Genomic DNA, 255,808 nt, shown 5'->3' on the forward strand with positions numbered 1-255,808 from the left:
TTGGTAACAAGATCTGCATTCGTGTGATACAAGGGGAGTGAAAAGTAGGCATGAATGTGAAATGTTCAGTAGAAAATTAATTATATATGTCAGGATTGAAAATCCAGAGTTTAGAGTCGAGGTGATATTTGAAATCATGAGTGGGCCAAGGGAGAGAGGAGAGGGCCCCCCTCAAGCTCTGCTGCTGCCCCTTGGCAAGTCGGGGCTGTTGGAGAGAGAGACCTCAGCTTCCTCAAGGGAGGTGAGTTTTGAGAAGGCAAGGTTCAGATGTGGCATTCTGTCTTTCTGAAAAAGTCTTATGCAACCTTGGGATGAAAAATAAAGGGACCAACAATAAAAGTCAAGATTTTTATTCCTGTATAACTTGGGGCTTTTTGTATTTTCCAATTTACCGAAAATGAAGATCTATTATCTTTGTAATAAGATTATAAAGTAATGTTCTGGTTTTAAAAAGAAGAAAAGAAACGTCAAACGAAAAGCAAGTTTTCTTCTCCATCAACTGTAAAACCAACAATTTCCCCCCGCAAAATTGTAAGCATTCTAGTCCTGTGTCTCCCATCCTCACACACATTTCCTGAGAACCCAACACCCATGGGAGCTGGACGTGAGGGTTTTGTACAGGTGGCTACACCACGGCACACAGACAAACGTAAACACACGCACCGTTAAGGGCAACTCAGAGATTCTCTGTCAGTTTTTATCAGGTCATTCTCTGATGCAGAAATTGATGCGTTAGACTTACTGTTTGGAATGGAGAGTCAGGGGTGGCATGATAAATTGTCCTTTTCTAGTTTTTCTAAATGCTTGGGCCACCCACCTCCAATCTTTATTTCATGGGGCTACTCTTTAAATGCCAGATATTGCAAACTGGGAGCTGCAGGGTGCAAAACAAAGGGAACCCATTCAGAATATAGAGGAATAAGCAGAATTCTCCTACTGCTATTTTTAAAAAAAATATTAAAGTGTGTGCTGTACTGGCAGAATTAAGAGATTTTTTTGTCTCTGAGTAGAAAGGATGACACCCTATTGAAAACACCAAGTGTTCTGACTTCACGTTTGACAGCCTCAATCCATGGATCACCGTAGTCTCCTATATCAGCACCCGCCATAAACGTAAGTGAGGAAAGACGACGGAGCACGGCATTGTGGTTAAGAACACTGGCTTTGGGTTTAATCAGAGGAGGGTGCAGAACTGGGCTCGGCCATTCACTCATGAGCGACTCTGGGCAAGTCACTGAGCTCCCAGTGCCTCTGTTCTTCACCTGCAAAATGTCAATAATGACTCCGGCCACACAGGGCTGCTGCAATGACTATAAGACATCAGCACGTGAAGTGCTGAGCCCCTGCCTCGCACATGATCAGTCCTCCACAGAGAAGGAGGCCTCCTCAAAAAAACACCTTATAGACGAGAACCTGAAACTTAAATGTTTCAGCAAGGTACAGCCACCTGCATACAGCCCCGATCCCCTGAAGTGTGGTGGCCGATAAGCTCTTTCATGCCGAGAGGAGCACGACACACTCAGGTTACCTTAGTCTCGGCAGTTTGGGGTGGGGACACGTGGGGAACCTGGACAGAGCAAGGCGTGGTCAGTAGCAGCCCAGCCAGACTTCACCGAGCCCTGGCAGAGAGGTCAGGGAGCAAGGCACTTCTAAAGATGCCATCATCGGTACCCTGGATGGGTCACCTCTTGTTACCGATGCTGGGGCTCTGCCATTTTGGAGATTCTATTAGTTCAAGGCCATGGCTGAAAGCCAACTCTCCCTCCAAGGATTCCACAGCCAACAGGGTCTGCTCCCGGCCTTTGCTCTACCCCACAGAACCCCGCAGAAAGAGCTGCAGGCAGCAAAGGCAGCTCAAACGTGTGTAAAGCACAGTCATCCTCGGAGAATTGCAGTAAAATGCCTCTTTAGGGTGGGGGAGGGTGGCGCTTGTCTAAAAGGTTTCTGAGGCTGTTGACCCCTAGTGAAAGTCTGAAATATTCAGGTTCTTGCATATTTCTCTGCTTGAGAACATTAGCTTGGAATATTCTGGAGTTGACCATTGATTTCTCTTAGCTCATAGTAATAACTCTACATGCAGTTGATCAGAAAAGTGACAACTAACCTATTTCAAATTCTGTCTAAAGTGCACCATTCAATGATTTTTTTTCACAGTAGGAAATGTGATGGACTAGAAATTTTTCTGTAATATAAACTGAGAGTAATTATATGATTCCATGACATGAGCAATACCACTTCTGGATTTGGGGGACTGTTTTCTGTTCTACCAGTCTTTGTTGGGCTCTGTTTTCCTTTGGATAGCTCCAGAAGAAAAATGTGATATTTTTCAGTTTCAAAGGTATGTACAAGCCATGTGAAGTGTCATTCAATAAACTAAGTTTGAAAATGTCTCTAATCCAATTAAAATCAATGTGGGCAGGGAAGGCAGGGACTAGGATGTGATTTAATAAAGGGACATGTAATTAATTTCCTGGCACCTTGATTAGAGAAAGACTGAGAACCAAAGCCTGGCAGCAAGTTATGTGCATGACTTAGTGGATGCGTGAACACAGTCCAGAGCTAAGGCCGAATAACCAGGGATTGGCAAGATTGACGGGCATGACCCACACAGAGAGACAGGGACCAGGACGGATGGCCGCTAATCTAGTCGGGGGAGGTTCGAGGCTGGGGTCTGCAGAGACAAGCAGATCCCCCTCCCCCTATATGCAGCTTCTCCTAAAACAATTCACTCCCCTGAGTGCTGAATTCTTTGCTCACCAAGAAATCTACTGACTGCTTATTTAAATTCTCAGGTGAAATTCCAACTGGAAAAGGGAAGGGGGCATGAGGATTCTGATCCCTGGAAATGGATAACTATTTGGGAAGCACCAAAAAATGTTAACCCTGAAACATCTGCAGAATCAGTGCCCGGAAATCACCATGTCCCCATTCTTGTTTCTTCTCACACCCCGTCTAGAACTCCTGCTGACTTTAAACCAGCTGGGAGCCTTGGGAAGCAATTTGTAGGGAGATGAACAACAACAACAACAACAACAACAAAATCTGACTCTAAGCTCCAAACTGATCTCCTTTAAACACTTTGCACATCTGATTCCCCCATAACATAATCTCTCTTCATTAGATTTGGAATCATGGTTTTCCATTCACTTTTCATAAATTGTGTAAAAGAAACACTGCCGCAAACATGACTGCATATTCACTTTGGCCACCCTGCTTCTGGAGAGAACAGCCTTCCATGGCATGGCTCTCTACCCACAGTGTCGTTTGTGGTGCCGCATTAGACAAATCGCAAGTAGCACATTCATCATCTCCATGTACGTGAAGTGTAACATTTAGAAAGTCACTAGTCTGGCCCTGCAGCGAGAGAGCAAATTAATCACCTTGTTCCTAGCACGGAAAATGACTAAAATGACCTGCACAATGAGGATGTCAAACTGTCTTTCTTAATCTGACACCTGAACTGGAAATGCTAGGCATGTGTGACACGTACAATTAAATACCTAAGATTATCAAACACAAGTTCAGACAGAGCTAATTTAGAAATTATTGTCAAGACTCACCGAGGAACATTCATAATTTGGGAGGAAAAAAAGTTTAAAAATCGCAAAAAGGCCCACAGAGGGACCAAGTACATGGTTTCCTCATTTAGAATCTGAACTGAAAGTCAAAGACTTTTGCTTTATTTAGCATAAAAGTCACAGAGATTAAAAGACATGTGTGATTAAGAAGAATCTTCGGTATGGAACTGTTTCCACAGAAGAGCTGCTATTTCAATGGAGAAAAAGGAGAAAAGTTTAAATTCCGGATCTCCCGTCTCCCCCTACGTTTTGGTAAAGAACAAAGCGGTCACCTCTAATGTTTTGCATTAAAGTCAACTTTCTGCTTGATGCCATGTTGACATTTTTTCCCACACAGAATAAAACTGAGACAAGGAAGTAGCAAAAGATAAAAGTGCCAGACTGTAAGTAACCGGGATCTATCTGAAGACATTCTCAATCCCTCCAGAAGCCTCAAGTGTATCCCAGGTCATCCTTTAAAAAACGAAAAAAAACAAAAAAACAAAAAAAAAACAGAGAAGCATTTTTTATATCTTACAAATTACAGGAAGATATTTTCTCTTGGTCAAGTGAAAATCTCCAACACATTTCAAAAAAAAAAAAACTGCCCATATCTATTTGAAATATTAGCATTGAGAATATGAATAACGAAGGTATTTGTGAACAGGGCATGACTGATGTAAACCAAAGCTAAGGGAGTGAGAAGGAAAATTAATATAAGAACATTACAAGCAAGCATAATGACAAACTAAAACCTGGCCAAAATCAGATAAGTTTTCTGAGAAAAAAGAAAAAAAAACACACCCCGTGCATTAGATCATAAAGTTGAGCTTTCAGTTCAGTAGCTCGTGTTTGGACAATGGCAAGTTCGGGCCCATCAGCAAGGCGGGTGCGCGGCTGCTGGGGAAGCTGGCAGCAGGAGCATTAGAACATGAGACCACTTGGCATCCGTGAGCCAATGACAGAGCCACAAAGGCCCAGCAAAGCTCACAAACAGACTGAAGGAGCAGGTGTGCAAGGCCGGCCTTGCTCTGGAGAGTGTGCACCAGCAATCCCAACAAGGAAACACAGAACCCGACCCACCTGCTCGCCAGGGAGGGCGCTTCCCTTCCCAGGAGGGGAACCTGACTCAGCTACGGGGACACACAGAGCTTGGGGTGCTAAGGAAAAACCATTAAAACGGGGTTGTTGCTTGTTTTCGAGCTGCCTGTGACCACTTTAAAGACACAGCCGCTCAGTTTCCGTCCTCAGGTCAGCAGCTCAGTGATCACAAATCCGCAGGATGCCTGGGGCAGAACTGCAAAGGAGGCAACCTTTAGTTTCTTGGGTCACCCCAGCTTTCTCCACCTGAGATTTTTGCATGATGTTTCTTTCCTCTCTGCCTCCAAATTTGTTGTGGTCTGCATGTGATACCTGGAATTGTCGAGGATAACCCTGTTATGGGTGTATGTGACATGCACCTCTTGTCGTACGCTGCCATTCTGGTCCTGTGGTACAGCTGTGTACCTCCTGTGCTGGGCTCAGGGCCCCTCCCTGCGAATGGGGGGTGCCTCAACTGGAGAAAGTCACTTGGGAGAGGTCAGTCACCAGGACAAGAAGCCCCCTTCTCAAATTTGAACCTGGAATTTGGAGGAAGAGCCCCAGATAGGACAGAGAAGGAGACTCTGGTTCTCTGGCCTTGACCTTGCATGAGCATGCCTTCCAAGGATGAGCCAAGACCAGAATCGAGAACCCAGACGGTGATCTTGTCTGTGTCGGGTCTGTGGAGCTGGAGGGTAGTTAGCCGAGCCTGTGACAGCAGGGCTGTTTAATGCTCACACAGGTTGTGCTTTATTTTCCACCTGCCCCACCTCTTACAGCAGTGTTTGAAGGGCCCCGTCCTGGCTACCTGAAAGAGGATGTGACGACAACGGCGTCCAGGCTTGAGCAAGAACCCTCAAGTGTGTTCAGCACAACTCTGGGCCCAGGAACGACAGCAGAGCCAAATGAGGTAGAAGAAGCCTCGCAGAAGTTGAAACCCTGGGAACAGAGCTCAGCTGACTCTCTCAGCAAAGAGGTTCTTTCTCTTCCTGCTTCTTAACCCTTGACTCTGGATTTGGCATGCTGATTCTTGGTTCCAGATTTTGTTTTAATAGGAAAGTGGTGATTTTTACATACCAGGCTCTTGCCCTCTACTTCCTTGCAAAACTTGCTCCTAAGGAAAAACAAACAAACAAACAACAAATAAACAAAAAAAAACCACGTACCTATTTACTCAGCGAAAGTGTATTAAAGGTGTGCCGGTACCAGGCTCCAGGGGATGCTTTGGAGGCTGCAGGTGTGCCTCACTCCGTCCCGCAGGGAGCTGAGATCCTATTGGTCAGTGCTCCCCCCCCCCCAGCTGTTTCCATTCTAAGCCTTCTCTCTGTGAATGAGAATGTTTTATCCTCTATTGAAAGAATATCTGATGTCACCAGCAGTTGGGGGCCAGTGTTCTGGGCCCGCAGATCCGTGAAAGGCCAATGTGGGGCCCGGATCTCAGCTGACCAGATTCTCTTTCATCACTCTACAACCCTGGTGGCACCAAGGGATTTAGCACATTACCAGGTGACTCGTCTGTTTACCTGCCAGTAATTAACAGGCAGAAACTTGCTGCCTCCCCGGCTGCCAGCCCTGCAACTACACTAAGTCAAATCTCCTGACAACTGTTTGAACAATATCTTGCCCTCTAACAAATTTAAATGGATGCAGAGTACACACCAGATTCGGGGTAATGAGCTATATTAAATTACAGTGACTTTGCTAATCTTTGGTAAGATAAATACACTGATAAACCCTGATGCTGAAAGGAGTGGAGTTAAAAAGTCAACGTTTCCCAGCACTCTCTCTGAAAGGCTATGCTCAGACAGGAAGAAGGAAAAGGCAGAACGGGAAAATAAAGAAAACACAAAGGTATCATCACTACAGAGGCACATTGAAAAACAGGACATTCCATCCTCACGTGAGGGAAGTCCAACTTCCAAGCCTTCTGTTGGCGCCTTCGATAGCTTTGTCCAACCCTCAGTGTCATTTCAGCTGCTGGCTCAGGGCCTGGGCCGAGTGTATCCCAGTGCTCACAAAATGCTGAGAGGTTAAAGGGAAAACTAACTGCCCTCAAAATACCAAAGTAAAACTACATAATTGACATGAATGCAGGTGCAATTATGTATCTATCATACTCGTTGGGTTGGGCCCCCATCACACAGTGCCACAGACTGGGTGCCTTAAACAACAGGAATTTATTTCCGCACAGCTCTGGAGCCGGAAGTCCAAATCCCAGGGTTGACGTTCCCCGAGGCCTCTCTTCCTGGCTTGTGGATGGATGGACGTCTTCTCCCTGCGTGTGTCTGTGTCCTAATCGCCTCTTCTAAGGACACCAGTCCTATGGGATTAGGGCCACCCATATAACCTCATTTTACCTTAATTACCTCCCTAAAGGCCCTATCTCCAAATACAGCCCCATTCTGAGGGACAGGGTGTTAGGACAGCAATGTATACATTTTGGAGGAGGGACACAATTCAGTCCATGGCATCTATACATTATATTATGTAAATATGTTTGTGAAATTTCGAATTCACAAATATTTACTTAAAACAATGTGTGGTTAAAGGTTCTCACTTTATTAAGAACTCCTGGATGTTCTTGACAATTATGATAAAACTATACCCAGCTGTAAATTAAATAAATTAAGACAGACACACATTCACAGATATAACTGACATTTCTAGCCTACACTTCTCTGCCAGACTCTGCCCTGTACGCTCTACCTGCTGGTTTGGCACTTGGGTATCTAACTGCCACCACGGCCTCAACAGGAGGTGCTCGGACGGCGGCCTCGGCTCCCACACCCGGCCCGCAGCTCACGCATTCTATTTATATGACTGAACCAGCTACAAAGATTATGATTCCACTCTCTTCGGTATGTAGCGTGCCAGGCCAGGCTCACAAAGGGCCATAATGAACATGTCCACAGCCCGACCGTGATATCGCTCTCCAGGTGCCCCTGATACTCGTGCAGGTAGAGGGGAAGGCTCAGAACAGGGAGGTGGTGCTCACAGTCTTGAGTGCCAAGGCCAGCCTACTCGAGCAAAAGCCGTCTGTTCTCAACTTTTACTTGGGAAATAATTTGAGAAAGATCAACTCCAGCATGGCCCAGGTGGATTAAGGCCCAAGAGCACTAAAAGAGACAGCGCTGCAGTTAAAAAAGCGTGTCCTAAACTCCATAGCTACAGGAAGACCCACGGCTTCTCTCTTTCCCATCCATGTTCTTCCCCCACGTTGGGAAGAGGTCATGGTGATAGCCCGAAGTCAACCGTGGTGGAAGCACTTGCTACCAGCATGCCCCTGCACACATGCCTCCGAGTCGGATTTGGATCTGTCGCTGGGCTCACCGTCTTGTCGCTCTGCACCATGAGTAGGGACCGTGTGCTCTCATGAATCTTAGGCCCCTCATCTATGAAATCATGGTGATGAATTCATCTTGAAGGTCATTATCCCTAATCTATGAAAAGTGCCTAGCACAGTACTGGAGAAATAAGGGAGGTTCAATTATTACTAAGGTCACTTTCCCTAGGACAGCTGGAGACTTTCAGGAATTTTCTAGGGAGCTCTGTTAGCTTTCCCTACGATTTTAAGGCAAGGAGGAAGAAAGCAGGTAGGAAGCAACTAACCACAGCTCTTGTCTCCCAAGTGGAATTGCAGGAGGCAGGCCAGAGGTGACCAGCAGGCCCCTGTCCGAGGTGCCACTCCTGCCGCAGTGCCCCCCGCATTCCCCTGGGATGTCCAAGTTTGCAACATCTGGGGTATTTCCAACCAACCAAAAGTCTTTTAGCACCAATTTGTAGTTACTGAAATGTGGGGCAAGTTTTTCCATAAAGGGAGGTTATTAGTCAACCTTCAAACCCTCAGTATCCTTTAGAAAGAAAGAAAAAGATGGGAGAAAGAGACAGAGACAGAGGGGGGCGGGTGAGGAGAGAGAGGGGGGAGAGGAAGAAAGCGCTCAAGCCCTTGCCGTTGGTTTCCCTGATGTAATCTATTATGTCTGGGAATGACAGCCTTGAAGAAACATCTGGGACTCATCATGTGCCTTCTGCTACACCAGAGAAGAGATGATTTCGGGATATTAATCTAACATGGGGGCACTCTATAAGCCTACCAAAGGGAACAGCAGGCTTTTCTAATTTATCGTGCCAGATGAGAGAATTAGAGATCGGAGGGAAAGTTTTCATTGCACCGTCAAGGTGGGAGTCCTCAGGACTCTGCCCATCCCGATAAACACAAGCCCCGTCTGTTCTAGGACGATTCAGACTGTGAAAAACAAGCTCACTCTCTTTGTTTTGAGCACATACTGCAACGAATAGATGAAATTTCAAGGACTTTTGAGCCATTATTCAGCTAGGGTAAGAACAAGGTTGCATCAGCTAGACTCCATCAAGCCACTTACAACCAAAATAGATATTGACGATTGCTGATAGTCTGAAGAGTCCCCTATAGGAAAGACAGACAGTCAATTAACCTCTGGTGGAACCAAGTTCTTCAAGTAGAAAATCACAGCCTAGAACTGACAATGAACTTACTACCACGGTCTGATCGTTTAGAATTCACCTCAGTCTCAACAGGTCTTGGGGAAATTCTAAAATTATTTCTGTGATGTCTTGATTTCCTTTTATAAGGAAGGGGAGCTGGAGTTCCCCTTGAGGGAATGGCCAATATCATGTATAAACAGATGATTAACAGTCAGAAAAGACATCAGTATAATCACCAAGAACAATATTTGTTCACTGTGTATACAGAAAAGATGGTTTTGTGTCAAAAGACAGCTGAAAGAAGTGATTTTTTTTTCTTTTTGATGACTTAAAAAATGAAATATTTATAGGATTTTTTAAAAGCAGTCATTTGCTTATTGCCAAGAAATTCATTTGGCTGTTATTTTAAATTAGGGAAAAAGGTCTCCAGCTTTTATGTGTTAAAAATTGTGACTGTTTATTGGGGGCAAGAGACTAAAAATTCTCATTTTATTGCAGCCTATGACATATACTCAGCTATTAACCTTTAACAGTGAAACCAGAACATTCCTTCTAAGTTCTAGAATTCAATGAGAATCTAAACATTTCTCCCCAATATTCTTTTATTACAGACAATTTCTGGTTCAGTGAAAGTGCACTGCATTACAAGACAACATTTAAAACATTGGGGAGAAATATGTTTTAAACTATTTATCATCCTATGGGGTTTGAATTTTCTGCTGACTGTTATAACCAGAGAATAGAGGGTCTTTTTGAGAGGAGGGGGGAAGCTATTTATGAATAGTTTGTGTTTGGGACCTGCTGCTCTTCATTATATATTACCTTTTCTTTGATAACCACATTTTCACTCAAAGCTATTGCTAATAAGCTGGTGTATATTATGAAAACTGCAGCAGAACTGTTACCTTGAAAGAAAGATGTCAAATAAAAAGCTCTTTCAGGTTTTCGTATCCTTGAGTTTCTTCATTTTGGAAGAATAATAAATCTGAAAGCCTGTTGCATCTTGGGAATCTACTGTTACCAACAGAGAAGAATACAGCGAAGTAGTTTCCATGCAGCTTTCACTTGGGGTTAAAATGAAAAATACCTTATACGAGAGGTTGGATCTTCATGGGAATTAGAGATGCTTTTCATACAAACAGGATGAAAGTATCTGGGCTGTACTGCAAATGTTTCTCTACCAAGCTGGAGACCAAATCAGACTTGCATGATGCTCAAATACCTGAGAACAAAAAAAATAGAAACAATTTTGAATTTGAATATGCTGTTCTTGGCCATCCAGGTGAAAAAGTTATTAGAAGTTACTTTCTCTCAAAATATTTCTGATTAGAAATGACTAATTCAGTTTCCTACGGTGTACTTTTAGAGATCCAAATGTTAAAGAAATCCTTTATCATAATCCTGTTTTATTGAAACTTAATTAGGAGACGTGACACCTTATCTGGGAAAGACTCAATCAACAGGCAGAATAATTTTGCAGATTATACACCAAATCCAACCCTTGAATGTGAGTAATAGAGGAATGGATACAGCTGCAAAAGTTCCAACTGTGACCTTTAGCTATGGTGGAAAATAAGTTTTATAATAACTAGACAAAACAAGTCATGAACGGTAATTTGACAATATATTACAAAAGCCTTAAACATGCCTATAGCTTTTGACATAGAAATTCCAATTCCAGGACTTGTCCAGGTTTCTTCAAGAAGTTTGTTGTAGCCTAAAGATTCCCATCAGGAAAATGTTTAAAGAAATATCCAACAATGAGAAACAGAAGGAAAATGATTTAAGGAAGGGACCACTATGCAGCCATTTGGAGTAATGTGGAAGAAGATTTAAAATCATGAGAAATATTAAGGATAACTATGGGGAAAAAGCAGGTTACAAAATATTTTGGACTGTATGGTCCTGGTTTTGGTCAAAAAATATGCAAAATTGTTCAAAGAAAATACAGCATATCAAAATATTACTTGTGATCATCTTTGGTTGAAATAATAATGTGTTAATTCATTTGCTTCTTTTCTGCTTCCCTGTAATTTTCAGACTTCCTATAATAAACATATATTCATTTTTAATAAAAATAATAATAAATGTTAATATCAGTGAGTTTTAACAAACAGACCAGATATCTCGAATGTTTATCTGTTTCCCCCCAACGAACAGCTCCCTGTTTACTTCCCCTGTTTGTCTAATGCTGCTCCTGTATTGCTTGTATATTGGGAAACATATATGCATATTCCAAAACCTATGTCTGGGTTTTGGAATCTCTCAGGCCATGCAGAATTCAGAGGTAAGGTGGCACAAAGGGTCAGGGGTTCAAAGACAAAGCTAGAGACATTTCAGGATACATCTGAACAGTCATTCCTTGGTGTCTGAGGGGGACTGCTTCCAGGAACCCCACAGATGCCAAAATCTGGATGCTCAAGTCCTTGACATAACCTAGTACAGTATTTGCACATAACCTACGCACATCCTCACATATACTTTATTTCATCTCTAAATTACTCAGAACATCTGATACAACATAATATTAGGTAAATAGGTGTTATATTTTTTAATTTGTATTATTTTTTATTGTTGTACTGTTGTTTTGGTTTTCTTTCTAAATATTCTCAGTTCACACTTGGTTGAGTCTGTGGATGTGGAACTGAAAGATACGGAGGGCTGACTATATTATAAGCCTGATATTATCAAAATTTTAATTTTATTCAAGTTATTTTTCAAGTACACAAATATATTCTATCTCAAATACTGTTCAATCAATTATTTTGCTTAAAAAATACCAATAATAATGCCTCCTTAGAAATACCCTAGGGATTTAAGAATGCCCTCCCACAAAGTATACCAGTACCACAGCCATGAGATTCTGCTTCTTGAAAAATGGTTCAGAAATGCTTCTTGAAAGAACGTACGTCTATTTCATAGGCTGTTCATTTAACCATTCAAATGTGAAAATAAAATCAGGGCCAGGCAACTATATGGGTCTGTGATTTTGCCGCAGGTCACCCTACCCCCAGTGCCTACAATCCCTGTGCTGCTCTCAGGCACACGTGAATCCATTCATTCATTCGTTCATTCAGTTATTCAGTAAACGCTCTGCCTGGGTCGGCACAGAAAGTACAAAGATGAGCAAGGCACCGCCCCGCTCCTCACAAAGTTTGTTCCACACTAATGGGGCAGACAGACACATAAATGGACCATTGTGCAACTATGTGGAAGGTCATGTTCACGAGCACCCTCCTACCAAAGATTCTTTTATAATAGGAATACCCTGGAAAGGAGAACATTTTGAGATACTTACCGGCTTTGCTCCGGCACACAACAGACAGGGCTCATGGGCAGAGAACAGAATACTGGTTGGAGATACATTTCCCTGCTCCCCGCATTTGCCCAGGGGGTGTGCTTGGGTATGGCTTCCTTTCCCTACAGAAGGCCTATTGCAAAGGGTGTGCGTGACATTGAATCCAAAAGCCGCCATTCCAGGGGTCTGTGTTGGTGCCATGGGCCAGCAAGTTATTCCTGTGTAGTACAAACCTTGACATCTCCAGGGAGTCTCTACAATTACCCAAGGATGAAATTGTCAGTTTAAATAGGTTTCTTGTAATTGTAGGAAGGAATTTTTTTTAAAAGAAGGATTTCAGGTCCTTGGAAAATGTTAGTTGCTGTACAGAATGTCTCCACAGAATTGTCTTTAATCTGAGACCTCCCAGCTTGGCAAGGACACAACTTCACGTTCGGCTTTTTTGAACTATGTCTGAGGACGTGGAAAAAAACGTGAAAAGTGTCCTCTGATTCCTGCAGACCATTTTCAGAAATCACCACCGAACTTCAAGCTACTTCTTTTTGAGGGAAGGGGCGGGGAGTAGAGGAAACAGGCTCAGTGTTAGGGAGCTTTTTCTAGATATGCATGCCTGGGCCCCACCCTGCACATACTGAGTCAGAGTCTTGAGAGAATGAGGGTCTCCTTGGAGGCCAACCATGTACACCTGGAGAAAGATTCTCCAGTAACAGAGTCATGCCACCCCCAATCCACTGATGAGAACTACCGCTCTAGACATTCTGGACGATGTGCTAACAGTCCACAGGAAATCAGCTGCCAACTGGAGAGAAAAGGATTCACCCAAAGGCTAGAAGTAAAACACTGAGTCAAGTGGAATATCGAGACCACATGACACGCAGCTCATTAACTTATTTAGCAAATATTAATGGAGAACCAACTAAGGGCCAGGTATTGTGTTAGGCTTTGAGGGTACCATGAAGATCAAGAGAGGCTCTGTAACTGGTCTTTTGCAGAGTTCATTGTCAAAGAGAGAACACAGAAAGGTCAAGAGGTGGAGTGGTGGCTCAGACGTCCCCCAAGCCCTCTGGAATGAAGGACCTGACCCCTGGGCATGTTGCTGTCCGACAGCTCTCAGCTCTCACCCTCTTCAGGAACTGCCTGGGCTCAGAAGAGCCACCTTGTCCAAGGAAGTCCTTCCTTCCCAGGGCAGCCTGCTTCCAGTGATTGACAGATGGAGAGGGTAGGAAGGTCTGACTCCCTCGCCTGCGGGGGTGGGGGGTGGGGGGGTGGAATACTTCTGCAGGATTGCCCCAGTTTGGGAGCTCCCTCAGGGGTCAGCTGAGGGCTTTGATGAGTCTGCACCACGGCTGGGAAGGAAAAACAAAGCAGCTCCTGGTATTCAGAAGCTGGCCAGCCACCTTACTCTCCCATTGGACATAAACAACTTCACAGAATACCAGCCTCAATTCAGGGTATGCTGAGACCATGATGAACATGAAACAAAGCAAGACTTCATAATTTTGTCTAAACACAGGCAGAAACAAGGTCACTGTGTTACACAAAAAGATAACAAATTCTCCCTCCCAACCCTTTCTTGGCTAAAACGAGTGACTGCTACTTTTTTTTTTAAACCAATTACAACTTTTTCCTTGTTCTATTCTCTTCTCCCTATAAAATATATCAAGATATCCAATCACAGAAGTGCTTCCAATTTCTGCAAGCATCCTATCTAAAGTGAGCCTTAGATCTTCTCCCAGATCACTCAGGAAATATAAATCCTGGAAGAGGTTCCTTCTAACAATATTTTACTGAGACACCCGAGGGCTGCCCAGGGTGTGTGTTCTCCTTTGCCGCAATGAGTAATAAATTCAGCTAAACTTCAGGTGTTCTCCTGGTGGTCTTCAGCAGAAGGGTGCTGACACAGCCCACCCTCTCCTCGGCCAGCCCTGTTTCTTTCCCTTGTCTTCTCCACGGGAACTGATCCCAAGAGCATTTCCTCCTGCATAAATCTTTGTCGCAGTATCTGTGTCCTGGGACCCTGAGCTGTGACAGGAAATCCCCAACTCTGAGCTGTAAGGGACAAGGGCGCCTACAAGAGCCCTGTCTCCAGGCTCTGCAAGCTGGAGCCCAGGTCAATGACACCTAAAGATTGAATAGCGAATGGGTGCCCTGATGGGGACGATGAGAGTGGGCAAGGCTGTTCCAGGTCACATACTGGTCTTTGAAATGACCTGGAAGCACCAAAGACCCTGAGCCGAGGTGCCGGCGGAAGCACCAGAAGGCCAGCCGTGGGAGAGAGGCAGAGAGACAGGTGGGGGCCGGGCCAGGGGGGCCTGACAAGCCCTAGGAAAGAGGTGGATCCAATTTACCTAATTTTGCCCATTGAAAGGATTTAAGCAGGAGAGAGATATAATTAGAGCTGTATTTTAGAAAGATGCCTCCAGCTACAGTGTGGTAAAAACAGGAGGCAGGACATCAATAAACAGGCCACTGAGATAACTCAGGTGAGTTTTCAGGGTGAGCTGAACCAGCCTGGGGATGGTGGAGCTGGAGGTAGGTGGACTGGCTCAAGAGCTATTTTGGGGTAGAGGAAGGCAGCCTGGTGCTGGATTCCACGTGGGCTGTAACTGGGTGGCACTCGGAGACCCTTCAGAGAGACAGGGACACAGAAAGGAGGATCACGTTCTGATGGGAAAGATGAAAGCTTAGCTGGAAATGTTGGTTTTGAAGAAATGGAGATGCCCAATCTGAAACTCAGGGAGGAAGTTTGGGCTGGAGATTAAGATGCCAAGTCTCTGACATGAAAATTAAAGCAAGCGTGCCAGGGACAAGAGGAAAGAGGCCCTAAGATACTCAAGGCACAGCCACAATTCAAGGGGTGGGCAGAGGACCTTAGAAGGCAGAGCCAAAATAGTAAGAGAAAAATCAGATATGTGTGGTTTTGGGTTCAGAATCTAACATTGCTACTTAACCATATCAAATCAAACAAAATATAGTAAGATCCTGGCATGTAAAATTCATGACTGTGGTGTTTTAGAAGTCTTAAAAATATATTTGGCTTTTTCTCTACCCAAGTGCAAGTACATTACTCTACACGTGATCCCCTGAAACCCATCAGTGGAACTGCAAGTAGATCTGACTGCAGGATTAGTGACCGTGTTGACATTAAGGAGGAAGAAAGTTTGTCAGCATCAGACCAACAACACCAACCTGGAGCCAGCCACTCTGTCAGGCTCTGTGAGATGACGTCACTGAAAAACATTCCCAACTTCAAGGATGTCATCCACCAACTGGGGACACGTGACACGCCCACGGGGAAAAGTAAAGAGCACAGGAGCATTACGATGGTTGGAGGGCGACACGTCAAGACAAGGGCTTCCCACTAAAACTCAGACTTAAGGCAGTGATTGGAAGCTGGGGGTGAGGGGGTGGCCCATCCGCAGACAAGGCACAAAGCACTCACATGTGACAACCTTCCAATGTGTCACATTCCAATGCTCATTTTTAACGTTCTGTAGCAAAATTGTGTTGGAAAAATTATTTGTGACATTAATCCCCCTCCCCCTATAAATATACACACAGCATTTACAATGCAGAACATTGTGTCTGGAGGAAGAGGAGTCCTTTTATATCCTGTCTTGCAAACGTTATCTTTGCTGCTCCTGCTCTTAAGCCGTCTTATCTATGCCTGGAATACTCTTCAGACCTCTCCGTCCTTACCAATATCTCACCCCTCCTTAAAGGCCCAGCTTAGATCCCAATTGTCTGTAAGAATACCCCTGCTGTGACAGCACAAAGTGAGCTCTGTGTCCCCTGAACATGCACAATAGCGATTTTGTACCTTACCTGGTATGTACAGCTTTCCTGGCTTTCACTTGATCCTCACAGAAGTCACTGTGAGGGAGGGAAGGCAGGATCCATCCCCGTTTTGGTAACAGGCCGTAACCCTGAGCCTTGGAAGTCAGATGAGTGGTGTTGGCTGCCAATTCCCACAGTTGGTGAGCAGGTGGGACAGTTCTGGAACCTGGACATGCTTCCAGCAGGTGCGTGTTCCCATGGTATCCGGAGCATTTCGGAGCCCAGTTGCACCGCTGCTTTTCCATGTGTTGGGGTGACCTTCCCTCTGAATCCCCTAGAAGGCAATGATCATGTCTTTTACTTTGTGTCCCTAGAACCTGCCAGGATGCCCCACCGTCAGGAGGAGAGCACTGAATATTTGCTACTTAAAATACCCATTATATCCATTAAAATAGCCATTGTGTCTTGTAGGCATACTTGTGTATGCCTACACATGTCTTTCTATTGACTTGGGTTCCTTCCTCAAATGTGTATTATTAATTTCAGAATTTTGGAAAAGCAGCATTCAAGGTAATATCAAATTTAAACCACATTTATTCATCTAGTATTCATCTAGCTTTGTAAAAACCTAGTCTGCAACAGGAAGACCCTAAATTTTAAGAAAATGCATCCCACATACAAAGTGCACTGCTTCTTGGGGGTGATACTTTTAAAGTCTGTGATTGAGATATATTTTTTACAAATTATAGTAAGGATTAATTAAGCACAACATTAATTGACAAGCACTAGATTTCTGGGTCTGTACGAAGTGTCTGCAGCTTCTCACTTGATTCTGAGGGGAAGTGAGTTGGCTGCGACAAACCATTTGGGAAGAATGTTTAAGCTCTGAAGTAAGGAGTAAGGAGAACAAATCTAGCCCCAGCTTATATGGCTACGAACGATCCACTTGTCTTCCTTACTGTTGGCTTTTACTCTGTGCCTAAAGGAAGAAATGACACAATCTTTAGTTCTGTCCCCGCCCCCTTAATCCTACCTCATATAAAGGAATTCTGGACTGTGCTTTACAGACACCAGCAGAGCGTTTTTGCTCTGGGTAGCAGGACACACATCCATTTGCAACTTGAAAAAAATTAATAAGGCTCTTTATACTCACGAGAAATCTGTAAGCTTCAAAATTCAGCCTCAGTTGGAGGTGAGCAAAGTGTCCAGAGGATGCTGTGGAGAGAGAAGGACTTAGCTCACCAGAAGGCTGCTGAGCTCGAGCGTCAAAAGAGAATGCATACAGATCGCAATTTATGAGCTTTCTTTTGTTTATTGTATGCTTAAAGATTTTATTTTCCCATAAACAGTTTTCTGACTTTAAAATAACATATGCTTATTGTAGAAAAACTGGAACATGCAGACAACTAAAATTAAAGGAGGTGTATTCTCATAGAGGCAAGACTTTCAAGTGTGGATCAGGAAGCCCTGTGCAATTTACCCGTAAGGTCACATCTCCCGGTGGGAACTTGACCTTGTGGCCATTCAGTTCACCCTGACTGCAGCCCAGCCCCAGTTGTGTCTGAATCCTGGTGCTACAGGAATAACTTCGTTCTAGCAATCCCTCTGGCTACTCCAATTCTCAACCCCTCAGATAAATAAGAGCTTTGGGAGATTTCTGGTATCATGCCAACCAGAGCAAGACTTCAAGCAGAGATGCTGGCTTTTTTTTTTTTTTTTTTTAAACTAACCTGAGTATTTGGGAGTAATAGCACGCAGTTCATTCGCAGTAGACCTGCCTGGTTAAGCTTTAAAAATAGCCACATTAGGGCTTCAAAATGAGTTAGTAATAGTTGGGGAAACTACCTCAGGAAGATAAGAAAGAGGTTATCAAGAAACCAAATTCAAGGACTTGTTTTAGAAGCGTGGGGCAGTGGGGAGAAGAATGAGAACAATTAAAATGAAAAATTAGCTGCAGGCAAAATCCCACAGATGCAAAAAGAGAAAGAGCAAGAGGTTGGGGGAAGAAATGACAAGAAACAAAGAAAAACATGTGGCCAAATGCAGGAGGCAGGGAGAAAACTTAAATCAAGAGAGAGAAAATAAATTTTTTGTTATACTTTTATGGAAAGTTTGCATAAACAATAGTCAGATGTCTTTAGATTTTAAGATATGGTTAAAAGGAAACACATTGTGACCGTGTCATAAATACTCCACCCGCTTTGGGGAGGACTGTCCCGTCCCTGTCTGCAGCCCTGTGGAGCGCACAGCCTCGGGCATTAAGGGCCTGCGTGCTGCGGGGCAGGGCTTGGCTGCTCCTGGCCTGTGGCGCGGTGGCTTCTCCACCCCTTGCAACTGCCCCCCACCTGCTGCAGCACACGCACAGGTCAAGGAGTGCTGTGTAGAGACACGACTGCTCCTCAGAGTCCCGGCCAAGAGCAAAGGGTGGGGGGCTCTGCAGCATGTGCACTTGTGATAGAAGGTGCCGGAAGCTTCCTGGTCAGCTTCCAATCTTTTAACAACTTCTTGACATTTCAAAGGCCACAGCTTAGTTTCTGGTTTTCTTTGGTGACAAGGAAGACACATAGAGGCAAAAGGGGAGCAGCAGCTAGAGAGCACCTCCCCCAACTCCTTAGGTGAGAAGCACCCAACCACACCACAGTCCTCAACGCTTCCAGAACCCTGCTGGAAGCCACCCTGCTGGAAGTCATGGTCACTAGCATGTCCTCTTGATATCATATCATGAGAGCAGCATTTTGTCTCTGTGGTCCTGCTCCCTAAAACACGTAACTCCAGCCTAATCGTGAGCAAAGCATGAGACACACTCAAACTGAGGGACATGGCACAAAATGCCTGACCGGCTCTCCTCAAAGCTGCAAGGTCATCAAAAACAAAGAAAGTTTAAGAAACCGTCTCAGATCCCGGAGACTAAGTAGATAGGACAACTAAATGCAATATGGTACCCTGGATGGGCTCCTTGAACAGAATGACAGTACGGACAAACTTAAACCTCAGGAAAATGTGGACTTTAGTTAATAATAATGTATCAGTATTGGTTCATTAATTATGACCAATGTAAGACGTTAGTAATAGAGGAAAGTGGATGTAGAGTACACAAGAACTCTTAGTCCTATCTTCGCAATAATTCTGTACATCTAAAATGTTATAAAAGGTTTGCTTTTAAAATGCAACGGAAGTGCTTTACTGTCAAAAATTCTCTATGAAACATGCTGGCTGCTGAAATTCCTAGGAAAGTCTCTCTAAAGTATTGGTCCTTCTACCAATTGGCTAGCGCAAAAGTCAATTTATGTAAAAGATATCGTGTGTTATGCTCATTTGTCTGACTTCTTATGGGGCCATCTGGAGCCCCCTCACCCACCTAATTAGGCCCCCTTTAAAGACAGAAGAAGACACAGAAGGGAAATAACTGTGGAAATGACATCTTCTGTTTCCGAGGTCATCGCTCTATCCCAGAGGATCTTGAAACTTTCCCAATCTGAATATTGATCCTTTGATGTTCAACACAGATATCTTCTCATGAACTGCCTTCAAATAATATATGAAGGACAAAAGAGGGGCAAAAAACTGTCTTCTCCAATCCATTTGAGATTTGTTAGTTATTTGTCACACTTACCTTAGCAACAATGATGAACAATGTGAAGCTGCTCTGTGTCAGACAGACGTCCTGATCCCTAAATGCCAGAGCCACTGAGGTGTTGCCAGCTTTACAGGAGGTGCCTTGCAGGGGGGAAGCTGCTCCCACAACACGGCATAGAGTAAAGAACGCCAGGCACTGGCTTGAAGCACACATGTAAGAAGGTTCCAAAATAATTTCCCAAGATAAATTCTCAACCCATCCTTAAAAGGGAGTCACACGGAAGTCACACAAGTTACCAGTTACTTATCAGGCCTCTAATGAATCAGCTGGTGACAGATGTCCACAGAAGCCTTGGAGTATAAAAGGATCTTAGCGCACAGGTGAGTGGAAACAAGATTGCAGCGATCCGTGGACCCAAGGAGGGCAAGACAACAGAAACATGAAATTTAAAATGCCAGCGATCAATTGTGGTTATCAATAACTGAGATCAAGAATGAGTCCAAGTATTAAGAGCATAACAACAAACAAACAAAAATCCTTGAAGGAAAGTAAGATAAACCCAAGGTAATAGAAAAGAAAAATAATGCATGGAACTTTACAATAAAAGAAGAGAAACAAAGGGAACGTGAAAGAAGGTGACCTAGGAGAAATTTATTTGATGGGATTTGGAAGCTGCTTAAATAACCCACCTAAGTGGTTACCCAGATAAGCACATGCCAGCTCAGGACATAGGACATTCATTCCATCTGGGCGATAGACACCAGCCCCAAAGTCCTACATCTGACCGAGAAGGAAAGAATTTGCTCTTTACTGAACGTGAGTAATTTGTTTTTGCCCTTTAGATTCCAAACTAACTTCTCTGTCCTCACTTCTCTTACCTAACACATTGTATCTCCCTCCATCATACTTCCAGTGCCATTCTTATAAGCAGATTCACCAAAAAACTCTACTCAGCCTCTCTTGAGTACAGGGGCCTCGATTTTTCTTGAAATTCCTGTGGGGAGCAATGTGCTGTGTGGTTATATTCATCACACACAGGATTAACTGTTTGCTTGACAGGAAAAATCTGGAGCCACTGAGCCTGAAGAGAGAGAATATCCCTAAATCCAAGTATTCCCACAGTAGGGATAAGATCTTACAGTTAAAGAAATTATTAAAGTCAGGTGCATAACTTCTTTTTATTATTCAGTGGTTCTTGATATCACAGCTGCCAACGGGATAGGAAACAAGGATTGAGTACACTGCTTGGATCTTTTTTATGAAGGGGAGGAGGGGGAACCCACCACTCTAAATACTTGAAAGTAAGTGAAAACCATCTCCTTCGGAAAGACAAGATTTTTATGAACTGTGACCATTCTCTCCCAGGAGTCGGAATCCTGCTTTCCGTCTTCTTAAGTCCCGTGTTCCCGCCACACGTCTAGTTCAATGGATCCTTCTGAGACGGACATGCAATTACCATCCCTCAACCACAACGGCTTTGGGTTCTAGAGTAAAACTCACATATGCTCCCAGTATCGTTGTTCGTCCTAACTTCATGCCTGAAAAAGGAAACGTCGGTATTGAGAGAGTTTAAAATATATAGACAAACATGTACAACCAAAACAAGACGTGTTCTTCAAAGTAATCACCTTGGGGTCTCCAGACACTTATCCAAAAGACACTGTCATCATTTTAAAAACAATTTTCGGAAGTCTGCTCTGGGTATTGCTTTCACGAGAAAATCGGGCTCAACTTTATGGCTCCATATTGCTTTTGACTAAAAATGCAGTTTCCTAGCTTAATCATTAACTTGACAGCAAATCACTTTGGTTTGAAGAAAATGAAGTCTATTCTCCAAGGACAAAGATTTGCCACAGTGAAGAGAATCAAAAGAATGTATAATAGGTTCTGAAGGCATTGAAACATGGAGGCATTCCAAACCTGTACAGATGATTCACTGGAATATGTGAACAGCCTCCTGGAGTTTGCTGGGGAGAGCATCACATTCACTTGGGGACAAAAGCTGTGATATGAGCGCTAATGAAAAGGAAACCCCTGAATTAACCACATTACTTTATAATTTCATACCGAAAACTATATGCATCTCTAACTGTCACTGTTTTAAATTCAAACAGTTAGCTAAAAATGTGATTTTTTTTTCAACAGTGCTGGAAAAAGAATTTTGATCAGAAACTTCCATTTTCAGTTGGTTTAACTCAGAAGCTCCAATAATAAAGATTGTGCAATAAAAATTTGTTATGAAATCGTATTAACTGAAGACAGAAACAAATTGACCTCACCTAAAATGGTTTCTCTCAAGTACCAAAGAAAATCCACTTAGACATATAACCAAATGTTATTTAATATCTTAAAAAGTAACACAATCCAAAATGGATATTTCACACAACACTACATAAACAACATGAACACAATATTACCATATGGAGGGACTTTCAAATATAGACTTACAAAAATCCCTGTCCTTTTTTTCCTTTTAAGTTATTATACTAAGCATGACAAGTAATCATCATTTACAATATGGTACACTGACACGATAAAAACCATGTTACAAATGTGCTGTTATAAATCAGTAACATTAGGGAAGACATTTCATGAACTGTAATTATTTCATATGAAATACTATACAATATAAACAGAACATCCATCTTGGATGACCTTTACAGCAACCAGAGACCAAGTAATTTAAATTTTTTTTTTTTTCAGTGCAAACACATTTTATTCAAGGCAGTCTTGGCTGCAAAACTCCTTTCTAACATACAGTAAATCCCACTTGCACTTCTTAATTCATTTACCCTAATGCAATAGTCACATTCAGTCACTCAGAGAAAGATACCTGCAGAATTATGATCCCTTTAAACTTGATGTTTAAATTTAATTCTTTTCTAGAACGTAGTATCTATGTCAACTGCTCTAAGGACTTGAATTTGTAGCTGTCAATACTTACATGAAGGTGACTCGAGGGCAGCCCTATTCCTAACCCAGCACGTGTGCACAATGCTGCAGTGTTCTGCCCTTCCAATGTGGAAAGTGTGCCGGTATCTGGGCGGGGGAACGGGACGGAGGGCCTTGCAGGAAAGGAAGGGGAGGTGCTGCTGAGTGTGTACTTCATGATTGATTTCCTGGAACTGCAGAGCACTGATGTTGGAAGAGATCTCAAGTCTCAGATTTGGTACCTCTTTTTGGTGGGAGCAAGGGCACGGGGGTACCAAGGTCAGCCTTTGGACAGGGAGGTAGGCAGCTGTACATGGACCAGCCACGCCTCTCATCTTACACTTCCAACCTTCCAGAATCATCCCTGCCTTATTTGGAAACATCTTTCTCTTGTTGGCACAGGCTGTGTGTGTGTTCACATTTAAAGCCAACAATTAGCAATCAAAGCCCTGTTACTGATAATATACAATCATAAGAAAGTTTAGTCCCCTTTGAGCCTTGCAGAATTCTAAATCTTGTAGATCATCACCTGTAAGTCATAGAACAACAGTAAAGACACGTGTTAGGGGAGCCGTCACTGGGAATCTCTTTCTGGGATGCTGCAGGAGAGGCAGAGATTGACTCGATCAGGGAGGTGCCGATGTCTGTTTGAAACACACACGGAAACCTAATCATGAATTTTTTTCACTCATGTAACTTATGAAATGTCTCCTAAATAAAACTCTATGGGGGAAAATATTGGATGTATCCTTATTACTATAAAACCTTCTGGGAGAGGGACGGGGTGACAGCTGATTCTTTTATCTCACTTGGCAAAGCTCAGATGGATAGTAATCTCTTTCCTGCCCGTATTTTACTAACCCAAAGCAAAACAAGGTTTTCCATGTTTTTTCCATTCATTTTTCCTGTGTTATAGCTTCCCCAGGCCCTAAACATGTGCAGGAGAGTCACTCAGTAGCAGAAGAGTCCTGGACGACCTTGACAATGGGCAGGACAGTCCTGGGGGCAGCGGGGAGAAGTGGTCCCTCCTGCGTGGGCCCACTGGAGTCTGACTGCCCACTGCTAGTGGGCTCTGTGACTGGTCTGTGCAAGGCAGAAGATCCCTGCCAAGGACCTTATGTCTCCCGATTTGAGAAGACTTAGAACTGGATCAGCTCCCTCAGAAATCTAGATCCTCCTGAGTAGGACTCAATATATTCTAGTGAATTTCTATTGTGCTCAGGAGCACTGTGGAGAGTACTTGATAAAGTTTTTAATTAAAATTTCTGTTTCAGCACCTTCCACTGCCAGGAGCAGTCATGTTCCTGAAAGATGGTATTTTAGCACAGGAATTATAGAAACCCAATAGGAAACTGTAAACAGGGTGTATGTCCAGGTCTGCCTCTGACTGCAATGGCATTTGGGCAGATTTATTAACCTCCCACTTCATAAATCGATACCAGTAAGGTGTGCTAAGGTGTAAAATTCCAAACACCCTGAAATTTTTGAATGAACATGGACAAAGGTGTAAAGTTGTATTTGTTTTCTTTGACTTTATTTAGCACACATCAGAAAAATAGCATTGTATTTAGTGATTTCTCATGATCTACCAAACAGATAGAAAATAGGTCATTGATAGCTGCCACTGTGTTTCTAGGTAATCGTAAGTCACTCCTTCTGTTTATTCTTTTCAAGTATGGATATCACAAGTAGGACTTGCTTTGTTAATTGTTTGTGAATCCGAATGCTTTGGAAGCACTTTGAGATCCCAAAATGAACTATGCAAAGTCATCACTGGTTGTTGGGGTTTTTAAATCAAGCTCCGAATACTGCCCATGTTATAAATGGCAAGACTTTCAAAAAATGATCCCTAGTGTATGGTGAGTGATATGCCTACAATTTAAGCTAAAAACTTTATTTTCAAGTACACTTGGGGGTAAGTGGTTTATCCTGGGTCGAATTTTACAAAGCTGTGCCAACCTAAAAAAAGGAACAGTGCTTCCGCCTCCACTCAACAGGTTTCTTCTCCCCAGGGTGACTGCGATATAATTTAAATTTACATTTTAGAAATGCTGGTTGGGTTATGAAAAAGAGAGATTTTGGAACAGCTGGTGTTCAGATCGTTGTTAGTCCAGATTAACTTTCAATGTATGCTTCCTGAACTTGAGCGTCACAACATCAGAGAAGCAGAACTTTGTTATTTTTACCCAGCTAGTTCCTTTCCACCTCTTCTATTTGTTCTCTCTATTTGATGGCACCCCTCCCCCCCAGATGCTCATTATGGTCCCCTGAGATGTGCAAAAATATATATAATGGAATACAAATTATTTAACAGAAGTTGTGGGATTCACAGCACAGCTCTTTTAATTAAAGTGAAGTCTGGGCTCGATACGGTAGCATGCGAGCGAAGGCAGAGAGGCCCAAAGTGCTTCAAGGTTGGCAGTCCACATTTCTCATGTGTCTTCTGTTACCGAAAACCTAGAATTCCAATCAGACTTCCATAGGAGTAAATAGCTTGCTACATCGTATTTACCAATTGGCTCTTCGCCAGAGAACTTTTAGCAGGGATGGGCAAGGGGGACACAAGAATTTTTGAACTTCTGTTCATTCATAACAAAATCAAGTGCTCTTTTGTGGGGAAGAGAGGAGAAGACAGGATGACATCTGAAAGCCAAATGCAGCAAGAGCAAGCCACGGCAATGGGAAAGTCATGAGTCCACACGGGCAATCACCGACACACACACACAGAACGCCATGGCCTAACGTTTCAGAAAGTTTTAAACTCTGCTTTTCTGAACAATACACTTTTAACACACTGCTGCCATTTCATCAAATTTATGGAGGTAGTTATATGTAAAAATAAAATTACCATAAAGTAATATGCTGTATCATAATAATACATAAGTGTGCAAAATGCCGACAGATGTGTTGACCCTTTAAAGTTGAACGCTACACAGAGATTCAACCGGATTCAGTTTTGTAAACCTTTCAGTTGATAAACTCTAAGACTGGATAAGCAGGCATGGAACACAAAGCCATGCATTTGCTGGAGGAAAAGGAGATTGGCGAAGCTTGGGGAGGGCCCCAGGGTTTGGGCACTGAGAACCTCACTGTCTTGGTGAGAACCACCTTGGGTCACACTGGTAACGGGCTTCCCGCCGCCGCGCCTCCCCCGCTCAGGAATCCTCACGAGACACAAATGGGAATCTCTCTAGGTGGAACGTCTGCTTACAGGTACCATCCTTAAAGTCCATCACTTCTATGCTAATGGCTGCTGGTCTATGGGAGTTTTTTGTTTGTCTGTTTGTTTTCTAAATCATGTACCCCATAGCATCAGGCAAAGAGTGTACACATTTTATTTGAATAATGTCTTCTGTAAACCTATTTTTTGTAAATATCAATAAATTCCTATCTTAAAGCTTCTCTTAAAGGTAATGCTTTCCATTCCTGTTCACACAGCATTTGATTATTTCAATGGCTACTTGCAGAGGATCAACTAGAGGCTGATGTATTGTTTCAATGGTTACATTATTTATGAACTGATAGTATGATAAAAATTTGAGAGTAGGTTTTCGGAAAAAATGAATTGAGAGAAAAACTTAGTCACCGTATGGTATACAGCTCCCCAAGGAAACAGACTATGCAGTCTATCAGATACACCATCGTTGTTCTGGACATATTGAAGCAATGAGACAAACAAAGCATTTCTGATCAGCCCAGGCATGCCTTGGGGGAAGCAAGGCCTGAGTGCAAAAGCCAACTGGCTTACACATTTCAATGGTGTGGGAGTTTACTCAGAAACGTGCTGGAAGTTTCACTGTAATAAGCACAAAAAAGAAAGTCCAGTTTGGCCCAATGCAACTTTCAAATAACAGAAAAAGCATGAGGGAGTATTCAAATGTTTCAAGAATTAGTCCAACTATGTATATGACTGCATTCTTTAAACAGATGGCTAGGGATTAAGCCTAATACAGAACCAGAAGTGTCTAACAAATTTTATGCCAGTTACTGAAATCTGAGGTGAAAATATTTTAGATTTATTTTTGGATATATATATATTTTTTATGGTATATGGCTCCAAATAGCACATACCGCTAACCTAAAAAAAAACTTCATGTCAGACCACTTAACTTCCGTCATCTACAGATCTATTCCATTGTTCTCGGAAAATAAAACAAGGGAACTTTGAAACGTGTCTTTCCCATAAGATTGAAGCTGAATTAGTTGTAATCCCTTCGCTGCTGAGTCTGAGTCTTTGTATTCGACATGAATTGTAAACCAAAGCAAAAAGGTTAACAAACCATTTTGAAATAAGTTGGGCGAATAACTATACATCCACCTAAAAATGCCTCCTGAAATTGGTTACAAAGTATCTGTAAACATTACTCTGGCATAGTTCATGTATGCATAATTGTTATTTTCATAAATTTTAGGGGAGTACAAATTATGATTATAGCAGAATGAGCACATTCTGTTTTTCATTACATGGGCACATGTATATTTCTAATCAAAAATTATTTTAAAAGTTTTCTCTATAGATATCTTCCCAGGAATAAAAGGCCTGAAGTTCAACTCTCCCTAAATTTGCTCTTTCCTATAACCACTAAAAATTATCTCCCACAGCCTAATTTAGGCATTCTATTTAAAACTACATAAAATAGATTTATGTCCTTCCATTAGAAAGAATAACATCCTCAGGCCATACTCTTCATTTGTATCACAAAGAACATTTTGCTTTTAAACAAACTAATTATTGTATCTATTATAGTAAGATAGGATCACCATAAGTATCACAAGGAGGAAATTACCTTCCTTCGATATTTGATTAACACCTTTTAAAAGTCCACATTACCTCTTCCATCACTTAGTGCTGTGCCCCAGCCAGAATTGGAATTCCCTTCCTTTGTCCACTTCAGATTCATAGGCCTATATTCCTGTTTGTGATTATGGAAGGTTAAAAATCAGACAAGCATCTGTTACACTTGAAAACAAAATTCTGACAGCAAACACTCCCAGTATTTCCATCACGACCCCTTCTCACACACTTCCATGGGCTCTTGCGGAACAGGTCACGAAACTCACAGTGAAAAATGACTGGTGCATAAACAACTCACACACAAAGGGCTGGGGTCCCTTCTAGTCAGTTTGGCATTGGTTTCGCTCAAGGTAGACCCTTGCATCTGACATTTTGTGGTGGCTTAGTTTTTTGTGTAGTTTTTTTTTTTTTTTTGGAAGTGTCAAGGATCAGTTCTGCGGCATCATTTAGCCACAGACTGGGAGCAACACGCATCTGTGGCATTTTAAAATGGAATTGGCAACTGTATGACATTGAAAATGCATATTACACTTACAGTGTCTAGACTTTCCTATGTGTGCTCAGATACAATTAGTGAAGCAAAAGTATACATATCACCCCTACTGCTATTCAGTTGCTACAGAGCCAAAAATGTGAAAAGCAATACTTTGAAATAAAGATTTTTGTTGTTTTTTTTTTTTTTTCTTTTTTGCCCTAGCCTACTTAGCAGCACAGTTTAAGTAAACACAAAAACTGTGGTTGAGATGCTTGTCTTTCCAAAGATGTAAACATCAGTCCCAGTGTCGTAAACTTTGCTGTATCGAATGAGACAGAAGGTCTGAGGCAGAATGACGATCACACACTAGTCACAGAAGCTTGCAAGCAGTTGGAAGGTTTCTGTAATTTCTCAGCTTCGTTTGTCGGGGGGTCCGTGCTTGCTCGGAAGTTGAAGGCTGGAGCAGCTCCGCCATGGGCCGGGCTCAGTGCAGGGTTCTGACGGCGGTTACTTTCAACAATGCTTGACGTGTTGGAAGCCAGGCTCTCCCGAGTACTAAAAGAGTAAAGAGGGTTTGTTTTGTTTTGTTGTGAACATAAATAATTATATATCGAGCCCCAGAGGAAGAGCAAATGATGTCGTTAATGGATTTCCTCTGTTGGGTCATAATGTCATATCAATACACATCTCGACTGATTATGCACATATGCGCCTCCAACGTGGGCTCCAGAAGCTTCCACAGACATGCTATCATCGTCAGCTCACTAAGTGAATAAAGGGTTTTGAAACAGCTAAATATGCTTGGAAACGTCTCCCCCTGCTTTTCACATTCAAGGAAATGACTTCGAATTTGAGGTAATGGCTATTGCATTCGTTTGAAAAATGAATACTCATAAATATGCCTAAGTAATGACTTCACTTTGGGCTGGAAATTCATTGGCTTGACTGCTCCTGAATAAACTCAATAATTTTACCCTAATGATTCATTTTCATTCTGGATTAGCAGAGTTGGACTTCGGTGGACTCAGAGTAAGCAGGCCACTCTCTGATGTGCCTCGCTGAAAATTTGTTTTAAACACTCTGTACCTCTGTTTCCTATTTTCACACTTTAGTTAAAATACATTATAGTTTCAGGTAAAGGACCTTAGATTTTTTCTTCCATTTACTTGTGAAGTTTACATTCATGTCTGCCCTCCTTTGGTAGAAATATTTTCCTTTTTTCAAGGAATTCTTATGGAATAGAGATGTTTAAAAGCTTTATTGTTTTGATTTCTCTTTTAATTTTTTGGAGTTAGGAACATTTGAAACTGTCTGCTTTAAGAGATTTAGAATATCTAACATTTCAAATGCATTTCAAATGCATAGTGCAATAGCAGAAATAAGATTACTGGGCCTGATTGAGGGGAACTGAATAGGTTTCACCTTCAAGGTCCTCAAAATGGCTATAAGAAAGTTATCAGCTTACACAGAGATTGCTAAGCCATAATCATTCTCAAAACATTCACCCCAGGGGGTAGAGTCAATGTTTAGAAAATATTCTATGAGAGTTGGTCTCCGTGAATGAGTTAACCCTGCTAAAGCTAGCCAACAGGTCAACCCAGTCCAGTGGACATAGACGCTCTGCCTCTCTCCTTCCCATCCTAAGCTGACAGCAGTTTTGTCTGAAGCCTCTACCCTGTCACCCCTTTCTAACGGGTTATTTCAGCCTGACCCCTCATGACCTTGAGTTTGCTTCTCACCAAGAAGCCAAGAGTTAATTGTTTCGAAGGTAGTTTGTTGATCGACTACCAAAAAAGACAACTAGACCTTTCTTGAATGGAGAGGGCACTTCCAGAAGTTAATATGAATACATTCACAGAGATACGTCAAGTTCTTTGGTAATTATGGTAAATCTGGGCACACAGAAATCCTCCAAACTGTCTTCACTAAAAGGACGGAAAACGCTAGACTTACCTACTTACCTGCCTGACACCTTCCCCAAGAACATTCATCAGTGGCTTTTCAGAGCTACACTGAGGCATGGGGTGAGGTGGAGGACGGAGGGAGGGCAATGATCATGGAGGACCTCAGAGACCTCGAGACACACACCTTCAGGTTCATTCTGAATCACCATAGTAACTTTTTACAGTATGTGACTTCCTCATCTCTAAAATGAGTAGGGTTAGGATGTGATTTACCTACTCACAGGGTGACTGTGAAGAAGAAATAAGCATCAATGAAGAATCTATACACTAAAAAGCTAGAACAACATGAATAATATGTTACACATTTAGCATATAATGAATTAAATAGTGACTGTGGGTTGGCGTGGGAACCGATACATTACTAATGACATCTTTTCTATGGGAAAGTGCATTTTAAAGTCCAAAGGACCTACTTTTAAACCAGCTCTTAAGGAATGGGCTTAACATTTATTAAGTACCTGCTGAATGCCAGGCACTGTAAACACATGTCATTACAACAGATCATCTAAGTTGGGGTCTGTCTCTACTGTAAGATGCCTTTGACCATCTTTGACCACAATCAACACGTTTATAGTGATAACTACATAAAGTATTCTAGTTGTAATAGTGATGACAGGCTGAGACATTCATACTGAGGGCTTTGGATATGATGATGAAAAAGTTATTGGAGATGGAATGATAGCAGTGAAAATATTACTCAAATTTAAAAGCTTTTTTTAAGAGAGCTAATAGAGTGCAACCTTAAATATAAGATTGCAGGATTTTATAGGCAAGAAAAATGAACCAAGTAGCTCTGTTTCCATCCTTCTGCGTGCACGTGTTTCCTGGGCCCCAGGCCCCTGCAGCACATGTTCACGCAGTACATTAAGCAGACACATCCCTTGCAGCCTTTGGTCTCTCTGATTTTGTGTCTATCAAAGTAGCACTTGTCTATCAAGTAGTTTTTGGCCTCAGATTTGAAAAAGCAGGCTTTTCATGTCAAGACCTTTTCATTTGCAATATTAGACCTCATAGCATAGTTCCATCTCTACCCTTTTTCCTTCTCAATTTAGTTCCCAAAAAAGGGATTAAAGAATTTTGGAAATGTGGGCTGGATGTGACTTTTGGGGAGCATTCAAACCTTGGAGTATGGAGAAAAATTACTTTTTGAGGTCTTTTGGTTGGTTGGGTCTTAGCTGCTCAATGAATTATTTACTAAAAGATTCTAATAAGTGGGCTGCTTAAGACTGCCACATCCCACAGCAGTGGACAAAACATTCCTCATGCCGGAAGTCAAATATTCTCCTTTGCAGAACATCCTCACGCATCAGTAAGAAACTTAGTGACTTTATTAAGGTGTATAGAAAATAAGCTTGTCACCTTGCTTCTAATCAAAGGATATTAAATATGAAAGGGATAAAATTAAAAACTGTTCTGTAGATTCTCTAACTGCATGAAATTTGCGGGTGGTATATGTATATGGACATACACGTACTCACGTAGAGAAAATCTTACCTAATATTAGTGGACAGACATGGGGCTAATGTGTGAAGGTTAGGATGTCAGAATGACCATGACCTTCTACCATCACATAGCATTTAACTTTAAGTACATAATTAAACAGATAAAAATAAACTTACTTTAAGAAATAATCCCGGTCATAAATTCTACATTCTGCACCCCAAATTTAGAGATAATAAAATATATGCTGTGGCAATACTGGTTCAACCATATCATGACTATTTTTGTTTACCCCCAAACAAACAAACAAAACTTTCCACATCATGCAGTGGTAGATTTTTAGAACCCATTAAGCGACTCCTAATGTCCCCTTAGCAACTATCCCTGGTGCACTGCAGCTTTCTGTCTGTGGAAGTCCAGGGGCTGACAGGGCAATGTGAAGGGTCTGAAATTGGCTGTGCGAGAAGCAAGCAGGCAGGTCGAGTCCCCACGACAAGGAACAGTGGAACATAAAGATACAGGCAAAGAAGCTGCACCTTCCCTCAGTGATGCTTCTGAACTTCTACCATGGATTGCACCTGGTATCTACCACTAGGAATTCAAGAGAAAAAAAAAAGAATAGAATAGGAAAATAGGGGAAAAAAGGATAGATAACATAAATTGGAAGATAACGTAAGATTTGATTTGGGATAAAAAATTATTTAGCAAAAATGATTTTGTAGAAAAGTCACTTGGCGGCCCAGTGGTTTTCAGGGTGAGTGCCTGGCTCCCCACTGCCTCCTAGGGCTTCTACAGGGGTGGGCGGGGAATCCGGAATCCGGAGTTGGTTTCCGCACTTTCTCCAGGGTCACCGCTGAGCTGTGTTCAGACATTAGACTCCCACACGTGTTCACTTGGAAAAAAGGCTCCATGACCAAAATAATAATACTAATAGTCAAGAACTAGCTCTTTAAGAAATAACAAAGGCCTAAAACGGAATAAGCTGATTAATTTGATTCCCAATTCTTATTTTGGGATGCTCTGACCACAGATTATCCAGAGATATGGTAAAATGATCACAACAGAATTAATTTGAATTCTTAATAATGAAAATAAATGTACGCAGTACATAATGCTGAGTACTTGTTAAAATTTTAAGTCCTGTAAAATCTTGGGAATCGCAGCTGATAAGAAATACCAATCTCTTAGTAGTATTTCTGCATCTCAGAGTCACCAATCTGGAGTAGAATTTAGAAGGAGAAAGAATTAAGTCCCCTGTTGCTCTCTGAGGAGAAGGAAGAGTTAAGGAGAAAAAAGGAAGTTGCACAGACTCTCGTTTCTTTCTTTACTCCCGAAATTCATCAGTGCTTTGGACACGACCATGGGGCAATACAAACTCTCAACCATCAACCCTTTGCTGGATTACCAACATCTACTACAAAGAAAGAACTACGCTTAGACAGCCTAAATGGGTTGTATCAGTTCTGCAGGAGAAGAACTACACGTGCTGGCACATGCTTTGATCTAGCAGGGCACAGGCCCCCGACCTTTCTTTAAAGGGAGCAAGTTTCCATTTCTCTGTGGACACAAGAACAGTGAAAGGCAGGTGTGGGCGCAAGGGGGCAGCCGCACAGAAAACAGGGCTCAAAACAGCAACAAGCTTCTAGATCTGCTGGAAAGGTTTTAAAGTCTGCTATTATATTCTCACTAGAGGGACCTCCCTGCCCCCCGCCACCATCAATCAATTTACTGCCAACCCCTACTCCCACTAACTATTCATTCTACTCAGAAAGTTACAATTTTTGAACAACTTGAAAAAAAAACTTTCCCTTAGCATGGTGGCAATATGAACATACAAAAAAAAAAAAAAAAAACCACTGGGAAATGTTGATCTTAGTTAGATTGGACTGATGCAGGTTTGAGGGAAGGAGCCAACCCACCAGTCCAGATTGGTGATCTCTACAGCTGCAGAAACATTTTTTTCAATTCCTGAAAAAGAAGTTGGAAACAGGTTGTTAACAATACAACTCATACAACCCTTAACCCTCATTCACAGCACTGAGACTGTGAAATCAGAAACGTTTCAAGTTATCTGCATAAAGCCCCAGGCCCTGATAGGTGTATTTGTGTGCAGAGGGACACCTCTCCCTACCGTGGGGAGTTGAATCCACTGTCCACAGTGATGCTGCTGCTGTCCATGCTGTCGAGCCGGGCTGAATGGGTGGCTCTCTGGTTGCTGCTGCTGTCGGTTTCTTTTGGGGCAAGAAGGGTGAGGTTCTTCTCAAATTTCCTCTGCAAGTCTCTTTCCTTTTCCCTCTCGAGGAGCCACTGCATGGTGCCTACATCATCTCTGTTTTTCTCCTCCTCCGTGTTTTTGTTTGCCCCTTCCTCAGAGTCATCATCATCAGAGACGTTGTAATAGTCAAAGGATGCCTCCTGGGTCCCTCCCGACTCCTGCTGACGCTGGGAAGCAGGCATGGCTTGTGCTGCCGAGGTCCCCAGGGAAGGTTCCAGTTTCTCGCATCGGCCTGGCAGTGTGTCAGTAGGTGTCTTCGGGTGAGATCGGAGGAGGGACAGGCTCGATTTGTGATAGCTGTTTACAGACAAGGTGCTGTGAAGAGGTTTGAACAGTGTGTCTTTGCTGAATATCTCTTTCCTCTTGTCCAAGCTGCTGGGCTCGGCACCATGGTGCTGGACAAGGCGTCCGTTGGCGATCCCTTCGGCCACTCCACCCGAAGTGGCCGGGCCCCCACCGGGCCCTTTTGGGGACTCCTCCTTGTGCCCTACAGGCTCCCTGGAGGAATGGGGGGCCTGCCTATCAGATGGAGACAGCTTTTTCACCCCTTCTGTGAGGGTCAGAGTGTCATGGTCCTCCTTATTTTTTCCCAGAGGCGATGGTGCGGTGAGCAGCGTCTCACTAGAGGTGTTGCACTGGAAATAGTCGTCGGTGGCTGTTTTTGTTGGACATGAGTTGAGTTCACCATAGGACGGCAAACTCTCGGGTGGTTTGCCTGGTTCCAAAAGGCTACAAGCGCTGGAAGGTTCCTTGCCGCCACTGACTATTTCTGGAATACACACGTCTTTATAGCTTGTGGACGAAAGGTGAGCCCTTTGATGACCGACGGTCTGTGCAGGCCTTAAAGTACTGTCGTCAATGTAGGACTGGCTGGGGGTCTGGTCGTCTTGGCTACAGCCTTCAGCAAGGTCCTCGGGCGTCCCTAGAGAAGAAGCACCCAGGGGGCCTTTGGAGTTATCCATGGATCTGGACCTCTCCTTGGCTTTGTTGGATCTCTCGTTCCTGGACCTTCGGTCCTGGGTATGGCTGTGGCTTCGGTGCACTTTTGAGTGGGAGCTTCCCCTGGAAGGTTCAGGAAAAGGCATCTCAGTTCTCCTTTTGGCCAATTCACCAGACACGTCCCATTCCGGTGTCATGGGGAAATGCGACTCAATCACGTTCGTGTTGCTGTGCATGATAAAGTTATCTCCTTTGTGTTCGATGATGAAGCAGCCCTCCCTGGGTGCCCTGGTGAGAGGATCGCAAAAGTCATACTCTCTGTCCCCCGTGATATCCAGGTGTGAGCCATCCGAAGGGTCTCCCTTAGACACCCGCGTCTTGCTGTGGGACCGAGATTTTCCGTGGGACTTTCGATGAGTCCTGCTCTTTTTACTTCTTCCGCTGTGATGGGCAGAGGACCCAGCTTTACTCCTCTGTGCTTTTTCTTCTTCAAGCTTCTTCATGAGCGCCGTGTGCCTCATGACGTTTTCCACGGTCAAGTCCGGGTTAATCCGCCTGATGATTTCCATTTCCACCTCCCGAGGGATGGTGGTCGGCGTGTCCTCATCTCGCAGGGGCCACTCTTCGGGGGGAAACTGGGCGGAGAAATTGGCCAGCTGTTTGGTCTTGTCTTTTTTAAAACTTAGCCGGAATAACTTGAGCCCGAATTTTTTGGACTGCTTTTCACTGTCTTTAGGTTTTGAGAGAGTTTCTGTCTTATACGAAAAGTTTACAGTACTTTTGCTCTTTTCAGTGGGTGGCACCTGGCACAGAGGAGGAGGGCAGTAAGGGTCTTTGCAGTCCTTGGCAGGTTTCCTCTGCAGAGTGGACGCGTGCATGCTGTGCATGTCCTCTCGGCAGCAGTGGCAGGAGTCGCAGTGGTTTCTGGGCAATGTCCTTTCCCTGACGCAGCCTGAGGCAGAGGGCGTTATGGTTCCGGGCTGTGGAGAGGTGCACTGAGACCTGTCAGGTATCCTCTCATCCAAATGGTACCATTTACTGTTAGTTCTTATGAGGGAGGGAGTGATGAAGTAAGTCTGTGGGGTGACGATGAAATAGCCATCTGGGGTCGGATAGATTTTCCTCTCCCGCACCAGCGTGTTCAGCGTGTGCCGCAGAATCTCTTGGCTTGGGGTCGGGACACCTAAGACCAAAAGGACACACTTGTGAGAAGGGAGAGGGAACGTGTGTAGAACAGTGCCTGGCACACACTGCGTGCTCAGTAAACACCAGCTATTCGTGCTTCTTAACTTTGCCTCCCTACCTTCAAAGGACAGTTTGCAGCAACCCAGAAGAGCTGGGTAAGCTGAGAAGTTGAGGCTCCCCCAATCCTTCCAAAATGACAAAAGTGGGAAATAAAGGCATTAAAAATAGCTGGGAATTCTCAAGAGAAAGAGTATGAGGTGACATACACACACCCATTTGTGTTACCGTCTTCAGGAGGCAGCCTTAGTGACCAAGGCAGAAAAGTTAACATTGTTCACAGATCATGTATTGTTTAATTATTTAGCTTTTGAGTCACATAGTTGCCTTTTTAGTCTCATGCTCCACTTTTGATGAGCGTACCCTGGTTTTTATACAAATAATTTAAGACTGGTATAGCAACAAAATTTGTTCGTTTTTTTTCAAATTTTATGATTCTTTCTATACAAAATAGAAATGAATTTTATTTAAATTAACGATCTAAGCCAAATCAAGCACATGTAATTCTTAGGTGCCATCATAAAACAAAAAATGCTTGCACAAAAGATAAGCAGCTTAAAAGAGCTTCTGCACCCTACTAATAACCAGGACTTTCTGCAGAATAACTTCGGGGGACACCGTGACACACAATACAACTCCTGAGATGAGGACACGCCATCTATATGGTAGTCTCGCGAATAATGCCCACTGTGGTCCTGTGGCACAGCAATCAAGACAGCAAATCCACATTTAAAACTCACTTTATCTTAAATGGCAGCATACTTTCAGTAACATAACAAAGTTTTTCCCAAAATCATAAGGTTCGTTTATAAGAATTCATGATGGGCTATTAATAGTTTGCCATAGCTGCTAATGAAGGAAAGCTGAGGTATAATTCATAAAACAGCTATTACTCTAAAGTAAACATTTAATTGTATTATACAACTTACTGACTGTAGGTCCTCCAAACAGTGACCTTAGAAATCTCACGGAGCTATACGGAATCATGACTATAACGTAGTCATCTTTACTTATCATTAAGAACAAGTTCTCTGGTGGTTTTCAAAGGAAAGAATAAAAAAGTTTCCATAGGGAATCTGTACTTAAGCGTGTTTATGTCTTGGATTTTCAGGTATATCAATCAAACAATGTTCAGTTTGAAAAAACAAACTAGAAACATTATTTGCTCTCTGTCCAATGTGTTTTCCATGCTTCTATACTTGAGAGTTTTCAAAGATTTAACCCGAGAGTTGCTGGTGTTTATGACTATCATTGTATTATCAGGCCCTAGTATAATGACTGATATTTTTAATTGTCTGTGAAACCCAAGGTTCTACCGGAAATCTGCAGGGCTGGCTTGATAAAGTGCAGGTTGTGATGGGTGTTGAATGTTTGCACATTCCATCACTTCCAGATTCTAATCCTGAAAGTCCACCAGGCATTCGGAGTTTGAGGGCTTAAAGAACAAACACAAGCTTCACGTCTAACAGGGCTGAACCTGACCTCTCTCCTTTTTCCCACCTTTACATCTTCCAAAGTAAAGAATAGCTATTTAAAAATACTGCATACAATGTGTTGTTACTTAGACTGACACATTGCTTTAATCCTGCAAACCAGACAAACTGTCAGAACAGAGATCACATGTACATGTTTGTATGTTAAGCATTTTAGATTGAAAACTTTTAATGGGCATCTTTAGGTCATTCTTCTAGTCTGTGAAGAAAGCTGGCTGAGGGAGAATTCAGCAAGAACCAACATAAGGGGAAGAGCTGGAGAGTGAACACAGTGTAGGTAACATTGACATTCTGCAGCCATCTCCAAACTCAGTTTCAATGCCACCCCCAGCCCTGTAGGTCTCACTCCAAGTCCCTGAAGGCCAGCCTTCCTCCCAGGAAGATCCAATCATGACAACTTAACAAGTCCTGGCCCAATTTAAATGATCATTCATTCTGGATGAATGGATGGGTAGCAATTTAGAAATCTGAGAGGCAAGTATTAATTTTTTTAAACCTTTTAAAAAACAGACTTGATTCTGTAACGGTAACTGGTATATAAAAATTGAGTTGGCTTTCAAAAATTCAACCCATATAGAAAAGTGATGAAAAGATTTAAGTTTCAGCATATCAGACATTTTTACTCAAAGACTTTTCACTAAGAACTTTCTGTGGATGTCCAAAACACGTACAGAGGCCAAGTCTTAGACTATTCCTTTTATTTCTAAAATATGCATTAGATATGAGAATTCAAATATTTTAATGTTTAGTTTAGACTTCAAAACTTTATTTTCAAATCGTAAGATATAAAAAAATGAAATAATTTACTCTTACCTTTAAAAAACAAAAAAATATAAATGATATTTAAATCCCTCTAGAGTTTTAGCATTACCATTTTCTAAAGTGTTTTGTTGTGCTGTAGGTTAAGTGATAGCAAAAGAAAGGCAAGAAATCAAAGGAAGGAAAGCAAAGAAAAAAGGGAGGGAGATAAGAAAAGAAAGAAGGCAGGCAGGAAACAAGACCTCATTTTTTATGAAATACCAGTTTAAAATCTGAAGCTACTGCTGAACAAAATTTTTAATAATTACCACCATGCCCTTGACCAGAGGTCCATAAACTGTTTCTGTAAAGAGCCAGACAGTAAATATTTTAAGCTTTGTCAGCCATATGATCTCCACTGTACTCTCTGCCACCGTAGCATAAGGAGCCAAAGGTGATACATAAACAAACAGGCATGACTGTGTTCTAATAAAACTTTATTTACAAAGATGGGGGTGGGCCGCTCTAGGCCTGCAGGCCATAGTTTGCAACCCCCCGCCCTAGACTCAGGTTTGTGCAGTGTCCTTGCAAACTCCTGGAGCTGGCCAATAAGTCATCAGTGCCACAAAGATGAGAAAGGTTTAGTCAGCCCCTCTCAGTCCATCTGAAAACCTTGGGAAAGTTCACTTCCCATAAAAGCTAGAAAAGCAGTTATTCTCTTAAGTGCAAATGACCTACGGATTTCTCTACAAAGTATTCCTACTTAGTGATATTGTTATCAGCTGCTTGGCAGGGATGAACATTTTACTATCACATACTGACTCTGTGTTCTTTCCACTCTTTATTTTATAGCCCAATAATGGGAGGCATGTAACCAATTCAAAAAAGCTATGTGACCTCTCATGAAGCTATATTAAATATATAAGGATTTAAAAAGCTGCTGGGTTGTTTGATGCCAGAAGTGGCTACCCACTTATAAGGCTGCAAGAAGGGCCTTCGTCCACAAGAGCATTGTGTTTGCATCTGTTCCCCACTTAGAGAGCTCTCACCCGGTATTCTGTTTATATTACTACTGAAAGGAAAGGTTTGCCTGGAAGTTAACAAAAAGAGACAAACAATCAGACAGTGAAGACTATTCAGATAATAAGAGGATACAAAATTTAAGATAAGTTACAGGTTGCAAGGGTAGGTTCATTTTAGAGTGTTTGAACTATATATATTACATCAAAACATTAATTAGAAAATTTTAAAAGGAGCACAAAATCATTAGGAGAGAAAAATAAAATTTCTTTGGGGCAAAAGAAAAAGTGAGGAGAGCCAATATGGTAGATTAGATCACTATTTAGCTTAAAATTAGTCCTTCCATCCCCTCCCCATGTGCAGGGTGCACTTTCCCACACCTCAACTTTTGGGTTTGGCCTGGTTTGCCTTGGCCGGTGCAATGTTAGTGGGTGTGGTGTGTCCAAAGGGTTGAAGGGCCCTTGTGCAATGGGCTTGTGCTCTTGTGCCTCTGTCCTCCCCATGTACAAAACAGGCCTCCACCTGCCCCCCGTTCCAAAGAGGACGGGGCACAGCTGCAGCAGAGCTACCCCACTTGCCCCGCCTGGATCAGCTGCCTCCTGGGGAGCCCATAGACACAGGAGCTACATAAACGCTTATTGTCCCATGCCCTGATGTTCTGAGGCTGTTTGGTACCCAGTGTTTTTGTAGCAAAAGCTAACTGACACAGTCAACAGCTTATATTTACTAAGGTCTTTCTCTCTCTTTTTTTTTAAATACAAAACGGTGGGGGATTGTGAGGAGGGGTGTTCAGCTGCCTTGTTTGTTTAGGTTGAGGCAGAGTCTCCTTCTGTCGCCCTAGGTAGAGTGCAGTGGCGTCATTGTAGTTCACTGCAACCAACCTCCCACTTCTGGGCTCAAAGGGATCCTCCTGCCTCAGTCTCCCGGGTAGCTGGGACTACACAGGCATGTGCTGCAACGCCCAGCTGGTTTTTCTTTTTCCTTTCTTTTTGGTAGAGATGCCGTCTCGCTCTTGCTCAGGCTGATCTCGAACTCCTGAGCTCAAGCGATCCTCCCACCTTGGCCTCCCAGAGTGCTAGGATTACAGGCCTGAGTCCCCACGCCCACCCACTAAGGTCTCTTTTAAGTTGAATGAAAAATATATCAAGCATTTGTTTTTAATATACTGTCTACTTCAATCTAGGAATAGGTTGAGTCCACACTGAGGTGGCAAACTGGTGACCCCATGATGTGTTTGACCTGTATGGTGCTGGCATGCACGTTATACGTACACACACACACACACACACACACACACACACACACTGGCCAACATTTAAGGGAATCTAGAGATTTGACATAAAACTTAATTTCCAAATTCTCTTGAAAAATGAGATTTGGCCACTCTGGCAGTATTCTACATTTGGACTCAGGGTGACAAAACTCTGGAGCTGAGGGGTGGGCTGCCTCTCGTGAGACAGGAATGCGTTATTTAGCCTGTCACTATCCCTGACACCTTCTAGCACTGGGAACATCAAATATCATCCACAAAGCAGCTGGGCTGTTGGCTTCTTTTTATAATATTTAAGAGAAAACCAAATATTTATTTTTTAAAATGAAATCTAAACTAATTTATCTAATATTATTTACTTCAAACTCATCAAGCCATGACACAAACATGCAAAATATGTTTATTTTGGACATTATTTTTTCTGTAGTTTAACCGTGTAGGACTAAAATTTTCAGTTGTCTCTGGCCAGCCCTTTGAACTACCATATTCACGTATTTAAAGAAGGTTGGATTGCAAAAATCCAATGCAATCCTGGTCATCTTTGCCAGATTTCTTCATGGATTCTGATTTAATTTCTTTCTCTCAGTGCCAATTAAAAACTATTACAGCTAAAGCAGTAAAATTATTTTTGATGTAACACAGGTGCCTTGATTTTTAATTACAGAAGAAAGAAAAATTTCTGGTCAGTTTTGGCGAAGTATTTTTTCCTATTATATTTAAACAGGGGAAGGACAGTGCACTTGAGGTCCTAGAGCAACCAGAGCACACACCCATTTGGAAAGTGCTATGTTTTTCTCTCCTTACCTGGGAAACACGTTGTCAGGTGCTCCATGAGTGCTTCTTGGGTGACAGGTTTTCTCGCCGAGTTCATTGCTGAGATGGCCAAGCAAAGGATTTCCCCGAGTGGAATAAACTGAGACTGACTGATGGGAGACATACTGATTGGTGACACATCACCTGCAGAAAGACAATTTTCAAGTGAGTGGTTCATTAAAAGACCCAGTCATTTGTCATACACACGCCTCCCCACGCCCCTCCCATGACCACCTCCCGCCCCTTGTATGATGAATACAACCAACTCTGAACACGGAAGCTGATCATAGCCACAGCCGATTCCACTCGGGTGGAAAGACGTCCACACATGGTGGAAGGTCCTACTGCCTCGACAAATGAAACCTTCCTCCACCACCTGAGAGCTCATTTAAATAGACAGAGTACTGAAAGTCTTTCAGCAACGAGGCTTTGAAAAATGATTTCTGTTTTTATTAACTTGGAGTTGATTTATTTAATAACTGCCATTCACATCTCAACAAATGCACTTGTGGTAAGTTGATGGTTCATTCATTCAAACGTGGCGTGCCTTTATGTGTCAGCCATCTGCTGGGGGCCTGGGGGCCACAGAGAGTGACTCCACTGCTCTCGCCCCTAAGCATCTCTGCCCTTGAAGAGTTTCTATTTAAGTGGAGGAGACAGACAAGTAGGTCAAAGGTCACAGTGTTGTGTGACAGGTGCCCAAGAGAAAACTGAACAAGCTGGGAGCGGGGAGAGGAGGGGGTGGGACAACACCACCTGGGGGGGAGGGGGGGCCCGAGAAGTAGGACGTTGTACAGTGTCACCAAGGAGGCGCAACCTGAGTCCAGCACTAGGGGGCAGGAGTGTGCAGGGCAGCTGGGGGCAGGATCAGTAAGCAGGTGTTTTGGGGGGCAAAGCAGAGAAAGGGACAGGTATGTAGGTACAACATGAGGAAAAAGATGAGTGCCCAAGCCCTTCATGCTATGAGGGCAGTGAGCCCTGGAAGAAATTTAAGGAAGGTGGCCGTGGGGATGACGGCCTGGGAGGAGCAGAAGGTAGCAGAACATTCCGAGACTCCTGCGCACCTCTGCACACTAGAAGGACCAATGGAGGAAGGGGAGGCTGAGACCCAGCATCGAAGGTGACGGATGGTGACGCCTGAGGAGGTGTCAACCTGCAATGCAAACATCCGTCTTCATTTCTGAAACCTTTACACCACAGTGCGGTGATTTTCAAGTTATGCTCCAAGGATCCCTAGAATTTCCTTGGGGATTTCTGGGGCAGGGCTGGCCTCAGCAGATGGAGAGGCTGGGAGAGTGGGAAAGTCACCTCCTGACACCTGAGTGCCACCTGTTTTATCCTTTGGGATTCTGTAAGATCTCACTGGAAAGGCGGGTCCTACAGAAAGAGGGTACAAACTCTCAACAGAGCAGAATATCTGTGAGCTTCTATTCTTTCCCATGTGACCTACACAATCTCTCCTTTTTTGTTTCTTAAGCATGCTTTCTCTCTTGTCATCAGATCCCATGGCTGCCAGACCGCAGCTCGGGCTTGTGGCATTAAGCATTAAGCAATACCCTCCCCAGGAGATGCCTGGCTGCTCTGGGGTAGACCGGCCTCCTCACTGCCGGGACACCTGGAGCTGTGTCCAGCCACAGCCCTGGTTTGCAGGAGGAGTGCAGAGGCCCTCTGGGAAAGGACTTGAACCCCGCATTGATGGATGGGATGGGAAGTGGTTTGGTGGATGGGAATGAAGACCACCACGCGTGGGGTTAAGTCCAGCAGGACGAAGCAGCGGGAATTCAGCATCCAAGGTTGAAGCCTGAATCCCTCTCCATGCCCAGCTCAGTCCAGTGCTCCCCTTCCCCTCATATCACGTGGGCTCCAAGCAGCTCTGCCGTGGCTCCACTCTCTTCAAGATGGACAAGAGGAAGGCACTGGCCCAACGCCCGTGGGAAGGAGGGAGAACTCAAATCCAGAAAGGGAGGCCAGACGAGATAAAAATTAGCAGAAGCCAGGAACTGACCTAACGTGGAACCCAGAAACCTCTGGGGCCTCTGGGACGTAAGCGTCCTAACAAGAAGCCCTCTGAGGAATTCCTGTGTCGGCAGGGTCGCAGCAGGTGGAGGCTAGCACATGGAATCTGGGGCCACTATTGATGATGTGAGTTTCACTCGTTGGCGGGTGAAGTTCAGTTCACATCGGTGACTCAAAAGAGACAGAATCAGGCCCAGATGTGGTGGCTCACACCTGTAATCCCAGAACTTCGGGAGGCCGAAGCAGGAGGATTACTTGAGGACAGGAGTTCAAGACCAGCCTGGGCAACACAGTGAGACCCTGTCTCTACAAAAATATTAGCCAGGTGTGGTGCTGCACATCTATGGTCCCAGCTACTTGGGAGGCCGAAGTAGGAGGATTGCCCGAACCCAGGAGTTCGAGGCTGCAGAGCTATGGTTACACCACTGCACTCCAGCCTGGGTGACAGAGTGAGACATCTCTAAAATAATAATGGTAATAATAATCATTATAAAATGACAGAATTTTATATGGGCTGAGGCCATCTCAGTGGGCAAGTTTGTAACTGCCTAGGAACTGTATATTTAAAACTTAAACAACAACAAAAAAAACCTGTCCTACCCTTTATTCAAACAAAATCTCATTCTCAAACCTAATGTGTAAAAACAGACCTAGTGCTGGGGGTGAGCTGCAGCAGGGGTCGGAGCTGGGAGCTTCCCCTGACCAAGTCTGCCCTCCCCATGCTGGGCCTTGCAGCTCAGCCACAGACCCCCCTAGACTCCCCTGTGGTCCTTCTCTCTCCACAGTGCAGGGCGAGGGGCTTGGAGGTCGGCTGTCTGGCTGAGTTGCTAGGTTGGCCACACGGACTTCAAAGTTACCTGGGATGATTTTAAAATAAATGAGAAGGAAGATGGGGTCAGCTGGTAACAGGGCGAGGACCAAAGCAGACTCCAGTATCTTTTGACTTGTGTATCATTTAGGAGGTCAAAACCTTCTAAAATTTGCCTATCATAACTAAGAACGTCTCGGAATAAGAAAAATACAAAAATATTAAATATGATCCAAAAAATGCAGTAGGACTATTCCTTGATTTTTCTATAGGTTACAAGAAGAAACTAGAGCCCACTGTAAAAAAAAAAAAAAAAATGACTACTAGCAAAACTACCTGCTTTAGTTTAGGTCACGCTTTTAGCAGAAATGATTTGTTCAGTTTCACTGCCATCTACTCAGGTAATTTCTTTGCATTCTTGGCAGCCAAGTGTAAGAGGCAGCATGCTTTACATGTGTCTGAATTGCATTTGCTTTGAAAAAGCTCAGTTTCACTATAATAATGAATATGTGCAATAACTTTTAATGCAGGATATAGAACAAAATGGAACTTGGATGCTCTAAATAACTATTTCCATGTCATCTTGTTTTTATACTGCGTTAAGATACATTTTTGTCCACGCTCTTCCCATCCTTAAGCCCATCAGCAATACTGTCTACTCCCCACCCAGATGTTTCTTGGGTCTGTTCCCTTGACTTCATCTCCAGAGCTGCCCCACACACCCTCCCCTGTCCCTGGCCTCCCCTCCTGCCTCGACTCTGCCTTCTTCACAGAGCAGCCAGAGTTCTCTTAGGAAAACGTGAAACACACCACGTCCCTGCATACAATCCTACAGGGACTGCCTACTGTCCTTAGAAGAAACTCTGAACCTTGTAGGCATACAAGGGCATGCAGGGTCCGAGCCCCTACCCCGTTCCTGGGACCGCCCCCCACCAGCCCTGCCCACTCCCCACTTCCCTCCCTACTCCACACTCAGAACCTCTTCCATTCTCTGAACATGCCTGGCTCTTTCTCAGCGCAGGGCCTCTGTATTTTGGGGGCCCGTAGCCTGGGATGCTCCTTGGGTGGACCTTTTTGGGACTGGCTTCTCATCCTGTAGGTCTCAATGTCGCCTACTCAGGGAGCCCTACCCTGATCGCCTGGTCTAATGCTGCTCCAAAGTGACTCACGGTTACCATCCTTACCACCTGAATGTGTGTGTGCCTGTGTGTTTGTTTACCAGGGCGTGTCTGTCTCACCCACTAGAATACAAGCTCTGTGACAGAAGGCAACATGAACGCTACATTCCTAGGACGTAAAACAAGGCAGTGCTTACACGGGACACCCAATAAATGTTTGTTGAATGAATGAACATCCATTTATAACATTATAATCCAAGGAATCGCTCAGGGTACTTTAAAGAATTGTGATTTTCTTCATATTTTCGCTAAATAATTGCAAAACAAACACACAAGAAAAGACCAAATATACTTAACCATGCAATTTCTAAGACTCCCTTCCTGATTAATTTTATGAACAATATCCCCCAAAACACAGCAGTTACCATAGAAAAATAATTATATAGTACTATTATGTATTAATTAAAAAATAAAAATAAATAAATTTTCAAAAGAATAATTATGTATTAAGTGAGGTTTAGAACATGCATTTAAGACTTGCATTAAAGGAATCACAGGTATCTCGCAACATGGCATAAACATTATTCAGGTTTACCATAATTTTTTGTGGATCTTATATCAACCTGCTTAATGAGCCAACTAGTCATTCTTAAAATATGCTATTAGAAGATTCTTACAACTACTAGACCATATTTATTTCTTCAAAGAAGAAAACAAGAGAATGCAAGTGCTTCTATAATACTGTTGGTCACCATAATCTACATAATCTACAGAAACTACCACATTCTGCATAAACTATGAACTGTAACTTACTTGTGTATAATTTACAGGACGGATTTTTCTACTGTCAACATTAGTCCTGAACATATTCATAAAGACAACTCATCTAAAAGCTCATTGGTGCTTTGTGGGCTAATGAAGTCTTTCTAAACTGCTATAATTCTGTCCTATTGTCCTAAAAAAGAAGGAATAAATAGGTTTTAGTTCAGCTTTATTTTCTTACAAACATCCATTTAAGTGCAGTCCTCAGGGGACATTTGTCAAATCTAGGCTAATTCAGACAAAACCAAGCACAGTGCCTTGGACAGAAGCAGCATTCAATAAACGTAAAATGTGAAAAGACATGAAACTATTATAATTTTAAGGAAACTTTGGCTGTAGGAGTGCTTCGCATTTAAAACACGTCGTGACAATTTGGACACTGCTTTCCTGTAAGGTTAGCTGACCGACAGGAAGAGAGAGATCTCGTGGCGGGTGGAGGATGAGGGGAGTGGACGGTGGGGCCTGCACTGCAGCACGCAATTCCCCATGCTGATGCACAACACCCAGGTCCTTATGCAGGGGAGTCATGTGACGTCTGGGTTAGAAGATCACTCTTGTGCGTCTGTGGAAGATGAGCTGGTGGTTACAACACCAACTTGCTCTGTCTTCTACTGTCTACAGCTAGTCACTTCTACCTCAGGAAATGTCATTCTCCAGCCTGTACATTCTTACTGTTTCAATCCCTATCTATTTTCCTTTCCAACTTTCGGCCAGTTACTTTAGTTGGAATTATTTCAAAACATGCTCTCACATAATTCATCCTTTCAAGAAATATTTGAATGCCTATTACATATCAAATAGCTTTAGGCACTCGAGTTCCAAAATTGTTCCTCTCTTGGTTGTATTTGTGGACCAAAAAAAGTACTGTAATAAGGCCCCATCCTGTATAAACCCCATCTTCATGTTTTGCAGTCAATTCAGATTCAACCTTTGCAGATGAGGGAGGACAGCACAACTCTTATGATGTGACTTTCATGACAACTTGCATTCTTCCTTTTATGCATGATAGCCATAGCTTTCTACAGGGTATGTACTAAAAAAGCAAACATGAGCCTATTTTATAATATTTCATCTTCAAGTACCCACCCTTATACAACTGTGTAGGGAAGGGGAGCCATTATTTTTCCAAGTGAACCGCATAATAAACAACAACCCTGGAAGTACCAACACCCACCCTCTATCTTAGTCTTCTTTAAATAATCTCTTTTTTTTTTCAAGCACCAGCATTCTGTATGAATTATCCTGTTTGTTTCTTTGTTTTTCATTTTTTAAGAGACAGAGTCTCGTTCTGTCACCCAGGCTGGAGTACAGTGGAGCGATCATAGCTCACTGTAACCTCGGACTCATGGGCTCAAATGATCTTTCTGCCTTAGCCTCTTGAGTAGCTAGGACTATTACAGGCATGTGCCACCATGCCCGGCTAATTTTTTTATAGAGACTGGGTCTTGCTATATTGCTCAGGCTGGTCTCAAACTCCTGGCCTCAAGCAATCCTCCTGCCTCAGCCTCCCAAAGTGCTGAGATTATAGGCATGAGCCACTGCACCTGGGCCCTGCTTATTTTTAAGCACTATTTTTCATCATAAATCTTAATTTAATTTATTATCTGGGTTGAAGAGTTATCTTTGACCCTGATGAAGATTATGTACCAAAACAACCTACTTACAAATGCAGTTCTGAAACTGTACTAGTTTGTAATTGGGAAATTCCCAATAGAAAAGAGCATTCAGGGTATATTTTAATAAGTACCCAGTCTCTTAAAGCAAAATACAATTACCTACTCTGCGCCTGTTTCCTCATCTGTAAAATGAGGGTTTGGATGAAATGATTTCAGAGATTCCTTCAGGCTCCAAAATTCTATGATCCTATCAATGCAGCAGAATTGTGGCATCAAAGCATAATATAGTATCAGCATCTAGCTATTTTCATCATGCTGGTGAAAATTATGTTAATGCTCACCTGATCTGAAAAAGTAGGCTTTAATTTTCAAAGAAATGACTACATATATTGGCTATTAATTTTTTTCCCTTGCAGTAAAGCTTTCATAATTTTCTCTTTCTAATTCAAAGTCTTGCTCTGCTTTGTTCTTCAAGACTGAAGTGTGCCTTTTTTGTTCTTCGTGCTGCCAAAATTAACACTACAGTTAGAATTATGGATGCCAATAAAATTACCACATGTAGTAGATACTATGACTCCTCATAAAAACAGTCAAACACGTCTGTAAAAGGCACAGTGGGCACAGGGACAATACAACTCTATTCCTTTCAACACACTATTCACAGAACTACTAATTTGCCAAGTTTTATCTTAAATGGCCTTGGGCTTGGGGAAATCATAAGTTCTCTGAGGTTACAGTTAAGCGAACAACTTCTCTGATGCAGAGCTTCAGACAAATCTTGTGTTTTACAATTTAATTCAATTTATTAACCCCAATTTTATGTATACATGCTGTTTGGTGCTTTTAACAGAAGGTCTGCTACAGTACTTTTTTTAAAAAAGCTGTTCTGAAAGCGCACGAGTTCCTTCCCTACACCCGTCTTGCAGACCACAACACCCTCGCGGTGGGGCAGCATCTGGCTCCCGTTAACTGCCCTGCCGCTGCGGGGTGAGCAGCTTTCCTTTGAAACCAGATTACTATACTGGACTTTCAAATGTTTGTATTTGAAATTTAAAAGAAAACTAGCATTGAAAAGGCACTTTTACCAGTTTATTGTAGGTTTGTTTGAAATGCCACTGATTTTTCAAAAGTTTAAGACTGAGCCCTATTGCAATAGTTGGAAGGAGATCTGGCATTTAAAAAAGGAATTTTAGAATATTTAGAAATTCTACAATAACTTTTCTAAAGTTTCCTGATGTTTTATTTCAACATTTGATGGGTCTCTTAAAGAAAGTCCAATTCCTAAGCTATTCTTTGAATAAATTGCTCTGATGCAGAAGAGAAGAATATACATAGAAGGCCGCCATGAATAATACTGAAATTAACAGTGTCCATTAGCTATGTCTTACTAAGAAACTTCCAATGAGAGTGGAGTTGCACAAGAATAATCACGGTGGCTAATGGCACCAAAAAAATGAGTTAACGTCACCCACATCACCTGAATCTTTATTCCTATCAGTCTGTCTAATGTAGAGAGATGCCACTAGGTGAAATGACACATCAATTGGCTCATTGGTTTACAGAAGAAACTCATCGTCTTCCCAACCTCCAAACTGTCATTAGTCTTATTAGCCATCGCTCTTGTTGCTGAGATTTGACTACTGATTTAAAAAAATTGTTATAGAATAAGCTGAGATAGACCAGGAAGGGCCACCAAAGCGCAATGCTGAGTGAGAACCCCCTGGCTGGGGAGCCTTTTCCCACCCCCAGGGCAGATTCCTGATGTCTTCTCTCATCTGAACATCTTGGACCATTCGCCCATTTGCAACAGATTTGTAGCTGAAAAGTCAGAATGAAAATATGAGCCATCAGTCCAATTTCAGGCTACAGTACTTCAAACCTTTGCTGAGGCTCCACGTTATAGCCCAATAGACACTCCACGCATGGTGTGTGTTCGGCACTACAGAATCAAACCTAGCGGAGTGCTGTCTACACAGCAGGCACTCAAATGTTTGTTGAGTAAAAAGGCCCTACACATAGACACAAGACGAGGCCACACCCTGCTACCTGCCAAGATGTTTTCCAACACCAGCTACCACTTGTTCTTCAGTCCCTTAACCGGAATGAAGTTAGAGCCATTTACCACCAGGGATAAAATCGTGATGAAATGCCCATCCTAGGTGGTGACACTAAGATCTCTCAGATGTGTGATTCTATAGGGCACCTGGCTAGCAAGAGTTACTATGTAATATGGTGTCTTCCTTTTCTAATAAGCACATCACAGAGGACAGAATCTAAATTCCTCTTTTAAGCCACCATGTACTTCCCTCTCCATCCGACAGCAGAACCTAGCCTGGCAACTGCAGACACATTACACGCCCCGATTTTCACGGATGGTATTTCCCAACTGTAGTTTAATGAATCAGTCTGACATCTCCAGGGCCATACGTTCTTTTCCCCTCTTTTTAAGTTAGACTCACCATAGCTGTTTCTCAACCTTTGTATTCTTTGCTTCAGCAGTTCAGATATCAAGACTATACTGTGACTGATTTCTGTAAAATACAACTGTAGTAGAAGGCCTAATTAAATACAGTCTAAATACATATAGGTTGAGAGTTTCCAAATTACAACAAAACTATGCTGACTGCCTGCTATGGACTCCCGGAAAACTGAACACCCTATCGCCCCTTCCAACAGCCCTGAGATTGTTCAGAGTAAGAATTCAAAGGGAAGAAAGAAAAGCACAGCAGGCCAGAACAATACAGAAAAAACTTCCAATTCGCTGTAACAGTAAGGAACTTTTCTCTATTAAAGTTGGCACTACAAGAAAGTGGAAAAGACCATGGGTTTTGTAGTCAAAACTTTAGATTGGGGGCATGGGCAATATACATAACCTGAACTTTTATACCCCCATAATAAGCTGAAATAAAAAAAAAAAAACTTTTAGGTTCAGAGCCCAGCTGTGTGATTTGGTGCAAATCATTTAATTTTTTGAGTTTCAATTTCTTCTTTTGTAAAGTATACATAATGATGTTCACCACGTAGAGCCATTGAGGAGATTAAATGAGATAATGAATGTTGAATGCTTACACTGCTCCTGAGACCCAATACATATTTAATACATAGTAGTTATTAAAAATATCTTCCCCAAGTCTATCTAAATTTATCCAATTTACTCTTTTTACAGTATTTGAATTTCTACCAATAGGGAATTCACTTGGTCCTAAAAGGAAGCCTTTTTTAAAAACTAAAACTTCTTTGGGAAGGTTAAGAAGGCAGTGGTCCTTCTTACACTAGTGTGAATTAGTTTAATCAGATTGCCTTCCTCCTGATTCTCAGCTGCAAGTGTCTGCACTGAGTGAATGGAACATTCTGGCTGGGACACAGAAAAGATACATAGAACATATAACATTTTGGATGTACCGCTGGGCTGGGAGAGAACAGTCTTAAAGCAAATGGGAAATGTGCATTACACAAGGGACTTTGTGGGCAGAAAGGTGCTAGAAGATGGGAAATAGTAAGGACAGAGAGTCACAAGGACATAAAGAAAGTTGGCCTATTTTAAAACTTGGATTGGGCCAATCCTTTACCTAAGAAAGGGAAGGGAAATTTAGCACCTAAGTACTCTTACTACTAAAGATCAAAGACACAGGAGTCAGATAATTTCTGAAGGCACCTGGGATGCTAACAGCCATAGCTCTCTCTCTCTTCTAAGGAAAATCTGTAGGATTCAAATAAGTGACTTTCACACGAACTTTCCAAATTTAGCATACTTCTTAAGAATGACTTGTCCAATAAAATTCAAGTAAACCATAATCAATGCCCATGTTTAAGGGCCTCCCATTCACATTTGTTCTGAATGATCGCAGACCTCTGCAAGCAGTGTAAGGCAGCTTTCCTGCTTAACTATATCTCAAGGTAAGAACAATCAAAACCTCTAGAGTGACGTGCATACTCCTGGGGTCTACCTCAGCATTAATCCACCCTCTGAAGACTCTTACAATTAGCAAACCAGATCATTCTAACGCTCTATGACAAATTCATGCTTTTTTAACCGCCTGTCTTATTCAACTATTTATTGAGCGGTTTCCACATGTAGGGAACTGCTAGGAGATGGAAACTGTAGGGAAAGGCATGACTGTTGATCCCTGCATTCAAGAGCTTACCATTAGGTGGGAAAACAAGACACAAGTGTGTGTAAATATAGGCAATCATAAAACAGTCACATGACTGTTCAAAACATCCTTAGAAGAGCTAAAGTTGAAAATACATGAATGACTAGAATATTAATTCTATAATAGGAGTTTCAAGGACTTAGAAATAACTTATTAGGGGTAATCAGGGAGAACTCTCCAGGGAAAGAGATTTTAAATAGGGTCTTTAAGGATCCGTAGAATTGATGGGTGTGAGGACATTATAGAATTATATTCACAACACATTATGCTTGTGGTTTTCCTTTTCCTTTAAAACTGACTCAACATTCTCAATTTTGCTCCGAAGATGCAAAGTGCTATGCATGAAGTAAAGACCTCCTTGACAATCAAGAAAGGAAACATGCTTTCTTTTCTTCCGTGAAAAGGTGAGCTACATAGGATGGATGTGATCACAAAGAGAAAGGAGATGTTCAAGGGGCCTACTGAATATAGTTTGCATTATTTTAAAATGTTCTGATTATTCTTACAAATTACATACGGGATTCAACACTCTCAGAAATATCTTTAATAAACACAGTGCTAAAACTATACATTTGATGAGGTGGTAAAACCATGCCTTCAGATGTGCCAAGTTTCACTTTGGAAATGAAGCATGTAATGCACTCTTGAGGACCAAAATTTACCACTTCACTATAATTTTTTTTTTTTAAAAAAAAAAAGCTTTTGTGTGAAAAGCCCATGGATGTTGTAAGAAAACAGCTCTGTCATACTCTGAATCCTGGAGCAGACTATGATGAAATATGCTCACTTCCGTAGTAGTTAATAGCAGCCTCAACACGATGTTAGTCTTGGACACCGTCCCTGGGCATATAAATCAGGCTTTCTTGGGTTTTAGTGCATTGCAAGTAGGTTAACAGGCCAAATAACACAAAAAATTTCAGGCACCATATATTCATCGAGAAGAAAAAATGTTGAATATTTACTGAGTGCCTCCCTCAGAAGAGTCAGAGAGAGATACAGCTGAGGGAAATCTGAGCAGTTTATTTCCTATTGGCAAATCCTACAGCTGTTGGCTTTTCGGTTCTGATGTGATGCCCTGAGACGACTCGTGCTGGCGAGGTTGCGTGGGGCAGGCAACCCACACGGAAGATCTGGACTACCTAAGATCCAGGCTGCGGGGGGATTACAAAGCAAGCCGCTTTTCAGAGTACCAACGCACCCTCATCACAGGTGGTGTAGACATTTTCCCGTATTTCTTTGCACACAACAACTCTTAAAATAAAAGCAGGGGAAACCTACCTGACCCTTTCTGGACTGGCTCCATCCCCCAGGTAGCTTTGACGCTAAAGCCTGGTGCATGCTAGGGGGTTGCATCCAAGCACAAGAAGGAGCCAGTGACAGAAACGGACGTCCTAGAATCTGTAATAAGAAGAAAGAGTAAACTTTCGAGCCACGGTGTCCTAAATGAACATTTCAGACTGGCGACTGCGGGCCGGTGCAACACAACAGTACTTTACCTTCGCAGATCTACTTTTTAAAAATGAGTTCCAGAACTCTCAGCTCTTCTTACAATTCAGGGCTTGAGATACGGGTACAAGTTCAGTTCAAAAGCTGGCAAAAAGCACCTTAAAAAGGCTCTGTGAATGTACTTTGCTGGTAACGTTTTTTTAGGAAGAAAAAAAGAAAAAGGCATCCTCTTTACCATCCTTCTATCCTACTTGCACGGAACGCTGGGATCCTGTCCCATGCCCATCCCACATATCACAGCCACTTGCACTGAGCCAGCGTCCCACTGCAGTGCCTCGGGAATCTGCAGTGTCACTCCTCTTCTGCTTGTTCTCTGCAAAGTGAAGTCATAGGGATGGATCAGCCAACCTGACTTCTCACTACCCTGCCCAGAATCCTTTGTGAACTGGAATGAGTCATCGCTCCAAGAAAAGCTACAGCCTCTGTCTGTCTGTGCAGCTCCTTTGTCTGTGCAGCGCGGAGACTCTAGGTCAGAATGTTCCCCAGGCACAGGGCTGCGAGGGGCATGTCCCCCTCTCCAGGGGGCCCGGGGCCCCTCACATGCATTAGCACCAACTCATATTTTTTAATCATTAAAACAGTAAAAAGGGCACATACCTCCAGATGCTTGAAGAAAGAACACTCACATTAAAATTGATCTAGCGTCATATACTCACCCGTCCGTAATTATAGACCTGACACATTTTCCTATTTTTTTTTTTTTAAGGCTGGCTTTTCGCTGTGATGAAGGATGAATCTCCCTCCCGTGTGTAACAGGCGGTTCTACTGAACACTGGATCAAAGTTTAGCTGCAGTGAGCTATTTGTCATAAATTCCAGTCGCCGTGCAAGTCTTTGCAAGCCTGGATCATTCCCGACACACAGCCGGCAGGCTCGCAGCCCGGGCAGCGGAGCAGCTCGCCCAGCGCCCGCCAGTAAAGCTTCTGCTGCTGCCGATAAAGGCGGCGTTGGGAATGAGGTCACTATGTCAGGAACTCGCTCGCAGCATGAGCTGCTCCCGAGCTTACAACACAACTCCAGCCGCACCGAGTGGGAGGACGAAGAGGGTTTTTTTTATGTCGCTGTTTTGTCTGCTTTTTCTTAAAAATGTCTAAGTGTAAGATCAGTATGGCAAAAAATCAATCACATATCTGTATAAAAACGTCCTTTTCATTCCACTATTTGTACCACACTCATTATTAACCCCACACTGGATCAATCGCGCATGCACATATATGTGTACATGTTGTATTTATGCACACACACACACACACAGAGGAACTTATTTCAGCAGAACCACGGAGCAAACATTTTGTCTTTATTTAGAGTACATGCAGCAACACATAAACATCTCAAGAGGAAGAGGAGGCGGGCGTTGAGAGAGAGAGGATAGAACGGAAGGAGGATTAGCAATCACATAAAAACCAGAGAAAAATGGAGTCAGAGAGGAAAAGAATAATTTAAAAAGAAATGAATTCTACTGTATTAGTAAATAAGACTGCCCAAACTCCCCCGAACTAAATAATACCAAAACAGGCACCTTTTGCTATCTCAACTCAGGAATCAAATAGATACCAATAAATGATCCCCTACTCAGGAACTGAGTAATAGATTTGGCTAGCAAGATGTTTGTACAGCAAATTCTCCACCATCCCTGTGAATACAGCAGCTGAGCTACAATGAGCACAAAGTATAGGGAGCAACCCAAGGTGGGAAGTGTAAGAATGTACCGAAGCTCTTAGTAAGTTTATCCCAAATCTCTGGGTTAGAAGGGTCCCTGTGTGGGCCCCGAGCTAAAATCCTGCCAGCATCATATCCTCGCTTAACTCCAGTGACTCAGCCTGTCCCCCAGCGCCCCTCCCACAGAGCTCAGGCCCCATCATATGCCCTCCTGTCACCGCCATACAATGATTCCCATCCTGTCCTCGGGAAGCTGAAAAACCTGCAGCCCTCTTCTGCCTGACAATTGTCCAACAGCTACAAACAATAACCTGGTCTCCATGTCCCGGCTCATCTCTTCTCTGGCCACCCACAGTTTTGGACGCTCAGCAAGCATGCAGACCGTACATTCATTTACTGATGGACTGATGCATCTGATTGGAACGTTATTAAATAAAACCTCTTCCACGCCTCCCAAACCATCTGATGCCTTCCAGATCCTCTGCCCTCCTGGGATCCCCCCTTGACTTGGTTCTGGCATCTCAACTTCACTCTGACAACGTGGCATCCTCCAGCTGTGCTCTCCTTGCAGCACTGTGCTCTCTCTGTCCCAGACTCTACAGTGCCACACTGCCACCCCCCGAGAATGTTTTCCATAATAACTGCCATTAAACCAGGTCTCATTTATGCACTTCTTAAAAACTTCATCAATTATACCTTTTAGCCTTGATCAGAAATGGTTTGGTCTTGATAGTCCTGTTCAGTGTACGATTCCTCTCCTGTCTGATATGCCACCGAGGGTCTCATCCATGCCCCAGGCTGAGCCTAGGGCCCAGCATCCCGCCACCCCCCCCCCCCCCCCCCCCCCCCGTCCACACAGCTCACCTTTAATCAACCTTTGAGCCTGGCTGTGTCGTCAGTTATAAAGCCACCAAGATCACTTAATTCAACCCATTCCTGTCGGGCATAGTCTAGTCGCCGTAAGGTCAGACAGTGTGCCTAATAAGCTTCCGCACCTTAGGAATGCAATGATGTAACTATGTAACCAACGTGTGAAAAATTCAGATCTAAATAGATATCTTTAGCCCTGGCAACGGAGGAGCCTCTGGGAAGCTCTAGGCTGTTGTACCACTTCTTCACAGTTAAAGATTCATGTTTCTTCTGTGGTGAATAAAAAGTTAAATAAGTGGATAAATTAAAAAAAAAACCAAATACTAGAAGAAAAGGGATGAAAAATTACAAATAAAAATTTATTCAAATCTTCTAATCTCCAGACGTGTATGTTTCCAACTCTATATGGGCTACAGTGTCCATGTTTAGAAACGCATTTAATCTTTACAAGGACCCCATAAGGTAAGTACTGTCATGATCCCCATTTGAAAAAGAGACAAGCTGCCTTCCAAAGGTCCCCAGCTGGTAAGACGCAGAGGTAGGAAGTGAGCCCGAGGCAGCTGGCTCCAGAGTCTATGGTTTTAACCACCATACATGCTGCCTCTCGATCATTATAATAAAATAACCACTGCAAACAAAATATTTTTAAAAACTTATACGTCAATTTTTAAATTTAAACTGTAGCCAATTTGCTTACTTGGCACACGGGCCAACGAGGTTAAGTGTGCAGGTTGAGTCTCTTCCTGCACACTTAGAAGCTGTTTCTAGAACACTCCTAGAAGCTGTTTCTGCCCTGTGAGCCTCGCCCGCCCGCCCTGCAGGCTCCCCCCCCCCGACACTGATCGAATGGCCATGCAGAAGGGTATAAATGATCAGGCAAAACCATAACCACAAGCTCCTCTTGCTGCCCTACTAACGGCAAGATGTGTTTTATGGTGGGTACCCATTAGCCTCAACTCAGAAATAAAGGCAAGAGAGACCCGCTGGCATTTAAGATGCCAGTGTCTGATGGAGAGAGACGCCCAAGAACCAAACACAGCCGTAATTAGCAGTCCTCCTCCTCCCCCGGTGCCTCTTGCTCCTTTTAATAACAGCTTCGGTGTTACATTAAAGATTTACAAACATCATATAGGGTATTGCAGAGGTGATTTGCTCAGTTGATGAGGTGTGGGCAGAGGTTGTGCTTGGCACTTGACTGGAACTGGCAGCGGATTAAATAGAAGCACCACATAGTGACATAGTCATGCAGGATCTTAATAAACGCTTTAATGACTAACGGGTCTTGCGCAGTCTTGGAGCTGCTGCACTTGAAAAAGCAAAAAGCAATAAATGCCCTTAAATCAATTAAAACCATTTATTGGGTGCCTAATTGCAAAGCCCTGTGGTCAGTTTGGGAAGGTAAACATGTTTAAGGGAGTCTACACAATGCAGGGTATATACCTTGGTACACAAACTTTTCATGAACAAATGACATGGTCTCTGCCCTCAGAAAGCTTAAAATGCACTTGAGGAGATGAAATATTCACATCAATAGTGCAAAGAATACAAGGCAGTGTCTGTCAGAGGGGAGGAACAGGGAACAGGCACTCCTAAGGATTCAGGAGAAAAGAATCTTGCTTGAAGCAGCCAGGAATGGCTTCCAGGGAAAGCAAACTTGTCCTAGAATCTGGACAGGTGACAGAAACGAGAAAGGGCAGCCCACATGCCAGAACAGAGGCTCTGTGAGGAGGGGGGTTTTGCATGTTTTGTGTTTACAGCTGTATTCCTGAAAAGTGCCTGACCAATAGCAGGCCCTAAATAAATATGTGCTGAAGGAATGAATGAATGCATGAATGAATGACCTGGAGAGAAGACGCATGAGCCCAGGCCTGGAGCAGTTGAGAGGAGAAGGTGCAGAGTCACAGGCAGGCCTGCCTGGGGCTGCGGGTTCATACCAGCAGTAGAAGGAGAGAGGAGGTGAGAAGGGGGGCCCTGGGATCGGACTGGGAACACCCTTTGATGGATAAGAAAATGACCCACCTTGTATTTGTAATGAACTTCACCTGCCATTTGTTATAGCCCTTTGTAAGTCTCCTCCCTAAGATGCATGACACCTCCACCCTCCAAAAACAATTATTTATAAGCTTATGGCAGCTTGCGGGAGGACAGGGACGCTGACAGTATGGCCAGACGTTGCTTCCCCGAGGACTTCACTTGGGAGTCAGTGATGCCGGGATTCTCTGCCCTTCGGTCCTAGTGCGTAACGATATTCCCCTACACCGACTTGCAAGTCAGCAGACACCTATTACATCAACGCGTAAGACACTATGCTTGTTGCTGAGGCCAGTGTGAAGAAGAAGTCGCAGCGCCCCTGCGCACACACAGCTCAGCATCTACATCGGTGTTGCTCAAGGCAAAGAGGTAGTGAGGACCAGGGGACAAGGAGATCGGCTGTTTCTGATACGAGAAAGAGAAGTCAAGGAAGGTGGTGGGAATCAGGAAATGCTTCAGCAAGGCAGAGGCGCCTGAGGTGGCCCCGCGGGATGGGTGGGTAAAGGTGTAGGGAGAGAAACGACGCGAATGTCTTCCCAGGCGGCAACGCAGTATGGACAGACACGACGCGGTTAGAAAGTCCAAGATGTTCCACAGAACGGCTGGTGGGCTATTCAGCGCGGCGGGGATGGGGGTATCTACGAAGGACATCGGTAGAAATAAAGCCAAAGAGTCAGTCAGGCTGGGATAAGATACTGGAGAACACTGAATATGTGAATAAAGACATTAAAGGTTTTTACAGGGAGTGATGTTACTGATGCTGAATGTTTAGGTTACTCTGGCAACAGGGTATGGGATGCATCCAAAGGGAGAAGATAATTATTAAGACAGGGAAAAAAGCCTGTTGTGAAAGGCTGTACAAGATGTAAAGAAAGAGAGAAAGAGAGAGGAGACACTTTTCTATTTCACAAAAGTACTATCCAAAATTTCCAGCATGAAATATTAGGGTACTATCAGAAATGCATTTCTAGGAGTATCACAATTCAACTAACACTACTTGCCCAGAGTCTACCCAAAAGACTATCTGTGCTACAGTAGTAGCCTGACATTTGGAGTAGTGCCCAGGGTAGAATATTAGTTCAAACTAAGAAATAAAGGGAAAAGGAGAAATTCTCTAAATAAAAATCCCTGGGCACCAATAACAGATCAGACTTTCCCGATTGCACAAAAACCGATTTAAAAAATACACAAATTAAAAATTCAATGAAAGCAATTTCAAAAACACAAAGTTCCAAAGTTTTCAGGGCCATTATAGCCCAGGATTTACTGAGTTAAGTGCATTTTTGCAATGGAAGAAACGGTTTCAATTAAAGTTGGCTAAGATGCAACACTGTATATGCAAGGAAACTAAATATTTAAAGAACAAAATACACTTGGTGTCCCTGTAAGTATGAGACAGCATCAGTATGAACATGAAGTGAAGAACATGGCTCTTCTGTTACTTACTATTAATAATTCTCAAAAGTCTTTGGATCTGTCCTAGTATCAGGAGCATAGAATAACTGCAGTTTAGAGCTAGGAGACAGTGAAAGTCACACAGTACGTTATCATTTCATCAAAGATAATCCTGGAGCCCAAAGAGGGGAGGTGACTTGCCCAAGGTTACAGAGTCAGCAGAGCCAGGACTAGCACCCAGGTCTCCCGATTCGCAGTGCAGACATCTCTCCCTTACTGCACCACACCTTGTAAAATATATTAATAGCAAAAGAAAAGTAAACTCTAAGTCTTCTCCAGATGTTCTTTGGACAAGAAATTGTTAATTAAGTGTACAGATACCAACTTTCCACACTACCCTACGGTACTGATATAAACTCTTTGTCTGCCCTCAGTTCTCCTAATCCACGTCCTAAGAAGACAAGGAAGGAAAAGAAGAAAGTAAAATGAGAAAAACTGAGAGCCCGTGAGTTTTTAGTTAAAAAGCCAGACTCTAAATTTGTTGTTTTAATATTAAACAGTAAGAAAACTATGGGAAAGCATGGAAAAATGAAATGTTACTCTTCTCCATTATAATTTTATTATAATAGCATTTGAATTTATGAACTGTTCATTTCCAACCTACTGAGTTAAAACACACCTGAGTATATCTCAGATGTTTCTACCCAGTATTTTCAACTGCAGAGGGTGGTGATGGGATGCCCAAAACCCACAGTACGCAGGGGAAAAAAATAAGACTCTATTGCTAAGACTCTCTGAAATTCATGCAAGCAATACACTCTATTCTGTAATAGATGCCTGAGTGTCCTAATAGTAAAATTTCAAACTTTTTTTTTTACATTGAACACCATTCAACATTACTTTCCAAAACTTACAAGTGAACTGACCCTTTAGAGAGACCCTCATGTTTATCCTGAGGTTGTATAAACCAGCCAGTGTTTGGCCCCAATCCCTGGGGGCAAATATGCCCCCAATTTGAGAAGCAGCAACTATATCTGAAAATATACCCCAAAATGGTATTTCCCAATTAGTTTTCAAAACTATCATCAGTATTTCTGTTGCTTTAAACATATACCACTATTGAATCCTAGAGCTCTTTTAGCTGGAATTAGTTATAAGGTCAAAGAGCTGAGAAACTGAATTACTTTATCACTGGCTTATTTAATTATGGCCAAGTTATCCTCTCTATGGGTTGCATTCCTCCTCTGCAAGACAGAATCAGGAAAAAAATATGAAGGTTGTGAAGGCTGCCTTATTTTTAAAAAGGAGACATAGCTATAGAACTAACCTCTGACCTCAAGGTGCTTCCAATTAACTGAGGAATGAAAAGTAAACACACATGAAAAGAAGGTATCACAATACTTCCAAAAAAAAAAAAAAAAACTATGAATAAGAGGGAAAAAATTACTCCAAACAAAGTCCAGACGGAGTGCGAAGTAAAGAAATACCGGCCAAACATTCTCATCCCAAAGCTGAACTCGGCATGACCAGGCTGAATCTGAACTTCTTACGGCCCTGGACAGCACCGGCCTGAAGGGGTAAGCCGCTGTCCAACACCCTCCAGGGAGTCTGCCGGGACCTCCAACGTGCTGCTTTCCTGACATCTCAACATACCCTGAAACCAACTCCTGATGTCTCTTGATTCCTCCTGACCAGAGTGAGAACTGGATCCAGACTGTTGTGTTCATCACTGTATTTTCAGCACCTAAAACAGCCTAGTATTTGCTGACTCAAAGAAAGAAAGAAACATTATTTGGGCATTGCTCTCCTCTCCACTGTCAGTGCCATAGTCACGAACTACTACTTATTCATTAACATCTTTAACTATGCTAAGTCGATCTTCAGTGACACCTCTACATATCGTCTCATGGCAGTCAGATCACGCACCTTTATTAATAAAGTGCTTATAAAACTAGAAAAAGTCATAAAATATTGATGTCAAAAAGCAAAAATCAGTTGTATTCTCTTTTATCTCTCTATAATGAATGAATAAAAATAATAGAATTTCTTTGCTGTTTGGCATCAGTGATTATGTAATCATCTATATTTGGACAGTCCAATAGAGGAGCTACTAGCCATATGTAGCTATTTAATTTTAAGTTAATCTAAATTAAATAAAATTAAAGTATTAGTTCCTCTATTCCATGTGCTCAACAGCTATGTGTGGTTAGTATTTATCATATTGGACAGAACAGACATATTTCTATCATCTCAGCAAGTTCTATTGGACAGTATTGATCTGAGTAATTAATAAGCAATCACAAGAAAACCAGGTACCATTCACTTTTACCATGAAAACGTCTATTTTTTAACATAATTCTAAAAGCTCACATATACAAAATAGAGAACTTTTTGAAGTCCAAGTTCTATGAATTTTAACACATATGTAGATTCATCTCATCACCATCACGATCAGGATATAGTCAGATATAGAACAGTTTCATCACCCCAGAAAACACCCTCATGCTGTGCCTTACACATTCTTAATCCCTGGAACCACTGGTATGTTCTGAACCATTTTGCTGTTTCAGAATGTCGTGGTTACATGTAGCTTGTAACCTTTTGAGACCAGCTTCCTTCACTGAGCATAATGTTGTTGAAATTCATCCCTGTTGTTGAACGTACCAGGAATGGGATTGCTGGGTCATATGGTAAGGCTAAATTTAACTTCCTAAGAAACCACTGACCTGGCTATACAATTTTGCAATCTGGCTGCCAATGCAGTTCTAGGAACTTTTTTTGTAAATTTCTTGGGATCTTCTACATGGCCAGTCAGGTTGTTTGCAAATAGGGACAGTTTTAATACAACTTTTAAGCCTTCCATTTCTTTTTCTTGCCTTATTCCAATGGCTAGAAATTCCAGGGTGATGAGAATAGCAATGGTGAAAGTGGGCATCCTTGCTCTCTTCCCAGTATTAAAGGGAGAGTATGCAGTCTTTCACCATTGAGTATCTCAGCTGCAGATTTTTGTGGGCATTCTTTATCAGGCCAAGGGAGTTGCCTTGTATTCCTAGATTGTTAAGAGCTTTTTATCATAAACGTATGTTGAAATTTGTTCATTGCTTTTTCTGAATCAGTTGTTATTATCATGTGTGTTTTCTTCTTTAATATGATAGATTACATCGACTGATTTTCAAATGCTGAATTGCCTTGTATTCTGAGGCTAACTCCACTTGGTCTTGGTTCGTTATTCTTTTTATATATTCCTGGATTCAATTGTCTAATATTCGTGGAGGATTTTGACATCTATGTCCATAAGAGACATTGGTCTGTAGTTTTCTTTTATTGTACTGCCTTTGGGCATCAGGATAATCCTGGCTTCATAAAATAAGTTGGGAAGTGTTGCCCCTTCTTCTGTTTTTTGAAAGAGATCATGTAGAATTGGTGGTGTTATTTCTTCCATAAACATTTGGTAGAATACTCCAGTGAAACCATCTGGACCTGAAGGTTTTTATTTTTTGTTTTTTGAGTTTTTTAAAATAAAGTTTTAACTATAAATTAAAATTACTGAAAAGATACAGAGCTGTTCAGGAAATCTATTCTTTTTGGGTGAGTTTGGTAGCCAATTATTTCTAGGAATTGGTCCATTTTATCTAAATTATTGAATTTATATGCATGGAGCTATTTGTGGTATTTACTTACTACATTTCTATGGGGACTGTAATGGTATAACTGCTTTCACTCCTTATATTGGTAATTTGTGTCTTATTTCCTTGTCAATCTGGCTAGAGGCTTATCAATTTTATTGATATTTTTAAAGAACCAGCTTTTTATTTCATTGGCTTTCTCCATTATTTTTGTTTTCAAATTCATTAATACCTATTCTTATCTTTATTATTTCCTTCCTTCTTGCTTTGGAATTATTTTGCTCTTGTTTTTCTAGTTCCTTTAGGTGAAAGCTTGGATTGTTCATTACAGATTTTTTCTTTTCTAATATGAGCATTTAATCTTATATATTTCCCTCTAAACCCTGGTTTAACTGCTTCATATGCAATATGGTATATTGTATTTTCAATTTTGTTCACTTCAAAATATTTTATACTTTCTGAGACTCTTTTTAATCCACGTATTATTTTGAAGCATGTTGTTTAATTTCCTAGTACTTGGAGACTTATCAATTAATTGTTGATTTCTAGTTAAATTTTCATTAAGGTAAGAGAACAACTTAGGATGACTTCAATTCTTTTAACAGTTTTTAGGCTTATTTTATGTCTCAGGCTATTATCTATCTTTGTGAATGTTCCCTGAGGATTTGAAAGGAATGTATATTCTGTTATTTGGGGTAGAAACATTTTATAAATGTCAATTAGATCAAGTTGTTGATGGTATTATTTAGTTTTTCCATATCCTTACTGGTTTGCTATCTACTTGTTCTTGCAATAATTGAGAGAGCTCTACTGAAGTCCCCAACTATAATCATCCATTTCTCCTTTCAGTTCTATTCTGTTTCATGTACTGTGAAACTCTGTTGTTAGGTACATACACTTTTTATGCTTGTTATGTCATCTTGGTGAACTCACCCATTTTTCTTTATGTAATGTTCCTCTTTATTCCTGGTAATGTTTCTGGCTTTGAAGTCTACTTTTTTCTGACACTAACATGGCCACTCTGGCTTTCTTCTGATTAGTGTTTGCATGGTATGTCTTTTTACCTTTTACTTTTAACATATTCATATTATTATATTTAAAATGTATTACATGTAGATAGCAGATCCTTAAGTCACTTTAAAAAATCCATTATGGCAATTTTTGTTATTCAGTTGTTATGTTTACACCATTTACATTTAATGTAATTATTTATATTTTGAGATTTAGCACTACCATTTATTATTTATTTTATATTTCTTCCCTCATTTTGTTCCTGTTTTTTCCTTTCCTACTATCATTTGGATTATTTAAATATTTGTAGTATTCTAGTTTATCTATTGAGTTTTTGTTTTATTTCTCTGTATAGTGTTTTTAGTTGATGCTCTGGGCATTGCAGTAAATATACTTAACTTCTCACAATCTACTTAGAATTAATATTTTACTACTTCTAGTAGTAAATCTTACAACCATATTGGTTCTTTTACCTTCCCCCCTTTGTGTTACAGTTACTATTTGTGTAGCTGTATATATACTGAAAACTATCATGCTATAATATTTGCTTTCCACCATTATACATATTTTTAAAGAACTTAAGAATAATTAATTGTATTTACCCAGATATTTAGCATTGTTGCTTCTCCTTTATTCTTGACGTTCCAGGTTTTCCTCCAGTATAATTTTCTGTCCATCTGTATTTCTTTTAGAGCAATTCTTCTGACAGTGAATTAATTTAGTTTTCTTTTATCTTAGAAGGTCATTATTTTAACTTCATACCTAAAGGATACTTCACTGGATACTTTAAAGATATTGTTCCACTTCATTCTGGCCTTTGTGGTTTCTAATGAAAAAATCTGCAGTCATTCAACTTGTTCTATTACATGCCATACATGCTATGTACCATTTTTCTTAATTTGCTTTCAAGACTTTTCTCTTTAGTTTTCAACAGTTTATGATGTGTCAGGGTATGGATTTCTTTGAATCTATCCTGTTTAGGTTTCTTCAGCGTCTTGAATCTGAAAGCTTATGTCTTTTACCAAATTTAGTTTTCAGTCATTATTTCTTCAAATATTTTTCCAAACCACATTCTTTCTGTAACTTTGATGAAACAAATATTGGATATTTTTGGTATTGTCCCACATATCCCTGAGACTCTGATTTTTTTTTTAATCTCTTTTTCTCTGTTGTTGAGATTAAATGACTTCTATTAATATATCTTTAAGTCAACTGCCTCTTATTATCTTCATTCTGTTATTGAGCTCATTCATGAATTTTAAATTTTGATTATTATATATTTCAGTTCTAAAATCCTTACTTACATCTTCTATTCCCACACTTTTGGGACCATGATTAGAACAGGTGATTTAAAGTCTTTGCTTGATAATTCCAACCCTGTGACACCGCAGTATTTGCAACTGTTAATTGTCCATTATCATACAAAATTGACATTATCCTCATTCTTAATATGCTGAATAATTTTGACTAATGTGGATTATAATAGTATGAGAGTCTGAGTCTTTAAATCCTAAGGACAATGTTGAATTTTTTTTAAAGTAAGTGATCAACATGGTTAAGTTCACGCTGCAATTTCCAAACTACCTCCTGTCAGTTGAATGCCAGTTCAGTGCTCAAAGCCTTTACAATGCTTTGTAGGACATCTGCCCCCACATGTATATCATTCAGTGGTCAGTCTGGGACCTGCATGGTGGTCTAGCTCATATTTCACCTCTCAAAGCATTTATAATGCTACTTAGAGTAGACCCAAACATGCACAGCTCAGAAGCAAGCCCAGGACTTCATACAATATTTTATGCAATAGCACTCTTGATCCTCTCTGTGATCTCCCCAATACTTTCCAGTTCCCTGGGGGCTCCTTTCATGGTCCTTCTGCCAGAATGCTGGGGCTTTAGTTGCCTTGCTCAGTCATGCACTTCTAGCAACTGCATCTCAGTCTGGTGCCAAGTGGTGGGAGGACAGAAAGACATGGGAAAAAGCAATGGGGATTCACCCCCTGCTCTTGGGACCACAGTTCCACTCATCAGAATAGATTCTCCTCCCCTCACAGTCTCGGATGCCTGCCTAGCCCCTGCTGCCACTGTGACTCTGCAGGACTGACTGTGGGTTGGGAAGGGAAAGAATGAAAACAGTGACTTCTCCTACTCACTCTAATGTTCGTAGTTCACTTTCTTGTTCCCTGGGTCATAAAATGAGGGCTTCTCTTGAAGATCTTTTGGTTCACACCAGTGTGACCCATTGGATTTTGGGCTACTTTTGTGTCTGTGCCAGGTGATACCGGATGTTGGCAGAACAGGATACTCATAACCAGTCTGGTAGTTCTTCAGATCCTGCTCTCCTTCCCCAATGTGCCTGCTACCATTTATTAGTACTTTTCAGCATCCTCAGATGCATTCTGTTTAGGGTCTACAGCTGCATGCAGGGGGAGAGCCAGAGTGGAGTGTGTTTGCTCCATCTTGCTTAGAAGCAGAATCCATAATTACTTTTTATTGTTTGAAATAGCACTATTAATAGGAGAAGCACATATGTTCACTTCGATCTGTGTTTTCCTTTTATAAAGACTTACTCTGAGGACTCATGCAATTAAGATTTTTTAAGTTTTATTTCAGCCTCAAAAAGATACCATTTCAGTTCCTCCATTTCCCACATACCAAACACTCCCCCTTTTCCCACCTCTGTGATAATGGTGGATAGACATGGTTAATTAAAAGTTATCTCCTTTTTTGTGGTTCTGGCCTTTTTGGCACAGTATTTCCTTTACAGTTACTAATGAGAAGCTAAACTGATTGACAAGAGTGCTGTTCTCTCTTTCCCCAAGTCCACCCTCTGGCATAGATAGTAATGAGCTTTGTCATCAGTGTTAGGTGGACCAGGAGAAATGAGGCACCCACACCACCCACAAATTGGATAATTAGCATCAAATGTAATTACTGAGGCCAATGCCTCCCTTTGGGACCCTCTCTATCCACACTTCACCTATAAGAGTGGTGAGTGCTTTCAAAGACTCCTTCCTTAGGCCTGGCTGAGGCCATTACAACTGAGACAAGAAACAAGTACGGCCTGAGGTTTTTTTCTCAAGAACGTTATCCTCCTACTTTTCTACAGTCTGTTGGTATTTGTGGTCCCCAGAGGAGTATCACTGAAATATGTTCACTATATGAGCACAATTGGCTTCTATATACTATCAACACAAAAAATTCCACCAAAAACAAAACCCTCAAACAGTTCATCTCAACAATTCTACTCCCATTCATAAATAACTTGACTCCCAAAATTCTAACAGCCTTCTCACTGGGGGATATGACCCAATGGTTATATTAATAACAGCTCCAAGAAGGCTATGTTCATATCGTATGCATCAGTATGTCGTGCTAGAGCCGCCTATTCACAATAGTACAGCAAAATGCCTGTTGAACAGAAATCTTGAGTAGACAGCATGATGAATGGGCAAGGTAGATTTATAATTCTACTCCATTAGAGAGTGAAATCTGAAGGTCACATATGCAGTAGGAGTAGATTTTCCAGAAAAGCATACTCTTTATTAAGTATAATGGATAAACTTTCCTACTCAACCCAAATGAGGGTTTTAATTTCTGACTACTGGTAGCAGCACTTTGGTGGGGGATGGAGTGGAGGCCGAGAAGAAGGCTGCTGAACCCAAACTGCTTCATGGAGGTGCCCTCCTGGTGTTAGTGGGAGTCACCCAAGTACTTTCCTTGCACATGTGTGGACTGCCCTTCCTTCTGAGGGATTCCCCCAGGACACTTAAGGATACACTTAGGCAAGGGTCTGGTGGGGAGAGCGATGCGACCTGGGCCAAGGAATGGGGTCCCCATGGCTGCTTCTCAGAGTGACAGACTGTGCTTGGTCTGCTTGGCACAGTGAGGCTGCCTGAGGTCGCCCTACCCAACTGGGAAAACACTGGGTTCACTGCCCACTCTGCGGCTGGGGAATCAGTGAGACTGAATTATCAGTTTGTACATCGCTGATAGATCTTCAGAGGACAAAAGCTACTGGAGATATCAGAAATACTACACTTAACACCACGGTTTGACTGAAGCCATGAGATATCATAAAGTCAGTAAAAGTGACTTCTAACTCAAACTCTGGACAGAAAATTTAGCTGAAACTACACACACACACACACACACACACACACACACACACACACACACACATGTACACATAGTTACAGACTGAGATTGAGAGAGCTGTAAGTGTGGTATAAAGTATTTTCTCATGTCTGGGCCAAGAGCAACGTGGCACAGTCTATATTGAGAGGGGAATGGGGCATTGATCAGCCCCTTTATACTTCGGCTTGTTCAGATCTATGATCCTAAATCAATAGTTTTCCCAACACCAAATACATAAATTTAATGTCTAGAACCCACAACCCTGCAAATTGTAAGACCAGAGTTAATATATTGGGAATAATTACAAATCAAACTAATTTTAAGAATTAAATATTTCTGAATATTAAGTTGATAATAGAAAATAATTCTAAATTTACACAAAATTTATCAACAAAAGTTTTTGTAAACCATTTATAATAAAGGAATACTGGTGCATTTTCTCCCTTCCACATTTTACCTTTTTATCCCTTTCCTTGCTGACAGGTCACTGCCACATCAAGTTTTTAGTGTCTGTTCAAACAACACACACACTGATGAAGCAGAGTGTGCTCTTAATGATCTGCTCGGATTAGTACATTTTTCTGTTAACTTCCCCAAATCAACATGTCTACCACATTCATACTTTGTAATAATGCAGTCAGTCCTCATAGGAATAGCAAAACTGGCCTCTGTAAAGTTCCACACCTCATAAAAGGCTTGTTTTAAGAACAAACAACTGATGAAGAAAGACATTATTCCCCATGTGATACCATATCCTATTACTTTATGCTAGAATCTAAAAGATTCTTGCCTATATAGCTTAAAGTCATATGTACTTAATCATTTTAAGGATTTAAAAACGTCACCTTCTTGTGTTATACTATTTACCTTTTATCCTTTCTATTCTCACCCCTCCCCAACCCAACCTACTTTCCAAAAAAAAAAAAAAAAGAAAAAAAATCCCCTGGCAACAAAGATCCTTTTGATACATAGGCTTGGGGCCACAAAGTGGTCCGGAAAAAGAGTTGGTCTTTTCAGCCTTGGGTTAGCTGCAGCGGAGGCGGCAGGATTTCTGTCTCCCAGGCTGTCCTGGGCTGGTCACCTGGTGCAGAGAGTACAACCGCTAGACCAATCCATTGCAAGCCCTGGACAGCAGATCTGTGCTGGTATGGAAAATTATTTCACCAGTCCACAATGAAAAGAGGGAAAAATAAGACAACATGGAGAAATTTTCATAAAGATAATTTGGCTTGATTAAAAAATTGTCTTTCATTATGCTCTTTTTGTGTGTGTGTGTGCATATATGTATATTAAATGTCTTTTAATGCAGTAATAGTGATAAGAGATGATAGTTTTTGTTTTTTTGAGACAGGGTCTCACTGTGTCACCCGGGATCAGTGTGCAGTGGCATCATCACAGCTCACTGCAACCTCAAACTCCTGGGTTCAAGGGACCCTCCTCTACCTCAGCCTCCTGAGTAGCTGGGACTACAGGTGTGCACTACCATGGCCAGCTAATTTTTCTCTCTCTCTCTCTTTTTCTTTTTTTGTAGAGCTGGAGTCTCACTCTTCCTCAGGCTGGTCTCAAACACCTGGCCTCAAGCAACCCTCCCTTCTCGGCCTCCCAAAGTGTCAGGATCACAGGTGTGAGCCACCACACCCGGCCAAGAAATGATAATTTTTAAAAAACTATCTTGCCAGAACTAAAAGTTGACAATCTTATGTTGGTCCACACTAGTTTTCTTGAATTGTTCTCGGTATGTTAAGTCAAAAAGCCTAAGGGCTCTTGGATGAGATTTCAGACAGGTGGGAGGAAAGGGGCATAGCCATTTACAGTCCTAACACACACCCTGAACCCATCTCCTCACCCTATCTGTGACCTCCACAGTTTGGAAAGCAAAGTGTTACCCACCCTGACATCTTTTTGATTAATAAAAAGTATTAAAATTCGCTTCTCAACTCACATGGTTTTCAGCAATTTCCCTAATATGTACCAATGAGTTTATTTTTTAACTGGATCCTTCACTGTTTGCCCTAAGCTTTGTCTTCCTGATTTCATCTCCTGCTCTTAAAAAAATGGATGTTCATATTCCTTTTTCAAGATTAGCAACTAAATCTTTGGTTTATAAATTTTAACATCTCCATACTTTCTTCACATTGTATTTTTCATAATCCAAAACTGATAATCTTTCTAAGCCAACACAGAGTTGTAACTGCTTTCCCTTCCTAGTATCACCATTTCCATGACACCCTGCAATCCAATGACGTCTGATTTCAGAAATCTAAAAACAAAACAAGTAATTAGAACACAGAGCACTCAACAAATGATCTAAGTTAGGGACACCTTGGGTCCCAAACACCCAACCGTCAGGTGTGTACACCACCCTCGGGTGGCCATTGTGTGTCCCAGCATCGTCTCACTCTTCTTTCATTCACCCTTAGAGACACGAAATGCTATCACGTTCCCCCTTTCTTCCTCTCGCACCATTCACTTTTCTGATCATAAACATTTTCACCTGTGTGCACACCCCACATCATCTTCAATCACTTTCCTCTCTCTTCTAATGCCTACCCAGTGCCTCAGAGTATTTCTCCCCTCCCGCCTCCTATTAATAACAGGAACAATACCCTACCGATTGACTGCACACTGACTGCCAGTGTGCACGAAGCATCATCCAAGGGGCTCTCCACATGCCATGTCACTTCGTTCTCACACGAACCTTATGACATAGATACTATCATCTCCACTTTATTAAGGAAATCCAACAGAGTTAGGGAACTCAAACAGCTGAGACATGGATAGAGTTATATCAAGGAAAAGAAGAAAAGTTTTGAAGCGGTATCTGACGAAGTAAAGAACAATTCGCTTGTTTTAATAGCCCTGAAAAGTACTCAGAAGATTAAGTCACAATTTCCACATATGTCCTAGGTCAGTCTCTCTAATTATAACTTATTTAAGTGCTCATGTGAAAGGTGGGTGAAAACTATTTTTAATTCTACGCCTCCATTTTGAGTGTTTAGCATCTTCTTCCATGTCCCACACCCACCTACGGCACTGGTGACTTCATGAAGCTTAGAGCGAGCGTGTGGCGTGGCCCGAGTCGTCACCGCCACTGGGACGGCTCTGGAGGAAGCGCTGCTGGAAGGGTCAGTGTGATGAATGGGGGGTCTCCACGGGCTCGGGAGGCCCATCCCTCTGTCCATCAAATGCAGAAGAGCCGAGTTAGGGGCCTGTGGTTCTCTCCGGTTCAGGCTATTCGGTTCCAGATGGTTAACTTAGCAATTTCTTTGGGGAACCTCATCATGCGTAAATCACTAAAATGAAATCCGGGTTCTAAATTCACATCTAGGGTTTGAGTTTCCTCTCCCTAAGGCTGGTTTCTCTTCTCGCCTCTAAAAGGAGCACTCACAAGGGCTCCACATAGCCCTCCTCCTTCTCCAGCTGCATGTCCCCAGAGGCACTGCCACGTCCACGGCTCAGCTGCAACCCCGCCACACAGAGCTGCGGGCCAAACCTCCCTTCTGTCCTGTAACTCTCCCTGACTGCCAGACCCACTCTCTCTCCCTCTCTCTCTCTGCTTACCAGACAACCCTGCCTAGATATCCCAGTGCCTCAACTCAACATGCCCAAAGCCGAATTTGTTGCCTATCCCATAAATCCTGCCACCCCTTCTATCTCCTAGTTTGGACTGTGGCACCACCAGCAAGGCAGTCACACGACCCGTGAATGCAGGATTCCTGTCTTTCCTTCACTAACCACCCCGCTTCCCTCTTAATCTAAATGGTCCACAGAGCCAGTCTGCTCGACGTATGAGTGGCTCTAAATCTCCCTTTTCTTCTGCTGCGCCGCTGGCCAGAGCTTGCCTCTTCGGTTTTCACCTAGACTGCGGGGAAAGCCTCCTAGACTGCTGGCTCCTCCCATCGACCCTATGCAGAACTGCCAGAATTAGCCTAACTGCAGAATTAGCTTCGTATCTGATGCTCTTTCCATCTCGTTGGCTTTCCTGTAACCAACCCCTAATGCTTTAAATCTGTTGCTATCAACTGCATCCCTATTTTTGAGCTGGTGGAACTGAGGGTATTACATAAGTACAGGTGATAACATTTTCTAATCATATCAGAAAGACGCTCCTCTAGAATAACTTAGCAGAGATGAACAACAAATCATTGTCTCCTGAACCATCAGGGAAGAGATCTCAATAAAGCTAAAGGAATTCGATCATTTTAGCAGTTAAATGCAAACAGGAGATAAAGAGTACCAACATTTATCGAGCACCTATGCGTGGCAGGTACCATGTGTCAGATACTTTATGTAGGTTACCTAAACTACTACACCTCTGTGATGTAGGTGTAATCCTCGTGTAAAGAGCTAAGACTAATTTGTTCTATGTCTTGCGGCAAGTAAATAGTACCTCAGGATTCAAATGTGGTTCTGTCTGATATCCCAAACCTATGCACGTGTCACCATTCCACAGCACCCTCACCAAGAAAATGCTGACATATTGTCACAATGAGTGGTTAAAAGATCCACCTACATGGTATAATTGCTTTGATTTAAATTCAACCATAATATTTCATTTTTTATTGCAATTTCAAATTTGAAGACTAAGATTTTTATGTTGATGGAAAGAGGAAATGGGTACAGATGAGAAACACTATGTGATGATAAGAAAATTCATCAGATAACATGTCTAAGGTTGCACAGAACTCTTCCATTTCCTGTTTCTAAGGTCAAGGGTAACTTTTCCACACAAAAACCTACCAATTTTTTTGCAACTAAATAAATGTATCAGTACTTATTTTAAACTTAGCACTGGACTAGGTACTATGACCACAACAAAGACACAGCACCATCTACCTACAAGTAACAAACTGTCAACTCAAGATAAACAAGTGTAAGTGGTAAAGACAGCATTTGCTACTCCAGCATTACGTATTATATACAGCCTCACCACATATCCAATCTCAGTAACATTAGCTCCAAATGCAAAAGGATTTGACATAATAAAACCACACAATGTGTAAAAATACACCATATTAGAGGGGATTCTAGGTCACAAAGATCTGAATATTAGTCCTTTCTAAGCATAACATTCGAATATTACTTAGCAGCCCCATCTGAAGACCTGAAGTGACCGGCAAGGTTTATTCTCTAAAGCAGACACTCTCCCCGGTGTATTTTCTAGTGCTGTTAAGTCAACTAGGAAATCCGCTCTCCATAAAGAGTTTTCAAGTTGAATTAAATGGAACAGGAGGGCATTTCAGACTAGTCCCTATTTCAATTCTTAAAATTCTGAATTAGCATCTTGTAAGGTTTATCATGTTAGAAATAATCTAACATTTTAAAAGAGATGAAATCAACATTTAGCATTGAGTTGCCTATTATAATAATTGTCACTTAAAAAATTATTTTAAGAGCAGCTTATTAATAAGCTTAAGGGCTATACAAATGCAATTTTTATGTCATAATAAAGGCCATAAGAATAGAGCCCATGTGTTTTTTTATTGGGGGTAACAAACTCTCTCTCTCTGGTCCTCACGTTTTCGTGTGAAGGAATGTCCTTAACGGTAAAGATCCAGGTGTGTACACTGGACCATCCCCACATCTGCACCTGGGGGGCACTGACTTTTGTGACCCACGAACTGGGAGAAGGATCAACCTAGAGTAAGTGACCAAAAGGTACATCAAATGAGTGTAGAACAATTAAGATTTTGTCTCATTACAAAGCTTCAATATACTTGATATTCTACTTTCCAGAGACCCTGATTTTATTCTTCTTTTAAAGTTTTGCTTTTCCCACAAAAACTTTTGCTTCTAGTGTTCAATAAACCCTCTTTTATAAGTGTAATGGGCTTGATATTTGTTTGTAAAGCATGTATTTTTAAAGAAAAGTACTTTTTAATTTCTTGAACCCATCAAGTTATCTAAAAGCACCTTGTTTTTCCCTAGACTTCCCCAAAGGGTCATATTTTTAAAAACTTTACAGACCATCGGTATCAATCAACCGCAATTATTTTTAAACAAAGTCCTTTGCTAAGCTACCAGCTTCACTGGATAATATTAGTGATGAAAGAGAAACACTACAATACCGCATCTGCCATTAATCTCTAAGCATCAGGCTTCACATCAATCACAAGTCATTTATTGTAGAACCTGTCACAGGATATAATGACTCATGCTAGTTGGAACTTGCAATTGCTCCTCTTCAAGGGGGCTTTCAAAATAATAAAAAGCTTGTGAAACATAGTAAATTAAACAGAACCTTTCTTTACCCTTTGTTTTATTTAATCTTTAACATATTAATTTTGCATGTGTTAAATGCTCTAACATGACTTCCTAATGAAGATTTTGCCATATCATAATCTGATCTGCAGAGACCTACTAAATTACCTAAATATAAAAGATTAGAATTGTGCTACCTGATTAAGCAAAACAAGTTAGCATATAGTTATATAAAATTAAAAATGCCTTCCTATGAGAATTAATAAATATGATTTCTAAATTTTAAAGTAAGGTACACTTTATAGCCTGCCAGGCAAAAAAGGTAACAAATCCTGCCCATAACAACTGGCCTGCATTACAGAGAATCCAATCTTATGCAAACTCTGAATCATTAATGAACCTAAAATTGTTTAAATTAGCAAAGCATACTTGAGATTTGAAATTACACAATTAACCTATCCCCCAGAGAAAGGAAGGTAACAGAACATTAAAATGTTTTAAGAGAAAAAGTGCCAGTCTTATCAACAGGTGGATTTTTCTTCACCAGGTCACTGCTTCCTGCTTTGTTTTAGACAAAGGACTCCAGCCTACCTTAAGGGCCTCTCCATTCGTGTCTAAGTACAGGCCGTTTGGTTCTGGCATTTGTGCCACTAGATGGAATCAACATGTTGGTGAAAGTCAAGACCCAAGATCCTATTCTTGCCACAAGTACTTTTAGCCAATTATTTAAAACCTAGATATACTATCACATTTATTTATCTTTGGTAAGGTCTTTCTTTACAAAGACATGCAAACCAACCATACTGATGACTGAAAATAAGCCACGCTTTAAATTCTTTAAAAGAATAAAGAAAGTGTGGTGCATAGCAAGACAGGCCACTAACTCCTGCTGTGTGGCCTTGTGTTTCGTGACTAGAGATAGTCGGGCTGGATGATCATCGAGTTTCAACCCATGCCCGTGGCCTGACCTCAAATAAAGCAAGGTAGCTGGCAGAGTTCACTGTGCTATGCGGCGGCAGCAGCAGAAGCATTCCCTGTCGTTCAAGGTGTTTTTATTCTTTGTTTATACATTTAAGGGCTTATAAATTTTTAAGAACTGTTTGCAAGGTAAATACAACAGGGTGGCAATATGACAGCTCGGCCAGCTCTGTCCAAAAGCTAGTTCACATGTTTCCCATTTGTGACACGATGAATCAGACTGTCCACAGCTCAGCCTCCCGCCACCCCCTCCCCCACAGTCACACACAGCATGGCTGGAGATGCTGCCCTACCCTCTCCAGGGCACTAGGTTACTATTTATGAATGTGGTAAAACATTCTCCAACCACCGATGAAACCCTGGAGAGAATCCAAGTCACTGTGTCCCAGAGAATCAGAGTTAGGGCTCAGGGGTTTAGCTCATGTGTCTCTGTGACATCAGCACCTTGATGTATTTGTCTCACAAACCACCCATAAACATTTCTACATCTTTGCATCTCGAAATACAGCTTCCCTTTATAGCTTTAAGTTTAAACTGTCAATGCATTATTCAGCAGATAATTTTGGAGGAGTCAGTTATTATGTTCAATTAATGAAAGACTATAAGATCAATATGAGGATATAAACCGGCCAATTTCAAGGAATCTAAAAATGAACTAAACCTACTGACCAAGCAAATCCGACACTCTACAACCCCCTTTATGCCTATTATAGAGACTTATCATAGATAAAAGACTTTAAAAAGTAATCAATGCCAAAATATTCTCTAGAAATGAACAAGTTTGCTTACCCAACGTAAATGCACTTTAATATATCATTTATCCACCAACAGATACTGTCACTGATGCCAGCAATCAAATGAAATGTTGACTCTGAGCAGAATGACTAATATGGAGGGTTAGCTCTTTTTTTAGAATACGCTTGAGATTCTATATGCAGCATACACACGTGTTAAGTTATCTATAATATACACATGCACATATAAAAGATTGAATAAAGGCAGCTGTAAAACTTCCTAACATGTTATAGTCAGTAATTAACGCAAATTGGAATGAAAACACTCTAGACTGCAGTCTTTTGGAGGCAGGAGCTCATAATCCCCAAAGATTCAGAAGCATTACCTCATTGCAGCCTTGAGACAAGCTGAGCATTCACTCTAGGTCTTACCCAGCATGCACCGGTTCACACAAAGACAACAGAGGCGTGACCAATCACATTGTGGCTAGCAGGCACTGTTTCAAAGCCCTCTCCCAATATTACCCATTGACATGCTCGCTGGCAGCCTGCTGAACTTGTCGTCATGGCAACACATCCCAGCTGCTCACCGAGGCTTGTTATATTACTTTTCCTTTTCACCACTCACTTAGCTAATTAAAAATTTAGAACTATGTTTTGCATGTTGGACGCACACTGAAACAATGCAGGGTCCTTTTTTTCTTTTCTATCCTCTTTTTTTCTTTCTTTTCCAATGGCGCTTTTAAAAATGCGGGGAAAAGCAAATTGAAGGACACTCCCCTGAAGTCCCAATATAACCAATCAATAGAGAGACTGCATGTAGCTCCAGCCAGATGGAATTTGTCGCTAAACCTAATCTGCAACAAAGCAAAACCAAACCATGAACATCACTAAAGATGTTCTTCCTGTTTTGAAATCTAGAAGCCAATTCAGCATAGATTATTTATGTTGAAATATGTGCATTATTGTCGGTCAAAATATTCTTTTAATATTTTTATTTAACATGATTCTGATTTAAAGCAGCTTTACCCATAATTCCACAATGCAAGCAGAGTAAATAAATAAATAAAGCACAGACAGAAGATCCTGTAAAAACTGCCAATATGGCAAGTGTTAAAAGAGGTTCCTGGCAAAAAGCACGCCTGTGAATCTGACACATGTTTTAGATTTGACCACCAAAATGCACCACTGCTGAGGAAGGGCAGAAACAAACGACAGCCTTGCAGTTGAAAACCCATGAAAAGAAAATGCCAGCTTTTGTTTACCAAAGCACAGAGAAATAAATTAAACCTCCCAAACTGTTTCAAAGATGATGGCTATCTCACATATATCACCTTTTTGAAAACTCCCTTAATACCTTGAGTTATACCTTTATAAATAGGAGTTGATACCCATGGCATTCTTAGAATTCTAAGGTAAAGATTTCTCTTGGTATTTCCTCTTTCCAGGTAACATATTTAGCAGAGTAGAAAGAAAATTGAAATTTGAAACAATGTTCATTGTAAATAAGCAGAGGTAAGAGACATCAAAGTGGTTTTGAAAGTCCAAACATTACAGCTAATGAGAGACGTCTGTACCAATTTCAATTAAAAGAGAACACCAAGATATCAAAAACAGGCCTGGAGAGGTGGGATGCCTTCTGCTTCCTCCCGGGTTGGTCTACTAATTTTTCTCAGTCTGAAATAATCCAGGACTGTCTGATTTGTAGCATTCAGTCCTCAAGCACAACGCAAATATATGATCAGACAGGCTGGTCCTGTTCTCTGCAAAACCGCCTGCATCCCTGAACTTTCAGGTCTACCGCTAAATACCACTGAAAAGAACTCTCATCCACTGAGAGAGTTAGAAACTTCAAGGAAGATGTTCAGAGTTCTAATTTGTCTGTGACGGGTGCAGAAGGAATGCAGGCTTGGGAAAGTGAGGCCAAGATGATGGGTAGAGCTATTTTGGGTACTAAAGGTAAATATTGTTTACTTCCTCCCTGTCTTCTGACATCAAGTAACCAACAGATGGAGATCTGGGATGCGGCTCTCGGTTAAACATGGCAGACTGCAAACAGCGCCTGGAACGCCCACTAAGATGACAGTAGGAGGAATAAAAATGAAGAGAATGAGAGGGAAGATGAAAACACATGAACAATCAAATAATCTTGGAAGCTGGAAAAGCAGATGGATGAGAGGTAGCTGAATTAAGAAAGTGAAGAAAGTTTAAATACATATACAAGAGGAAAAGCCAACCATGGACGGTGGTGTGGGTGTAGCAATTCTGAAATGATTTTGTGTACATGGTGTGAATGAGCAAATTGGTAATGGGGGAAGGAGAAGAGAGCCCAGTGATAGCACTATGAACGCCTGATTTTAAAAAACGAATATAGATATTTATGTCCTAGCTCTGTCCACCAAAAATTTCTAGAGGCAATGCTACCCCAGGAGCTAAGAGCCTCACAGCATTCAGAATCTTGGATTCTGAATACCATTCCCCACTAAAAGAAACCAGGATGTCTTAGAGAAATAATTGATTCTCACATATAGGTCCGAGGCACAAAAAGCACAGGTGAACCCGGAACATCTTTTTGTCCCAGAAAGTAAGAAAAAGCTCAAAAATGATGGGGACACCTCAAAAGACACAGGGAATAAGATTGAAGAGGTTACCATGGCCAAATTGGGAACAAGTGGAACACAAAATAGCATGTCTACAAAAGACTACAACCCACTGAATTAAAAAAAAAATCCATGAGACCACTGTGATACAAAAACAAGCAAAAAATTACAGAGTGTGCAGGAAAGGACAGGGCTTGTTTTTCTTTTTAAACAAATGAACACCAATTCATAACTTTAGAAGGAACTACAGAATTAGAATATCACGTTTGCAACTACCATTGTAATAACTGGCTAAAGCAAGAATTACTGATGCATGATAAAACCATAGGGTAAAAGGTTGATGGAAAACAAGCTATTCATATAGTCTCAAAACACCAACAAATAGATTATTTTTAATTACAAAAAGCAAAAAGAAAATGGAGAAACCAGGCTGATACCACCATAACCAAATGATCAAACTTAGTATCACCAATAAGACGAAGAGCCACCACGTGCCTCCTAACAGTGTGCATGAAAAGAACACAACACAACTTATGTATGAATAGTATTCTTGCCCCAAAAATGCCTAATCTAAATTTAATCATGAAGAAATAATCAGACTTCAAACTGAGGAACATTCTGCAAAACAACTGACCTGTAATGTTCAAAAAGGTCAACATCCTAAAAGACAAAAGGAGACTGGAAAACTGTTTTATATTAAAAGAAACTGAAGACATGCAACTAAATACAACATATGATCTTTGAGTTTAGAATTAAAAATAAGAATTAAAAAAACAGCTATAGAGGATGTTACTGGCACAACAGGAAAAATTTAAATATAAATTATATATTAGAAATAGTATTATATCTATGATCATCCTTCTGAATTTGGTAATTTTAGTTTTATTATGTAAGAGAATGTCCTGGCTCTTGGGAAATGTATCCCTAAAACATTTAGGAGTGAAGAATCATGATGTTTGCAACTACTCACAAATGATACAGAATATAGATATTAGATGATAGAATCCCAGCACTTTGGGAGGCTGAGGTGGGAGGATCTTGAGCCCAAGAGTTTGAGACCAGCCTGGGCAACATAGTGAGACCCTGCCTCTACAAAAAAATTAGCTAGGTGTGGTGGTGTGCGTCTGTAGTCTCAGCTACTTCAGAGGCTGAAGTGGGAGGATCACTTGAACCCAGGATTTCGAGGCTGCAGTGAGCTGTGATCATGCCACTGGCACTCCAGCCTGGGCAACAGAGTGAGACCCTGTCTCAAAAAAAAAAAAAAAAAGATGAAATATAGGATAGATAGATAGATCCAACAAATGTGGCAAAATGTTAACCATTAGTAAATATAGGTGATGAGTATGCTGGTGTTGATTTCATGTATTATGTAAGTTTTGTGTTGCAAGAAATAAATTAAGAGCTTGAAGGAGAAAAGAATGAGGGAAAGTCTCCAGAATTCAGGTGTTGTTAAAGGTGAGGTGCAGAACAAGACTGAAAACAGAACTATTATTTGAAAAACTTCATAAAAACACTCAGCCCTATTCCTTTATTGAAAACAGCTACTTCTTAACCCAGGCAAATGACAGAAATTTTACATTCTGGAGAGGTTCAACCAGACAGGTTGTCAACTTCAGGACATGAAGCATAGCTGAGGGGGAAATCAGGTACTGAATGAAATGGGATTATGTGAAAAATTGCACACCTTGCTCCTCTTCTAGAACGCTGGTGCAGTGGAGACTGGTAGACTCTTCTGGGGAAACCGACTGCTCCAAGAGGAAAGACTCCAGACACCCTCCACAGATCACTCTGCAGGAAGGTCCAACAGGGGTTAAGCCCCCCTCCCACAGGACTTCCAAACAGCACGTTAGTGCCTCTAGAGATCAAAACACAACAAAAACTAGAAAAGGCACTTTAAAGTGGAGACAAGGCACAGAGCAGAAGAATCCTCTCCCAAACCTTTAAAAATAATATTCCCAGGAAGCTACTAGAGATGTGTGCCCAGCAAAATAAAGAAGTAAACCAAGGAGCAGGGAGACACGGGCCTTAGAAAACAGTGAATCTAACACAACAGTAGTGAGAAGAAAACTCTCAGATAACAGCCAGCCTAGAAAGCAGTTTATCCAGACCAGAGGAGAACAAGGTGCTCTCAAATGAAAGTCTCCAAGAAAGGAGGGGAATGGACAGATTACTTGAGCTACTAGAGCACTCAGGGAAAAAAATACTCACAGGTATCTGGCACATACAATGGAGCACTGAGGAGAAAATTAAAGACATATTTTTTAAAAACTGTGCAATAAAAAAAAAGGCAATCACCAATCCCAGGTAAAACAAATGGTTGTATAAGGAAAGTAAATATCCTCATAGTACAACACTTGGTGCTTCAAAGAATAAAAATTACATAGTCATAATACGAACATTGATTATTGATTTATCTTCAAATTTTCGTATAACTACACTGGGAAGATAAGGGGAAGTGAAGCTAGTGTCTAAGGAAGCTAAATTTCATTTACCCTGATAGAAAGACAAAAGACAAAATCTCAAAGTAACATCAAGATAAAGCATTACAAGCACATGATTAAGAAATCAGATAAATACCAAAGAAACAACTAAAAGCACTGGAAGAGAAGGCCTCTGGGGAGTGGAAGTCAGGAATTGGGGTGGGGGGGTGTCAGGTGTCTTCCATTATACTTAATAGGGGTGAGTGTGTTGTATGTTGAATGTATTTACAATAGTAGTTGTATTATTTGACTTCTCATGCTATGTACATAATTACCTTTGTAAAAGTAAAAATTACGAAAACAAAACAAAAGCACAGGTTTGTGTAGGACAGAAATCAATCCACTAGTCAGACCTCAATCGAGTCCTCCCAGGGGCCCTGCACTGTGGCAAGAAGCACTCCACAGTGCTGTGGTGAATGTTTGTTTAGTTTCTATCTTTCTCGTGTTATTAAAAAAAAAATAAACATTAATCATGGAAATTAGTTTTTTAGCAAGAACTACCAAGAAATTTACCTTAATGGGCACAAAGGGATGTATCTGTCAACATGAAACTACCCTCAAATACCTCTTATGAAAATAAGAGGTCTAGAATCCTTGCTTTGCAAGAGTATAACAAATTTCAGTCATTCACTTAGCAAACATTTATGAGAACCACTCTTCTGGCTCCCTCAGACACTAGCTGTAGGACTTGGGACAAGTTTTTAACTTCCCAGTGTCTCAGTTTCCTCATCTGTAAAATGGGCATAACAATAATACATCCCTCATACACAGCAGGTGGCATAGAAAGAATGCTCAATCAAGTTGAGTGGGGCCCTGGGCTGGCCACGGGGGTACAACATGAACAGGAGACAGCCATTGCCCTCCAGGGCCTCTAGGGAGGGTGGGAGAAGGTGGCAAAGAGCAGGCCACACAATGCAGAGTCACAAAGGAGCAAGAGGGTAGGGGCTAGGAGATACGCTCCCAATACCCCACTTTCCTTCACCCCCACCCCCACCCCTGCACAAAGACTGACTTTCTAAAGTGAACTACATAAAACACTAGTCCCAGAAAATGCTTCTTTAAAAAACAAAGTTTTGTGGTCAAATCAGTTTGGGAAATACTATGCTTTATACCCGATTTGGGAGAATCACCACTCTCATTTGCATATTTAAGACTCTAAGCAGTCCTACAGTGAAGAAAATGGTTTAATTTTGTTTAATCCAGCACTTCTCAAACTAATTTGACATGGACCTCTTTTTTTTTTTTTCCCAAGAAGCCCACATGTCCTAACATTGCTGCTCCACAAACACATCCTGGGAGCCACCGTCGTAGGTTTCAAGAGTGTCAAGATGGACAAACTGTGATTCTGCTCCTCCTATTTCATAGCTTTTAAAGTCCTTTTTGGTTAACCCCAATTATTTTGACAATGTTTAAAGCTGTCAAATTTTTACAGAGGAAATATTATTTAATAGAAAACTCCCTTAACTAAATTACTCTTGCGAAAAGGAATCTAATATACATTGGTGAGATCTATATAGACTTTTGAAAGGGATCACATCATTGATTTCAAATAATTCAGAATCAAGAAAAAGCTGCAATAAAGTTTAAAACAGAGGTAAACTCACTAATAAATTGTTCACTCTTTTCTTTAGAAGAACACAATGATTCCTGGCCAATTTGTGAAATGAGATGTGTTATGGTTTTAACAGTATATACAACAATCTATATCAATCAGATCCCTGCACTCGTATGTGTATTGCAGCGCTATGCACAATAGCCAATAGATGGAATCAACCTAAGTGTCCATCGGCGGATGACTGGATAAAGAAAAGGTGGTATATGTACACCATAGACTACTACTCAGCCAGAAAAAAGAACAAAATCATGTCTTTTGCAGCAACATGGATGGAACTGGAGGCCATTATCTTAAGTGAGATAACTCAGAAACAAAGTCAAATACTGCATGTTCTCACTTATGGAAGCTAAATAGCATGTACTCATGGGCATACAGTGTGGAATAATAGACACTGGAGACTCGGATTATGGGAGGGTGGGAGGTGGTGAGGATGAGAAATTACTCAATGGATACAATGTACATTATTTGGGTGATAGTTACACTAAAGCCCAGACTTCACCACAATACAATATATCCATGTGTCAAAACCACACTTGTACCCACTAAAATTATACAAATATATTTTTTTAAATCTACATCATAAGAGCTCTTTTAGAACACCTCTTTTTAAAAAGTAGTATGTGGGTTCTGCAGCAGTGTTCCTGTTCTGAAATATGCATGACTTGGATTATTTTACATTCACTTGCTTCTCTTGCCTTTTGAGAAAACTCATAAATACATTCCTTCTGTACTGGAGTTTTCTGAGAAAGACAGTCTGGAAGTCCAATGTTGTTTATCTCACAGAAAACAAAACTGCTTTAATGTGTGAAAACTACAAAGGGTTACAGGGAAAGCGCTGGACAGTAAAGACAGTCGCTCATCTACTAAAATATTGGATAAGAGACTGTTTCCTCTGAATCATGGATGAAAAACAGCTGTGAAGAGGCAGCAACAGCGACTTCCTTTCTCCAGTCTGGCTCCTCTTCCCGCTGCTGTCACCCCAAATCCTTCCTGCAGGAAGAATGAGTTCCTAAAGTGCCTCAATTGGTGCCACCCCCGAAGGAATCCCCCCTCACCCTTCTTATGAAACTAACAGCTTTTTAACCCGGCTGGGGGTGCTTTATCTTTCTGCTCAGATCCCAGCAAACATCTCTAACCGCACCTCTGGGCAGGAGTTCCCTCCTCCTAGCCCACCTCCCACCCAACTCTGAGCTCCTGAAATCCATCCCTGGGAGGCTTTCTGCAGGCTGCTCGGCCACACGAGGCTGGAGCCCCCAGCCCACTGTCGCTTTCCTAGGGGTCCAGGTCTCATGCACTGTTGCATGCCTGACTGCCCACTCCATACCACCCCATCTGTGCCATGCAGAGCCACTTCCCCAAATGAGGCCTTCCAGGGGCTCCCTGGGGCACTAGAGTCTTCTCTGCTTCCTGCCTTCCAAGACCTCCCCAGGAGCTCCAGCCACCCTGGGCTCCCCGCTGCTTTCTGCTGCTGATCTGTGGCCTTCACACCGCGCCTGCCCGGGAGCGTCCTGCCCAGGCCATGAGCCTTTCTTCAGAACTTCCCAACAGCCCATTTCCTTTCCCTCATGTTTGATTCTTTCTCTCTCTCCCACTACATAGGGGCCCTTTCAAGTTTGCTCATCAGAGCACATACGTGCTCAAATAATCCCAAGACCTAGACCATCCCAGGCACACAATAAGCCTCCATGAACATGTGCTGAATGAATGAACAAAGTGTCTTAATCTACCTGGAGAAATAAAAACTAAAAGAATTTCAGCTTTAGCTACTCCTTCTCTGAAATAGCAATGTAATCTAGTAAGAGTACAATGCAGTTAGAACATTAATCAAATATAATAAAAATGCTATACAGTGGTGAGAAGAGCATGGCTAAAATGAAAACTTTATGACTTTTAATTCCAGGTATTAACTGTAAGGAGGAGACCTTAAACCTCAGAGGGACACTATGAGAGAAAAGTGGGGAGAGGTAACCGCAGCTAGAGGTGAGACATAAATGCTGAAAGGAATGACACATCTACATGTGAAAGCACAAAATTTAAAGTATGATTTGGCTAAATTTCTAAAGATATGAGCCTGCCAGCTTGAAACAAGTGCTCAATAAGAAATATGATTAAAAATATCTTGTGAAAATCTAAAATATATTGGTATTAAAATGAAGAAAGTATAGCAAATCACAAATCCAAACTATAAGGACTATAATGGCAGTTTCTTGAAATTTAAGGATCAAGAACAGAAGGAAAAGGATACCTTTGAATTTCCATGTTTGGAAAATTAATATTGTGCTTGCTTTAAAATTTGCCTATGTGAATATCTGTTTAGCAGTTTGGCTCCTGAGATTTTATGACATGAGATTACTTCTGGTATCTCCTTCTCTCCTTCCACTTTAAGTTTCTTCCACTTCCTTTCATGCTGGATCTCAGAGTCTGATTGGTGGCCGTGAATGCTCTTTCACCGCCCCCCATGACACCAATAACTTCAATGTCTCCGTAAGAACACTCCAAACAATGATCAAAACCAATACAATGCCACTACGGTGTGGAACTTTAGTTAGTGGATATCACTTATTACTTTTCTTATGCTCTCTAAGGTAAGAATTAGCATCTTTTTTTCAGGAATGAATAAATTAGGGGCAAGGAGAAGAAAAGATCCAGGATTTACTGAGCACCATCTAAGTTCCAGGGACAGTACTTAATATGTTCTCTCATTTAATCATAATAGTAACACAGTAAGTTAGGTCTCATTATTGCGATTTTAAAAATAAAGCATTAATAAGTTAACAATTTGTCCTGAGGCTACACAGTCTGAGCAACAGCCCCAAGAGCACCTGGACCCCTCCCTAGGGATTATTCCCCAAACTATGTGTTGAATTAACAGTCATGTGAAGCTGAAATTGGAAAACACCCCACCTGCCAATTCTGAAGTGCTACGTATCAGCTCAAGGACAAAGCATAAATGTGCAACCTAAAAATAGTCTGTTGGCTTCTCCTTTTTGAAAGGAAGTGAGGCTCCACATAATTGTCAAACATCTCTCTCTACTTACCCTTAAACACAAGTTTGCAAGAATGAAGCCTTGTGATAACAACTTAGGATAGCACAGAATCAAGTCAAAAGTCAATTTATAATCTGATACGCCAACCACCATAATATCGGTATATGTGAAACTGTACCGTGACACAGAGGAGGAACGTTCCAACTGTGCTTGAGAGAACCCTGACAGACACAACAGAAAGGTGACAGGAAGGAGTCCTCAGGAAGGAGGAAGGCGGATGTGTCTAAGCAGAGAAAAAGCGTAACAAAAAACAGAACGAACATTTATTGAGTACTGATCAATAAGGCAACCATTACTTAATCTTCGCAACAAGCCAAGGAGATAGTACTATTATAATTCGGTTCATACAGACAGAGAAACAGTAGCACAAAAAGAAATTAAATAATGTACACAACTAGTGGAAGGGTGGAAGTCTGTGTATAACCGGAGAGTTGACACAACACTGCATATTTGGGGACATGTATTGTATGAGAAGCAAAAGACAGCTCCGCCCCACAAACTACGCAACTAATAAACCAGTAAATGCCAAGGCCAACTATTAAGTGCTCCAGTCTGCAGATCAAATCAACCATGGATTGAAAATATTGGGGGAAAACCCCAAACAATAAAAAATAACAATACAACAATAAAAATAATAGAAATTTTAAAAATACAGTATAACAACTAATTACATAGCATTTACATTGTATTATGATTTTAACTGTATCTAGAGAGGATTTAAGGTTTACAGGAGGATGTGTGCAGGTTATATGCAAATACAGTCATCCCTCACTATCAGAGGAGGGTTGGTTCCAGGACCAAAATCCAGGGATGCTTAAGTCTCTGATATAAAATGGTGTAGTATTTCCATATAACCTACTCACATCCTCCTGTACTCTTTAAATCATCTCTAGATTATGTGTAATACCAAATGCAATGTAATGCTATGTAACAGCTATACTATATTGTTTAGGGAATAATGACAAGGAAAAAAGTCTGTACATGTTCACTATAGATGCAAATTTTTTTCCAAATATTTTCAATCCATGGTTGGTTGAGTCCACAGATGCAGAGCCCATGGATTACAAGGGCCTCCAATTCTGGTATCCGTGGAGTTCCTGGAACCAACCTCCTCTTGGACGCTGAGGGACGATGGAGGAAGTTAACTTTTATTAAGTTCTTGCTGTGTGCTTGGCACTTTTCATATACATAATCTCACTTAAGCTTCATCTCTAAAGCAATTATTATTACAATAGCCATTTCGCAAATGGGGAGGTCGAGGCTTAAAAAAGACATGTAATTTGCCCAAGGTCACACAACAAATGAACTCAGAACTTGGCATCAAGTCAGTCTGACTAGAAAGCCCACGATTTTAAACACTATGCTGTACTGTTATTTTCTTAAAGACAGAGAGGTCATCTGAAACAATTAAAAAGCATTTGTTACCTTGAATTCAGCCAGTACTTATATGTATTTGTTTTAGAACCAGACCAGCTAAACCTAGGAAACGTTACTGCTTTCTTTCCAAAATCATTTACCCTGAGTGCCCATTTACATAGAAAATATTTTAAATTGTTCCATTTAAAAAACTGTAGTCCTAAGGGAGCTGTGCACTACATTCGAAATGGTTTTATTCAGATTTAGACCATTAAGCATTTCATGACTGAAGTTTTTAAAAGAGCTTAAAGAAATACATTCTAAAGGAGGAGGAGATGACTACAGTTCTTAGCAAGGAGACAGGAAATGATGCACCCCAGCAAAACAAACCGAAGATAAAAGAACACACGGAATGAGGACAAGACAGCATTTCCAACAGTCTTAGTCAGAACCTAAATTACCAGCATCCTTTAGCCCTCACTCAAACGATGTGCTTTCATTTCAGGGAAGTAAAACAACTTTGCTGTACTATGCTAAATGGATTTCCTCAATGCCTCGCAACATTCATAATCCCCCAAGAAAATGGAACCTTCTTTGTTTTCACAAAACTTTTTCTCTGGAGAAATGCTATGGGCTCCGTTTTTAAATGCAGGCCTCCAGGCATTCATAGCAACTCATGCCATTCCAACCAACCTGAGAACAACTAACTTTGGCTCAAAGTACATATCCAACTTGAACTTGGAAATGATCTATAAAACCTAAAGGACAAAACTACTTACTGTTATAAAGCCCATTAAACAAATCATTCCAATCAATCAGTAATCAAGAAGTCACTTTGCCCACTTTTTAATGGGGTTGTGTTTGATTTTTTTCCTGCTGATTTTCCTGAGTTCTATATAGATTCTAGTTGTCAGCCCTTTATCGGATGTGTAGCATGTCAATATTTTCTCCCATTCTGTAGGTTTGCTCTTGTGATATTTTCCTTGCCTGTGCAGCTTTTTAATTTGATCAGGTCCCATTTATTTATTTTTGTTGTTGCAGTGATTGCCTTTGGGGTCTTCTTCATAAATTGTTTCCTTAGGCCAATGTCTATAGGAGTTTTTCCAACATTTTCTTCTAGAATTCTTACAGTTTCATGCCTTAGGTTTAACTCTCTTATCCACCATGAGTTGATTTTTGTGAGAGGTGAGAGGTGTGGATCCTGTTTCAGTCTTCTACATGTAGCTATTCAATTTTCCCAGCACCATTTATTGAATAAGGATTCTTTTTCCCCAGTGTATGTTTTTGTCTGCTTTGTCAAAGACTAAATGGCTATATGAGGATGGTTTTATATGTGGTTTCTCAGTTCTGTTCCATTGGTCTATGTCTCTGTTCTTGTGCCAGTACCATGCTGTTTTAGTTGCTATGGCCTTGTAGTATAGCTTGAAGTCTGGCAAATTGATGCCTCCGAATTTGTTCTTTCTGCTTAAGATTGCTTTTGCTATATGGGGTCTTCTCTGGTTCCACAAGAAACATAGAATTATTTCTTCTAGATCTGTGAAAAATGATGTTGGTATCTTAATAGGGATTGCATTGAATCTGTAGATCACTTTGGATAGTAGAGACATTTTAACAATGTTCATCCTGCCATGAGCATCGTATGGCTTCCCACCTGTTTATGTCCTCTCCTATTTCCATACTCAGCATTTCATAGTTCTCCCTGTAGAGGTCTTTCACCTACTTAGTTAAATATATTCCTAGATATTTTATTTTCTTTATTGCTATTGCAAAGGATATTAAGTCTTTCATTTAGTTCTCAGTTTGACTATTGTTGGTGTATAGGAATGCTACTGATTTCTGTACATTGATTTTATAAACTGAGACTTTGCTATATTTTTTTATCAATTCCAGTAGTCTCATGGCAGGATTTTTGGGGTTTTCTAGATATAAGATCATATCATCAGCAAAGAGTGATAGTTTGACCTCTTCTACCCCCATTCGGATGCCCTTGATTTCCTTCTCTTGTCTGATTTCTCTGGCTAGGACTTCCAGCACCATGTTGAATAGAAGTGGCGATAGAGGGCAACCCTATCTGGTTCCACTTCTAAGTGGGAATGCTTTCAATTTTTCCCCATTCAGTATGATGTTGGCTGTGGGTTTGTCATATATGACTTTAATCATTTTTAGGTAAATCCTGTCTATGTCTATTTTGTTAAGCATTCTTATCATAAAAGGATGCTAAATTTTGTCGAATGCTTTCTCTGTGTCTTTTGAGAGGATCACAGAACATGAACAGAAACTTTTCAAAAGAAGACAGAGTAATGGCCAACAAACATATGAAAAAGTAATCAATATCTCTTATCATCAGGGAAATGCAAATCAAAACCACAATGAGATATCACTTAACTCCAGTGAGAATGGCTTTTATCAAAAAGTCCCAAAGCTATAAATGTTGGCATGGATGCGGAGAGATAGGAACACTCATACACTGCTGGTGGGACTGCAAACTAGTGCAACCTCTATGGAAAGTAATATGGAGATACCTCCAAGAGCCAAAAGTAGAACTACCATTTGATCCAGCAATCCCATTACCTGCCATCTACCCAAAGGAACAAAAGGCATTCTATAAAAAAAGACACCTGCACTAGAATGTTTATAGCAGCACAATTCACAATTGCAAAGATGTGGAAACAACCCAAGTGCCCATCAATACACGAGTGGATTAATAAAATGTGGTATATGTATACCATGGAGTTCTACTCAGCCACAAAAAACAATGATGATCTAGCACCTCTTGTATTATCCTGGGTAGAGCTAGAGCCCATTCTACTAAGTGAAGTATCACAAGAATGGAAAAACAAGCACCACATGTACTCACCATCAAATTGGTATTAACTGATCAACACAAGTACACATACAGTAGTAACATTCATGGGGTGCGGGCAGGTGGGAGGGGGAAGGAAGGGATGGGTGTGGTGCATGTCGTCTGGGAGATGGACATGCTGGAAGCTCTGACTCAGGTGGCACAAAGGCAATATATGTAACCTAAACATTTTTACCTCTGTAATATGCTGAAATAAATAAATAAAATTTTTAAAAAAGAAGTTACTTTGATGAACTGATATGTAACAACTATTTTATCCTGATTTACTCTGTGAACTTTCCCCAATTTCCTAGGAAGAATTAGTCCTCTCCTCTCTATATATACATTCACAACATTTATGAAAATGTAATGTATTTTTTAGATTTACATGTCTGTCTTCTGCATGGGACACCTTTAAATCCATCACACTTAGCATAATGTTCACTAGTAGCTACAGTGAGGTGGTGTCCCTGGTTAGATTTTTTAAAAATCATAAAATTTAAAAATGATTATGCATTTCTAGTTCTCATAGGTTTTAAATTCTTGGCCACTTTATTTCTTTATATTTTTATTTTTAAAATATTTTTACCATGGAAAATCTCAAATACATTCAAAAGTTGGCATCATAGTATCCTACACTGCCAGGTACCTACCACTCAGCTTTAAAAATTTACTTGTTTTCATCCTTCTTTATAGAAACTGAACTGGAAATCATAAATGATACATAATAGGTATAATTTAGTTAAGAAAAACTATGAAAACTTATACACAAAGAAGAGTCTTTGGTTCTACATAAAAAAGGTGTTTTCAGATAAAATGAAATGTTTTAGAGTTTTGAACAATGTTTCCCTGCTTTAGCTGAGTTTATCAACTGAACAACCAGCTACTGGTCCTGCTCATGAAGAGGCTCATCAAGTATGCAAACACAGGGTCATTGTCCCATAATATCCTATACCTACAACCAACACCAGTTAAAAGATTAAATACATTTAATGACGAAAGATCAGGGTTCTCTTCCCACCTAAACTTTCATCTAGATTAATAAATCTTATTAAATTTGGAATCTCAGTTTCTTTCGTACTGCCACTCTGAAAGTTGACTGCATCCCAGATTCACACATTCTAGTCAAGTTGAAACTCACCACTGCCAGAACTGGAATTCAAAGTTCCAGCTATTGGATGAACTGATAAGTAATGCTTCTACAGCAACACAAAAACAAAGGCCTTTTTCTTTATAAAATGAAACTATTTAATGAGAATAGTAATAAAGACTTCTTATTTCAGGGTCATAAGAATTGATTTCAAACCATTAAAAAAAAAGAGGTGTTTTAAAACCACATGACAGAGAAAATCTTTATAAATGTGATCTCTGTGTTCTCCTATTTATTCTGGCTTTGCAGTTCTACAAAGATCCTGACTGCCATTTATTTTCTCAAACTGAAACAGTAGTTAGCCCACATTTTACCAATCAGAGCTCTTCTATCTCTTTTTGGAGTGCCTAAAAATATGTAAATTATGCAATATGGAATGACTTTTTTTAAGGAAGGGAAGAATATAATTGAAGGGGAGCTAGAGGACAAGATGTTTGTGTACAAAGGCTATAAAAATGAAAGGGGGAAGTGTAAGTATCTCACAGATACGAGCTCAGAAGAATCAGAAGATTCTCAGAGATCCTTCAGTACTGACGGAGCCCAGATCTAACAACCAGAAGTCTGGTTCCATGGGGCAAGTCATAAATGTTCTACAATGATCTAGGTTTTTTAAAATTTTTGTTTTGTTGCTTTTTAAAAACAAAAAGCTTTGCATGTATATATAGTACAAATGTATAAGATAACTGTTTTACAAATGCCTAAACTAAAAGGAAATGAGCTGGTTGATCAATCAATAGTAAATTGGATTGCACCTTTGTTGACATGTCTGCTCTCAGTGTCAAAGTTTATTTAACTGTTGGCTGCAGATCTCAGAGCTGTTAACATTAAAATTGCATTGAATGAGCCAAAATCAAAGATGCCTCTGCTGTTTACACATTAGGCATGAAGGCTAATTACTTACTAATCCTTGAGGGTTTTAAACGCCTTTGATGTATTAAATACCCCTGAGGACCATATGTATTTTTTAATGGGTTGAGGACAGACCCTTCAACACATGTGGAATCTACCAGCTGAAGAGCAATAGTAGGTTGCCAGGCACGGCGACGTGACAAATGTCAACAGGAGAACCATTGTTGTCTCCTGTCACAGAGAAATCTTGAATTCTCTCTCTAACCAATGTGTTCAATAAAAAATTCACAATCAATTCATTTATATTTCATCTCTGTGTTTCTTCCAGTGGCACTTTTTAATGCACAACACATAAACTTAATAATATTAGCACTAATCCCATCTGCCATGTGCTAATGACTTACTATGTGCCTGGCACTGTGCTAAGTACTTTGAGCACATAATGTGACATCCACCTTGCTCATCACCGTATGCCCAGTATACTTAGTAGGTATCTACACCTCCCACCCGTGCACAAATACTAGAAATATTTTTTCAATGAATGAAAGCACTGAAGAGTAGAAGAACCAGAAGAATGAGTACAAATGATTAGTATGAACAAATACCTATTAGTCAGAATCCATAAGCACAATTGAATCCATAATTCAGTATACTCATTTTGTAGACTAATTTGGTACATGAAAATATAAACTAAAGACTACCTAACTTTTTTTTTACTAACTCATCACCATTATCTCTGGCCTATGTAAAAGAAGCTAGATCTGAGCTTGTTTCATAAAAAGTGGTTGGTTAGCCATACCAGATCAAAAACACACGGCAAACTTTGTGTCTCCTGAATGCTTGCTTTATCAACAAATATTTATTGCACAATTATTTTATGCAGTAGGAACTGTAAAATAAAGTTTTAAACATTAAAATAAGTGAGTTTGGAAATTTATAAAGACCGGTAGGTTTAGAGTAAAATTTAATGTATAAACTATTTAGTGCAGTGAGGACTAGGAAAATTTTTGTTTGTTTGTTTGGAGACAGTCTTGCTCTGCTGCCCAGGCTGAAGTGCAGAGATCATAGCTCACTGCAGCCTTGAACTCAAGCAATTCTCCCACCTCAGCCTCCTAAATTGCTGGGATTACAAGCGTAAGCCGCCAGGCCAGGACTAAGAAATTTTTAAAGGAAGTCAGGCTTTCAAACACTGCTGATTAGGGGGTAAATTTAGTACAACCAAGTTAGAAAACAATACTTGACCTCTGTCAGACATCATGCAAACAACCAACCCAAGTTATCTTAGAGTTTCGGATTATTAATAGATCGTGCCACATTCCTTTTGATGAAAACCTCTGGTGAAGCTGGCTTTTGGGTGGTTGCTATGATAAAAAGCAGTATTGTGCAAAAATCAGTGTGAAGCAGGAATAAGGGTGGCTGTTCTGCATGTAATTCCCAGGTCTGAGTTTTGCAGCTCCCAGAGCGCCCAGTATGTGCATACCTCCCCTGAGTAAATGGACTTATTTAAGAATAAAATATTTTTCAAATTTGTTACTAAGTTGGTAGCACATAAATGTCTATTTAGTTGTTTGGGCATCATTAATGAGTAAACAGAACAACTAGATATTTCTTTTGTCCTAGTAATTCCATGAAAAAATTACTGAGGCTTGAAAGATACTATGAACCACAAAGCCAGGGAACCAGTGACTGATTTCAAGGGACACCTTGATTTCAGAAATGATAACAGTGTGCACCTTCAAATAAGGAAATACTGTAATTATGATCACTCCTGATGTATCTATCACACTGTTCAGAATTTTTAAGAATTTGACATCTCTTCACCACGATGAATTTTCCAGATAAGAAAACTGAGAAATGTGCCCCAGATCACAGGGCCAGGAGAACACCAGAGCCTGAATGTAGACCTAGGACTGTCCGCACCAACACTGACACTCCGCCCCTCCAGTAACTGCTACAGTACATTATGTATAATACTCAAGAAACAGCAATTCTAAAATATCTATCACCACTGCAGTGCATTGATTGGTGGCTCCCAAAAAGATACATCTAAATCCTCACCCCCTGAACCTGTGAATGTGGCTTATTAGGGAAAGGGTCTTGGCAGATGTGATTAAGTGAAGGATCTCAAGATGAGAAGATCATTCTGCACTACCCAGGTGGGCCCTAAATCCAATGAAGAGAAGAGGAGAAGACACAGAGGAAAATGCCATGTGAAGACAGAGGCAGAGGTTGGAGTGATGCAGCCACAAGCTTTAAGGAACACCTGGAACCACCAGAATTTGGAAGGGGGAGGGAAGGACTCTCTCCTACGTCCAACACCTTGACTTTGCACTTCTGGCCTCCAGAACTATGAAAGAATAAATTTCTGGTGGTTTCAGTTTATGATACTTTGTCTCAGCAGCCCTAGGAAACTAACATGCTACCCCTGGGTCCTAGGAAACTAAAATGCCACACTTGGGTCCAAGTCACTAAATGATCAAGTTTCTTACTAATCACTTAAAAACCCAAATCACCAGGTTAATTATTGATAGCTTTCACAAGTCCAAAATCTGAAAACAGTCTTCTACTCAGCATATACCAAGGAGCTGACTCTTTTGATCAATTTTATCACATGCCTTGCATTTTTTGAATCATTCACTTAAAGAAAAAAATTTTTTTTATTTCATAAAATTTTTAATTAGCAGCCTACAAAAAGACGGACATTTTAAGTCAGAACTAGTATAAATAGAACAACTGATGTTACATGTTCAAGGCTAGAAAAAAATTCTAAAATGCATTTCAAAACAATCATCCTAAAATTAGGCAGAATGTTGTCTCCAAGATAATGGTGAGTTTTGAAAACCAAAGTTAACACACAGAAGCCATAGCATTTGAAAAAGAAAACTTTAGGAATAAAATAGATTCTTACTATTAAAAAAACGATGAAAAAATAACTTAGAATAATCTACCTTTCTTTAAAAATAACAGGAAAAAATGGTGGACACCCTACATATTTCACAGAAACATCCACAAGACACATATATTCAATAAAAGCTCCTATGTGAAAGAATGTTTGTAAAATGTACTTATAAACCAATGGCTTCGTGTTTCATAAACTTCAGATGGATTGATTATACCACTGCTTCTCAAATTATCTATGGCAAAGGATACTGTTGTAAAATGTAACAAAAATGAATTATCAGAGAAAAATGAAAAACAAAAGCAAGCTCACATTTTTTCCAAATTTTGATTGATTATAAGCAGATATAAAATTACATTTCAATAAATATAATCAGAGCAAATAAAATAGGAAAAATTAAAGAAATATCGCACATTGTTCATTGAAAGTGTGTTCATAGGCCATTACTTTAAGGAAAGGCTATTATACTCGCAATTCTTTGCCTTTTTTTAACTGTAATGAAACAAAATTTATGGGAGAAATAGTATTCCTCATATTAAATGCCTATACACACAAGCTAAACAAACTAAGTATATCGATAAAGTTTTTAATGTGACAAACGAGCGTGCTTCTTGCTTGTTAATTTATTAATATAAACTGGATGATGAGAATGCCACTCTCAGAAGATAATGTGTCTCTAAAATGCCTCTGTGTTCTGTTTTAATAACAGTCACAGCAGAGAAACCAGTCTCACAAAATGTTAATGAGAATGGAAGAAGATTTTAAAGCAATTTCAGCAAGCTCAGGATTTTTGTTTAACTTCTACTCAAAATAAAGCCAGAAATACAGTATTTTAAAAATTCATCTTGAATCTTTCACCAGTAGTTAGTTTCAATAATTTATCCTATAAAGTTAGAGTTAAGTTTACATCATCTATTGATGAAATCAATGGTTCCCAAATTTCTGAGTTATAGAAATTAATCTTAAAATATTGCATGTTGTGACCAGCCTGAGCAACATAGTGAGACCCCATCTCTACAAAAAACAGAAAAACTAGCTGGGCATGGTGGTGAGCGCCTATAGTCCCAGCTACTCAGGAGGCTGAGGCAGGAAGGATCACTTGCGACCAGGAGTTTGAGGGTGCAGTGAGTTAGGATGATGGGCAACAGAGTGAGACCCTGTCTCAAACAAAAAAAAAAGAAAAATTAAAAACTATATTGTGTGTTATAACAGAGCATGACTATTCTGCAGCTCACATCACACCTAAACTCAATGAGACAAGTCCACTAATATATGCCTGCATGCTGCTGAAATGTCAAACTGCTGTCAGCTTTTAGATGCCTACTCTCAACCCTGTAATGCATGTCCTTATGGACCTATCCCCCTGCCCCATCTGAGTAGCTCTGAACAAATGCTGACATCCCTAAGCAAGTTCCACGGCCTCATCTAATAAAAGGAAGGTCAAATGGCTTCTTGAGTGTTGGAAATAAGAGAATAAGACACAGTCTTCTCTCCACTGGAAATTCTCTCCTTCAGGACAGATAAAGAATTGATTTTTAGCCTTCCAAGAAAGCTGTGTCTAAATTGGGGAATTGAAATTAACTGGGAGAATTCTGGATTAATAATTTTTTAAAAGACAGGTTATCTATCTCAGCTGAAGCATCATGTACATTAAATAGTTCTAATGTGTTCTGAATTTTTCTACATGTTACTAAGCTCTCTTCTAGGCAGGGCTTGACTCACAGGGAAGGAAAGGTTCAGCGAATGTCTTGTCCAGTGAAATGGAGAGCACCACTGTCCCTACCCAAGGGTGCTTTAACTATACATCAAAGACATGTATGCACCGCCCTGAGTACAAAAAAATAGATGCATGCATACATCCAAGATACTGTCATAATTATTTCCCTCCTTACTTACTATGGCCATTTCAAAGTTTGTTAAAATGAGTAAGATAATGCCTTTGCAAAGAAAGCTCATAATGTGCAAAAGTAACAATCCTCTGGCCACCAAATTACAACTCTAAATTGTTTATTCTTATAAATCCCTTTTCAATCATTAATTACAATGGAAATAAGGTGACACAGCATTTGCAGGACATAGAAGTGGTTATAACAGATAACACTGCATGAAGTGACGAAATATGACAATCTGTCATGCAGCACATAAATGTTCATGCTATACTTCTAAGAATACAAGCAGGCTGGCAATTCCAAATATTAAAGAATTCCATGCACTTACCCTTCCCCTTTAAATAAGCTTATTTGTAAGTGTACTCAAAAAAGCTCTTAGTCTCTTAAAATCTAGATTTTTCATTTATTTATTGTCTTCAGACACTGTTCTGCCTACCGAATAATCCTGTATAAGCAAAATTCAGTGTTTTAGTCAATCTTTTCCGTTTTAAGCAACTTTGTTATACAGCAAAAAAAAGACATTGTAAAATCTTGGAATAAAGTAAAAGACACTTTACTCAATAAACTCATGATCCACAGTGAAGGAAAAGAAAAACAGAGAAAAAATGCAGAAACCTTATAGGAGAAATATAAAGTGATATCCATTGATCACAGTCCTACGAAGAAATAGCTATGCTCAAGCAATTAGAATGAGCAGAATCAGATGGGCACCGTATGCTAGGACGGCTTTTTCAGGGCAGAGGAGAGGGAAGGTTTCACATGGACAGTGCAAAGGGACCCCAGATGGAAGAAGCAGCTCTTGCCAAGGCTTGGGGGAAGAGTACAGATGTACTTCAATTTAAATTCTACTAGTAGTTGGATTAGGGGTGGTGAGGGTTTCAAGTTTAAATTTATTTACATGTATATCGTTTGAAGTTCCTACAGGAAAGTATTTCCTTTGTCATTTTAAAAAGTAATCTTTTTTTTTTCTCCAAGGAATGTTCTGAAGGATAAAATCCAAATCTGAAATACAGAGGGTTCATTTCAACAAAAATTCAGGATGCTTCAGGATATATAACCTACTGTGTATCGGGTGTTCTACCTTAAAAATTAAGAAGAAAAAAATTTCACCTAATGATCACGCTTACATCCCCCCTTTTGAAATGCAAACACCATTACTATAAATCTGCACTACAGGAGAAGAGGCGAGCAGAGGAAACTAGCAGGTTTAAGTACATCCTTAGTTGCAGGCACAGTGTCAGGTACTGTAATACATTACTATCCCATTGATTCTCACAATAACCCTATAAATTAGGATTAGGTACTTGTATCTACCAATGAAGCAAGACTCAGGGAGTTTAAAAGGATATTTTTTCCAAAATCACACAGCTACAGACCAGACAGGGCTACAAGGCATACAGGGCTAGAATTCAAAGTCTGGTTCAACTTTCCCAGGCTACCAACTGCTCGGCCCCTGTCCCCTACCTCTGATCTCCGCCCTCACCTGTGTCCCTCTCGCTTCGGATTCCCTTCCACTTTTTCTGGAACAGGGAGACAAGACTTACTCACACTCATAATTCTCTAGGGACTGCCAATGGAAAAGCACCCAAAGTCCGTAAAACAATTTAGAGAGGTTCATTCTAAGCCAAATATGTGCGACCATGGCCCGGAGAGCCAGGCCCAAGAAGCCTTGAGCAAGTGGTCTTGCTGGGTGGGGTTGGGCTACATTTCAGGGAGACAGGAAGTACAGGTAAAGTCATAAATCAATCCTTTGGAGGCGTACATTGGTGTGGCCCCAAAAAGGCAGGACATCTCCAAGCGGGGGATTACAGGTTATGTAGGTGGGTTTAAAGATTCTTTGATTTGTGACTGATTAAAGAAATGAAGCCTTGCCTAAAGGCTTGGAATGTTTTAAGATAAGAAAGTCTGTTAATCAGAGACAAGCCCCCAACATATACCCAGACTCAAGAGATCCGTTAAGTAAATTGATGACCTGCAGGTGTGGTTTAAGCTTTGTCTTGCATAGCCTTAGGCTGTTAATGAGTTATTAATACAGAGGATATCTCCAAGAAGGGAAGGGGACATGAGGAGGCATGTCTGACCTCCCTTCTCATGGCCAGCAACTCAGCTTTAGGGTATTTCTGGGGTCCCCTTGACCAAGAGAGGGTCCATTCAGTCAGCTGAGGGACTTAAGATTTTTAGTTCCCAGCAGTTAGCCCCAAAATGCAATATTCTAGGTCTGAGAAAGACAGCTCTAAATATGAACTTCCAATTGCTTCCCCCCCCCCCCACCCTTCTTCGCCTTCTGGTCAACAGGGTGATATCCACTGGGGAGGTTTTGGGTATTTGTAAGGCAGTTTTGCTTGAGAAAGTGTCACTGGTAACTGAGGTTCCAGGGATGCCGCAGGTTCCGCGCAGTGCATGGGGCAGAGCCCCAGGTGTGTTCCTGTCCTGCCTGGGCTTTCCATTGCTTGCCGACCATCCGTGCCGGGAAATGTCTGTTTGTAATTATCTGCACTTAGAGCTCCATTTTGCATAGAAACACAAAACTGCCCGGTTTTAATAAAAGCTGAATTTTCCAGGATTACAACTGGACATGGAACAACTAAACTTTGTTTTGTTTGAAATGTTGCCGTGAGTTAGTTCTCATTTCAGAAAACTGGGTCACCAATGGCAATGTGGATTATTGTGTTTAAGGCGCCCATGCAACGCAGCTGGGGCAATCTGCATGTGCACTGATGTTGATTCCTGTAATAGGTGCAAGCATTTGACGACGTCTGTGTACATTCTACTGCAGCCCTATCCAAGCACGTACATAGTAAAACATACCTTATTTTATTAAAAGTTACATTCTTCCTATTTCTCGTTTATTTTACAATTAGGGAACATATTGATTCTTTGAAATTATGTGTGTAAATATTATATTTCAGGAGAAGATAAGAAGCATTACCAAAGTATTCGTTGTTTAAGAAAAGAAAAGGAGGTTTGTTGAGGGCCGAGAACTGCTGCTCTAAATCAAGGAATTGTTGAATAAAAGATTTTGGATATTTGTTTTAATTAACTATCACTAATTGCGTATAACTGGATAAGTCAGTAAAGGAGGCAAGAATAAAAGATAGACTATATAAAAATAAAGACAAAATAAAGACAATATCTAAAAATTTTAAAAGGCTATATACCTAAATCAGGGTGCTTGAATGTTCTCCTTTTCCTGATTTAATAGAAAGGAGGTGGGGCAGGGTATTCAGGAAAGAGGGCCTGAGATTGTTCAATTAAATATAATATTTACATTTTAATCTTTAAATAGGTTCGAATCAGGTTTGAATTTCTTATACCTTCCAACACATCTTAATTCTTACACACCCCACATTCAGCTTAGTTTACTTTTATTCTGTCCATTTTTTCCAGTTAGTTAATTTTTAAATCAAATTATATTTATGTATCTCCCTAAGACATCTCAAATCCTTTTGGAAGAGGGATGATAAGGTGGAGGATAAATAAGTAATAAATGCTCTTTCAAACATGAGCTATTACAATTTTAACTACCACATCGAAAGCTGAAATCATCAGTATAACAATACTCATATATTGGATACAATGTATTAGATCATAAAACTTTCCTGTTTTTTGGTATAGATTTTTTAGGCAAACACTTTTATTTCAATAAGAATTAGACATGCTTAAGAAAAGACATTCCCAATTATGTCTTTGGCTAAATCTACAGTATCAAACTTAAAGTCAACAGGTAACATTTAAAATACATTGGGGAAAGGCATATTTGTATCTGTCCACAAACACAAATAAATATTGGACATGAAGCAGATAATCTGCTTTTGAAATTACCCAGGAGCTTAAGGAGAAACTTTTCTATTGATGTACATTAAAAATGTAAACATTGGCTAATATAAACATTAGCTGATAAATCATTCAGAAAGCAATGTCAGGTTTGTATATTTTTCATTGTCATTTAGAATGTGAATCTGCCTCTTGCCAACTTCATATGCATATTCTAAGAATAAGTGGGAAAATATAGGCAAGTTCTTTAGACTAAGTGCTTTATAAATACTAGGTATTTCTGAAGGAGTGTTCTGCAAGAGGCTATAAATATCGTTCAAAACAAGAAGCTCTCATGTGGGACACTTCTTTGGTTCTAAAGCTGCAGAAACACCCACATCCCCTGCAGTTCTGACAGGGAGACAGGAAGCCCTGCTGCCGCAGGACGCTGGGTTCCCCATTCCACAGCCAAACTTAGACTCCTTCAAGAGGCGCAGCCATGCTACTTCTCACAAGGTTCAAAACGGTAAACTAATTATCCAGGACTGACAGGAGCCCTTGAGTGAGTCACGGCAAATCTATGCACTCAAGATATTTATAGGTATTAAAAGTCACAAGTAACAACATTGGCATGTACAGGCTGAGTTTCAGGTTAACACATAAAGGGAAAAATGCCTATCACCCATCTATACTTGCATATTTGCATGAATACGTCCAACTCAACACATCCAACTGGAGCTCTTCTCATGCATTTCCATCTCAGCAAATGGCACCGCTCCCTCACCCGGAAACCTCTACTCCTCCTTCCTCTCATCCGCGATAGGCTCTCAATCCCTCTGTCTGTCAGCCGGGTCTCCTAAGTACACCTCAACTCTGCCCACCGCTCTGCCTCTCCACTGGCATCTTCTGCTCCAGGCTGTCACCTTCTCGTGCCTGGATCCCTGGAGCAGCCCTAACCTGGTCTCCACGCCTCCCCTCTTGCCCTCGCCAACCCTTCCCTGCCTTTCACGAGCCAAGTTTTTATTACACCTCTCTTTAGATTAAAAACCTTCTCTGGTCTCCTTTTTAGTGCCTTTTGAGTAGCATGCAAATTCCTTAACCCTGTGAGTAGGATAAACGTATGTCTCAGTTTGTTTGGGATGTATGCAGCTTATGCCTGTTTTTCTGGTGTAATTATTAACAGTGTCCCCTTTCACTGGCCCACATGTTCTAGTTTGTAAGATCACGACTCACCTCTCTCTCCAGACTCAGTTCTGGCTTCTCCTTACCTTGCACAACACTATCTTCCAGGGACAGGGAACACTCTACGTGGATAGGAGATGTGGGTCTCTCGCTGTCCCTAGACACCCGGCACCTGATATACTGCTTGCATACAGACACTAGATATGGTTGAGTAAATCAACAGAAGAGATATGGTAGCTCCAAAATTAATATATTATAGTAGATGATAAATGAAGATCTTTAACAAATTAAAAGTTACTCACCAAGCTAGGGTTTAATACAATCATTTTAACAACAACACATTTTACAGTTTTTAGAGGAATATTTTTAAGAGCTATTCTGATACTAATAAAGATTTTTTTGATACTGATAAAGATAAATATTTTTAAGGGCTATATTTGATACTAACGAAGACACTTTCATTATTCCCCAATAGAAATTTCTATTCTAATTGGTATGGGCCAGGCATGGTGGCTTACGCCTGTAATCCTAGCACTCTGGGAGGCTGAGGCTGGAGGATTGGTTGGGGTGAGGAGGTCAAGACCAGCCTAAGCAAGAGCGAGACCCCGTCTCTACTAAAAATAGAAAAAATTAGCCATGCGACTAAAATTGGAAAAAATTAGCTGGACATGGTGGTGTGCACCTGTAGTCCCAGCTACTCAGGAGGCTGACGCAGGAGGATGACTTGAGCCCAGGAGTTTGAGGTTGCTGTGAGCTATGATGACGAGACTGCACTCTAGCCCAGGCAACACAGCGAGACTCTGTCTCAAAAATAATAATAATAATAACTGGTATGGCGCTCAGTCACTTTGATTTGAAAATATCTATAGAAGTCACATATGATTCTGGAAATATCATGCAAGAAAAAAAGGCAATATTGTATATCTGGATCAATATTTGAACTGATTTTGAAGCTATTCATAAATACTGACTTATAGCATCCAAAAAATATGACTTCTTTCTCCAAAAAAAAGGAAAGAAATATAGCTTCATATTATTCTACTAAGCTTTAAAACATAATACTGAAGACTAAATTCCTTCCTAAACACAAAAGTTATATAGCTAGGATAATGGTTATAATATTTCTTAGCTGTACAAAAATAATCACGGAGCAGTGACCACACCAACAGGATGGCTGTTGTGCCTCAGAAATCCATTTAGCTGAGAGCTCACCCATGCGGCGGCCCTTCAGCATACAGGGCTGCTAAATGGTCTTTTTCTGGTTATGTGTGGGGGTGCCGGTGCAAAGTGAGAGTTATGAATCCTGAGCAAGATCCTCTTTGTTCATTTGGTTTTAATGTTTACAAAAGGCTCAGAAGAACCTGGTGTGATCTATGGCCAGAAATTCAATCACGTTGTCGGTCTCACTTAAGATACTTGAAATATGCCCAGCAATCAATTGGTTATTGATATAAATTATGTCCCAAAATTGCACTCAAGTATGGCAATGACCCAACATATGACACTTAATGTAATATAAAGAGAAAATGCATGCTTCTCCCAAACCCACCAGACCTAGACCATTCTTTTCCTTGAATTCCTAAAACATTTAACTAAATCTGTATTGGATTATTCACGGGAAGGCAAACATAACAGAATAAAAACATAGCATAAAATGTTTGACTTCATTATAGCTACGGACTTGATATTCAGGGTACAGCTCTGAACTCTTTTGGTCTCATCCTTTCCGCTGCACAAAAGAAACGAATCATCAGTAACCGACAGGTCCCAAGACCTATCAGCAAATCTCCACGTTTTCAACTGTGACTATATTTCACAGAATTTTTCCAAGAACTAAAAATGTTAAGTTACCTCTTTCTATCTTTAAAGACTGTATAAAACGTAAGAAGCGAGTAAAATACATTCATCTGAGACATTCTCAGGTGACAGGAGCCCCCTTTTCTGGGTTTGGGTTCCAGCACAGACCCGAACCATCACCAAACTTTGTATTTCACACTTTATCCGAAGCTGCTTTCTCTATGGATAAGAACTACGGCTTTCTCAGATATCTCCATTTTCTCTTAATCCCTGTCACCAGCAGTAGTGGTTGGTGTTCTTTTCAGGACTATTTCCAAAAAGAAGCCAAGTTTTTAATCCCTCCTGTCTGGGCAATGTTGAGAACGGCCCGCAGCACCACGCCCGGCTGCAGGCTGAGTGCCAGGCACGGCGCACTCACCAGGACACGTGATTAAAACAGGCATCTCAGCAAAACTGCAAGTTTATCCAAGACCTCCTTCCTGATCACCCATTAATAACTGAAATTTCTAATAAATCCTTGAACACTAAGGCTCTCCTTTATTATTCTCCCCATAGCATTCTCCAACTACTACGTAGTTGTAAATTTCTCAAGACTCTTGAGGGGACAAAACCCAAACTCCTGCAGGCATTAAAGTCACCTTATGTGTATGTGTGTTTTTTTATTTTGTTTTGTTTTAACCCCAAGAGTTTACCTCCCGCACAGAAAGGCAGCCACTGGGGCCATAAGCATTGAGTGGACGTCTCGGGGAAGGTGCAGAGATGAACAGGAAGGCAACGCCAGATACGAAATGCCCACCATAAGAGCTGCTCCCCTTCCTCCCAGGGAAAAGAAAGAAATGCACTTAAGACAGATGACCTGAACTGAAAACCAATCTGTTGGAAAAAAGCTGCCACAAAGCCAATAAGCAAACAATGCAAAACAGAATCACTGACGTAACACGCTGTGGCTCTGTAGAACCTCTATTCACCTGGAAAGAATTCTGCAATTTTGTCCTCTCTGCAGAGGGCCCCGACTGCCATGCTGGTCCTATCGCAGCCTCTGCAAGACCATCGGTCAACAGCACGGAGAGGCACACGGCTAGGTCCGTGGGCAGCCTGTGCCCTGTGGAGGGGTGTGCTCACTTACCTGCAAATGCAAAGCAGGCTATCTCCCGAGGAAAATGAGAGAACAGACTGGTGGCACCTCACAGATGTAGAGCCCAGGAAGGGCACAACAAAGCAATAATTAGGATGTCACACCAGCACACATGCACACTCCTACCTCCTATCAAAAACATCAGTTGGCAACCTCATGACTATTAAGTCCTAATTGCTACTTCCAGATCAGTAACACGTGCACCAAAAAAGTTCCACGTCTATCCTGCAAAGCCAATCTATTTTAAATACACTACTTAAAATTGAGCCTATAGGTCGGGAGGCATTGTAATTACCAGCAGTTAAGCCTTTTCTACCTCTAAAAAAAAGAAAAAAGTTCTCAGAAATAAATCACCCCTTTTTTAAGACCCAAAGCTTCTTATTGCTAAACTGTTAACCGTTACTGAGCACATATCATGTGCCAGTTGCTATCCTTGAGCTTTTACTCATATGAAGGTATTTAATCCTTGGAACCACCCCATGAAGCAGGTGCTGTCGTTGTCCGATCTTACACACGGGACACGGGCAGGCCAGGCCGGGGGCCAGGCTACACGGCTGGTTATGTGCACAGCCTGCACCCAAACGCAGGCAGCCTTCTCCCACACCCGGCCCAAGCCACTATTCCGCACTGGCTCTACTTTCAGCAAACCAACTGAAAAGTCTACATGTGTGCAAAGAATCAATAACTGGCTAGAAAAGCAGAGTCAATGAAGAAATAACACTCACCATGATGTACTGTTTTGATCCTCACAGCACGCTGTCATTTTTGCACTAACACTTTTTTCTTTCTGTTAACAGTAGGTTGGTATTTTACTCTTTGCCCAGTTTCCATCTCCTAAATTCTCTTACAGACCTGGTTAAAAAATACTATTTGCTTTACTCTAATTCTAAATTGGAGGATGGAGTACTAAAGGTTTGTCCTAAGAAAACTTACCAGATCTGGATTCGAATCCTAGCTCTGCCATTCAACCATGAATTCCTTATCAGTGAACTGATATAACAATAGGACCAACCTCATAGAATTGGTTGTTGTGCTAAATGAAAGAATATAACCGGCATCTAATAGGCCCTCGACAAGTGGAGAAAATTATTGTAACAAATTCTAAAATATTACTTGGGGAAAACAACACGTTTATTATTTATTTCTTCTTGGATATTTATTTATCATTTTGAGTGTTTATCTTGAATGTTTTATTTATTTATTGTTTATTTGTATAATTTATTTACTTTATCTTGATATTTTATCTTCATTGTTCTGATTCTTACTTTTCAATTTATCTTGAATATTTTATTTATTTATCTTGAAGATTTAACTTATTAATATTTATGTATTATTTCCTCTTCAATTTTAAAAACACATCTATTCTCATATAGGTGGTAGAAATACATATTTCTTTTTAAAAAGAAAGAAAAAGACCCAATGTGTCTTTAAGGATGCAGAATTATTTTGTCCTCTCATGTTACAAAATTTCATTTTAATGTGAAGTCTACCAGTTTGGAGTTTGGAGATTATGGGATAGGGCCAGGTTAAAGGTCACCTTTCCTTTAGTTAGCACAAATAACTGGTATAAATAAGATTTCAGGGGAATGTGTCAATGACTAAAGAAGGAAAAAGTAACCTGTTTTCAAATACTAAAGGAGTGATCTCTTATATGGAACCATTGATATGCTAATTATAAATAATTTATCCATTCATTAGATAGCCTAAGGACATGAATGTAATAAGACTGCGTTTCATTAAACATTCTAGAAAATTTAAACCTTTCACTTATTTAGACAGGTCTTCCTCCTAATTATCCCAAATTAGTGCAATTCTAGCCCTAGTTATACGTATTTCATTGTCTGGTGGAACATTACATACACAGCGAGTCACATCTGACAAAGGCTTAATTAGGTGATCAATTTTTCTTGACGGGAAGAGCACCAATTGTCCTTCAGCAATAATTCTTCACAGTAATAGGCTCAGATCGGAATTATTCTTAAAGCAACTTTAAAAGTGAGTTTGGGGTGACTTAGTTTGAAAACAAGATTCACATCTTCACCCACCATTTTTTTCTAATTGAGATTCTTTAGATTTTCTAATTTAGACTTTTTCTAATTTAGTACTCAGAATACCACCATCCAAGACTGTTCAGAAGGTTAAGCAGAATGGCCAGGTCGCTTTCTCGCGTGCCACCCCTGTGCTTCACCAAGAGCAAGGCCCCAGAGGACACTTCCCATCAGCTCTGGCCTCACTCGAAGGCTTCGGCACAGGGAGGACAACGAACCCCGACTTCCTCATTACTCTTGATCCTTCTGCTGGCAAAGAGCCAATCCTAGAGAAATCCAAACGTCTGGTTTTTCCACTTCTGCACTCAGATTTAGAGCACTATTTATGAAAATCACTCAATCATGCAAATTGGATGCCAGGACATGGCATTGACCGCGGCTGGGCCATCTATGGGGCTCCCCAACCCACCCACACACCTCCCTCTGGCACCAGAACGACTATCGTGACTCTTGGCCATCTTGGCCATCATTGCTGCCACCTCTCCTGGCAGACGGCCGACATCCCGCCTCAGGGTGGGGACAGACCTAGGACTCCCGAACATGCTGGCCCTGTCACCCTCACAAGTGCATCTCTGACCACTCTCCGGCTATCAGTTCCTCCCTCTAGGTCCGCTCAGCCAGGGTGTTCTCCGTCTAAGGAGAATCCCAGCAAGTCACTCCCCTACTGAAAATGTGTCTGGGATGCATTATGCCCAGAATAAACTGACAGCTCCCAGGCTTGAAATATAAGGTCCTTCTAGATCCTGGCTTCTGCTCTCTCTTCCACCTTGTCTTTCACCACCCCAACCTGCCCCCCAGAGGGAGGGTGCTACCCATGCAAGCCTTCCCGTCCTTCCCCAACCTGAACCCCTAAGGGCCCACTCAGGGATCCTGTGCCTCCTCAAAGCCCCCTCCCATCTCTTCCCTCTCTGCAGCACTCCTGCTACGTGGTGCCCAGCAGTCCCCATCATCACCCTCATGCCACTGTCTCTCAGTGGTTTCCTATATATCCCCAGTGAATTTGGGGATTCTTGCAGGCCAGCATAGGTCTTAACTCTCTAAAACAAGCACGCGTGTCAAGGCCCTCCCACAAACACTCAGCGCCGGTTTGCGGGACGTGTGAGGAAGTGGGTGAGTGCAGGAATGCATTTGGAGGCTCGCTGTCCTGGGCATGCAATCAAAATCAGTGGCTACCAAGCCTAACTGTACAGCACAATCACCAAGAGAGCTTTTAAAAACATAAAGTTCTGGGCCTCATCCCAAACTACAAATACTTGGGGAATGAGGCCAAGATGTGTATCTGCTTAACAAGCTCCCTGGATGATTCTGCAGAAGGAACCAACTCAACACTGGTCCACAGATGGTGTTTGGGAACCACAGTCTACACAGAATGTTCCTGTCTTGGCTACCTCCTGGTGGGTATATCTAGAATACCAGGGCGGTTATGACTCAACACTGATCCTGCCAAATGCAACATGACAACTTCATGCCACACGTCTCATAACCCCTTGGTAAGGATTTGTGACTTTTCGCAAGTCCATCATCCTGCTTTCTGCAGCTCACCTCCAAGTATACATTTTAAGCAACTTGCTAAGGGCCCATATCTTACACCCACAGCACTACCTCATAGCATACTCTGCAAACAGGGATAAAACTTCAGTAATTAGACACTGACTTTGCACATATTTAAAGATTTGTCTCATTTGGGAAAAAAATAAGAACACAGTATTCAAATTAGAGCACAAGAAACTAGGAGCCCTGAAGAGAGACCATCCAAAACGCAGTGAAGCTGTATCACACGTCATAAAATACATGACTAAGACCACCTCACACCCATTAGGATGGCTACTATCAAAAAATTAAAATAAACAGAAAATAACAAGTGTTGTCGAGGATGTGGAGAAACTAGAACCCTTGCACACTGTTGGTGGGAATGTAAAATGGTGCGATGGCTGTGATAAACAGTTTGGTGGTTCCTCAAAAAAATTAAACATAGAATTACCATATGAGCAGTTCTACCTCTGGGTATGTATATGCCCAAACAAACTGAGAGCAGGGACTCTACAGGTATTTGTGCACCGATGTTCACAGCAACATTATTCACAAGAGCCAACTGGTGGGAACAACCCTAGTGTCCACTGACAGATGAGTGGATAAACTAAATGTGGTGTACAAGTGGAAGATTACTTGGCCTTAAAAAGAAAGAAATTTCTGACACATGCTACAACATGGATGAACCTTAATGATATCACGCTATGCAAAATAAGCCAGTCACAAAAAGATAACTACCATATGATTCCATTTATACGAGGTGTCTAGACTAGTCAATTTCACACAGAGGGAGGTAGAATGGTTTTTACAGGGGCTAGAAAGAGGGGGGAATGGCCTGTTATTGTTTAATGGGTACAGAGTGTCAGTCTGCAAGATGCAAACAGTTCTGGGATATATGGTGGTGTTGCCCGCTCCATGTGACTGTACTGAATACCACTGAACCGTACACTTAAAAATAGCTAAGTTGGTAACTTTTATTTTATGTGCATTTTACCTCAATTTTAAAAAATAAAAAAGTAAAAAAAAAAAATACATGACTAAGAATGGGTCAGAGTTAGATATATTTGCACCCGAGGAACAAACTATTAATCTTCTTAAAGCCTCAAGGAATACTGAATTTGTGAAAAGTCTTCTAGCTCACATGAATGCAATTTCTGTATATTTAATTTACTGTTTAGCATTAAAACCTTTTCTTTAAAGAAGGAATTTACTCATCAGATCTCTCTCAGCAAATCATTAGGAAAAAAAGGCAATAAGAAGTTAAAGCAATAGGCATGCAAATAATTAAGAAATTCCAATCTTAGGAAATTGAATGCAAGTGAATTTAACCATTTGATCTTTTTCATTTTGTGAGCTTATCTATATTGGTGTCTTAATTCTAAAGTTAAAAATATAGAAATATTATAAATCACATATTTTAGTTAAAAGCCAACAATTTGGTATTAAATTTATTTAGTATTTGTAGTCTAGTCTAGAGAATTTAAGTGTTAGGTAGGTAGAGTTAGCCATACAATGGGCAAGGGTTAATAGATTTTTTTTTTTTGAGGCAGAGTGTTGCTCTGCCACTCTGGCTAGAGTGCGGTGGCGTCAGCCTAGCTCACTGCAACCTCAATCTCCTGGACCCAAGCGATCCTCCTGCCTCAGCCTCCCAAGTAGTGCCATCACTCTATTTTTGGTAGACAAGGGGTCTAGCTCTTGGTCAGACTGGTCTTGAACTCCTGACCTCAAGCAATCCTCCCACCTAGGCCTCCCAGAGTGCTAGGATTACAGGCATGAGGCATGGAGCCCAGCCTAATTTTTAACAATTACATATTGTTTAAAAGCAATTTTTGGTTTTCTTAAAAAATATACTGTGAATCATAAAGCTTTGTGGCTGTTCTTAAATGTTCTGAAGAGCAGGAATTTGCTTCATTTGTGTTACTTTAAATGTTATATGCCCCAAGGATTATGTAGGTACTAGATTTTGCAAATCCTCCTACTAGCAGAGGAACCAAATGAAGGTTATGCTTTCACATGATTCACATTCCCTGTGTTGCCATGGGTTACTGCACTCATCCTCCTGGACCACTGACATACCGGGGGAAATTGTGACGGATTTTCTCAGATGGAGCGACTCTCCTATGAGGAGTCACAGGGACACTGTTTTCATTTTACCCCAAACTGAAGGTTTTATAATTTAACGTACTCTAAACCAGTGAACTGGCTCCTATCAAAGATATAGTCGACTTATCCAATTTTAACCACCTACACTTTTTTATCGTATTAAACACAATTCCTAGTTCATTAATTTCTTGATTACCTTATCTTACGCTATGCAGACCCATATAACCCCTCCTTCTCTGCCCCCAATACTGTCACCTTAAATTATCGTGCAAGTACTGTCCAATTGTTTTTATTATTTGGATCCTGCCCTATCGTTATCCTCAGAATAACATTCGGTCTAAATTCTCACAAACAACCGATGGCAAAGGTTAGACTGCACTAAACGTTTCTTCAGCAATTTCTCATAACTGAAAGAGTCAAGAAGAGCACAAGAGAAAATGAGAGAGCAGAAGAAAATGATTTGCAAATGAACGAAACGATGTTTACGTCTGAGACTTCTTCCCACTTGAAGCTTCACATTTTGTCGAAAGGTACCTCTGTGCTCAACCAGTTAAGACCGGGGAGTTGCACCATCCCGACTGCTTCCTCTGCTCTGAGAATCAGAGATGCTCACTGCGTGGGCGGCCCCTCAGTGACACTAAGCCAGCTAAGACAACTGAGGGGCTCACAGCCGCAGGAGGAAAGCCAGTCTCAGGTGCTGAGAAGGGAGGGAGAAACAGCAGCAGGGAATTCCTCCAGCAAGTCCCCTGCCCCATCCCTCACCAGAGTTCAGAAGGCTCTCTCTCCAGTGCTTCGGGCAAGACAATACTTAGAAGAACCTCAGCTGGTTCAGTAGAGATTATTTTCAAATCACATACACAAATATTTAAGGTCAGACTCATTAGACTACGCAGGGAACCCTAAGATCTGTCCTCTCAGTACGACACAGGCCTCTCAGGCTTCTGAAGTGGGGTCCCCCTCTTTAGGGTACATGCAAGATGAACCGCTGGAGGAATGAAAGAAAATATTAAATACTTTATACAAAAATGAGAAATTAATTTTACTAATATTTAACACATAAACTAATAGATGAACACATACATGATTAAGTATGTATGTGAGTGTGTGTGTATGACATCTGAGTTTTCTCATTTGGGCTGCTTAAAATACTAATCAGTGGCAGGCTCACAGGATTGCTGTGAGGACTAAACAAGGTGATGCATGTGTAGTGCCTGGTAATACGTACATGCTCAGTGAACAGTGGCTCCCGTCCTTGGAGGAAAAGTGAGTTGAGGGTAAAGAGAGTCCCTGTCAATCCCTGAATTTCAGGAGCACCCAGAACCCTGGGACCTTGCTGGGAAGGGAGCTCTCAGACTGAGACGGAAGCCTGTGCTTACACCGCCCCCTCCACTTCTGGCTTCCCGGAGCCAAGCGCAGCAGACCTTGCAGGGCCCTGCCTCCAGGCCCGTGGAACCGTCAGCCACCCCTGCTCACAACCTCGGACCAGAACTGCACTGGAGAGAAAGCCCTTCCCCATCCGGCCACCCCTGACATGGAAACCTCCACTTCCAGCCCTGAGGTCAGGATAGTAAACCCACTACCTATCCTGCCTTTGGCATCCCAAACAAACATTCTTTGTAACTCTCCACATATTTAACTCACCCACATCAAGCAGGGCACAGCATATGGAGAAACAAGATCTGCATTCTCCAGAAACCATACTTTTTACTGACAAAAGCTAACACCTACGGACTCAGAAGTAGAGGAGGCTTCCAAAGTTCAGTTCGTTGGCTATAATCATAGAAAGCAAGTTACTTAGTGCCCTTGAGCTTTTTCTTTAGGTATTTTCCCCTTGATGTGAAAGAAGCAAAGACTGGGGAGGGAGCGACGGGGTGAAAATGAATAGGTAAGATGGAAACTTAGGGGTGGATGCAGCACTGGTGGGCGGCTTGGAGCTCCCAGATCCTCTGGCACTGGGTTCCCAGGAGGTGTGTGGAAGAGGGGGAATCCTTTCTCCTCCTCCAGCTCAAGCTGTCATCCCAGAGCCCCAAGTCTGGCTGCCAAGCCATCTGCTCACAGGAACACAGCTGAGATATTAACACGTGTGAAAAGCGGACCCTAAGTTCTAGCATCTCCCTTTATTTTCTGCACAACCCAGGGGGCCACGCTGACCTGAGATTCCACTGGGACCCACACTACTTTTTCAAACTTGCCAAAGGAGGAAAATGCACTTGCTTTGCAGAAGAGAGTCTACTGGGCTTTACTTTCAAAATTGGCCTTGAAAGTTGTACCTTAGCTTCACAGCTTTCCTTTCTCATATTGTGTTTCTGTGAGACTCGTTGTTATTCCACATACAAACACACACACAAACACGCAGCTGAACACTCAGCACAGAAGAGGCTTTTTTTTTTCCTTTACTTTCAACTGAAAAGTCAAAATAAATATCTCAGATTAAACTGTGTCTGATTATACGGGAAACAATTTCTCTGAATTTAAGCGAAGCCAAGTTCTCTTAGATTTCTATTTCACAGGAATATTGAATACATAGTGATTCTCTACCATTTTTCCTAGGTTGGAAGTACAAGGACAAGCGAGCTCACTTAGATAAATGAATAATTCTGTGGATTTTCTTAGAAGATCACATACCACCAAAATCAATAAGAAACGGAATGTTTGATTTCTGATAAATGAGTACCAAGTATTAGGCTAAGAATCTGATTTAGAGCTGATTTTAACTCTATCTGACTCCAGACAAGTTGCCTGCTGGTTCTTCCCTTCTGCATCCTCAGGTATAAGACATTTGGGAACCAGTCAATCCTGCATAGTTATGTTCCAAAAGAAATAATAATAGAGTAGCAGAGATGTATGAGGCTCCTGCTGTGTGTCAGGCACTGTGCCAATTATTTTGCATGCCTTTGCTCACTTAATCTCCATTAACAACTGTAAGTTAGATATTATTTTATCCTCATCTTACAGATAACAAAACAGAAGATAGGCTGATAAAATAAACTGCCAAGATTGCACAGCCTGCAAGTGGTGCCAGGACACCAACGTGCAACTGATTTCGAAGCCCTAAACCACAGTGCTCTACTGCTATATATAAAGGCATTTTATGAACCGAAGACAGAAGCCACTACTACAAATGTGGAAAAATCCATCTGACATTATGACCATCCTCACTGTTTTGCTCTTCTGGGCTTGTTCACTCCCTAGCTAAAAAAGACTTTTTAAAACATTTTTAAAGAATTATCCACATCTGTCCATTGTCCACATTATAAACAGCCAGTTACCAAGTACAGAAAAAATATGCCCAAATACTTCTTTCAATTATTTAAAAATCAATTGAAATAAAAATCCAAAAGTGTTCCAGGAAACCCCATTATAATTACAAGCACAAGCATCTAATCTAAATGGATGTTTCATCTTAGGCATTTGGTGGATTCAAAAGATTTATGTTGTTTTATAGTTTCACCAAAGATCTATGCCAGAATTTTTTAAAATCCTGACTGAAGCTTGTATCTCTACAATCCAGTGGATGTCTAAACTGGCCCAGGTTCCTTCATTTTGATCCTGTGGCCCAGGCTGAGTGATCACAATTCCTGATATACCACAATACCCTGGAGGCTTCTTCTCATCAACCCCTGGGGCACCAGCTAAGCATACACTTAAAGAAAGAACTACAGAGATTTCCTGAAACTGCTGGAAATGTCGGCAAGGCCATGTGTCCCCATATATATACATTTAAACTCCTATTATGGACCCGAGACGTATCTGGCACTTGCTAGACACTGGAAGTATTAAGACAAGACCAAGTGAGACCTGAGCCATGTCCTCAAAGAGCTTCCAGTCTAGGAGGAGGGTCAGACAAGGAAACGAATACAGATGTGTCAGTTATTCCAGAGGTGTGCAGGAGGAGCAGAGAGAAGGTGCAGCTCATGCACACTCAATCAGGCTTCCACAAGGAACTGAGTTCTCAATGCTAGGAGGTAGCTAGATGGAAAGAAAGCATTTAATAGAAGGAGATTGGGTATTACTGGAAAGGGGAAAATATAAGGGCTCTGGAAACTTGTTACAAAATAAAGGCAGCAGGGTTGCAAAGTAAAACTCAACAGTACTTCTTTGTGTAGCTCACATGCAATTCACTCTTTATAACAATACTTGCAAGTGACAACTCCCAAGATCCTGTTGCAATTCTATATGTGTTTGTTAGGATTCTGTTTTATGCTACAGAAACCAATGCTCGCTCTTTTACTAATACTAATAACAAATAATAATTATATAATGCTTCCACTGTACCAAGCTTGGTACTAAGTGCTTTATGCATATTAATTCACATAATTCACCCAAAGCCTAATAGGCAATTCCCACTTTGTAGGTAAGGCCACTGAGGTCTTGAGACTCTCTGCTCTAAATCACCATGCTACACAGCCTCTCAGAAAAAGAATGTATTAAGATATATTGAGTAACTTCCAGGATTTCAGGGAGAACTGGAGACCCAAACTTGGACCTGACTCAGTGAGGACGCCTCAGCAGCCACCACCAAGCACAAACCTGCAGCTGTGCTGGCACTGCTAGCAAGGCCACACCGGACACCACCTGCTGGCTGCCACCACTGCCTCAGGAATGCCATTTTGCTGCAAAGCCACCTCCACCTCCACCTCCAGGGACTATGTCTCACAGCCACCTCTGTCCTTCCCTACTATTGCCAGATTCAGAGTCTGGAAGGTAGTATGCAATTGGTGAAACCTAGGTCACTGGCCCTGCATCGATGTACAGAAATCCAGGAAATTAATACACGACAACTGCAACGTCTACATAGAGAATGTGAGCTCTGCCTTCCACCAAGGTTCATAAGGTAGGTATATCAGTGTTCTGGGGCAGCCGTAACAGGTACCACCAACTAGGTGTCTGAAAACAACAGAGATCTATGCTAGAAGCTAAAAACCCAGCCATCAGTAGGACTGTTTCCTTCTGGGGGCTCTGGGAGTGGATCCATTCCCTGCCCCTCTCCCGGCTTCTGGTGGTTGCTGGCAGTCCTTGGCCTTCCTAGGCTTGAAGACACATCACTCCGATCTTTACCCCTATCATCACATGGTGTTCACCTCGTGTCTCTTTTCTTCTTATGAGAACACCAGTCATACTGAATTTAGGGAGCACCAGTATGACTGCACCTTAACTTGGTTACATCTGCAAAGACTTAATTTCTAAATAACGTCATATTCACAGCTAGCAGAAGTTAGGACTTGAATGCATTTTGGGGGGAAACATTCCACGTACAACAGTGGGGAATTATACAAACACAGGAAAGGGGTTCAGAAGCTGGGCAGCCACAGAAAAAAAGACAAATACCCAGTGCACCTCAATCACTATGAGGGACTTCATATTATCTAATAATGAAATGATTTCAAAGCAAAAGTTGGATATGCTGAAAGCAATAAGTGGTCTATTAGCTCTCCCAGGGGAACCCACTAGACAGGAATGTGTAGTAGGGGTAGGAGGGGGTGTTAATTGCAAGGCTAGATGGATCCTCCCTCTGAAACTATGGCCATGGGAGGGATGAGGCCAGGCATAAGTCCTGCTACCCCTGCTGCCCACAGGCATCTGCCAAATATCTCTCTTTTATCTTCAAAAAGAGAAAACTTGGCCTGGAGGGGCCATCATAGATTAAAGTGGAAAGATAAATGGAGATTTTAACTGTATATATGAGTTACCTAAGCCATAATTTTTCAGCTGAATAGGTATATGACAGATGTTAGAAATATACATTATTTACATGGCTGGCCCAGTCTTTTGTGCTGCTACTTGCATAGCTCTCTTTTCAAGCCTAGCTATAGATATCAAAAGCATATCCCTTTTATCAACAATACAATGGCTTCTGAATAAATATGAACACTAATAAAACAAATCCAAGAATTAAAAACCACTTTACTTTTAGGAACAGGAAAGCAATCCTAACCTCGATTCTGCAGGTTTTCCAAAACCCTCATGGAATCCAATTGACCCTCCATCTGCTGGGAATAAAAATAACTAAGTCATCTGCTCCCCTCCAAGAAGTGGAACATAAAGCACAAAAAGCTGAGCTATTCTGGTATTCGCAACTAACACTACTGCATAAATGACCTCCAACCTAGACCTCTCACCCTTATTGTTCACTTGGGTGCCTAAAAGTCCTCTCTGTGTGGACAACCAACCCGTTAGCCCAAAATGGAACTCACCTGCTCCACTTTCCCCAGCCTCCTGGTCATTTATTGCATTCTTCCAACAACAACAAAAAACTCTGATTCACCTCTTATTTTACTTCACCTCCTAAACCCAGTCAGTTACAAACTACAACCAGTCCCTCGGTTCTCCCAGGGCCCCATTCCTCCTCCCTGGGCCCACACAAGTTTCCCACTATGTGGCTTAAGTACCACTCAGGTGCGGGAGTTCACTGTGAGTTCAACTAGATAGGACCTAGTTCAATATTTTTTACTGAAATAATTATATATTAACTTTAATAGGGATTAGGAAAAATATAATTATCAAGGGAAACCCATAATTTCACAGAAAATAGAAAGTTTTCTTTTTAACTCATTCAAATACGAAGTGGATCAAGTTAAAGAAAAATATTAAGTAAATAACAACAAAAGTGATATGTGTGGACATGTTTAAAATAAAATTGGGGGGTGGTGTGCTAATGCTCAGCAGTCTGTCTGTGGGGTCCCTCAGCAACTCGCTGTTCAGGCCCCGCATCGCCCCCTTCACCGCCTCCCAGCTGGTCTCCCGGCTCTGGGTCCGCACAGCATCCACCTGTATCCTTCAAGCCTCTACCTGCCCCACTTTATGAAGTGTTCCTTTCATCCTTTTTCTCCCAAACTCACAAAGCTATTCATAAACTCCGAATCCGCCTAAATTTCAAGATCCCACCTGGCCCACCTATGTGTTATTTCTAGTTATGTACCAAACTTACAGGCTGACAAATTTCACATACCCATTTTCATTTCCAGCTTCACGCCTTGGCTCATACTGCTTCCACAGCCTTCCCCTAATCCTTCTCAATCTCCATCTCTCCAAATCCTACCCACCCCTTCAAGACCCAAGTAAGTCCTCCCTCCAGCAGCCTTTTCTAACTGACATCCTTCTCTTCCTCGAACTGTTCCACTTATACCAACCAACACACCTGACTCGACTATATCCTATGATTTCCTGCTTTCCAATGGTTAACTCGTGGCCAGCTGGTCCCATCTACCGATCACAACGGGAGATCCCTCAAGGGTAGGATCTTATGATATACACGTACAACTTCCAGTTATTAAAAAATGACTCACATTAGGACTTCAAGACATCTCTTCCTTCCAACTTTGTAAGAGAAGTAATGTTGTAGTTATTCATCCAATAAACATTTACGGCGTGCCTGATATGTGCGCCAAGCTCTGTGGTTGCTGGCAAAATAGAGAGGTGAATAAAACAGGTACCACCATGGAGGAACTCACCGTCAGGACGGGAGCTGCACAGGAAAACTCGTGATGCAGCACAACGTGACTGTGTTGCTATAACACAAGCACAAAACAAATGTCATGGAAGTGATTCACTTTCGAAAGGATCTGAAGGAAGACTGCAAGAGCAGCAGGCAAACGAGCTGGTTCTGGAAGGTTAAATGGGACTCTGTCAGACCTGTGAGGAGAGGGAGCATGTCCAGGCAGTGTCACATAAATTAAGAAAGGTGCACATGGCAAGAAGGCTCTGCAGGCAGAGTCCCCGGAGCCTGGAGCACAGTGTGGTGGAGGAAGGAACAGAAAAAGAGGTGGCAAGAGTGGGGGAGGTTATCCCAGGAAGAGTGTTGGTGAACCACCTCATCCATGGGCACGAGCAGACTGAAACGGGAGGCCGCGTGACCAATTTTGCTTTAGAGAGATTTAAAAATAACAAAACCAAAACAGAATAGTAAAAGCCCTCTGGGGACACATGGAGGACAGACAGGACTAGAAGAGAGGTCAGTCTGGAAGACACTATAACAGAACAGAACATTGAAACAACAGGGCTGAAGAGGAAGAGATAGATTTTAGAAATATTTAGGTGGTAGACATCAATGGGATTTTCTGACGAACTGGCTGTGCGTTCCAGTGTTTAACACACTGACTGCCATGTGAGTTGTATTTAACTCAGGCTAGTTTTGAGCCCAGGGCCACGAGAAGCAGAACCTTGCAGTTGGTTCGTGAAAATTTTACTTGTTGATGTTCTTATTGGTACAATTAATGTTGACAATTTAATTCTAAAAACGTGGATTATGTTGCATATAACTCACACACAGAAAACAATAAAAAAATAACAAATTAGAAAGGATCGTTTCATTTTAATAAAACTCCATGGCCCCAGGGAAGAATTTTTTTCTTCTAGTGTGGCAGTCAATGTATTAATAAAAATAGTCCAGGGATTTACTACTTAAGGAAAACTTTATTACCTACTTTAAAAATTACCCATGCCCTTTATTTCTTGTGTTACTGTGGCTAAGGTCAATTTAGAGTTGACTATAGTCTGAACTCTCGCAAATGACAAGAACCTCTACTTTATACCTAATAGATTATGCATCACAGACTCTCTACAACTGATTTACAAATGCATGTCCTAAATTCAAAAGTTACTGTATTATCCCACTAGCAAGGACCTAACCAGATTTTGCTGCTTAGTTTTATACCTGCAGTCCGCCTAAGCAATCTTATACCAAAGAACATACGATCGTCTGAAGTGTCCTGAGTCTCTGGGTGTAGGGAATTTAAGACCAGAATTGCTGTGGAGGTGTAAAAACACTAAGGTTTTTATACAATATACTCATATTCTTTTTTTCAAATAAAAACGTTTGAAAGAGTATAAAAGATATTGAAATACCAAGAGAGGTGACCTTTTGTAAGCCCATTCATGTTCTCCTGGGAAATAAAGAATAAAGTCATTCACTACCAAGTGCAATATTCCTCACTTCCACTAGCCTGATGAAAGGAGTCAACATAGGTAGTTTCAAATTAAAACACAGTTGGAGCAGCTAGGCTGAAAATGGATCTCTGCTAAGAGGGAAAAGGACGTGACAGGATGCTGTTTATTAAAACTTGCATATGATTATAACTTGCCAGGTCTTAATCTATCATCTGCCCCCCTTACTCTGGTCCCCGGGGCAAGCCCTAAGAAGCACACATTTAATGTAGCATGTGAGGATGACAGGAAATAGGATTCCACTGCAAAATGAGCACTCTGTCCACATATGGGAGCATGTGACTTCAATGAGTAGAGGAGGGCAGAGGTTCTCTCTAACGATTTATGTGAAAGTGCTCAGGAGTCCTGCACTCGCTCATTACAGAGCCACCGGGAAGCACAATTGTGTAAGGGAAGCATGGCACAGGAGGACTCATTACAGACAGGGAGGTCATGTTACCCGCCAGGGACACAGCTGGTTTGTGGCAGGCCCAGATTAGAACCTCCAGTATCCACCCTCCACTTTCAGAAAACTCTTAAAATAACATGAGGAACTGGAACACACAGGCAAATGTGCCCCAGAATTAGTTTCTATAAAATGAAAACTAATAAATGACTCAAGGTGAGGTGCTGGCCATTCCTCTCCACTGATTATATTCATCATATCAGCAGGCAAAACTGATGGCAATTTTCAGATGTCAGTGTAGGACTTTTGTTTTCTCTTTCTTTTCAAATCCTTTAAAGCCATAGCATTAAAAAATGTCTCCTTGATTTCTTTAAGATGCTATTTAAAACAAACAACAAACTAAATAAAATGCGTCATGACTTTGCTTTCTCATTCATAAGCAAAGCCTTTTATGAACGTGCTCTGGGGAATCTGTAGAGTGGAAAAAATCACTGTCCAATCTTGGTTAGTAAGAATGTCCCCAAAACATTGGTGGCATTATATATGGCATATGAAGAAGCACCCATCCCCAGGATTGGGGGAGGGGAGAGTGAAGTGAAATAAAAGTTAGTAGCATCATTTACGTGAAGAGGTCACAGTTCACACAGTTCTAACAGAGAAAGCTCCAACAGCTTCACCAACAAAAGGCTCAGGGCCTTGAAAATCAGTTCACGGAGGGATGTGAGCCTGTTTTCATACATAGAAGTACTAAGTAAGCATCACACAGATTTCCCTCTTCGTGGGGAGTTTTACTTTTATCGCCACTTAATGCATATCATAATTTCTAGTTTTAGAAAACGTAGAAGAATGATTCCACATCCATTTGGTCCAACCCCAACTCTTCTTCAGATAATGCTATGCATATTTTATTATTCATCTTGATTTGAACAAAAGGCAAGATTTTCCCCCCTTCTGCCCAGAAACCACCACTGGGAAATTAATATTCAAGATGAACAATGAACTCATCTCATGGCCTGTGAACTCAGTGGTTGCTAGGAAGCTTGTGAATTCTTAGTATTACTTTAGATTTGGTAGCAGGAATTGGGAGCTTAAGCAGTCATATAAGGCATGGTCTTTGAGATTTAAAGTTGCAAAATTCTCTAACTGTCCTTTTGCAAGACCTCGTTAGTTTTATGGGTGCCTGTTCTAACCTCTTGAGCTTAAGTGTAGTTTATCCTGAAGGTATAGGAAAAGCCAAGGCTAAATGTCAAGCCTATTGCTATAAATCACATTTCACAGTGGTAATTACTTATTAGTGGAGAAAAGACTTTGAAAGGCTGCTGTCTCATTAGAAAGCCATTATAGAAGCCTGCAATTTTGCTTGAAGTACCTACTGTGTGATAGGTATGCTAGACCAAAAGAACAGCTATTAATATCTATTTCTAAAAATTTCCAAAGATCTCTCATTTTCTAAAATTTTTTTAAAAAAATGATTGTTTCCCATAATTTTCAAGAATATTGCCGGGGGGGGGGGGGGGGCAGTTTCTAAAAACAGTCTCATAACTGAAGTAATTTTAAATTATTTAGTATATATCCGAAGAGGCTTATCTTGTCCTTTGAACCCTAGGAAATTTACCCACAACAAAAAACCCTTTTTACTAAAAATAAATTATGATAATATGAGTAGTTATTAAACCAAATGCCTGGACAAATAGAAGAAATGTGAAAAGTCTCGTGTGTTTCTAAGTGGCTTCATTTTCCACACCATTTTATGTGACAAAGCCTATTTATATCCAGTCACTAACTTGATACAAGTGGATTTCCTTTACATTTCCTAGGGGGAAGAGACCTTCTTACAAATGATCTCAAAGTGTGTCAATATACCATCTATTTTGGTCAATACTCATATTTTGAAAGGAGCCATATTTGAAAAGGAAACAGGTATGATTCACTCCCTCCAACACATCCCCCAAAAAGTTGTGCATGAGAAAGACTCCACCTACCCTCCCAATGTTCACTGCAGGTGTTTGTCTTAATATTTACTATTTCCTTCCATTAGCAGCAACACCTGTTTTTTATTCCATATATGAGCTAACGTTTAAAATAAAGAATAAATGATAGGCCTCCCTCCCTAGGCAGAAACTATATCACATCCAACCCTATAATCTCATGAAAATCTAGCAAGGCACTCACCTCTTGGGGACAGTCTATAAAATGCTGAATGAATGACATCACTCTTCTCCCCACTACCTTTTGATCTTCTGGTTCTTGGCAGTAATCTGGACAGAAAACTACCAACCTGAAAGGGGTTATCCTTCATTGTCGCCGTAAGACTATCTTACCATTTGCAAGTCAAGATAGGAAATAAGAGAATCAAATAAAACTAAAAGCTTCTTCCTCAAGTCCTCACAAATGCCTTGCAGCACCAGTAATAGCAGAGAAGTTATTTTGCAAAGAATGAAAATATGATCATAATGAAGCAATGTCAAGATAGATAAAAATAGGCTCCACAGAAATGTGCCTGAGATTATTAAGGAGTCTTGCAGGTCTGGTGAAACAATTATGGCCACCTGCCCTCCCATAGCCTCATGCCTGGTATTAGTACTGGTTCCCTAAGAGGTGCAAGAAAGGAGGGAACTGCTTGCTAAGTGTGGAATGAAGACATTCAAACCCTAAGTACGTGAAACCCAGGATTATCTGGACACTCAGTGCAGACATGGGTTTATGTACATATGTGTTTTGAGGTTAGGTTTGGATTTAGGTGTATTTCAAAATTTACCACCACAAGTCTAAAGAATATAGCAACTACAGCAGTGACTTAAATGACTGAAGTATAAACTTCAGTTGTGACTTCCTTTACAAATTTGGCTTTTCATGAAAGAGAGAATCAAGGGAGACTTATTGCCAAAACAGTACATCCTTATGTCGCCTGATTTTGCAATAAAAAAGATGGTTATTTTATTTAGGTCTTATATTCATGGAAATGTGGTCACAAGACATTTTTAAAGCATGAGATACTGACCCCAGTTAAAAAGGACCTGCTGTTTTAGGAGAAAGATAGTAAAGCCAGACTATTAGTACCAACCACAAGCTTAAAACAATCTTCCCAGTTAAGACAGGGCTTAGAATGACTTGGTATAGTTTGTGGTATAACATAAAATCTCGGTTCTCCCATTACATTGTGTTTAGAAGAAAATTAATTTTTTCCAGAATGAAAAATAAATACAAATCGATGCCTTACACATCATGACATACAAGTGGTTAACAACAAGTAAGGAGAAAGCAACGAAAGATTACCAGGATTTTCCTCCTTCAGCATTTCCTCGAGTATTTTATGCCTGGGTTCCCAAATCACAAACCAAAGCCATTCTGTTGTATCTCCAAAAATGACTGGCTCTTGGGGAAATGCTTTTAACAGCCCTGCATTTTAAGATGCAATGTTTTTTGAAGCCTTCACTTCCATTTACCGTTTTGTTTATCCTTCCTGTCTGACGTGCAAATACATGATACGGCCTCCATTCTTTCCATACAACCTAATTCAAAGCAACATATGTTAAATCCACACAGAATCATGTGAGCATTCAATCCGCATACACACCATTACCCCACAGAATGCATTCAATGAGCTCCAACACAGTTCTCTGCGTGCAAATCGGAGATGTATGCAGAGCCATCCGGAACTGTGCATGGAACCTGTTCCCTTTTAAGAAAAGGGGGCTGTTTAAATCCCCACGAAGGTAACTGGCCACGATGCAGGAGCGAGCAAGCCCGGCACCGCAGGCAACACTGCACGCAGGCTCGCCCACAAAGCCCAAGGAGGCTGCAGCGCGGAGCTTGCAGTCATTTATCTCCCTGCAGCCAAAACGCCCGGCTCGCCCCCTCCCTCGTTTTACCTAACTAATAGCTCTCAAACCCCATATTGAGAGGGCCTGCTGTGGATCTTGCGGAGGTACAAAATGGTGGATGTGAGCTAATTTTTTCCTGCTTTCCCCATAACTTATCGCATCCATCACCGCCCGTCCTCTCCCGCAGGCACCCGGCCGCGGCACCGAGCACGCCCCGCGGACCCGGCCCGGGGCCGAAACGCGGCTACCAACCTGACGTCATGTAGCCCCGCGAAGCCTGGGGCGCGAAGGCCGCGGGGAAGCGCTTGTGCAGGCGGTAGTCCTTCTCGCTGCGGGACCTCATGCGGTCCGAGGCCCGATCCGAGAAATCCGAGCTAGGCCAGGCTCGCCGCAAGGTTGTGCTCCGGGTCTTCTTCATGGTGGGGAGGGCGACCTGCTGCCCCGATCCTCCGGGCCTCAGCGCCGGGGCGCAGCGCGCTGCTTCATCAGTCTACGGCGGGCACGACCCGGGCGGGCTCTGCGCACATTTTCCCAGCCCCTCCTCGTCGGCGTCTACACCGCCAGCGGCGGGTCCGGCCCTCCCCACGCCCCCCCACACCCCCACGGCGAAGGCTCCGATTTTACACACGTCCCACAATGCATTACACTTCATTTGCAATCCGCCCGGCTTATAGCTTCCAGATTCCTGGGGGGAAAGGCACGTTAGGAGGCTCCCCGGCCAGGAGGAGGCGGGGAGGGGGCGGGCGGGGTGGGGGCGCCGAGACTTGCAGCGTGAAAGCAATGGGAGCGCAGACAATGGCCCGATTCAGCGCAGGAGTGCTTAGCCAACTGTGAGCCACCGCACAAAAGGCTCAAGCAAACGAGGACGCCGAGGCCTCCGGGGCTGACCCGGGATCGGGCGCCCAGGAAGCCAGAGGGGCGGCTGCGCACCCACCGCACCGGGTGGCTCAGTGCGAGGCGTGGGGATGACAGCGTCCGAGTCGTGTCCCCCCGGGCCTCTCCGCCGCGCGGCCCGCAGTCCCCGGCGCAGGCTGGCTCTGCCTCCCCTGCAGTCCTCGGGAGGCGGTCTTCATTCCAGAGGCTCGGGCCGGGGGCGCGTGTGCACAGGGGCCGGAGCAGGCTCTGCGGACCGCGGCTGCGGCAGGCGGGCTCCTGCGGAATCCGGGAAGAGCCCGAGTCGTCCCCGCGACTGCAGCGCCTCGTCAATCTTCCTCCTCGCGAGGCGCGGGGTGGGGTGCCGTGTGTAGGTGGGTGCGCCGACACACGTGTGCCCCCTACACATGCATGCTCCTACTTACTGGCCCAGGCGGCGACGCGAGCCATGGCTGCCAAGGATGCGGAGCCCGCCGCCCGCCCCGCGCACGGTGGCACGGCTGCTCCGTCTCCAGCGCGCAGAATGGCTAGTGAAGGGCAGGAAGCAGGACAGCCGCCCAGTCTCATGCTAATCACCGAGCAGCCTTCAGTCAGAGCGCGGATCGTGTCAGGCTTCTCATTTTCATGTAAAGCACCCTGCGGTGGCGGCGGCGCTGGGACCTTGGCTGGTGGCCCAGCGCGGAGTCGGCGCTCGGATATTTACATATTTTTAGGATGGCCCCTCCCCCTCGCAGAGACAGCGAGCTCGCCTCCGTGGGAACCGGAGACCCGCGGTGCCCTGCCTGGCCCACCTGCGCCGGCCCCGAAGTCAGCCGACCGGAGGGAGGGGGCGCCACCGCGAGCTCTCCGGCAGCCGCACACGCCGGGCGCCCTGTCCGCACCGCCGGGAAGACGCAGTGCCAGTGGTCTCCGGCTCTTCTCGCTGCCTCTCGATCCTCGGAGTAAGTCACCACCCGCCGGCTACACTGCATTCAAGTCCACAGCCCCTTACGCGGCACGGCTCCGCACAGCTGTTTCTGTTCCAACAACCAATCGCTAAAGGACAACAATGCGCGCGGCGAGCGAGAGGAGGAGGGGGGTGCGCCGCCCGGGCCAGGGCCGGGGACGCGGGGCCCGGACCCAGAGGTCATGCCAAGCTACAGGCACCCAGCCCCAGTGCCGCTAACCCCGACGACGCTCCGCCCCGGCCGTTTTTGCAAAAACGCTTATTTCGCCATTCGGGTTTCCAAAAATGCTTTGGTGCTGTAGACAACAACAAAAATAAATCTGATTTCCTTTTTTCAACATCGCATTTTGACGTGTTTGCGCATTTTTTTCGTCTGCCAAGATGCAAGATATTAAATCTTTATGGGGATATGCTCTAAGCAGGCTGACGCCACCAAAAAAAAAAAAAAAGCAACCCAGCACGGCCTAAACGGTTAGGTTTCAGGAGGTTCTAGCACAATCTGGTCCTATCCCAAGGCTCGAATTCTCTGGGAGGCAGGAAGGTTCTTGGAGAACCAGGCAGAAGGGGGCGGGGTTAAGCCACAGGCATTATAGAACCTAGAACTGGAGTTTCCATCATTCAGTATCTCAGACCTGCCCTCTGTAACCTGGGCCTGTGCAACTATCTCTTGGAACACCCAGGGTAAATTAAATAATCATTAAGTATCATATGGAACTTATATTTACATTCATCAAAATTTATTACTAACTGTAAACCAATTAGGTAATGTTCAGTGGCATTTTGGGGGATAGTCCCTCAAAAGGCACATTTTGTGAAATGCCTCCTTTCCTGGAAGAGAACTGCTAAGAACAGAAAGACTGTAGCTTTAGAAGCTATAGAAGGCTAACTGTGTAAAGGACCATAAAGGTAATAAAAATAATTATATTAATGAATGTAGAAGAACTGACATTTAGATATCTCAATTCCATTCAACAATTACTCGATACCTCTCATGAGCCAAAAGTGGTTATATGAATGATTATAATAGTTAAAACTTAAGGCTAATGATGATGGCTATGGTAACTGTGATATTCATTGAGCAAGTAATTATTGACCATCTAGTATATGCTAACATTTCGATGGATGCTGAGCAAACAGAACACCATACATGGCCCCATGCAGCTAATGGTCTAGTAGGGGAGTGATACAGTAAGCAAATAAATTCACAAGTAGTGTGAAGTTCTATGAAGAAAAATAATCTGTACAGGAAATGACGGGTGAGCTGAGACCTGCAGCATGAGGAGCCACCCAAGCAAAGAATGGGAGGCTACATTCTATTCCTAGGGCAGTGTGCACCACTGAAGGGTTTTAAGCAAAGAAGGGGTGCTAGTTTGAGAATTTCTACATAAAAAGATTTTAGAGGACGAATTCGTTTGAAGGGAGGGGTCAGCTAGGAATATTTCTGGAAAGTAAGTTTGAATCACACTTCACTAAAAACTAAGAAAATATTAATAGTTCATATGAAAGAACGGAGGTGAGCTGAAGGCTATTTGGGAGGAAGAGCTACAGCTGCACTCAGCCACCTCGGAATGCAGACACTGCAGGGAGGGGAATCATCCAGTGGCCATGGCCAAACAACCTGACACGGAAGAATCAGACAGCAAACAGTCTGGGTTAACAGAATAGGACTGGATGGTAAAGCAGGAGAGGGATGAGCTCCTAAGTAATTTATCCAAGTCAGGAGACAACAGGCAGGCTTAAATCTAGCAAACAGCATATTGTAAAACTAATTTGATCTGAAGAGAATGGATGTGGAGTTCCCTGTTATTATATCCACCATTAAACTCAGACTGAGTCTGTCCATCTGTGTTATGGAAAGATTCACTCTGGGCATTTGCAATACCTATGGCCCTAGTCCCAATTCAAATCTCTAAATCTACCTCAGACAATAGTGTATCTGGGTCATGAACTGTCCATCAAGTAAGCTCAATTTTGTAACCCCAGGATTCAATACTGGGAAAGTTAGAATTAAATTTTTAAAAGATAAAGGAAATTGATTTTTATAGTTTTGGTATTTTTAATCAGGTTTAAGAATGTGTATATTTAGTATTTATATCTCAGACAGATTAAAGACACTAAATTAGACAGATTTGCTTTGTGACTCTAATTCAAATGTGTAATTGATTTTAGACTTGTAATCTTAAAGGTAAAGGTGTGAGAATTTTGACTTTGAAATTCTCTCCATTGAAAACTTTAGTTTATTAGATTGACCTACAGTTATATGAATTTAAGAGTTGCAAGAATGTAAACTCCATGAGGGTAAAAGACATTTTCTATTTTATTCATTGTTGCTCATTGTTCTGTTCTGTTCATAATTGTATCCCCAGTGGCTAGCAATGCCTGGCACATATTTGATGACTAATGAAGGCCTAATTAAGAACTTGGGAAGATTTGGGTTGAAGCCTTCCCAATCAGATGTATAAACTGCTTTTTAGAAATTAAGTATACCAAGTATATGACACCAAAGGCACAGGCAACAACAACAGCAACAACAAAAAAAAAAAAATATGACAATGAAATTTTAAAAATTTGTACATGAAAAGACACTGTCAAATTGGAATTTTCAGGGTCATCACACTGAAACTGCCCCTGGCCTCTTTTATCTGCCAAAGTATGACTTTGGTTTGGTAAGATGCCATAAACAGGAAGGAAATAGGTGTGTATGTATTTACATATATATGCGATATGTGCATGAACTTTGTGATGACAACATTCACTAAATAAAAATCAGAATTCTAAATCTGACAGTAATTTATGTTTCTGTTTCTTCCTAAAACATGATTTGCCAAAAAATTAACAGTTTAATTTGACAAATGTGCTGAGTAGTTAAAAAAAAGTACACACATACACATACACACACACCCTGGTGTGGAGCCCAGGTTACGAAGCAGATGGAAAAGGGCACGTCCCTGGACGACTGGGGCTTTCAGGGGCTCGTGAGGTGGGAACTTGGAGGGATTTCTTGTGAAATTAATATCTATACTCATACATTCATATGCATATACATATGCACTGGAATATTTTTACCTCCAAAAACAGCTAACTGACCAAGGCTTTGTCCACAGGGCACATTTGCAAAATGTGTCTTTGTCTTCCTTACCCCAGGCTCCAAACTGCTAGTTACAACTTTATTTCTTCTCATCTCACCTCTGGCAACGTGTGAGCAGGAACAGTGAAGGAGTGGTACCTGCCCAGCACCCCTCTCCCCCACGCCCAGCAGAACGCTGATGGGGTGAACTTTTATCTCCACACTGGCTCCCCTGTTTAAAGGCATTAATTTAATCATATGAAATTATCTCTGTGGTCCTAAGTAAGCACGTTCACTTATTTATGAATAATTTGAAAAGGCAAGTAGAAATCTTTTACTGGACTACTTCAGAATATTTCCTAGTACCGGCAGACTTTGGAGATATTGTGGGTTCAGTTCCACACCACTCCAATAAATTGAATATTGCAATAAAGCAAGTCACACGAAATTTTTTGTTTCCCAGTGCATAAAAAAGTTATGTTTACACTACTGTAGTCTATTAAGTATGCAATAGCCTTATGTCTAAAAAATGCACATACCTTAATTTAAAAACGCTTTATTGCTAAAAATTGCTAATGACCATCTGGGCCTTTGTAATCTTTTTGCTGGTGAAGAGTCTTGCCTCAATGTCGATGGCTGCTCACTGATCAGGGTGGTGGTTGCTGAAGTTTGAGGTGGCTGTGGCAATTTCTTAAAATAAGACAACAGTGAAGTTTGACACATCGATTGACTCTTCCTTTTACAAAAGATTTCTTTGTAGCACGCGATGCTGTTGATAGCATCTTACCCACAGTAGACCTTCTTTCAGAATTAAAGTTAATCCTCTCAAACCCTGATGCCGCTTTGTCAAATAAGTTTATGTAATATTCTAAATCCTTGGTTGTCATTTCAACAATGTTCACAGCATCTTTACCAGGAGTAGATTCTATCTCAAGAAACCACTTTCTTTGTTCATCCACAAGAAGCAACTCTTTATCCATTCAAGTTTTATCATGAGATTGTAGCAATTCAGTTATATCTTCAGGATACACTTACAATTCTAGTTTTCTTGCTATTTCTGCCACATCTGCAGTTATTAATATTTCCTGCATGGAAGTCTTGAACCCCTCAAGGTCATCCATGAGAATTGGAATCAACTTCTTCCAAACTAATATTAATGTTGATATTCATGACCTCCTCTCATGAAACACGAATGTTCTTAATGGCACCTAGAATGGTGAATCCTTTCCAGGTTTCCAATTTACTTTCCCAGATCCATGAGAGGAATCATGTTCTATGGCAGCTACAGCCCCACAAAATATATTTCTTAAATAATAAGGCTTGAAAGTTGAAATTATTCCTCAATCCATGGGCTATGCAGAATGAATGCTGTGTTAGCAGGCATGAAAACATTAATATCCCTGTACGTCTCCATCAGAGGTCTTGGGTAGCCAGGTGCATTGTCAATAAGCAGTAATATTTTGAAAGAAATCTTTTTTTCCGAGCAGTAGGTCTCAACAATGGCCTTAAAATATTTAGCAAAGCATGCTGTAAACAGATGTGATGTCATCCAGGCTTTCTTGTTACCTTTATAGAGCCCAGGCAAAGTAGCTTTAGCATGATTCTTACGGGCCCTAGGATTTTTGGAATGATAAATGAGCGTTGGGTTCAACTTAAAGTCACCAGCTGCATTAGCTCCTAGCAAGAGTCAGCCTGTCTTTTGAAGCTTTGAAGCCAGGCATTGATTTCTCCCCTCTAGCTGTGAAAGTCCTAGCTGACTTCTGTTCTATAAACCTCGTTACTTGAAGCAAACCTCAGAATCTGTTTTCATTCCGCACATATCTACTGCTGCCTTGTTTGGGAAAATATCTATGAGGCTCTTTTATCAAGCGTTCAAGTCTGTCCCCAAAATGATTAAAATATTTTCATCAGAATCAGAAGAGTTCATAATCAGGTTGTTCTAACTAAAAGAAACTAGCTCACCATGACCTTGGTCTATAGGCCCTAAGTCCAGCTTTGCAATCACCTTTTTTAAGCTGTCTCAATTTTTAAGCTGTCTCATACCAAAATACTGTCTTTGCAAATTAGCATGTGCAGCAGCTATATTTGTTCATTTGAACAACTTAAATGTATATCCACAAGGCTTCAAGTAAACAAAGATGGCACCAAAATACCATTTACAAAGCCAGGAGCAAGCAGGTAAACTCTCACAGAGAACAGACTTCTTCTATAAAGACCTAAGGTTTTTCTGAAACCCAAACAGACAAATAACAGCCTTTCTCACATGGAATTTAACAAACTTCTGAATGAAACAGTAGTTGATTTGTGTCACGGAACCTCTTCACAAGTTGAGGGAAAAGAATAGAAGTTTAATTGCCTGATTTACATGATTGACAATTTTAACAATTCATGAAGTAAATCTTTAAATTTTCCCCATTCATCTCAGGGTTACCTTGTGTAAACAAATGTAACTTTCGCTGCTTCTTCCAAGCTCCAATAGGTAGAACAAGTTCTCTACTGGACCATCTAAGACTTTCTCTGTGACATCTTCGTAAACTTTTCTATGCAGCTCCTATCTGACTAACCCCAAAAGACTAGCTAAAAATCACAATATTGGTGGTTTGTTCAGATGATAGTGACTGGCACTAACCTTGTTGTCAAGCAAAAGTGTAATTCTCACCCTTTTATAAAGAAAAATGCATACCTTATTCTTTATGTTGAACAAGTCCTTGAAGTATTTTGCTATAAGATAAGCGGTGGACTTTTGTGCAGTTGAAAATATTGTCATGGTTACACCCCATCCCATTACAAACTTGGGAAGATCATGTGAGCTATAAACCCATTTAATGAGCACAGATAAACTGCAATGGAAGACCATACACTGAAAGGAAAAAGATGGCACAGGGCCGCCAGTCCTGGTATCAATTTTTAATACATCATTTCCTTTGTACTTTTACTTAAAAGTTCATGATAGGCCAGGCGAGGTGGCTCATGCCTATAATCCTAGCACTCTGGGATCGCTTGAGGTCAGGAGTTCAAGACCAGCCTGAGCAAGAGCGAGACCCTGTCTCTACTAAAAATAGAAAGAAATTATCTGGCCAACTAAAATATATATAGAAAAAATTAGCCAGGCATGGTGGCGCATGCCTGTAGTCCCAGCTACTCGGGAGGCTGAGGCAGTAGGATCGCTTAAGCCCAGGAGTTTGAGGTTGCTGTGAGCTAGGCTGACACCACGGCACTCTAGCCCAGGCAACAAAGCAAGACTCTGTCTCAAAAAAAAAACAAAAAAACAAAAACCAGTTCATGATAAATGCAAGAAAGTTCACATTTTCTCCTGATGCCCCAATGAATCACACTGGGCACTCATTGCAATGAGCATAATATATCCAACTAGGCACATTCCTCAGCAATGTTGTTTCCTGTCTCAGGCCCTCTTAGGAGCTGCCCTGTTGGCGTAGGATGCCTTGTCACCTCCTCTGCCTCCTAGAAAACTCCCATCCATCCTTCAAGATTCAAACTGAGGTCAGCTCTCTGAAAGACTTTCCATCTTCTTCCCCTCTCTGTCTTCCCATTTCCCTGCAGATTTAGAAGCCTTCATCCTGTTTATATAACAATAGGTCCCCTTCCTATTTTACAGTGCCCACCTCTTTGCAATACAACGTAATACCATGCAAAAATGCCTGCCTACTTCCCTCGCTTGGGTGCTCGAGACAACGACTGCTTTGTTCATTGAACCCCTGCTATGTGCTAATAAGGGTTCTAGGTACTGGGATACAAAGTTTAAAAACAAAACAACAACAGAAACAAAATCTTCTGTCATTAAGGATCTACATCCTAATGGGAGGAGATAACAATAAACACATAAATTAGTAAACCATATAGAATATAAAATAGTGATAAGTATAATGGAAGAAAATGACGCAGGGAAGGAAGACTGAGACAGAAGGTTTGCAGTTTAGGATGGAGTGGCCAGGGAAGACTTCACTTTATTAATCATTTACGCCTAGTGCCTTTCAAAAAGTAGGCCCTCAATAAAGTGTGCCACGACGTGCTAATTTTAGGCCCTCTTCAGTGCTGTGCTCCTAGCAGAGGTGAATCAAATGCCCATGGATTTAAGATCATAAAGAAACACTATTATGTCTACTTCATTTTCCCTCATATCCACTGATAGGTAAGAAATCTTGTAGCTAAGGAAAAATGATGACTGATGTTTGCATAGGACTTTACAGTCTATTCAGCCCTACAAGCAAGGCAGGAGAGGCAGAGTTGCTATCGTAAGTAAAGATGAAAAAAATGAAGGCTCAGAGACAGTAATTGATTGCCCAGGGTCACACGCATCTTGAAGAACTAGAATTCCATTTTTGAGATTCCCAGTCCAGGATCTTTTTTCCTGCCTCACCCCACTGCCTCTGTATCGCCTGAAGTGAGCAGTCACTAGATTTAGGGTTTTCTTAATTGTTGTTTGTGTAGTCTGAATGAAGTTTATATAAATCTTCATTTTGCCCGAATACCCCCCAAATTTTAAGGTTGTCTTATTCACAAGATTTTATGAATCTATGTGCACGTAAAATAAAAGACGCATTTTATCCAGATGACTCAAGTGACTTCCCTAGCTCGTTTATACAGATGGTGCATGAGATTTAGAGAGTTAAATCCACACGCCTCCTTCAGACTAATCAATCTGAAAAGTTTTCTTTTCTCAGTTCTGCTTTCAGGTCACCACAGAGCTGCTTCCCAAGCCAATGAAAAACCACACCATTACACAGATGGAGTTTAAGGGATGGATCCTTTTTCCAACATGTGGCTTCCTGTAATTTAAGGAAATGTTATACATGAACAATTAAAATCATATATCAAAAAAGAAGCAAAGCTCAAATAGTTTCCTGTTTTATCAAATTACAATAATTGTAAAAAAAAGGCCCCAGATATTTAAATTCCAGACTCTATTTAAGAACCACTTCTTTAACTCCAGCAAATTATAGGACTTTTATGTGATATCACTTAATAATTACTAATAACATTTCCAATATTAATATAGAATGAAAAATATAGAGATGCTATTACTTAATAATTTCTGCTAAATCCAGTTGAAAGATTTTTTTAAACTTCGTTTCAATATTTTTAGCAGTTTAAGTATTTAGGCTTATGGATAATCTTAAATCTCCCTATTATTATTCATATGATATGTTAAAGGTGCTGTGGAAGTTCTATTTCAAACATAGAGGGTTAACTATAACCTAACAATAGTTTGCAATAGCTTTCATTAGAGTTGATATATTACTTATTATTCACCTAGGATGCTTCTTAAAGTAGGAAGGATGCTATTAATTACACTAGGAAAAAATGCTTACACTAGTACCCTCCTGGGCAAAAGGGGATATATGGTCAGCCCACTTTTAGTGGCAGGAGACTAGTCAAAAAAAAAAAAAAAAGCAAATTTTGCTTTATAAGAAGAACAGATAAATCCAAGTGGGGAGATAAGAAAAATTACCTGTATGATCAGATATTTTTTAAATGTAAAATAGTACTGTTTGGGGTTATCTCTATCTGTTCTTTTCTCATCCCTGACCACAAGGGTGAAGACTCAAGATCTGCTACTAAAATTTAATTTTTGGCCAGACATATACTGAATTGGTTCTGTTATGACTCCGTTTATTTTTTTAAAAATTGGCTCAGGTTATTGCATATGACGGCGAATGCTTCCAGTAACAAGAACATGAAATCCAGCCTAACTTGCAAGACCTGGGCTTTTCTTCCCACTTGCTTTCCCATCCCCCAGAGAACAAGGGAGCACCATTCTGAAGAGGCCAACCAAGCTGAAGACACTGGCAAGGGAGGACAGGGACACGTCCTACCATTTTACACGTGGACCGTGCTTCAGGACACAAACGAGACTGGCTCCGACAGTCCACACCTATCTCACCTACAAATGGGTTCCCAGGGGGCCCTACTTCTGGGCCAGTGAGGGAACTACCTATCCCTGGGGCTTCCCAGTAGAAATGAGGGGAAATATTCCAGAAATGGGATTAGGCCTAATTTGAATTAGAAGTTATGATAAGAGCCAGAAGGTAATAAAAGAAAGAGAAAGTTGAACTCAGAGATATGGTTCCCAAATCTGAGAGTCTGATTTCCAAAGGATATCTGATCTGGCTTCCTGGCCCTAGATGCTCTGTTAAGACATCACCAAGTCCTTGGAGATGAACCTTCCACAGACTTTTCCAGAGCTATGATATATTTTTAAACCTAAATTGTTTTAAGTTCTAGGTATAATGGAATCTATCCCTGTTTGGTACCGACAAATCAATGTCTCCATGGAGTCATCACCTCCATGCTAATGAGCAGTAACAACTACACATGTGCCATCTTCAACTAAGGTTCTGTAATAAGCGACAAGTAACTGCCTTGGATGAGAGGGGAAGTATATCCTAAGTATCTATCGATTATAAGAGCATCCCATGTGCTTTTACATGTCACTACAGACTGTTGTCCACACCACCACAACCTCAGCAGCTAAAATACAAAAGCATAACAGAAAGTGATTTTATGCACTTGTCAGCGTCCACATGATCAGGGTTCAAAAATGCAGGGGTGTGTTATACCCACAGAAACAGGGCAAGAGGCTCCAGACTGTGCTGTGTGCACAGCTGCAGGGTCCCTAGAGGACTCAAAGGTCTAGGACAGGGACTAGCAGGGAGAATGGCCCTGAGCCGCCTCCGAGGGACACAGTTCTCTTGACTACCCCTTCAGAATTTTGCCAGGATAAAGATTTCCCTGCAAGGATTTTGCTAAAGCAATATGGCTTGATTCAACCCATATCAGGGTTGTTGAGAAGAATCCCTTCACGTCTTCAGACTCCTAAACCAAAGCCAGATTCACTAAGGAAAAAAAAATAAACCAAGCGAAAGACGGTCCAATCATGCATCAAGAACGTCTTTGGCAGTTTATCAAAGCAAAACTTCCCTTTTGGGTAAATTTGTGCTTCCCTTACACGGGAAGATGCCAACTTGTTTTCTGTGCTCCAGAGAAAGGCAGCATCTGCCCCCTTCCCTAGCACAAGGCCAAACGTGCCCAGAGAACAAGTGGTACATCAGCTCTGCCTCACGGCCACAGGCATAATTGCGTGGTTTGAGCACTATCCAAAGGAACGAAGCGGAGGAAAGGGGTGGGGAAAAAGTAGCACTTGACATGTTTAACTCTCGTTAACAGGAGCCAGCTTCTGTCTCCTCCCTGTGCAGACTGTGCGAGCCTCTGGCTTCTTCCTTGCCAAACCCCGGGGCCCAGAAATAAGCAAGTCAGAGTAAGAAGTAACCACAGGTTGGCAAGGAGCAGACAAGAGAACACGACCAGGTCCCAGCACAGCTGTGCTGCCTCGGCACCAGCCGTGGGCCCTCCCTCACGAAGGCCTCCTCCCCAGGCCCCCCAAGGCCAGGAGGAAACAGGACATGGGGTTCAGGGTAGCTGGGATCCAGGTGGCATGCCAGAGAGGCAGGGGGTGTAGAATTCAGGGTGTGAAATACACTGGGCCGCCGACTAGCTGTGTGATCGTGTCTGGGCGTCAATTTCCCCAACTGTAAAATGGGGCTAACAGAGCTCTCCAGGCTGCTGTAAGGCTCAGATAAGTTCATACATGTGAACCGCTCAGGACAATGCCCGGTAAGGAGCAAGCGCTGTAAACGGTAGCTACTGTCTGGGCAGCAGAGTCAAAGATGGCTCTTGCTCAGAGCCTTGCATCTTCATCCTTTGAAACATGAAGTTGTCTTAGATGAATAAAAAAAAAGTGGAGGTCCCCAACACCGTATTTTTCTCAAGAAACAGATGGGCCCAAGGCATGTGCCTACCATTCCACAGTATTAAAAAGAGCATTGGCTTTGGAGCATGGATGTTAAGTCCTGGATCTAGCACTTACTAGATGCATAACCTTGAGCAAAGTCCAAAATCTCTGCTAAGCCATCGTTCCCTTCACGGTAATGGGAGAAATCGCGCTCCCCTAAAGTTGTGGGAAGGAGTCAGTAAGAGCGCATGGAGCGTGCTCAGCAGGGTGCCTGCTGACCACTAGGAAAGTGTTCAGTCGTTAGTCACGTGTCTGATTATAAAGGGGAAAGGCAGGTAGATTCATGGCCTCCAGTAGTTCTTACGGTGCCTTTGGGACAACTGGGTGGAAAGTTTTTCCCTTCTAAGGACACATGACTTCATCTCTCCAAAAACTGCTGTAATAGCTGGCGTAAGTCGGTGATGTCTGTGACGTGAATGGTTTCTATTGGTTATGACATCTTCCCGCGGTGCTAGAGTGCACGCGGCAGCACTGAGCTGACCCACCATGGAAAGGGTTTCAGGATGGATAGGAACTCATTCTTCAAGAACCTGGCATTAGCCTAGCATGGAGAAGGCATGAAACGCGCATTTGTGGGAGGAAGGGAGGGAGAGACGGGGCTGTCACTGAGGACTGTCTGTTCTGCGTTCAGCTGATGAGACGCCGGTGCTTGGGAGGTGCTGTTCAGCGGGAAAAGGGTGCTGCAGAGACAGACGGGTGAAGAAAAAGACTTGGTCTCTCCTGTCTCTCACCTGCTACTTCTTGCCTCATTCCAGTCTGGTTCTCTCTTCATTCTGCACCTGGGCAGTGCTGTCAGCAGCGTCCTATAACAGGCCTGCGGATACACAGTAACAGTTCACACCTTAGCTCTCGATCCCCTTCTCTTGTGTCCCCAAGTACCCTCAGTGAACTCACGGACATGCAGGCAGGATTTATTCTCAAAGTTTGTACTACTGAAAAATCCAGGTGGCCCCCTGGTTAGAAACATTCAATTGACAAAGCATTTCTTAAGTACCAGACCCATCTCCAAGGATGCCCTTCCTTAGCTTTTATGCTGTGCCACAAGCAACCCTAAGGCCTCTTATCTTGCATCCATCTGCACCATCCAACAACCAGCCCTCCCAGAATCATCGGGGTCCACCTTGGCACTGGGCCCCCATCTCTGCAGACACATGGCCTGGAGCCAGGGAAGTGTTCCCTTCTCTGGCCAGCAGTTTCAGAGGACAGGCGTAGAGGAGATGCACGTTGACACTGGAACTCCTAAAGTACTTTTCCATGCAAGCATTGTTATAAACGGGGCCAAGGTTCTTCACTGGTTTTAGGCATGTGGCTATTGGCCAATTGTCATGAGTGAAATTTTAAAAACACATGCATATTTTAAAGGAAGAGTTCCTACAACCCCACAGAGCATTAAACACCAACGTATTGAAAGAGCAGGACCCTGGATAAATGGACTCTCAGCAAAGGCAGATACAGAAACGCACTCATCCATCAGGCTGGACGTCCACATTGTTTAGCTTCCAGAAGCCGAGGAGCTTCCTCTTCCTTCCTCAGCACCACTAACAAAGCAAATATGAGGCAGCCCGGCCCCCACGCAGCCCCCATCGATGGAGGGGCCTCATTTGTCTCCCTGCACAGAACTAGAATCACCATAACTCAAACACGGCGAGGAGGCCGCAGGCAAGAGGCAGTGACCACAGCAGCAGGCCTTTGGACAGCCGAGCCTTCAGCCCGGTCACGAAACAGCTGTTTCCACTCTAGGACCGATCGGCTGCGTAATTCCCCCCTCTCTCTCTTCTGAAATACTGTCCTTCTTAGACCAGCCAAAGCCAATGGCAGAGAGAAAAGGTAAAACAAACACACACACAGCAACAACAAACAGTACAAAAGGTGAAGGAGGACTTTTTCCAAACTCAGAAAGGTGAGGGGTGGGGGGGACAACTACGGCTGTGATGAGAAGGGGGAGGAAACATTTTAAGCAAATCACAAGGTACATCTGTGGCCCCAATTACCGCAGGACACGGGTTTTTGTCATGCCCTGGAAGTCAGTCTGACCCAGATAGAGCGAGCCTTAAACTAGTTTCGGCTCACGCTTGCCGGCGCTGCTGGCTTGGGACGCGGGTGACGGGAAGGCGGTGCCCGGGCCGCGTGCTCGGGGAGTCCACTCCACTGATCGCTGCTCTCGGGAAACCCTGCTTCCTGACTCTCACTCCCAGCACCCAACTCTCCCAACTCTTCTCTAAGAAAGGAAACGTCTCCGTGAACACTTCTGGTTTTAGCCGGCTTGACAAAATCCATGTCTTTCTCAGGACAGCAGAGAAGCAATGAGGACGTTTTTGTTTGGTAGCCTATATTCTGCGACACAAAATGCCACGCCAATCGAAAGGTACGAATGCGATGTGACAGTCACTCAAAACCTGCTGTTGGCTTCCACCCCTAAGGAAATGTAAAAGGAGCAGAAGAAACGAGAAACACTTTATCAACCATGCCCCACAAAAGGATCAACCAGTTTCCTCTAAAGTCCTTCCCTGGAATATAATTTTTTGTGAATAGAACATGTTTCTAATCATAAAATATTTTATATCTCGTGCCAGTAAACTGCACCCTAGGAGCCTAAGGTATTCACGTGTGCTCACACTGAGAGAAAATCAGAGACCTGTCGACAAAAGTGACCTGGACTTTCTCCTTTTCCATAGTGACAAGTTTCTCTAATATACTGATACACAAATGACTTAAAGGGATATGAAAAGAACGGCTGCAATGTCTTTGGAAAACATCATATTAAAATTTACTAGTTTAAGTAGAAAAGAGAATTAAGAAATTAAGACACTCAAAAATTAACTGATTATCCAGTAAATTCCTCAGTGGTTATAAAGTCATGATACGCTTTATCAGTGATATTGAAAGTCCTTTACAGAACCTCTCTCTTTCCGTGGACGTAAAACACCCACCATTCTTTTTTTGTTTTAGAGATAGGGTCTCACTATGTTGCCCAGGCTGGTCTCAAACTCCTGAGGTTGCCACAAAAACACTGAAAAGCCTGCTTCCATTTCCGACACCCTATCTTTTTGAAGCAGGGTTTCCTGCAGTGACAGCAACCAAAACGAGATTATAGAGTAGACTGGACATAGGTAACACACTTCAGGTGTCACTGCCTCTCATCACCCCTAGATGGGACCATCTACTTGCAGGAAAACAAGTTCAGGGCTCCCTGAGTCTACATTATGGTGAGTTGTATAATTATTTCATTATATAGTACAATGTAATAATAATAAAGTACATAATAAATGTGATGCACTTGAATCACCCCGACCCACCCCCCAGTCCAGCCCCACACCCGTCTGTGGAAAAACTGTCTTCCATGAAACTGGTTCCTGGTGTGAAAAAGGTTGGGGACCCCTGATGTAGATGAAACACAATGAGCCACAAATTGAAAATTGTTGAAGCTAGCCATTGGGTTTGTTTTCCTATTCTCTCTACTTTTAAATATGTTAGAAATTGTGCATAATAAAAAGAAAAAAGTAACAGTTATATAAAATGCCCTAAATTTTAGATCTCCAACAATAACATGCATTTCTTGGAAATTTTTACGCTAAGAATCTGGACAGAGGTGCAGAATGTCATTATATCCTATTCAGAAATATTAATATGTTGCCAAAAACACTGGAGCAGGAGTTAGGAAACTGGGGTTCTAGCTCTGCCACCTAACCAGCTTTGTGACTTTAAGCTTGTCTCTTAACCTCTGTGGGCTTCATCTATATAAAATGAGTGCATTGGACCCAAAGTTTTCCAAGGTCTATTCCAGCTATAAGATTCAATGAAATATGAAGCCCACTTAAAAATAAGCAGCAAAAGTGCAACCCAGGCATAGTAAATCCTAACAGCTGCTAAAACTCTATAGTGCATTTGTTCAACTACAAAAACTAAATCATTCACCCTAAATGTTGGAAGAAAGATATTTATCTGACATTGACCAAAGGCTTGGCTTTATTCCTCCTTACCCAGCCAGAGGTATACTCAGGAACTGGGGGAGAATGAAGTGATAGAAATTAATTGAATTAGGTTTCACTGAACTTTTGCAATATCCTAGGATTAACTGACCCACTGGGAAATGAGAAAGAGTTTTATGTCTGGGAAAATGCCCTGTTTTCTCTTTATAATTGCTTTAAAAAGTGGGAACCCAGCACTCAGGAACCCATAAAGATCAATGTGTATTCAGAGTAAAGGGTCAATTAGCAGAAAACTCCATATAAGAAAAACAGGGAAGGGTTGAGCTGGGATCAAGGGAATGGCATTTCATCTCAGGGATTCAGTTTCCCAAATTCCATTCTGGGAGCCCTCATAAAAAGAAAACAGGCTGGAATCTGTTTTAGGACAAACATGTTCACCGAGATTTTTCAGAACAGCAAGCTGGGTATTTATGTACATTAGACCTGAAGTCCTAATATCTGTCACATACCCGTACTTCTCACAGAACCCTGCTGGTAATAAAGCATATTACAGAATTGCACCTTGGCTGGGGCCCTCATTACATGTAATTAATTCAGTTCTAGGTCAGTTCAAGTTCAAACCAGTCGAAATAAGTTATTTTTAAAGTTGTTGGTTCAAATTAAGTTTCACCTCTAGATTGGAGAATAACCAAATAATTCTGTTCATTATCATGAACACAGAGAATGAAATCATATGAAAAACTGAAATCATGCTATGAAACAGGCTTTAGTGGGGATGAAAACAACATAATTAAACATAGAAAAAATTACTATTTCTGTGCACTTCTGCCTAAACATCATCTTAAACAGAGATTTCAATATTTTTATCAGGTTTTTCTATGTACGTTGGGTAATAATCCATGCTGAATTCTAGTTTTCAAAAAATAATTTTTTTATTTAGTCATTTAAAAAATACTTAAGAGCCTAAAATGTTCCATAGTGATGTCCTTTCAATCCATCCACCGAGTCTTTTCTTGTTCTCACAACTGGGCCTTTCCTTCCTTGGTTTTGAAGTTGTACTTCTTTCCTAAACAATCTCAGCTTGTGGGTAACTTCAGCAGCCCTTGCAGCTCAGAAAAAAACGATTTATTTTAGTTTCACTGAAGGCCCAAAGAATCTTGAAGAGGCCTGTACCACCCTACAATACTGTTGGTTATCTTTAGAGAATGTTTTCACTCATTCTTTCCATTGGCATCTGAAGTATGAATAACCCAACCAATGAGACAAAGTTAACAGCTCTGCACAACGTGCTCGATTTTAACTCTCCATCAATCACATGTACCCCTTGAATAAATTTCCTCCTAAGGGTCTATACATGGGTAAAAAAAAAAATCACAAATCCTATACAGAAATAAGTTATCAGTCAATATTATTGCCCCACAATATTCTTTGTTCAACTCAAGATGCTAAAATTTCACGTTGGTTGTTCAAATTTTAAAATGAGAGGAAAATAACTAACAGAGATATTCTCAAATCTTCCTGCTGTTACATTCTCAGTCTCTCCTGGATCCATCATTTTCTCTCCAATCTCGTTTTGTCAGGCATAGGCCCCAAGTTAATTCCAGCCTAAACATTTTAGTCCCATCTTTTCTGTTATCCTGGTCTCCAAATGCACTTTTTCTAGACATATTTAAAGTAGATGACAAAATTACCTTTGTCCCCGATCTGGCTATGACATTGTCTTTTTGAAATTCTAGCAGTCTCTTTCAATCCCTCTGTAAAATTAGCACAATGTTTTTTTTATCCTCCACTATAAGACTCTTGGCTTGTTTGATTGGTTGGTTGGTTACTTTGTTGATGGGTTTGCCTACATACTTTAGATTAGAATCAAATAGTCCAATAACTGAAAAAAGAAGATTTTTAAATTCATCTGCTCCAACACTCACACGGCGTGGATGGAGAAACTGGGGCACACAGTTACTCTGCCAAGGCCACATGGCTGGCTGGCAGCACAGAGTGGCACAGGCCTAGGTCTCTGACTTCTAATCCGGTGCAGCTTGCACCGTATCACCCACACCATCACCTTTCCATCCCCTCATTTCCATGCCCTCCCATCTTCTCAAGCATCCTTCATCCCTGTTCCTGTCCCCCAAGCCCCCTCTGAAACAGTCATACACCTAAGAGGCTCCCACTAACCCTTCCCTTGACTCAGCAGCAGCAAATCAACGCTGCCACCTGTGACTCCTAGAACCTGTGCTCCCGATTTCTCCAGGAAGATAATCTATGCAGTCGCCCTGAGAACGGCGAAAGCTGCCACACCAACTCAAGAGATCCAATGTCTCCAATGATCGATGAGTGTTGAGACGTATCTCACTTTAACTTACGGCTACTCAAGCTTAACTGACGTTAGTTGCCATTAGAAGAGACAATTACTAGCTGTATCCCTCTGCCCAGCCGCATTCTGAACTCGTGCGAGATGAGAAACCACCCATGGAGGGACTTCTGTGGTTTCCTCCACAGTGACGCTAGCACAGAGCCACTGTATGCGTCTGGGGAGTTTTTGTTCCCTGGGGACACTATAGAGATACATCCACATTTGATGCACTGGCTGAGAGGAAGGCAGGGTGTGAGTGGTGTGTGCAGGGTCCATGGAGGTGCAGAAGGATGAGATGCAAAAGGGAGAGGGTGGCCACCAGCCCGGGGAGGTGCCTCGGCAGAGGACGAGTGAGGCTGACCTGAGGCCGCCTGAGGTCACTACAGCTAATTTACCCAACCCCTTCATCCCATACACACATCTACTCTTTAAACACTAAAATAAACATACATAGAAGATAATTCGGGAGAGATTTATTGGCTCTTGATCTTTTATAGAAACAAGCTGTGAGCACAAGAAGTCCATCTGTAAGTGCCAAGTCCTTTCATTACTGCAGCAATTTTCTTTTTTAATGACAGACATCACTGTGCAGAATTCATCCTAGTTTAGATCTCAAAAAAAAAAAAATCTATCAATGAGTAAAGAACAATTCCAGAGAGTGGGGCTTTCACTGTAATTCTCTGGGGAAAAGAAAAACAAAACAAAACAGAAAAACTCAGCTTACCCCTTGCCGGCTATCCCTTTGTGCTCCTAATCTCAATACAAAGGTTAGGATTAAAAGCATTGGCATTAAAATAGCCTGCAGTTTCTGCTTTGAAGTCTAATAATGACAATAGCTAAAAATCTTTGGGGACTTTTGAGAAGGCAGAGTCCTTCGAAATCCTTTGAAATGTTAAATACAGGAAAATTTTTCATTAAAGGTGCACAATGAACATGCTTTTTAAATTCACACTCATTCAGTTTTCTTTCAACACCAAGACTGCATGTATGTTCCCAAGTTGCTATTGTCTGCAATGCTAATTCGAAATCAAAATCAGGAACCAACTTCCTGGATTAAATGAGTGAAACAACTGTTAAAACAGAATAATTGGTCCTTATGAAGTGACAAATATTTCTTATTTTGCAGCTGCTCTCACTTTTCATTGGCCAAACTCATCGCTGAAGACCTAAGAAATGGTCATTCCAAAAAAATAAAACAAAATGAGTAAGCTTGGAGCAGCATTATAAGGCCTGCATTTTAGTATTTTTTATTCCTGGAAATTCTATGAATGGCACCTTTACCAGGCAGGTTCTCCAAATTTAAAAACGTCTCCAGCAAGGCCAGGCGTGGTAAAGCTGAGTAAAGGAAGTCTGAACTAGACAGCTCTTTTTAGATCCAGCTCTCCTGGGTGCAAGTCACAGCTCTTTCCTCTCCGAGCAAGTGGCCTTAGGTGGTGAAGGCGCTCAGGAAATTTCACCCCAAAATATGGCTCCTTGGTATAAAGAGTATTTTGAATTAAAGGCCTTTAGAGATCAACAGGCCCCTGGAAGGGGCTTCCCCTCTATCTGCATAAACCAGACAGACACATCAAAGAACAATCGACTTCCCTTCCCTTCCCTGTTATCTCACTATATTGCAGGAAAGAAAGTCAAGAATGCAACCAGACCTGGCCCAACTCATTTTAAACATAATACCCATCTCTCGGGTTAATTTACAAGTCATCTGTTCCCCCCTCCATTCATCCTCCCTAGCAACCATTGATTGCCCCTAAATAGAATTACCTATATTCCCCATCCCCCTACCCTCTAAAAAGAGGATATAAAAATATCTGGATCCCACTGGGATATTCAGTAATCACTCTGTGATTCTCCCCACGCACACTGTAAATAAACCTCTTCCTCTTATTAATCTGCCTTAATTGTGAGTTGATCTTTCAGCGAACTTTCAGGCCAAGTTTCCCTCATCCCCACTGTGCTTACTTTACCTTTCTGCAACTCAGTTTCTTCATACTGCTGTCAGCGCTTGACAAGTAAGATAAATTATGTAAAACTGTGGCATCGGGAGGTGCCTAAAACTCTTAATAAAGTTAACAACCCTCTATCCTCAACCAGAATCTCACCTGGCTGCAGAGAATGCAAAAGGATATTGCAACAAAAGTCACAGACCTTATTCTATTCTCTCCCTTCATCAAAATTAATCTTCATATATTCTGACCCATTCATTCTTTTGGTCAGTGAATTAATCTGAAGACTGGATTCATGCTAACATACAGTGGGTGTTCATGTTTTCCCCTGCTCTGAAACATTTTAGCATGATCTTTCTGGAAGTAGTTGGGATCTTGTTAAAATGCAGATTCTGTAAGTCTGGGTGGGGTCCCAAGATTCTTCATTTCTCTTGAGCTCCAAGGAGACGCAACCACACTTTCAGCAGCACGGCTCTAGTTCAGGGTGTAGCAAGAATCAGAGACTCATAGAACTTGCAGCTAAAAAAGAGATTGTTTTTATCCCCGTGATGGAAAACTGGTCACATTCTGCCCACACATTAAGTTTTTCAGTTTTGGTCCTCATAGCAGCTTTAGAAATTAGGCAATTTTTACAGCTTTGCAGTGTCCCCCCATGCAACCCCCCAAAAATCCAAAGATATCATAACATGAGCCTTTTCTCCTGAAGCTGGGTGGTAGCCCCAAACCCCCGCCTGACACACGCGACATGGTCCTCCCCAACCCGAAGGCTAAATGGCCGTGGCCACATACCACGATGCATGCACCGCTGGAAACCTCTCTCACTCTAGAGACATACTTCTCAATTCCCACGTTGCAGTGGTATTCAGAGGGCCTCATGTGTCAAGGAACGATAGAAAAAAATGTCCTTTTGGCCCGTGTCACTTATTTAAAGGACCTCCCTGGCAACCCCTGATCTGCCCCAAGGGGGTGGGAGGCAGAGCAGGGAAGTGACCTGGCTCAGGCCACAGAGCAGGTCAGCAGCGACAGGGGCTCCGGGTCCCCTCCTGAGCGGGGAGAATTACAAACAGCTCACGGGCACCCAAGGGGGGGCTGCTCTGCACAGGTGGGGCCTTTCAGCACCTTTCAAAACGCTTGGAGTTGGCAAGCTCTCCTCCCCATCTCGGCTCAACATGACTAACTACTTTCATTTTTAAAAATCTCCTCTCTGGTGGAGCTCCGTTCCTGGTTATTAAGACTATAAACAAGGAATACCAAGAAGCCTATTAGTCATCCACTTACTGGGCAGAGCGAACCAGGACGCGGGGCCAAAGCTGGCATTCTCCCCAAAGGAAACGAAGCCCAGACTCCCCAGCCTGCCGCGCTATGCAAGGCTGGCACGCACGGCGCTGCAGTCTGGGAGGCTGCCAAGAGCAGGGGGCCTGACCAAGTCGGGGGGAATGCATCGGACCGCCTGGGAGTCCCCCCTTAAAGTTCAAGTTATAGACAAAAGGTTCTGTCAAGGACCTGTGTATGTCAGAGACAGGGCTCAGGTGTCCCCAGGAAACAGAGCCTGGGCCATCAAGAGATCTGCACCTCTTGGGGTTCAAGGTAAGCATCAGCAAGATGCTCCCGTAAAAATCCGAGCCGATGTGGGGCCTCTGGGTCAACAGTACCTACAGCCTGCACGCAAAACTACAACAAGAAAATTCCATCCTTCTCAAGAGCCAGGTTTTAAGTTCAACTGTCTCTTCATCCCTCTTTTGACAAAACATGTCGGCACGAAATTTTCTTATAAGGCTTTGCAATGAGACAGCAACTACTACAGGGTGAAAGGTGTGTGTGTGTGCGTGTGTGTGTGCATGTGTGTGCGTGTGTGTGTGTGTGTGCGCAAAGGGAGGCAGAGGCTGCAAAGCCGGGCTGTGCTGGGCCTCCGGCTCCCACGCAGTGATGGGAGCTCTCCAGGCGGCACAGCCCCTCCCAGGCACTCACAGGCTCCTCCCTGCAACTGAGGCTTGGCCTGGTGTAAGCTCACACACTACCTGGAAGAGCCAATAGGCCTCTGAAGAAATGCTCTCAATAAGGAGCAGAACACAGAACCAGGCTGGCGCGGTGGCTCACACCTGTATTCCCAGCACTCTGGGAGGCTGAGACAGGGGAATTGCTTGAGGCCAAGAGTTTGAAAGCAGCCTGGACAACATAGTAAGACCCCATTTCCCTAAAAGAAAAATTTTTTTTTTAATTAGCTGAGCTTGCTGGCATGCACCTGTAGTCCCAGCTACCAGGGAGGCTGAGGCAAGAGGATCGCTTGAGCCCAGGAATTCAAGGTTACGATGAGCTATGATGGCACCACTACACTCCAGCCTAGGCAGCAGAGCAAGACTCTGTCTCAACAAAAAGAACACAGGGCCACAACTGCCTCTGCCCTCTGCCCCATCTTCTAAAACCCCGGCCACAGCATTCACCACTACCCAGCATTAAAGCCAAGAGGAAGTGGAGGGACAAGACAGAAAGAAGGGAAGGAACTCCTGTGTTTTTAAGAAAGTAAGAACTAAAAGAAGAATTAGAACTTAGTTTCTCCACAATCCCTATCCCTTCCAGCCCCTAACAATAGGCTTTGCTGGCCACTGCTTGGGGCAGAAGGGTGACCAGTGACAGTGGCAGCCGAGAGCCACTCAGTCTGAGGACAGTGATGATGAATGGGAGCCCGTGGCATGTATGTGACTATTCCTGAGAAAGCACAGAAACCAAAGCTATGCCACAACATGCAAACTTAATTTATACTGTAAAAGTGTAACACATATGTATTTACAGTCTCTGTATACATATATGTGCACAGTTCTACAGATCAAGAAAAAATGCTATTAGAAAGAGTTCTGTACAATCACTTAGAATAATAAGTACATTTAAAAATACTCAACAAAGTGATAAAAGTTCATTAACTATCTCTAGTCTTCCTGAGATTCTTTGAGCTTTCCAGGAGTCAAACAAAGATTGCAGGTGCTTAAAGAGAATTCTGTAAATCTAAGCTCTGGCCACATGACTGTCCTTTTCTAAGAGACAGTAAATATTATACAAAAAGACTTTCTTATTCAGTTATGACTGCAGGGAGGCTGGGGTTGAAGACAATAGTAGAACCCCCTGGCACATCCAAAGAAAAATGACTTCCAAAGGCTCACTTTTACCAACGGATGAAGACCTTCCCCCCATGTCACTGATAAGAAAATATCCCAACCGGATGGAGTTGCAGCACCAAACTTGGCTTGGACAAATCCATGACAATTTTTTTTCTCTCCAAGTTTCTGCAATCTGTTTCTTGCCATCTGCTAGGATATTGGTCAACCACATCTGAGTCAGAACACCCCATCTCTTAGAAAGATAGAAAATCATTGTCTGCTCACCATTTACTTACTGGGAGCCACAAGCAAAACTGTCTCCGATATCCAGCCCACGTGGGAAGAAGGGTGGGCTCTCGTGCCACACAAGGCAAGGCCCTGGCCTTCAGCCGGAGGCAACAGCAAGTCTGGAGAAAGTTCATCCACGCCCTCCAATTTGTGAAGATGTCACTTCAAACTCACTACAGAGCACTGGAGTTACAACCCTGGAGAAACAGTGCCATTTACACACCGGGCAGCCTTTGCATTTGTACAACTCCAACACTGCCTTACTGTGGCGCTTCCCTGGGCAATTTTCAGGAGAAGCACATATAATAATGGTGATGAAATGAATTATATGCCTGATTTAGCTCTCTTCCAGAGAACTCAAACATGTTCACATTCACATGCATTGTCTCACTTATCCTTTCAACCCGCCCATGAGATGATAAAGGATGGTGCTATTACTCCCCCAGTCCCTGTGAAAACAATCCCCAAATCAGTGTCCCAGGAGGAAGGCTGCATGCTATGTGTTACTAACACAGTCACCATAAGAGTTGCCAAGGCAGTCTTCAACACCCTTCTAGAAACCTGGAACTCAACATGTAAAGAAATCAATCAATTCTCCAAATTTTTATACGTATACAACACAAAAATGCTCATCCACAGATCTGGACGTGCCAACAGGATGTAACATGTACATCCTGTATCATATAGGGAAGAGCCCTATATTATATGTAGGGCTCTTATATTAAAAATAAAAAGCCAGCTTCTGAAAAATAAGTAACAATTTAAAAATCTGAGAAGTAACATTCATAGCTTATACACAAGGCTCAGAACATGACTTTCTGAAAATGTTTATCATCGATTGCCTGGTTTTCACGGGTTTTCAAACTTTCACTGAAAAGCAAACAGCAGAACTGCAAAAATGACTGACTAATCTCATACAGCACATCTGAATTCCAAAGTGTCAGATACACAGATTTTGTAAGGTGAGAAAACACAGGATTAAAACATAATAATAATAAACAGATGGTCAATGAGTTATAAGTACCAAAGCCATCAATTTCTGTGGGTTTATCTTGTTTATTTACTCAACTACTGGCATAGAGCAGTACACTTACCCTAGCAACAGCTATATCATATGCTTCAGAGCTTGCCACATACCCAGCTTCTAATTATAAAACCACCACTTCACAATCTGCAAGAAGCCCCTTTTATTATCAGTGATAAATATGCTATTTCAAGTCTCTGACACATAGCCTTGACATTTCTCCCTTCTATTTAAATTTTTTAAACACATTGGTGATTTTTTAAAGTACATATAAAGTTTGTATATATTCTGGAATCTAGCTATAATTCTTCCTTTAGAGTCTACACTGCAATAGAATCTGAAACTGAAGGTATTTCTAATAAGTAAGTCATCTTGAACAAGGTCAAAATGTCTCCACTTGATGCCATGCTGTCTTGGTACAAGTTAAAGTTTATCCAGATGATAGGGTTTTTTAATCCTGTTACACTTCATAATAAATTATTGCATTAATATATGATGCACAAATGTTCATCCTTACAAAAGTAACTAACTCGGATACATGAGACCTACTATCTTTCTGTTATAAACTCATACTTCTGTAATGAATTATAGCTGCACTTTTTTTTGTATTGAATGTTTCATAAGAAGAGCTCATGGTCTGTCAGAAAAATTTTCCAAACGATAACTTATTACATAAGGAATTCATTTTTTTCCCCCTAAAAAGAACTGGGCCTGAGGTGGTAGTTACAAGGCAGACTAATCACAAGCAGATGTAAAAATACTTACACAAAGTAAAATAACAATAATAATAATAATAAAATAAATTTCATATGCTTTGCTCCTTTAAAAAAATGTCAGATGGAGTAAGCAGTAAGTCAGCCACTGATTGTCATTAATCGCCATTATTATGTGCTGCTGATGGCTCCAAATGGTACTATTTCTCTGAGCAGTGGTTTTATATTATTTTTCTGGCACAAAAGCCTGTTCACAAATACCACAACGTTCTCACACTGAAACTAAAGTGACGAGGAGATTAAAAGCAATTAGTGTAATTTTACTCACTGGCATTAGGACTGAAAGCAGATCAGGAGACATGCTTTTCCAGGTTCAAACACTTTTTCAAGTTTAGCAAGATTTGAAAACAGAGCAGGAAATGCCTATCGCAGGCACTACAAAAGGACATGCCTTCTGAAGGGTGGCCAAGGAGAGGACAAAGAATTCTTATTCCCTGGAGAGATTTTACAGCAGTTAAAGAGACAAAGACAGCTGAAAACCGAAAAAAAAAAAAAAAAAAAAAAAAAAAAAACTCACGGGCATACTTGGAGCAGCAGGTCTAACTTTAAGGTATGAAGACCATAATTCCCACAGAAGGATGGCATCTCCCTGTTAAGTCCAGCCAGGAATGGCGCCCGCACGCCAGAATCATACTCACTGCAGTCTCCCATACTAGTCAAAATAGACAAAGGAATCAAAGGAATATAAAGCTCCTAAATAATTTTAGGCAACCATCCGATAAGCCACGTACAAGGACTGTCCAGAAAGTATCCAGCCATTGTTAACACAATGAGAACAGCTGCAGGGCTGGATTCTTTCCTGATAGCCCTCACATAACCAGTATCTGTGTAATTTCTAGTGTCTTAAGTGTAATTTACAAGGTAGAATCATATAGGATTTCAAGCAAGAACATTTTCACATTCAGTAAACTTCATGAATGCGAGCTTGCTAAACTGAGATAAAAGAGTCCTCTTAGAAAGTACACATTTAAATTTTTAAGACAATAGGTCCATCAATAAACAAGATTCTTTTAATCAGCACTTCCACATTCGAAACAGTAGTAACAAAAATTCTTACTACCCTGTTCAGTGCAACAACTGAAATTCATAACTATGAGTTTGAAAGACCATATGAAGATGAAAATGCTATGAGAATCATCCAAAGAAAAAGTCTTAAATTTGAAGGTTTTTATTAGTAAATATATTTTACTCTCATTCTTGTAATTCAAATATGCACACAGGTGCTCTGACTTAAATTTATAAACCATGATCACTTGTAGCATGCATTGTCCCAAGAAACAATATTATGAATATTATGATCACAAAAAGCCAACATATACTACTGGTAGTTAAAATAGTTAAAAACAACAGTCAGGTAAACGGTATCTGATGATCTAGAAAGAAACAGTATTAGAATTGAACGATGCTTTTAGTTACTATAAATAGTCATTTACTCACAAATAAACTCTTAGGACACATACAATTTTTATACAGAAAAGACTCACCTGTGGAGTTACAAGTGTCATGCAAGTTCCCAAACCAGCCCACCAAAGCCATTTTAATCATACTATGGCTCTAGTATTTCAGTACTAGTCGACTACATGATAGCATTATAGTTTGGAGATATTAGTAAGAGAACATCACAACTGTATAAGGAATGAAATAGGTTTTGATGGGTTAGTCTAAAAATTTGCTATTTACCATGATTTTTGCCCCCCGGAAATACGAGTTCTGAGATGTTCCAAATGAACTCATAAACAAATTTTGGGAAAGATACAAGTGCTGCATTATGGATTTCTTGTTAATCAGAAGCCCATTCCTTAGTCCTGCCATAATAAAGCCTAGAATTAATACATGACAAAAAAAGAAGCAAGGAAAAGCAAACCATCCCCAGGATTCCATTAATGATTGAGAAGAATGATTTTAAAATAGTTTATCAATGTTTTCAAGTATATGGGAACTTCCAAAGATTGATCTATTAAATAACTTTGATCAGTCACTGATTATTTCTACTTATACAGTTATATAATCTAACAACCCTTTCCATAAATCTCACCAAGGTAAGCCTAGTCCAACTTTTGTCCAAATAATCACAAAACGTAGAATTACTGAAGCCAAAATGAATAAAGGTAAATTCTGAGTTGACAAGGTAAGCGTGTGATAAATGACCGTTCTGAGTATTCTGACAGTTGGGCTTAATTTCACCTTCATTGATTTAATCTAAGGAATGAAAACATTTCCTATTTTCAAAGCTGTGTAATCATGTGGTATACAGATATATTAATACACATTACATCAGATGATAAAAATATAACTTAGCAAGTTGGAAAGATAATACATTATAGCTTTTAACATTTCCTGGGATTCCTCTGGCTATAGTAAAAAAAAAGAAAGAGCTTAGAAATAACATAAAAACAGCTGTTTCTACCCATCAATTTATATGCACCACTGATACAGGCATGGATGCTGAACAGCTTTCAATGACAGTCAGTTTCCAGCTCCATCTAACAACTCTGACAGCATTATTAAGTGGTGGTTTGTATTTTATTGTCTATTTTCTTTCCTTTTGGCGGAAAATTGTGCTATAAGACAGCACAGCTTGTTTTCTTGTGTTCATCATGTATACTAAAAACAGCCAACATCATACTGTACTGGGAAGCTTTAATTTCACTAACCAAAACCTTCACATAGCAAATAAATACATAATCAGTGTTTATTTAGTTGTTTAAAGTTACAGAAAATAATCTGAGTCTCCCAGAGCTACATTCTCGTGTCTTACCATGAGGATTAATATCAAAGTCAAATGAACCTGGGGAAATCCTCAAAACACCACATAAGCCAAAAAGGTTCAAGGATATTCACTGTACTGTATTAAAGACATATTTTCATGGACAAGGGCAGAGAAGAAAAAAAGGACTTACTCTTTTTCTTTTTTAATAAAAGAGCTTACTCTTAACAAAAGGGTTTACTTTTAATAAACGAGAAAATTCCATTAAGCCAGGCACCTTATTTTCACTCATTGGAGGTTTTGCTGTGAGCAGCTGTATGCAACTTGGTGCATTCCATAAGCTTTTGAATTCAAGTAAGAGACTGGCATTGTTGCGTTCAGGAGAAAAACCGAGCCTGTGAATTCTTCTCACTATGCCTCTTCTAGTTTAATTAGCAGTTCCTGGTTCCCCAGGCTTTCCAAGTCCGCCTAAGCAACCTTCGCCTAGGTTACGACATCTGTCTTTGGAGTAGGTTGTGCCACCTCACCAGCATGCCCGGATGACCTGAGTAAGATCCAGATGACTTCCATCACCCAACCCACAGGTACAGAAACTATTTAAAGAACTGATTGTTCATGACTATCTGGGATTCTGGTGTCGTCTCTAAAAACGGCACTAAACTTTATTAGCAAAATAGTTTCTGTGACTCATTGACCTGACGTCTAAATGTTTTCCTAACATTTCACCCCCGTTGCCACTGAGAGGCTTCACTAATGGCGAAAATGCAAAAGAAGGGCGTTCGGGGGAATTATAGACTTACTGAGCGAGTCGCCAAATCCCGTATCTGAAATACACTTCAGTGTCTGGAAGGCACGGGTTGACAAAGCGTATTAATTTGCTTCCCTATCATGCACATTTCACCCTGCAGAAGTAAAAACTCACAGAGTCCTGGCTCTCCCAAGCAATCGGTTCTTCCTTCTGGGCCCCAGCACCCTGTGGGTGCTCTGCTTCATCAGTCAGAAGCCTTGCACCAACAAGGTGCAAACTGCCATAAAACCAAACATGTCTTTTTCCATGAAAATGATGTACTAATATTAGATTCCCATATCCATGAAAATGATGTACTAATATTAGATTCCCATATCCTTCGTGTACAGCAGCATGTTGCAATCCACAATGAGAGACCAAAGAGAAATCTTACAGATTGAATTTTACATTTAGAATGGGAATGACCATCCGACTCAATAGTTACAGCTACTCTAATATTACTGCCTCGAAGCACAGTGGTCACTGGTTAAACCTGAGATGTTGCCGAGGTGTTGGGCTTAAGTTAAATCCGACTCCTAAACAAAACTAACAGCTGAAGAGCACCGAACTCCTTTAGCCTTTGTTCCTTCTGTTAGTGACGACTATGCTTGTGCTGACAGGAAACGGTGACAAAATTCCAAATGGTAGTAATTCCTATTCTAGAAAAAAACATAATTCCATGGAAATGACATGCCAGAAAGCCAGGAAAAAATAAGACAACGGTACAAGCTGAGTCTTATCTGAAGGATATGTTTCTCCAGAGCCCCTCTGCCCCTGCTCTCCCTGGCTCTCGCCTGCCAGCCGAGTTCTGCGAGGTCTGCTCACCCTGAAAGGAACTAACCCTGACTTGCCGTCTCCACCAAAGGCAGCCGAAACCTTTCTCTCCACCGTTTTGTGTTCGGCTTCAGGGAACTTTAAAGCTGCAATGGTTTTACAAGTGAGAAAGAGATGCAGAACACTTAGGTAGCTGGTACTCAGCCACATGGCCCGTCCTAGTGGATGCTAAAACTGAAACTCACTTCTGACTTTCAAGTCACTCTGCTTACACCATCTCCTAAAAACCATCTTGCAACTTTTTAATGCCATTTGTATTTTCCACAAGAATTTCTGGAAAGGAAAGGGGTACACTTAGCAGCAAATACATGACTCCTATCTAGAACATTGCAGTATAGATTTTGTTTTCTATTAGAAAAATGGGCCTAGGAGCATCTTTGTAACACTGCAGAAAATGCAAAAGTTATCTGAGAAAAGGTAATCCCACCAAGTGCTCATATGCAGACCCAGGCTGCCTGGGTTCAACTCTCAGGTGTACCATTCCTGTTACCATTACCTTCCTCTCTTTCAGTTTCCTCACCTACACCATGGCAATAATAATAACAGGACCAAGCTCAGTTGGCAACTAGGAGAATTAGATGAATTTTTATATGACTGGCATGTAGAACAATTTCTGGAACACAGTTAAGTGCTATAAAGCTGTTAACTATTTTTGTCACGTAGGGAGGTGGTATACACATAAAATAAAGAAACAGTGGATGGAAGAGCCAGTGATTTTTATGTCAAAAAAAAAAGCCAAGTCTGGGAGTTCCAAAAACACAAACTTTTCAGAGGTTTAGAAATATTAACAAGGGGCTTTGAAACTTTAAGCTCAAGAGCAATTAAAGGAAAAACAACAATGATATCAAATAATGCAAATGCATCATTGCCTGGGCCTCTGGTGCTTGCACAATAATTCTGATCTAATTAGGAGAATATATTAATAGTATACACAAGCTCGCTCCCCCTCCATCATCCTCTTCTTCATAAAACAGGCAAAATGCCTGATTACAACAGATGGCTCTTAAATCAGATGCCCTGAAGCGCTGAAGGCTGAGGCGTCCTACTCATAATACCAGGGGAAACAGGATCTTAAGAATGTCAGAACAGGTTCTCCATGGAGAACATTCTTTCCTCACTCATGATAATACAGTATTCTCCAGGCTGCCAGTTAGAGAAACCTAGAGAGAAAGACCACTAGGAAAATCAGCAGTAAGGTTTCTAGGCAAGTAAACAACAGGCCCAGGGTTGGCTTACCTTCTTGCAATAAGCTGAGCACTTGGAAGAAGAGAAGGGGCAAAGCCGTGGCCACTTGAAGATAGACAACAAGAGCTTAAGGCACTTACATTATCTACTTCACCACAAGGAATCAAAACGCACCTTGAAAGCAAATCGTTTACCAGGATGTGCATCTTCTCTCCCCCAAGTAGGCTGTAAGTTTCCCTACTCCTTCTACCCAGCTCAGCTGGGAATAACCAAGACCACTGGAGCCATGGCCAACTCAGCTGAACCTTCCTTTCACTCACCTGTAGTCCACTCCCTCTTCCAGTTTCCCTAAAGCATAAATTTTATTAAATCACTCATCAGCTTAAATTTTGTTGCAATGGCCTCTCAATGCCTATGTAATAAAAGGCTTTCCACAATAGAACCCCTAAATAAAATTCTACCTTTGTGTCCACAATGCAACCTACACGCCAAGGCCTTCTTGCCTTCTACTCTTCACTCACGCGATTGCTTTTGTTTGAGACCTCCTTCACCTCCTCTCCCCTTCCAAACTCCTAATTCCATCTTATTCTTTTAGCCTAAATTACCATCTCCTCTTTGGTAGATCTTTTTTTGTATATCTCTTAAAGTCTTTATATCTGCCTTCCTGCAGCCCTCCTCACCTTAATCATCCTCGTTTCTGTATTCCCATAATGTTTTTTGATACTACTAGCATGGCCTTTTATTACAGTAGCAGAGACAGCATATATGTGATAAACCACAAGGCAGCAAAAATTCATAATACTGGTTAAAGGTGTGGTACAGATGATAACAGCTCTAAGAGATCCTTTGTGGATTGCCATGGTCAGGAAAGTCTTCCCAGAGGAACTGGGATTTGAAGAACTGTGACCTTTTGCACAGGTGGAGGAAAGAAATGCATTCTAGACTTGCTAGGGAAGAATGGGAGGGGAGAGAGAATGTCATGAGGAGAGAACAAAAGTGGAGCAATGTGAAGTTTTTCATATAACCACTAGTTTTGCTGGGACAGATAATTTAAGAGGTAATGGGACACAATGCTGGAGGAGTAGTTAGGGCAAATCCAATCTGAGAGGTTTTGGTTTGATCCTACAATAGCATTATCCACAGTAGGATTTTCAGAAGAATATTCCCTCTAAGTTGCTATGAAAGGGGTTGAGCTGGGCATTCAGTAGTTAAATCCATTTGAAAAATACTAACTATCTCCCTTCTGGAGAGTAACAATGCAATATTAGAATATTCAAGGTACTGAGAAGTCCTGCAATAAAGAGCCCCACTTACATGCGTGTTTCCTCATATCTCAAAACTTTTTCTTTTTGAGAACCCAATTTGAGAAATCTTGAATTCCAGGCAATACCAAGTATTAAAATAAAGTAACATTCACATTTTTAAAAGTATGTACCACAGAGTTAACAAAATGAAGAAGACAACACAGATGGAGCTGGAACCGGGAAATGAAGAGAAATAAAGGTGTTAAGAGACATAAAAATTCTGTGAGGAATGACAAAGTTGAAGTTAGAAGTGAATCAGGCACTCTTCCACAAAATTTGCCACAGTGGGGTTTCTGTGAACACCTATCAAAAACATTTTCTGCAAGTTCAGATATGGTTGTGTAAATCTCTCAGTGTAAGAGCAAGAAAAAAATGAAGAGTGAATGAATCTGTGTGGAAACGGTAATCTGTATGTGCAGATGATTGCAACCGGTCTATAAATGAACTCTTTTCTGTGCAAACATATATCCTTGTAGATAGTAACCCAAAATCAAAGCCATGCACGGGTTAGAACATTCATTTTTCAAACCAGCTAAGACCAGATCCCACTTTGAGATCCTAGAAACCCAAGTATAAGCCAATCATACCACCATACTAATGGAAATGCTGTGAGTTCAAAGGGCAAAGTAATTAACATTAGTGTTCAAAACAGGAGTGGATTTATGATTTTCAACACTTTGAATCTCCATTCATCCAGATTCTTCATTCTAAGCACATGGAAGTGTTTTGAAAATGTTGTTTCTAATCCTTTCGCACCGAGAAGAGTTTCAGGCTCAGAAAATACTTGAACTCTTTCAAGAGACCATTTAGTAAACACTACATAGCAGCTTTCTGGGCTGGTGTTTTCCAAATAGCATTCCTAGAACTTGCATTCCTTGAGATGTCAATGGGTGCCACATATGAAAGGGGTCCTATGGCCTGGGGTGGGAAATGGCAAGCTTAATCCCTTTCTTTACTGCAGAGCTTCTCAGAGCCTTTACAGCGTTTCGTACCGGGCACCTCTGGGGGTTGGGGAGAGGCATTGGACATTTACCCAGCCTGGGGCCCCTTCTTCCATGAGTACTGCATGTGACTGATGTTCCACAAATAACCTTTTGAAAGACACAAGACTACCTGTCCGCTGCAGGAGTTAATTCATTTCTTAGGTAGGAAGATTTTGAGCTATTCTGACATTAATAACCTAAATGTCCCCTGTGAGGACCGGTGGGCTCCTTGGTGTGGTAAAAAGAGTCCTGATGCCCTTCCAGTTCCAGTCGTCTCACCTCTGACCGGAAATAACCAGACCCTACTTTGTAGACCTCACAGGGGGTCCTGGGGGTCCACTGAGACCTTGCGTTTGAAAGGAAAGTGCACTGTCCAGTGAACTGCAGGACACTGTTAGGAAGAGGTGGAGTGGGAGCAACCTCTGCCTCTTCTGAATTTCCTCGGTGCTTTGTTTTTCTCATCACACTGATTATGGTTTATCTTAAAACCCGATTTTTTTCCCAAAGCCTGTCAGGCCCTCATGGTGTCAACCCTGTCCACTCGAGCACCACCTTCCTCATGCCACCCAGCCTCCTTCCTGTCCTTCAAACACGTCCCCAGCCCACCCCCACCCCCACCGCGGGGCCTTCGCTGCTCCCTGCGCGTGGGCTGTTGTCCAGGTCTTCCCAAATGTCCCATCCTCAGAAGGGCCTTCCCCGGCCACCCTGGCGGAAGGGCCTCTGAGAGCTGTTCTCTGGCCCATTAACAGGTTTTCTTTCTTCAGAACCCTTAGCATTATCGGAAAGTGTCTCCTTCACGTGTCTTTTTGTTGTCTAGCTTCTGCCTCTAGAACACAAGCTCTGTGGGGACAAGAACCCGGCTGCCTTGTCCTCTGTGGTCTAGTGCCTGGGATCCAGGGAGCCCTTACTAAGTATCTGTGGAGTGTTAGAGGTTTAGGAAAATGGCTAACTGTGGAAAGAAAGGGAGGGGAACTCACGTGGACGGAGCGGGCTGAGGAGGCTTCTGTGATCCTGATTGTGTTCTAGTTTTCACCTGGAGGGTGGCTACTTGGCCGTGTGCATGTTGTGATCACTTATCAAGCTCTAAATTAATACCTGGGCTCTCTTTCGGGTCCTCATTTAAACTAAAATGGTTGTCAGCCTATTAGTGTCTATGTAATCATGAAAATAATGATAACTGCTACTATTTTTGAGGACTCACTATGAGCCCAACACTCTGCTCGGCCCTTCATGTATGTTCTAGCATTACAGCCTCAAAACATCCCTACAAGTAGCCACCACAACCCATTTTACAGATGAAGAAACTCGGGCATCCAGAGAACAAGTAACATGGTCGTGGTCACACAGGTAGGAGGCGAAGCTGGGATCCCAGACCAGTGTGTTTCAACTCCAAAAGCCACACGAGTTCTTCTAAACCCTGTTTGACTTCTGAAGTTGGAACTGGTGTTCCAAGGTATCCTTATACTCTCCTCCACCCAAGGGGCTGTCGCAGGCTAAGAGTGCCTCAATGCTGCCCTCACTCTGCATCTTCCTGGAACCCATGGACACCACAGTTGCACGAACTTCACCGTTGCATCAAACACAGCAGAAATGGTTTCGTGTGACATAAAAACACTGGGCAGAAAGGACCCTGCTTGCTCCAAAGTAGCAGGGGTGAGCCCCTGCCAAGGTAATGGGACAGTCCACTCTCACCTGGGGCTTCTTTGGACTCCTCAAGGGTGGGAGCAGCTCCTTTTGTAACCTGGGGGGTCCTGTCTGCTCCTGAATTTGACATGTGACCAGGGCTGGTGTTTTCCTCCGTGTCATTTAGAACTTCTTTGGAAGAAACAGCACTTGTAGTTAGGAGAGATCTGGGGAGAAAGCAGTAGTTGGAAGAAAATACGCTTTGATATTTTTTCCCCAAAATAACTACTTGCATCGTGGGATTAGTGTACCGTAACAACAACTGAAAAGGATTTGTTTCCCCAAATAGAGGGTCACCTTGGAGTTATTAGCATGGCTGCCAAGATATAATCCCTTTGCAAACATCTAATGGTGGCCCTGACAAGTTTCTACAGGAAGAAGTTTGGCAGGCGAGTACTTTGGGAAAGGCCCTGTCTTACACCTACGGAAACTCACATGGAAACAAAATTGTCTGCCTTTCCTTCCATGTGTCTGTGAGATTCGCCCAATGTCTGCAGGGTTTTTTATAAAGGCGTCAGGCCCTATCTGAAATTTGATGGCAGCCACACATTATCAAATAAATAAAAAGAACACTCTTTTGTCCTACCTTTGAAGTTTTCTTAAGTTACTCTGAATAGCATCTCCCTCTGCCAAGTTTCCTGTGTCTCGCATAATGAGATACTTTCTAATTAGCATATCACAAATATTCCTGATTTTCTTTACAAGTCCTGATGCGTTTTTAAATGTTTCTTTTAAAGTACATCAGGGTTTTTCACACTCTATAAAGAGACAAGAGAATAAAGCAATGTGTCGGCTCAATTGTCCGATTCTTTTTCTTTCTTTTCTTTTAAACCAGCTGGCAGCATGGAAGAGTGGAAAGGTCACAGGACTGAAGACCAGAAGTCCTGGATTGGGTTGTGGCTGAGCCACTAATTAGCCGTGTCATTTTAGGCAAATTGCTTCACTTTGAGGGCCTCTGTTTCCGGTATGATGATGAGGTTAGACCAAATTAAAAGTCCCTCTCAGTTTAAAGCACGATGATTCTATTTGTGAAGCTTGAATAATTCCTTGTCTTGTTATTCAAAAACTGGAACAAGTTATTTTCTTTGATTTAAAAATTCACAGTGAACTACATCCAAAATAAGTACAGACATCAGTAACAAGGAATGTGATTTTAAAGGGACACAGATACTTAATCGCAGAATTACATATTACCTTTACACAGCAAAAAGGCTTTTTGACTATTTTAACACATTGACAAATACATAAACACACATATGCATATTTTCTAATGTGCCTTCAGATCAGTGGATATAACTGATAATAAACTAATCCTAATATAAAGAATACTGTGGGCCAGGGCTCATGCCTGTAATCCCCCAGCACTTTGGGAGGCAGAGGCAGGAGGATCACTTGAGGCCAAAAGTTCATGACCAGCCTGAGCAACATAGTGAGATCTTATCTCTATAAAAAATTTAAAAATTAGCCAGGCATGACAGTACACTCAGGAGGCTGAGGGAGGAGAATGGCTTGAGCTCAGGAGTTTGAGGCTGCAGTGAGCCGTGATCGCACCACTGTACTCCAGCCGGAGCAACAAAGCAAGACTCTGTTTTTTAAAAAAAAAAAAAAAGAATACTATGACAAGGAAAATAAAGCCCTAGATAGCAAAAGTCTTTCTAGTCTTTTGTATAACATAAAAAAAAATCCAGTCAGTTCAATAAATTAATTTGGATTGCCCCAGTGACATCTGGGTTTCAGGATTTGATTTGTAATATTGAAATCATAAAAACACAGAAATTTATCTTGGTTTTAATTATGAGCTCCCAGGGCACAAGGGCCATGCCAGCCTTAAGTGCTTCACCATTTAATTGGCCTAATCAAAACTGTCTGATGGGTGGGTGGAGACAGCCCTGCAAGGGCCTTTCACCCCCTGGCCCTGCCATCTCTTCCCTGCCGGCCACACCAGCACCCACCTGCTGGCCCACTGCACCCAGTGCCACATACGGCCAGGTATGGCTTCCCGCAGCACGGCTGCAATCCTGCCACCCTGTCCTGAAATGCCCACTCTCGTGCTCCGATCATCGCCTCCTGAACTCCTGAGTGCCTGTCACACAGCAAGACCGGCTCAAGTGTCACCCCGGGTCGACGCCCTTTCCTACCCCCAGCACCGTGGTCCTGCCGTACTGTACTGCCTGCTGACAGGGCTGTCTCTGCTCTCACTGGTAGGAGCCGGAGCTGGGAGGCACTTTAGTCACATCTGCAGTCCCAGGACCAAGCAAGCATGTGACACCCGATGATACTGGGGAGGGAGAGAGGATAGATCAAGGTGAGCAATGCCGGAGGTGCGTGAGATCCCAAGAGCTGCCCCTCCATATTCCAAGGTGCTAATTATGAAAACCACCAAGTTGTGGTCCAGATAAGATATGAGAGAAGGCATATAAGCCTGAGAAAGTTAGAAAGCCATTCCTGTGCTGGGCGGGTGGGGGGAGGCGGGCACAGAAAGCTGCCTACACGTTGCAGCAAAGAACAGCAAGAACACTTAAAATTGCCTAGCGGTCTCGTACAAAATGCATTGAAATGGTATAGAGATAAAAGGGCAAATTATTTCAAATTATTATGCAGCCATGAAAAATCATCACAATTAATTACATTTATAGATGTGAAAGAGCGATCATATAGGTTAAATACAAAAAAGTAGGCTGCAAAACAATATGAAAAACACAATCACAACTTGTAAGATATCTTTCCCATTTGTATATATGAGAATATTTAGATGGGTAAATGTCGTGGAGAAAAGACCAGAAGGATAAATATCAAGGCATTGACACGGTGTTATCTGAGTGGTAAAATAGGTGATTTTTTTCCTTCCTTCTTTCTTTCCTTCTCTTTATCTAGCTGTATTTTTTAATTATTTTCTACCATGAACATGAACCACTTGGATAATTTCTGAAAATCTCCTGTGAATAAGCCCATTTATAAACACGAACTAGAGCAGGAGTGAGGCGCTGGGGAGTTGGCCGTGGGCAGTGGCAAGGGGAAGGGAAGGTAGGCGGGGAGCTGCAGCAATCGCGGAGAACCGACAGGGTGGGCGGCCAAGAGTGGGGAATGGACGGGGAAGCCAGAAATCGAGCGAGACCCGAGACTCACAGGTTTTCAGCCTCAATCAGTGGGGGAAGCGTGGGCTACACTGCCAGAAACGGGGCGCAGGGAGGGCGGTTAGCCCGGAGGGAAAGATCATGAGGTTACCCTTGGGCATGGTTTGTTTGAAGGGGTGACAGTCAGCCAATGGCCTGAAGTGCAAGAGGCAGGTTGGGGCCCATGGTCTGTGGACTTAGGGTCAGGGCAGGTGTCCCCGTCCTCCCCACAGGCTCCCAGGGGTGCTGGCACTTCCCCAGGGGGCGCCCTTCCACAGGGAGCCCAGCCGAGAGCCGGTTTGACTGACCGTCTGGCTCATCGTTCCACCCCCAATGCCTGCTCAGTGCCTGGGACATAGTGGGCACTCAGTACGGGCTGGAGAATTGAACTACTGACTTCTCTAGGGAGATAGCTGAAGCAGTGAGAGTGGGCGAATTATCATTATCCCAGGGACAGAGAAGGAGATGGGCGGTTGGGCAGGACTTGAACTTGGGAAACACTGTCAGAAGCCTGGCAGGGAGCAGTGCCTCCGACAGCATGATGCAAACAAGGGCAGGGCGACTTCCCACAAACCAGGGAAGGGGAGCTGCAACACGGACAAGGACACCAGCAGCCGCCACTGTGGCCGAGAGCCAGAGCAGACAGAACCTGGGAAAAAACGTTCCTTAATCACAAGGTTGCCCAGGATTCGGGAGGTGGGAAGGATCCCCCCAGCTGGATTGCTGGAGGTGAGGGTAAGAACATAAAATGAATGAAAGCAGAAGAGTCGCATGGTGAACAGGTAAACTAAATAATGTAGCTCAAGAAGCTGAATGAGTGGAACTTCAAATTCAGAGAGGACCTGCACGTGTTAGAAAGCAGCGGCGGGCAGAGTCTAGAAGCAGCTGCAGTTGGCTTGCAGGAGATAACCAGGCACACCAGGCAGGATTACTCTTGAGAAGTCAGGGGAAGGCGTGTTTGATCTCCCGTCCTCTGAACCCCTGCGGCACGCCCAGCCTCTACCACACAATTTAGCTCTAATTACACACTCATCTCACTCACTGTTGCTTCATCTTGCCTCTCTCCTCTGGTAGATGCACAGACCAAATGTCCAGGACTTTGCATAGTAAACTCTCCATGAGATTTGGTAGTGACTGTTTAAATCCCATAGGATAAGTGCCAAAGAGAATAAAGCTACAGACATTAATACACATGCAATAATTATTACACAGACACTACTGCAAAAACAAAAAGATATTTTTAAAGTAGCACCTTGACATCTTCCTTTCCTTCCTCGCCAACAGCAAAACACCCCATTATTCTTGGGCAAGGGAGTTATCATCCCCCCAGGATCTGAGGCCACTAGCGGCAAAGTGACGTTCTCACGGCCACCCTACCCTGGCTGTGAGGCAGCCAGGGGCAGGTGGTTGAGAGCAGGGGCGGCTTTTAGTCCAGGCTTTTGCAGGCAGCTCCCTGGGCTGCCCTTCACCATGGTGGACATTGATACCCTGTGATGGGCCGATTCGCCGTCCCAGAGTGCACACTTGGAGCATTTCTGAGGGGTACACCCCTGCAGCAAGACCAAAACCTGTCCGGGAGCCCCCAGGGAGGCCAGGAAGGAAACCCTAGACTGGAAGCTGACTCAGAAGAGACCTGCCAAGGCAGCTGCCGGCTCCAGCTTGGCTTGCCCTGCTTCTGACCCAAACGAGAACAGCTGAGACCAAAGCATTCTCCAAATTTGTGCAATAGACTGAAGATTCCTATCAAAATGGCACCACTAGGCAGCTAAATGCCACATGTCACTTCAAAAAGAAGGCAAGATGGAAGTGGAGGGCCCGCATTTGCCCTCCATTCACACACTTCCAGACAAATCATTAACATTCCTCACTACAATTCCAACCATACCTTCTGTGGAATAAAACCGTCCCGCTTGCTCACATGTATTTTGCAAGAGGAGAAATCAACTGTGCCTAGTTAGCACTTTTTTCTTAAGCTTTACGATGCTTACATATACATTTTTTAAAGTATACTATAAACATATTCATAAAAACTTTACAAAAGATTTTCCCACACTGAGATAGTTTCAAAATGTATGCTAAACATATGCCCATTCGTTTTTCTTCAGTAACGAGCTTGGACTTCCAGGCTACTCTTGTCATAAGTTACACTTTCCAGCAAGAAAAAGCGAACATGTGGAAATGATATGAACATTTCTAGGACACTGGGGTCCATTTAATGTATTGAAGCAATAATTTATCAAATAGGACCCAAGTGTCCAGAAAGCCTTACAGCCCCTTTCACATAGCCCAAATTACTCCCCCAAGACTAGCCTATGAACTAAAAGAATCTGCATCGTTAATTAAATAAATGGAATGGGCTGCACTAACATTCGGACACTCTTCAGGAGGAGAGACTCAAACACACAATTTAATTGCAAAGTGAACAGTTGGGATGAGTAGTTTTCAGAATTAAATATTTAAACTAATGTGTGCGATTCAACTTACCTGCTAACCTAGTGTTTGACAGGTGCGGGAATTAACTGTTATTTTCACCATCCCTCACTTTAAGTTGGCCAAATACTCTGTCTTAGATCAGTCTCTGAATTTTAGATTACCAAAGAAAAATATTGGGGTGAAGCATTTCTTGCTTAAACATTAAGATTTCAGGGCTTACAAGGAAAGAACAAATCTTACCATGGAACATTTCATATCCAGGAAACTAGTCTAAGTATCAAAGATCTAGGATTTTAATGTTGCCAAACTAGGCAAGAATTGCCAAGTATTATACTAAATTCATATGCACATTAAAAAAATACTCCCTGTTTATAAACAATCTTCCATATGTGTTGGATAGAAAAGTACTAAGTGACAATTAATTGGCTGACTTCTGCAATCTGCCATTAATTGCTATTTTCAAGTTAAAATGATTCCATTAAATTTTATTTTCAGTGCTCTCTATCAAACTCATTTATGAGAAAGTTTTTATTTCTCAATGAGATGTCAAATAATTTACCTAATGGTCCCATTTACATAGGATGGAACTCTATTTTTATGTAAACACTTTAGATAAATGGGCCTCTCTTATTCACTGCTTGTTATTTTAAAACATACATTCACTTTTTATAAAAAATAACAAAGTTGTCATCCCTTTCCCCATTCCCTGCCATGAATCTAGTTTTACAAGGGCTAGAGTTTATAAGTCCAGGTCTAATATCTCTGAAGAAATATAAGCCCTGGTTAACACACACACGCACACGCACACGCACACACACACACGCACACACACATACGTGAGATCTGAAACTTTCCTGTTTTATGTGTATTCTCTATCTACAAGTCTCAATTGTAGGGACTCTAACTATTGGCCCAAGTTACAATGTCCAATAATCAAACACAGGGCAAAAAATGATATTTAATGCAGTCTCATCAGAAACTACCTTCTCTAGGATAATAAACAGAAAAGTCTGAGCTAAGTGATCTATGACAGTGATGAACCAATTCATTATTCAAGACACTTAAATGTGATGACCTTCCCACAAGTTTCTGGAAAGAACACAAAAACACATTGTATAAGACCAATCTGAAATTGCAGAGCAATTTACAAATAATTCTACATTTACAATGAAGGCCTAGTACAGTAAAGGTTTATAACAATGGGATACCCCACATGAGACATGCAAATAACTCCTCCGGATGTTCCAGATTTTAGACAAATGCCACCGTCACCGGAACAAAATAAACTGTCAGGTTTTATAAAGTATTGTACTTAAAAATTCAGACCAATTTCTGGGTTTTTTCCATCTCACAACACACCCCAGAGTTCAATATACTTACACTCCAGTCTGGGTCCTGGGTTTCTGGTTTTTGCAAGGGGTCTGTAAAATGTACAGCTGGTAATAATCTGTGGCTTGCTTCAAATCCTGACGACTGCTGCTTTTATTCTCTTGATTTCCTTTGGTGCCAAAGATGTCGTTCTGTTCCAGAGTTACCGCATGTTAAGTGAAACTGCTGTCAACATTTTATTACATTCAGCATTTCGGGTTTCCTGATCGCTAACTCAAACATTAAAGATAGCTGTGCTCTGTATATTTTTCAATCCTCATTTTCTTTTTCCCTCCAAGGAAAAGTGTGGGCTCTCCTTAAGCAGCCCAGAGATTTAAAGTTGTACTTTTCCAGACTGCATTAAAATAAATCCTAACGCAATTCATTTCTACCTTCAGACATTTTTTCCCTTCTCTGGTGGCTCTGGCAGCACTCATTTCCCACACTCTGCTGTAGTGGTGAGCGACTTGCCTGGGCAAGTGAGATAACACGGGCAGAGATTAAAAACCCACACTGAAGTCATTAAGGACCTGCAGGGCTGGGCCCTGAATCCACCCAGCACAGGCTCCGAACACCGTCACCTGGGCTTGAAAAGCAACCGGAAAAGCCTAACAATGAAGATGATCCCCTTTTGGCATTTCCAGGACCTTGAACCACTTGTATTTTATAGAACAAAACATTCCTTCAACTTACATGCCAAAACAAGGAGGAAACGCCTTACTTTCATTTCGTTTCACCTTGAATTACGTGAACTTCGAACCACTGCTGAGGTCTAGGGCTAGAGTGACCATAAGTTCCATTTTGACCAAAACAGTTCCAGTGAGTAATTATTCCTAATATTGCCTGTCACTCTCAAAAGTGTCCTGGTTTCATCAATAAATTACTTGGTGACCTTATCGATAGCTTTGACCTCAGTTCTGGAAAGTTCTTTACATTTGCTATATGTGTTTGAAAAGATAGTTGACACCCATATCCCAAAATCACAGGTTCAAATAACAATTTAACCGCTTTGACTGTCCAGAACTCACAGTTTTCTACTATCTATTACTCACACTTAGGTGGTGTTACACTAACTTACAAAGCATTCATTTTATTATATAGGTTTTAATGAATTTCTTCTTCCCTGTTAATATAAATCTTAAAAGTCCCACCTCTAACTTAATATAGAAAAAAGAATCCTTCATAGCTTAAAGGAATGCTGCTTCCAAGGTACAAGGTGCGGTCCGATTCTTCGACCTAGAATAATTCTGACATAGGTGTGATAAGGTGGCATCACTCTTTCTCCCGTTTGCTGCATGATTAAAGAAAGAAGGAAAAGGTATCAACATACTCTCCTTTTGACCTTTTTTAAAAGCAATCTCATAAGTAAAAATTATTAGAAATGGAAATCATGAAGAACAATAAGCACAAATCTGTGTCTTGGGGATGGAGGAGATGGCATTTTCAGAATTTGTTTGCTTTTCTTGAAAAATCTAAATAAATCTTTTAGGCATAATAAAATGCAGATATTTGGGGGAACTTGTATATACCTGAAAAACATTAGGAAAGAAAAATCAACTGCAAATCTGAGGGCTCTGGAAAAAAATTCATGGGGAAATAAAATGAAATGGAAACACACATAACCGTTTGAGGAATGGCTCCTCCTTCGTGGCACACGCAGGAAAAACGTGCTGAACTCCTTCCCGGGGGCCTCTCCCTGCACAGCCTCACTCCATCATTATCCTGATGTGGTGACTTCAGTCCTTATTTCTAGCTGCACTCTGCCTTCCAAGTCCCAATCTGGTATAAACAATTGCTAACCTCTCTACCCAGATGTCGTACGTACTCACAGGCTCAGACTCAAGGCATTTTAGCTTCAAAACTCATTGCTGCTTCTATATTCCATATTTTTGATAAGGCCAACCACCCAGGCTTAAACCCCAACATTGTCTTCTTTTTTCCAAGTCCTGTAAATGCCATCTCCAAAATAGTTCTCATATCTATCTCCCATGAAGCTACTTCCTTTCTTCTCTCTCCCTACCAGGGACCACCTGATCCATCTGTAGCAGGCTCAGTCTAACCTTCAATCCTCAGGATCAACCCTGAAGCAGGAGGCCTTTGACCTGAGCCAGCTCCACCCTGGGCTCTCCTATCAGGTAGCACTGGCTGCTAGTCCTGCCCTAAAAGTCCAAATTTTAATCAAAGAGCTCCCCGTTCCCTAATCCCTGACCGCCTCCAACCCTAAATAACAGGGCTTCACCTCTAAACCTTGTTCCCAAGCTCCTATTTTGGTAACTACCCAATAAATCTGGCTCCTCCTAGGTATGGGACTCTTGCCAATTTCCCATCGTGGCCCTGAAATGTCCTTTTCCCATCTCCAGTTCAATGCTTGGAATCTGCTAGGCCCTGCAACACTGTGTTCAAACCCTGAGTTAAACTAGTTATCTGAGAGTCTGAAGAGTGCCACACCTGCTGAAAACTGCTTGCCAGCTCTCAATGTAACCTAAACTCCCACGGGGCAAAAGCCAGAGCCAGAAAGCAGGCACTCAGCAGAATTCTATTTGCTCCATCTAGGCCAGACATGGGCTCTGGGCTCCTGTTCCAGGCTTTAGCTTACTTTGGCTCTGAGCTGACACTTCTGGATTTAACCCTATTACGTGGCTGTTCGGACATTTTGTATTTCTGATTCCTATTTCTCACCCCCAATTTCCCCAATAAAGATGACAGCTTGCTCCGATTTTGACATGGTTAGGACAGAGCGAATAGCTGCTACCGTTCTAAGCAGCCACCTCTCTTATCTGCCATCCCTCCTAGTTTCTATCTATAGCAACCACTATCCACTGCCTACCTAGTAGTTATCCTTATTCTTTCTTCCTGGCTTACAGAACCCTGATCCTTTGATCTCTAGGAGGCCCTTCCCCAGCCCTGTGGGAAGAATCATAAACTTGTCATGGTAATCTCTTCTTCTGGCCTGTGATTGATATGAGTGAGTATGTATTTATGGATAAAGAAACACAAGAAGTCTTCTGAGGGAGGTTTTCTGTTCCATCTTAAAAAAAAAAAAATCACTAGGTAAAGGCCTTTCTCAAGAGACCTATGGGACACCATCAAGCATATCAACATTAAGGAGTCCCATAAAGAGAGGAGAGAGAAAAGGGGGCAGAAAGAATATAAGACGAAATAATAATAATAAGAAATAATGGCCAAAACACGAATCCAAGATGTTCAACAAACTCCAAGTATGATAAATTCAGAGGTCCACGCGCTTAAAGATACATCATAATTTAACTGTTAAAAGATGAAAAGAGAATCCTGAAAGTGGTGACAGAAAACAGACTTGTCACATACAAGGTGATATAGTTTGGATATTTGGCCCCTCCAAATCTCGTGTTGAAATTTGACCCCCAGTGTTGAACGTGGGGCCTGGTGGGAGGTTTTTGATTCATGGGAGCAGATCCCTCATGAATAGTTGATACCCTCCGCATGATAATGAGTGAGTTCTCACTTTATTAGTCCATGCGAGAGCTGGCTGTTTTAAAGAGCCCGGCCCCGCCTCCTCTCTCTCTTGCTCCTGCTCTCACCATGGGACACGCCTACTCCCCTTCCCCTTCCACCTTGATTGGAAGCTCCCTGAAGCCCTCACCAGAAGCAGACACTGGTGCCACGCTCTTTGTACAGTCTGCAGAATCACGAGCTAAAGAAACTTCTTTTCTTTATAAATTACCTAGCCTCAGGTATTTCCTTTATAGCAATGCAAAGCAGACTAGCACACAAGGGATACAAGATAGAATTAACAGCTAATTTCTCATCAGAAACCATGGAGACCAGAAGGCAATGGGATAACATTCAAAGTGTTGAAAGAAAGAGAGAAAAAAAAAAAAAAAAAAAGAACTACCAACTAAGAATTCTATGTTCAGCAAACTATCCTTCAAAAATGAAGGAGAAACTAAGACTTTCCCAGAGAAACAAAAACTCAAGAAAGTTTGGCACTAGTAGACCTACCCTAAAACAAATCATTCAGGTTGAAATGAAAGGATACTAGGCAATCCACATGAAGAAATGAAAAACTTTGGTAAAGGTGACTACGTAGATAAATATAAAGTCAGTGTTAAAGGTATTAATATATTAATATTTAGCTATTAACTCCTTTTTTATAGGATTTAAAAGAAAGCTACATAAAATAATAGTTATATGTGCACACATTGTATAAAGATATGATTTATGATAATAAAGCACATATGAACAGGAGCAATGTAAACCTGGAGCAGAATGAGAGGCTGCACTCCCAGAGCACTGAATGGCGATGGTCCCCAAGCAAAGAGAGCTCTTTTCACCACATCTTCTCCATTTCACTGGTCTGTTACCTTCTTGGCCTTTAAAGGCATTTGAGTTTGCAATTCCTTTGTTTAAAACTGTTGCTAGGTTAATCACACTTCTGCTTAGAAGCCTCAAATGGTTCTCTATTTCCTAGCAAATAAAATTCAAACCTTATGGCCTGGCATCAAAGACCTGGAAGGGGTGTTTCTTTTCCATCTTTTTGGCCTCACCTCTAATAATTCCATGTGGCATATTCTATACTCAAGATAAAACCGGACCATTAACTATACCTAGTTCCATTCTTCCCATGCTATATCTCACCTGGCTTAAGCTTTACTTAAGCTTTTCCAGCTCTGGAGGAATATGCTTCCCCTGCCCAGGAAATGCATGGTCCATCCAGTCCTATCTGTATTCCCTTTTGGCTTTATCCGCCCCCCACCCAGAAGCCATCTCTTTGGATTCCTGTATCACTTTAGCTACACTTCTAGGATTGTATATATAACTATTTCATATTTGGCTATGGTGAACATCTCTTATCTCTCCTTTTTAAACTACTAGAGCGTCATCTCCATGGCTTGGAAAGGTCACCTGATTGGGAGTCTGTCTGCGTTAGAGACAGCCTCGGGCAGACTATTATGTTTTCTATGTTTCAGCTTCATCATAAATAAAATGGAACCAGCATCTGCTTCATGAGATTCTTGTGAGAACTTAATAATGTTGTTTGTAATCTGCAAAGCACTGTGAACATGTGAATTAACATTTTAGCTTTGGGGTCATGTTTTAGTCAACTTTATTTGTCTAACAAAATACTCAACACATAGTAGGTACAATGCTCCATAAATTTTTTTAAAATGAATAAACATGCTAAATACTTTTAAACCATTAACATTTTCATTAATATTAATAATATCAGCATCCTATCTATAATCTCTACCAGAGGCAAACAGTACTCACCTTGAGCTTTAACACAAGCCATGGCTTATGTTACTACTAACATGACTTCTTTAGTATCCCTCAGGTAAAAATTCCCTAAACTCAGGGCTATTTTAAACAATTCAATAACAAAATTGTCAAAAGTAAGAGAAAGAAAGTTGACTACATTTGGTATAGAAAAACTATACCCAGTTTTAATTTTTTTTTTTTTAATGATTTTTATGGCCAGGTGTGGTGGCTCCACCTGTAATCCTAGCACTGTGGGAGGCCAAGGTGTGAGGATTGCTTGAGGCCAGGAGTTCAAGACCAGCCTGAGCAACACAGCAAGACCCCATCTCTACAAAAAATTTAAAAATTACCCTAGCATGGTGCTACATGCCTGTAGTTCCAGTTACTCGGGAGACTGAGGCAGGAGGATCACTTGGGGCCAGGAGTTTGAGGTTGCAGTGAGCTATGATGACACCACTGCACTCTAGCCTGGGCAACAGAGTAAGACCCTGTCTTAAAAAAGGAGGGTGGGGGGACGGTTTAATAGAAAACGATTGTTTAAGTGAGGAAAACTGCTGATTTTATAGTAAAATAAATCACTCACTCAAGATGGTTTCACTCACCTACAAATGTCAGGCAACCTAAAGGGGGAAATGAGTTCACAGGTTTGTTTTTGTAGGAAATCAGCCAGCACTTTCCTGAAGACATTTCCCAGCACCAAAATATTCAACTGGACCATGGGAACTCTCCAAGACTGTGGTAAGAGTCACAGAAAAAAAATAACTTCCATCCTAATAACTACTTGCGATGGTGTCTCTTTTCAAAGATTTACATTCGAGAACACCAACAAATATAAATTCACTAAACTGAATAACGATTTTGTTTTTTAAAAAAATGATTAGACTGTTTTTGGATTAGAAATTGGGATTGGGTAAAAGAACACTGGGTATAGATGAGATTAAAGCTTAAAGAAGAAAAGAAAATCTAGAATTTTTCTTGCTAAAACCAGAAAAAAACAAAAAAAGTTGAAGCACTTGAGTTAGTGCATCATTCTGCCACCAATTTTGAATGCAAATAATATATTTGTTGGGGACCTTTAGAAAAATTTCTTTTCTACTGGTAACATTATAAACAGTTCTTACAGTTTATTTTCACTGTTTTTCTCTAAACTGTCTCCCAAATTTAAATTTAAGAAGTGTGAAAATAACTGACAAATTGTGTTCTGTATTTTTAAATTTGGAACAGAAAAAATGCTTTAGTACCAAGTTTGGGAACAACCAAGGAAGAATTCTTGGGTTTGATGCAAAACTCCAAATAAAATGTTGGGTAATTAATCTTTTCTTTCTTTTTAATATTGATGCTTTTGTATTTAAGGAAAATGTTATAAGTTCTTTAATAACCCTCTCTAAGCAGCATTTGCTTTTTATAAAAATGAGAAAAATGTGTACTGATTATTTTGTCATGTTTATTGGATTTTGAGGTAGACAGTCCTGATTAGACACTCTCTAATATCTGTCCTCCTATTTGCTTATATACTTTTGCTCCCTCACTAGCCTCAAGAAATCAAAAAAGAAAGAATATTTTAGCCACTGGACCGCACATTAATGCCCTCTAATATTTCTATGTGTCACTTAACGTTTAATGGTTTCCATTACATTCTTGCTCTAATACCTAAACATAATAGAAATGGCCAACGTGTTCACAGATACACTTTTTTGAATCTGAAAGCCACCCAGGACCATCCTAGTCTATGGATTACACACTTCTACATCATCCATCTTTAAATTCTTTGCCAGTTTATATACTTGGCTTTGGCTGTTGGCTGCCAAATTCTATTATTTTCTACATGAAGCGTTTTAAAATATCTGCTAATACTTCTGAAGGAATTCTACTTGAAAGAGAGAGTTATATTCTGTTAAGAAACAGAGAGTTATATAATGCTACAAAATAGTGGACATCAATGGCCATTGATGTGTTGAGTTAGAGTTGACTTTTATATCTCTTCTTTCTTAAAATCTTTACCTTCCCCAGATTTTGCACACTTGAAAATCCACCTAGACTTCAGCCAAATGAGTTGCTTACGCTTTCTTAAGCTGTTATCTTGGCAGTGGGGTAACTATGTAGAAACAATGGAATTACTGCACTATAACAGAAGCTCCACGAGGGCAAGAACTTTTGCAATTTGGTTCACTGCCATTTCTCCAATTCACAAGATAGTGCCTGGTATACAGTTGGCAGTCAATAAATGTCTGGTGCCTATTTGTTGAATTTGTAGAACTGAATCACAAAAAGATTCAACTTAGTAGTCAAATAATTATAAATATGAATGTTATCAATTTTGCTGTCAACAAAAAAGAATTAACTTTCATGATTACCTTCTAGAACCGAATCTCTTTACTCTGCGAGGCTCTTTTACAGAGCCCCATGGCACATCATTTTAATCAGTGTGGGACAGCTCACCTTGCTGACATATAGGAGTCCTTTCAAAGCACAACTCTTTTAGGTAGCAGAATCCATTTAATAAATTGTCACTTAACGTACACTTAATGACAACCTATTCACCTGTGGGAGTGGATGCCTCTGCAAGAGGTGAACAATAGCTCTCTCTGCCTTGGTAGAAATTGACTCAGTCTATTTGAGTCTTTTAACAGCCTTCCTATGTGTAATTAGGAGTCCTCTGAGCACTCACACCATCATGGGTGCCATTAGAGTCTATAAATATAGATGCATCTCCTATGCTTGCCTTTTTAGTCTTCGTACTCATTCTTTCCAACACCCATTTTAAATATTCCTAAGACATTTGTTCACAGTCCTGAAGTCTTCAAACGACTCAAGGAAATAGTATGACCTGGTCTTATAGATTCTGTGCCCCTGGCCCCAGTGGATCACAGATGTAACTAACTCACCTTCCTTTCCCTTAAGTGATTTTCCAGGGTTGATCTAGTCATCTTAAAAAAAAAAAAAAAAGCTGAAGTCTCTTTTTCTGAGTTAAATTTATGTGAAATACGCGAGGCAATCGACTGTAATGTTGGGTGAGGAGTAACTCTCTTCCTGGAGACCCCTCACCTTGTGCTCTCCAGGGGCAGCTCCTCTGTCCCCACCACCCCGCCCTCACCTTCTGTGGGACCTCCTGGGCTCCCATCACACAGGAATTCAGACCTGGCCCAGTCGGGGCAGTTGTCCCCGGTCCCTGAAACAGACCTCAGCTCCCTCTGAAGGGCAAGTCTCTTCTTCATGCTGCTCTCCCAGGCTGGAAGGCCGCTTCCCTCCCCCTCTAGCTCCACCCTCTGGAAGCTTCTCCTCCTCTGAACTCCATGAAACCTCCGGCTGGGCTCCAGAACGCCCCACCTGGGCAGGGAGGGACGCCCACTCCAGCTTCAACCAAAACATTCCCTTGCTTATTTGTTTCATATATTAGGTTCCAAATAAACTTTAATTTGAAGAAAGGATTCTGCAGCTAAAATAATAATAAAAATAAAATCCCCAAACCATTGGTCTAAGTGCTAATTTTGGTAGCAATTGGCTACTGGTTTAGGCCATATTTACTCCTGTCTTGCAAACTAAATCAGGAGGTTCTTTGAGGGTAGAATGGATCTTATTTGTCATAGGTACCCCCTTTGGTATGTAGCAATGTGCTATGTACATGATAAGTGTTCCAGAAAACATAGCTGAATAAATTACTCTTAGTGTAAAAATTAGAATACATGATACAGACACCTCTCCAAATGAGCCTCTGAGGCCAGGAATTTTCTGTATCTCTATATCTTGATTTGGGTGGTTATTACATGACAGTGTGTGCGTGCACATGTATATGTATCCGTATATATGTAAAAAAATCATTGAGCTGTTTACTTACAACTAAAAAGTAAGAGAAAAATGTATTTACTCAATATGCATTAAGGGAGTCCACACTGTATTCCCAGCTCTGGGAATACACTATGTTCCTCATTCATTCAACAGTCATTTTTGTTACTAACATACAAGGTATGTTTGTATCTATGACATTAACATGATCTTCATCCTCACAGAGCTTACAGTCATGTGGGGAGGATACATTCTTAAATAAGCAATTGATGTCAAGAATGACAAACATGTCCTAAACTTCTAAATTGCTACACATTTCTAAGTTTATAAGTGGTAGATATTTCAATGCTATGCTCTTACAAGGGAGAATGGAGAACCCAGAGTCAGATCCCACTTCTGTGACAGGTCTCTTGCTCACTGGAGGCTTCCTGGGCTTCCAGCACAGCCCGGCCCCTCCTCGGAAGGCAGGTGTGGACTCCACTGCCTGGGGCCCCACACTCCCGGCCCACCAGCCAATTCTGGGAGCTTTGGGCCTCCTTCCGCCTCAAGGGTCACTTAATCCTGGCAGCACATGAAAGGAGACAAGGAAGAGGAAGGAGAAAGTGATCTGCCTTTTATTGAACACCGACTCTGTGCCTGGTATCGCATTAGGAAATGTGTAGACTGTTCTCATTCATCCCCAAACTTGTCAGAGTCTATCATCCTCGTTTCATACATGAGGAAAATGAAGATTACGGAGGATACATAGCAGCGAGTGACAGGGTTGAGGTTGGAATTTAGGACTGGGGACCAGGATGAGAGATGTCCCAAGAGTTCCTCCCTTGAAGAATTTTCCGCAACTCTTGGGGGTCCATGTCTACCCTTTGAATGGACCTAGAACCTCTAGGAAAATGGAAGGCGGCGCTCAGCCCAGCCTCCCAACTCACAAAAACCAAGGAGACTAGCATTTCCCTCTGTCTTTCCCCAGGGCAAGCTGAGCTGGGGGAGCCAGCTGGCCACTCCAACCAATACGGATACCCAGATTCCAAGCCTTGGTGAGATAAACACATTCAACCCAGAGGAAGTAGTTCTACAAATGCAATTCCAAAATTCAAGAAGCTGCAGCCTAGAAAAAAATCATTTTATTTCATACCTGTGAAGACACCGAGACACTATTCTCAAGCGACAGCTGAACACGTATCCTAAATATTTACTATCATTAGAAAATGATTTATTCATTTCTTGCTGCATTTTCTAATTGTTTTTCTATCAGATATTTTGTTTTTCACTCTCCTGTACAAGTTTCTGCCTCCAACAACATTTCAAGAAAGCAAAATTTAAATTTTAGCATATCTGGCCAATATGAGCTTGTCCTTAACAACCTGGAGAATTTAGCCTTAAATGACGGCAACAGAAAAGTGGCAATTCCTTAGAAGGCAAAAGGATTTACCCCTCAATATTTCCAAAACACTTAGATTGAGACATAGAGTATCAAGAAGGTCAAACACGACAGAGCTGGCAGCATGCAGAAAGCTGTGACAGGAAACTCTGTCACTCAGCCGCTAAGATAAGGTTTCGACAAGTGCTTTTCCCTGCCCGGGAAGGTGAAGGAAGTAGCATGAGGTGACAACTGCACAGGCCTCCCCTCGCAGGCCTGGGTTCAATCTCAGCTCTGCTGCTAACTTGTGATGTGATCTTGGGCATGTCTTCCCAGCTCCCCACTGGTCTTGATCTCTGAAGTGGGGGTCACACCATAACAACATGACCTACTGACTTGACCAAGTTGCAAGTCAGTGACAAGTGAGGAGCAATTAACATAGCAATTATGAAACAGTGCACAGGCTGTGCAACTGTGACAGTCATTACCACTGTGGGACTACAGTGAGCATTGTGCTTGGGATGGTTGGGTGGAAGGAACAGATAACAAGCCATAAGATGCAAAATTTGGCATGGAGATTTACAGACAGAAAAACGGCATTTCAACCTATGTGTGAATATGAATCTGGGGAGCTCTTCTTGTTTCTGTGTTTCTCCTTTGCAACTCCTCTTTCGGTCTTTAAAGCTTTCTGCTCAGCTCAGACAGAGATCAACTGAGTTTTGACTTTTTGTTTACAAATGAGGTAGGGTCTTGGCAAGAGCAAATGTAGGAACCCAACAACCCTCTGAGTGTATTTATTTCAAGTCTGCTCTTATAAAAATCGAAATGAAGCAACGGGAGAATGCTGTGGCTGAATGTTTGTGTCACCCCCCAAATTCTTACGTTGAAATACTAACGCTCAGTGTGACGGCATTTGGAGGTGGGGCCTTTGGGAGGTGATACGGTTTAGATGAGGTCAGTGAGGGTGCAGCCCCTCTGATGGGATTAGCGTCATAAGAAGAGGAACAGACACCGCAGCTCTTTCTCTCCCACCACACGAGGATGCGGTGAGAAGGCGGCCACCCGCAAGCCGGGAAGGGAGCCCTCACCAGGAACCGCGCTGGCCAGCACCTTGCCCTTGGACTTCCCAGTCTCCAGCACTGTGAGAAATAAACTTCTGCTGTTTAAGCCACCCAATCTATGGTATTTTGTTATGCCAGCCTGAGCAGAATAATATAGAGATGATGCATAAAATGGTAATTAAAATAATTTTTGAAGTTTTAAAATAGATGCTGTTAACAGAGAAAATTCGAAGGGGAAGAGTGGCATCTATCGGCAGGCTACCACGTGCCACGTGCTTTTCCTACTTTCCAGCTGCCACTCACGGAGCACTTCCTAAGGCATTGCAAGCATCACACCATCTAACCCTCACAACGATCCTATGAAGTAATCCTATTTTCCACACTTAGCAGCTGAAGAAACTGCGGAGGAGCCAGGTTCAACGTGGTGCTCATGGTCACACCAGCACCAAGTTCAGAGACATGAGCCCACCTCTGTCGGGCAGAGAGGGGGTGGGATGTGTGCCCTATGCTGGCATCTTTGGAACCTCACAAAAACTCAGGAGGTGGGTACCTGTACTTTCACCACTTTATAGAGAGAGACATGGAGATCCAAAGAGGAAACTCGCATGGAAGAGGAGTGTGCACCCTGACAATCTTCCTCACCTCCCCGCCCCCAGCCCTCTGGCCCCTTCCTGTCCTCAGCTGTGTCCACTCCACCCCACCCCACAGCCACCACCCCCTCCCAACTGGCACTGCAACCATTTCTGCACCCGTCTCTCTGTCAGTCTGGTCTCCATCCCATCCATCTCTCAAACTATCCAACCAGAGTGATCGTTACGAAATGCACGCAAATGGAGGTGTCAGTGCTGGCTCAGAAGTCTCAGTGGTTCCTCAAAGTCACGAGGAGAACATTCAAATTCTTTATAATGCAAGGCTTAAGACCGTGTTTATCAAACTGTGTATCATGATCCATTAGGAGTCATAAAACCAACTTAGTTCGTTGGCAAATAGCATTAATGGAAAAAAAAGGAAGAGAAGATAAAATGTTGAAATACACTGCATGTAATAAGAGTATTATTTTTGTGTTCAGTTATCTGTGTCCTAATGCACGTGCACTCCAGGTCACAGAGTGTGTCTAGGTGTGTCCTGGTCCACGATGTACAGTGTATTTCTTTTCTGTGGACCAGGATCAAAAGAGTTTGCACACACTCCTGGCCCCAAGGCCCTCCCTGCCACCCTCACCTGTTACCTCTCCCCATCGCACTGGGAACTGCCATCATCCCTGCCTCTGAGTCTTTGACTTCACCACCTCCCAGGCCTCCTAGACCCCGCTCTTCTACACCCGCCCTTCTCTGGGCCTGGTCTACTCACCAGGCCTCTGCCTAGGTTTTCGCATCCCAGGCGAAGCCCTCTGGGACACTCCCCTGCCCACCCCAGCACCCCCCAGCACAGCTGTCTGCTGTGTGAGCACGCGTCACACTGCGCTCCACTGCATGTTCACGAGTCAGAGCCCCTCCTGACTGCACGCCCCAGAGGGCAGGCCAGCCTCTCTTGGAGCCCCTATAGGCCCAGCCCTTGTAACAATAAATGTCCAATAAATAGCTATTGTTTGAATAAATGAATGCAAGCATGAATGAATGTCTCAAGGTCTAGGAGACCAGGAGTGGCCCCTGACTTCACAAACAAACCTCCTTCCAGAAAGCCAAGCTGCCTTTCCCTGGAAAAGAGAAAGCCCTGGTGTGACTCTGGACCAGCTCCTCTGCCTCCCTCCTCACATTCAAAGCAGAAAAGAGATGAGGGCCAGGATGAAAGGCCGGACATAGCTCCTCCAGTGGACAGCCTTTCAGTATTTATTTTTGCTTATTTCTCAGGCACTTATTGTTAATTAGAATTTCTTCTCTTCTTACACTTTTTCAACTCTTATTGCTCTTTTTGCAACCTGAGTGGGTGGGGCTGGGGACAGGAACCTAGCAGACCAAGCCACACATTTCTCTAGTCCGGGTTTTGACATCTGGTCCTTAGAAAATGTCTACTAAGGGCTGGCACAGTGGCTAACATCTGTAATTCTACCACTTTGGGAAGCCAAGGCAGGAGGATTACTTGAGGCCTAGGAATTTGCAACTAGCCTGGGCAACATAACAAAATCCCAGCCCTACAAAAAAAAAATTAGCCAGGTGTGGTGGTGTGCACCTGTAGTCCCAGCTACTTGGGAGGCTGAGGCAGGAGGATCGCTTGAGCCCAGGAGTTCAAGGCTGCAGTGAGCTATGATCATGCCACTGCACTCCAACTTGGGTGACAGAGCAAGGTCCTATCTCTGGAAAAAAAAAAAAAAAGAGGAAGAAGGAGGAGGAGGAAGAAGAGGAGAAGGAGGAAGAGGAGCGAAGGAGGTAGAGAAGGAGGAGGAGAAGAAGAAGAAAATGCCTACTAGGAAGGAAATGTTAGACACTGGGAAGAAATCAAATGTTACATCTAAAATGATAGCTTGGTTAATTTTTCACACTCAAGCTTAGCCAGTTTGTGACCTAGGTTAATGGCCTACGGTCCTAGTCTATATATAACTGCCTCTTAGCACAATGTACTTAAAAGAACATTTGCATCAGCAAATAGCAGCTTCTGAGACACAAAGCAGACACGCATAGCAGTCTCAGAAAAAGAAAGAGGTTGTCAGAGAAGCTGAAATAAACTACGAACACCTTAATTTGAACTTCAGCTAAACCCACCTTTCTTTTTCTCTTCTGCATAAGTATTATAATACCTACAGAATGGCCTAAAACAGGAGTCAGCAGCAACCTCTGGCCCACCGACCAGAGAAGCTCGAAGCTCTATGGCCCATCCACTAAGAACTGTGAGCCCATTTTTAAATGGTATGAAAAGAAATCAAAACACTATCTCATCACATGTGAAAATTATACGAAATTCAGGTTTTGGTATGCATAAATAGAGTCTTAATGGAACATAGCCAGGCTCATGCATTTCCATCATGTCTCTGGCTGCTTTCGTGCCACAGCAGCGGGGCTGAGTAGTGGTGACAGAGACCATATGGCCACAAGGCAGAAAGCATTTACTATCTGGCCCCTTCTGGAAAGTTCGCCAATCCTGATCTGAAGTTCAGTGCCCATGAAGGTACCCAGTGTTTCTGTATACATATGTGGCTGAACAAGTATAAAAAGGGAGTGAAAAACACACAGTACATAAATATGAAAATGATTTAATCTCCTATTTTGGTGTTTTTCACATTGAGTTCTGGGAACCCACAGGGTGCTGTCCCTCTGGGAGATAAGTGGCCAAGGTCCTGGGATTCTCATCCCTCCTCCCAAAAAGAGTCATCCTACTTTTATCCTGCTATTAACAGATTGGGACACCATGTGCAATTTTATTTGAAAAAGGATTTTCTTTAAAAAAAAAAAAAAAAAAGAAAGTGTTTTAAATTCACTGTGACCTATTTAACCTATGAGAGACGACTGCAACCTCAAACAAATTTCAAAGGCCACGTATGAAAAGGAGCCATTATGCACCTAAAACCACACAAAACAGGACTGAAAAGCCATCAGCCCTATTTGCTGAGCACACGTGTCATGCACAGGGATGGAGGCAGCCAACATGGTATATTACAAGACATAAGTTTTGTCATAAAGCACTTTCTCCCACCACAGCTTAACCCCATCTGCACATAGCCCTTTTGTACACTTTATTAAACATATAAAATTACAAAGTAATTTGATTCGCTTTCTGTAGTATTGCCACACACCCATTTTCTTGGCACTAGCCAAATCAAAAACTTTAAAGAAACTACAAACAGGGCTGCAGAGTCCCTGTAATTTATTTTTATAACTAATGAGTCATTAACAGGTACTTCAGGAGGTAATTAAAGGGAAATGGATAGGAGTTGACTGGGAGGCTCGGAGTTTTCCTGTTTGCTTTTTTAGTAAAGCAATAGTCTTCTATACTCCATGCAAAGCATCTGAAGAATTAGTTTAATCATGTCGTAGGGAACTAGTAAACTGACATAGGCCACGTTCCATCTAAAAAAAGCAGTCCCAATACATTCTTACCAAGACTGAGGTTTGCTGAATACCTGAGGCAGCCCATAACAAGACTGGCTTCTTAAATACGCAAATCAGTAAAGGTGGTAAGAACTACCAGGAAACGCGGAATTACCTGGGCATGATATTTTAATGAACCTATGTTATAACGAGCATGAAAGGATCAAGTGGCTTCATTATCCATCTAACTTTTCTTACGGGGATTATAGGAGGAAATTCATTACATAAGCCACACACTGGCAAGAACACAGCGCTTGCTGAGAGCAATGCCGGTATTCATAATTCTTCGGTCAAACTTTTTTCCATGTAAATGACTCCTTGAAATCGTGCAAGTCCATGGGAAAATTAAATTCCCACTGTAAGCATTAATATTTACCTTACTCATTCTTTTCCAATATCTTGATTAATGCAGCGTCTACTCTGTATTTGTTTTCACTGTTTGTCCAATGAGAAATTCTTAAAACAGCATTGCTGTCTATACTCATTTGGTATATAGTTTCAAGTGCCTTAATTAGTTGCGTATTTTTTCCTGCCCCTGTTTTCTCAGCATCTTGCCTATTCTAAAATGTTGTTCCAAATGCTCAAAAGCAGTGAGCAAGGCAACTTACAAATGAACCTCACTTTAAAACAAGCAGCAGGCTGGGCTCAGGAGAGCAGGGGAGGGACCCACGTGCTATCGAGAGCTCTGATCACTTAATAACACCATGACGAAAACTCTCCCCCACAGATCTGCAGTGCACAAGGTCTCCAAGAACACACTAACCACATTCCTGAGCATTTTTTGGTATTCAGATAAATAGATAAAGCCCAAATCTCAAGGCATGGAAGAGGGGCTCTGGCAAGTCTGAAATACGCATTTTAGATATAAGCCCCATGGTATTAGAACTGCTACTGAAACTGCTACTTGTGTCCTACTTATCTTAAAAGGACTTCTGAGAGGCCAAGGGGGGAAAATGGCAATTTTATGCAGCCAAAATATAGTAAATAACCACCCCCACCCAGGCACACACAAATACATCCATACAGAAAACCTCTGGCTGTCGTGTGGTAGGAAGCAGCACCAGTGGGTTTGCAGCGATGAGGGTATGTCAGGCTGATCCTGTTCTTGGCTTGCCCCCTGGCGGGGAGACTAAGCCTGACACTAAACCACCCAAGGAAGGGGACAGAAACAGCCAAGAGAGTTCCTCCTTCAGAGAACAGGAATTGACTGTAAAGTACACGGACAAAGAAGATATTTGAAACAAAACATAGAATTTTCCCAATAGGTTATTTTAAATCATCCATCCATTCTCAAAAAACTTAGCCTTTCATAGGCATTGCTTATTTGTAATGGTAAAGTATTAGAACATGCCAATCTAGATACAAAAGACTTGATTCCAAAAGTTAAATTACCAAATTTTTGTTACAATGGAGCAGCGAAAAATCACACACTTATTTTTGGTATTCCCTTTTCCTCGAATCCCCCCAACGAACACTCATACACACGTGCGCGCACACACACACCATTAAAAAGAAATAAATCTTTGCACCACAAGCCTCTTCTATGTTACGTGAAGGCAATATTTTACAAAATGAAAAACAAAACCCTTAGAGCGTTCACCAAAACTAGCTATGGACTCAATATGAACAAAATTTGGATATCCCAAAAGTCTGGCATTTCATAATTCATGCTTAAAAGTTACATGGATTCTTTACTCATGTAATCTGCATAATATGTAGGTGTCATTTCATCCTATGTAACTTATAAGTACCAAAACAACTCACATATATTTAAGATTACTTCTATTAAATTATGAATTAATAGAAATTATTAGAATGCCTTAAAATGGAAAGAACATGAAACGCAAGGTCAAAAGTCCACAGTTCTAGTTCTAGCCTTAATCATTCATTTACTCTGCAACACTGCATGGTAAACTCACAGTGACAGTGACTTTCTCCACTGCAAAATGAGGGATTTGCAGGGAGAAACTCCCTAGAGTTTCTTGCTGTGCTAATGTTGGTTGTTCTAAAACGAACAGCAGATGAGCCACATCTTCCATTTCCCTTGTTCATAGCGCCCTCAAGTGGTTCCCAGTAAAAATTAAGTTTTGGTTTGTTTTTTTCTTTAATTCTTGCTTACATGTCAGAGAACATTAAAGTCAGTGATACTCAAACTTTCTATATCAGTGTCATGGTTAATTTTATGTGTCAACTTGGTCAGATCACGGCACCCAGATATTTGGTCGGATGCCAGTGTGGATGTGGCTGTGAGGGTGCCTTTTACATGAGACGAACACTCAGCCAGGAGACTGAATAAAGCAAATGACTGTCCCTAACGTGGGTGGGCCTCACCCAATCAGTCGAAGGCCTTAAGATAAAAAGACTGACCCCCTCCAAGGAAGAGGGAATTCTGCTAGCAGACTGCATCTGGGCTAGATTGCAGCACCAACTCTTCCGGGGTCTCCAGCCTGGCCCATGTGTGTATATATGTGTGTGTGTGTGTGTGTGTGTGTGTGTGTGTGTGTGTGTACACATCACATTGGTTCTATTTCTCTGCCTAATACAATCAGTGATTCTTAAATGCTTCCCAGAAAATGCACACATACCTTTCTCTCCAAACTGAAGATTTCTGCAAGTAATGAGACACACTAGTGATGAGTGTGTAACTCGTGTAAAGGAGTTGGGGCAGAACTGAGACTTGAGAGCCACTCTTGTATTAATATACAAGTAAACAGGTCCTGTCTCCATTATCTGTCAGTCTCCACCCACCCACAATCGGCTGTCCCAAAATGGGCGACACAGAGAAGCCAAAACCCCTGAAACTTAAAGCACAACTTTGAGTGACAGCTTTATTTACCCTGCTCCTTTAAAGAGACAAGGTCTCTCATACACTGCCGAGGCTGTTGCAAAACTCTAACAAAGTAACCTGGCCACTCATGATAAGCAACTTGAATTGGTCCTATCTTTGATGTAGTAATTTCATTTCTAAGAAAATCACAGATGTATCAATGAAGATTTATATAGATATGTTCATCTCAATATAATTTATAATAAATCTCAAAATGATTTAAAAGAGTAACGAAATAATAAATTATGAGACACAAATGTATCTTTTATGGTCACTAAAAATGTTTTCAATAATTCTAATGAGCACAAAATAGTGTTAAAGAGAAAAAAGGACATAAATTTAACAAAAAGTTTTTTAATGTAAAAATGATCACTAAATGTAAAAAGTGGTTATTTCCTCTTCTAATTTTAATTGTCTGTATTTTCTAACTGTTCCACAGTATGTGCTCCCTCATAATCTAAAGTAAATTTTTTTAAATAAGTGACTGCCACTAGCATAGACATCTGCATACCCATGTCCACTGCAGCACTACTCACAACAGCCAAATGGTGGAAATGACACAGCAGTCCATCCGTGGACGAATGGATAGACTAAATGCAGTATATACACACAGTGGAATATTATTCCACCTTAAAAAGGAATGAAACTTTGATATTTGCTACAACATAGATGGAACTTGAAAACATTATGTTTAGTAAAATGAGCCAGACACAAAAGGACAAATATTGTATGATTCCACTCATAGGGAGTACCTAGAATAGGCAAATCTGCAGGGACGGAGGTAGAGCAGAGGTTACCAGGGGATGGGGAATTATTTAATAGGTACCGAGTTTTTATTGGGGCTAATAAAAAAGTTTTAAGTACAGATGGTGGCGATTGTTAACATGACACTGTGAGTGTATTTAATGCCACTGAATTGTACACTTATGAATGATTAGAATGATATATATTATGTACATTTTACCGCAATTAAAAATAAAGGGAATGCCCTGGGCTACTTTTTCCTACTCCCTGAGGGAGCTTCAGGGATTCCCTCCTCTCTTTCCTCCTGCTACTGAAGTGCATATCCCCTCACTCAACAGCGTAATTATCAGTCTGCTCCTGTGTCCATTGTAATTATCAGTCTGCTCCTGTGTCCATTGTTACACCGTAAGTCCCAACAGGCAGGGATGAGGCCTGGTTAATCCCAAATCCCCAGCACACAATGGTGCACAGTAGGTACACAAAAAACCCATTTTCCAGGAATGATTATAGAAAAGACAGAAAAAACAGGCCATTCAAAGGTGTGCTTAGTCAAACCTGCTTAGTCAAACTAGAAGCAAACATTCCAGACTGATCTTAATGTCCCTCAGAGAAGTTTCGTCGTTTCACTGGGCCAACCAGGGTATTTTCAGAAAGCACGAGAACATCAAATCTAATATCATTCCCCCTTTCTGCCTCCAGGCAGCTGTCACAAGGTCACTGACTCTTGCGTTGAATGACAGCTGGTGACTGTGATGGACGCTGCTCCCCTTCCTGGGACGTGGAAGACGGACACCTCCTAGATCCCTTTCCATTGTATGGGGCCATGCAACGGGGTCTTGCAACAGCAGAGGCAAGGAAGAGCCCCTGAGCAACCCGGAGTTGTTCATCTTCACGGTAAGCAGAGTAGAGCCCTAAGATTGGAATAACCTGGATCACAGACTTTGCACAAGGAGAAACAAGGTTTAATGCATTACGCCACTGAGATGCAGGGACTGCCTGTTACTTCAGCATGAAACGGCCTATTTTGACCAACATAGTGACACTGGCCTATGCTTATTCCTGGTGGCCCTCAGGCCAGTGTTGCTACTGGGAGCCCCTGTACCAATATCACACCCAACACCTTGAAGAATAGGATCTGCCAGGTACCCTCAGAGGATAAAAGACAATCCTGACAAGCTACGAGGAGTTTAAGCAACAAATATTAGAAGTCACTGACTCAAAATGGGCCAAGGATTTGAATAGGCATTTCTCCAACGACTATATGTAAGTGGCCAGTAAGCCCATGGAAAGATGCTCAGCATCCTCAGTCATCAGGACATACAGATCAAAACCACAGGAGATACCGTTTCACACCCATTAAGATGGCGAAAACAGAGAAAACGGACAGTAACAAGTGTTGATGGGGATGTAGCAGAATCAAACCTTCATACACTGCTGGTGCGATTGCCAAATGGTACGGCCACTTTGGAGGACAGTCTGGCAGTTCTTCAAAAGGTTAAACACAGAGTTACCACATGACCCAATAATTCTGCTCCCAGGTGTGTACACAAGAGAAATGGAAACAGATGTCCACGCGAGGACTGGACGTGAATGTGTACGGCAGCGTTGCTCTTCTCACCCGTAGCCAGACACGGTACCCATCGCGCCCCGGCCTCCTGCTAGCAGCATTAGCCTCAACAGCCAAAAAGTGGAAAGAACTCAACCCAGGTCCTTCCCCTCACAGATCCCATGTAAGGTCTACGGAGGATGTCACCAGCTCTACACACCTAGAGTCACACGGATGGTTGGTGGCAGAGCCAGCACTACTAACCTATCAACTCCAGTGCCCTCTTTACTACAATAATTTGCCTCTAGTAACGACATGAAGAACAGTAAGAGGAAGGAACTGAGAACAAGTGGACATTAATTAATTAGTACATTTAAAACCTATTAATGAGTATTAAGTAATGAATTAACATATTTAAAACCCACTGGTTGCCAAACACTGTGACAAAGTTTTTGGACATTATTATCTCCTTTCCCCATCTTCAGATGAAAAGGCTGAGGTTCAGAAATAACAAGTGACTTGCCTGAGGGTCACACGGTGGTTGAGAGGAGGAGCTGGAATTCAGTCTGTGCTCTGCTTCAAGACACAAATGTCTCCTCTCCACAACACCGTGTGGCATCGAACTCTAAAGATCATTTGCTCTGTGCATCCTTCCTGTCTGCCCCAGCCCCAACATCAGAAGATTCTTGGTTCATCCATGGGTTCCCAGAGCTCCTGGTCTGCATCTCACTGCCTCCTTAACCCCGGATTATAAAGATGACATGTCCCTTCCATCATAAACCTGAAGCTTCTTGAGGTAGGGCCCTCAGTCCCTAGCACAGTGCCTGACACAGAGTAAGTCCCAAATATGGTTTGTTGAATGAATTAATTAATGAATTTCAAACTGAAATTCAAAGCAAGCAGCTAATGTTCAGGAGACTTTTTGTTCTCCTTGTCTTAGATAATATTATTATCATCACCAGACCAAAAGAACATGGGATATAGGCACAGTTATTCTTAGAGACAACTGGGGACTGTGAGGAATTCTGCTGCCCCTGGCCCTCGTTTCCCTGTGTGAACACACACAATCTGGATGTTCCATGCCACTAAGTCATGCAGGCCCAGAAAGCAGCTTGGGAGCAATTCCAACTCCACCACCTCTCCCAGATCCACGCTGCCTCCTGTTTGTGCTGACTGCAGAAGGATGTCAACCTCTCACTCCAAAGACTGCCAGGTTACCAGCTGATCCAGGCTTCTCTGGCTCAGAGTAACAAGCCACATGCAAGTTAGTCACAGGATGGCCAACTGCCCAACAGCTTCCACTGCACACAACTACAGGGATCCAAAACATGAAGTATTCAGAAACTCAACTCACAACACGCTGATGGAGGCCAGGCGCGGTGGCTCATGCCTGTAATCCTACCACTCCGGGAGGCCGAGGTGGGACGATCGCTTGAGGCTAGGAGTTCAAGACCAGCCTGAACAAGAGCAAGACCCTGTCTCTACCAAAAATAGAAAAAATTAGCCGGGCGTGGTGGTGCACACCTGCAGTCCCAGCTGATGCAGGAGGATCGCGTGAGCCCAGTAGTTGGAGGTTGCAGTAGCTATGATGACGCCAGTGCACTCCAGCCCAGGAGACACACACACACAAAAAAAAAAAAAAAATTGAAAAAAGTAAGCATGCAATAACAGAAAGTTTTAAGTAACTGAAACTGTAGTGTTTGGCCTACAAAGGTGAAGTTAAAAAGAAGACATCACTATCCCTTTTTTTTTTTTTTTTTTTTTGAGACAGAGTCTCACTCTGTTGCCTGGGCTAGAGTGCCATGGCATCAGCCTAGCTCACAGCAACCTCAAACTCCTGGGCTCAAGCAATCCTCCTGCCTCAGCCTCCCAAGTAGGTGGGACTACAGGCATGTGCCACCATGCCCGGCTAATTTTTTCTATATATATTTTTAATTGTCCAGCTAATTTCTTTCTATTTTTAGTAGAGACGGGGTCTCACTCTTGCTCAGGCTGGTCTCGAACTCCTGACCTTGAGCAATCCTGCCTCGGCCTCCCGGAGTGCTAGGATTACAGGCATGAGCCACGTCGCCCAGCCTATCCCTTAAAGATATATATAAGAATATTATGTATAAAGTTTATGTCATCTTCATTTTAATTGAGGAAAGATTCAGAGAAAAAGTACAATGACAATAAAAGTAAGAAACAAACTATAGGCCACTAAAGAGTTGCAGAATCTAGTTTTACGGAGTTTTTAAAAAACTGGATAAATTCTTGCAGTCCTTAGATAATTTCAATAGGGTCTTCTTTAAAATGTGAGAAGTGTATGACTGATTGCCAGAATTCCAGGTAGTGCTATTTTGAGCGATTGCATTCAGAAACGAATAGAAATCACTGAGCTCCAGAATTTGTCAGGGGAAGCTTCAGGGAGGAGACAAGGCGGCTACAGCTCGGAAACTGGGGGGACCGAGGCAGCGCAGCTCCCCCAAAGAGAACAGGAAGAACAAAGACTCGGAAGTGGGACCAGAGTGTTTGGGGCCATGGGAGAGAAAATAACAATGGCGGGGATGAACAAAACTTATTTTTTAAAAATTTCGTAACACAGTAGATGTTTTTATAAGCTAGAAGTAGATTAATTCTTCACTACACAAAATTCCAACATCTAACAAAATATTTCCAGACCTTACATCCTTTTCCCCATAATTTAAGCCTGATATTCACCAAAAAAAAATGTACCTACTTCTAAACTTTCCGTCGGGTTTTTCAAAAACGAATTTTCATGATCCACATAATTATTTGCGTTTTCAGGAACTGTCTAACCTAACCACCTGTTTCCTGATAGGTGCTGCAATTTGGCAACACCTGTAAAGGAAGTTTCCGGGTTCAAAGCAGAATTAGGGGCAGAAATGAGCAAAGGCAAAAGAGCCAAGCTTCTTTCCTGCCAAACTTTTCCTTGCATTTGTCCAATTTCTGTGGGTGTGGTTTTTACAGGGCAATCTTTTTAACCTTCTGTATCCTGCCTTTCAAATTCTCTTCTCTCCTGTAGACCTTCAGCAGCAAATAACTCTCCCTGGAAATCTGCCATCGCTCCACTGCCCTCTCGCACCCCCGCCAGGCCACCTGCACCAGGGGTGGGGGGCAGCCAACACCTTCCAACCCAGCCGCTCGGGCCTGAAGTTCAGCCTACACAGTCCTTGAGTGTCTCCACTGAGGTCTGACACTGAGGCCAGCCTAGGTACAATTTTTGAACTGAGAACTGTTGAACTTAACATATCGCTAGCAAAAAAAATTATTTTCTGAAAATGCAGACCTGCCTGTCACAACATTTGAAAACATTTAGCACAGCATTCTTGTTCAGTCGTTCTCCCCCATTAGTGTGGACCAGGTGACACTGAAACCATAACAAATTTCCTATTCTTGGAGGAGGGCCCTTAATTATTGGTTTTCAGTTGAGTGTGAAGCACAGGAATAACTTCTTTTCAATAAGCCATTGGCTTACGATGAAAGATATATTTTCCACCCCAGCTAATTCCAACCAACAGATACACCCTATATCACCCTCAAATACCCTCATCTACCCACACGAGGAGTGACTAACGGTCAGGCCAGACCAGTCCTGAGTACATCAAGAGAGCAGGGCCAAAGCCAAAGCCAGCCCCAGGGTCAGAGCACAAGAACCACCACGACCACCTCTCCCAGCCCGGGCACTTCACTCACAGCCTCCTTCCTCCCAAAGGAAGGACACACTGTAGTGACATTTCATTGCCCCGTGGAATTCCAAAAACAAGGTAACACCCATAGTAGTAATCTCTCAGTACATCTACAATGTATTTCAGCCCATTTAAAGTTTAAAAACCTCATCTGCTTGTTTTTGGCCAATGGGATGGAAATCTTTTAATTATAGTTAAAACACTAAATTGTATTTGATCCAATTTTCTACCATATGTAAGGAAAATGGGTTGGTAGAAAAGCAAATAAGAATGCACCAAATGACCCTAGACACCTTGTTAGGGGCAGAAGTGAGATTAGTTTGTAAAAGAAAATAAAAATCTCAGAACCACCCCCACTCCCAGCTGCTTATCCAAAAAGGAGGGTCAGGCCTGGAGGCTGTCTTGAAACACCCTCTTCCAAATGAACAGCTGTTACTAACATTGTGCATCAGCCAGATCCCCATGGAAACGTACAAGGCCTCAGGCATCTACAAGGACTGTCCCCACAGATCATCCATAAGGAAATTCCTTGCTGGCCTTCCATGAGCAAGGAGATAAAAATTGTAACTTTGGTTCTGCAGGCTAAGTCTAGCTCCCAAAAGTAAAGAATACACTAATAACGGATCAGAAGTTTACCTTCCCAGGTGCAGAGCAGAAACAAGATGCAGCATTCTTCCACCTACTCAGGGATAGCTACATAATTGTTTGAAGAGAAAAACAGAATGAAGGAAGAATCATTCAGCTTGTCTTATGGGAAATGTAGTTTTCCTGGGCCTCACAAGAAAGTAACCATTTGCCTCACCCCCCACCTTTTTTTTTTCCTGTAGATTCCCTTTAAATACTAAAGTTCTCAAACTTTAGTCTGTCTGCGGTTTGTGTTTCTCCCAGGTGTGTCCTCAAACTTTGGCTTAATAAACTTCCACTGACTGAGATCTTTGCCTCAGTCACTTATTTTAGGTTGTCAAGTTCTTCTCAGACACTGGAAATGGCCCTACCTCCCTGAGGCACTGTGCCCAGAGCCAGGTAAAAATCCACTGACGGCCCATAGTCACAATCAGCATAACTCCAGCAACAACGCCGCAATATAGGTAAAAAGGACTGTCCAGTCCTAACCAATCACTTACAACCACAAAAACAGGTAAGCAGGCCTGGTAATGCCTGCCTTCATTCAGCATTACATAGGAAACGTCTGTGAAACGCCCTGCATTGCGCTTGACACACAGCAGGTGCTCAATAATTGTTACTTTTCTTCATGTTTCTCTGGGAGTATACATTCCTTGGCCCAGAGAGAAATACTGTTTCATTTCCAAAACAGAAGGTCCGATTATAAAGTTCACTACAATTAGGACCGGTTAGGTATGTTTGGTTGCAAGTAACAGAAACCCCAAGTCAAGTTGCCTTAAAATGACAGGGAATTTATCAGCCCCTGTCACTGTGAACTCCTGAGGGAGGACTGCATGATCAGGAAGGACTTGGCACGATGGCTGAGACAATGTGACCAGGACTGATTTCCATATGAAATTTAACATGTGCTGCGTTACTTATACTAGCAACTTATAGTTTAATACGAAAACACAAGGGAGACTTGTAGTCAAATGCAAGGAGAATGAGGAACATTAAATGATCTTGCTTACAGAAGTTTTCTAGTTGTGTATCTAACAGTACAGATGGGTTCTGGAGGTCGGAAAGACCTGCAAGGGTGAGAAAGGCAATAAAATGACACCGGACCAAAAGTTTCAACAGAAACGGAAAGGAAACAGGCTTTTCCCATGTTCTCTGTTACTACTGCAACTCCTGGTCCCACCGCAGTCTTAAAGAATATTCAATATAAAGATTAATGCTTTTAATTTTTCAAAAATAGGAACTTGTGTATCTGAAACTATGTTTCAGAGCATAATAGATTAACTAAATGTTGCACCAAAAATCTAGCAGTTTCATGATTTAGTTTTGAAAATAACTTATGAGCATGAAAAATTATTCAAATACAAATCAAAAATTTCTCTAACCACAGAAAAAGATGATAGACTTCGTACTTCTTTGGGTACGAAAAGAGCAAAAGTTTATTTCTTAAATCTCTTGTTTCTTAATGCTAGTTGGCAAAATATCTGCAGAGAAAATTAGTCAACTTTATAAATGCTGCCATAAAACAGCTGAAAGAAGCAAATTGCTATTCTAATCTCCTGGTTGGCACCAAAGCCAAACTGCTTGCTTTCTTTCTTATGCCTGTTACAACTTAAATCAACTTGATGAAACTCATATGTCTGCAGCAGCAGGTTTGGTTTCAGCGGCAGATTTTTATAACATACCCATGATTCTCTGCCTAGTTTTAAAGTGAGATCTCAGGTAAATACAGAAAAAAATTCCACCAAGCTCAAGGTAAATCACACCACTTTACTTTGAAGTTACCAAGGTCCCGCCCTCCCCAATGATGAATGATTTCAAAGCAAACAAAAATATTTCATAGAATTTCATTTCTCCAGTCCTCTGAATGTTTGCCCATTTGTCAAGACATTTTCAGTGCCCAGAGCCAGACTGAATAATCAAAGCAGATATCTAAAAACTTAACGTCTGTCGCCACTGGGATTATGCCCTAAATGCAGAGATTTACCCTCACCTCATTCATTCACTTTACTCAAAGACGCTGTCATCATTAAGTACACTCCCCAAGTTTCTATACATTTTTTTAAAAAGGGGAAAAAAACAAACAATGACTTTCCAGCTGCCACTGAAAGAAGAATCCATTGGAGGTAGGGCTACAGAGCGAAACGCAGGAAACAGACATACAAGAGAAAATATGATTGAAGATTCCAAATCCATACCCAGGCCACACCAAGAGTATTTCCCGGGGCTGTTTCTTCCTCCACCTTCCTGATCCCTGTCAAGACTCTACCCTGTGTCACTCACCCACCCTTATAACTTTGGAGGCAAAATGACCCAACACCCTCTGCCACTTTCTGAGTCCAGTCACCACAGCCAGTTGACAGAGGCTTGGAAGGATCCTCCGTCATCCTCAAACTGTGCCTTGCAAAACGTGGACACAATAAATACTTGCTGAATAAAGTGCAATAAGTATGCACAATTTTTAGGTACTCTACTTTAAAAATCATTATTAAAAACAGGCTATCTTTTGTTTGGATTCTGATTTGAACAAATGAACCATAAAAAATGTTTATGCAAAAGTATCAGGGGAATTTAAACCCAAACTGGATAGCTGATATTAAGGACTGACAAATGATATTTTTAAATCTGATAATGGCACTGAAGTTATACTGGGGGGAGGAGCTGTCTTTTAGAGATTTATTTACAAAATATTTAGACATTCATTGTAAATACAATTGCAACTGCATAAGGTTTCCTTTGAAATAATCCAGAATGAAGATAGAGGAGTAGGCAGTGGGACAAATGAAACAAGACGGGCCATGCGTTGATTGTCATTGAAGCTGAGTAAAGAGGAATTCATTTTATCTTTCAGTTTCCGTACATGACTGACATTTTCTCATTACAATATGGTCGGGTCTTTTGCTTATGCAAGTGCTGTCAGAGAAGAGGCTGCAGCCGTCTCACTGAGTCCAAACACTGGCTGCACGACACAGCAACTATATGGCCACCTTGGACAACTCACTTAACCACTCTGCACCTCGGTCTCCTCATTTGGAGTTAACAACAGCACCTACCTCAAAGCTCTGTTGAGAAGACTAAATGAGGAATGTTATATGAAATGCATCATAAGTACTCGTAAACTTGCTATTACTGTTACTACCATTATTGCTACTGTATTAATATTATGATTAACTGTTGAGCAGCGAGCTCAATGCTGAGAATAGAGAGGAACATAAAACACAGTCTGAAACAAATACAAGCCAGGAACATAAAACAAAGTCTCTTTTGAGGGTCTTCTGGTCCAGCAGTGGACTCAGGACACACAGGGAAAAGAAGGAGAAACAACATTTGCCCAAACACAGTCTGCGTACTGAGAGCGCTGTGCTCTGTCCCCTCACGTGTGCTCTCTGGCTCAAGCCTCACCAAACCCCGATGGATGGACTTGACAGTGGGGGACAGTGAGGCCGCCTCCAGGTTCCCTGCCCCGCTTCCTGCTCCACTTCCCGCTCCACTAGGTTTAGGCTGCCCCCTCCTTAAGCTATCCTCAGAAAATAATGATGGCAGCAAGTGTTCAGGGCTTTACAGCAAACCCTGGGGAGGCAGCGGGACAGGGAGGAAGGGGAGGGTCCTCTGCACCCCGTGCTGGCAGGGCACCTCTACACGTGCACAGCAAGGGTGCTGCCGCCTCAGCTCCCCCAAAGGCCACACGCGACCTGGGGGAAGCTCTCTCCATTCTACTGAAGGCTGCCTAATGCCCTGTGCCCGCCTCTTTCAAGGGCATAGAGATGCTAGAAGAGGGTAGGAGTTGACCTCTGCCACCCCCAACACGAGCTCCACACAGGCCGTGGGTGGGCCCAGCTCCTGACCGGGTCCACCTGGCTCCACCCTGCTCTGGAGGCGCCGTTCAGCTGCTTCCCCACTCCTCACCTGAGCCTCTCTGCCTCCTCAACATCTAATTAATGCTCAAGATCCTCAAAGCAGAGTAAGCTGGAAAAGAAAGTCCCAGCTACCTCGGACTGTCCACCACTGACCTTCTGACCCTGTGGGGTGACCCTGGACCCTCAGTCCCTCTCTGCTTCTTTTTAGCAAGTGTCTTTGATGGACAGCCTCCATGGTCCCTAAGAGCTGAAGATGATCCACCATGTTCCTCCCCCATCTCCAAGTCCAAGGCCGAGTGAGAACTCAGAGGCGTGGGGGCATTCTGGACATGCACACCAAGAAGAGACCCAACTTGTGATCCCTGCCTGGCAGTCTAGCTTTCCTGATCCACCCCCTTCATGAGCTCACGGCATCCAGCAACCCACATTTGGGCACTTGGCCACCTGCCAGTCTGCTGTCCTGTGAGCCCTGAGGAGCCGGCGGCAATGCATGACGTCCCCTGTGTCTCCCACGGTGCCTAGAATTTGCACACTGCATACTATGCACTAAATAAATGATTGGTTCGTTCAAATGCTGTTATTTTCACAAAGTGCATGTTTCTTGCTCTGTGCTTCTTTCTGAAGTTTATCCCACAGGTCAAATAAATCCAAATAAATGCTTACTAGTTTACCAAGAAGTAAGAAACTTTTTTTCTCTACAATCACACAATAATATCGTTGTGGTTGTTTATTGGAGAAGCTGCTGGAGATCGTGGAGATGGCTGGCCATTCCATTTAACTCTCTCTAGCATGGTTTTATCAGATGTGACTGTAACTTACCTAAGGAAACAACCCAAGGCCCATGACCTAGGAAAATAAAATAGGCTTAAATGAAAGTAGAATGTAGGTGAGAAATAATTTATTTTAAAATACCGGGAGCATTAGGAGGTGGTAAGAATATTCTATTAGCTTTATGACCAGAAAAAAAGTAGAGCTTACTATGAGAGTATCTCTGTTTAAATTCTCCTATTCTGGCCAGTCTAAATTTATTATCAGATTGTTTGGATCCCAAAATTATTTTAAAGCAGGTGACCGTTTATGAGATGAAGCTCGACAAAACCATTACGTAAAATTGATGCCTTCCCAAGTCTGGAATAACACAGCGAGACGGGTCTCATAAAAAGCACTTCTCACAGAAAGTTCGGTGGCTGACTTTACAAGATGCATGGCCACACACGTCTGCCTATCTGGGGAAAAGATCGAGACCCGAGGCTGCATTTGAAGGACAAGGTTGTATTGCTGTCAGACCATTTTTAATGTGCAGTGTTCACCACCCTTTACAATAGTTAAAATGTGCCAAAGAACAAAATCCTTGTCCGAGAGCATTTGCAGTCTAGAGGCACAACTGGGAAGAGCCAAGGAGAAGCCAGGAGAGCTGTGGACGTCACTGGGAGGGAGAATGGCAGGTGCCCACCAGACGGCCGTGGGGAGCGGGAAGTACCTGCAGCTTCGCTGTCTCTCCGGCCTGAGAACCACGGAGACGCGGTTTGCTGTAAGCTCTCGTGGGCCAGGTGTCTGGTGACTCAGCAGAACCACTCTGATTAGAGAAGAAAGGGCAGAGTGCAAAATCCCACATTCCCTCATTTCCCGGGTGGATGAGCCTAAGGAAGGTTACGGGCTGGTGGGAAGCAAAACCTTGACTGGACAATTGCCTTCCACCATCTCCTTCTGGACGGTCGTGGCCTCCAGATGACAGAGCTTTAGAAAGAAAGGGAAGCATTATTAGATCAGGTAGTTAAATTTATAGCGAAAGAAAAAATCGATTGATTAAGCTCTGAAGAGCACCTGAAGGTTCCCAAGAGAGCCCGAGTGGACTGGGCAGGTGCGGGGACGTCGTGGGAAGCAGCAGGTGCGGGCGGGAGGCCCGGGGGGGGGCGGGGCGTGGAACCACAGAGCCGGGGTGAGGTCTCGGCGCCGCACCCGAGCCCGGCTGACCTCGCATAAGATACCTGACCTCTCTGAATTTCAGCCTCTTATAAAAGAGATGAGAAGAAGAACCTCGTTGAGTTTCTGTGAAGGTTAAATACAATAATGTACATAAATGGGCTGCTCCACAATCTAACGTCCAGACATGCTGGGTAAATATTAGCTTTTTAAAAGTTCAATCTTGAGCAACCACGGGGTCTGCCATCCCTGGGAGGGCACAGGAATCCCTCCCAGGCCCATGGCTTGTGGGGCTTTGACCCTCCTGGCACAAGGGTGGTGAAGACGCCATAGTCCAGAGTCTGAATGGCTGATCGGGGTGGGGAGGAGGGAGGAGGTCTGCAGAGCTCCCCACCCTGCAGGGCTGCCCCGGGCCAGCCTGCTGGTGAGACCCCGACATAAACTGTATCACCTCTCTAGACTTCAGTGTCCTGTTCAGGAAAGGGCAGGGGCAGGAGGTGCAGAGTCCTAAGGTGCTGCCTGGATCCGATATCCTGAGCTCCAACTCTGTGTCTAGACCCCCACCTACTCACTAACAGTACCCCCAGTCAAGGGTCACAACTCAGCCTGGCAGGAACAGGGACAGGGTGCCCTGCAGGGATGTGGAGGTATCAGCAGGGGCTCCTCCCTTCCCTCTAGGCAGGGCCCGGACAGGGGGCCTGGGAGTGAGGACAGTGCCTTGCAACCCTCACCATCACAGCCCACCTGCCTGTCAGCCTCCCCACGAGGCCCCAGGCCCAACACCTGCCACATCAAAGCAAGGCACGCAGCAAGGGGCAAGTCTATGAGGCATGACCTCTGCAGCAAGGGTCTGGACGCCCCGCCTTCTCTCAGGGTCGTGGGTGAAAACACCCAGCAGGCAGCAGAAAGGGAGCTACAATTTTCTGAGCAGATTAACAGACGCTGTGCTCTGACATGAATAATGCCAGTGTAATGCTTTCGTTTGTTCTTTATGAAAGATCTTCTACCTGCTCGTACAGGCTTCCACCTATTAAGACAAAGAGGAAAATGAAGCCATTATCTGCATTCCGTGAAGTACCATATGGTTACACACGGGCCTCCAGCCAAGGGAGGGTTCTAACCAAGCCTCTGTGTACAATTCAAGAGCAAAATACAGCCAATACACTATATTGGATTAGCACCGGGGAAGGAGGGCCGGGAAGTCAAAGGATCCAGGAACAGAAAAAACTCTTTAGCTTCATTTTTTTTAAAACTTCTCGTTTCGGGGTTACCCTGAGCATCTCAAAAACCACACTGGAACCAGCCAGATTTGACTCCACCAACAGCTTATGCTATTCAATCTGTGCACTTTGAAACTAAGTGTGACCATCTCAGTCCTTTGCAAGATACATCCCCTGATATTATACAATAACCATATACCATTGTGGATAAATAAGCAGACAGACCAAAATACAGAAAGCAAAGAATCCTGCTTCATTTCCTCAAAATTCAAAGCTTTTAAAGGATAAAGAATAAATGACTACATTTTTGTTTTTTATTTCATGTAATCCTCCAACAGGATAGCGACTTGTCCCCCACAGCTGGAAAAGGGCAGAGCAGGGATGAGAGCCCCAGTCCACACGCAGAGCTCCTGCTGGGCACTTGGGTTCATCACCTGACAAGGACATCGTTGAGAGAGGTGGCAGCAGGGGAGAAGGCGGTGGACTGCTCACTGTCCCAAAGCCTTTGCACAGAGGGCAGAAAGCGTGCTCGTCACGAGACAAGACCCTAATGATAGGGACAAGCGGAAAACCAGAAAGACACACCCATAAACAGGTTATCAGCCTCCTGGACACAGAACATCATTCTAGTAATGAAATAAAAATAATCGGGATATTCCAGATTTCTTTAACAGTATAACGGAGTAAGGGGGGGACTACACAAAATCATTTTTAACTGCTAATATGCACTGGGATTTTAGTTCAACGCTGATACGTATGCCAAAATTCACATTCTCTGAGCACTCCAAATCTCAACTGTATCGTAAAAGCATTTTCTGGAACATTTGCTTACCCTATTTGAGAGCATAACCTTGCCACCTTCTCTTCCAGGGGCCGTTTGCATGGAAAAATAGCACAGCCCTAAAGCCAGCAAGTCAAATGGAGGAAGAACTGTATTTTCCTACCTGTGATTTACTATGGCAGTATTTCTCAAGCTTTCTCAACCCATGCCTCCTTTTGGTGAACATAAAAAATCTCCTGCTCTCCTTTCATTTTCCCTGAAGTTTCAAAATTAAGTGTGTTAATGAAAAATATCAAAGCGACGATATTTTAAAAGAAAAATATTTATAGTAACCTTGAACCACGCATATTTTTTCTTACCCCATTTTTTTTGAACGCTGAGATTGCTTGCTCACTACAAGTACCATGATAGTTACTTCACAATCACAAGTGTTCACAAGGGTTCTGCTATTTATTTCTATAGACAGGGGCAAAGGGGGAAAAAACAGCCCAGCAAATGTATGTAAATGAAAGACATAAACCTGGAGAAGCATGTGTGCTTGTTTTAACATCAGTAAGGAGATCACCACAGTGATCTGTATAGTATGTCTGACACCTGCGTCCAATCCCTGCTCCCAAACTTCCCTCGGAGCTCTCTTTTCAATAATATCAGTAAGAAGATGTCTCTTTGCACAACCTCGCAAATGCAACTCTCTACCTGTGTCAAGAGTAGACTACCTGAATTCACCCAAACTGGATGAGACGTAACTTCTCAAAAAAAAAAAATCACTTTCAGAAAGTCGTCACAGTGTCATCAAATCGGTGTTTTTTAATTTTAAAAAAATCTGTATGTGTATGAACTATGACGTTGGTCTTTATCACCTGAAATAGCTATTTCTGTATATTCAGAGTTTCAAATCTTTCTACCAAATATATGCTGCCCTGAAAACTTTTTGTAAGTGTAAAGAATTTCGTTTTTTTCCCTAAATTTCCAAAGATAGGGCTATTATGTCTTTCCGCTCATAAATCTGGCAACCGTATTTCCCTCCAAAGGCTCATCAAAGGGTGGACCCTGTCATCAGCATTCAAAGGTTGACAAAGCAAAGCACGTCAGCTGGTGTTGAGCACACAGTTTTGGACACAATGAACCACCTTGTTAGTAAGGATTGAGATCTTCTCCTAGATTCCTGAGCAGTTTTGAAAGCCAGTGTTTTCTACCGACAAGAGTTTAGCCCCCAAAATAGTTGCGTTTTTTTCTCTTTGATACAGTTCATTAGCTTCCAAGAATGTTGACACCATTTCAAAGCTTTAGTGGTGGTCTCTTACCTTCAGAAAACACTACAATCCTTTTTCTTCTCTCATGATTTCAGATATATATTGCACTCACCAGGAGCTGAACACCATTTCTATTATCACACCTAACAGCAAAAGTGATGATTTGATCTGTGGCTACACCAGAAATTCAATAGCTTCGACTAAGTCATCAATTCAGCCAATTCAGCACTTGCCTGTAGAGTTGGACAAAGACATCATCTGGAATTTTTTACCCATTTCCTCTCGAAAGAAGTTTTGGTAGACATAAGAATGCTAGTTTCATGAGAATATCTTTCCTATGAGGACTTTTTGATTTTTTCAATTAAAGGATTATTTAATATAAAAATTTCACAGCTTTTGTGAATTTCTGGTAATATATTCCAATTCCATTTGATCTCATGTGTGGAAGAAAAGTGATTTTTTTCCAAAATAAATAAGTAAATAAACTTCACCGTTTTTAATAAGGTTTTTATGACTAATGCCTAACTAGTATCATTGCTCAGTTAAATTATTTTTTAAAAATATATACAATGTTATCTTATTCTTTACAGTACACATTCATGAACCCACATGTGACAGAAGCCTCATGAAATCACTGGTTATCTTCGGAAATGACCCAGGAATTCTGACAATTGTTTGGCCAGCCTGCAAAGGGAGAAGATGCTGGTGTTGGACACTGGACACTAAGGCTACCCCAAGCATCCACTCACATAACCAAAATTTTTGCTAATTTCACGTCAATAATATTTTTTAAAGTTTTTGAGCATTTCTTTTTAGAATATATACACATACAGCTTGTCTAAATTTTGACATCTTCCTCTGCCTTCCTGAAAGTTAGAATCTTTCAACATCCTTCGTACCACATTGTTATTTCTGCCTCAGGGTGACCAATACGGCAACGTGCAGTGTTAGAGAGACCTGATTAAAAAGATCCTGTGTTTACCTCCACATATTATCACGTGGTTGAACATTAACAACAATATGTCCTGTAATTAATATCTCATTTCACGCTCTTTCCTCTCAACGATGAGAAAAAGAATTCTTCACCACAAAAATGTTCTGCAATCACTGTCCTCTCTTGCTTGTCAAGGAGTGAAACAGAATAGTCTCTCTGGCTTTTCTTACTCATCCATTTGTTTTATTTTCATTTGCTATATAATTCCCAACCTCTCCAAGCTCAGTTTCTTTACCCACAAAATGGGCACACCAAGAGCCTCCTGTAAACATTAAGTGAGAAAATGTATTTGACACAGCGGCCCAAAACACAGTAATCATTCAATACACGGTAATCATCGTTATTCTTTCCTGTTCTCCCCGATGCATCTGGTTTAAGATTTTGTTCCAATTTGTATTGTCATAAGAGATTAAATACATTTCTAAGTAACATTATATATCATAAGTATTTTTCCATGTTGCTTCATAACCTCCATAGACATTTTTAATGGCTGTATAGTATTCCATCCAGTATAGAGAAGGACAATTTACCTAGTATTTTCTACTCATGGCATTTAAGTTACATGCAATTTTTCTTTCTTAAAAATTGTGTAATGGGCCAGGTGCAGTGTGGCTCACACCTGTAATCTTAGCACTTTGGGAAGCTGAGGCAGGAGGATCCCTTGAGGCCAGGAGTTCGAGAACAGCCCGAGCAAGAGTGAGACCCTGTCTCTACAAAAAATAGAAAAATTATCTGGGGGTGGTGGCGTGTACCTGTAGTTCCAGCTACTCAGGAGGCCGAGGCAGAAGGATCACTTGAGCCCAGGGTCTGAGGTTGCAGTGAGCTATGATGACGCCACGGCGCTCTAGTCCATGAGACAGAGCAAGACTCTGTCTCAAAAAAATGTGTAATGAATAGCTTCCCACATGTAGCTCTCTATATTTTGGATTATCTTAGAGACAGTCCTAGAAATAGAATTATTACATCAAACTATGTGAACATTTAGATGGATGTTTGATACATATTGCCAAGATGCTTCCCAAAAAAATTTGTTTTCAATTTACAGTATCATTGGCAATACATTAAGGCATCAGATTTATTTCACCCTTACGAGCACTGTTTTCTTTTCCTCAGTGTTAAAATGGTACCATGTTTTTTAAACTGATCAAACTGATAGTTTGAAAAGCATCAGTCTAAACCATAGGAGGGAATAAAAAGGTAAACAGTCGGATGAAAGCTAGGAAACAAAAGAAATACAAGGAAAAGTAACAAAGAGAATACTTACAATAAGAAGTTTTAAAGAAGAGCAAATATCTCAGTTATTATAGTACATTTAATGGCTCAACATCCCTAAAAAGACTAAGATTCTTGGTAAGGGGTTAAATTTCAAAATTTAACTATATCCTATTTATAAAACACACATTGAAACAAAAAGGTACAATGGATTAAAAAGAAAAAGGTGGCAGTGCTATATCAAGCAAAAAGCAGAGGTGGCAATGTTAATTTTTTAAAACTATTTCATGGTAAAAAGGGATTAGAGAGGACTTTATGCTAAATGTATATTTATATGTATATAAATGTGCATATTCTAAATGTGTATATGTACAATGTATATAAATATATAATTACATGCATGTTTATATAAATACATAATTATATGCATGTCTATAAAAGATAAGATCAACAATAAAGATATGTGTTGGATATCAAAATACATAAAGATAAAACTATTAGTCATACAATGAAAAAAATCACATAATATTTAGAAGACGACTTAAGCATTTATCACAGTCTTTGACAAATAAAACCTATAAAAATGAGGACACAGAAGAATTTAACAATATAAGAAATTTAATCTATATAAATTTAATAACAAAATGTAACACACATAACCTATAAAAAAATTCCTTTTTTTCTCTTCAATCTCTATTAGGCAACAATAAAAATGTCAGTAAATTTGTAAAAAACACATATTATAGAGTCACCACTGACTACTAAAAAATAATATGAGAAATCAATGACAACAGTTTTAAAAAACTCACAATTCCTAGGGGGAACAAGGTAGAAAGGAACTAATCCAACTTAAATATTGGGTCAAAGAAGAAATCAAAATACTATTATTTTTAGTATTTAATTATAAACTATTTAAAAGACCAAAACAATAAGAACATTATAGATCAAAGTTGTACTCAAAAGCAATTTCATAGCTTTAAAGAATTTATATTTTATACCTATACAATACACATGTACTATACAAATTATACAACGCAATATATTTCATTTACAGAACCTGTATTTCATGTTTTTCTCTTCCTTTTTTTTTTTTTTTTTGAGACAGAGTCTCACTCTGTTGTCTGGGCTAGAGTGCCGTGGCATCAGCCTAGCTCACAGCAACCTCAAACTCCTGGACTTGAGCGATCCTCCTGCCTCAGCCTCCTGAGTAGCTGGGACAACAGGCATGCACCACCATGCCTGGCTAATTTTTTTTTCTCTATATATTTTTAGTTGTCCAGATAATTTCTTTCTATTTTTTTAGTAGAGACGGGGTCTCGCTCTTCCTCAGCTGGTCTCGAACTCCTGACCTCGAGCAATCCTCCCACCTCGGCCTCCCAGAGTGCTAGGATTACAGGCATGAGCCACCATGCCCAGCCTGTGTTTTTAATTTTGAAAAAAAGAAAAATTTCTCTGGCAACGTAACCAAAAATAATTGAAATATATTTTACCACACCAAATTATTTTTTTTAACTTCACAAAATTCAAGATAAATAATTCTTTCATACCTAAGACTCTTAGTATAACCTTTTATGCAAAAAATAAAAATACCTAACTAGAAGAAGCAACGTCTTTATATTAGACTAAGTAAAATAATGTCAATAATTTTCTTACTTATAGAATCTGAGAACATGAATGCCATGTAATTCTGAATCCTCAAAAAAGAAAAATAAAACACAGTGAAGAATGATGTGATTAAATGTCCTTCTAACATCACACCCCATTTTATCATTGAAACTATTTTCTCAATATCCTTTACATTGCTCTTTTTTCTAAAATGAAATACTTCTTAGTTGCTTGCAAATTCTTTCTTATCATTACTTACTTTCTCAGGCCCCTATTTGGCAACTCTCTGTATATACGTCTGGTACTGGCACTATCCGGCAGTCATCCGCTCAGCCTGCACTTACAAGTCCTTAGAGCAAGAGCTGGGCTTGCAAGTTACCCAGATGCTCAAGTCCTTCCCTACAGATGCTGGTCTGGCTTCAAATATCAAGACCCCAGTATTCGGCTTAGCACGCTGCAAAATTTATTTGGTGAGATATATTTGTGTGGTTTAAGCAAGCTTCAGAAATCATAATACAAATGAGTCCACATTTGTTTAACATTCAGAAAAAAATTACAGTACAAGAGAAAAAAAAATTAATGCTAGTGAACAAAGCCAAACTTTGTCCAGCAAAAGTGACATGCAGTTGTAAAAAGGTTAACAGCTCAGTCTAGAGTCAGATTGCTGGGTTGAAATTGGAGATTCCTTGCTCACGCAGGGGCTATTCCTCCAACCTCAGTCTCCTCTTCTATAAAACGGAAATAAAAGCAGCACCACCTCTGCAAGCGTGAACTGAGACAACGTACATAAAGTGCCTCCCACAATCCCCCACCCACAGTAAACATTAATAAAAGTTCATTCTTCTTCCTCTTCGCCCTACTCCAATTTCTCCCAACTCTGAAGTAGAGTTAGCAAACATTTAATAAAATGAAGAAGCATATGGCACAAATAGTGCCTCCAGGAAAGTTCTTTTTTCAATAGAAAAGAAATGTTAAAGGTACAAGTAAAAATGAAACCAAGATGCTAGGGTAACCAGCATTACCTGGGAGCAGACAGGGTTTCTAAAGCACTGGGTTCGTTGTCTACATTACTTCATTTTCTACACTAAAAAAGTGCCGCTTTCTACATTTGCTACATTACTTCACAGTCTGCTAACTATTAAAGACTTTCTTTGAACAAACTTTTTTAACAGATTAATAACCAGGGTCTGATGAAAGGAAAGTGATCAACCTAGACAAATTATGCTGGTCACAAAGTCCCCCGTAACAAAAAAAAGAACCATTCCTGTCTCCTGAGGTTCTATATTAACTACAAAGTCAGCAGGCTTCCCAGGGCTTTCCAAGTCGATCAAGACCAAGACACAATGACCCAAAGGGGAAACGATCAGCCATCGGAACCCAGAGGGCCAGGGGTAATCGCGGAGGGAGGGAGGTTGGAGGATCTGGGTGAGCATGGGCAGTATGGCAAGATAACAGGAGAGATGTAACTGTAACCAACGAGATGAAGAATTGGAATTTCCTTCCAGAAGGATGGCAGTGTTCACTGAGCTGTAACATCCTTTCATTTCCTCTGGAGGAGTCCAGAAGTGTCTGGTTTGTTGGCCAGAGAACAGAAATTAAAAAAAAAAAAAAAAAAAGCCAAGGTGAAGGGTCCAGACTGGACAGTTCTTTTCAGACAGTGGGTATAACCTGTGGTCTCTCTGCTACACCACACATATTGAATTCCTTGGTCCCCCCACCCCACGCCCCCACTTGGGGAGATTGGTGAGAGAATGCAGAGAGCTAAGCCCGGCCCCCAGACCTGTTGGACAAGCAGATAAAACTTCCAAGAAAGGGACCTGATTCTCAGCAAGACCCCTTCCAACCTGAGGGCAGCCTGCACCTCTGCATATCCCTGACAGTCCCTGAGGCTTGCAGACAACCCTGCTTCCCTATTCCTCCTCTTTTCTCCCTTGCCATTTCTCAGCTCCCGGTCAGGGGTGTGTCGCCCCTCCCAGGCTCCCATCCCCTCCCCTCACACCCCCTCTGCTGCACCCTCTGCTTCAAGGTCACCTTGAGCCCTCACCTGCCCACCCCATGTTCCCCACACTCAGCCTCACCCAGCTCCATCCACCCACCAGCGCTGCCTAACAAGCAGGAAGTATTAAGAAGCTAAGCAGGGAGGTCAGTGGGTCTGTGACCGCGGGGATAGAGCACAGGTGCCACCTACGGCCATGTTACAGAGAGGGCTTGCTGGCAGCTTTGGCTGACAGATGCTTGGAGGAACTGCAGGACTGTCCCAAGAGTAAGGAGTATCCTAAACGGGTTACACTCAAAGGTTTGGGGTTTCTGGACATAAACAAAATTTTGTTTTGAAAATCGTATCAGCTGTGCTGTTGCCTCTAAACACCCAGACGCTCTCCTCCCTTTTTCAGCATGAAGATGTCAAAAAACCATCTCAGATCCAGGAAGGCCACCTCCAGGTGTGCGGGGCGGTGCTGCTTGTGGGGTTGGTGCTGCCTGCAGGCTTGGTGCTACAGGGCAAGCTTCAGGGGCAGCCTGGAATCTCTCAAGATGACTGTCCTTGAAGGGCATGTGCTGGGCCCTATTGTCCTGGAAATAGACACATAAACAGACCTTTTGTTTCCCAAAATTTCTAGGGGGTTGGGATGAAGGGATCATTACTTACAAGTAGCAAGGCAGAGATGTAATCATAACCTTTTGTTGCAAAGGTTTGAAACAAAAAATTGCCCAAACCTGGAGGGAAAGTGAGGGGTGAGGGAGAGGAGGAGGATGCCTGAGACAGCATTGGGGGAACTGTGGCAGAGACAGAAGGACATGCTGTGAGATGACAGAGTTCTCCAGGAAGCACCCCAATAGGGAACTGCTGCATTTGGAGCCCAGTCTTTGAGCCAGCATCTTCCCCAATTTCCCCGAAGACAGAAGGCTGCCACGATTTCAGAGGGTAAGAAGATGGGATCTCCCAGACTGGATTCTACCCCTTCAAGAAGCCTTTGGTGACTTCCCAGGGACCCTCAGACTCATGAGAAGGAGATTATTTTGGACTTACTACTGACCACCAGCATCCGTGCCCTGCAGATAGACTAAGGGTCACTACGTGCTGCCTACATGTGTGGTATTGGGGGGGGCAGGTGACATTCTAGGTACAGAAATAAGTCATTTTACGACGACAAGTGGGCTCTCATTGTAAAAGATCATATTACAGGGCCTTCACAATACACTGAGAAAACAGAGGCATTTTATCCTGTTTACTTGGGTCTTAGGAGCGAACTCTACAGCACAGAGATATGCTTCCACAGTGGGAGCATCTTAAGAACATCTGAAGGCCTGTGCTCTGCTGGGTGGCGCCTTGCACCATCCCGGGGACCTAAACAGCTGGGTCCGCACTCCTAGAAGGGTTTACCCTCATCTTCAACCCCCGAAGGATGAATCCTCTTCACCTCTTTATGTAAGTCATTTATCAAACTCTTCAAAGAGGTAACACTAGCTCTGGCCACTGACCGTGTCCAACTCTGCTGGTCTCTGTCGAGAAAGATTGACATCATCATAACAAGAGCTGCTACAAACAGCTCCTCTGCTGCCAGTGTGATCCAAGGGAATTAAAAGCTCTTGGCATAGGAGCTTCTCAAAGATACGGATGGAAACATTATTACAGTATATGATATATTAATAGATTAGATCCACAGCTTGTATCTTATCTATACATGTATTTACTCCTCATTGAGATAAATTGTAGCCACATGATTAGTTTCCACAAATTAAGAAATGTGAGCAATTATATCATGTCCATAGCTATAATGCAAGGGTCTAAAACTTATTTTATAAATGTATAAATTGAGCAGAAGGACACAAGTACAGTCTCCAAACTTCAAGTAACCGTGTCCAGGGTCACCTCCAACGAGGCACTGCAGAGCAGTCACTCCAAACGCTGGTTCTAGCATCCAGCTGCCTGGGTCCAGATTCCAGTTCTACCACGTACTAACTAGGCGTCCTTGGGGAAACACTTATTAGCTCTCTGTTCCTCAGTGTCCTCATTTGTAAAATGGTTAAGAACTAATGATACCTAAATAGTACAGGCATCTTAAAGATTAGATTAGGTTATAAAAACAAAATATTTAGAAAATTGTAAGTGATCAATAAATGTTAGCTATTCTGTCAGTTCTCCCTATCACTCTCTAGTCTACCGCCTGCTCAATTTTTACAGCGCTTAACCAGTATCTGAATTTCTTTTTATGATTTTTTGGAGGCAGGGTCTCACTCTCTCACCCAGGCTAGAGTGCAGTGGCATCATAATAGCTCACTGCAATCTCAAACTCCTGGGCTCAAGCGATCCTCCTGCCTCAGCCTCCCGAGTAGCTGGGATTACAGGAGCATGCCACCATGCCCAGCTAATTTTTCTATTTTTTGTAGAGATGGGGTCTTGCTCTGTTGCTCAGGCTGGTCTTGAACTCACGGCCTCAAGCAATCCTCCCGCCTCTATCTCTCAAAGCACTAGGATTACAGCAGCCACCTGTGCCCAGCCCGCTATCTGAAATTCCTATTTCTTTGTTTAGTTTTTTAAATGCCTGTTGTCCCACTAGAGTGGAACCTCCAGACGTACAAGGACTGTGTCTGACTTGTTCTCCACTTCAGTGTCTAGAACACATCCTAGGAAGGGGCAGGGGCTCCAGCTGCTGAATAAATCATTATCTATAATTCAAAAGGCTTGAAAACAACTGTTAAGCTATTCAAGCTATTAGTCTAGGAAAATCATTCAATTTAAGTTGACTTAAATAAGTTCTTGCACTACAATTTTTGGGGGTATACAAACATTTTGGAGTATACAATTTTTTAACAACAATTTTGCCTTGAAAATTTACTACTTGGAGAAACCATTTTAAGAAAGACACTCTTTTTGAGAAAACCAATAAAAATTTTGGAATAGAATAAAATCTTGATGCCCATTATGTTCTAAACAATTTCATAATGTAAAATACAAATTCCAGTTTAAAGTCCAAAGGCATATTTGGTCCTATTTGAACATGTAAAGATCAAATGGGAAAGTGTAAGAAACACTGCAGCGGGCAGACATGACCCCAAACCCATGCTCCCTGAGATCTGAAGTCAGAGTGGGAAACACCCTGGAGCCCCAGGAGGGAGGGGCACCTGTCTCACACAAAGGCCTGAGGGTTTGTGGCTGGGGCAGGAAGGCCCTCTGGACTCCACCAGACTAATGGTGTCTTTCTTAGGTAATAACCCTGGACCGTGTGCCCTTACTGAAGACAGCAAACACTAAAGCAGCACTCAGCATTTCCCTCCATTGCAGTAGACTTTCAGCCGGTGCTCCTGTTTCTAATCCCCTCCAGGCCCCAGAGTTCTCATTATAACACAGATCAAGTCATGTCACTCCCCTCCCTGCTCAACACCCCCAGTGGCTTCTAAATCTTCCCTTCTGGCCCTCGCTCACCTTTCCCTCATCTTATCACCCCAGCCAGTTTCCAAACAAGTTGCAACCTCTCCAACCCCGTGACTTCACTCTGCCTCCCCCCACTCCAGAGAAAGCCCTGTTGGTCTGCAGGCACTCCCACGCAACCCCCACCGCATCAGCACCCCATCCACACCCCATCCACACGAGGCCAAGCTCAAGCCCCATCCCAAGGAAACCTCCCCTCCCTGTTCACAAGGCAGAAGGAACTGAAGGAACTGCTCCTTGCTCTCAAAAAAAAAAAAAAAAAAAAAAATCCTCTAAGCATTTAGCAAGCTCTGTTTCTTGTGTCAGAATCCCCAAAAAGATTGCATGCCTCATCAGTCTTCTTACTCTCAGGAAGGACACAGAGACTGACAGTAGTAAGTACTCGGTAAACATGTATAGGATTTAATTTAATGAGATTTGCTCAAAATATACAGCACAACTTTACAACATGACTAGTTTCCTGCACATACATATGTATCCGCTCTGAGGGTCCTGGAACTCTGAAGTCCAAACTTCTTTTTCTATATGCCCAGAGTGGCTTATTTCTAAGAATGGACTTAAATATTCTAGTAGGTTATTACTAAGTAGAGGATCCAAAGATGTCAAATCAAAACGACTTTTCTTTTGAGTTGTTTAATTCCCTGACTCTTGTTGAATCCAGTCATCATCTCCCGATGTCCAACCCTTTCCTGAAATTTTACAATTGCTTAGAACCATATATTTTTGGAATTACACACACCAAAATGCTTGCAACTTCAACCCAGATGTTTCGAGTTACAAAATAAAATATTAACTCGTGGCAAATCCTGCTATGGAAGCGTAGACTTGCCTCAACTGCGTGGCGGCACTGCCAGCCAAAGGCTCCTGGCCACACCTCTTTGCTGCTCTGGGAGAGCCTCCCCACTCCCCCGTCAGGAGGAGTGAAATCAAGAGACAAGAGACCAAGCAAAGCCTCCTTTCTTCAGTGGCAGGATCTAATGGAACAATTTTATCAGCACTCTCTATGGCAGAATCTAAGAGATCACCTGGAAAACAACACAATTTTGTAAATAATCCTTGTCTACCAAAAGAATAATAAAATTTGAACAGGCATTTGGCTACTGGTTATTTCAGAGGACTATTGGTGACTAATGAGTTTAATTCAAGTTCAACACGTGGGAATGTAATACAAAGCTCATCTATGCGTCTGGGTCTATGGCTGTTTCTCATCCATGAAATAATGAGCTAAAATCACAAAACAATATACAAGGAAATGATAATATAGGTATGTAGTACAGACAGGGGGATCAACTGAAAGGGATGCTGCAAGAAATGTTATTACCAATAATAAAGTATCAAAGATAGCAGCTGATTCTTGTTTTTGTATTCAAATGAGATAGATTCGAAGTCATTCCTATAAGATCACTCTTTGCAGAGTTTTAGCCAGGCTCCCCCAGCACTCTCTTTTAATCCCTGGTCCCATCCCCCACTCCTGCATTTGAACTTGTCATCACGTGTATTATGACTCAGAATAAAAGATTGTGAGCCAGTCTTCATTGGCTCCCAGACTTTGAAATTTCAAAGCCCAATAAAAGATCTGGCAACAAAAAATGAGGAAGACTGCAGCAGACACCAACGTTCCATCAGAGAATCTGCATAGTAGATAAACTCTTTCAAACAATTCAGCGTGTTACCGTCATTACTGAAGCAAACTTGGAATTCCAGTGGAGACACTGAACCCGAGCACAGTTCAAAAGAAAGTTACCACTTGGATCGCAGCAGGTATCACCCTGCTCTTTTATCCGATGCCTTCCCTTTATAAAGAAGGAGTTCCTGAGCTTCCGCTGACCCCACGAGGTAAGGGCTGAGCTGAGTACTAGGGCTGAGCTGGGTACTGCAGCGGCCCTGGCACGCAGGGTCATCTGCCTGTCAGCTGAGTCAGCTCAGGCACCGACCCAAGTCAGGGCAACAATCACTCAGCTCACAGCAATTTGGAGCCTTTAAAAATTGCCAAAATATTTTTCTTTGGTTAATGTGACAGATCACCAATTCCTATGAGCTTATAAATTCTGTTGTAATGAAAAAAATATGAACATACTGAAATATTTACAAATGAAATTATGTTGATATAATGTCTGGGATTTCAGAATAGTGCTGGTAGAGGTGGACAGGGGTGTCAGTGAAGTAAGACTGGCCATGCCATTGATAAATTTCAAAGTGGAATGATGGGTACGTGGGGGTTCAATGTTATATTTTTGAATTATACTACTTTTGTATATGCTTGAAATTTTCCAAAATAAAAAGTAAAAAAGAAGTATGAAATCAAGTTTCAAAGAGAACTATTAAAATGCTGGAGAACTTACATAGTGCATAAAAATGACCCCATATGTCCGTGCGTCCTAATGTGTCACAGTCCCACAGTACAAAAGCCACCCAAGTCTCAGAGGCATTAATCTTGGCCCTTTTACTAAGGCAGCTTAACTACAGGAACTCGGTTGAGGTTTTTGCTAAAGTCAAAAAAAGAGAAAATTAAAGCACCTTTTGAAATTCAGCACAGGTTACAAAACACACAAGATGCAAGCTTTACTGGCTTTTTGTCTACTCAATTCAAAGGAAGCTTTGTAAAGATCTGTGCTATGCAAAAATAGACAAAACACAACACAATTTAAAACGCTATAAATTTGTCATACGCATAGAGGGAGACACATTAGCAGGTAAAAGCTTCGGAGGAAGGCAGCGTAGCAACAGTGGGAAACGAAAAAGGCGGCTTTACAGTTTTTCAGCGTTTGAACTTTTGACCTCCCAAAATGTCACGAAAGAATTTCTAAACCGTGGAACTAGAAAGAATGCTTTCTTCCTTGAAATCGTTTCATAAAGCATTACTATTTATTATGTACGCCTTTAGCCACCGGGCCCAAAGTACAAAACTGAAAAGTGTTTTGTAAAAGCGATGCAAACTGGATTAAGGAAAAAATAAATAAGTAGTGCAATAAAAAAAACAGCAAGTCAAAGCAACGTTACAAGCGCAGCAGCGAACATCGCCTCTTCGGCGGGCTCTGTTCGCCTCTCAACATTTTTTACCCTCCCGTGGAAGATCGGACTTTTTCCTCTGGCCTCTCCGTGTCCCTTCCCCCCTTCGAGCACACAAAACTTGAAAGAGGTACTGGAGGCAAGACAGTTAAGACGAAATCTGCAGCTTTGTCTCGTTCAGCAATGCCGGCGCCTAACACCCAGCCAGCACCGCAGCTGCCGGACGCGTCCCCGAGGTCGCCTCCCCGGGAAAAGACGTCCCAGGCACGGCGCCCCTCGACCCCCCGCCGCCGCCCCTCCCGTTAGAGCCCCGCCGCTACCTGCCGCCGCTACCTGGTCCCGCCGCGCACCTCCCCGCGTCCGCGCGGGGCAGCGCGGAAAAGGCGAGCCCCGCACGCCCGGGCCTCCCGCGCCGCCGCGCCCCCGCCCACCTGGCCGGCCCCAGGCACCGCCCCGCCGGGGCGCGCCGCCAGGGAGGCCCCCGCGGGCCCGCGGGGAGGCGTGTGGGACAGGTACGAGTCCCTCAGGTAGGTGCCAGGAGGTTCCCCGAACCCGCGCTCGCGGAGGGCCGCCGGCCGGAGCGCGGGGCCGGAGGGAGGCGCAGGGCGCCCGGGGAGCCGTGGCGGTGCCCGCGGCGGGGTCGGCGCAGGGCTGGGACCGGGACGGGCTGGGACCAGGACGGGCTGGGACGGGACGGGACGGGACCGCACTCACCCAGGCAGCGGATGTGGAAGCCCGAGGGCGGCCGCAGCGCCCGGCGCGTCCAGCCCTCGCGCAGCGCCTCCAGATGCTCCTCCTTGCCCTGGATCAACAGGACCTGCTCGTCGATCCAGCCCAGGAAGAAGGTCTCTGCCACCGCGGCCGTGACCTTCTTGTTCCAGAAGTGCTGCATGTTCTCGGCTTTGAAATCGGCGAAGATCTCGTAGCCGATGTGGTGCCGGGCGAGCTGCCGGGGCTGGGCCGGGGGCGCGGGCCGGGCTGCCCCGGGCCTGTCCCCCGCCGGCCCCTCGGCCGGGCCCAGGACGATGGCCAACGAGTGAGGGGCAATCTGCAGAAACTCCTCCATCTTCCGAGGCGTCCGCCCCGCGGACCCCGCTCACCGCGGCCGCCGCCCCCCGCCGCTCCCGGGAACAGCCGCCAGAACGTGGCTGCGCGACAAATGGGGAGCGTCAGTGTCGCCCCCGGGCCGGGGCTGACCGCGCCGCCCCCGCCCCCGCGCCCAGCCCCGCGGGCGCCCGGCGCAGCCCCTGGGCGCAGCCCGCAGGGAGCCGAGGCCGTGCGGAGCCCGCTGCGGCCGAGCCCTGGCGCGTTACCTGCAGCTCCGGGCCACCCTCCGGGCACCGCTCATTTTCCAGCGGCAGCACCCCAGCCTCCCTCGGCGCCCGCCCGGGGCGGAGACGCGGCAGGAGGCGGCCGAGGGGGCGGGCAGCGCGCACCGGCCCGGGGAGTCCCCGCGGCTGGACTCGAGGCAGGAATCCCGGGAGTCCGAGGTGGCAGCTGGTGGGGTGGCGTGGACGGCCAGGGCGGGTGCGTTCAGCTGGCGGGCCTCGGGGGAGATCCGAAGGCGGGGGGACGCAAGGGCGACACTTGGAAGGCACCGATTCCGGAGCTGCGAGTGTCGCTCCTCCCCACGCTCCACCCCCGCCCCCACCTCCCACCTCCCGCTGGAACAAGTGGAGTCGCTGACTGGTTAATGACTGTACCCTTGAAAGTGGCTTTGTAAAAAACTTAGCCGACCACAAAAAATTGTCATCAGTCCCTCCTCCCGAACTCTTGTGGAATTCTCCTCTCATATCTCCAGTATATACTGTGGGCCTACCCTGGAGGAAAGCTAATCATTCCCAGCATTACCTAGTAACACTCCGTTCATGAAGGCGTACAGAAATTGACCAGAAAAAGTAACCAATGTGCTTTAAGAAACAAAAAACAACCACAACAGAAAAACTTTGTTAAACTTGTTTCCCTGCAAACTTCTGTTTTGCTTATTTTTTATCAAGAGAGATTAGCAGTTATATATCAAAAGAGGTGATTGTCATAAGAAGCATAGGGGTTAATGCTACATTTACCTAAAGCAGTAGTTGTCAAACTTAAGGGTGCATCACAATTACCTGGGACACTTGTTAAAATACAGGTATCTGGGCCCCAGAGTTTCTGATTCAGTGGCAGGGGGGGTGCGCAGGGGGGTTCACTTAAAATTTTTTTTAATTTCTAACAAATTCCCAGATGCTGCAGCAGCTGCTGCTGGGTTTGGACCACACTTTGAAAAACGATGAACTAGGGAAAATGTCCAATGTAGGCTTGGGGAGTGGAAGGAATAACTGAACTGTTCTCTGCTGGAGTCCTGTGATTTTTATTATCATGAAAAAGTCACTAAAGACCTGGGTTTTAGTCTTACTAGAAGGCTGACCTTGAGCACCTCACTGAACCTCAGTTTCTCTATCTGCAAAATGGAAGTTGTTAAGTCCTGCTCAACCCATGTCGCTGGACCTATGAAAGAATCAAACAAAGAAATGGATATGAAGTCACCTCAGATTATAAACTTTGCCATCAGCATGAGGGTGTTACCACTAGTCACAGACACCAGGTGCTCTTAACCTCAGAGAGCCAAGGACTGGGTCCCGCATGCAGAAAGCCACTGGAGCTGTGCATCCTGCCTGCAGAATATCCCAGGCACCCACCCTGTGGTGAGACCTGTTATTTTCTTGCCTGGCTCTTAGCGCTTGGGCATGAAGCCTCAACTTGTCACTACTGAAATGCCACATTCTTCACCCTCCTTTCCCAGTGCCTGGACTCAGGAGCACAGGAGGTGATGGTGGATGGAAAAATGGAAGAAAGAAACATGTTAAACCTGAGACTTGTAGTTCTTTGCATTTATCTCTTTAATTTATTTTTATTTTGACATAAGTTCAGATTTAGGGAAAAGTTGTCAGAATTGTACAAAGAATACCCACATATCTTCACCTAGATTCTTTAATTGTCAACATTTTACTCTACCCACACACAAATTCTTTTTCTAAACTGTTTAAAAATATCTCTACTATAAATTGCTATTTTACTTTGTCATTAAGTATCTTTTTGAAAGATACTTTGAGATTATATAAATATCCTGTTACTCCTCAGATTTTCACTCATTAGTTAATAGCTGTCATTGATTCTTGCTTGGCTTAATTATTATAGTGGTTCCTAAATTCTGATATTCTAATTTCATCATTCCTTCTACATTTATTTATTATTTGTTTTAGTATGGATTGTGCACTCTTGCTTTATTCAATAGGCTATCCTTAACTATCATTATTTATTTTGATGCTCATATTCTCACAGACTTGGTCAGGAGGAGTCTCTAAAAGCTGGCACCTCTGTCCTTTTGAATTGATCACATCATTGTCTGAGCGCTTTCTTGCTTTTTGGCACATCTGAGTGTTCCAGGATCATTTTGCTCCAGCCCTGGAATCAGCCCTTTTTCCAAGAAGCCCTGGTCCTTTTCAGTGGAGAATGATATTTAGAAACCAACATCTGGCCACTAGGTGTACTCATTGCTACTGAGGTTACATTTGGTTTTGGTTAGCCCATTTATTTATGAATACCACCCCCAAAGATACTGAACTTTTCCTTTTTACAATATAAATGTCTTCAATTACCTGTACTGTAAATAGTAGGCAGTGTGGCTTAGTACAAAGTTTGGTTGCAGAGTGGGACAATGTCTGTTCAATCTACTTATCAGAAGTTTGAGGGGCCCAAGGCAAATTACCTGTCTGACCCTCAGGTTTCTCTATCTAAAGTGGAGAGTTGTCCTGAGAAGCAAGAGAGCATGCGCAAAGTGCCTGGCACCTGGCAGGCACTCAAAATAATTTCTTCCCTTTCTCTCATTCACACATGATATACATCTTTTCCTTAGTGCTGCTTCCCCTCACCCTCCTCCACCCCCGATTTCTGCCTATCCCAGAGCCCAGAATACAACTGCATTGCGATGTTCGGGCTTTTCCCTCTGTTGAATAAAAGAAATGCTGCTCTATCAGCGGTAGGAATTTTGCTTGGGTAATAATCACATAAGAAATCCTCAAAGCCATGTCAAGCACCCCGGGGAGAACACTTGTCTCAGTTGTCTCGATACTGAAGTTCCAGATGAGTAGGATTTTGTACAGATGAAAGAGTGCTGTGGATGAAATGCTTTGTCAGTACTTCTCCCCATGGCCTGCAGTCAGCTGCCTGCCATTCTTAGGGGGCTCGGGGGCTCTGCTAAACCTACTCTTGTCCAAGCTTATCAATTGCTGATTGTCTACTGTGCTATCACAGAAGCCCGGACAGTCATCACTCAGGGAGGTACATTCCAGCCTAAGTGCCTTCAGTTCGGAATTCCTGTTGGTGGCAGATGGTGTTCTCTAAAGACGGCTGCCACAATGTCTCCTGTTCTCAGGCATTTCTGTGACACAATCTTGCCACTCTTCCATCAAGAGGTGGGGTCTATCTCTCCAACCGCTTGACTCTGGTCAGGCATTATGATTTCTTAGACCAATAGAATAGAGCTGAAGGGATACTGCACCAGTCTGGGCATAGACTTTATTGATCTCGTAGTTCCCATTTTTGCCTCATGGAAGCCAGCCACAGTGTAACAAGCACAACTACCCTAAGATCATCATGTTGTGAGGAAGCCCAACGTAGCCACGTGGAGAAGGTGTGTAGACACAGTAATGCTGGCCACTCCCCAGCTGTTGCCACTATCCCAGCCCAGGCACTGGACACATGAATAAAGGAGACATTCCAGCCCCAGGAGGTGCCAAATATAGAAGAACAGAGGCCCCCAACTTACAGCCCCAGTTGAGCTGTGTCAGACATCTCCCGGCATCCAAGCCACCCCAGCCGAAGCTTCCGATTTTGTATAGCAAAGGTGAGCTATCCCCACTGTGCCCTGCCTGAATTCCTGACCCACAGAATCGTGACCATGTAATAAAACGGTGGCCATTTACATCACCAAGTGTTGGGGTGATTGGTGACATAGAAATTGATAATTGGAACCCTGTTGCTCTTGCAATATATGCATGGTTCACATGGAACTATAATTTATAAGAATCCAAGCGGAAAACAATATTTCAGTGACATGCTGATTGGGACATCTATGGAAAGTCAACTTTTGTAAAGAAAAAACTATGTCCTGCTATCTTATTTTGATAACACAAGTATAGTAGATGGATTTAGACTCGTAAGTCCAGAATTTCAGGCACTGATTGAGTATGTGTCAGAAACAATGGCATCTGCACAAACTACTCAATAAAACCTTACTACAGTACAAGTCCAGAATTTCCAAAGAACTTCTGTAACTATGGGAGTGACTATTTATTCTAATTACAAGCCTTCTATTCCTTCAAGTATAATCTATCCTTAATTGTATTACATCACTTACACAGTTTTAAGGATTTTATTTCATGCTTAAAACTACATGCTTACCTACTAGCCAGAAAGAGTAGCATCAAATGTTGATGACTTCAATTATATCTGTTACTACTTATCCCAGATTTATACTAAAAATAGCTAACATTCGTATGGCGCCTCCTCTGTGTCATGTACCATGCTAAGCACTTTATGTGTATTCATTTATTTAATCCCAACAACCACCTGATGGGATATATACTGTTGTCCTAGTTTTACGGATGAGAACCTAATTCACAGAGAAGTTAAGCAAACATGCAGCATCTTACACATTAAGTCACTGCCATGAGTTGGATATGGTTGGTTTGTCTCCACCAATTTGATGCCCATTATGGCAAGGTTGGGAGGTGGAGCCTAGCGGGAGGTGTTTGGGTCACGGGGGCTGGTCCCTCATGAATGGGTGCTGTTCTCGAGGTAATGAGTGAGATCTCCCTCTCACTGGACTGCATCAGTTCTCTTGGGAATGGATTAGCTCCCAGGAAAGCAGATCCTTGTGAAGGGAGTTTCCTCTTCTTGTTTGGCCTGCCTTCACATGTATCCACTTCCTCTTTGACCTTCTCCACTACTTTATGACACAGCACAAAAACCCCAAGCAGAAGCCAGGGCCACACCCTTGAACTTCCCAGCCTGCAGAACCATGAGCTAAATAAATCTCTTTGTGTAAATTACTCAGCCTTGGGTATTCTGTTACAGTAACATGAAATGGACTAAGATAATCACCGCACCAGGATTCAAATCCAGGCAGTCCTGTTTTGCAGTTTGTGCTCTTAACAGCCACACTATAGGAGCCCCTTCATTCTTTTTCAGAGAGGTAGTGATCATCCTGTTATCATAGGTACATGTGTGCAAGTGCCTTCCTTTGAGGATATTGGCTATATCTTGTGTTTGAGAATTAATTTGATATTGAAAAGACTGCAAAAGTTCATCTACTACCTCCCTTTCTCCCACAACCTGCCAAAGATACTTACCTTAGCCAAGATCCTATATTGATCTTCCTTTCAGGGAAGACTTTTTGACTGTCTGAAATGCTTTTTCAAAATGGCTCAAAGTGCTACTCTATGCTGCTCTATCTATTCTGATTTCTCACTTATTTTTCTGCAAAAGAATTAATCTTATCTAGGACAAAGTTTAATATTGTCATGATAACTGAAAGCTTCATATGGCCTAAAAAGTAACTGCAGACTGCTTCTAAGATGCTTTGAATGATGCCTCTGTTGACCTTCCCCCAGCCATGACCCCTTTCTAATCTGGCCTTCACCTGGCACTGGCCCTGGCACCCCAATTACAATGGCAGAAGCTCATCCTGGTCCAAAACCAATTTTCAAAGAGCAGTGTGCAAAATATATTTTTCTTTGTCTTGTGTTTCTATCAATGGTCTGTTCATGTTCAATTCCTGTATCTATGCACAGCAGCAATTAAAAATAGAAACTAGTCTGGAGTAAAATTTTCCCCATTAAAATATTTTATTCTTTTCTTGCCTATTTTTATAAACCCAACTCAAATTTCATGCTTGGACTCATTTTTATTTAAAGAAAAATGCCATCAGCCAAACCAGATTACTGAAATGTTTCACAGTATTGGCTACCCACACCATAATATGCATGCCTCAGGCGTCAACTCTTAGGGAAGTCACTAAATCTTGCTTGAATTCATCAGCAATCACCAACCATTATATTCTAGGCAGTGTCTTGAGTACTAGACATAGAGAAATGGATATAACATGGCCCTGGTTTGGGGGGTGGGTTACAGTTTGTAAGAGGATTCAGACAAGTAATCCCCCTAAAATGAAATTCTGCCTAATTGGTGCAGTGGTGGGAGCATGTACATACTGCAGAGGAGCAGGAAAGTGGGAAAGGGATAAAAGGACTAGTGGCTCATTATAAGCGGGCAACACTGGGCATGAGAGAAGCCGGCATGTGGTGGGAATACTGGGCTAACACTTGAAAGATAAGTACCAGTTGTATGGTATGGAGCTATTTTATACAGCTCTTTCCAACCAAAGGGTCTTGATCTACTGCTGAGTCTGTATCCCAGGGAAATGTGTCGTAAGAAAATGGTTATTAACACTAGAGTGCCCATTTGGGACTGATTCCTTTTTGTTTATTTTTAAGTTAGGTAGATTCAAAGTTCCTCCAATAATAATTTTACTCTCGTTCCTTTGCATACTGCTAGGCTTTCTGAGGAAAGAAAGAAAGGTGTGGACTCACAACTACCTTGCCAGGATTGGTGTGCTTCACTGGATGGGGTTGTGCCCTTCATGTAAATAGCACCCCCAAGAGGGCTGTGGTGGGGAAAAACATGACAAACGGCTGCTGTAATACATACTATACCGTTATTATTTTTGTAAGTATATAGATGGACATCTACAATATCTTGTTGCTGCTTCCTGTGAAATAACAATAGTTAATATTAATGACAAAGAAATGTGAAAAAACAAACATAATTTTTATACATGTTCGCCTACTCACTGGAATAGCAGCAGTTCATTATCTGTTGTGTGTTTTTTTTTTTTTAAAAATGTAATTGCCAAGTTCTACCCTTGATGGTGTTTCTCTCCCAAAAAGAAAATGAATACTCAGTGTCTGATATCTCCAACAGTGGAAATTATAACCTGCCAGGACCTTGCCGACGTACCCAAAGTACATATTCTTCAGCAAACAGGCCCTCCCTTCTCTGAGATCACTGCAGATGGCAGATTTCCAAAGGAAAGAAAAGAGCCACCTAAAAATAGGCAGTTTTAGGAAAATGCTGTAGTTAATCAGATAACTGCTATCTAAAACAAGCAGATGTCAAAATATTAAAAAGGCAAAAACACAGTCATTCATAAGAGAAAGAATAATGATCCAATTCATGTAATATTTATTAAAAGGTGGAATTTCAAAATCATCTACATTGGGCATTCAGTTATATATGGAATTAGATTCTTATGCTGTTTTACACTTAATGACTTTAGATGTGACTGACCAAAGAGTTTAGAAAAATATTATGTGTAGTTGGTTTTTCCTGGTGATCCAAGATAAAGCCAGTAATTTCTAGACATTTATACAGTTTATTCTAGATGGAAAAATATAAATGTCCAACTTTTTCAAAAAAATTTTGAAGTAGTTTTATTTGTAACTTGTTCCCCTTTCCTTTATACTATTAATGGAGATTGTCTTGATAATGCAGAAGTGCAAAATAAGTAGAACCTCAACAAAACTCGTCTGCCATCTGCAGCAGTTATTACAAATCTCAGTGCCTTTTCAGCTTACCTCTTTAGTTTGTGGTATCCTGTTTCAATATTTTGAAAATTATAAATATAATTTGAAAAAGTAATTAAACACTCCATGTCTGAACATTGTATTTCACATCAGAATTAAATATATACCTACAGTAAAGACAACATGTTTTAATAGAAAACATACTTGTTACCAAGAAAAAAGTACATTTAGGACTTCCATTCCTGGCAATATAGCACACTAGATATCCTAAAAATTTCTCACTACACAAACCTAAAAATAATATATATCAAAAATAATACCTGAACTGACAGGAGATAACAGTATATTTATTAAAATAAAATACAAGAATCAAGATAGTGTGGTACTGGCATAGGGACACACATATAGATCAATGGGAAAACATGGAGAGCCCAGAAATAAGTGATTTTACACTTATAGTCAACTGATTTTTAATAAAGTTGCCAACAAAATGCAATAAGAAATAGTCTTTTCAACAAATAGTGCTGGAGCAATTGGATATTCACAAGCAAAAATACCTCATGCTATACACAAAAACCAACTTGAAATTCATCATGACCTAAATGTAAGAGTTAAAACTAAAAATCTTAGAAGGAGTAGGAGTAAATCCTCATGACCTTAGGCAATGATTTCTTAGATATAACACCAGAAACATAAACAATAAGAGAAAAAAAAGTGATAATTTAGACTTAGTCAAAATTAAAAAGCTTTTATATGTCAAAAGACATCATCAAGAAAGTAAAAATAAATCTTAGAGACTGGGAGAAAATATTTGCAAATCATATATGTGTTAAGGAACTTGTATCCATAATATACAAAGAACTCTCAAAACTCAATGGTTAAAAGATAAATAGCTCGATTAGAAAGTTGGCATAAGACAAGAACAGACATTTCACTGAAGGGGATATACAGATATCAAATAAGCATGTGAAAAGCAACATCATAGCCACCAGGGAAATGCAAATTAAAATCACAATGATCTATCATTATACACCCATCAGAAAGATAAAAATAAAAAATAGTGAGTGACAACATCAAATGCTGGCAGGGATGCAGAGAAACTGGATCACTCATACATTGCTGGTAGAAATTTAAAATGATATACCCACTCTGGGAAACAGTTCGACAGTTTCTTATAAAACTAAACATGCACTTACCATACAACCAAACACTTGTGCTCTTGGACATTAATCTCAAAGAAATAAAAACTCTGTTCACACAAAAATCTGTCCACAAATGTTTACAGAAGCTTTATTCACAATATCCAAAAACTGGAAATAACTCAGATGTCCTTCCAACTCAGATGAACGGTTAAACAAACTCCAGTACATTCTACCATGAAATACTACTCAGCAATAAAAAGATATGAACTATCAACACCTGTAACAGCTTGGATGCATTTCTAGAGAATTAAGCTGAGGAAAAAAGTCAGTCTCCAAAGTTTACATATTCTATGATTCCATTTAAATGACATTATTGAAATGACAAAATTATAGAAATGGAAAAGAGATTTGTGATTGCCAGAGGTTACCAACAGTGGGGTGGGCTGGGCTGGGGTGGAGGGGATGGGGAAACATAGGTGGTATAGTTATAAAAGGGCAAGAAGAGGGATCCTTGTGTAGATGAAACTTCTGGAATCTTGTGACGGTGGATACACAAATCTACATAGGTGGTAAAAATGTGTAGAACTAAATACACACACATGTGCATGTCCACACACACGTGAGTACAAGTAAAACAGGAGAGATCTGAATAAGATTGGCAGTGTACCAGTGTCAATATCTTGGCTGTGATATGATACAATATGTCACTATTGGAAGAAACTGGGCAAGGGATCTTCTCTCAATTATTTTTTACACCTGCATGTGAATTTACAATAACTTCAATAAAATATTTAATTTAAAAAAGGCAAAGGATTGAAATAGACATTTTCTCCAAGATACACAAGTAACTGCTGAGCACATGAAAAGATGCTCAATATCATTAGTTGTCAGGGAAATGCATACTGACAAAATGACAAAACCACAGTGAGATACCATTTTTTACCCACTAGAATGGTTATACTTTTTTAAAAAGGCCGGCAATAACAATTGTTGGTGAGGATTTGGAGAAATTGCAACCTCCTACATTGCTAGTGGAAATGGAAAATGGTGCAGCCACTTTGGAAAACAGTTTAGTATTTTCTCAAAAAGGAAAACACAGACTTAGCATATGATCCAACAATTCCACTTCTAGCTGTCTACCCAAAAGAAATGAAATGTCCACACAAAGATTTGTCAACAATGTTCATAGCAGTATTATTCACTGTAGCCATAAAGTGGAAACAATCTAAATGTCCGTGAACTGAAAAATGGGAAACAAAATGCTATTTATGCATCCAGTGGAATACTATCTGGCAATAAAAAGGAACGAAGTACTGCTACGGAGTGGAAGAACACGATGCTCAGTGAGGCAAGCCAGACACAAAAGACCACATACCATATAATTCTGTTTATATAAAATGTCAAGAAAAGGCAAATGTATAGAGACAGAGACTAGATTAGTGGTTGCCTAAGGCTGAGGGTAGAAACGGAGGATGAGTGCTAATGGGTCATGGAAATGTTCTGAAATTAGATTGTGATAATGATGGCACAACTCTATAAATATACTAAAATTCTTTGAATTATATATTTAAAAGAGGTGAATGTTGTACTATGTAAATTATATCTTGTAAGACTATAAAAATAAAAACAAAAAAATTAAGATAAGAAAAAGTATGTTTGCAGAACGTATTTTGACAGTTGGTTAGGTTGATTTAAAACTGCTGAATATCTAGACATGTGGCATGTGCATCTCCGTTTGTGTTGGGGACAGTCTGTCTGCCATTATAACTAGTGGGACCACAGAGAAAGTGCTGTGTTCACATGAGGAACCGAACACTGAGAAGCGGCTGACTGGCTAGAGAGGAAAATGCAGAGAGGTTCAGGAAAGTTCTAATTCTGCTGCTGTAGGCCGCACTGTGTCACTGCAAGACGCTTGGGGTTCTCACTCACTCAGGGGTTCCGCCAGTCACTGCCCTGCTGAAAGCACAGACTCTAAGCCGATAGCATATTACAATTAATTTACTTCCACACTGCGCCAATCACTGTCTTGAATCCTCTCCTAACCCAGTGCCATGGTTTGAATGCGTCCCCTCCAAAGTTCAGGTATTGAAACTTAACCGCCAGAGGTTCCTGGGCCATGAGGGCTGCTCCCTCGTGAATGGGCTTGGGTGCCTTAATAAAAGGGCGTGACAGGGAGAATTCATCCCTCTTGTCCTTTCCTCCCTTCTGACAGGTGAGGACACAACATTTGTTCCCTGCGGAGGATGCTGCCATCAAGGCACCATCCTGGAAGCGGAGACCAGACTGTCACCAGACAATGAACCTGCCAGCACCTTGATCTCGGACTTCCCAACTTCCAAAACTGTGAGAAATAAATTTCCATTCTTTATAAATTACCTGGTCTGTAGTATTTTGTTATAGCAACATGAAATGGACCAAGTCACCCAGCCTCCCACTTACTGTGTCAGTGAAGATCGCAGTCAACAGTGTCACTCCAGCCGCAGCTGGGACTGATGCTTTCCGTTAGGATCCGGTTTCTCTGCCCTGCTCTCCTAACTCCTAGAACTCGACTCAGAGATTTACATATAAATCATTGACCCCTTTATGTCTATCCTAATCAATTCCATGAGTAAAATTAAAGAACAATATGTTTAAAGTAAAAACAAACTTACTTGGTTACAATTTTGATATAATTCGGCATCTTATGGCCAAAAATCTTGGAATCTAAGCAATTATACAGTTTCCCAATATCCATACTAATTTTATAACATGGTGGGAGTTGGGGAATGGAGTACGGCTAAGCAATTCCATGGTTCGGAATAGTCAGAACAGTCCAAGCACTGTATTTCCAGAAAGGGAAAAGGCCTCTATGTTTTCTCATGCATTAATTAAGAGCTAAGTGCTTTCATAAATCTCTGCTTGGTGGCCCAAGGAGCTAAGTGATTACCACCTGGATTTGATGAGTCAGACTCTAAATATTAAACATCCCTGCAGGCCACGTCTGATGCTCGTATCTGCCCTTCTGTGGCGTTCTGGCTAGAGACTCTAGCCAGCTGGGAGGCGCAGGTTCCCCCTGCCAGCCCTCCTCTTTAAGGGACCATCCTATGTAGGGACAGGAGGCTGCCTCTGCCCTAAGAGGAAAGTCAAGGAGATCTGCAGATGCATGTGTTGTGGGGAGACTGCCTCAGAGGCTCGAGCCACTGGGGCTGCAGGGAAGCTGAGCCACTGGGGCTGCAGGGAAGCCACCTGGCTGAATTGTCTCCATTTCCCCTCGGATTCCTTCTCCATCTTCCTCTGTCCTGCTGTCCATCAGGAGACAGACCCTTGCCCTCCGACGTTCACTTGGACCCAGCTGATGGGAGAAATTGGCAAGAAAGGGGAGGCCATGAGGGGAGGGAATATGGGGGTATTTACTCCCCACCTCTTCCTGGTCGGGCCCCAGGGCAGGCAGTTGGGTGTTCCTCTACCCAGGGCCATGGTTCCCGCATGGGGCCCTTTTCTACAAAGCTTGGTCTTGCCGGGTTGGTGCCACGCCCTTCCCTTGCTCCTTCAGGCTGGGAGAGCATCAGTTTCTCCTAAGCCTGCCTGCTCCTTTGCAAATAGCCCTTCACACAACTCTCTTCCACCACCCCTGCTGTGAGTGCCTCTGTTCCCTGCCGAGTCAAGCAGTCGCCAGGAGTGACCGCCAGTGAGTACAGTTGGAAGCTCTGGTAAAGGGTTTACCATTTCCCCTTACCCAGCCCTGTATTTTTTTTTTTTTTTGATATTTAAAAATGAGTGGATGTTACTTTGGTGATTAAACGCAACACACACACACTCTCTCTCTCAAAAAAAAGCAAAATTAAAGTAAATAAATAATATTACACACCATGAAATGCATGTAGGATATGTACCTATTTCTTGTCACTATGGGAAAAAGTTCAGACAAAGATATAGTAGGTTTGTTCCATGGGATGTAAAGATTTTATTATAAGTGTTTGTGCTTGTGTTATATTGATTTTAAAAATCTGTTTTTAGGTCCTTAAATATGGAATTCATCACCAAGTATGGACTCATGAGCAAAAAGAAAACTTTAAAATACATGTGGGAAGCAAAGAATTCAAGATTGCATTAAAATGATATAACATTTTACTATTTACTCTAAAAAAAATTATTCCAAAAAGATGCATTTGCTAGGGATTTAGTGAAGCATGGACATTCAGGTGCAGTTAAATGAGATATTCTTCCAAAAACTATGTCTGTTTAAAATATATGCTTATTTTGAAAGTGACGTGGCAACATTTTCTCAAATTAATATTCTTTCTCCTCATAATTTTAAAACATAACATAATGTTAAATCTGTGACTTTACATAACTAAGCCTTAAAAAAATTAATCTTAATGCATATTTGCAGTAAAAAATATTTGACTTTATATTTGAAAGTATTATTAAATACTCATTCCCTAACAAAAAATCAGAAGCAACCTAAATGTTCATTAGTAGTTAAATGGCCAAACAAAATATATCCCACGATGGAATGCTGTGTAGCAGTTAATATATCTCAAAACACATGTTGAATGAAAACAGCATATTCCATAATGGCATAATGTGCCATTTATGAAAAACAAAATGCATAAACAATAAGTATTTTGCTTTTGGTTTTTAAACAGACACTAAATAGTATTGATTAGGAGCCAGGCACTACTCTAAGCACCTGTAAGCACCTGACAGGTGTTCACTTTTTTTTTTTTGAGACAGAGTCTCACTCTGTTGCCCAGGCTAGAGTGAGTGCCGTGGCATCAGCCTAGCTCACAGCAACCTCAAACTCCTGGGCTCAAGCGATCCTACTGCCTCAGCCTCCCGAGTAGCTGGGTCTACAGGCATGCGCCACCATGCCCGGCTAATTTTTTCTGTGTATGTTTTTAGTTGTCCATCATTTCTTTCTATTTTTAGTAGAGACGGGGTCTCGCTCTTGCTCAGGCTGGTCTCGAATTCCTGAGCTCAAATGATCCGCCCACCTCTGCCTCCCAGAGTGCTAGGGCTACCTTCCAACCTGCTTGAGCCTCTCTGTCTTAACTGCAATGAAGTCTGTTTCCTCTCTTCCTCAACACTTGCCAAGCTCTCACTTGCCTCTCACTCTTGGGAAAAAAAAAAAAAAAAACAAATTAATTAATTAAAATAAAAGCAAGAAATAGTTAATATCAAACCAAACCCTGCCACACTTTATTCCATGTGCATTTAAACCTTCACTACACCAAGTTAAAGTTCAAGTCTTTGTAAGTTTCTGGTCATTCACTTATCAAATATTATTCATTGCATGTTCACTAGTGCAGGGATTGAGCTTCATGCTGAGGATGTAAGGGCTGCTAAGACCCAAGTTCAGTCATTGAAGAGTCTGGGGTCCAGTGGGGAAACTGACAAATCAACAGGAAATGAGAGACAGCCCAGGGTGAGAAGTGCTGCAGGAGTGAGCCCTGGGCAGGGTGGGGCTGGGGGGCACCCAGCCCAGTTGAAAAGACAGAGGAAATGAGGCAGCGCAGCAGCCTGGAGCAGGGGGAGGCCATGGGAACAGGGTGGGCTCGGTCGTTTCCCCAGGTCCCAGCATCGCTGTGAAGAGCAGGGGCTTTGGTTTCCCTGTGAAGGGCTGTCGCTCTTCTATGTGCTGACAGCCCCCAATTCATTGTTCCAGATTTTCCTGCTCCAAACTTCCAAAGAACCTTAGAATTCAGCATGAGAAGAACAAATCCTCATGTTTTGAGCTTTAGCTCCTTGGAAACACTCTGCCTTCAGGTCATTCCCTGCCCAACCACCTCCCTCCTTCCCTGTCCTCTCGCCTCGCCCCTTAACACTCGTGGAAGGACACCGAAAATCACATGTGTTACATGAAAGCAGCTCCAACTCTCCAAGTGTGATAAAAGTGTCGGGTATAAATCAGCATAATTAATAATATGTTGGACAGGGGAAAGAGCAGGGCCTGAGATTCCAGAAATCTTGGGTGTGGTTCCTCTTGTCCAACTCTGTGACCTGGAGTAAACCCTAAACCTCCCTGCAGTGCGTCTTGTCACTTTTTCCTGTTGAGCACTCTGGGTCCTTAGGGAAAGGCTCGTCCTCGACTACACATACACCACACTGCACACACACACACACCACACCCCACACAAATACACACCACACTCACACACACACACACACCATATACACACACCATACACACACATAGATGGACCTCTAGGTAGATCTTGCAAATGTAGGAAAATGCCTTAAATTTTTTAATATAAATGGTAGGTCTCTGGGTGATGAGCACACAGTTCTTTTAATTTCTGTGAATGTTTGGAAATTTTTATAACAACACATTAGAAAACAGAATTCCCATCCTCTAGTCAGTCCTCAATCTGTGACCTGTGACGTCCCCTCCATTCAGGGCACCCTGTCGGGTCCTGCTTCCTCCAATACCAAAGTCTGCTCAGAAATGCAGTCACCCACCATCACATGTCCTTAGCTTTAGGTGTGTGTACGCCAACCCCTTACCTTTCTGAGAAGCATTCACAGCTTACCTCCAACTGTGACATAAAGGTTTTGTGTCCTCTTAAATGGATTTCGAGATGAGAAACAGAGGACAGGAGGGACTGAGGAAAGCCAGTCACAGAGGCTGTGTCTGCTCTGTCTACACCCACGTTTGGTGTCCCTCTTTAAGCCACATGTCTCAAGTGGGTTCTGCGCTCACTCGCTGCTGTTCTGAGTCCCACGGCCTCTCCAGACCACAGACTGCTCCTCTGGGAAATGAGCCCACTGGACCATCAGGGTACTGGACCAGCTCACCTGGGCCGTGAGGCAAGCATGCAGATTCCCGGGCCCCACCTCCTGGTGCACACGGTCCACAGTGCACCAGGTTTGGGCTGGTGCTGGAGCCCAAAGCAAGTGGGTTCAGAAAAAGGTGGAGTCGAGACAGATGCTCTAAAACCCAAAAACATTTTTTTTGGTTCTTCATTAAAATAAGACAAAATTGCTATGTATCAACAAAAATAAATAATTAAAAAAAAAACCAAAACCAAAATTGCTCATCTCTTTCTCATTGCATTAAAATATATTTTACAAGATAAACTACCTTAACTATGGTTAAGATATATGGTCTGTTGTTCAGAACACTCCTTTTTAAAATCTGTTTTCTGAGAAACGCTTTGTAAAGGCATCTTTCAGTCTAAAAATATAAATACTTTCCTTTAGGAAGTCACCGCTCCCTTCCCCTCACATATTTGAGGAAATACTGCTGATCTAACTGTAATGATTTAAAAAAAAAAATAGGAAACCCAACCACAACACAAATCCCCTTCCAATGTTTTCACGGGAGCCAATACTAGCTAATGCCAAAATGATGTGGGGGGGCCTTGTTCTCCCCAATGTCATGCTCTACCTCCCGTTTCCTGTGGGCTGAGTGTTAAATATACCTACACGCACGTCAACAAAGGGCCTTTTCATTGTGGGTGCACACAAACATGCAGGATTCGGGCCTGAAATTTTGAGGCTCCTCTACCTGCCATGGGCTGAATCACTACAGGAATTCATGTAATAAGCCTTTGGAATGATCCTTCGTGGCGAATCCAAACGTGAGCACCGTAGGACCAACTTCGCTGGTGACCCCTCCATCTTCCCTGCCTGTTCCAATGCCCGGAATTGTCTGGGTCATGTGATTATGACAAGACCAGGACAGAGGTGGTTCCTTGAAGGAGCTCTGACTGCTTTCTCTTTTCTTTGGCACATTTCAAAGAATTGACAAAAGCATTTTATAAACAAGATTTCTTTCAGACTCAGTGCTGCTCAGCCCACAGGTACACACACCTTGCTCTGACTGTCAAAGGCACTAACTCAACACAATGAGCATTTATAAGGTGCTTGCTGAATGCACAACACTATTAACAGCTGAAGTGAACATGCAAAAAAAAAAAAAAGTTTTCATATTGTCTGTCAAAGAGTTTCATGCCCAGGCTGGTCACGGTGGCTCATGCCTGTAATCCTAGCACTCTGGGAGGCCAAGGTGGGAGGATCGCTTCAGGCCAGGAGTTCAAGACCAGCCTGAGCAACAGCAAGACCCCGTCTCTATGAAAAAACAGAAAAATTAGCCTGGTGTGGTAGCACACACCTGTAGTCCTAGCTACTAGGGAGGCCGAGGCAGGAGGATCCCTAGAGCCCAGGAGTTTGAGGCTGTAGTGAGCTATGATGAGGCCACTGCACTTCATCCTGGGTGACAGAGTGAGACTCTGTCTCAAAAAAAAAAATAGAGTTTTATACCCAATTAGGGAAGTAATTATCAATAAGTACAACACAGTTAAAGGACAAAACAGTATGAATGCGATAAACTACTACTATCACTTGAAAGAAAGATGCAGTCTGAGCTGAGTGTTTGGGGAGGGCTTTATGCAGAATAAGCCAAACAGAGCAGCAGCAGTTAATGCTGTGGACTTTGATGCAAACTGCCTTGGTCCAGAGCTGGGCTCCAGTACTAATTAGCTACGGGACTTAGGATAAAATACTTAACCTATTTCTGCCTTAGTTTTCTCATCTGTAAAATGGGGATAATACAAGTTCTTATCTCAGAAGGTTGTTGTAAGAAATATACACGCACACATTTATTTACTTACTGTCCATTTCCTCACTAGACTGTAAACTCCATGACAACAGGTAGTGTTGTTTGCTGCTATGGTGACTTTGTACTATGTCAATTAGCTAAGCTGGAACTATCTTTCCAGCATTCTCTCTTCCCTGCGTGTTTCTGGCTTAGGGTTGACCAAAAGAGAATTTTGCACAATATTTGGAAGACAAAAGCAAAGTTTCTGCCATGTTTTTATGCTCTGAAGGCCAGTGCAGGCACTGGGCAGCGTGTCAGCCCACACACGTCACTGATGTGCTGGCATGTCCTGTCTCATGGGCCACCAGCCAGGCTCCTGCTTCCCCAGCTCCCTCCAGGTCTCTTCATTCGGCTCCTCTGAGTCCCAGCCAGGCGTGAGCGCAGCTCCATGATGAAGGCCACGCAGCGCCTACCGGGTACCGTGTTCTCAGGGTCGGGGGCAGTGAGGCAGACAAATGTTCTGCTCTGTTTTTGTGGGTCCCAGTTAGCCTTGGGGGTTCCAGTGTGTGCTCTGTGGGTCCCAATCTGTCCTTGCAGCTCCCATTTCATACCTGGCTTTCGTTCCTCCCACGGGCTGGGTAACCTATAGAGACTTCCTCACCACGGAGAGAGGAAACAGCCTTGCACGCACTCCTCCAGCAGCTCCACAACTGTGTAAGGTCTAATCCCTAAAATAAACCTGTTTCTCTATGTCACTTATGGTGGCTCTGCTTCTCTGGCTGACCCTGACTTACACGGAAATCGGGGCTAGAAATGGTCCCAGAGGAAGTGTTCCCTGAACCAGTTCTGGGCTATCTGAAATTGGTTCTCTGATCTGATTAGATTAATTAACAAGTATTAATGACGCTGCTTCCATTGGTAAAGAGAATAATGACAGTGCATGAGAAGCAGTGGCAAAGGTTGCTGTAATTATTACCTGCGGACACCTATAATCAAGTGTCTACAGGAAGCAAGTCTTTGGGTGACTAAGTGTTAATAGTTTCTGCCATAGAACACTTTATGTATAATAGGGTTGTTTGGTGGCTTTGAAGTGTTCTGGAGTATTCAGAGAAAGAAAATGATGAGCTCAGGGCTTTAAACTGCCAACTTAAGGTCTGGCTAAAGAACTAGAAATCTTCTATGACTGACCCCACCCCCCCAAAAAAAATCCCCCACTTTTTCTTGCAGCTACAGAGTCAAGATTTCTGGAAACCAAACCCAAAGTCCAACCCAATTGAATTCTCAACCTTACAGGACCTCTTTTGCTAAAATTAAGGCAATGATCAGAAAGCAGTAGAACTCTAAAAATTGGGAAGAGGGCATGCAGGCATATTCACCCCAGGAGGGGACTTTGAGTGCCCAAATTCTGCCAAGTCTTCTTTGCCAGTAGAAGAAACCCTTTTTACCCTAGCAAGGAGGTTACTGTCCCTGTGGCTGAAGATCCCATAATGTCTCTTCTGCCGTGGTTGCCTTACAAGGGACTTGTGCTCCTCCTTAGCAGGAGGAGTGGGCCAGGGTCAGCCCCACTCCCGCCCCTATTTCTCATTGATTCTAGAACAGACTCAGATCTCAGGAGGCCCCAACAAGTAAAAAACGTGATCCATAAGGTTGCAATACACACGAGAAGATTTTATCAATTTATATCAGCAGAAACCAGGAGGATGTAGATGGGAACCCAGAAACAGTGTTGGGTCAGAACGGAAGGAATACAATGTTACACTGGATTAAATTTATTTAAATAAATATTTAATAATGTATGTTACATAATGTAAATCGAAACAGAGATTCTTGATTCAATGTGTTAGCTCAAGGGACTGGGAGTGGCTCTAACAGTTTTCTTATTTGTTTGACTAAAAGGTGGCTACACTAAAACTTTAAAGAAATAGCAAAGAGAATACTTGTGGTGCAAAATGAACAGAAGATGGGAAAAGGTAATACTGGTTTCAAACATGTTCAGTCTTTAACAATGAATAAAAAGGAATTGGTTATTTTCTTACCCACAACTAAGAGATTTAGAGCCCTTGTGAGACTAATCTCACTTTTTACACTAATTCCAGGTTTGAACGTTGTGGATCATTTTTTCCCAGCCTTGGCACCATTTGCAATTTTCAAATATTCTTACCTACTAAAGTCTGTGAAATGCAGTTAATTTTAAAGAGAGATCCTAATTAAATCACTTAGCCATTCAAGCACAATAACCTCCTTCTCTTTCCAGTTGTTTTCTTTCTTTTGGAACTGGTCCCTTGTGTTGAGTTCAATGAGCACATCATTCTCCCCAATTCTAAAGGCGAGGAAGTCCACTGGCTTTGTGACTTTGCAGTTTATGACCCAAGATTTCCTAGCTTTGTGTGTTCGGGAAGTTTAATCTTCTTCATTTGCATTGTGGCCTTAATTAGCATGGCTGGGGCAAGAATCCAACAGCCCACATGAGTCAACACTAGACAAGGAGGAACAGCCAAAGGTGCCTGAGCTCATTGCCAGCTCTGGCGGCTTCAGCATTCTCCCTGCTCTTGTTTCCAGAAACACTCCAGTCCTTGACAGTTTTAGCAGAAAAAGCCCTCGTGAATCTAAGGAACGGAGTCAGCTATGTGAAGTTTCTTTTTTTTTTCAAGCAGATTTGGTCCCCAGATATTCTTCAACCTCTTAAATTCTGCTTCTTATTTTTTTTAAAAATTGCAAACTTTCCTTTTTCACAACTATTTCATATATAAAGATTTTAGTAGAGGCTGGGAAGGGAGGAAAAGAGGGGATACAGAGTTACAGCTGGGTAAGAAGAACGAGTTCTGGTGTTGTGTAGGGTAAATACGGTTAGCTGTAATGTATTATATATTCCCAAAAAGCTAGAAGAGAGGATTTTGAATGTTCACAACACAAAGAAATGATAAAAGTTTGAAGTCATGGATATGCTAATTACCCTGATTTGATTATTACACATTGTATACAATGTTTTTGTAAAGAGAAAAGGTTACTGTAAGGGAGCCAAGCAAGGAGATAGGAATCTGGCTCAAATCTGTCTCCCCAAGCTGGAGGCTGGGCAGGTTTTATACGTAGAGGGTAATAAGGCGAGATCTGATGGGATCTTGCAATGAGGTGATGTCGGGAGGTGTGGTCCGACATGTCAGGGAGTGATGCCAGGGCTCGATCTGATTAGATCGTGGATTATGCCATGTGGTGTCTGGTTCTTAATCCGGTCCCTGTTCTTTGGTCTGAGGTTCTCCCCCGCCCCCGTTGTTGCAAGCTTGGTTCATCTGAGCACACTCAGGTTATGCAACTTGCAACCTGGGGGGCTGTGGCAACTGGAAACACAAAGTTAAACCAGACTGGTCTGGTTCTGCAGTTAGTGCATGCTGCATTTTTGTTTGCTAGATCTGGCACCCTTGCCGTACGGCAGTGTGGAATAGAACCACTGTGCCCAGAGAAGGCCAAGTACCATTCGTTATGATCGCACTCAGACCCAAACCCATCCTGGGCTACTCTTTCAAATCTCTTGCAACTCCTTTGTACTCTCAGAGTTTGTCATTCTGGATTTGGGGACCTGGGCTCAGAACTATCCCCAAGGACACGAGATCGGGGCAGTTAGTGGAGATGTCACCAGGAAGCAGAGGGAAATTATTAATATTACTGAACCCACAAGAGAGTTCTGCCTAGGTCCAATTGCTTGCTGCACAGAAAGCCAATTACTGAGACAATGAGGACTGCCAAGCAAGAAAGATAATTTCTTACAGAACTGCCTCAAATCTGTCTCTCCGACCAACTGAGGGTAGGGGTTTTTATAAGGGTTCAGGAAGGTGGCTTACAGGTATGGGGGCAGGTTGTGTCAATTTAGAAGTCACAGGTTAATGATGGATGGGGAATCTTGATTTTGTTATCCTGCCAAGAGTCTTGATGTTTCTGGGAGAAAACCCAAAAGGTAAAAGGGTTAGTTGAACAAGAAGATTATAATGTTCTGGTCATTGAATCCTACTGGCCAGGAATCCAAAGCATAAGAAAGTTACAGGGAAAACATGCATGGGGGGTATCAGTTTGTGTTTGTTCATGGAGCCAATTACAAAATGGTAGCCAGGGCCCCGGTTCAGGACCGAAGTAGATGTCTGCCTTGCACACCTCTCCAGGGCTTGGGGATGTCTCTGGCCTTCTCTTTCCTTTTAGATCTCCCCTCAGTGTTGGTTGTCACCAGATTGTCCCTCCATGGAATGTCAGGGAGGAAGGATAAATAACACCACAGGATTCCCCTCCCCCAATTCTGATCTTGATTCTGCATCTGCCAACATCACTCTCCCCACCTGTCCCCAACTTCCCCACGCCGAAGTCCAGGCTCCCCTCCACCGCTCCTTCCCCACCCCTGGGAGCCACTCTCAGGATGGGGGATTTAGGACCAAGGGCCTGCCTTTGACCCTGACAGCTCCTCCTGCTCCCGGCCTTGGGAACTACAGTCCATGCTCAACAAACCACTGTGCTCACGGCCCCAGGATGTTCCTACTAGATCAGGAGGAGAAAGCTTTAAAATCCCAGCAAGCAGTTTCTCCAATGATTTCTTTTTTATTTTATTTTTTCCTTTCTTTCTTTGTGTAACTTTACTTTTTGCCTTCCTTAGAATTAGAGTCTCTTTTTTTGGGGGGGGGGGACAGAAGCTATGTGACTTTGCTCCTGAGAAGGTGAGGGAGGGGACCTTGCTTGGAGAGGGACCTGAGTGGTGAGTGCGCAGCGCTCTCCCTCGTGTGACAGGACCGCCCCCCACCCCCGCACACCCTCTGCCGTGAAATGTGTATTTCAGACTCAACGCAGCTTTCAGTTTAAACCTTCATGGCAGCTGTAGCCAGCGTCCAAACTGCCCCCGAGGGGCCTCACTCTAACACTCCTGCCTCCCACAGAGAAAGTAACCTGCTGTCACCCCAGACTACACACTCAGCTGGCAGAGTGCACTTTTATCAAATTAAAAGAAAAAAAAAAACCCACTAACCATTGTTCTCCACAAGCTCTTGCAGAAAGGTCGGTTTTAATGCAATACTTATCAAATGCGGTTCAAGGGAGCCAAGGCTTGGCTAACTTGTTCCCAAACTTTAGTTTCTTAAGGTGTTTGATTTTGGGTGCTCAATCCACTTCAAATTCCAAATATTTGCGGTTGCCTGAGAGTGGGCTGTTGGCACGGCAGCCCCGAGGCAGCATTCTTGCCTGTCAGAATTCTAGAGGAAGGTGAAAGAATGATAAATAGATCCACCGTGGGTGAGTCTGGGCTAAAGGAAGTGCTGCCGTTTCGTGCGTGGGAACGTCGCGGGCCACGCTGCCGCCTGACCGAGCTGCCCAGAGGGGCCCTGTCTCCCCCAGACTCTGACCTCAGATTCCTGACCAAGAAAATGAAGAAAACACTAGCGTTTCACAAATTAGGTTTCATCATGTTCACTAATTAACAACTGTAGAACCCGTTGGGATCAGGTGCACGTTGTCTTAAACTTAAAAATGAGAAATGCATAAGAAACAAGACACAAAGACACTGAATGATCCGGCTTTGCTGTCTACCCCTGGGCCCATACATACTGATATATATGTGTGTATATGTGTATCCCAGTAATTTCCAAACATAATTATCCCATATATATGCATGCAATTACCTTAGTATTAATAATTTCTGAACATATTTCCCTCAAGAGGTCTCTTGTAGGCACAAATGATAGCTGTTTTACCAGTCTATCCTTTAACCCTTATATACTGAACACACCCACAGTATGTGAGGTATCGTGAAACTATTACATGGATTAAAAGTACTGAATGCAGGGCACAGTGCTCACACCTGTATTCCCAGCACTTTGGGAGGCCAAGGTGGGAGGATCGCTTGAGGTCAGGAGTTCAAGACCAGCCTCGGCAACATAGTGCGACACTGTCTCTACAAAAAAATTTAACATGCATGCCTGTAGTACCATCGACTCTAAAGCCTGAGGCAGAAGGATCATCGGAGCCCAAGAGTTCAAGGCTGCAGTGAGCTATGATCAAACCACTGTACTCCAGCCTGGGCAATAGAATGAGACCATCTCTACAAAAAAAAAAAAAAAATTAGTGAATGCATTTCTTGCAAGTGCATGTGATTCTAAACTGTCTCAAAATAAAACTTGTAATTAAAAATACTAAATTCCAAGATTTAAAAGAGACTTGTGGCTTCATGAATAAACAGTGAACTCTCGTAGCAAAAATTCCTGAGGAAGATAATGGCTCACTAATCCGTCCAATTTGGTATGATGCTATGTCTTGGCTTCAGCTCATTGAACCAAGGAAAGAAGAAAATTTCATCTGTGTATCATTTACTGGGCAGGGTTTATGAGGGAGAAACTGCATAAGAGGTCTGGAGAGATTGGGGGGACTATCCCCAAAGTACCTCAGTTCTATACTATACATATACTGTGTTTGCATATACAGTCATGCGTTGCTTAACAATGAGGATTCATTCTGAGCAACGCATCCTTAGGCGACTGTGTTGTTGTACGAACAACGCAGAGTGCACTTACTCACACCTAGTACCCTCTAGGGTACCCTCTTCCACACACTAGGCTGTGTGGCACAGCCTATTGTTCTTAGGCCACAAACCAGGACTGCATGTGACTGCACTGCATACTGCAGACAACTGTAACACAACAGTAAGAATTTGTGTCTCTAAATGTAGAAAAGGTACAGTAAAAATACAGTATTATAATCTTATGGGATCACCATCGTTTATGCAGTCTGTCATTAACCAAATGTCATGATGGACATGACTGTATGTATGTGTGTGTTTGCATATATACATATATACACCCATATATGCACGTGTGTGTATATATCCCTTATTCCACTCCTTACTAAAATTAACTCAGCTAATTTATCTGTAGAATTCTTTCAGCTTGGAAATTCCAGGATTCTGTGTTGTGCTGGTCGGTGTGCAGCTCAGAATACAGGACAGGCAAATGCCTTTAGAAGTGGGATGCCCTGGAGCATGAGATGCTGCCAGAGGGAGAGAGCTCCAGTGGGGGGTCCAGGGTGGAAAAGGGGTGCCCACCAGGAGGAGGAATCGAACAGGACCAGCAAGGGCAGCAGAGTCAGGCTTGCCCGTGGTGACCGTTTCACCAGAGCGAGGTCTGTACCTGCAAACCTCGATTTAAGGCAAAGTATCTGAAAATATGCTCAGTGACAACAGAGTCTGCTGACCCCTCTCAGAAGAAGCGACTGCAGGACACAGTGGGGGCAGTATTTAAGCCTTCATTTTAATGCCTAGAAGAATCTGCCTTTGCATGGTTGATTCTCCTCCTGTTTGAGTCTTAAACTTTTGACTTCCCCTTTGTTGAATCCTGACAGAAAAGGGGCCAGAGGTTAATGGACTTGGGAATACGAGGCTCAGTTACATAAGAACTGTACATTCCTCCATCCCTGGTGCTTCTGCACATTATCGGACTAAGTAAACAGAGACACACCTCACTCATCTACAGTGCAACTACAGAGCCAGTGCCCAAGCGGGAGTCAGGGAAGCAGAAAAAGGGCCTCATGATGGGGTGAAGATTACAGGTATTAGAAACACAGTGCATGAGCTGGAGGGAGGGGGACAGAGAGACAGACAGACAGACGGACAGAGCTGCAGTACCATGCAGCCACTCCTGCTAACCTGCAAAGCAGGCAGTCCCCATTCCGTAGAGTCTGTTAGAGAGAGGGAAGCAGCACCGTCTAAAGAGATGAATTAACGACGCTGTGATTGGTGAGAGGAGCTGTAAAGGGACAGGAAGGACTCAGTGGACAGAAGGAGACAGGACAGAGCAGAGGGGCACTCGGGACCACCAGGACGGGGCCGCACCCTCAGCTGCAACGCTGAAATGCCATCAGCTCACCTGGCATTGCAAGGAATAGGACATCAATGTCCATGTATGGAATTGTCAGTGTCCCTATCTACTAATAAATGAGCTACAATATGGTCTCAATGAGTTCAAGCCTTAGCAAAGAATTCCAAATTGGTAAACTTTTAGAATTCTAGCTTATTTCTATGTGTGCTACATGCAGGATTTGCACTAAATATAATTTACTCCATTCAAGGGAAGCCGTTTGGTCTGTTATAAAGACTAAAACGAAATTCTACAGTTGTAGCCAACTTGGAGTTCTGGTTTCCGACTCAGAGAAATTAGAAGTGAGAGAGGGTCTCCACTAACACAAACGTTCACATCAGCAAGAAATGACAAGTAATAACATTCAGAGGAAAGAAAACAGACAACTCTAATGTGCCAGCCCAAGAACCAGAAAGCACAGCAGTACCTCCAACTTTGTTGCAGACCTCCGTGGCAGAAAACTGATGGCCTAAGTCTACCAAAAAAAAAACAAAAAAAAACAAAAACTTGCAATTGGAATCAGTATATTTGATTTGATTTTTAAAAATTGAAAAGGGAGCAGGAAATTTGGGAATATTTTTGTCCAAAGGGGAAAAGAAAAAAAAATTGTGCCTTCTAGAAAATTGGCTACCCAGAGCAAGTTGTCAAGGAATGTGGACAATTGAGGTCTGTACTAGGTTGAAGATCATCTCCCACCAAGTTCACGTCCACTGGAACCTGTGAATATGACCTTATTTGGAAATGGGGTCATTGCAGATGTATTACAGTGATGATGGAGCCATACTGGATTCAGGTGGGCCCTAATCTAGTGACTGGTGTCCTCGTAGGAAGGGGGAAATTTGGAAACAGACAGAGGGCAGTGAGCCATGTGAAGATGAGGCTGAGATTGTAGTTATGCTGCCAAAAGACAAGGAACCCCAAGAATGGCAAGGATGGGTCTCCCGCGAGAGCCTTCGGAGAGAGTGCAACCTACAGACACCTTGACTTCAGACTTCTGGCCTCCAGAACTGTGAGAGAATACATTTCTTTGTTTAAAGTCACCGGGTTCATAGTACTTAGTTTTGGCAGCCCTAGGAAACTAAGACAACAGGTCCTGTGCCTGGTTCCTTCAATTAATTCAGACAGTTGCTTTTGCAAAAAGGTTGGTTTTGTTTGTGTCTACCATTTGCCAGACACCATTCTTAAGCACTTTTCATGGGTCAACTCACTTAATCCTTACAATAACCCTCTGAGATGGATATTATTATCAGACGAGAAAACTTCCATGTATTTTGGGCTCTGTTGTTAGGGACGAGAACATGAAGCAGAAAGAAATTAAGGAATTTGCCCAAGTTCACTCAGCTAGTGAGTTTTGGAATTAAAAAATTGGACTCAGGCAGGCGGGCTCCAGAATCCCACTCCACTGCCAATATGACACGTTTTGGAGGCTAAGTCATCTAAACCAATTGTTTTCAAAAAGCAAATGATCCAGGTAATTCACTTAGCATCCTTGTGGATAATTCAGGTCGAAGGTTAGCACAACAAAATAGAGTGAATTTTATGGCTCACTGATGATTCTCTACCACTATGGTCTATTCTAGCAACGTGGTGTGGTTCGTTGCATTCATTCTCTGACCATGCCACGCCCTCTCATGTATTGATGCCTCTGAAATACTTATTCCTATTTCCTGGAATGCTCTTTCTGGCTTTGGCATTTTAAAAATTACATCTTATCTTTGCATTTGCATTTTAAAAATTGCATCTTATCTTTCAAGTCACAGCTCACATGCAATGGTGTAGTTAAAGGCATACGCATGTAACAACAGGGCTTCAAAATGCATGAAGCAAAAACTGGCAGAACTTAAAGGAGACTTGAACAAATCCACAGTCATAGTTGGAGACTTTAACTCACCTCTCTCAGTCATAGAGAGAACTAATGGACAGAAAATCAGCAAGGATGTAAAAGAATTGAACAACACCATCAATCACCTGTTTGACATGTACAAAACACTTCACCCAACAAAAAAATACACATTCTTTTCAACAGGATATGAAACATTCACCAAGATAGACTATATCCTGGGGTATTAAACAAATCTTTATAATTTAAAAGAATTGAAGTTATGCAAAATATGTTCTTGGACCATAATAGAATTAAACCAGAAGTCAAAACCAAAAAGATATCTAAAAAATCCTCTAGATGGGTAAAAATTAAATAATTCACTTAATCCTTATAGTACCATGAGAGGGGGGTATTATCATCATGCTCATGTTACAGAGGAGAAAGTGAGGCAGAGGGAAACTGAGGAAATTGCCCCAGTTTGCTCAGCTAGTTAGTGCTGGAATCAGGAATCAGACTCAGGCAGGTTGGCTCAAAATCATGCTCTACTGCTCACCTGACACACTTTGGAGCCTAAATTATCCAAACCAGTGTTTCCATCCATCAAACAATCCAGATAATTCACCTGGCTTCATTTTGGATAACTCAGGATATTATTGCTGGCTACAAAATCCTAGGTTGATAGGGTTTTTTCCCCCTATAAGCACTTTCAACATGTTTTTCCATTGTCTTCTGCCTCCATTGTTTCTGATCATTATTCTCCTACATGTGTCTTTTCCCTTTGGCTTCTCTATCTCTAGTTCTTAGCGGTTTGCCAATGATTTGCCTAATGCTAGTTTTCTTTGAATTTATCCTGCTTGGGATTTGCTGAGCTTTAGGGTCTCCAAGTTGAATGGCTTTATCTCAAATTTGGAAATTTGGCCACCATTTTCTTCAAATAAATGTTCTGCCCCATTCTCTCTCTCCTATTCTCCTGGGATTCTAATTACATATCAGATATCGTCTCACAATCTTTGAGGCTCTGTTTATTTTTTTAAAAAATCTTTTTCTCTATTTGCTTCAGCTCGAATAATTTCTTTTCCTGTCTTCAGATTCACTGCTCCTTTCTTCTGTAGTTAAGCTTATCTAATGATTTTTTTTATTATTTCAGATACGTGTTAGTCAATTATAGCACATCCATTAGGTTCTTTTAAAAAATCTCCTGGCAGCCACTAGAATTCCCCACTCCACGAGGACAGGACATTTCGTCCACTTTGTTCACTGTGCTATCCCTGTTCCCTAGAACTGGCATGATACCGATTCATGGATGGACATATGACTCCATCTCCCTAGATGTGGCTGATGGGATTCGGAAAACACAGACCTAGTAAAAGTCTGGGAACGAATGAGGGCTGGCATGGTTCTATGTCTGTTCATGACAACATCTGATGATCTCAAAGTCTGTCATTCCTTCTCCTGAAAATCTTCTATTTAAGATGTTGTTGATTATCTTAGTTTGAGTTTTAAAGAAGCAGACCTTTGAGAACCCTGAGACCAAGATTCCAATGCAAGTAGTTTATTTTGGAAAGGATGCCAGGAAATATCTGTAGATAAGTTGGGAACTGAGACGGTATAAGAACAGCAGTCAATAAAGGACGTATTATCGAGAGCATCACCAGGTGGACAGCTGCAGCTTATTCCCAGAGCAGAATCCTGGGAGTCAGTGTAGGGTTATCCCACCCATGGGTGGCTTTTATACACCGTTCCCATCAGTCACTGTTGAGGGCTGCTGGCATGGGGGTGAGGGAGTTAATTCTCTCGTGCTTTTAGTCCACCATGCTGGCATTCTTGGGGAGAGCAGGCTCGGGAGCCAAAGAAAGACCTCAGACGGTCAGGAGTCCTGCCCAGTGCACCGCTACAGTAAGACGTAAGGAGATGTGGGTGGGGAACCTTCACCAGGTGCTACACTGATCCACTCTGCGAGTAAGTGTCCAGTAAGACAAATAACACAGTGCTAGGCTCACATAAATATTAGCCTACAGTAGTAGATAAATCAGATTTTGGAATCAACTCAACTTGGGTTCACTTATATCTTCTATCTACTTGCCCTGTGACCCTGAAAAAATTACTTAACTTCTCTGAGGTATTCAGTTCCCTCACTTGTAAAAAGGTATAAAGCGGTAAGACTGATGTAGAGTATAAATAAGAGAGCGCCTGGCACAGAGTCATCACTAGAAAAGAAGAAACTTGCATGGCTTCCCTTCCCCTGGCTTTAAGCCAGAGCAATAAATTATGGAATTTCAGGCATCAGTGAGCCAGGAGGAATGTGCATGGAGGGCATGAGTTAAGGGAAGACAGCTTTCCGGCATTTCTGAACTGCAATACAGAGGGAATACCTCTTTGCCCTGCTTCCTGGCTTCCAGCGTGAGTGCCCAGAACAGTGGGTACAATTTACAGAAATGGAGATGCTGGCAAAGGGTAGTTGTTTGCAGGCAAGGGTGACTAATAAAGCAATTCAGTCAAATATTTGGATATTTAGTCCATAAGAGGCCAAAGTCTGAATATTGCCCTAGATTTCGATAATATATTTGTTCAAATTGAGCACTTTTTGCAAGTGTATTTATACTTCAATAGAGATCACAGGATTTGCATTAGAAAACTTGAGTTCAAACTCCAGCTCTGCCACTGATTAGCTATAAATGGACAAATCATTTGACTTTTACAGTCCACAGTTTCCTCGTCCACAAAACGAAATTACATCTACCCTATCTCATAAGGGGACAAAGTGAAAACTACGTAAGCCACAAAGTGCTACTATAAAAGAATGAAAATGTTATTACTATATTATCAAGACACAAACATTGTTGTTACCAATAACATTAGGAAATATTTCTGCAGGCTATCAGTCTGGGCACGGCCATTATAAATCTTTCAGATACCCACGGTAATAGGATGACAACATGCAAACAACTCTTAGACAATATTTTTAATAAAATTAGGTGGTAAAGTTTCCCCAGGAAACCCAGAATAATTGTGAGGAGGACCAAACCACAACTATCAACAAAACCTGCTCATAGCCCGGCGGGGCTCGCAGTGGGGTGAAGCCTCCAAGGGCAGAAGAAGGGGAATCCTCATGGTGCCAAGAGCCAGTCACGTGCTGACGAATAAGCTCTCTGAAACAAGCACACATAGCCAAACCTGCCTTGCAGTGCCTGCTGATGTTTGTGGTGTGGATACTCCCTGCATAGTTAATGTCACTAACTGCAGATCTGGGAAGAGCTACATAAATCAAGTCTTGCGAGCCAGTGTTAACCGAGAATTCTAGAATCAGCCTTAGAGCCACTGCTGATGACACAGACTTTGCCAACAAAAACTCCCCCTCCCATGAGGGGGCCCCACTCTGAGAGGAAGCCGGGATGACCTAGGTCCTTGGGGACCTCAGACACACTCAGCAAACACTCTCCTCTGGGAGGAAAAGGATCAGTATCTAGATTGATCAGATCAGGGCACTGGGTGTAAACAGAGAGCAGGTACAAAGGAGGAAGAGCTAATAGCTGCGGGTGTGGATAAGAGAATGGCCATTTTTAAGAAAACTTTGACGTAAGGAAAGAACAGGGAGCCTTCAAGCCAGAAAGCTACTGTGGTCTATCTCCCACGCTCTGCATAAAAATATTATCCTAAAACTACAGGAAAACCCATCTCATATTAATAAAAACTTTATGTAATCAAGCTCCCTCCAAAGATATTTTAAAGAAAAAAGGAAAATGAACTGAATGTTGTAACAGTAGATTAGAAAGCACAGAAAAGGCTGGAAATATATGTCCACAAAGCAAGTGAAAAATGTGTCCTAATATAAAATGAGCTCAAATTTTAAAAACTATAGAAGCCACAGAAACATAGCATAAATAAATTTTAAAAATCTCAGAAATTAGATCGCTAGACGATAGACATGTGTCAAATAAAATCTGAGAGCTCAGAAAAAATTTGAAAATAATATTTTGTAAATTCAGACTAGCTGGGTGCAGTGGCTCATGCCTGTAATCCTAGCACTTTGGGAGGCTGAGGTGGGAAGATCGCTTGAGGCTGGGAATTCAAGACCAGCCTGGGCAACACAGCGAGACCCTGTCTAGGCAAAAAATAAATAATAAAAAAAAAATTAGGCAAGGTGATGCAAGTCAGGGAAGAGGATTGCTTGAGCCCAGGATTTTCTGGCTACAGTGATCATGCCACTCCACGCCAGCCTAGGCTACAGACTAAGATCTTATCTCTAAAATAAAATAAAATAAAATAAAATAAAAATTAAGACTAAGCTAGAAGTTACACAAGAGCAAATAGACATCACAGAAAGCATAGCAAGGGAAATTGGGATTAGAAAGGAGAAAATAAAAAATCAAACAGAAATAAAGAAGAAAAAGGATTTTTAAGAAAGATATAGAAGATAGGCAAAGAAAATTCAAAAACGTAACATTGGAGTTCCTAAAAAACAAATCAGGCTGGGCATGGTGGCTTGTACTTGTAATCCTAGCACTTTGGGAGGCTGAGGCAGGAGGATTGCTTAAGGCCATGAGTTCAAGACCAGCCTGAGCAAGAGCAAGCCCTCATCTCTACAAAAAATAGAAAAATTAGCCAGGGGTGGTGACATGTGCCTATAGTCACAGCTACTTGGGAGGCTGAGGCAGGAGGATCACTTGAGCCCAGGAGTTTGAGGTTGTAGTGAACTATGATGAGGTCACTGCACTCCAGCCTGGGCAACAGAGCAAGACCCTTAAAACAAACTTAAAACAAAAAGCTATTAAACATTTACAAAAAAATGGGAGAAAATCTTGAGGTTCCAGGGCTAGGCAGAGTTCTTAGACTTGACACTAAAAATATACCATGTAAAAGAAAAAATCAATAAATTGGATCTCATCAAAATTAAAATCATTTGCTCTGTTCTCCTTTTTAAGAAATTGAAGAGACAGGCTACAGCCTGGGAGAAAAATTGATAAACATGTCAGACAAAGGACCGGTATCTACAATAAATAAAGAACTCTCAAAATTCAACAGCTTAAAAATTCCAGTTAGAAAATGGGCAAAAGACATGAACAGATATTTCACTGCAAACCATTTACACATGGCAAATAAGCACATGGAAAGATGCTCAACACCATCAGCTCTCAGGGAATGTGAATTAAAACCACAATGAGCTACAAGGATCGCTACACACCTATCAGAATGGCTAAAATAAAAAATAGTGACAACACCAAAGGACAGCAGGGGCACAGAAACTGAATCACTCATACATTTCTGGTGGAAACGTAAAATGGTGCAGCCACTCTGGAAAACAGTTTGACGGTTTGTTATAAAACTAAACATGTAATTACCATAAGACCCAGTAATCGTACTCTTGGGCATTTATTTTAGAGAAACAAAAACTATGTTAACATAAATACCTGTAAACAAATGTTCGTCGCAGCTCTATTCATAAAATTCAAAAACTAGAAACAAGCTAGGTGTGGTTTGATGGGTGAAGGGTTAGCCAGTCCTGGTCCATAAGCCACGGGATAGTAATCGGCAGTAGAAAGGAGCCGCTTGTTGATGCACAAAACTACTTGGATGAAGCTCTGGGCAATTACACTGAGTGAAAAATGCTAATGCCCCAAAGTTACATATTGTATTATTCCATTTGCATGACATTTTTGAAATGACAAAACTATAGAAATGGAGAACAGGTTAGCTGTTGACAGAGGCACCATGTGGGGTTGGGAGGTGGATATGGTTATAGAAAGACAACACAAGGAATCCTTGTAGAGACAGGTCGGTTCTGTATCTCGACTACGGTGATGGGTACATGAACCTACACAGGTGATAAAATTGCCTAGAACTAAATACACACACACACACACACACACACACACACACACACGCACACTCCACAGATAAAAGTGGGAAAATCTGAGTCAGACTGGTGGAGTGTGTCAATGTTATATCCTGCTGTGATCTTGCACTCTAGCTCTGTAAGATGTTACCACTGGGGAAAACTGGGAAAAGGTACAAAAGATCTCTGTGTAATATTTCTTACAAATGCCTGTGAATCTCTATCTCAAAATAAAAAGTTTAATTTAAAAAATTCAGCACTCTGGGCTAACCATGTTCTTAAATCAATATTCAACATAGGTGACATTTCACTGATAATGACAATGTTGGTGGTGGTGGTGGCAGTGGTGGTAATCACGCTAATAATCATTTACTGAGCTATCACTGCGGGCTCCAAGAGAGCTGAGCCCTTGTCTGTGTTGTTCATTACTGTACCCCAGACACTAAAACCTACTGAACATACATTTGCTGAATAGCTGGTATTGAGCAAATACTTGTTGGATAAATAACGACCAATTCTGCAATATGCCTATGATAATGCTCACATTGCAGATGAGAGGACTGGAACTAACAGAGTGTCAGTAACACTCAAAGGTCAAACAACTTACAAGTAGAGAAGCTGGGATTGGCTAATCACAAAGTCTGTGCTATTAATAACTACATCACAGTCTCCCAAAATGCTAGCATGGCTCCCAATACACCAACATGAATATTCTTTATTTTGGCAATAATCACTTTCACTGCCTAGCATCTCTCATCTGAGCCTCGTGACAGTTCTTATTTTAGAACTTATTTATAGTGCTGCACCATCAGCTCCCTGCCCATGCCTTATTGTTCCCGGAGCATCATTGTGAGAGATTATTATTAGTGCCACTGAACACTCGGGGAAAAGGAGGAACAGTGCAGTCCGCGTGTGTTCAGAAAATCTGCCAATGACCAAAGCATTTTTAAGGCATGTTAGGCACCTTGGGAATTTCCATTAATTTCTGAAAATACTCTTAGGAATCTCACCCTATGGGTTTGTATTATTCCAATTTAAGTTGGCCATGTAAAAATCTGCAAGCGGGTCTACTGTGAAGCATGGGACATAGTTTGAAAATAATAGGTCTGGCTGTTTTGGGGAAAGACTACTTAGGAAGTAAAGAATAAAAACTGGAAAGAAATTCTCCAAAATGTTGAGAGTGTTTGTCACTCAGTAAGGGGATTTTGAATCATTTTCATTTTCTTCTTTATATTTTTCTGCATTTTCCAAATTTGCTACTATGAGTATAAATTACTTTTATAAATAACATAGTAAAAATAAGAACATGTATGACCTAGGTCAAAAATTTCACAAAAAAAGTTTTTAAATTGAAAAAAAGCATTCAAGATATTCTGGAATAAACCTATCTTAGCCCAGGTTCCCTAGATACCAGAACTAAGGATAAGGCATCCGTGCTAACACTTTACTGGGGAGAACCACCCCAGGAAACGGCAGTGAGGGAAGGAGGGATGGGAAAGAGGGAGAACAACTGGACGAACACAAGAGCATTGCTGAGCTAGTCACACACACCGCTGACTTTTCAGTCTCATGGGATGTCCTTGGAGAGGCTGAAGGAACTCTGCACAGCATCACGAGACAGTCCCTGTGGGAAGGAAGAGAGAATTCACCCGCTGACTGCCATCTGCCGTTGACTAGCATTTGCCCCACAGGACACCAGCTCCTCAACCCCTTATCTCTGTGGGGCATCTCTGGGCAGCCACCAGGAAACCAGGTGCCAGGACAGTAGCAGCAGCCTCCCCGGCCCACGTGCAGCCTCCAGCTCCCAGGGCCCAGCAAGGTGGGGCAGGGAGTGAGTGTGGGTGCCAAGAGGTCCCCAAGAGTCCCCTGCCTCTGCTGCCACAGAGAAGAGTCCAGCAGGAGGCGAGACGCAGGCAGCAGGTGCTGTCTGATGGGGGCAGGCCCAGGGCACCACCGCAGCCAAGCAGCCGAGTAGCAGGGAGAGCCCCATGTGACACTGCTGGCACCACAACGTGGTGACAAAGTTCAACAGGCCTCCCTCCAACAAAGATGGAAACATCCTCTCTGGACACGTGGGTGGTTTAGGAATCGTGGGCAGATCAGCCATGCACACAGCGCTCCTATGGCCGGCCGGTGGCACATTCTGTCATCAATGGTACCTCCTGAGGGCTTCAAAGGAAAGTTGGAAGCCCAAGACTCCATGTGTCTGTCACTGACTGATAACTCGATCACATCCTTGTGCTTTGTTTTCAATGAGAAATTAAAGCCCATCCTATTGTTTGCTGCAGAGAAAATACAGCAAAATCTTGCAGGCAGCTGTCATTGAGACGCAGACATTACCTGTGGCCAGCAAGGATGTGCAGGGGGAGTTGCCCAGACTCCCTGGGGCTGGCCTCTGTCCACCCAGAGCCTCCACAGAGTGACCAGCGTCACAGAGACTCGCTGTGGATGGAATTGTGGGACGTGGCAGCCCCACCCATGCCTGTCACCATTGGTGGAGAAGACCATGATCCAAATGCAGAAAGGACAATTTTCTCACGAACAGGAGTTCTGGAGACACAAACAATAACAGATGGCAAGAGAGAGAGTGAGCTGTATCTCTCAGGGCCATTGTCCAGCGTCTGCTACAACTGTCCTGGTCACAGGCTTTGGGAAGGTGACTCAATTCCCTGTTTTGTGATCAATGAAAATGCCATCAGTTTTCGAAGTGTCCGAAAAGCAAAATATCATCATACGTGCATTATACTTTATTTGAAGAGCCCTCCGAAGGCACGATTTTCTGTGTCCCCAGAAGAGCTTGCAGCTGGAGTCTTCACTGGCACGCAGAGCGCGAACACTTGGTTGTTGCAAAGGGACACAGGCGTGGTCTGCAGAGACACAGCGCTGTCCGCCTACCGCGTCTGGGGGAGCTTTTCTTTCCCATACAGGAGTCGCTGGTGTCCTCAAGGCACGTTATGTGAGTTACAGTAAATCTCAAGTTCCCATGGAACTAACTGGCCATGAGAATAAAGGCCACACCCGGTTGGTTTCACACCTTTGTGCTTCCGTTCCTGCCTTCAAAAGCCTCAGGGCTCTGTTGTGACAGGGAAGCTTCTAAGTATTATACATGGCTGTGGCCTGTGAGTTATTGTCACTCAGCGGGGCCAATTTGTTAATGACTGTGGTTTGATTGCCGGCAAATGACAGATGCGTGTGGGGTGGGGTGAGGAGGGAGCTCTCAGTGTGGATGCAAAAGTGAAAAAAGAAGAAGCAGAGGAAGAAAGGACAGAAGACAAGAAAGAAGAGGAAAGAGAAATCTGAAAAACTTGGAAACAAATCATTTCCAAAGAGCAGGTCTGAAGTGTACCTGCGTAGGCAATAAATATTCATGAAGTCCTGTCTAATGCATCGGATGGTTGCAGGAGCTGGAGATCGAGCAGTGAATAAAACATATCTTTTCAGCACTTTCAGTCTGGTTGCTCTGCTGGAAGCCACATTTAAGAAGTTGTGGCCAGACTAGAGCTATCCCCTCCCGTTTAGTTAAGACTTTGAATCCCTTTAGGTTATTGACAGCATCCCCTAAGCCAGAAGCCTAAATCTAGACCTGCCTCTGCAATCTATTATAAAAGCTGAGCCACCTCAGTGTGTCTGCCATGAGAATTTCTCCCGGCCATATGAGACTGGAAATTTGAAAAGAACTGACTCCATGCACATGTCAAGCAACAGATCAGAGTCACCAACACCTTCAGGAACCTCTGCTAAGAGAAAAGCATCAGGATTCTAACTGCAGTGGCAGCTTATCTGCTTTTCCTGGAGTAGCCATTGGATAGAAGCAGATCTTTATCTTACGCAGGGCAGAATCTTGCCGGGAGTCCACATTGGGTGTTTCAGTTGGCACATTGGCATCACCAGATGTGCCTCTGACAGAGCAGGAGGATGTGCACAAGGAGTTTTGCAACAGCCATCTAGAAATCACATCCAGGTGTCAGGTGAGTGGCAAAGAGTGGATGTCTGGCATACTACCTTCTAGTCCCAGAACATTTCCAAAAGAGCAATGTTGAGATTAGGTTGCTAGACATATAGTAAGATGCACTGATACTTCCAAGACAACCAAAAATCACATGCAAAAACCTGCATCTCAACCTGGCCATTGGATGCCCAAAGAATGAAGAGGAGGGATAGAGGAATGAGCGTGGAATTATAATTTGGGAAAATTGGGTTCTCACCTGGCTCTGGCACTAACTATCCATGTGATCTTGGGCAAGTCACCGTAATTTTCTCCAGAATCCGACCCCCTCTCACCAGTTCCACTGCTACTCCTCTCGCCATGCCACGGGGATCCTCACAACATCTGCTCTCCCTTTGCACCCCAGAATCAACACAGCAGCCAGAGTGGTCTTCCGAAAGCTGGGTCAGAGCAGGTCGCCCCTTTGCTCAACCCGGCAATGGTTCCTGCTTCCTCCGGAGGAAAAGCCAGGTCCATGCAATGACCAGGAAGGTCCTACAAGGTCAACACTCTCTGCCCTTTCGGCCCACTACTGGAGCCCTCGCTCTCTCTGCTCCCACACTGACCGCCTCGAGCCTGTGGGCGTGCCCTGCTTCAGGGCGTTTGAGCGAGCTCTTCTGCTGGAACCTCTTCCGCCAGCTGCTCAGAGCTAACCTCCTCTGCTTGTCTCTGCTTCCAAGCCACTTTCTCAGTGAGTCACACTCTGACCTCCTGGTTACCATGGCGACCCCATTCCCAGCACCCACTCACCCCGTTCTATTTCTTTTTCCGTAGCATTTATCACCTGCTATAATACTTTGTGATATTTATGGTTTATTATTTGTCCTCTAAGACCCATGAGGGCAGGAATCTGGGTGTATTTTGTTCACTAATATACCTGGGCTGGCCTAAAAGAGCACTTGACATACCCTTAGTGTTTAATAAATATTTGTTAAATGAGTGAATGAATGAACAATTCAGGGTACAGTAACAAAACTCTCCATCCATACACAAACAGGGCTCTGGGTTGAGATGACTAGAGATGTCCAGCAGGTTCCCCACTCTGTTGTCGTCCCCAGGGGTGGTAAGGGATGCGTGAGCAGATAGAGGACCCTGTCAACATCCAGGGGAAGCTGCCTCTTATAAGTAAGGACGTTTGTTGCTGGTGCTTCTCCTACCAGCTTGCCCACCAAGTCCTAACTGCCTCCGCGGGATTTGTGCTGGAGTCAGAGACCGATGACTGAGGAGATGGGCTGTCAGCACAAGGTGCCTGACCAGGAAGGGTGGCACAAGTAGCTCAGAGGCTTTCACTTGTGTCACATGCCTGTGATTGGATGGGACCCGCGGAGGGCTGTGGAGAAGGCAGAGCCAACTGCTCCTTGGCAGGAGGCTGTTCCTAGCACTGGCTGCACTGAGCGTGCGCCCTGCAACATTCAATTCTGTTACGGTCCAGGACCTCTGCCGTATCTCACTTACAAATAGAAAAGGGTAAGTCAGCAATTCTGCAAGGATTAGCTGCCTTTTAATTCCATTTTTAGCATTCAGGAAGTACCTATTTTTAAAAAATTCTCCTTGATTAGTGACTAAATCTTTTTCTAACTCCACCAAACAATGATATCATCGATGAACAGCTAGATCCATGTCCTGCAGCTATTCAGGACATAAGTCCCTGAAGGTAGCCTGCTATACTTCCAGGGACTCTGCCGGTGGTGGTGGTGGTGGTGGTGGTGGGGTTCTTTCTACTGACTAGATCAATAAGACAGCTGACCTTGGTCCTCCAATCCTTTTTGGATTCTTTCTTCTCTGTATCTAGTTCGGTCACTGAGTTACCAACCAAATGGCAGACCGTGGTATTTCACGGAACTGATTTTAGTAATGTGCAGGACAGCACAGTGAGCATCTAAGCCGTCTCCTGGCTACCGACAACTGTGTCCAGCCCCCTCCCTTGCTGGGCACGGGGGAGAAAAGAGACACAGAACAAAGAGCTCCTGTCTGGCTGAGAGAACACGTCCCTTAAAGACGCAGGAGATGGGCACCTACACAGGACATGCTAGAGGACTCTGGCGGACAAGGAGGCCCCTGAAGGCCGTGCAGGGAGTGGGAGCTTCAGCTGGGCCTTGCAGGGCCCTACAGCAGAGAGGATGCTGTGTCCGCCACACTGGTCCCCTTCCTGGGCACCCAGCGAGACTGCATTCCCCACTTTCTCTGCAGCCAATTCTGGCCACTGGAATGGGGGTGGACGTTCAGGTTTGGCCTCTTAGAGGGAAAATAACGAATCCTCAAAAATATATCTTTCTTGTCTTCTCCTGGCCGGTCCCTCTCCCTCCACACACAGCCCGCCCGAGCCTCTGGGCTGGGTGCTTCTCAGGCTGGGCTGTGGCAACAGCTCACGAGCAAACATACTTGTTCTTCAGTGTTGACTAGAACGTACCTTGTCTCAGACACCTAACAATGCGTTCACCCGAAGGGAATGTCAGGGTTACATTTTTAGACCTTTTCTTCAATCATCTTGCCAGGGAGCCACTTACTACTCCTATGAGTGGAACTTGTCCAAATAGAAACAGAGTTCAGTGCCAGGCACATACCCTTGTTAATTGCAATCCTCATCCTAGAACATTTATGTAGCTTTCACTGTTACGGGTCACTCGGGAACAAGTTTGTGCATAGGACCCATCTACTGGCTGTCCTCCCCCTGGTGATGTGATCTTATGTTCCTTTTAAAAATAAACATTTATGGCTGGAGTTCAAGACCTGCCTGAGCAAGAGCAAGCCCCCGTCTTTACAAAAATTAGTTGGGCGTGGTGGCACACACCTGCAGTCCCAGCTACTCAAGAGGCTGAGGCAGGAGGATCCCTTGAGCCCAGGAGTTCAAGGTTGCAGTGAGCTGTGATGAGGCCACTGACCCCAAGGATGGGCAGCAGAGCGAGACTGTCTCAAAAAACACACCAAAAAACCCCTCATTTATTATATTTTCGTGTGTGTGTGTGTGTGTGTGTGTGTGTGAACCATGTTCACTGTACAAAACATTTCAGAACAAAGAAATAACATAAAGAAAATTAAAATCACCTTATATAATCCAACAATCTAAAAGCAATAGTTGGATGTATAGATGTTTTCCTTTGGGTATTTGTGTAGCGTGTGCTTGTTTTGTCTGACAAAACAAGATCGTAGCACACATAGTGTTTTGTACTTGGTTTTTTCCTCCAACAATATACAGTGACCATTTTTTCATGTAATTCGACACTGTATCTCCCTATGGCAGACCTACATACCCCGAATGGGTAAGGGTGATTGCATTAGGGGAGAGGGCCATTCTCACCAGGAAAACGTGTCTACAGCTGCAGGCCCTCCGCAGAGCTCCGCAACCCGCAAAGCAAACGGCAGGGGCGGGCGGGGCCGGCGCGGAGCCCCCAGGCCGCAGCGCAGGAGGCCCTTACCCTGGACGGGGACATTCCAGGGACACCTGAGTTTGCCAGAGGCCGGGGCAGCCGCTCCCTGCTCCCTCCCTGGCCTCCTCCAATGCCAGTCACTCTCTTCTGGAAAACCGCGTCCCTACCTGTCTTCCGGGGGGCGTCCGAGTGGGGGGAGTGGGCGCGCGGCGGGGGTCAGAGAGGAGGGTCTGAGCGACAGGGTCCTTTCTCTTTCTGGACTGTGTTTCCTTCTGGAAAGAAAGGGTCAATGTATTAATAATACCGCTTCGCCTCCTAGGACGGCTTTGCAAATCGCTTACTAGACAGTGGCTTCCGACTTGCAGTGGGGGCCCCCGCAAGCGGGCCAAGGGGCCGCGCCGTGTCCTCGCCCGGGTCCCGATCCCGCCGCAGCGACACCCGGCGGGGGCAGGGGCGCGGCGGGGACCGCCCTACCTGCGCGAGCGTCTGCAGGTTTGTCTCCGCCAAATGCAAGAAAGCCTTTCCGTTCGTCACAGCTGGGTTCCCATTTTAAAACATAAAGGCTCATTGTCCTGAAGTCACCCGGCCTGTCTAACCACTCTGGAAATGTCTTTATGCTCCGCTGAACTTGGAGCCGGTCACCCCCGTCGTGCTGGGGTGAGACTGCGTTGTGCGCCTCGGGAGCTCGACGGGGAACCTCTGCAAGAGGCCAGGCGAGTTTAATTTTCTGTGAGTGAAAAACGAGCACCACCGGGGAAAGGCTCTGATTATCCTGGGAGAATGGTCAACACCTGACTCGCCGATGGAGGAGCATGAATAACTAACCCGAAAAATAAAACACTGCAGGTGGAAGTCTGTGTATCTGTTAGTGGTTGTGTGTGGTAGAAGATCCATCATTCAACGATTACCTGTTTTCAAAGAATGAACATAAAATACATTTATGAAACGTAATTTAATCTCTCCGCCATGTCAAGCTATTGCATTTATTTCTCCAGGTCATCATTTGGGACATCCCATAAATTAATACTGGTTTTAAGTGTGTGGTTGATCAAGGTTCATGTTTGTAGACGCTGTCTTGTTGATTTTATCCTGACAGCTGAAGATTCCTAGTAAACTTTACTTTTCAGAGGGGAAGCCCTGGAGAGGTGTGCAAAGGCGTAAGTTCGGAGGCGGCCGGATGGAGAGCGCTTTCCTGCAAGAGGAGGTGCCAGCTGCTGCCAAGCTGCCCCAGCGCCCTGGCACCTGCCTGAGTTCCTGTCGGCCAGGCTTTTCATCTACATTATTATTGCTTAAGAATAGGGAAGGCAAGAATAGGAGAGGACAAATAACACAAAAACCAAAGCTCTTGGATAGCATTAGAGATAGGGAGGACACCAACCCACTACTCTGAAAACTATAAATAAAGAGAAAGAATTGTGATAAAAATTCTCTTTCCAGCTGGGTGCAATGGCTCCCTCCCGTAATCCTAGCACTTTGGGACGCCAAGGCAGAGGACTGCTTGAGGCCAGGATTGTTTGAGACCAGCCTGAGCAACATAGCAAGATTCTGTCTCTACAAAAAAAAACCTTTTCTAAAATAATTAGCCAGGAGTGGTGCTGCCACCTGCCTGTCGTCCTAGCTACTCGGGAGGCTCATAGGAAGATCACTTGAGCCCAGGAATTCCATCCAGCCTAGGCAACAGAGCAAGACTCTGTCTAACCCACCTCTCCCCGCAAAAAAACCCCAAAACTTCTTTTTCCTATAGGAACTAGATTTTAGGGTAATTAAATAGACCTAGTAGATGAGGCAAAAACGTTTCCATACAGAATTCCAGGCAATGAATGCAGCACATTTTTAAATTACATTTTGAAACTTATAATTAAATAACTTCTAATTTAAAAACATATTTAATTAAGTTAAATACAAAACTCAGCTAAACATCCATTAAGACAATTGCATTGATGAGTGTTTAGCCGAACCGTATAATAAAGGGATTAGGCTGTCATCCTCTACACCCATTGATCAATCTTATCATCACTGACAGTGAGACAGCCAGACATTATGTGTGGCAATAGGAAGCTGTAATATATCACCTATGAGATAATCTTATCCAAAAAAAAAGAGGGAGGGAAGGAAGGAAGCAGGGCGGAGGGAAAGAACATGAACTCAGGCAAGCTTTCAAGTCTGATTCCCAGAGAAACAAGTTACATGAACACCCTGGGGAAGCAATTAGCTAAATCCAGAATGAGGGATATTTTACAAGAAAACTGACCCCGTTTCTTCAACAAGTCAAAGATAAGGGATAAAAAGGGAAAAGGGACTGTTCTACATTAAATGAAACTTTAAAAAGACTTAAGCTATGACGAAATATAACGATGGGCCTTGTTTGGCTCCCGACTCTAACTAGCTATGAAAAGACTGCTTAGTTAATCAGGGAAAATTGGATATATATGGTATGTTAGACAATTTTAAAACATTATTTTTAATTAATTGGATGGAATAATGCATTGTGGTTATGTGTTTTAAAAAGTTCTCTCATCTCCCTTGAGTGGGGCTAGATGATACAAGGCAAAGCATTAATGGTAAAACTGAGTGTGAGCCTGGAAGTTTGTCATAGTCTCTACTTTTCTGTATGTTTGGAGATTGTGACAATGAAAAAATAAAATGAAATAGAGATGGCAAGCAGAAGTGGAGAAAATGTTATAAATGTAGTCTGACCAACTGGTGGTCACTAACATCT

General features: G+C 42.3%; 1 protein-coding gene across 7 annotated transcripts; it reads right to left on the bottom strand.

Moving 5' to 3' along the window:
- Nucleotides 1–20,923: 20,923 nt before the first annotated feature.
- Nucleotides 20,924–213,057, bottom strand: STOX2 (storkhead box 2). 7 transcript variants are annotated; one of them, XM_045552434.1, is made up of 6 exons: nt 166,899–166,943; nt 165,760–165,899; nt 158,843–159,000; nt 41,140–41,292; nt 33,490–35,755; nt 22,077–28,509 (listed from the first exon to the last, which is right to left on the bottom strand). In XM_045552434.1, the coding sequence occupies exons 1-6, from the start codon at nt 166,929–166,931 to the stop codon at nt 28,314–28,316; spliced, it is 2,946 nt and encodes a 981-aa protein (XP_045408390.1). In that variant the 5' UTR covers nt 166,932–166,943; the 3' UTR covers nt 22,077–28,313. The 7 variants fall into 7 exon arrangements, with proteins under 7 accessions (XP_045408393.1, XP_045408390.1, XP_045408395.1 ...); XM_045552437.1 differs by lacking the exons at nt 22,077–28,509; nt 158,843–159,000; nt 165,760–165,899; nt 166,899–166,943 and adding exons at nt 20,924–21,291; nt 33,278–33,326; nt 212,635–213,057; XM_045552439.1 differs by lacking the exons at nt 165,760–165,899; nt 166,899–166,943 and adding an exon at nt 160,972–161,048.
- Between the last annotated feature and the right edge of the window lie 42,751 nt (nt 213,058–255,808).

Source organism: Lemur catta, chromosome 5 (genome assembly GCF_020740605.2).
Source record: "Lemur catta isolate mLemCat1 chromosome 5, mLemCat1.pri, whole genome shotgun sequence".
NCBI classification, from domain to species: Eukaryota; Metazoa; Chordata; class Mammalia; order Primates; family Lemuridae; genus Lemur; species Lemur catta.

Bases quoted from the DNA above. Each gene is read 5' to 3' on its own strand.
- STOX2 (XM_045552433.1), bottom strand. From the start codon at position 212,986: ATGGAGGAGTTTCTGCAGATTGCCCCTCACTCGTTGGCCATCGTCCTG. The intron at 41,293-212,634 runs GTGAGTGCGGTC...GTCTTTCTGCAG, and splicing joins CTTCCACATCCGCTGCCTGG to GTGATGTGTCACCAATCAGT. The intron at 35,756-41,139 runs GTAAGGAGAGAA...TTTTGGTCTTAG, and splicing joins CCTGACAACGTGTTTCCCAG to GTGTCCCGACCCCAAGCCAA.